At 42.8% G+C, this 288,358-nt stretch overlaps 3 protein-coding genes, 1 long non-coding RNA gene and 1 other non-coding gene across 7 annotated transcripts; all 5 read left to right on the top strand.

The window, feature by feature from the left end:
• The first annotated feature begins 27,249 nt into the window (after positions 1 to 27,249).
• Vps4b (vacuolar protein sorting 4B) lies at positions 27,250 to 53,187 on the top strand. Its single transcript, NM_009190.2, has 11 exons — positions 27,250 to 27,554; positions 32,186 to 32,297; positions 33,890 to 34,046; positions 37,205 to 37,272; positions 41,190 to 41,309; positions 43,315 to 43,471; positions 43,865 to 44,013; positions 44,925 to 45,006; positions 46,486 to 46,705; positions 49,828 to 49,968; positions 51,427 to 53,187. Exons 1-11 carry the CDS (start codon positions 27,528 to 27,530, stop codon positions 51,526 to 51,528), a joined length of 1,335 nt encoding a protein of 444 aa, NP_033216.2. The 5' UTR covers positions 27,250 to 27,527; the 3' UTR covers positions 51,529 to 53,187.
• Positions 53,188 to 64,232: 11,045 nt separating this feature from the next.
• Positions 64,233 to 103,565, top strand: Kdsr (3-ketodihydrosphingosine reductase). 2 transcript variants are annotated; one of them, NM_027534.2, is made up of 10 exons: positions 64,233 to 64,431; positions 68,442 to 68,531; positions 70,707 to 70,763; positions 76,139 to 76,204; positions 76,392 to 76,487; positions 80,115 to 80,306; positions 84,561 to 84,644; positions 89,345 to 89,428; positions 96,245 to 96,346; positions 98,954 to 103,565. In NM_027534.2, exons 1-10 carry the CDS (start codon positions 64,324 to 64,326, stop codon positions 99,071 to 99,073), a joined length of 999 nt encoding a protein of 332 aa, NP_081810.1. In that variant the 5' UTR covers positions 64,233 to 64,323; the 3' UTR covers positions 99,074 to 103,565. The 2 variants fall into 2 exon arrangements, with proteins under 2 accessions (NP_081810.1, NP_001303679.1); NM_001316750.1 differs by lacking the exons at positions 96,245 to 96,346; positions 98,954 to 103,565 and adding an exon at positions 92,635 to 92,773.
• A 6,119-nt stretch (positions 103,566 to 109,684) lies between these two features.
• On the top strand, positions 109,685 to 285,799 carry Bcl2 (B cell leukemia/lymphoma 2). Of its 2 annotated transcripts, NM_009741.5 has the most exons (2): positions 109,685 to 111,670; positions 280,577 to 285,799. In NM_009741.5, exons 1-2 carry the CDS (start codon positions 111,095 to 111,097, stop codon positions 280,709 to 280,711), a joined length of 711 nt encoding a protein of 236 aa, NP_033871.2. In that variant the 5' UTR covers positions 109,685 to 111,094; the 3' UTR covers positions 280,712 to 285,799. The 2 variants fall into 2 exon arrangements, with proteins under 2 accessions (NP_033871.2, NP_803129.2); NM_177410.3 differs by lacking the exon at positions 280,577 to 285,799 and having other exon boundaries at positions 109,685 to 111,810.
• Positions 209,030 to 220,212, top strand: Gm37053. Its single transcript, XR_878433.2, has 2 exons — positions 209,030 to 218,755; positions 218,790 to 220,212. It is a non-coding gene; the product is annotated as a predicted gene, 37053 (long non-coding RNA).
• On the top strand, positions 277,344 to 277,479 carry Mir3473f (microRNA 3473f). The gene has a single exon (NR_106164.1). It is a non-coding gene; the product is annotated as a microRNA 3473f (primary transcript).
• Positions 285,800 to 288,358: the final 2,559 nt, after the last annotated feature.

The raw sequence follows: 288,358 nt of genomic DNA, 5'->3' as shown, positions 1-288,358 counted from the left end.
CACACGTCACAGCACTCATTATCAGAAATCACAGACTGCCATCTTCCAGATCCAAGCAGAAAGACTTCACAGCTTGTTTTTCACTGGTCTGGTTCTGGTCCTGCCTATCAGTCAGTTACTATTGTCGAGTATATCATCAATAGAGTACATAGTGAAGCTCCTTGAATTCACAGTTCCCTGCAGATAAATGAACTCTCAAATGCCCTTTCAGAAACATTAGGGCAGCAACTCTCACTGTACAGTTGAAGCCACAATCACATAATTTTTTTAAGGCTTATTTTTATTTTAAGTACATTGTAGCTCTCTTCAAACACACCAGAAAAGGGCATCAGATCTCATTACGGGTGATCGTGAGCCAACATGTGGTTGCTGGGATTTGAACTCAGGACCTTGGGAAGAGCAGTCAGTGCTCTTAACCGCTGAGTCATCTCTCCAGCACTCCATAATCACATTATTAATAGGCCACAGGTCTTCATTGATTTCAACATAGCTGTCTTAGTTAGGCTGCCCATTGCTGTGAACAGACACCATGACCAAGGCAACTCTTATAAAGGAAAACATTTCATTGGGGATAGCTTATAGGTTCAGAGGTTCAGTCCATTATCATCAAGGCAAAATCATGGGAGCATCCAGGCAGGCATGGCAGTGGAAAAGGAGCTAAGAGTTCTACATCTAGAAGACTGTCAGCTAGGAGGATCTCAAAGCCTACCCTGATAATGACACTACCTCCAACAAGACCATACCTCCCAACAGTGCCACTTCCTATGAGCCAAGCCTTTTCAAACCACTGTAGTCACTATTTTGAAATTTATTTTCACACATCCATAGTACTGATTTATATTTGCTTAGAATAGAAAATATGGTCTGGAGAGAGGACTTCAGGGCCAGGAGTGATTACTGCTCTCCTAGACAACCTCAGTTTGGTTACCAGCACCCACAGTAAGAAGCATCCAATCACCTGTAACTCCAGCTCCAAGGGATCTGACACAGTCTTCTGGCTGCCATGAACACCTACAGTGTACATACCTACACACAAACACAAACATATACACATAAATAAAAATAAATCTTTTTAAAAGGGAGTTCAAATCATTTTTTATTTATATGTATTTTAATATGGGGGTAAGAAAATATGTCTTCTCATTTAGTTGATGAATAATCATAGGAATTTTAGTTTGCTATATATAATCATTTTTAAATATCATTGAAATATTCCATAATTTAGAATTTTTACATTACCAAAAGGTGTTTTTTCCTAATAAATACCAGTGAGGGTTTGCACCTCTTTTTCTAGGCTGTCGTTCCTCTTTACCCAGTCAAACCTAGCCCCATAAATATCTAAGAAGTTCATTGATTTCCTCACCAGACAAGACATTTGGCTGCGTAATGCAAATGGAATTGGACAGGTTCTCTGCCCAGGGACTGGGCATAGTTCCAAGTAGAGTTTGTTTCCAAAATGGCAACCCTAACAGGCCCCTACATGAGCATCTCAGTAGGCCAGTCTCCAAGAATGAATGCCTCTCTGTTACACAGCGCCCACACTCTATCTTTGGTAAATCTTGAGAGACTCATACTTTGGGGAAAAAAAGGGGAAGAATTATGGGACACTTAAAAATAGTTGATATTTCAGGTCCTTGGCCACTCTAAGTTACTGAATCCTAACCCTGAGGAATAAATTGTGAATACTTGAATCTGTCATCATGGCATGGGCCTTACCTCAGGGATACATTTTATGTTGCAATAAGAGAGAAAAAGCACATAAGCACACATTTTTAGAGATCCATTTACATCTCACAGAACTAAAGCAGAACAACGTAATTCCCAGGAGACTCTTTTAAACTTCCTCTCGGTGATGGCTCCCTAGCTGTTTATTGCCAATGAGTGACATAATTGCTATCTCATTCTGACAGCACTTTCAGAGAAATTACTCAGGTTGGCCCAACAGACAATCAAGACTGGGAACTGGGGGAGAGTGAAGTTCCTGTAAGGTACTGTGTGTTTTTATTGTATTGTCGAGTGTCTAGGCATTTATTCAAAGTTGAAAGAACATTTACTACTCAATAATGAAAGCAAATAATTGTAACCACGCAGGTTTTCAACCTCAATTCCCTTAATTGAATACATGGGAAAAAAAAGAATAGAAATCATTTTAGGCTTGCAATACAAACCATCCACAGGACAGAAGGTAAGTCTTGTTTTGCCCTGAATCCTCCATCTCCCAGCTGGGTTCAGCTCCTGTGCCTTCCAGTTCTGCCTCCCAAGCATTCTAGATGCAATACCCTGGCCCTGACCGTTCCTCTCCCCCATGCTCCCGTCTTCATTCTGAGCAGCTCTAGCTCTCTGTGAACACTCAGAATGGACTGTCTGTATGTGTGTGTAAAACAATAATTGAGGAAGAGGTCATGAACTTTAAAGGGGGTGGGGAATAGAAGAGAGAAGGGAGGTGTGGAAATTATATAAATATGGCATTCTTGTATGAAATTCTAAAAAAATAAATAAAATAAAAGTTACCCTCGTAAGTGTGGAGCGATGGTAACCTGGCATGAAAGTCTATGATGAAATTTGGTAGAGTAGCTTTACTGGCTATTGGCATTCTGTGGCTTGCTTGAAAAGGCACCTACAAACTCCCTAATGTATAATTCCTTTAACTCCTTGCCTATCTCACCTAATTTATAGTTCTTTTAGCACTCATCAGTCCAGTCATAAACCAAGAAAGCAGATGGTTGCAGTTTATCATAGGAGAGTAGTAGGACCAGAAGATGCATGCATTTGTGTAAGCACATGGAAGGAGCAGGCCTGCGGGACAGGAGGAAGGGTGAGAACGTGGAAGAGGCAGGCTGGGAAGGAAAATAGCCAAATCCTTCCCATCCAGAATGAACAGTGAGTAGCTCAGCAGTTCTCAACCTTGCTCATGCTGTGACCTGTAATATAGTTCCTCATATTGTGGTAACCCCCAACCATAAAATTATTTTTGTAGCTACTTCATAACTGCAATTCTGCTACTGTTATGAATTCTAATGTAAATATCTGATATGCGGATATTACTACCCACAGGTTGAGGACTGCTGAAGTAAGTGATGGCTGGAATTTAATTACCCACAGGCAGAAACAGAGCATGTCATTTGGACACATGAAAGTTCTATGGCAACTGGTCAAATGTGATGAAAGACACTCAGAGAAGAGGAGAGGTAGAGAGAAGGAAGCCACACAACTCAGGCGACCCTGAGAAGACTAGGAAAAGCCAAAAGCAATTACCTAAAAGCTTTACTTTGAAGGTGGCAAGGCTGAAGAGATGGCTCAACATTTAAGAGTGTGTGCTTCTCTAACAGAAGACCCAAGTTTCAGCATCTCCATGGGTTGAGGGATGTCATGAAGGGAGGAGTAGGGTAGGGGAAGGGAGAGTGTGAGCAGTTTACCTATAACACCAGCTCAACTCCAGAAGGAGCCTCGGGTCTCTGTGCCCACACATTATAAGTCAAATAAGTCTTCGGAAGTGGTACGATATTCATTCTATGTGGATGGCATACTGTTAAAAAAGAAGCCCTTTTACAGGTGGATGCGTGCAACTACTTTTCCAAATATGACAAGAGCATATTGAACAACCATAGCTGGAAGTCTCCTGCATGTGTAACTTCCAACTTAGTTAAAGTCTACGTCCGGGTTAGTAGACAAAAATAATTCCTACAGTTTCTTTTAATTAGACTCAACAAAAGGCCTTGAGAGAAAAAGATCTTCAAGATCAATAAGAAACATAACTAGCTTCATTATATTTATTTTAATCCACTATATACTTTATTTCATTTATGCAAAGGCTGTGGCTGCTGGCTGCAACCATGGGGAGGCTTTGGAAAGAGAAATGTAGGCCCATCCAGCAGACAGGTACCTGATTCCCAAAGCCATGGTTTTACTCGTGATCACATGCTTCAGTTTCCACAAATGCAATGACTGGCCCAGAACGTGAATGTCTGGGATGTAGCTCAGCAACAGAGCTCCTCTGCAGAATGCAGGAGGCACTGTGTAGTAGTCCAAGCATCATAAAAACAAGAGAAAACAGAAGCTTGACTGCTTAAGACTCTGAGTAGGTAACGTCACACACCTTCCAGATCCATGATTGAACTCTCGCTCCACCAACAATGATACATCAAACTTTAGGTTCTCGGAAGCCAGTGTATCAATGGATGGTGGGCCATTTCTAGCTTGACTTTGGACCAATGTGAAATGTGGATGGTAAGTTGTAAACCTATGAATGGGGTATGCCTTGCACCCTGCCCTTGCTATGCTAAGTTCTACACTGTCCAATATGGTGGCTGCTAGCCCCAGGGACTACTGACCACCTGGATGTGGCTAGTCTTCACTGAGATGGGCCATGTGGAGAAGTCTCTACAGCCTAAGAGTGTAAATAACTTCTCTCTTCTTATTGTGACACAATGTTGGGACGATAATGCTCTGGTAACATTAGGTGAAATTGGGTGAATATCATTGGAATTAGTTTGTCTCACTTGGTTTGTTCTTTTGGCAGTGCTGGGATGCAACCAAGAGCCTTACAAATGCTCTGCAAAAGTCCTACCTCTGAGCTACACTACCAGCTGCTTGGTTTTACTTTTTAAAAATATGTGGTCTTTCCAGGCATGGTGGCTCATGCCTTTAATCCCAGCACTCGGGAGGCAGAGACAGGCGGATTTCTGAGTTCGAGGCCAGCCTGGTCTACAAAGTGAGTTCCAGGACAGCCAGGGCTGTACAGAAAAACCCTGTCTCGAAAAATCAAAAAAAAAAATAAATAAATAATAAAAAATATGTGGCCTTTAGAAAATTTTTAGTTTTAAATTATGCTCATTGTTCATGCTTTTGTCTATGGAACAATGTTGCTCAGTTTCTAATACCACCCAAAGTGCTATGGGCAAGACTTCCCAGCTTGTTTTCCACCTTGAATTTCTGCCCTGCTATTACTAACTCTGACAATTTTTTTATTTTTCTTTCCCTTTTGGTTTTTTGAGATAGTGTTCCTCTGTGTGGCTCTGGGTGTCCTAGACCTTATTTTGCAGATCAGGCTGGACTCAAACTTGGAGATCCACCTGCCTCTACATGCTAAATGATGGCGTTAAAGGCATATTCCACTATACCTCGACAATTTTCAAGGAACCACAACTTAATAGAAAGTTGTAGTTTTGGGGCTGGTGAGATGGCTCAGCGGTTAAGAGCACTGACTGCTCTTCCAAAGGTCCTGAGTTCAAATCCCAGCAACCACATGGTGGCTCACAACCATCCATAACAAAAATCTGATGCCCTCTTCTGGAGTATCTGAAGACAGCTAGAGTGTATACACATATAATAAATAAATAATCTTTAAAAAAAAAAAAGAAAGAAAGAAAATAAAGTTGTAGTTTCTAAATGTCGCCAGTAGATGTCACGAGTACCACACTTGTCTGAAACTGAAAGCAGCCAATTGGCACTGTTTGGACTATGAATTCTGTTTTGAACCAATTTGAGATTGTTCATTGACAGATAAGTGAGCGAAACTGAGAAAATGAAGGTAGTTCGTGGTGAATGAGAGAATGCATTTCTCTAAAGCTTATAGATGAACCCAATGTTGGGAAACTTTTCATAAGCTTGTAAGTCATGAGAGTGAAAATCAATATTTAAGAGATTTTACTTTTTTCTGTAATATTTTTTGAACAATAATTTTTAAAAATAATTTGGGCGCCTCCTTCTGATCTGCAGACACTAATGAATAAAATTACAAATTTTCCTGTTGCTATTATTTATAAAGGAGCTTCACCCTGTCATTTGTATAAAATATTTATAACAAGGGAAGACTTGGTAGTCAATATTTAATGCCCTAATATAGTTAATGGTCTCAATAGCAGTTACTGTTATGAAGTTAATTGTTCCCAGATTCTGGTTCTTTTGGGAACCGTCTTGAAATATTTAGGTCATAGATTTGTTTCCTTTGATAACTTGTTATTACTTAGAGTTCTTGCCCTGCTGTTCTTATAACAAACTGGGGGGACTTGGCACAGAGACTCCCTCATGGGGTATGGTGGTGAGAGAGTCAGATATATCAGGGGTTGTGGGTGGGCATCGGGATAGAGAAGAGGTTATGTGCCCTCAGAGAGTGTTTGGCCAAGTTGATGTCTTGACAGCAGACTTCCACCCTCCAGGGCTCTAAGAGAATGTCTCTTCCGTTTGCAGCAGTCCTGGGATACTGAACTGTTTGTCCCCTTGACTAAGGAAGGGAAGTTTAGAAAAGCAGAAATCAAGCATTCATGACACTTCTCTTTTAAGCATTAGTGCACTTGACCAAGTATCTATCTATCTATCTATCTATCTATCCATCTATCTATCAGTTCTTTTGAGTCTGCAGAGATGGCTCAGTGATTAAGAGCACCGGCTGCTCTTCCAGATAACCAGAGTTTAATTCTCAGCACCCACATATGGCTCACAGTCTTTAAGTCCAGCTTCAGGGATCTGCCACAGTCCTCGGCCATCTGTAGGCACTGCTTGCTTGTAATGCAGACATAACATGGAAGCAGAACACACACACACACACACAAAAGGAAAATAAAAGTTATTTTAAGTTATTTTCAACCAATCACAGACCTATTTCAAAATAACAGCGTTAGGAAACTTACAAAGCCACTACAACTTCATTTATCTCCACATGCACAAGTGAGTTCTTCTAGGATCGATAAAGCAACAGAGATGAGTACGGCCCCACCCTCTATGCCAGATGCAAGTCTGCATGGAGCGGACGGAGAGATGGGTCTCACACTCATGACAAGCTGCTCCCAGTGGCTTCTTGTACTCCTGCCTGCTGCGCACAGCAGCTTCTGCTATTGTGGAGGAAAACAGACCGAGCACGGACCTCTATTCTCACACTCACTGTCCAGCGCACCACTCTGGCTTTTCTTCTCCCTGTGAACCTTAGCAAGGGTGTTCCCAGCAGAGATGAACTTCTGAACTGAGTGAAGGGGGACAAAACAAAAGCAACACTAACATCCTTGAAAGGTCTTCAGGGAGAATCTGCACACGCCCTGCACCTGCACTCCGCGAGCTGAGTCCCTGAGCCCCAGGGCTCATGAGAGCCTCTGAAACTACAGATGCATCCCATCCCACCACACCCGGCTGTTGTTTAGCCTCTCGTGTCTATGTTTTCCTTACCACGCTACCTATCTCTAAAATGGCTTGGTATTTTAAATCGGTCCCTCAAAGCCAAACGTAATTACGGTACTCGAGACCATTGTGCATGGTGGAGATGTGTTTTGGCGTTTATGCTTGACTCCTGGGGAACAGAATAGGAATGAAAGTCTTGGTGATTTCGAAGTGAGACCCAAGGACAGTCTCACTTCAGTGCTTTCAAATTTACTCTTATCTTAAAACAAGATCAGTGATTCCTGCTTTATAAGGTTGCTGCAAAGATGAGAGGCAGTTGGTTGGGTTTGTGGCTGTAATGGATGCTCAGTGAATGGGGGTGGGGACGTTCCACCATTACTTTTACCTCTTTGAAACACTTAATAGCAAGAAATAGCATTTTGTTCCTAACAGAAAAATGAAAACAACTTTACAGCTATGGGCCTAGGGCAGTGATTCTCAACCTTCCTAATGTTGTGACCCTTTAATACCGTCCCTCTGGTTGTGGGGACCCCCACCCATCATATCATTTCATTAGTGCTTCGTAACTGTAATGTTCCTACTGCTACGGATCGTCATGTAAAATTCTGATATGCATGCTGCCTGCTATGAGAACCCCTGGGGGGTCGGGACCCACAGGCTGAGAACCAGCACATCAGTGTGTCTACCACAGCATAGAACCTTCTCTGATAGAGACTGTTGAGCATAAAAGTTTAGGGAGACTTACTCCTGGCCTCTGTTGGAAGAGCTTTGTACTGGCTAGTTTTGTGTCAACTTGACCCATCTGGAGTTATCACAGAGAAAGGAGCTTCAGTTGAGGAAATGCCTCCATGAGATACAACTGTAAGGCATTTTCTCAATTAGTGATCAAGGGGGAAAGGCCCCTGTGGGTGGGACCATCTCTGGGCTGGTAGTCTTGGGTCTATAAGAGAGCAGGCTGAGCAAGCCAGGGGAAGCAAGCCAGTAATGAACATCCCTCCATGGCCTCTGCATCAGCTCCTGCTTCCTGACCTGCTTGAGTTCCAGTCCTGACTTCCTTGGTGATGAACAGCAGTATGGAAGTGTAAGCCGAATAAACCCTTTCCTCCCCAACTTGCTTCTTGGTCATGATGTTTGTGCAGGAATAGAAACCCTGACTAAGACAAGCTTTATTTTACTCAGGTACATGGAACGATGCCTTTGTGGTGTATTGCAGTTAGACCTTGCAGTTATTTCCGACATGTAACACCCATGGGTCCCACGGGTCTTTAGGTCAGTTCCCACAGGCTCTGAGCTAGAGCTATGCTGCTGACTGAATGGGGCTTCTTCAGCTCAGGACTTTCTTCTGTCATAGTTTAGGTTCCTCTTTGTCATCGTGATCCCTGCAGAGCAGGGTCTTAATGCTCTGGGCTTCTGCATTTTTACCGCACTGTGGATTCTGTTGGATGTTTCCTCTTTCTTTTAGTAAAACAGAATAGCACGCATGTGTGTGCCATCTCTTGGTCTCCCAGTTAACAGCACAATTCTCTGAAAATTGTAAAGCTTCCATATTTTGCCAGCGGGGTTTGCTTCTGGGGCTGACTTCTAGCTAAGTGATTTACCCCTCATCAAGCACAGTTCACTCGCTGGTTTGGGAACTAGAATTTCCTGTTGACACTTGCAAGTGGGTGAACCTTTCTAAGAATCTTGTCTTATCACTTTCCCTAAAACCTCCATATCCACGCACTAGTCCTGTTCTCAGAGTTCGTAACCCATTCCTATTGAAAGAAGCCAGCATTGTGCAATAGTGTGTGACAAGAGTGAGCAGTGGTCCAGTGACTCGTGCAGGGATGGGCTGGCTACTCAGAGGAACCAAATCCTGAGCTGCCTTCTCAACAGGAGGGAAGATTCTGCTCTTGCTGAGGCCAAAAGAAAACTGAGTTTTCACATTGCAGCTGAGTTTCGAGGTGGTGTGTCCTTCCAAGCAGACCCCTTCTAATGCTCTAAGAAAGGCTTTGAGCTGTCTAACTGAAGTCTGGATTCAAACCTAGAACTTGAGAATTCTAAGCCTAGAGATAGCCATGTCCTCCACTCCACAGTGAGCAGGCATAGCATATAAAATCACATCACCATTATTTCTAAGATGTAATTGTATTATAATGCCCATGGGTTACATGATCTGTGTACAATGCCCCTCTTTTTTGTTTGAGAAATTTAGAAGGAGCTTGGAGGGTTACATGGCTCTCACGTAATAATCAACCCAGTATACATCTCTTGATTGACATGTTGGCTGCTTGGATCAATTACATGATACTTTACACTCTGTGGTCTTTGAAGAGATCTGGCTTATGAATAAGCTAATGTCTCCATGCCCCTCCAAAGTATATCTCTTGACCTAGATCTGCCATTTTGGGAGCTCTTATGATATCCATTTTCTAGTGTTTCTTACTTGTTCCTGGCACAGAAAAACTGCTTTGTGCTGGGGTAGTTCTTCCCTTAGTAGGGATAGTATACTTTCTCCTTTAAGAGGCAACTTGAACCTTTTGCTTCTAAAAAGCCCCACCATTTAAAAGATAGGCCCACAAACATGAGAACTGAGCACTGCTGTGCTTTTATGCCTTTGTGAATAATGTGGCCTGGCTGTGTGTTTAATAACTATGGATGCCTTGTCAGAGTAATATATAGAAAAAGTTTGTGGTTAACTCTAGAAGCCTGTGTGTGTGTGTGTGTGTGTGTGTGTGTGTGTGTGTGTCTTTGTGTATGTCTGTGTGTGTCTGTGTGTCTGTGTGTGTCTGTGTGTGTATGTGTGTCTGTGTGTGTGTGTGTGTGTGTCTGTGTGTGTGTGTCTGTCTGTGTGTGTATGTCTCTGTGTGTGTGTGAGTGTCTGTGTGTGTGTGTCTGTGTGTGTGTCTGTGTGTGTGTGTGTGTCTGTGTGTGTTACATGTGAATGAACAGGAGCATGGGATCATGATATAGAGACCAGAAGTCAATACCAGGTGACTTCTCTATTGTTTTCCATGTTTCTGAGAGTCTTTCTCTGAACCTGAAGCTTGCCAACTCAGCAAGAGTAGCTGACCAGGAAACTCAAGGGACCCTCCTGTCTGCATCCTCAGCACACAGAACCACACCTAGAGTTTTATGTCACCATTAGGGATCTAAATTCAAGTAAGCACATTATTGGCCAAGCCATCTCCCTGGCCCCCATGTAATTTTATAGACCTAAGTTTCTCTTTATAAAACCTATTGTAATGTTGCTTTTCTGACTCCTATCTGCTGTCATTTACAGGTCACTGGATGAGTCTTCTGTGATACTCTTTGTGCTAATGCTTTCCTGCTCTAGCTTAGGTAAGCTGTAACATCAAAGAGTACCAGGAGCAGGAGTGATTTCTTTCCTATGAAAAAACACAGCCACCTTGCAACTCTCAAATATATCATTGCCCAGGAATTACCCTTGGGGATAGTTTGCTTGGCATTAGATAGCTTATTTTCCCAGGATGACCTTAGGATATAATTTGGTAATGAGATCATTTGGCAACTTGCACTCTAATACAGTGAAATTAAATAATTGAATTGGCGGTAGTTTTTTTTTTTTTTTTTAATTTTTAACTTACTCTTAGTTCTCCAACGTGGACTTTGGCCAAGATTATGAATAAACATTTGGGCTTTCAGAACTTCCATTTTGTCATTGCAATTTGAATAATAGGAAAAGAAGGCTCTCCTTGGTAGCACTGAGTGTCTTTATATGAACAAGTAAATTCCTTCATTGTATCCAGTTTCTGCAGCAGACACAGTTCAGGCCCAGCATTTTCTGTAATCACTGAGTCCAGGCATTTCTCACCACTTGTTTTTAACCCCTTAAAGCATCCACTGTATTTTCAGTCATTTGGGGACACAAAGGCTGCTTTCTGCTTGATCTTTTCTGCTGTAATGCAGATTTTCAGAACAACAAGTCCATGTTTGATTTCCCTGTGAATCTGTTGGATATCAAAGTCTGCAGTGCACCCATCAGCATCTCAACCAGCACTGGTTAGCTAACTATTTGAAAAATATCATTGGCTCAGCAGTAGCTGTGTTACCACCTCCAATGTGTGTTCTTGGAATCCTTTCCACACTGAGTATTCTCCTTGGCCTGGAATAGTTGCTCATAGGTTACATGGGTGTGAGCACTGTGCCTGCCTGAGATTGACCACTGGGACCCACAGTGGAAGTGGAAACCTGACTCCTACAAGAGCAGAAGCATGTACTTGCGCACACACACATACATATGCACACACACACAACATGCACACACACAGTATGCATGCATACACACAAAAATAAAATATATTTAATAGAATTCCATGCCATATGTTTTGATATAAATTTCAACCTAATACAGCTATCATAGGAACAGGAGTATTAAATGCCTTACTAAGTTAAAACCCTTTCCTTAAAGTACTCTAAAACATCAGCTTTAAACAATCTTAGGATTGTTGGTTTGGAATTTTCCATCAAAAATATGTCCAAACCTATTTGTTTTCTATGATTTTATTTTTGTTTTTAATCACGTATGTCTATTTGCATGGGCATGTGCCTGTAAATGCAGGACATGTGAGGCCAGAAGAAGGCATCGGATCTCTTGGAGCTGGAATTATTGACGGCTTGAAGCCACCTGATGTGGGTGCAGGAAACTGAACTTAGATCTTCACCAAGAGTAGTACTCAACTTCTCAGCCATCTTTCCAGCCCCCCAAAATCTATCTTCACATATTATACACAGAAACTGTTAAGTCATATAGCAGAATGTATGATTACTTGTTATCCTAGGTTTCACTCAAGTTGACCTTTTCCTCAGGGATCACTCCTCTGTCTTCATATCTCCTCTACCTAGAGCATTATCTTCACTTAAAACTGTACCAAAGGGGCTCCTGACTCAGTGTTCAGCTAATGAAATTTATGTGGTCTACATAAACTACAATCAGTTTGTGCATTTCATGAAAATAAGTCATTTTTTAAAATATTTACAATTGAGGACTGGGAAGATGGCTCAATGGTCAAAAGTGCACAACATTCTTGCAGAAGAAACAAGTTCAGTCCCCAGTCCCCAGATCAGATGCCGAATAACCACTTGGAAACACAGCACCAGGGGATCTGCCCCTTCTTCTTGCCTCTGCACACACATGTACATTTCCACATGCATAAATGCCATGAAGTTGATTTTTCAAATTAAACATCATACTCTGTTTCCAAAATAAGGAAGGAAGGAAGAAAGAAAAAAAGAAAGAAAGAAAGAAAGAAAGAAAGAAAGAAAGTTAGTTTACAGAATCAAGAACTAATATATGTTGACAGACTTTGAAAGCAAAAGGGAGATGTCAGCACTGCCCATGGTTGGAGGAAGACTTGCTTGATGTGGATACAGGTCATCTCCTAAAAGGAGAACCCAGGGCTGTACTGCTTTCAGAAAGGAAAAGACATTATGAAAAAAGTTCAGCTTTTACTCTTTTCTGATATACATGTGACTGCTACTCTTACTTTGTGATAACTGTATTTCTCTTAATTCTGTTGAGGTGACCTGGTTTAACAATCAAATGAGCACATGAAGAGTAGCATGTACTATAGTTCCTAGAAATGTTCAGTAAGCTCAGATAACAGTACACAAAATTGTGTTGCTCCTACCAATAATCATTAGCTTAATGATGACACTGTCACTATTTGGAAGATAGTGCTATTCAGTGCTGGAACATTCTATGACTGAACCTAGGCCCCACTTCTGAAACGCTACGCTAAACTGTATGCTAACAAGTACATCTTCATATGGTTTTTTTTTAACTAAAAAATTATTCTATCCCAATATCTGTCCTAGTTTCTTTCCTGTAGTTGTGACAAAATAATCAATAAAGCAACCTAAGGAAGAAGGGGTTATTAGGCTTAAAGTGACATACAGCTCTCCATGGTCCAGAGACGGCAGCAGAGGCTGGAAGCACCTGCTCACTTGCATCCTTAGTCAGGAAGAAGAAATCAATGAATACTTGTGCTTAGCTTAGTTAAAGGGGGCTTTAGCCGTTCATACTCTGAGCATAAGAAATGATGACACCCAGAGTGGGCAGGTCTTCCAACCTCAATTACCTTAATCAAGACAATCTCCCACAGGCATGGGTAAGCCCTATCTCCCAGGTGATTCTAGATCTCGTCCATTTGGCAACTGGGATTAACCATCACATGCCTTCAATCCACAGCTCTATCTTGAGATAGTGACAGTTAACATAATAGATTTTTACCTGTATAAAGACAATGGGGAAATGTCACCCTGAAGGTATGCTAAATAGAAAAATTAAAGCTTTTTCTTCAATAATGTAGCCAATGGTAAGGTGAACCTGTGCATGTATACAACTGCCACCCATACTCCTATACACAACCCTAATAAACTTCCATAGGCAACACACACATACACACACTGAAAATATATTAAAGTAGAAAGGAAGCTAAGGAAAGGAAGTGGGTATAAATATGATAAAATATACACTATATATATATATATATATATATATATATATATATATATATATGTCTCTAACCAGAGACAACTATAACAACTAATTCCAGAGATTACCAGATGGCGAAAGGTAAACGTAAGAATCTTACTAACAGAAACCAAGACCACACACCATCATCAGAAACCAGCACTCCCACCTCACCCAGTCCAGGGCACCCCAACACACCCAAAATATATATGAAAATGTCATAGTGAAATCTCTTGTGGAGTTTTTGCTACTCTGCTTTGTGATCCCAGCAGATCGCACATGCACATCTGCCCAGGAGCTATTTTTGGATCCTCAAATGAAAGACACACACACATTAGCTTATTTTTAAAATGCTTTGGCGACCTCAAAGACTGAACACTCCTAAACCTTCCTCTGCTGCCTAAAGTCCAATCGGGGAAGTGGCCAGTGGCCACTCACATGGTTTGTTGGCTTTGTCTCCTGCTACTAATGCTTCCCATCCTCCTTTTCCGAGTCATGGAGATTCTGCTCCGTTCCTCTCTGTGTCCTACCTGAGCAACTCTAAGTGTCCCACCCTGTGCACTGTCATTGGCTGTTGGTGTCTTTATTGATCAATCAAAAAACAATTGGGGGAGCATCTGCGGGAGACATCTTGGTCCTGGGAATCCACCAAAAGTAGTCTGCACAGGTGAGAGTGTGGAATACAGAAGCTAACAGCTTCTGTGACAGGACAAAGCAACACAGCTTCTGGGACAGGTCCTGTTTTGGGCCTTCATCTTTGGCCAGGAGGGAGGTCCAAACGCCAGATATCTGTGCACCTTCCCTGTAAGAGGAGAGCTTGCCTGCACAGAAGCTCTGACCACTGAAACTCAGAGGACAGAGCTAATCTCCCAGGTCTGCTGATAGAGGGTAACAGAATCACTAGAGTAACAATCTCTAAACAGAGACAACTGTAACAACTAACTCCAGAGATTACCAGATAGCAAAAGGTAAATGTAAGAATTTTACTAATAAAAACCAAGACCACACACCATCATCAGAACGCAGCACTCCCACCTCGCCCAGTCCAGGGCACCCCAACACACCCGAAAAGCTAGACCCAGATTTAAAACCATATCTCATAATGATGGTAGAAGACATCAAGAAGGACTTTAATAACTCACTCAAAGAAATACAGGAGAACACTGCTAAACAGGTAGAAGACCTTAAAGAGAAAGCACAAAAATCCCTTAAAGAATTGCAGGAAAACACGACCAAACAGGTGATGGAATTGAATAAAACCATCCAAGACCTAAAAAGGGAAGTAGACACAATAAAGAAAACCCAAAATGAGGCAACGCTGGAGATAGAAAACCTAGGAAAGAAATCTGGAACCATAGATGAGAGCATCAGCAACAGAATACAAGAGATGGAAGAGAGAATCTCAGGTGTAGAAGATTACATAGAGAACATCGGTACAACAATCAAAGAAAAGACAAAACGCAAAGAGATCCTAACTCAAAACATCCAGGAAATCCATGACACAATGAGAAGACCAAACCTACGGATAATAGGAGTAGATGAGAATGAAGAATTTCAATTTAAAGGGATAGCAAATATCTTCAACAAAATTATAGAAGAAAACTTCCCAAACCTAAAGAATGACATGCCCATGAACATTCAAGAAGCCTACAGAACTCCAAATAGACTGGACCAGAAAATTCCTCCCAAAACATAATAATCAGAACAAAAAAATGCACTAAATAAAGATAGAGTATTAAAAGCAGTAAGGGGAAAAAGTCAAGTAACATATAAAGGCAAGCCTATCAGAATTACACCAGATTTTCCACCAGAGACTATGAAAGCCAGAAGAGCCTCGACAGATGTTATACAGACACTAAGAGAAGACAAATTCCAACCCAGGTTACTATACCCAGACAAACTTTCAATTACCTTAGATGGAGAAATGAAAGTATTCCACAACAGAACCAAATTCACACATTATCTTTCCACAAATCCCGGATAATAACAGGAAAAAAAAAAGCAATACAAGAAAGGAAACCACAGCCTAGAAAAAGCAAGAAGGTAATCCCTCAACAAACCTAAAAGAAGACAGCCACAAGAACAGAATGCCAACTTTAACAACAAAAATAATAGGAAGCAACAATTGCTTTCCTTAATATCAATGGACTCAACTCCCCAATAAAAAGACATAGACTAACAGACTGGCTACACAAACAGGACCCAACAGTTTGCTGCTTACAGGAAACCCATCTCAGGGAAGAAAAAGATAGACACGACCTTAGAATGAAAGGCTGGAAAACAATTTTCCAAGCAAATGTTCCAAAGAAACAAGCTGGAGTAATCATTCTAATATTGAATAAAATTGACTTCCAACCCAAAGTCATCAAAAAACACAAGGAGGGACACTTCATACTCATCAAAGGTAAAATCTTCCAAGAGGACCTCTCAATTCTGAAAAATCTATGCTCCAAATACAAGGGCAGCCACATTCATTAAGGAAACTTTAGTAAAGCTCAAAGCACACATTGCACCTCACACAATAATAGTGGGAGACTTCAATACACCACTTTCATCAATGGACAGATTGTGGAAACAGAAACTAAACAGGGACACAGTGAAACTAACAGAAGTTATGAAACAAATGGATCTAACAGATATCTACAGAACATTTTATCCTAAAACAAAAGGATATACCTTCTTCTCAGCACCTCATGGTACCTTCTCCAAAACTGACCACATAATTGGTCACAAAACAAGCCTCAACATATACAAAAATATTGAAATTGTCCCATGTATCCTATCAGACCACCATGGCCTAAGGCTGATCTTCAATAACAACATAAATAATGGAAAGCCAACATCCACGTGGAAACTGAACAACACTCTTCTCAATGATAACTTGGTCAAGGTAGGAATAAAGAAAGAAATTAAGGACTTTTTGGAGTTTAATGAAAATGAAGACACAACATACCCAAACTTATGGGACACAATGAAAGCATTTCTAAGAGGGAATCTCATAGCTCTGAGTGCCTCCAAAAAGAAACTAGAGAGAGCACACATTAGCAGATTGACAACACACCTAAACGCTCTAGAACAAAAGCAAGCAAATTCACTCAAGAGGAGTAGATGGCAGGAAATAATCAAACTAAGGGCAGAAATCAACCAAGTGGAAATAAGAAGAACTATTCAAAGAATCAACCAAACGAGGAGCTGGTTCTTTGAGAAAATCAACAAGATAGATAAACCCTTAGCCAGACTCACTAGAGGGCACAGAGATAGTATCCTAATTAACAAAATCAGAAATGAAAAGGGAGACATAACAACAGATCCTGAAGAAATCCAAAACACCATCAGATCCTTCTACAAAAGGCTATACTCAACAAACCTGGAGAACCTGGATGAAATGGACAAGTTTCTAGACAGATACCAGGTACCAAAATTAAATCAATATCAGGTTAATGATCTAACCAGTCCTATATCCCCTAAAGAAATAGAAGTAGTCATTAATACTCTCCCAACCAAAAAAAAGCCCAGGACCAGGATGGGTTTAGTGCAGAGTTCTATCAGACCTTCAAAGAAGATCTAATTCCAGTTCTTCACAAACTATTCCACAAAATAGAAACAGAAGGTACTCTACCCAACTCATTCTATGAAACCACAATTACTCTGATACCTAAACTACAAAAAGACCCAACAAAGATAGAGAACTTCAGACCAATTTCCCTTATGAATATCAATGCAAAAATACTTAATAAAATTCTCCTAACCAAATCCAAGAACACATCAAAACAAACATCCATTCTGACCAAGTAGGATTCATCCCAGGGATACAGGGATGGTTCAATAAACGGAAATCCATCAACGTAATCCAGTATATAAACAAACTCAAAGACAAAAACCACATGATCATTTCATTAGATGCAGAGAAAGCATTAGACAAAATTCAACACCCATTCATGATAAAAGTCTTGGAAAGATCAGGAATTCAGGGCCCATACCTAAACATGATAAAAGCAATCTACAGCAAACCAGTAGCCAACATCAAAGTAAATGGTGAGAAGCTGGAAGCAATTCCACTAAAATCAGGGACTAGACAAGGCTGCCCACTTTCTCCCTACCTATTCAACATTGTACTTGAAGTCCTAGCCAGAGCAATTCGACAACAAAAGGAGATGAAGGGGATAGAAATTGGAAAGGAAGAAGTCAAAATACCACTTTTTGCAGATGATATGATAGTATATATAAGTGACCCTAAAAATTCCACCAGAGAACTCCTAAACCTAATAAACAGCTTCAATGAGGTAGCTGGATATAAAATTAACTCAAACAAGTCAATGGCCTTTCTGTACTATTGCCCGAGCTTTTGTCCCCACCGGCAAGAACACACTCAGGACAACTGGAATCTTCTGCACCAAAGCTTTTATGCTTACTTATCAGGAGGGAAGACCCCGAACTGGGAAAATGGCGCTACTTATATAGCCCGCAGTGTGACGTTTCCGCACCTGATGTGGCGTGACAGCTCCTGATTCGTTGCTCGCCCATCACCCCATTACTACGCGGCGAGATGGGCAGTGACTAGGCATGAGTTCACTCTTGCATTTGCACATAAGGCTTGTTTACTAGTTAGGCGCAGTGGAAGCCAGTGCCATCTTATAATGGCGATTGCTCACGGCACACACAGCATGGCTCTCCACATCTCCCCCTTTTTATTTTATTAAAATTGAGGCTGGTCTAGGCCTCTGCAGTCATGTCCATCTGCTCTGGCTCCTGTCTTAGGTCATCCTCCAATGTCACAACCTTTCCTGTCATAGGGTAACCCTATCACCACCAGGTCCAGTGTCTTAGGTTGGTCTGTGCATGAGGAAAGTTGCCCATCTCTGGATACCGAAGTACTGTGTGACAGTAACTGCTAAATGACCTAGGGCGAACTCTATAAAAGAGGCCAGCCAAAAAATGAATTAGTAAACCTCAGCGAGGTGTAAGTGCTGATCAATGAGCATTGAGTCTCTTACATCCCAGTGCAATGTATCCACAAATCCATGGGATGCAATAGCAGAGAACTCAGATGCCATTTAGGTCTTAAGCATGGACAGCCAAATTTCAGGGGAGGCCCCTTGCTTGATGGCAGCAAGTGCTTGAGCTATCACAACCTTGTCATTTGTTTGTTGGGTTCTGAGCTTGCAAACTAACCAGAGCATAAACACAAGTCCACAGCAGGTGGCAATACCAAATAAACCTACCCCCACCCATTCCTTAAAATAAGAAAAAGCAGATGAAATCCAGGAGGAGAGACCCTCTGTCAATGACAGGTCCACTCGTGTCGAGTTGATCCTGAGAGCAGCCGCTCTCAGGGCCTCAAGGGTCTCATCGAATCTTTCAGACCAATTTCCTGCAAGATACAAAGAAATCTGCCTAGACAGATTAGCAAACATGTAAATACTGATTTTTCCCAAAGGAAGAAATATGCGTGACATCCATTTGCCAGCTCAAAGAACGGGAGCTAATGGTGGAGCAGGACTGATAGCCTAGCCCTTGTAAAGAATGTGATGACTGAGTTACGGGCCAGGTTTTTGGCCACCAGTGAGAAGAAATAATACTTCTGTCTGCTCCTGTATCTAAAATTCCCTTAAATTGTTTCCCTTCTATAACTAACTCCAAGGATGGCCTGGAATCTAAAGGCATTATTAAGTAAGCAGAATCATTTCCAGTAGAACCAATTCCTCTGGCAGCTCGAGGAATACCAGAGGAAGGAAAACAGCCATGTAGGCTTGGCAAAATTATTAGTTGAGCTATTCTGTCCCCTTGTGATATAGAAAAGACACCTTGAGGACAAGAACAGAGAACCTGAAGTTCCCCTTTATAATCCTGATCTACAACTCCAGGGTGGACAATAAGACCTTGTAGGCTGCAAGAACCTGCCTCGTATATCTCTAATTGAATGACAGTCCTTAGCCCAATGATATCCTTTTCCACATTTAGTACACAATCCTGGTGCTGTCCTTTTTATAGAGGCTCTGCAGTCCTTTTTTTAATGTCCTGGTTTGCCACAATTAAAGCAAAGTTTGAGCTCAGTTGAATCTGAGCGCCTCCTCCCATGCAGAATGGCTGCTGCCAATTCAGCATTAGTAAGCAGCCCTCCAAGCTCATGGCAAACCTTTAACCAGTCCTGTAACCCCTTACTCTTTCTAGGTGTAATTATTGATCTGCATTCCCGCGTAGCTTGTTCATAAACCAATTGTTCAATTAAAGGCAGAGCTGCTTCTGGGTCTCCAAATATCCTCCCTGCTGCCTCCGTCATTCTGGCCACAAAATCTGAGAAGGACTCCTGTGCACCTTGAGTAATCTTGGTCAAATGCCCACTTGCCTCTCCCTTCTTAGAGAGTGCCTTCCATGCCTTAACAGCGGCAGCTGAGATCTGAGCGTACGCTCCCCAATGATAATCTGTTTGGTTAGCAGCATGCTGTCCCTGACCTGTAAGTAATTCAAACGTCCACGTTCTTTGGTTCCCTTCCATGGTGGCACTGGCCCTTGCCTGCATCTGGCAGGAGTCCTGCCACAAGGCTTTCCACTCAAGATACATTCCCATACTGGGAGCTGCAGCTTTTACTACAGTCTGCCAATCACCAGGAGTCATGGCGTGATGCGTAAGCCTTTCGACTTGTGCTATAGTGAAATTAGCGCTGACTCCATAATTGCGAACTGCTTCTGTGAGCTCCTTAATCTGTATATACTCTACCGGAGCGTGAACACGCCCTCCCTCAGCTCCTTCAAAAACTGGGAACGCTTGCTGCACTTTTCTCTGTTCCTCTTTTGGAATGAATGAATCTGAATGATACCTCTGCACATAAGGCTCTGAATGGTACCTCTGCACATAAGGCTCTGAATGGTACCTCTGCACATAGGGCTGAGGTGCACTAGGACCCTGAAGCCGACAGTCCGGAGGCCAAGCAGCAAGCTGGCTTTCTCCAGCCACTTTTTGCCTTTTTCTGGACTGAGTAGCTTGCATTTTATCTTGCTGGTACCTTTCTCTCTTATAACGAACTGCTTCCTCCTCCAAGTCCGTTTCTTCAGAGGAGCTAAGTCTTTCATCTGATTCTGAGCTACTAAGAGCTAGCCGCTTAAACTCATCTAGTGGCGGGTATAAATTCCTTCTCCTAGAAACCTCCGCTGATTGATCTTTTTTCTTTCCTTTTTCCTTCTCCTTCCTTCCAATCTCTCCCCAGTTATTCTTCCCTGACATTAACTTTTCCTCGGGTTCAAGACCCGTGGAAAGGCCTGTATGCTTAATTGGTGCACCATGTTTCCTCTTTGCTCCTACTCTCTCTCCCGGCTTTACCTCTGATACACTGTCTTCAATTTCGTCCAGAATTCTCTGCCCTGCCTTAACCACTTGTTGACATGTGAAAAGGAACAAAAAGGCCTCTAACACTGGAGAAAGTTCAAGGCCAGACATACCTCGTAAAGCTGTAATGTATCCCGCAGTTCTGGTTCCGCCTCACGAATGAGGGATCTCCCTTGCGCCGGTGTGATGGTAGTTCCCGGGTTCCTCGGCACCACTTATTGCGAGCTTTTCTCCCGGCCGGCAAGAACACACTCAGGACAACTGGAATCTTCTGTGGCAAAGCTTTTATTGCTTACTTATCAGGAGGGAAGACCCCGAACCGGGAAAATGGCGCTGCTTATATAGCCCGCAGTGTGACGTTTCTGCACCTGATGTGGCGTGACAGCTCCTGATTCGTTGCTCGCCCATCACCCCATTACTATGCCGCGAGACGGGCAGTGACTAGGCGTGAGTTCACTCTTGCACTTGCGCATAAGGCTTGTTTACTAGTTAGGTGCAGTGGAAGCCAGTGCCATCTTATAATGGCGATTGCTCACGGCACACGCGCGATTGCTCGCAGCACGGCTCTTCACACTGTACACAAAGGATAAACAGGCTGAGAAAGAAATTAGGGAAACAACACCCTTCTCAATAGTCACAAATAATATAAAATACCTTGGCGTGACTCTAACTAAAAAGTGAAAGATCTGTATGATAAGAACTTCAAGTCTCTGAAGAAAGAAATTAAAGAAGATCTCAGAAGATGGAAAGATTTCCCATGCTCATGGATTGGCAGGATCAATATAGAAAAAGTGGCTATCTTGCCAAAAGCAATCTACAGATTCAATGCAATCCCAATCTAAATTCCAACTCAATTGTTCAATGGATTAGAAAAGGACAATTTGCAAATTCATCTGGAATAACAAATAACCTAGGATAGCAAAAACTCTTCTCAAGGATAAAAGAACCTCTGGTGGAATCACTATGCCTGACCTAAAGCTTTACTACAGAGCAATTGTGATAAAAACTGCATGGTACTGGTATAGCAACAGACAAGTAGACCAATGGAATAGAACTGAAGACCCAGAGATGAACCCACACACCTATGGTCACTTGATCTTTGATAAGGGAGCAAAAACCATACAGTGGAAAAAAGACAGCATTTTCAACAAATGGTGCTGGCACAACTGGCGGTTATCATGTAGAAGAATGTGAATTGATCCATTCCTATCTCCTTGTACTAAGGTCAAATCTATGGGGATTAAGGAACTCCACATAAAACCAGAGACAGTGAAACTTATAGAGGAGAAAGTGGGGAAAAGCCTCAAAGATATGGGTAAAGGGGAAAAATTCCTGACTAGAACAGCAATGGCTTGTGCTGTAAGATGGAGAATCGACAAATGGGACCTCATAAAATTGCAAAGCTTCTGAAAGGCAAAAGACACCGTCAATAAGACAAAGAGGCCACCAACAGATTGGGAAAGAATCTTTGCCTATCCTAAATCAGATAGGGGACTAATATCCAATATATATAAAGAACTCAAGAAGGTAGACTCCAGAAAATCAAATAACCCCATTAAAAAATGGGGCTCAGAGCTAAACAAAGAATTCTCACCTGAGGAATACCGAATGGCTGAGAAGCACCTGAAAAAATGTTCAACATCCTTAATCATCAGGGAAATGCAAATCAAAAGAACCCTGAGAGTCCACCTCACACCAGTCATAATTGCTAAGATCAAAAATTCAGGTGACCGTAGATGCGAGGATGTGGAGAAAGAGGAGCCCTCCTCCATTGTTAGTGGGGTTGCAAGCTTGTACAACCACTCTGGAAATCAGTCTGGAGGTTCCTCAGAAAATTGGACATAGTACTACTGGAAGATCCCACAATACCTCTCCTTGGCATATATCCAGAAGCTGTTCCAACCAATAAGAAGGACACATGCTCCACTATGTTCATATCAGCTTATTTAAAATAGCAAGAAGCTGGAAAGAACCCAGATGCCCCTCAACAGAGGAATGGATACAGAAAATGTGGTACATTTACACAATGGAGTACTACTCAGCTATTAAAAAGAATGAATTTATGAAATTCCTAGGCAAATGGATGGACCTGGAGGGCATCATCCTGAGGGAGGTAACCCAATCACAAAAGAACTCACACAATATGTACTCACTCATAAGTGGATATTAGCCCAGAAACTTAGAATACCCAAGATATAAGATACAATTTGCTAAACACATGTAATCAAGAAGATCAAAGACCAAAGTGTGGACAATTTGTCCCTTCTTAGAATTGGGAACAAAACACCCATGGAAAGAGTTACAGAGACAAAGTTTGGAACTGAGACAAAAGCATGGACCATCTAGAGATTGCCATATCCGGGGATTCATCCCATAATCAGCTTCCAAATGCTGACACCATTGCATACACTAGGAGAAAGTACCCAAGGAGCTAAAGGGGTCTGCAACCCTATAGGTGGAACAATATGAACTAACCAGTACCTCCCGGAGCTCGTATCTCTAGCTGCATATGAATCAGAAGATGGTCTAGTTGGCCATCAGTGGAAAGAGAGGCCCATTGGTCCTGCAAATTTTATATGCCTCAGTACAGGGGAACGCCAGGGCCAAGAAATGGGAGTGGGTGGGGGAGGGTGTGGGGGACTTTTGGGATAGCATTGGAAATGTAAATGAAATAAATACCCAATTTAAAAAAAAAAACAATTGTGGACAAGGATCTTTAATGTCTAGAGACGTAGATTGTCAACTAAATCAAAGCATTAGAACCAATCTCCAACACGCACGTGCTAATTAATATTTGAAAAGCTTTTTTAACCGTCTGTGTGGGCTGGAGAGGTTGCTCAAGCAGTTAAGAATGATCACTGCTCTTCCTGAAGTTGAGTTCCCAGCATCTACACCAAGTGACTAGGCTCCCAACAACATATACTCCAGCTCCAAGGGATCCAGTGCCCTCTTCTGGCCCCCATGGACACCTGCACACACAGAAACATGTATGCAAGTGAGAATAAATCCTTTTTTGACAATGATAGGTTGCCTACAAAACCCATACCTCACCTCCCAAGACTCCTTATGGTTTTATTCTTATGGCTGCATGGGAATAAAATGAGGGGCTAGAGAGATGGTGCAGAAGTTTAGAGCATTCGCTGCTCCCCCTGAGGATACAGATTCAATACATCTCAGCATCTATGTCACAGTAATCAGTAACTGCAGCTCTAGTGATCCGACACCTCTTCTGGCCTACACAGGCATCAGGCAAGCATGGAGTACACAGACATACATGCAGACAAAACACCCACACAAGCCAATAAAATAAAATTAAATTAAAAAGACAATTTTTTTTTACAGAATAAAAAAAATAACCTAAGTTGAGAGAGGGCTTGGTTTTCACAGTACTTCAGTATACTCAGAGAAGTATGCCACTCCAAGTGGGCCAAAAGGTTTCTAGCCTGATAATGCAGATGAGTCACCTTGTTCACAGACCAGCCCTGCCAGCACTTGGCCTGCTTACTAGTTGTATCCCCAGCCATGGAAGAGAAGGAAACTCAACAAGCAGAAACCTGACTTCTGGGTATACATGGATGATTATGTTGGCTATGGAGAAGGTCTTACTGTTAATTGTTTCCTTTAAATCTTTGATTTAAGACTGAGATGAATTTTGTCGTTATGAAACTAAATTTCATGTAGAAGGGCTGAATCCACAAATGCCTCCATGAGCTCCACGGATCTCCCCATTTTCCATAATTCCTGAGGTCTGAAAGTATTTCCCTGAAAGATTTCCCCTGAGGAAAGGGAGTGTTTTTTGTTTAATTAACATTAATTAAGCAGGTAATTTGTGGGTGTATGTCAATGTAAGGGCAGAGGGAGTTATAAAACATGGAAGGTTTAGTGCCCAGGGAATTGTGGTCTAAAGTAGTAGGACCTTGGTGATTTTACCCCTCGAAAGATAGGATATTGTATGAAAATGGGAGTAACAGCTTTTTCTTATTTGTGACACACAAGCTCTTACTGCACATTTATGGAATTCAAGTGCCAAGATATAGTGAGAATAAAGACACTTCCAAGACGTCATGAAAAAAATGACATTGAACAGGCACTTGAAGAATCTCTGTGTGTTTATTTAACAAGCTGAGTTAATCAAAAGCAATTGAGGAACATGATCTACTATTAACCAAAGCCCTCGAGTGAGGACGAAAGGTTTGTACTCCAGGAATGGGGAATATCCTGTTGGCTCTATGGCTCTTTCTTAAAGTGTAGAAACAAGATGCCTCTTACTTCATCCTATTACCAGCTTTCTCTTGGTCCATTCTACAATACCCATATCCATCTTCATAAAGTCAACATACCACCAATCACAACTTCACCAGAAATAAAATCTAAAAAGACCAACAATGCAGGGCTTCTGCAACCCTGTCTGCTTTCTAGAAAAGCCTAATGCATGAAGCACTCAGCATCCATCAGTGCCTGCCGATATATTCCTAACTTCATTTCCTGCCACTCTTATTCCAAAGTATCTTTGCTTCCTGCATGCCAGCCTCCCATAAACACGTTGGATGGCTTTCCTTTGTGCATTTATTCTTGCTTTGACTGCTGTCTGAAATGTCCTGGTCTGTGGAAATCAATTTAAGACTTTGAGATTCTGTTCAGATGACACTTCTCTAGGGCATCCTTGTTCATGTGATCGGAACTGAGCCTCCACTCCAGAGTCAGGGTTCATTCAGCCTCTGGTTGTTTGCCTCAGTTCTCAGATGAGATTGCCCTTGGAGATAAGTGACCTAAGTTTACCACCCAGCTGTGCAATGGGCTTTCTTGATCACCCAATTAGCTTCAGTTATAAAAATCAGACACATTTCTCATAGAATTCAGTAAGATAAAATATGTACACAAGTATTTTGTAAACCTTTATGCACATAAAGAATTCCATTTCCATCTTATTTTTATTGAAAAGTTTTTCCATATGATATATCCTGATTATGATTTCTCATTCCCCAACTCCTCCCAGGTCCCTTCCACATTCCCACCCATCCACCTTCATGTTCTGCTTTCTCTCTCTTTAGAAAGCAAACAGGAAGAAAAAGAACCCAAAGAAACACATGCACACAAAAATTACATTAAAGCACAAAATTAGAAACTACAACATACAGGAAAAAGACAAGGTAGAAAAGAATGTTCAAAGTATGAGACAAAAAGTCTACAAAAATACCTTTGAGTTTGTTTGTGTCGGCCTAGGACCTGTCCTTAAGCGTGGTTTATATACCCGTTAAGGTTTCATTGGAGAAAATTAATTTTTCCTTTGCAAGTGAGTGTCATTGCAGATAGTTTCTTGGTTAGGGTGGGAGCGCTCATCCACTTCCCCCTTTCGGTGCTGGGACCCCATCTGACTTGAACTCTGCTCTTCAGTCCTTTTGTGACTCTGCTTCCTTGGAGTCCTCCAAACTCCTCTGGCTCTTAGTCTTTCCTCCTCTTCTAGATTTCTTTGCTCTGGGGTGGAGGGATGAAGATAGCCCATTAGGTCTCTCACTGAACACTGACTGTTCAGTTCCGGGTCTCTGGTTAGTTCCCATATACTACAAGAGGAAACTCCTTTGATGATTGGAGAGTGAATCACTGATCTATGGGTGTAGCAGAATGTTGTTGGGAGTCATTTTTATTGCTGTGTGTGTTTTTTTTTAATCAGAACAACAGTATGTGGTTTTCTCCTAAGACCATGATTATCCAGTCTAAAGTTCATGGCTACCCAAGCAGTTTTGTTCCATCCCATAGCTGGGTCTTATATCCAACCAGAGAGTGGCTGGCTATTCTTACATTTGTGCCAGTATTGAGCCAGCCTATCTGCAAGCAGCTCACCACTGTAGGTCCCACGGTTTGTAGCTGGGTGATGGTTACCTTTCTCCTCTGGTTCTGTGCAAAGTACCTCCCAGTACCGTAAACACTAGACAGTAGGGGTGAAGGCTCCATTTACATTTTACCATTTTATATACACAATAGGTATTTTATTGTGCTGGAATATAAGGAGCAGATAGCAATAATTTCGAAAAGAAAACCTTAGTTTGAAACGCTTGCACAAGAGTTGCAAAAAGAATTTTCGAATTCCAACGTACTTGTCATCCAGCTTTCTCTTAATAGCATCTGAAATGACTGTACTATTGCTTACTAAAACTAAAATGTTAATGTCCGATACATTAGCTGAGCTACACACTTTTGTCACACTTTTATGTTTTAACAACTGACGTCCCTCTCCAGCACCAGACTTCACTCCAGAATCCCCCACATGCCTTTAGGCTGACTTCCGCATCTCGGCTTCCTGTTCTCATTTCGCGAGAGTTCATTTGTGGCGAAACGCATCCTGGGTGACTGGTTAGCGCGTGTGCGGATGACGAAGCGGAAGTGCCCGGGCCAGAGGCGGGACCAGAGCCCTAAGGGGCTCGAAATTACGGAAGTTTTGTGCGGAGGGTCGGGTGGCTGCTGGAGTTCCTGCTGGATTTACGGCTCCGGAGCTGGGGCTGCCGCTGGGGGGGTCTCAGAGCCGCCAGCCTCCGCACGGTTTGCGGTGGTGACCCGGGCGCGACTCGACGGCGCTGCTGCGGGCCTTGTCTGTAGTAGGGGACCCCTCGGATCTCCACCATGGCGTCCACGAACACCAACCTGCAGGTACCGCGGTCCTTCTGGGCTCCTCTGGGCCCCTCTGGAGAGCCGGAGCCCGCGGGGAAGGAGTGGGGGCGGGGGACTGAGAAGCGGCCGCGCCCCTGTCCCCGGCGGAGGAGGGCGGGCCCGCGCAGACGGGACCCGGGCGAAGGGGCGCTTCCCAGCGGGGCCGGCCTTGGCATCGCCTCAGCCTCAAGGTCTGTGGGACTCTTGGTTTGCTTGTGAGATTGGAAAACAAAACAGCGGAGTTTGGGCCGAACTGGGCCGATCTCTCCAACCAGGAAGATCTCCAGTCTGTCCACCAAGAAGAAAGGAAAAGGGTTTTTTTTTTTGTTTGTTTGTTTTTGTTATTGTTTTTCCCAAAGCAGTACTCCGGACCAGTTTAGAATAAGGTTTGCCTTCTCAGTTCCTTACGCTGATAAACAAAGACGTCCAGGTATCCGGTGAATAGGCCAAGAACCTTAGGTTAGAGCGAGCCTGTTGGCACCATCCCCATGAATTCATTAAGAGTATGTTCTCCCGAATTACTGAATTTAAGATCAGGGAGTATTTTAATCTGTATCTTCACTTTCCCGCCCTCATCGCAAAACAAAAACAAAAAGTGTTTTCTAGGTACATTTCGGATTCCTAAGATAATGTTAGAAAGGGGTTATTGCTGCTTCGTGGAACGGTGTGCATTGGCAAATGTTTGTAACGCCGTCTCCCATCATCCTTGGTTCGTCCATGGGGTCCAGAAGAATAACCAAGACTTCTAGCCAAATAGGTTGGTTAGTTTCTTACCAAGGAGTAGGACAAAGTACCCTTAAATATTGGTCTTCTGGTAGTCAAATAGGTATTTGTTCAGTGTCTGATATAAGTAACAATGATAATGTAAACATATTTCCTTAACGTAGGATAATTGATTCTGAAGAAATTCCACCCAAAGGAAGGGCATTTGAATAGGGATCACTCCACACCAAGACGGGGAGTAGAGGTTTGTCTAGTGGGTCTTATCCTGAAACTCAACCTAAAAGATTATGAATGATTGCTCTCTTTTATAAAGTCTAAATGCAGCCATGGCTCATTTTTAAGAATTAAGAGTAAGTTCACTATTAATCTGTATGTATATTTTTTTTTCCACAGAGTTTTTGTAACCTTATATTTTGTAGCCCTTTTCGGAAAATGCTGGGGTTTTGTTTTGGTTGTTTTGTGGGGTGGTTAGTGGATTTGTTGTTGATGATTTTGCTTTTGTGAATGTATTCGTTGATTGATAACGGCTTTCCTGTGGATATTAAAGATAATTTCATTTGTGGTACTCATCTTTCTTTTTCAACATTTGTAGTTTGATTCTGTAACCAGAATGCATTGTATGTTAATTGGATTGTTGGATGTTCTTCAGTGAGCCAGTTAGAGACTGAAAAATATTAAAAGTATAGCTGTGAGTGGTAAGAAGGAGGGATGTTGAGCTACAGTTGTGTTAGTGGTTAGTTCCACTGTGGTTTTTCTCCATCAGACTTTTCAGCTTTCTAACCAAGAAAATTTTGATAAAGAATTGTTAAATGAGTAATTTCCCCAAGGAACAAAATAAAAATCTTTGTAAATAGATGCTTTTAATCTAATGCGGAATGCAAATAACCAAGAAAGCAAACAACAACAAAATGCCACCAGAATTTAAATACAATTCCATAAGATTATAACAGAATTAGAGGTTAGTGTGAGCTGGCATCCCAGAAGGGTGTATCTCACTCTTCCTAGGATAAGTAAGACATGTTTCTCGAAGGTGCTGAGATCTCAGATAAAATAGGCACCGACTGTGATTGGCTCAGTGTTTGATGTGATCTCATTGACTCCTCAGGACAGCTCTTCAAGGCCAGTGTTATTCCATTTTCACAGTATTAGAAACTCGAACTTCTTGAGGTGGTGGTGTGCCCAAAGAGAGATGCCGTAAATTAGTGTTGGGGTTAGCTTTGAATCCAGGTCTGTGTGCTTATATGCTTGTGGTTTTCTTTCCCTGTAAAATTCTGTGTACTTGAAGAAGAATGCTTTCCAGGAAGAGAAAAATCGCAGAAATGTAATAAAAACCTTGCAGAGAACATAAAGTTAAAACCAAAGGCAAACCACTCCTAAATGTTTGCTGTCCATATAAAACTATCCCACCCCCATCAGTCTGTCCCTCCATCTGTCCATCCATCCGTCCGTCCTTGTGTGTGTGAGCATGTGCCATAGCATTTGTGGGTGGTCAGAGGACAACTTGGAGTTTGTTCTCATTTTCTGTTGAATGGTTCCTAGGAATCAAACTTAGGTCATCAGTCCTGGTGGCAGGCGTCCTTACCTACTCCCTACCTACTGTGGCAGGCGTCCTTACCTACTGTGGCAGGCGTCCTTACCTACTCCCTACCTACTGTGGCAGGCATCCTTACCTATTCCCTACCTATTGTGGTAGCTCACTAGCCCCATGCCTATACTCTTTCCCTATTGGAGTGTTTATGCTCCTTCCTTATTTTCATATGTCTGCATGTATTTTAAATTAAAATTTATTGTAAAATTACAATTTATTGTATTTTATGTGTATGGGTATTTTGCCTGCTTTATGCCTGTGTTCCATGTGTGTTCTTGATGCCCATGGAGGCCAGAAGAGGACATTGCATCTCCTGGAAAAGAAGTTATAGATGATTGTGAGCTACCCTGCAGGTGTTGGGAACTGAATGCAGGACCTCTGGAAGGCCAGTGTTCTTAATCCCTGGAACATCTCTCCAGCCTCTAAATTACAATGCTTCGTCAAAGTTTTATTTTGAAGGCCAGGTAGGCAGGCAGATCTCTGTGAGTTCCAGGACAGTCAGGACTACACAGAGAAAGCCTGTAAAAAGTTTTATCTTGAGATCACATGCAATTTTCAGAAATGATGAGAGGTATCCAGTAGACCCTTTCCCCAGTTGCATGTTGTAAAACTGGCACAATAACACATCAGGATATTGATGTTGACACCCTCTGCAGGTCTTACTCATCCCCCAGTTTGACCTGTGCTTCTGTGTGTGTGTGTGTGTGTGTGTGTGTGTGTATTAGTTTGGGAACAGTTTGCTCGTCAAACCACTGAAGGCTATCTGGAACATTCATTTATGTACAAGCTTTGTGGGATTGTCTAGGAGTGCAGTTCTTTGTTTATATTATTAGTTAACATATTTTGTTCAGTAAATACAAGCCAGTTCTCCAGAACTGCAAAACCATTATACGCTCTCGGCATTCTTAACAGCATCGAAGTTGTCATTGGCTTTAATTTTAGCCATTGTGATAGGTATCTGTTTTTTTTTTTTTCATTGTGGTTTTAATATGACCAATAATAGTATGCCATCTATATGGTCTCATTGATGAAATATATTAGTTAATTGGGATTTTTAAATGTGTGTGTGCAGCCGTGTCAGGACAGCCTGCAAGAGTTGGTTCTCTTCTACTGTGTGGGTTTATTGAATCAATTAGGTTGGGTAGCAAAACCCTTTATCCGCTGAGCCATCTTCTGGCCCATTCATAAATTCTCTTTAAACTGTTAGGTCTTCAGGATCCCTTTATGTGTTCTAGTAGATGTTTCTTTTTGATCTGATGTTTCACAGTGTTCTCCCAGTCTATACTATGTCTTTTCATCATCTTGTCAGGATCTTTCAGAAAACAAATGTTTTAACTGATATGCTTTCACGTTAACATCTTTTCATTTTATACATTGTGCTTTTGGAATTAAATCTAAGAACTTTTTTCTTTTTGGTTTTGTTTTCTAAAAGTTTTTATTTAAGTCTGTGCTCATTTTGAGTTAGTTTTTCCTGGACATACAGGATTTAAGGCAAGATTCTTTTTTTTTGCTCCCTCGTGGATGTCGTTTGCTCTAATACGATTTTAAGAGCCTACTTCCTCATTGTGGACTTGGTTCTCTGTCACTTTTAAATAGTTGCTTGGCTATGTTTGTATGGTTCTATTTCTGGGAAGGTCTTCCTTTTTAAATCTCTACTGAAGGTCTTATCACACAAGATATGAAAAGGTAGAAAATGAATTTGGGTCAAATCATCAACAAATGCCCCTCAAATACTTCCATGTTTCTAAAATTTTATAATATTTTAATGACCTTTTAATATTCGTTGATGTGATACTATTTTGGTTTTTTAATATCTGTGCTCAGTATCATTTTGGGAACCTTTCAGAATATTAATATCACAATGTTGCATACAGAATTTTATCTCTGCGTTCTGTTTATGCTTTAGGCAAAGCAGCACCAAGGTTTTCCAGATGCTGTAAGTTTGTTTTATGTGAATAGGTCTTGTGCCTGTGCACTGTGCCTGTGCAATGTGCCTGTGCACTGTGTGTATGCTTGGTACCCACAGAGGGCAGCAGAAGGTGTCAGATCCCCTGAACTGAAATCACAGAACTATATGACCTGACATGTGGGTACTGAGAATTGAACCCAGGCTTCCCAGAAGACTAGCTAGTGCCCTTAACCCCTGAGCCATGTCTCCAGTCTAACAGTACTTAATTTTTGAGAATTTCCCTAACTACTTCTTTTTAATTAAATTCACTCTGTGCCTCCACCCCCTTATGTATGTTGGGGGGTGTTATTTGCTTCAAACTTAAGATTTATGCTTTCATTTTAAGTGTATTGTTTTGCCTCCCTCACACAGAAAGCAATAGATCTTGCAAGCAAAGCAGCCCAGGAAGACAAAGCTGGGAACTATGAGGAAGCTCTTCAACTCTACCAACATGCTGTGCAGTATTTTCTCCATGTTGTTAAATGTAAGGCATGTTCTATTCTCTTTAAACCTGTGCACTAGGAGGGGGAAATGGTACATTTCTAAAAGTTGAAATACAAAGCCAAGAGGATTCTAAAAATCTAAACCACCATTAAAGAGAAACTCCTTTCCCTAGCTTTTAATACTATTAAGCAATGTGCCAGCTATTGTAATTATTACTTTATATACCAGTATCTTATTGTGCATTCAGTAGAGTGAATTTTATTTTATGGATAGATAATCCAGCTAGATTATATGATTTGAACAACCATTTTCTGAGCATATGTTGAAAGTTATTTTCTTGTAAAAATAGGTAGGGAGGTATTAAGTTTATTTAACAAATTCTTATTTGATATATATTATGGGCCAAGCTCTGTTCTGGGAACTGGATAGTCAGCACTGAAACAAGTACATGAAAACCTGTAAGGTCCATCACCAATCTTATACTTAGCACCATTGGGTCACTAACAAGTGTTTAACGTGAACTTTCCTACTTAATTGTAGGGGAGAGTGTATGTTAAAACGGAGAATGAAATGTAACATATAAGAGACATGAGGATAGTCCTATGTGTTGCCCATACTGCTAAAGTCCACATTTCAAAACAACTACAATAGAAACTTTAATATAAAAAAAATTACAATGTTGGTAGTCCACATAATGTAGACAATTTCCATCTCTTTGTATACTTTGAGATAAAGGAGACAAAGATCTTAATAAAAATAGTTAACTATTGCTTATATATCTTTTATATCAAAATTTTTATTCACTTCTATTAATTTTCTCTGTCAATATATGCAAGCAGTATACAGAGAATAAATCCAGCTTCTACTTTCCTAACCCTCCAGTTTCAGCTTTTAGTAATCCCTACTGTGCAGTCATAGTTGTCTGTTGTCGCTCTTGTGGTTGGTTTTATGTGAGATAAACAGTGTTTAGATGTCTACAAATGGTTAAGGGAAGAATTTGAAACCTACAGATTGTTACTTATTGATTATGATATAATATAACTTAAAATATCTACTATTTTGCTGTGAGCTTTTTGTTTCGATTTGTTTGTAAACTCAAACCCAGTGTTGGCCTCCTACTCTGAGTGGAAAAAAATCGAAGAGGGCTGATGATCACTGGATACAATGAATTAGAGACGCTTTCTCCTCCCTCCTCCAACACAGAAGTTCCTGGTTAAAGAATATACCTCTTTGATTCTTTCTCTGGATGCTGAAGAATACCATGACAGAAAACACGTTAGGGAAGAAGGCTTTATTCTGATCTGCATACAGTTCCAGAGGGGATCTGGCCCATCATCGCAGGGAAGGCGAGGCAGCAGGAGTGAGGCCAGCCTTGTTTGGGATCAGGGAGTTAACTGACTACATCTCATCAACTCATGGGAAATGAGACAACAGGAAATAGAGCCAGGTTTTATAAACCTCAAAGTCCACCCCAGTGACATATTTCTTCCAGCAAGGCTCTACCTCCTAAATGTTCTGTAACCTTCCTATATAGCACCACCCACTGTAGACATTTGGATACATGAGCCTGTGGGGGCTCCATATCAAAGCACAACAAATACTAATGACATAGTGTCTCGTTCCCTTCTACAGATGAAGCACAAGGTGATAAAGCCAAGCAAAGTATCAGGGCCAAGTGTACAGAATATCTCGATAGAGCAGAAAAACTAAAGGAATATCTGAAGAAAAAGGAGAAGAAACCACAGAAGCCTGTGAAAGAGGAACAGTCAGGCCCAGTTGATGAGAAGGGGTATGTATGTATTCTAAAGTGTTAGATTTTATATCCTATAACTTTTCATTTGTGAAATAGGATTCTTTTGTCTCAGCCAGGGATTTTCTAACCATGGTTCATGAGCCTAAGTGGGTTTAAGCCTATTTCAGTCATTAAGTTTTATTGAGACATAGCCTTGCACATCCACTTACATACTGTCATCTCAGGCAGTTTTTTTGTTTGTTTGTTTGTTTTTGGTTTTGTTTTTTTGGGTTTTTTTGTTTGTTTTTCGAGACAGGGTTTCTCTGTATAACCCTGGCTATCCTGGAACTCACTTTGTAGACCAGGCTAGCCTCGAACTCAGAAATCCACCTGCCTCTGCCTCCCAAGTGCTGGGATTAAAGGCGTGGGCCACACCACCCGGCAGCAGTTTTTGTCCTATAACAGAGTTGGGTGGTTACAATAGAGATTGTGTGGCCAGGAAACTGGAAACCATCAGACCAGAGTTGCTAGTCTGTACTGACTGCACTCTCTCTCTCCTACCTTTTTTCAAGGTGTTTCAAGTAATTGGGAAAACACCACAGTCATGACGCCAGCACACCCCTGACTGTCAGTAAGACAGTACTACTGTAGAAGGGTGTGATCTGTGAATTACATCTGACCTTGTGCACAAAGGGAAAGCAAACTCTAACAGTGTCATTAATTTTTATTTTATGCAAAAGGTTTTTTTCTCTGTGGATTTGCATTATGTCATCATGAAGAAAGCAACAGCATAATTTTTGAAGTACTAAGCTCCAGGTTTTGAATGCCTTCCTAGATGCATGAGGTATCAAAAATGTAGAGAGCGTTTAGTGGATGCATGCCCAACTCTGCTAAGCAGGGAGGACTTACTCTAGCCAGATTTGCTCTTGATGGTCCTACAAATGAGTGCCAGCATGGTTCCAAATGACGTTAGGAAAGTGAGATTTTCAGTTGATATGGCCTGGCTGGATTTGAAACACTGAGGATCTGATGAGTTCTGGAGCCTGAGATGCCCACAGTTCATGTTCTGCAAGGTACATGTGATGACCAAAGTCATGGGGGCTAGGGATGGAGCTGTTCATTCAGTGCTCCCCTCCCATGTTTGTTCATGGTGAAACTTTGCCCATTTACTAGACATCGTCTATTTTAAGGATGGGGCAGATATAAAAATTAGAGTTAGCTGTCTTAAAGTGTGTGGCAGAGTTTGAAGAAAATTACAATCTCAGAGTTTTATATTCTCTGTTGAAATACTGAGAATTTAGGTTAGGTTAGGAAAACAGTGTCTGTGGCATGCCAAGAGTATTTTATATTCTGTACATACTAGTTCCCAACATGAAATGCACGTAAAGGGAAGAATTCATCGTGAGCGTACAGGGCTTCCACATCTCACAAGTATCTTTTCCACTAGAGACATTGGATCTTCCCTGTCTGCTGGGACACATGCAATATTACTGAGGACCCCGTAGTCATCTGCTGTCCAGTGGCAGCCAGAGGAGAGTCTATCTTTCTTTTATACTAATTATCAGTTACAAGCAGTCGAACTCACTTTGGCTGATTTAATTAAAAGGAAAGGTATTCTTGCAGGGATTATTTTATAGAATTTTTGAGTACAGAGAATCAAAGATGGGTTCCCATCACTAAGAGAAATAAATACCCAGGATTCCATTTGGGGACAGAGAATTGTAAATTCATGCCTATGGTATTTTATGTTCAAGTAGAGATCTTGCTGCTGCCACCTCTCCCATGAGCCATTACTAGGGCTCAGAAGTACACAGAAGACCTCTGCCTCAGTTTCCTCAGGGCAAACCATGGTCTTACCTGAAGATTTGTTCTTCACACAAGCAACCTTCACCTTGGGGGACTTCAGGTTTGCTGAGGATGAAGGGAACTTGTATTGAATGATCTGTACAGCACGAGATAACATGAATAAGGGGTTGGAGTGTCTGTGACTCAGTTCTCAGTAGTCACTTCATCTGTAACTCTGCCATGCCACAAATAACCAAGGCTCTCCCACCCAGTCATAAGTCCTGTCAAGTTTTTCAACCCTCTGTATATATAAAAATCTAAAAGTTGGTAGGATTTTTCTTCTCTGTATCACTTTTTTATGCAACATTGTAGCAGGAACATTTCCATTATGTGTTTCTACAACATTGTTTTCAAAAGCTGTAGTGTATTTTGTGATAAGCCATTATTGAACATAATTATTTTTGGTTTTTTCCACAGTTGTACTATAGGTATGACTGTCCTTGTAGTGAACTTTAAAAATTATCTCCTCAATGTAACTCCCTAGATGTGATATAGTGCTGTTCTAGTTTGCTTCTCTACTGCTGTGCTAAAATACTATGAGCAAAAGCAATGTGGGGAGAAGTGATGTCATTTTTTTTAGAAAGTATAGTCCACCCCTGAGGGATTCAAAGGTAGGAAGGACTCAAGGCAGGAGCTTGGAGCAAAGCATGATGGAGGGATGCTGCTTACTAGCATGCTTTCCCTTGCTTGCTCATCCTTCCTGTATCGCCCAAGCTCAACCTGCCTAGGGATGGCACTGCCCAGAGTGGGCTGGGCCTTCCTATGTTATTAAGTAATCAAGATACTGCCACACAGATGTGCCCACCACACTGCAGTGTGTACGAGGCAGTTCCTCAGAATCCTTCGAAGGTAGTCTCGGTTAGGTCACAAAAGCTAACCAACACAAGTGGGTTGGCAATTTTTTTTTTTTTTGAGTTCCTAAGATTTTCACTAGGAATCTTTCTCTGTTCTTGTACATTTTTATGTATTGTACCCTTTCTTCCTAACACAAAGTCCTGTTGACTTACAGTTTTCGCCTGGTCCTGATGTTTTTCATTGTAGCTCATCATTTTCCTTTCCTTTAAGTCCTTTATAGAGTAGCATGGGGCACTCTCCTGTGATTAGGTACATGACAGGTATGTCACGAGGGTGCAGGTGTTCCTGACTTTAGCCCGCTCTTGTCTGTTTCCAGTGTGTACTTTCCTATTGATTATTTGCCTGTTCTCTGTTTTAATATATTCTTAAAAGCGTTATTTGAAACACTGAAGTAAAAATCAATTTTGATGTCAGTGTCTTTGGTTGTGTAAATATTTCAGGTTATCTTTCCTTCACTTTTGCATTGTTTATTAGCAGTGAGTGATCTTTTGCATATATTAAATTTTTTTCATTAGGAATGACAGTGATGGGGAAGCAGAATCTGATGATCCTGAAAAAAAGAAACTGCAGAATCAACTTCAAGGTTACTGTGGATTTCATGTTTCAATTTACTCTTATTGAAAGTACTCATGGACTGTCTGCTTGAACAATTGTATTTCCCTCTTTTTCATCAAATTTCAAAAAATGGCTTTAGTTGCTGGTGGGTCATATACTGGATTGGTTCCAGATTAGGATTTACTGTCAAAAGTTTCTAATAGTTAGGATTTCTTTTCTTCGATAGATTTAAAAAAATAAAATAAAATCTGCCTTTAAAAGTATGCCATCAGGGCTGGTGAGATGGCTCAGTGGTTAAGAGCACTTAGCTGCTCTTCCAGAGGTCCTGAGTTCAAGTCCCAGCAACAACATGGTGACTCACAACCATCTATAGGGGGATCTGATGTTTTCTTCAGGCAGGCAGAGTTGTATGCAGCAGAACATGCATACATTAAATAAATAAAAATTAAAAAAATTAAAAGGCTGCCAGCAGTTACTGTTTTTCACTTATTTGCACCTTGTAAACTAGGCAGCATTGCCACTATTATCACACTACAAGGCCCAAGGAACAGCATGGCTTAGGAGTTATAGTGATCCTACTGCCATGGCTGCCATTGGCTGGCCTGTGGCTTCATTTCCTCCCTGTTCTTTTCCTCTACTTTCCAGTTTCACAGATATGCTTATTTTATTACATTTTCTTTTCTCTTTTTATCCAATACATAGATCAAAGCCCTTTGACTCTGCTGTCCTACAGTATAGTGGCATAATGGAATGGCTGCAGTTACAGATCTGGAACACTGATGATTTGCCACATAAAAGTTTTCTAGGTTTGGGCAAGTTCTCCAACCTCTCAGAATCTGAGTCCCCATCCTGAAAGTGGACATTTCTTGTAGGGAAAGGAAATCAAGGCAATTCAGAGAGGTCTTAGTAAATTCTTGAGGCCTGATGATGAGCTCAGGATATCTAAAAAGGTATCCACGTAATTTCTGATTTTTTTAGTTATTCTTTTGTAAGCCAGCTAATGACCTTCCAAGTATACTTTATGCTTAGGCGTGGGTAGTTTGTACTTGTACCATTAAGTCACCTAAAAAATATTTAACTAGAAAGGATTCCCATTTTATATACTCAGTTTGGTTACTAGATAGTGAGAGTGAGTTCTTATGTGTATGCGTGTGTGTGTGTGTGTGTGTGTGTGTGTGTGCGCGCGCATATGAATGTGCGTGCATGTGGGTGTGTATACATATATACACATAGGCTTGTATGTATCACACAGAGGTGTGTGTACATATGTGCAGAGGGATGTGTGAATGGATAAATGTATATATGTGCAGGTGTACATACATGTATATATGTGTATATATCTATACTTATATATGTATATATTGTAGAGGGTGTGTCTATGTGTGTACATATGTGCAGAGGGCTGTGTGTGTGTCTGTATGTGTGTGTGTTATAGCTTTAACTTTACTACTTCCTTCACTTTGCCAATATTTCTGTCTTACATTAACCCACTGTTATTTAGGAAAATATTGTAAACCTGGTACATTGAAACCCATAAGCTAGAGAGCTGAGGTTTTTGGGTGTTGGTTTTTGTTTTTGGATTTATTCTTTTATTTCTACTTAGGTGTGTGTGTGTATATCTATATGAATATATGCCGCATATGTATGGATGCCCACAAAGGTCAAAAGAGGGTGTCAGATCTCCCTGGGGCTGGTAGTAACAATTGTAAATTGCCCAAGGTGGGTTCTAGAATCCAAACTTGATTTCTCTGAAGATCATTGTGTGCTCTTAACACCCAACCATTTCTCCAGCCCCTAAGAATAGAGTGTTGTTACTGTTACTTGATTGGTTTGGTTTAGTGTATGTTTGTATGCTGAGAACTTTTGTGGCAATAGATACCGTCCCCGAGAGAACTTTGAGTTTATACTGCTGTACTGCACTGCCCTCAGTGATACAATGTTTACTGTGCACATTGTTGACAGTTGTACACTAAGTAGACTTTTTTGAGTGTAGGACAAGAAGCTGTTCTCTGTTTGTCTTGCTAGTTTGAGTTTCTCCCTGCACATCTCCCCATCCCTGGTAAAAAGTAGATCATATATTCAATTTTGAAAATTAGGGTTTTTAACAGAGATTTTTGTAAATTCCTATCAACTGTAAATCCAAAGACAACTTAAATATAGAAACCTTTGGAGTCTCAGTATGAAATAGTATGAATGGAGCTTTAGCCTTTCTAAGGTGGGGTGTCTCTCTCCCTCTCCTTTTAAATACACACGCACGCACGCACGCACGCACGCACGCACATATGAAAACAGTGTCTCACAGAGGCCAGATTAGCTCTAAACTTTCTGTAGCTGAGAATGACCGTCTGTCTCCACCTCCCAAGTGCTGGGAATAGAGGTATGTGCCACCATGCCTGGCTTTTGACCATCTTTTAACTTAATGGGTTGTTAATGGATTATTATTTTTATTTCTTCCAACCAGGAAGATAGTTCAGTTGGTAGAATGCTTGCCACACAGCATGGTGAGAACCTGAGTTCAAGCCCTATGTACAAAGGCCAGCCACGGTGACATACGTCTGTCAGCCTAGTGCTGGGGAGGTGGAGCTAGGTGTATCCATCAGGCAGGCCCGCCTGCCAGCCTAGCCTGCTCAGTGAGCACCGTCTCTTCAACAAGGTGGATAGTCCTGAGGAATGGACCTGACGTTGTCCTATGGCTTCTCATAATACACACATGTGTGACTGTACACATACAAACACATTATCATGTTTAAAATTTTTATTCGTGAAATAGTGTTTTAATATTTTACTTGTGTTTTAGATGATGGGATTTAATATATAATTGTTATGATTAAGATTTTCTGTTAGGTAATTCAGGAACTTGTTTGATTTTTAATTTTTTGCATTTATTTAATTTACATGTACATATATGAGTGAGAGAGAGAGAGAGAGTGTGTGTGTGTGTGTGATGTAGAGGACAGAGGGTGACTTCAAGCATCTTCTTAGATTATTCTACCTTAGTTTTTGAGACAAGCTTTGTTAATGAACCAGTTCAGCTTGGCCGACAGCCTGTGAACTTCAGGAATCCTCCCATTTCTGCACGCCCCTCCCCCCCAACCTCTGAGGTGGGGTTATAGATGTGCACCATTAGAGTTTTTACATAGGTGTCAGGGAGTCTGAACGCAAGACCCTCACACTTGCAGGTGCTTGCTTTGCTGACAGCCATTTCCCAGCACAAGAGTGGCTGCTTCTCATCTTAGACTCTTTCTTTAGTGATTTACAGTAAAGCAGTTCTTACATAAAATAGCTGGAAGATTCTTCTAATAAAGTGCAGGCTTTTTTTTTTTAAATAACATTTGCTGTAGTTTTTAAATGTACTGCTTTGAGGAACTAAATCATCCCTTTAAGAAACTTTAATTTTTTTTAATGATTCTGTTTAAAAGCTAGACGAAAAGTGCGACAAACTCAAGAAAGAACTGTAGATCTTTAGGGACACGTTTGTCTTTTCCATCATCTGCTCCTCTCTCATTTCTAGGCCTTCTGACTTTCCCCTCAGTCTTTAGTTAAAATCACGGAAGTGTATTCTCACCTGAGAGTGTTAACAAGAGAAACAGTAAACCAGCCCTTCTGGGAAGTACGTTGATTGCCCAGGGCCGGTACACAGCTCTGATACTGTGTCACCTGATCCTTGTGATAGCCTGTCTGTGTTGCTTTCCTAGGTAGGATTAGTGTCATTGCACTAATGAGGCAGCAAAAATGTAGGCATTGAGTCCAATCCTTAGCTGTCCAGCCACCCACCTAAGTTCCTTCCTCTTGATGATTTCTATCTGCTTCCTCCTTGCATTACTGTAAAAAGGTTTTAGTACTTAGAACTTTTCCAGACAATTTTACGCTGTGGGTTTTAAATGTTGCTTTCTAGCTTTGCTGAACTAGTCTTCCTCAGTTGAAAAATGACCCAATATTTTGCAGGTGCCATTGTTATAGAGCGACCAAATGTGAAGTGGAGTGATGTTGCTGGTCTCGAAGGAGCCAAAGAAGCTCTTAAAGAGGCTGTGATTCTGCCTATTAAGTTTCCTCATCTGTTTACAGGTGAAATAGCTTCTTATCAACTTTATTTAAAAGAAACCAGTGGCTAACGTAGAGCACTGAGTTCTGACATTAGTAAATACATCTTCTCAGATATATTCCTGTTCATGTGTATATTTGTAAGTATGCATTGCAAAATAATCTAATTGTCAGCCAATAAGGCTTAAGGTAACTCAGTGGAATGCTACATACTCATTAAAATACAGTGAGCGTATTCATATTAAGAAATTTAAGCCCACATGATAATTTGTTGAAACATGTCCACATCTATTATAAGTATCAGAAAACAAATTATAAAAAACGTACAGTATGAGTCCATGTTTATGAAGTAAATGTGTATTCTTAGAAGTAAATGTCTATAGACTTTAAAATGCCAGTAAGTGCCTAGAGAATACAATTACAGGTTAACTTTACCCTCTGAGTTTTATCTGAATTTGTGCAGTAGTCACGTGTTAGTTTTCAAGGTGTTTCCAGTTTTTAAAAAGAGGAGTTAATTAATTGACTGCCTCAGATGAAGTGCACATCCTGTAGGGACAGAGAACACCATCCTTAACCCTCTGAAGAGAGGTCTCCTGACCCCCAGCACCTGGGGATATGATAGCTCTGGTTCTAGCTGCAGCGTAAGTGACCATCTGCACTGTGCTGAACTGTCTTTTCATGTCCTTTTTGTGACTGGTGATCTCTGTGCCTGTGATAGGACTGTACCCACAGTCTAACACAGAGGTGTTTTGTTTTTGTTTTGAAAACAAGTTGGTTCATGCTGCAAACTGAACAAGTTCAAACATTGATGTCACAGAGAGCAGATACAGCAAAGAATCTGGGCTGCATCTCACCTACCTCACTCTAGGGGGCTGCTTATATATAGCTCAGTCCTCAGGACACACACAGAGGGACATGGAGGACCGTATAAGTCAATGTGTCTGTGTACTGGCCTTCCAGCTCAAGGTAGCATGGCATTTACCTTCCTGCCTGCTTCTTCCCCAGAGACCTCTAACAGAATAGATTTTACCTGTATTTGAGCTTCAAGTTTTCTTGTTTACTTTTACTTGACTATAATTATTTTTAAAACTACTTACTATCTATGATGAATGAAAGAAGTGTCTGTCAAACATATTTAAAAGATAATCACTTAAAAGTACATATTACCTAAAATCATTTCCTATCATACTAGTATTCTGTGCACCAACTGAGCAGTACAGCGTTGACTTAGAGTAGTGTGCATTTAAAAGAGAAAAGTGGTAAAATTCTGAAAGTCAAGTAATATTAATCTAGTTTTTCATTAGTCATCTAGGGACAGTTCTACAGACACTAGGTACCTATCTGCAATTTTTGTAGACTTTTAAATTTATTCTATACATCATGGTATATTTTAGGCAACACTATAATTTCTGATTAGCCAAATTAAGGCACAGAAGATTGATTTCCTATCCCCTCATTTCTTTTAAGCAGTAGTAGGATTTACAATAATAGCTCCCACATCATTACCCAATCTTTGAAGCTGCTGATGGTAGCACTGACTTGTGCTTTCTGGTAAATCAGGAACTCCTTAGAAATCACAAGTCCCCCAGACTGTGAGTTCATGCCTTGTCCTTCCTCCACAGGTGATAGAAGCAAGTCTTTGCAGCAGCCCTGCTCTATGGCTGCAGTTTTCCTGTATTAGTCTAGTTTTGAGCAGTACTCTTTAACTGAACTTTGTCCCTGGGGAGCAGAGATGCTTTTGTCCGTCTGTTTCTCACAGTGTCGTCTCCATACAGTGGCTGAGCAGATGAGTGAGCAAGTAAATGAACTTTCTGTCCACGGAAGCGGTGAATGCACTTCTGATAATGTTTCTAGACGAGCAAGTTATACACACTTAAGACATGTTAGACTTTTTTAAACTATCTTTTTATTTTTACTGATAGCTTTCCAATGAAGACCTTTTTACAGTAGTTTTCAGTGTGGCTAATGTCTGAAGTAAGTGAAATGAATAGTCTTGAAATTCTCATGTTTTTTTTAAATACAATTGTAGGAAAGCGGACACCTTGGAGAGGAATCCTATTATTTGGACCACCAGGAACAGGAAAATCTTATTTGGCTAAAGCTGTTGCAACGGAAGCAAACAACTCAACATTTTTCTCAATATCTTCCTCTGACCTTGTGTCTAAGTGGCTGGGGGAAAGCGAAAAGTGAGTGGTGCATTGAAAGTCTTTACGTTGGTCCCTGGACGCTATGGTAACTTGGGCTGTCTGTGGTTAATGGGTTTCAAGTACCTTTCCTAAGAACTCAGGGGCCGGGGGAGGGAGCATGTAACAATAGATATTCATCTCTTGGTCAAGCTCTGGGCCAGGCTAGGAATTTATTTTGTAGGAAAAAAAATAGTAAGTATGTGTATGCGTTTGTATGCTGTCATGTGGGTGCTTCTATAACTCAGTGGACTGTGTAGTTGTAATTTATCATTCTCTACCCCGACAGCATGACTAGGCCTTGGTGTGCATGGTTCTTAGAACTCCTGTGTATTGCTTTGATCGATGGGGGCCTTTAGTGCCGTTCAGGAGCTGAGCTTTACTTTCTCTTCGTAGACTGGTTAAGAACTTATTCCAGCTTGCCAGAGAGAACAAGCCTTCTATCATCTTCATCGATGAGATTGATTCTCTGTGTGGTTCCAGAAGTGAGAATGAGAGCGAGGCTGCACGGAGAATTAAGACGGAGTTCCTGGTTCAAATGCAAGGTAGGATTGTTGGATTGCAAGACACTTTCCAATTCTTTTTTCACTATTAGTGGGAAAGAATTTAAGCAGAATTTCTCTAAAATGTTATTATTTCCATTACTGTTTTTGTTTTGAGAGGTCTCACTGCATAGCCCTGACTGGCTGTTAACTTCCTACAGAGACCAAGATAGCCTCACAGAGATCACCTGGCTCTGCCTCCCTAGCACTGGCCTGTGCACCATCACTCCCTGCAGGAATCTGTCATGTTTTTAAATTATCTTACAGGATTCACAAATGTTATCAGTAAGGAGATTAATATCTCTACTAATTTACCAGGTGCTTCATGAAAGAACAATTTGAAAAGAATATTAATAGTATTTGTCTGTAATATAGGGTATTTGCTTCTTCAGATGATTTGACTGAAACCTGAGCAGCATGGTGAAGATGAAGCACGTTGCTGTTATTTAGAGCACTGCCGTTCTTAATGGAACAAACAAACGGTGTGTGTGTGTGGTGAGAGAGAGAGAGAGAGAGAGAGAGAGAGAGTTAGTTTTTCTTTTTTAGCTGCAAAGAATGAAATTGGGTCATTTGCAGAAAAATGAATATAACTAGAGATAATCATATTAAACAAACTAAGTCACCCTCAGAAAGACAAATATCTTATTTTGTCTTACTTGTAGTTCCTAGATTATATGAAATATGTAAACTTACAGGTATCTATATGGTATCAAAGTTAAGTCAGCTGCCTTGGGGAACAAAGGGGGGTCATGGGAAGGGAGAGATGGGATGCTGCAGGAGAATGTGCTGAGTGCCTTCCATGCTTCTTTAAAAACATCTCTCTGCAGCACTGTCATCCATAGTGAGGATGCACCAGGGACTCTAAAGAAGAAAGTACCAAAGTAGTACTTTAAATATTACCTATTTTAATGCAGGAGTTGGTGTGGACAATGATGGCATTTTGGTTCTGGGAGCTACAAATATACCCTGGGTTCTGGATTCTGCAATTAGGCGAAGGTATGATGATAGATAAACATCTTATTGCTAACTTTAGGTGTAGCAATAGATGATAATTTCCCTTTCCTGTATAAGAATTTACTCTGATGGCTTTTTGAAAAATCAATTATTGACTTCTAGCCTTTTTTGTGTTCTTGTGTTGGGCATGAGGAATTGCTTATTTGTGTGCCTGCTATAATGAAAATACGTGCTTTCTATACTGGGGCCTTCCACTTTGGAAAGAACATTGCTTGGCATCTATGCTTAGCTTTATTTTAGTAAGTTTAAGAGGAATGATGCTTCAAAATTGACAAACAGTTTTGTATCTCAGTGAAAATCTTCATACAAAGTTTTGCAAAATGAGTTTTTGTTGTTTACTCTGTACCTCAGGGATGTACCCTGACTCAGAGCATCCCCCCTACTTGAGCCTTCCATATGCTGGGATTACGGGCATGAGCATGCTTGCCTAGGAAGATAGATTTTTAGTTGCAAAAAAATAAGAGATTTATGTCTGATATGGGCAAAGTAGCAATCACCTGAATACCAGCATTTGGGAGAAGACAGGAGAGCCAAGAAGTCAAGGTTATCCTCAGGTTTGTAGCAAGTTCCAGACCAGCTCGGACTATGTGAAACCCTGTTTAAAACAATAGCAAGTCTTATGCAATTCAGCTACAGGAGCAGTATGTAGACTGTTTGCAGCTCCTCGGCTCCCTGAAGCCCTCTTTAATTGCATAGTAAAAAGCAGTTGAGTACTTGGCACTTTTATCCCCTTCACTTAGACAGCACCTGATACCTCCAGAGGAAATGTGTGAGGTAGGTTAGAAAGCCTGATTCCAAAGGAAGGCCAGCTAATAAAGGTAAGGTAGGAAAAACGTTTACAAATGTCACTGCCCCACTGCCCCGGGGATCTGGAAAACATTGTCCCTCACTGCTTCCTCTCAGTTTCCAAATGCCTGAATTTAATGAAGCCAAGTAAAAATAGTAATTACGTATAGTACAGGATTATTCAGAATGAACTCATACTAAGAGCATTTTGTGTAATGTTTATTTTGAAAGATTTTAAGTAGTTTTACTATTTTGAATTTAGAGAATTATGGTAACCCTTATTTTGTATTATGAATCATTACTTTTCATCACAAGTTCAGAATTCAGTCTTGTGAGATGTGCTTTTATGCTTTAAATTCCAGACATAGAAACAGCCAAAAAGGACTCAAAAGTTGTGTGAGAAAGACTAAACCCCTCAAGATTTGTTCCCTGACTATTTTGCTTCTAATTTTAGTTTTCAGCGTATTATAGATAGTCTTCCCTTGAGGTAGGTAGGAATATGTGTGCGCATGAACACTTAAGTATGTGTGCATTTTACTCTGATCGAATTCACCCTATCTTAGTATAATAAAGACTATCCAGCTAATCATCTGGGATTTTTCTAAACCTGCTCATTTCACATAGAAATTAAGCTTATATGCTTTACATCATCTGTGTAATTTCTTTTATTTTAAGATTTGAGAAACGTATTTATATTCCTTTGCCCGAAGCCCATGCCCGAGCAGCCATGTTTAGACTGCACTTGGGCAGCACTCAGAACAGCCTCACAGAAGCAGACTTCCAAGAACTTGGGAGGAAGACGGATGGCTATTCAGGAGCAGATATAAGTATCATTGTACGGGATGCACTTATGCAGCCTGTGAGAAAAGTTCAGTCAGCTACTCACTTCAAAAAGGTAAGAAGCATTACTTGACCCTGTCGTGTACTTTTTAAGTGAAACTTCAGGACTGTCCCTGGCTTATTTTCCAAAGAAGCTGAAATGGCTTCAGTGTTGTATGATAATGTAATAAATATATTCCTGCTGCATTGAAAATATTTTCTCCAGTGAACATTATTTATGGTCCTAAAGATTGTGTTTTTTTAAGAAGTAATGTGAGGCATTTCTGAGTCATTCTGGTGCAAGTGCAACAGCTCACATGGATGAGAGGCTGCTTTGAGCATAGCCAGAGCAATTGGGAGCAAAATCTGCTACATTTTCACCACATCATAAAAGTAGATCCAGTACATGCTTAGCCTGGCCTTTCTCTGTCCACACTGTCCAGCACTGTGTCAGAGAGGAAACAAGAGGTACAGTGTTAGCAGTGAATCTGAAACTTGGGTGCTAACACACACAATTCTGTGTATTGTAGTTCACAGGGGCAAAGGTATGATGGAGTGTATTTCAGAATCTGAAGTCAGGATTGTCAGCCTTTTCTGCCTTTCCCATATGAATGAATTGAGCTATCTGATTCGGGTACCAGTTGATGAGAAGATTATAGTCTTACTATGTAATTCTTGTTGTTGTTTCTTAAATGGAGATAGCACTCTTTGAAGAATTATTGTAAGGATCTTGTGAGATAATGTTTACACACAACACTAATGATAGTAGCTGACTATTCACTGTGTGTTCTTCTCAGCCATTTCCTCACTAACGTGTAGTGCTTTTGTACAGTAGCAGCTTGTTAGAGAGAAATGTGGTTCAGGATTAAATATATGCCATAGCCATCATATTTTCTTTTTAATTCCCTTTGCACTTAGAAAATAAATTCTTAGGACCTTAGACTTTTCTTACCTAGAATTTGTCACTCATTTCTACATTTTGGTACCAGGGACCTCATATGTGAACATGAAGCCAGGTCTTAATATCATAAAGGCTAAAGCAAGCATAATTTTTAAAAACCATAATTAGTAATGTATCTTAATTGTACAGATTAGTGGCTTCACTGTGATATCTGCATCACACATGGATAGTGTTCTTTATAATCTAATTAGCTTTAACACTAGGGTTTTGGATCACCATCTGCAGTAGATATTCCCATGTTTCCATCCTTCCACTTTTGAAACTGTTACAACTAAAAGAACAGACGTATTTGCCTGTTTATTTCAGTTATCTAACATAGTAAGTCTGAGCCCAGAGTCAGTCAGGATGTAATCAGCCAAAAACAAAGACAAAAATCCCTGGTCTCATGCAGTTGAGAAAAAAATATAGATATAAACTTAAGTGTGAGTGTGTACACAGTAGGTTTGTACACAGTTAAGGAAGCCAGGGTATATTTTACACCTATTCAGTCTTGAAATAAAGGTGATCATCATGAAATAGACTTGAAAGCAACCACCTAAATAAATATATGCTACTTTGTAACAAAGGGTTGTTTTCTAGATATTGCTAAAATCTTGCTTTAACTAAGTTACATTTCATGAAATCACATAGACATTATTAAGCATGTAATTTTATTTCTGTCCTAGTTTTATATTGCTGTGATGAAACAATATAACCAAAAGCAGTCTGGGGAGGACAGGGTTTGTTTATTTGGCTTACAGGCTGATGATACTCCATGGTAAAGAGAAGTCAGAGCAGGAACCTAGAAACAGAAACTGATGCAGAGACATGGAGGAGTGCTGCTCAGTGGCACTCCTTTCTAGAAACACAGGACATCCAGTACAGAGGTGATATCACCCACAGTGGGCTGGATCTCCCCACGCAAGTCATAATCAAGAAAGGATCCATGGACTTGCCTGTAGGCCATCTGATAAAAGCATTTTTCTCAATAGAGATCCCTTCTTCACACATGATTCTCCCTCCTGTCAAGTTGACAAAAAGCCAACTAGCATAGTATGTATATGTCTTCTTAGTTTCTTTTCTATGCTCTGAAGAGACACCATGACCAAGGCCAAGACAGCTTATAAAAGAAAACGTTTAACTGAAAGCTTGCTTGTATTTTTTAGATGGTAATTCCATGACCATCATGGTAGGTAGCATGGCAGGAGGCAGACAGGCACGGCACTGGAGCAGTAACTGAGAGCTTACTTTTTTTTATTGGCAAGTGTCAGGCAGAGAGAGTGTGACCTGGGCTTTTGAAACCTCCAAGTCAAAGCTCAATGACACACTTTTCCAACAAGGCCATACCTCCTAATCCTTCCTAAGCCCTCGGCCACCTGGAGACCAAACCTTCAAATGTGTGAGACTGTGGGAGCCGTCCTCATTTAAACCAGCACACATGGGATTCTCAAGTTTTTGTTAAGAGAGAGACCTAAAGATTGAGTAATTTAAGACTAATCCTACACAATATCTCAAGCTTTCTTTCAGGCATGGAAAAGAGCAACTTGGGAGAGTTTTGTAATGTTTGTTTTGATCTATAATGTAACTACCACTTAATAAGCATTACAGGAAGAATAGGGTAGCTAGAAGGAGCTGTTTCTTTTTCAAAACTTTTCTTTTTAACCCTAGTTTATTTTTCCTTATATATTCTATTTTTCCTAGAGTAAATATTTTAAATACAATCTAAAAATTAATGTATTTTGCCGAAGACTATCCCCTTTTTGGGTTTCCTATCTGCATGGAATGGGTCTCTAGTTGCAGGTGGACAAGGAGTCAGTGAATGAATGACAAACAGAAGCGACACACGAGATTCTGTAGAATCTGAATGCAATTTGACAAATCAAGCATCAGACTTTTTATACAGAAAATAGGGAAGTTAGGTGACATATCGGCCAGGTACAAATGAGATTACCGGATTCTTATACAAAACAGAGGAATGCAAACATGGAAGGACTGGCAAGAACCAACTGGGATAAAATTCAGTGTTTAACAACTGGGATCAAAAACAGTTCCACCTAAGGTCCACTTAATCTTAGAAGCCAGGGTCAAGGGTCGTTTCCATGAACTTTTCGCCTTGGAACGGTGCCCAGGTTTTGGGGGCCTGTCGCGCTTGTCACTGCTGGAGTGGATGTAGCAATATTTTTAACTTTTCTGATAGTGACCGGAATCTTAATTCTTATTTCATTTACTCAGATGAAATCAAGTCACTATCATTACAGGTTCGAGGACCCTCAAGAGCTGATCCTAACTGCATTGTAAATGACCTGCTGACACCCTGCTCTCCGGGAGACCCTGGGGCTATTGAAATGACATGGATGGATGTTCCTGGAGATAAACTCTTGGAGCCAGTTGTTTCCATGGTGGGACATTTTAAAATTTTATACACTTATATGTCATTTCGTTTCTATAGCACTAGAGAATGTTATGATCAAGCTCATGTATTTAATACTTGAAGAGAATTGTAAGTATTAATTTTGTTTACATGTAAAAATAGTTATCTAAAGGTGTGAGACTTGTGTTAATGAAAAGGTTGTATTTTGAAAGCACAATTTGCTCTGACTTAAGTCATCCACAAAATTCTCACATATATTGCACAAAATATTGTTAGGGCTTAATTAAAATATGAGTTTTGTCCTGAATCGCACATGTTTAAAAATAACCAGAAACATCAACTCTTGTGTGATAGTATTGATAAATAGTATTGTTTTGTTTTACTTTCTTAGGCTGCATAGAAAGTTTAAATCATGGAGTTCTTTAAATTTTTAATTGAAAACATTAACCTTTTTCTCAAATACTGTATAAGACTTTGGGAACATTTTTTTTTATTGTGTGTACATTTACATTGTAGAAATTAAAGTAACTTCACGGTTTATTTTGTAAGGTGTATCTTTATAGAAGTGTGGTGCTGCAGAAATCTGCTTGGTTACTGGTGAACACCCAGTGTCAAACAGCTTTGGCCTTAGCTGCCAGTTTTCAGAGTGCTTTGTGGTAGGTTGGACAGGAGCATTAAGAGAGGAGACTGATGTGCTAGTGAGCAGACATAGTCTGCTGTGTGTGTGTGTCTGTATAGGGACACAGACTCAGTGCTTGTCTGAGTACTCAGAAGTCCCGCTTACTGCAGTACTTCCAGATGAGATTATTGTTGTAAGTTTTATGTTCTGTCCTGATTTGAAGAATTCAGAGTAACTTACAGTGGTTCCTTTTTTCATTTGTGATGTAATTTTATAGGAAACGTTCATTTTAATGACTTTCTGATGTTAGTGTATTTTCACCATTTCACTCTTAGTTTTAACTTTAAAAAATATTCTCATTGCTGTTCCATTTAAGTACAACCAAGTGACTTATAGAAATATATTTTTGTAGTAATAAGGAGTACAATTTAAAAAGGAATATAGTGATACTACTACAAAATGCAGTTTATAGTTTTCATCAGAAGGATTAGAATAATGTAGAGGGTTTTACTATTATTGAATGCTAATAGTCTTGACTTTCAGAATTCGATACTTCAGTTACAGAATTCCACAGAGACTGTGCTAAATTATCAATTGCTTGTGCAATTACCATTTTTCTTCTGGGTTACACTTGGTGTGAAATAGACCTCTTGTTGAAGATAAAGAGTTAGACCAGGAGTGAGATGGTGGCTGGACTATGGCCTGTCTTTGTAGGAGGTAGTGAGCATGGTAGGTAACGAGGAGGAAGTTGCTGCTAGGAGCTCATAACACAGCACATTTTCCTAGGCAACTGTAAATTCACAACGAAGAAGGACATTTATACTGTATTGAGTCCATTGTTAATGACCTCTTTCCTTTCTCTGACAGTGGGATATGCTGCGGTCCCTGTCCAGCACAAAGCCAACAGTCAATGAGCAGGACTTGTTGAAGCTGAAGAAGTTTACAGAAGATTTTGGCCAGGAAGGCTAACACAAAGACAGCAAGAACATGTTTATGCTGCATTTCTTCTCTTTTGTAGGTATTTTGCCTTTCTTGGATGACATTCAGATTATTTCCAGCAAAACTCGTTTACCCAGGGAAACATACATGTCACTTGAGTGTTCCTAAAGTCTGTGTTGTCCTTTTCCTTCACTGTCTGTTAAATTCTCTAATTCACAAACATTGTCGAATTGTAAGGAAAGCAACAATGGTATGAGGAACAGCAGAGTGGGGACATCGAGGAGCCTCGCCCGGCTTCATGGACAGCAGCTAGGATTCTCATGAGTACTTGTTCAAAGAGCAAGGCCTTTTTTCTTTTCCTAAAAATGAAATTGAAACGGGGCTAAAGCTAATGGTATATAAATGTCTTGAAAAATCTTTAAGCATTTTATCAATGTAAACTTACTGCTTTATTAAAAATTAATGGTAGAATCTTTACTCTCAGGGATGGGCAGCAAAACGCAGAGCACTGATGAATTTGGGGTTTGTGGCACAGCCAGTGCTCCTGTTGAGTTTCTAGTGGGCTGGTTTCTCCTGTATAGATTAAAGTGATTCCTTTAAAGCAGTGGGCTTTTATAACTCCATGACTCCTTCCACTGTGCACTCGAGACTTTCTAAATCAGTAGTCATCTTTGCCTTGTCTACGCAGTGTCTTTTATAGCCAAGATTGACCAAAAGAGGTAGCAAACAAGTATGCATTTTTCGAGAATTGTCATGAAATACTGTAATGGGAAACTTTAATAAGAAAATGACTTTCTTCTGGACTTTGGGATGTTTCCTGTGGATGATGTGGGTATGTGTGTACATATATATACATAATTTTTAAAATATTAGCGAGAGTCATGTCTTTCACTTTTAAGTTCAGGGAGCAGTTTGTTCTAACCACACAAACATTCTCAGTGTGGTATTTCATGGAGCTTTAGAGACAAACTAATGTCTCATTACATAATGAAATATGAACATACCATCGTGTTATTTCAATGTCTTCAAATACATGATCTGAGGGTGTATGTCACATACTTGTGTACCAACTCTTAGTTGTGCCTTGGACATTTGCATTGCCTACCTGCAAACAATTACTAGGTTAACTAGAATTGCTATGCAGTTCTACCTTGCGAGTGCTACACGGTAATTGCATTTTAAAGTATATTTGCACATTTTACATGCTATGCTATATGATTGCCTTTGGGTTTTGTGTACAGACTATTTTTGTTGATATTCAATGAAAATTATAGGCTTGAAATAATACTGTTCCTATGTGAAGTAAATTGCTATAACCTACTTTTGGCTTTTATATGTTTTTTTTTTTTTTATTTTGGAACCTTCTACATAGGAGAAAATGTCTTAAGTTGGTTAGATAAAAAGAAATAATTTATATTTATTAATGAGCATATATGAAAGATTCAAGGGTAGAAGTGCACACCTATAATCTCAGGACTTCAAAGCTAGTCTAGTTTCCATAACAAGACACTGTTTTTTAAAAGAACATTAAAATTCTGCTCTTCCACAGCTACTGTGTGAAAGCTGTAAGTTATATTGGCAGAATAATACTGAATTTTTTCTAAATGAATTAATTTGTGTAGCATCTTAGTTGTTGAATTAGATTTTAATTAATAGATCCTACTTCCAGCCTCAGTGCTTAACATTCCCAAAGAAAGACACACAGAGAGCTTTTATATTTTGATATGCCTTAAACAGTGCAACAGCTAGGCCACTTCCAACCTCCATGTGGTTAATCCACCTCCCACTGATAATCTTGATCTATCACTTACTACATTCTGTACTCTACCTTGACTGCCCTGGGCCTAGCTGGGCAGCCCTCTGGACCACACTGTCCCAGTTCCTAGATGGCAGCTATGCCTCCCTGTCCTCCACTCTTCTCAGGCATGGCATCTCCTCTCCTCCACACTCTCCAGGCATGGCAGATCTCCTCTTCCTCCCTCTTCCCTAGCTTTTAAGCCCTGGAATCCTGACGTCCTGCTTTTGTCTGCCCTTCCCAGCCATCCTCTGCTGGCATCTTTATTGACCAATCAATACCAACTGGGACAGGGTCCCCCAGTGCAGACTCTCTTGCAAACCGTTTTGGGGACCCAAATTAACATAGTACAAGCAGCACTAGGCCCAATCCACTATAGTCAGTGTTCATTGCGTGAAGAGAACCGTGACCAATGTGACTCTTAAAAAGGAAAGCCTTTAATTGGGTCTTGCTATAGCTTCAGAGGGTTAAACAGTTGTCATGGTGGGGAACATAGCATGCTGGTAGACATGGTGCTGGAGAAGTAGTTGAGAGTTCTGTATATCTGCAGACAGCAGAAAGAGAGAGAGCCACTGGACCTTGCTTGGGCTTTTAAAACCTCAGCACCTAACTCTGGTGATACACTTCTTCCAACAAGGCCACACCACTAACCTTCTCAAGTAGTGCCACTCCCTCATAACTAAGTACTCAGATATATGAGCTTTGGGAGCCATTCTTATTCAGACATGTAATTTGTGAATAAATTATATATAAACTGTTTTTGATAAGTCTCTGGTTAATGAGAATTAATATAAATTTATTTAAATACACTTGAAAGGGAGAATTTTTGTGAATCCAAAGTTCAAAAAAAATCTATATAAAATTGGTGAAATATATGAGCAAATGGTAATAATAGTGTTTAAAAGTGGATGCTTTAATTGCACTTAATTTTACTTTTTATAAGCAAGGTCTTAGCTGGCTGGCTTGAAACTCACTATGTAGATCATGCTGACTTTGAACTCACAGATAATCCCACTTGTTTCTGCCTCCCAAGTGGTAAAGGCATACACTACTATGCTTAGCCCCTCATACTTGATTTTTATATATCCTTTAAGACCTCTGTGTTGCTGTGACTTGGAATTATTGCTCCATTCCCTAAATCTATTTATAGGGAATAGATTTATTTATGTAATCTAGCATCTTTACACTTCTGGAATGGTAGGATTTGCTTCACAAGCCATTTTCATGTATTTAAAAAAAAACATTAAATTATGTGTGTGTATGTTTTTCGTGATATGGTGGGGGAGCACATATGGATGTCAGAAGACCCTTATAAAGTTGGAGGGGAAACATGGATGTCACAGTGCCTTTGTGGAGTTGGTCCTCTCTTTCCACTTAAGTTCAGACTGTCAGGCTTGCCTGGCAAGTGCTCCTCCCTCAGCACTGAGCTATCTTGCCAACCCAATCTGTGTTCTTTGTGTAGAAAATCATTGGAGCCAGTGTGTGCATGTTCTGCCTCTCAGGTCTGTGACTGCTCTATAGTTTTAGGTAGACAGTTTCTGAGCTATCAAGAAGACCCTTGTGGCTGCCCATCATGAGCTGCACACCACATGATTAAAAGTGTTATACCAGTCTGAAGAATTGTAGACTCTGATGTCAATACATCAGCAGAGAATTGACTGCTGAGTTCACTGTCTGTTGGCAGGAAGTCAAGATGGTGCAGCTCACACTGAAAAGCATCCTTTGCCACTGCTGTGAGATAAGAGAAAGGAGGCAACACTAGTGGTCAAGCATAGCATTGTCAGTGAGGTGGTTTTGTTTTTTTGGTTGGACTGGGATTTGGGAGGAGTTGGGGCTCTTTGTTTATTTTGAGATGGGATCTCATCCCATCTTGGCCTCCCAAGTGCTTCTAGTATATACTTCTAGTATAGGCACCTGGTATCAAGCCCTGCTTATAATGAACATTGCTCATTGCAGGAGATTTTTGTTTGTTTATAAATACTGTGCATCAGATTAAAAAAAAATGTATGAATTTGAAAAGTAGACAAACATGTTAGAGTGTATCTTTTGAAATTCATATAATGTACAAAATGTAGAGCATGCACTGCCTAAAACTTTAGCACACAACATACTTAGCTTAAATAAAAATTCTTACCCACCTGTTAAATGAAAGGGGCAGTAGAGGGAGAAGCTAACAGTACTTAAGTCTAGTGAAAGGAATATGAAAAACTAATCTCTAAACAAATAAAATATAAAAGTCAGTATGAATGACAGGTTGGTAGTTACTGATAGGAATTAATCTCAAGTTCTGGGATATAACAGAAAGCAAGTGTGCATGTGTTGTGTGTAATATATCTTAAGACATAGAAAAACAGGATCACAAAGATATTCATCAAATGAATGTCCTTTGAAGAGTTTCTGTCTATTCAAATTTCCTTCCTGGTCCAAAGCATGCTCTGGCCTCTCCTATGGGAACTCAAATGGGAGATCTTTTTCCTTCATTCCTGTCCAAGGCTTAGTGGATACAGCCATTCCGGTTTTCACTTTGAACATCTAGAACAAAGAAGGGCAAGGCATTGAAAATAGGCTTGTTTTTTGGTGATGGTACACACCTTCAATCCCAGCACTCGGGACAGGGCCAGAGCAGGCAGATCTCTGAGTTCAAGTCCAGCCAGGTCTACAAAATGGGTTCCAGGGCAGCCTGGACTACAAAGGGAAAAAGAAAGAAAGGAAAGAGGGAGAGAGGGAGGCAGGATAGGATAGGATTGTGGTTAGTAGTAGCATCTAACAGGAAGCCTCTTGGCAGCTATATAGTAGAATCACAATGAAAACTTGAAGAGCACCTGGTAGAGGTTGAGGCAAGGATAGAGGCCCAGGGATCTCCCTTGGCTGTGTTCAACAGTTCTTGTAGTCACAGTACTAAAATAATCTAGATAGTGTTTGATCAGTATTTCATGTCACAGGTTTCTAAATTGTGTTAGTCATATATCCAGATTTACCATATGATCCATAGATACTTGTGTATATGCATTTGTAACACTGAGAAGAATCTGAGTGAGAGCAGTATGAGGAAGGTGTGTGAAGATGGATCATGTTTGTGGTCAGCCTGGACCGGGAGTTTCAGATTTCAGATGTGGAGGGATGGAGTTGGCTCAGTCTTTGAGAGCACCTACTGTTCTTGCAGATGGCTGAAGTTTGGGTCCCAGCACCCAAATGTTAACTTGCCACCATCAATCCATAGGCACAGATGTGATGCACATATATACATACATTCAAGATAATCATACATGTGGAATAAATCTTTTTAAAAATTAAAATTCAAATAATATTTCAACATGGGTCCAGTCAAGAGATTCTGCACCATGTTGTTGTTGAACCTGCTGACATTGGTTTTAGGTCCTTGCTTGGCGGTTGAAGAAACTGAACTTGACAATTTATACTCTGAACTCCAATAACACAATGTAAAAACAAGTACTCAACACCTTCAGGGAAGACAAAGCTAGAGGAAGTTGATTATGTCAGTGTCACTGACAAAGCTGTTACACTTCTGGGAGAAGACTAAGAATCCATCCTCTAAATCAAAGCTTAGACAGATAAACAGAACAATGTATCTAAGGTCAGGAAATCAATATAGAGTATAAGAAGGCATGGGATAACTCAATTATTTCAGTCTGTATTGCATTGTACTTCAAGCAGTCCGAAATACTGTGGGCCAGGAATTGAAGGAAAGCTTTGCCGTCCTGACTGCAAGTCCCTTACACAGTTGCCTGAAGCAGTGGACTAGCAGAGAGCTGAAGCTCTAGGAGTTGGCTGCACATCTGTCTCCACAAAGGCTCAAGGCTTCTGCCTGTGATCTTCCTAGACACCTTGTCTTGAGCTTCCACACAATGGTGGCCTGAGAAAAGTCATTACTGTGTGGTTGAAAGTTGCCACACAAGTCCACCATACAACAAAATGGAGCTATACAACTTTTCCCAGCAAGGCTCAGAAGTCACTGTCACCATCGCTTTGGTTGAAGTAGTCACAGAAGCCCACCCAGTAGCAAATGAAGAGAACAAGGGTCCCTCCTACCTGTCACTGGAAGAAATGTCAAGATAACACTATAAGAAAAGTCTGGGTTGGAGAGCAACAATGGACTTCCGAGTCGTATGCAACATGAAAGTATTTATAAAGTGTCTCGCTTTAGCAAAAAATAGGTGTTCTGAACCTAATCTACCAGTGACCCAGTAATTGCTGTGTCTACTGGGAAGAGAACACAGGAACAAATCAGTCAAAATATGTGAAACATTCTTCAGAAAATGGGTTGGTTTCTCCAAAAAGTCAATGTTATGGGGTAAAATAGCTTAGTGATGCTCATGCTCTTCAAATACAATTGAAAACAGCAGAATAGATAACCTTGACTGGACAAAAGGGAAGGTGGAACTGAGAAAATATGAATGTAATATTAAGTAACATTACAGAATTATGAGTTCTCTCAGATGTGCTATTGCTATTGAGCTTGTGCTGGCGAATGCTGTCCTTCATTTTAAAAGGTCTATGCCGAGACATGAATTATCATGATTTCTTAACTTTGAAATTATTACGCACGCGTGCGCGAGCACACACACACCCAACTCAAACATAGACCTCCTTAAAGCAAATGTGGTTAAATGAGATTGGAGGGTTTGGAGGCGAGGATGTTGCTGCTTGCCTGAGGAATGATTGGCATTGCTTCCATACTTAGCACCAGGGTGTGAGTCATCTGAACAAGTACATGCTGCTGCTGTCCTCCCTGCATGCAACTGAACCCCAGCCTTTTCTAAAAGCCAAGGCTCCCAGTGTACATATTCCTTGGAAGTTGCCAGAACTGTAGTATTTTGTTCGATACTTAATCCAAAGTTGTCTATATAATTGTCAGTGCATTCTGAAAGGCTTGAGACAGCAATGTGGTTTCACAAAAAGTATCCATGTGTGGAAAAGTCTAGAAGACTACAAAAAATGTGCTAAAACTGAAAATATACTAAGATAATGAGGATGGCGCAATAAAAAGCCAAGTATTGTGTGGGCACAGCACTACTGGAATCATCTGTCCTAGCTGTACAAACATGCACAAGCGCCTCCATTCCTCCAGGAGAAAAACACTCGTTCCTTCAGATTCCTGCTATAGGTTTCAGTGCAACACAAAGAGTAACCTTTGACTTTTTATCTCTGTTAATCCTGAGAGTTTTCCACAAGGTGTAGACACTTCCTATGGTAAGTCAGTTTTCAATTTGCAAAATGAAATAGTCATAGTTACATAGTTACATGTGATCACTAAATCAAGGTTTGCTATGCTAAAGGAAAGCTGGTAACCTTGCTTAGACCTCTACTTGAATATACTGTACCAAGTGATAGAAGAATGTATATACAGTTTTGAAAGAAAAACCTCCACTGCTTTTCATACATTGCCAACGTTTAATTGTGCAAGTGGACAGATGAAGTCTCAGCTCTCCCTCACTGTGCCAGGAGCAGAGTAAAGGAATCTTTTGCTGAGCTTTGTGTCATGGTTCATATATTTAATCCCAACACTTGGGAGGCAGAGGCCAGTTTGGTCTATCTAGTGAGTAGCCAGGGCTACCTTTACTGGGCATGCTCATATGGGTAAGAATGCTTGTATGCAAATATTGAGATCTCAGTTTGAATCCCCAAGGACCCATTTAAGTATGCCAAGTATGACTTCATATGCCTGAAACCTCAACGTGAAGGGGCAAAGCAAACTGGATCCTGAGAGCTTGCCAATCAACCAACCCAGGCAAAATCTATAGCTTCCCAATAAAGAGATACCTTGCGTCAAAGGCAGGTAGTGATAGGGGAAACACTCACCATCTTCCTCTGGCTTGTACCTGTGTGCCTGTGACAATGCACACTGCATGCACATGCATGTACTACACACACAAAGACAAAACTCATGACAAAATTTCATGTCTCAATCCTTCCCCAGACTCCTGCCCCTGCCAGTACCTCTGAGACAGCCTGTAAGTGCAGGAATACAGCAGCTAGGGCGGGAGAGGGATGACTCCAACCCGCAGATAATCAATATTGTTTTGAGATGAGACCTATGTCCCCATTGCTGTCTGCAAAGTTCCTTCTGTCTACTGCTCTTGAAGCCACTTAGCTTAATCTTTTCAGTGACAGCTGAGGCTAAGATGGGAAATTTGTATTTTATAGACAGTTATGCTTTGTTTATATGAGGCAAGTGAACATAACAGCCTTCAGATGGCGAAAGGAAAACACACAGAAAACCCCCACATGTTGTGACAGTATATCAAGAAAATGTCAAGAGGAAAGTCTTGGGCCAAAATTTAATGGCATTTATCTCGGAGTAATAAAATGACTTGTTTTTTCTTTTCTATAATTTATGTAGTTTATTTTGGTGAAAACAGTATGTAGTGGAATTTGCCATTGCAATCACTTTTACATATGTAATTCAGTGTCCTTAAGTACATTCAGTATTGTTCAGCCATCAGCATGCATCATATTTAGGACTTTCTCTTCATCCCATGTGTAGTAACTCTCCATTCTGCTACTGCTCTCAGCCCCTGGTAACCTTTATTCCACTGTTTCTTAAGAGTTTGTCTGCATCATGCTAAACGAAATAAATCAGACCACTTGTATATTTGGTCTTTGGTTATCAACAGTGATTCACAGGTATCTGAGTCCCTGTGTTCAGTTGTTCTCCATCCATACCCAGCAGTAGATCTTGTGGGTCATATGTGCTTCATATGTTGATCCCTTTGGTGACCCACTAAGCTGGGGCACAGTCGCTGAGGCACTTCACATTTTAACCAGCAGTGCGCAAGAGGTCAAGTCTCCATTTCTTGTCAGCATTTATTGTCCATATTGTTTTATTATAGACATGGTGATAAGTACAAAGCAAGTTGTTCTTAACATGAGAAAAGGCTAATAGTTTACAGCAACCAAGAACAAGGTTGTTGGCAATAGGAATGCAATCCAATAGAAGCTGCTATAAGGCAGTTTTTGCTGAAGATTAGTCTGTTGTAAGGCAATTTTTACTATAGCTTAACTATAGATTTGTTTTCCATGAGTTTTATATTAACTTAGATTTTTAAAAACCACTCCCTTAAAAATACTTTAATTTTTTGTTATTTCCTTTATTCTTGTGCCAAAGCTGTGCCCTTGTCTTGCTCAATGAGCCTAGATGGGTCTTGCAGGTCATTATAGGAAGCATCCTGTGTGAACATAACAGTGCTAGTGTGGCTCCCACAGGCCAGATCCAGGGAATCGATATCAGCGCACATTTCTATCCTGTTCACAAAAGACCCCTGCACCTTGAATAAGCCTACAGGGGTGCATACTGTTCTGTAATGGGAGTTTATCCAGGTGTGGTTATACTTCCTCAGCCTTTTTCCAAACACATGGGCTTACAGTCCCTTTTGCAATCTGTTCTGAGTACAGATAAGATTCCAGAGGTTTTCCTCCTCCTGGATAAGCTGAACAATAACTCTCTTCACAGCAAATTAAAAAGCACACTGACTGGTAGGTGCAATGCAGAGTCAGCGTATCCTGGGGAGCCCCACCCCAATGGATACACCTGCATCACAGCTCCTGCAGCATCAGGAAACATGGAAGGGGAGCAAAAAGATCTTAAGAGCCATGCTAGGAAGTCTGCAGTGGAACAATCTGTCATAGAAATGGCTGCATAAACAAGACCTGGACAATGGCAATATCAGTAGGTATGCTATTGAGGAAAATGGGAAATCTCCTGGGGTCACTCCCACTTCTGCACAAATAGGCAACTGGTGACTGCTGAGAGACAGGGTTACCCAGTCATAGGCATAAGCCCCCTAATTCATTGTCCAATACAAGATGCTCAATATTGAAACCATATACACAACAAAAATGGACTCAGCAGGTTACATTTATAGATCTGTACATGCAAACATGTACCTGGTAATCAGAGAAGAGGCTGTGAGTCTGAGACTGAGGGGGACTGTGGAAGGAATGAAAGGGAACGTACTTGAGAGGAGCTGGAGGGAGGAAAGGGAGAGTGAAAGGGATCCATTCTAATTAAAAATGGACTTTAAAAGTCAGTTTATTGAGTAACATACCAAAACCTGCTACACCATATTTTTGAAGAATCATTTTCTAAGTCCCAAAAGACTAATGGGAATGTGTAAGACCAAAGTGGTATAATTCTGCCAGATACTTTGGTCATGTGGTCATGGTGACCTACAACTGGATATAGCAGGAACTTGGTAATGATCAGTATCTTTTGACACTTTTTGAGACAGGGTACCATGTAGCCTAGGCTATCTTGGACTTAAGGTATAGCAGAGAATAACCTTAATGACTGATCCTCCCCTCTTCGCCTCTCAAGTGCTGGGGTTTATGTGTACACCACAGTACCTTACTGGGACACAATATCACAAGGTGTTCTTTGGTGAGATTTACTCTACAGATAGCCAAATATAGAGAAATAGCGTTAAAAGCCTCTGGCTTCCCTGTGGACCCTTCAAGTATTAGAGGTTTGTTTTACTGAAGTGAGCTTTGCCCAAAGGCTAGATGTTATCTACTTATCAGAATTCATTCTTATCCAAGAAGTAAGTTCTTTCTTTGTTTTTGGGAGGCTTAATAGGGATATCTTTGTTTAAGGGAGGCTGGCCAAACAGGACTTTAGGGTGGGGCTGATGATGCCTGCAAGATGAGCAAAGTTATTTAGGACTCCCACTATATTGACTTCTTTCAGTCAAGGCTATATACTTAGATCACAATCAAAATTCTGGACATGGAATGCAGGTGAGTTTCCTTGGCTGCAACACTAAGCACATTGCCATTTATCAGGCCTGCCAGAGCTCATGAGAGCTTCTCTCTGAAAAAGAACAGCAATTAAAAAAGAAAAAAGAAAGAAAAAAAAAGAGTCAAAAGACTGGGTCTCAATGCTAAATTCCAGCTCTATACAGTCCAGTTCATCATCACATGACCTGTCGGAATGATACCACTTTAGGCTCATAGATCCCCCTTGGACTCCACGTCTCAAAGAATGACACTTCAAGAGGGGCTTTAAAAGCAGCACACCAAGTCTATGGGAGGCTACAACAGTAGCTTTGTGTTTGAGCCCTCCCACCTGCCCTGGGCACTGTTTCTTGGTGTACTGATCTGTTTCCTTCCCTGTGATAAACATAATCAGGAGTGTGACAGCTTTTCTGGAGCACTACGAGTCCATCCAACAAACTTCCCTTCAACCAGAGGGGTTGGGAGCCCTTCAACTTCCACCTAGTTTTACAGGTCCTGGGAATTGTTCCCTCACATCTATGAACTAACACTGGGCACAGATCAATAAAAGAAAAAGATTAATTCCTTTTGCTGTTTGTAACCACAACTACATTTCTTTAAATAAAAAAAAAAAAAAGGAAAAATATTTACCAAAAAAACAAAACCCACTATGGAAAGGTTTTAATAATCCTGAGGAAAAGAGTTTTGGAGTAGAGGGTTTGAAAGTCTGGAGTTGACCTAGCTGAGTGAAAAGTTATGCTACTACTTAAGAAAATGGTCTGGCAGAGCCCTTCAAATGCTGTTGCAGAGTGGCTTGAGGGCCAGCGATGAGAGAGCCAAAGCATGCACACTCAAAAGCTTATATGTGAAAGTACATAGATTTGGGATTTAATACCTTACTGTGACACAATAGCACAGGTTGTTCTTTGTTACGATTATAATACAATATGGATAGCCAGCTATATTGAGAAATAGAGTTTAAAATCTCTGGCTACCCAGTGAACCCTCCAAGTGTTGGAGGTTTGTTTTGCTCAAATGAGCTTTGGCCAAAGGCTAGATGTTAGCTTTATATCATCCTAATCCAGAAAGTAAGTTCTTTCTTTGCTTTGGGGAGGTTTAATAGGAATGGCTTTGTTTAAAGGAGGCTGGCCATACATGACCTTACCAAAAATGTATTCAGTGAGTGTGATGGTGAACGCCAAGACATACTAGTAGAGGTCAGAGGACAACCTACCTTGTGGGGCCAGAGGGATCTAGCACAGGACTTAAAGCTTTCTAGCAAAAGACCTTCCTTCCTTTTGGATCCAGTAGCTTTTTTTTTCTTTTGTTATTGTTTTGATCAAAAAGTGATGAGTGAAAAAATAATCTAGCCTACACTAGGATATTATCAACAATAAAAAGAAATTAAATACTGATAGGTACAGTATGGAAGAATCTTAGTATGCTAAGTCAAAGAAGCTAGGCACTGCAGAGGGCATATTATTAGAACTCCACTTGTATGAATAGACAAGTCCAGAGAGCTTTGTGATTGCCTATAACTGCACCATTTAAGAGAAAATGAGCTGGGCGTTGTGGTGCACGCGTTTAATCCCAGCACTCGGGAGGCAGAGGCAGGTGGATTTCTGAGTTCGTGGCCAGCCTGGTCTACAAAGTGAGTTCCAGGACAGCCAGGGCTATACAGAGAGAGAGAGAGAGAAACTGAACTGTGACTGTTAATGACTATAGGGTTGCTGTGTAGGGCGACAAAAGACTGTGGCGATAGTTTAGACACTAAACTAAAACTATTTTAAGTCGGTGGACCAGATGTTGGAATTAAATCTCTACAACGGTGGCTCCCCGCGCCTCCGCGTTTGCATCTGCTTTGGTTACAGGATGTATGTACAGTTTTCAGCGAAATTCAATTATCAGAAATCCAAGTCAACGCTCAAAGCGAAAGGGAGCGGTGACCATTTTCTGAGTGAGCCATAAATACACGAACTGGAATCTGTGATTTCAAAGAAGAATACCAGGACTTAGGCACAGAACAAAATCCGTGGATCCAAAAGCCACCGTTTGCAAGCCTCCCACGACGTTGGCGGGCGGGCCAACGGGGAGGCCAAGTACCCGGAGCCTACGCACGCACAGCCTGCGCAGCCGCAGCCTGAAGCTGAAGGGGGCGCGGGCCCAGGAGCTAGTCCGACAGCGGAGACCGCCCCGCCCAGGCTCCTCCTCTTCCCTTCGCCGCCGTCCCGCCCTCGCTCGCAAACCCAAACACTCCCGGCTGCTGGTGCATGTGATCTCCCAGTAGTCGCTCGGCAGAGATGTTGCTGTTGGCCGCTGCCGGCCTCGTGGCCTTCGTGCTGCTCCTCTACATGGTGTCGCCGCTCATCAGTCCCAAGCCCCTCGCGCTGCCCGGCGCGCACGTAGTGGTGAGTGGCCTCCTGTTGCTGAGCTTGCCCAGGACTGCTTGGCCGGCTTGGGCCAACGAGACCACGGTCCCGGAAAGGAACGGTTGAGTGGGGCGGGTTACCTACTGCCTTAGCCCCGGCATTGCCCTGCCCTGTCGGACCTCAGGAACCCGCCCTCCAAGGCGCCGGGCTACAGGGCAGTGTCGTGGAGAAGGCGCCAGCCTAGTTTCCAGGACTCAGGGGCTCTGCTGCTCGCTGATCCCCGGAGCATCCCTGTCTGCCACTGTTTGGATCTTCAGTTTCCCCAATGAGTCAACAGAGAGACTGAGAAACTTTGCCAAGGACACGGCAGTCGGTGACTAGCAGGATAAGGGCGCAAACCCGGATGGGAGTAGCCACAGCCAGGGAATCCTAAGGAGCCCACAGCAAGGAGGGGGTCTGGGCCTCTGGGGCTGGCCCAGGCAGCTGAGACTGTAGGGTGTCGTGTGCAAGTGACAAAGAGCCCCCAGAGGCTTCTAGGAAGTGATACACCTGAGGGGTGGCCTGGCAGGTTTGGCCAGCAGGCTTGTCTCTGAACTCAGCCAGGGTCTGCTGAGTACTGCTCAAGTGCAGTCCTTTCTGGCGTCAGAAGGAAGAGCTAACCAGCTTGATTAGAAGCTTAAGATGGAAGGAGATATGAGTGGTTTGGTTTGTTAAAGTCCGGAAGCTCGCACGTTCCTATGTGCAGGCTTGGCTATGCCTCCACCCCGCCCCCACAGCTCAGAGCCTCAACTCTGGCATTTCTCCTCGGTGTCCTATATAGACCCAAAACCCGAGGCACAGTGAGGCGAGGAGTTGCGAATAAGGACAGCTAGTATCCAAACCGGCAGCACGAATCTCCTTGGTGCCCTTAGGTGACTTACATGAGTGCATCCAAGTAAGTCCCCACTGCGTTGTTACAGGATAGAGTGGTTATCTTAGTATGATTTATCCCAAACAAGAATTTCTGGATGACAACATGTGTTTCCATTAATTTGTCTTTTGTAAAATTACTGATTTATTCCCAGCTGCTGCTATGCATGATGTGGAAAGAGTTATTAGAAAAAGCCAAAGTTTACAATCATGCCAAGTTGCTAAAGTTTTACATCCACAAAATCGTGACTAAAGCAGTTGAACTTGCCGGCTGAGGAAATGGCTCAGTTGGTAAAGTGCTTGCCGTGCATCATGCCCTGAGTTAGGGTCCCTAGCACCCACATGCTCACTGGGCCTATGCCTCTAACTTCAGCACTGGGGCCACAACCTGTGGATCCCTGGAGCTCACTGGATAGTTTGCCTAGACGCACGAATGATCTTCAGGTTCAGGGAGAAGCCTTGTCGCAAAAATTAAGGTGCAGGGTGACTGAAATGCCAGACACTGCCAGCCTCTGCACAGGTGCACCTACATACACAACGCTGAATCAACTTGTGCTTGTATAGCTCAGCTGTGGGGCAAGGGAGGAGAGCCAAAGTCAGAATGAAAACTAATTCGACAACTACAAGGTACTCACAACTACCCTTGGTACTTGTTCTTGTGTCCCCAGTCCCCGGCTCTTTCACAGAGGAGGTTAGGGCTGTTTCAATAGACGCATTCTTTTTCCCAACATATTTTTATTGATTCTTTGGGAACTTTACATAATGCACTCCAAAACACTCACTTCCCAGCCCTCCCAGGATCCTGCTTTAATACAATAAAAAATAATTACCGCTATGCATGTATGTATGTTTACTGGTATAAACAACATAGCATGGCTTATTCATATGGTGTCCCTATCTGCCTTTTTTAATATCTGAAGAGTAAAATGTGATTTAGTTGTGATCTGGGATCAGGAGAGTGAGCCAAGCTCTTTGTTTTTAGAGCAGTTCACATACGCTGGTGCTGTGGTGTCTGATCACAGCAGCAAAGCTTTGCTGGTCTTCTCATCCAGTAGATGATTGTTCAGTGTCCCTCCTTCTGGATGACTGAGAGTAGTGCTCCTAGCAGCAGGAAAGTTGCTGGTGCCCTTAGTAGGGCCTGTATGCTGCGCTTAAAGAGACAGTATCGTTTAAATGGTATTTGTAGTGATCAGTAACAAGGAGTGGTCAAGGAAGGGAAAGTAAATGGTTATCTTCGGGGCCCTCTGTTTAGATATAGTATACATTTAACGTTTTCTCGGCCATTGTGAAAAACCCACGCCAGTTCTTAGAGCATCCAGAAGAACATATTCCAGAATTAGCCTAACTGTATTCTTATATGCCACTCAAGACTTAGCTGCGTTGGCTAGATCCCTTTGAATGCACCTTGATCTGAAAACCAGGTCTCACTCCCAATGTGAGAAAGTGACACTGTTTGCTTTCCTGAAACCCGCCCTGGCTTTTGTTCACATAATACATCAGAGCATAAAAGATGTCTCAGTAACCTCATTCCTAACTCCATCAGCTTTCTGAACAATAAATAGGGAGACTTTTATTTGTGAGCTTTGACGTTTTGTTTTGTTTTGGTTTTTTGTTTTCATGGAAATGACATAGGAGAACATTCTGCAAACTGAGGAAAGTATTTATTGAGTGCCTGCTTGTGCAGGGGCCTGGCATGGTCTGTGATGAGTGAGACAGGCTGGCTTGGTATTGGTCCATAGGAGCCATGAGTTCAGCCAGGGAGCCAAGATATATCCAAAGTGAGTGCAGACTACATGGTGACCAGCCAGGAGGACTGACTGACTGATGTGTTCAGGAAAGGTTCCCATAGGGCGTGGGGGAACTGTGTGGGGGGATGTGTGATCCGGGGAAGATAAACAGCTTAAGGCAGCATTATAAAGCATGTGAGGAAATGTTTTAGAGGCTCTGACAAGTACTATGAGGAGTAAAAGTTCATAAACCAGAACAGCCCGTAAGATAGCCTGATATCAGAAGCCACGGAGATAACACTCAGCCAAGGCAACGTGTATCCTTCTATAGTCATCCTCAGCAGACATTTGGTTAATGATCTCCCAAGCAAACCTCTCCATTAGATCCAAGGTGAGACTACAGGGAAGTGACATATTCTCAAGAACACAGAGAGACACATCTATGCTTGGAGGGTTTCATGGCAATACGAACATTACAGTGTGGGAGATGTTCTTTCTGCATGGCTTTAGAGTAGCAAAATATTCAAAGTAATCCAAATGTCTGACTGGAAAGGAGCTAGGTTTTGACAGGAGAGATTTTTGTTTTGCTTTTGATACAGGGTCTTACCGTATAGCCATGCTGGCTTGGAATTTACTGTGTGGGCCAGAATGGCTTGGATTCGGACAGATAGCCTGCCTCTGCCTCCTGAGTTCTAATATTAAGGTGTATGCCATCACTACTATGCCTGGCCTGGATGGAGCTCTTTAAATACAGTATTGTGAAGCCTTGTAGTTTTCAACGTTGAAAGGATATTCTTTCTTTCTCTCTCTCACGTTTTTACATAGACTTAGACTTACATAGATGTGCTGGAAGGAAATGAGATTCGTTTGTGTTTGTAGTCAGCAGCACTAATGTATTATTTCTTAGCTAAAATTGTAGGGCACGTTTCCTTTGGTGACCTGAAACGATTTTAGATGAATAGTTTATAGCTCAGCACGGGGGGGGGGGGGGGGGGGGGGGCTTGGAGGCTAGGAGGCTCTGCTGAGAGTATAATCTTTGATGCTTACACTGCATTCCAGGTGACAAATGTGGTATGAGGAGGTTGTGGTTCTTGGAGACGCTTTGTTCCTGAGACAGAGCCCCATGTAGTCCTAGCCAATACCATGAAACTGTCCGTGAGATTGAACGACTTCAACCTTGACCTCCTCATCCCCTGCAGACACGCTCCTGGGGAATTTTTAAAACTCAGAATTATGTCATAGTCCTATGCAGTACTGGAGATCCAACCTGGGGCCTCATGAATCCTAGGCAGGTACCTGCACTGAGCTACACCCTTACTACTCCCAACACAAGTATTTCAAGAAGTCTCTGTACAGAGGAGATATGGCAAGTGCTAAGATGGTCTAAGATGGTCTTCCTGATGTTCTTCATAGGTCACAGGAGGCTCCAGTGGCATTGGGAAGTGCATTGCTATTGAGTGCTACAAACAAGGAGCATTTATAACTCTGGTTGCACGAAATGAGGTAAGCGCTCTAGACTCCTCATGACAAACTCACTAACGCGGGAAGTCCAAGAGACGGGTCTTATCTGTCATTTCTCTCTGTAACTTGATGATGACATGATAGGCATCTTTGGCAGAGTCCCCATGCCCCAGGAGAGTTTCATTCTTTCCAGTATGTGTAGCAAAGTAGTTTTTCCTGTTCTAAGCAATCAGGGGTCTGTTTTTCATTGTATTGGGGTCTGCCGTCTTGCCAGAATTGCTTTCGGAGCATGAAGCTATGACTGAAGATGCCCCTTGTTCCTCTTCAGGGTCTGGAGCAGAGACCCCGGCTTCATGGTCAAAAGGTTGGCCTTGCTTGCTGTGGAGCAGATAGATACTCTGTTGAGTGATGAAATGAAAGAAGAGGGGCTTGGGGTGTGCTCAGTGGGCTCAGCACTTACCCAGGGTGAATGAATCAAATCCACAAAGCACTCCAAGAAGGTGCATGGGAACCCTAGCCTTAGGGAGGTGGACGCAGAAGGATCAGAAGTTCAAAGTCTCCCCCTGCTATACAGCAAAGGAGAGTCTTGCCTGACTTTCATGAGACCCTGTAATTCAGGGACAGGGAAGAAAAAGAAATGAGATGTGCTTGAGGGGTTAACTGTCGACATAGAGCGGTTGGTTGAAAAGGGGCTAGTGGAGAAGACAGGCTAGAAAGGATCTCTGGAGAAAATACAAAACAATAATGATCCAGAACTAGGTTAAAATAGCCATCATTTCCTTAAAGAACAAGTAAATGGTTTTTAAAAGAAATTATACAGCCAGGCGTGGTGGTGCACGCCTTTAATCCCAGCACTTGGGAGGCAGAGGCAGGTGGATTTCTGAGTTCGAGGCCAGCCTGGTCTACAAAGTGAGTTCCAGGACAGCCAGGGCTATACAGAGAAACCCTGTCTCAAAAAACTCAAAAAAAATTATATATATATTATATATATACATATATATATATATATATATACACACACATACATACATACACACACACACACACACACATATATATATATTATGGCTTGGTTGGACACACTTTAAGGTCACCATACATGAACAGAACAACAGATTTAGGAAAAGGCCACTTTTGACTTTTTAGCAGGGCTAGAATTTGACAGTGAGTGAGTGGGCGGGGACTGGTGTCAGAGCTGGAAGGAACTTGCAGGACCGTGTTTGGGCTGGCGTCACAGCTAGTGGGTAGGAACTCATGCACAGCCTGGTTGGAGTGAGTATCCAGAGAGTTTTCTAGCCTGAAGATGTTCTTTAGTTTGTCATGTAACTTTTCATTGCAGTCTTGAATTCATTTCCCATCATTCGATAGCATTGTACTATTTTGTCATGAGCATTCATGTTTGTAAATTCGATTTGTTCTTTGAAGATACCTACTGGCCCACCCCCACCCCTCTATGAGACAAGGTCTCGAGTATCATGGGCTAACCTGGAACTCTGTAGCAGAGGATATCCTTGCCAGATACCTAGGTTCCTCCAGGCTTGGTTTTAGCCTTTCCAGGGATTGACCTCAGGGTGCCATGCATGCTGGGACCTTCTTTGTTCTTCTACAGTTCTCAAATTTTATTTAAATTTATGAAAAATTAAGGTTCTGTAAACTCATCTGTTTTTATGAGAATAAGCAAAACAAAATGGAGGACATGGGAAAACTTTGCAATTATCTGGGTAGGTTTGTAAGTCTGAGATATATTTTTGAAAGTAACCAGATGTAGATTTTTCTTTCTCCTCTTTGTAAGAAGTGATTGATTTTTACTCGATGTTGCATTGAAAGGAGTAAACTGCTGATATTATCTAATAAAGCCCTCCTGGTGTGGAGTCAGCTGCATGCCTTTAGCCTTCCAGAGCATTTGTGGTCGGTCATGTGCTTATGCTGTGTCCCCGCTCAGTGGTGGGAATGAAAATGTCTGTTGGCGTGGACAGGCTGACCAGCAACACTAATGCTGCTGAGAGGGATTTGAGCTTGCTTTCTTCTTCTTCCCATTCTCTGCAATGGACTTAAATGAACCCTGCTGTGACTTACCTGGGCTCTTAGGTGTTTTGCCTCTTTCTTCCTCAAGCCCACAGCTCTGATTTATAGAATGCAGTGTCTGTTCAAATGTTGCTTTTGCTTTTCTTTTTAACAAGTGCAGACAGACATAATTTTTTTCTGTATTGCTTTTAGGACAAGCTACTGCAGGCGAAGAAAGACATTGAAAAGCACTCTATTAATGACAAACAGGTAAAGTGGGGCCGAAGGAGGAATTTTCTTTCCTGATAGACAGTTGTTTAAAGGGGAGGAAAGATGTTACTTCCACTGCAACTGGTTCACTGAAGGCATTTATGGTTTTTCCCAATTAAAATACATTTTAGGCCGCTTTCTAAAAGATGGAATTATTTGAAATGACTAGAATTCAGGTCTCTGTACAGAAACCAGATGGTATAGACTATCACACATACCTGAAAATAGCCAAGCAGCGCTGTATGAGAAAATGGTTTCGTTGCAATTACTCAATTTACACAACGACTTAGATAGAAAGGATGTTTGAAAAGATGTTGTATGATTTGGGGTACTAAACTGATACAGACACTGTAATGTATATTTTCATGTGCAAGTCAGTGACTGGTTGACTACTACAGATCCACCATCTAATCTAAAGAAATGGAAATTAAAGGACTTTCTGAACCCTCTCTCCTGCCTTTGGGCTCATTACCAGCCTCTCGTTCTTAGAGGCCACCTTAAGCCCGACTCTGATGTTGTTGTTCATTCATTCTTTACTTTTCTTTAAGATTTTACCGTCTCTGGTAGTGTGTATAGTCTTTTGTATGAGTGTGTGTGTGCACCTGTGTGTACAACGGTCCTGATATGCATGCACATACGTGCACATGCTCGAGAAGCCACGGGCCAACATTGGGTATCTTCTGTAATCTCTCCATATTTTTTTTTTTTTAAATAGGCTCTTTTGGTGAGCCTGAAGCTATCCTTGCTGGGGATCTAAACGCAGGGCCTCCTCACGCTAGCACCTTGCCAGCTAGTCATCTTAGCACCTAAATAGTGCGTGTGCGTGTGCGTGTGTGCGTGTGTGTTTGTGTGTTTTCTGTATCCTTTTGAGCTTTGGCAGCATTCCTATGTTTCTGAACTGCCTTAATGAGACCTCGCACACAGTATGTAGTTATGCTTAAGACACCCACTTCCTGAGTTTTCACAAAGTTGTGCAATCATAATCACAATCAATTTGGAAATTGTCCCAACCCTGAAGTCTCCAGACTGCCATTAGCAGCCACACCCATTCCTGCCCTGCCTCTCCTAGCCCTAGCCAAGTACTAATAACCTTTATAATTTGATAGACTGATGGACATTCTTATGCAGTGTCCTGCAACCTTATTTCTTTATTCTATATTATTTTTAAAATTCATCTGTGTTGCTGAATAAAATAGCTCATGTGGTCTTTTCTTTTATTTATTTATTTATTTATTTTTCTTTTTGAGATTCTTTTATGGGTGTGCTGTCCAGCTAGACTCAAATCCCAGGACTGTTTTAGAAAGTTTTAATCAAAATCCGGGATTTCTACCCTGCCTTTGATCATTCAGTTCCCAGATAAAAGACACACTTTTATTATTTACAACAAGCTTTAAACAACACAAGAGCTGGGCAGATATCTGCCTTCCCTGCTATAAGAATCTACTTTCCTATTTATAACCCCGAGTTATTACTTACTGTGCTTTATCTGGGCTGCTCCCAGCTTCAGTTGGCCAGCCTTATAGCTGTTTTCTTGACTCCTAACCCATAGTGTCTTTCTCTTCTCTTTCTCCTTCACTTCTTCTTCCCATCAGAGGTTCTCCTCCAACCCCCAAGCCTTGGAACCCTAAATTCCACCTGAGTCTCTTCTGCCCAGCTGTTGGCTGTCAGCATCTATATTTACCAATCAGAAATAACTTGGGGATAAGGTCACATTAGCATCACTTGGGTCTGAATGTGGACTCCTCTGGGTCAACCAGGTCTTGAGGAACTAGCAGTATTAGCATTAGAATACAAGCAACATCAGACCAACCCCTACACAGGACTCAAATGATTCTCCTGTCTCTGCTTGTTAACAGGATTGCTATAGGCATACATCATTTTCCTACATTTACTTAAGTTTATTATTGATATATATCATGTAGTTGTATGTATAAAGTACTTTCACTTACCTGTTCTGTCATTGATAGCTATTTAATTTGCTCCCATATTTTTGTGTTTATTGCTGGTTGTTGTCATGGCAGCTTTTCTTTGTGCACATGATCAAAATGATTCTGTTGCTTTGGGACCTTTGACAAGGGAAAGCAAAGTTGCTCAACTCTTAACGGCTGGGAAATGGGGACGGGGGTTGGGGAACTTTCCTCAGTATCTTCTGTGGCCTTGAATGGCATACCTTAGGGACCTAAATTCTCTTTATTATGCCCTGCCTTTTAAAGGTTTCACTGCCTTCCAATAATGCCAATGTACTAGCCCTTTAACATGTTGTCATTGGGAATACAAATTTTAGTACGAGACATTCCAGATGCCTGCCTGTTTGCTCTGGCACCCATCACCATGTCCCTTGCCACAACCCCATGTAGGCATTCTGCTTTGTGATAGGCTGTTTTTTGGCTGCCAGTGAAAGAACCCATTTAAGCTAGATTAGAGTGTATTAAAGGCAGGTTTATTGGGAAGCTGCATCCAGAGTGGGAGAAGGAGAAGGGGAGAGAACATGCAAAATGTCTAGATTATATAGAGAGGAGCCTCTAGGAGAAGGGCAGCCCAGCTCCTGGGTTGAAAAATTCAAGGTTGTGGGCAGGGTATGTCAGGTAGGGACTGAGGGATGCTGGGAGAACCTAGAGGCCAGGTCTGCTGTGCTATGTAAAATATGCACCTTAGTCTCTGTTCCAGGGTCCAGAACCAAACATCTCAGTCTTTTGTTGCTTATAAAAGAATAAGAGACTCCATAATCATACATGACTGCTTCCTGCTGACACTGGGGTGCAGTTGTGAATGTGAGAAAATGCTGGAATGTGGGGCAAATCCAGGAAGAGCTGATTGTCTCACTGCCGCCCAGGTTATGGGACCATCTCAGGGTAGGAGTGGGTAGGCCCAGTTGAAACAGTCTGTGAGGCTGGGGCAGAGCACCTGTGAGTAACTGTTTTGGAGCTCTCGTGGATGCAGATTCTGAGAGAACACCTGGATGTTGGAGACAGAAGATAAAGTTTAGGGAGAAAAACTTCTGGGGGGGGGGTTATACGTTTGAAACTCTTAGGCTCATGGTTGTGGGAGTTGGAGAAGGGGTGGGGTGGGGGCAGGACCAGGGATAGGGCCGGTGGAGAAGGAAACAGGCTGTTAATTGACAGTACTTATCTGGAGTCCATTTGGCTATGGAAGGTGGATTTGAGTGGATTCCCTGAAGCTTACAAGAATCTTTTTAAGTTTACAAAAAGATAAATCCTCTACAACTTCATTTATCCACTTCAATACCCCTTCCTAGACCTTCAAACAGTTTCTTAGAAGCCTTATATATCCTCAGATCTTACGTAAATGTTTCCTATCCAGTTATTCACCATGAGACATGGATGGTTGATCACTAGATTTAAACCCCTCAGAAATCTGAGAATGGTGCATCTAAATGTCCTATGTGTCAGTTAGAATGACAGAGTTACCCATTACCCATTATACCACTAGGTTCCTTTTACGTCGATGGCTTTGTTGAGGACACAGGTCCAGGGCAGGATTCATCTTAGGCTGCCAGGCCCAAAAAATCTGGAAGGCCTTCCTGTGGAGGAGAAACTTGGGAAACTGACCTTGCTTTGACTTAGCCAACATGAGACATGTCTGGTGTCCCTGTTTGTACACAGTTCAGGTCAGACCTCAGCAGTTTAGGCAATGGAGCAGCCTTTCTCAATGGTTATTGTACAATTCAGGTGGAGTCCTCTTGTGCCTGGATCTTCTTGGAGACCTTGAGGGTGTCACTACTAGGATTGGGGAGTCTCTATCATTGTAAGCATTAAGTTTAAGGTTTTAAATGTCATATTCAGCAGGTCTCTGACAGGTTTGAGGCCGGTACCTACTAAGCATATCTGCGTTAGTCAGTCTATGTCTGTTTCTAGTTATCTGTACACCTAGCAAACATAAAAAAGGAGGCTAAATAAAGCTTAAATAATTAACTGCATCATTTCTCAACATGACTTTAGTGATGCCCTTAAGAAAGATGGTGGTGAAGCCATAATTCAACCCTCTTTATTACAAAGTCAAGATGGTGACCAGTTGTGCTGTTTACCCAATGTGTGTACATTGTTAGTTCACCATCACTGTTGTAATCAGTATTGCTGCTGCTGCTGCTGCTGCTGCTGCTACAGGAAGGAGCGGGGAGAGGTGGGGAAGTCTGAGCTAGGTGGCACCTGGAGCCTTGTGCTCAGTGTGGTGAAGGGAGAGTGGGAGAACACAGCCTCCAAAAAGCTGGACACAGGGAATTCAGACCAATTTGAATAAATTTTTTTTTTTTTAGATCCCATGGCACCCATCATCCCAGCGTTCACTGGAGATCCCAACACTATTGAATTAGCATCCCAATTCATAGTCTGAGATCAAATGGTTTATGCAGAAGTGTAGTAACTTCAGATAAGGCATGTCTGTATCAAAGGTTCCCCCAAAACAAAGACCTGGCCTTTGTTCAGATGGGGGGAACTCTAACGTAGCTGTGACTCAGCAGAGAAAGCTCCGAGGATCCTAGACCCAGATAGGAAATAGCTGGGGATGGGTAGCCACAGAGTCAGAAGAAATGATGTATTTCAGTGGAGAGGGCTAGAAGAACAGATTGGTTCCCAGATGGCCAGGAAATACCAGGTCCTTCGAACTGGGGACTCAACTTCTCTCCAGTTCAGCGACATCTGATAGGTTATTTTTCCACCACCGGTGAAATGAGCCAATTTAAGCCAGATTAGATTAGATTAAAGGCTGGTTTATTGGGAAGCTGCTCTCAGGTGGGTGAGTTCACTGGCCCCGAGGACCAAGGCCAGGGAAATCGCCATAAGGACAAGGGAAGAGAGGGACAGGAGGGGAGGGAGAGAGAAAGAGAAGCTGCACACACAGAGAGGGAAGAGAAGAGGAGCCTCTGGGGAAGGGCAGCCCAGCTCCTGGGCTAGAAAGTTCAGGGTTTGGGGCAGGGTATGCCAGGTAGGGACTGAGGGATGCTAGGAGAACCTGGAAGCCAGATCTGCTTTGGTATGTAAAATTTGTATCTCCACCCCCGATCCTGGGGTCAGAAATGAAACACTTCGTAGGTGTACGTGGCTAAATTGGCCATTATTAGAAAGACTTGGTTTTACTATTTTTTTTTTAAATACCGTTACAAATAGTTTTGGTAGACCAACATTTTGGCATGTGCTTATAATCTAAGTAATCTCAGTATTTGGAAGGCTGAAACCGGAGGAGAGCTGTGAGCCCAAGTTATTCTAGACAGAAGTCCAAGACCGTGTGTGTAGGTTAAAATAGCCCGAAGATGTCATTCTGTCCTTCCACCATGTGAGTCCCAGGTGATGAGCACCCTTACCCGCTGAGCTGTCTCTCAGGTCCTGATCCCATTTCTCCTGTTTTCTTCCTTTGAGCAGGTGGTGCTGTGTATCTCAGTTGATGTGTCTCAAGACTATAACCAAGTGGAGAATGTCATAAAGCAGGTAAGAGGAGAGGTGCTTTCAGTTTCACTGCCTGACTCTGCTCAGCTCTCGCCAGGAGTTGACAGCTCTTCTCTATAGGCTTAGTGGTTCCATGGACTTGATTGACCTTATCTTTCTGAATGATGAATCTTCCATTCTCTGATGTAGTGTTTGGAATGATATGTAATGTTATGGAATATTCCTCCAGGCACAAGAGAAGCTGGGTCCTGTGGACATGCTGGTCAACTGTGCAGGCACCTCTATGTCAGGAAAGTTTGAAGAGCTTGAAGTTAGTAGTTTTGAGGTGAGTCACAGTGGTATCAAGATGATGTCTTCTATTTTAAAACAGCCCTGCCAAGCCAAGAACTCAGCTACTAATGTACTTCAACACTGAGGAAATGGGCATTAGGTGTGAACTCTTAAGTGCAAGGCCTTTTGACCTTGGCAATACGTCATTCTTGTCTTTAGTGTCCTCTTTCACCAGAGTGATAGGGACTCTGAAGTTAAACTGCTCTGCTATCTATCTTATAGGAGGTGTGACTGCTGGACCAGTGTCAGAACTATCTTCTCACAGGCTGTAGTCAACCCCATATACTCAGAGATACACACAAGGCCTACAGGAGGATCAGAGGGTGGTAAAAGGTAGAATGGTAGGACCTGAGTGTCTGAGTTTGTCTGAGACGCCCTGTCACTGTGCACATCACGCTGGCCCAGCCTTCTACCTCAGCTTCCTGAGCACTGGGATCACACATCTCTGTCACTGTGCCTAGTGTCACCGTGCCTAGTGTCACCGTGCCTAGTGTCACCGTGCCTAGTGTCACTGTGCCTAGTGTCACTACACCTGGCACAATTGTTTGTTTTACAGTGAATAATTCAGAGGCACTTAGCAAATTGTGATGTTGTGTAACTATCTAATTCTAAAACATTTTCATCTCTCCAAAAGAATACCCTATACTTTAGTCAGTATTTCTCATTAACCCAAACCCTTATTCTAGCCAATGGCTACCCCTAATCTGTGTCTGTCTTGCTGAATAATGGAGTCGTGTGCAGCGTGCGTGCCCTCCTGTGCCTGGCTTTCTCCCATGCTGAACGCCCTAAAGGTTCCTCCTTCACACTGACGTGTACACCGGTGCTTTGTTTTTCTGAGTTGGTAACAGTCCAATTGTGTGAAGAGACTGCAGTGTGCTTGCTTGCTTATCACCCCTGAATATTTGGACCATTCTTACCCACCCGGACCAGCCCAGAAGCTCCAGGTATCATTTGAGCCCTTGGAGGTTGTGATGCACAACCCTGTGTTGTAGTTTCCCTGTCACCAGTCAACACTCAGGTTTCCATGTCTTGCCAAGTGTGGTACAACTTGTAGTGTGTTCTCCAGCTTTAGGCTGTTGTTGCTTTTCTTTTCCCTCTGTTGTGTTCTCTCGGGGCTCTTAGCTGGATGAAGTGGCTCATGCGCATAATCCCAGCTCTTGGGAAACTGAGGCAGGAGACTAAGGTTGAGTTTAAGGCCAGCCTGAGCTATGAAGTAAGTTTCAGGCCCTCGTGAGATACAATATGAGACTCTATCTCCAAAACAGAGACAAATGTACTCCTTACTGGTGTTTTATTGAGTTCTCTCAAAAGAACTGGGGTAAGCATGGAGTTTTGTTCATTCACAGGTTCTTTTGGGGGGTTCTTACTACTAAAGCAATGTCATGAGGGGCTGGAGAGATGGCTCAGCGGCTGACAGTGTTTGCTGCTCTTGTAGAGGACTGAGGTTCAGTTCCCAACACTCTGAGAGGTCACATCTGTAATTCCAGTACCAAAGGATCCAGTGCCAGCCAGGCACACACATACATGCACGCAAGACACTCAAATGCACATAATAAAAATCAAAGTTTTAAAGGCTAAAACAAGGCAGTGATATTAAAACATTCTAGGGGAAAACAAAAACAAAAAACAAGCAAGAATCCTGGCTTCCAAACACAATCAATATTTTCAGTTCTCTTTGCTTTTACAAAATAGAGTGGTAAGAATTACTATCTGCACATATCCTGTCTTCTACTTTTTGAAAACTCATAGCATAAATTTTTTCCCTCACTCTTGTGTTTTCAGTTCTCTTTCCTTAAAGTTTCTTAGTATTCTGCCACACTGCTATCATGGTTGTGTATGCTCTGACTGGGCTGTGTAGCTTCTCAGGGTAAGGAGAATAGCCTTCCGGTATATAAACCCGTCACTGTGTGGCCTTCCGGTGTATAAACCCATCACTGTGTGCCCTTCCGGTGTATAAACCCATCACTGTGTGCCCTTCCGGTGTATAAACCCGTCAGTCACTGTGCATCCTCAGGTTCTCAGGGTGAACGTGGGGTTCTGGGATGAGAAGCTGGGACTGTCTCTGCGGGCACTTTCCAGCAAATACCGAGTTCTTACTGTGCAGGGCAGCAGGATCTGTGCTTGTACTTAGCTTGTGTTTTCCCGTGTAATCCCTGAAGCATCCTGAGGTCATGCTGAGATTAACCCCATTTTCACCTGAGGAAATGCCCAGCTGAGAAAAGTCTCACAAGATCAGGGGTGGGTAGTGGCATGAAGGCACAGCTCTACTGTTAACTGGTCCCACGTTCTCTGTATAGTCCTTGTCTAGCTTAGAACTAACAGGGCCAAAGAAATATTTTGAAGCTTTCTCCTAAAACTGTCCTTCAAGAATTATTACCTATAAGAACTTAAAAAGATAGCTTAGGGATTAAGAGTCCTGGCCACTCTGGCAGAGGACCCAGGTTTAGTCACCAGCAACTTACAGCTGTCTTTAATTCCAGTTCAGAAGATCCAGCGCCCCATTCTGGCCTCTGGGCACTGCACACACATGGTACACAGAAATATTTTCAGGCAAAACCCTATACACATAAAATATCGTTATAATGCATTACCTACAGTAAGTACTTTTCTAGTAGAACACTGATTTTGACCATTTGTGTGACCATTTGTGCATGGTTGGAGCAGAGGTTAATGTTGGCTGTTCGTTCTCGTTCGTTTTCTCTCTCTCTCTCTCTCTCTCTCTCTCTCTGTCACTATTTTGGTTACACTGGCTGAGACTGTCCAGTAAGCTGCTGGGATCTGCCTGTTTCTGCCTTCTTGCTCCCGGTGCCTGGGTTAGAGGTGTGTGCCCTTATGCCCCGCAGAGTTTTTGATGGGGATCCAAACTCAAGTCCATATGCTTGCACACAAAGGACTTTCCTAACTCAACCTTGTGCCTAGCCCTAATTTTGACATTTATATCAAAAATGGAACTGCTGTCACTATGAGAATTGTCTTCAAACTAGTCTCCAGAGGCTAGGTCCTGAGTGTCATAGTATCTACTACGTTTGTTCACTTCCCCATACAATATTCAGCAAATCTGCTGCACCCTGGCTCCCAGTCCCCTGGGTTTTTTTTTTTTTTAATTTAGTTGTTATTCTATTGCTGTGAAGAGACACTGACCAATGCAACTCTTATAAAGGAAAGCATTTAATTGGAGCATGCTTACAGGTTCAGAGGCTCAGTCCATTATGATCGTGGTGGGAAGCAGACAGGCATAATGCTAGAGCAGTAGCTGAGAGCTTTATATCCTGGTCCACAGGCAAGAGAGAGAAGAGGGAGGGGAGGAAGGAGGGAGGGAGAGGGAGAGAGAGAGAACGAGAACGAGAGAATGAGAACACGAACACAGACAGACACTGGGTCTACTGTGGACTTTTGAAACCTCAGCATACCCCCAGAAACACACCTTCTCCAACAAGGCCCCCCTACCTAATCCTTCCAAACTATTAAACCAAATAGGAACCATGCCTACAAATATATATGCAAACTACCATAGGGTCTCTCTTAAATAAGTTAGTCCTGGGAAGAGACAAACTCCCCTTAGCAGGGCTTAGGCTTTTGTCCTTGTTCGTCTCACCTCATCTGGCCTCTTTGTTTCTTGCAGAAATTAATGAGCATAAATTACCTGGGCAGCGTGTACCCCAGCAGGGCAGTAATCACTACCATGAAGGAGCGACGGGTGGGCAGGATCGTGTTTGTGTCCTCTCAGGCAGGACAGCTGGGACTGTTTGGTTTCACGGCCTACTCTTCATCCAAGTTTGCCATAAGAGGATTGGCAGAAGCTCTGCAGATGGAGGTAAAAAATACATTTATTTCTGTATTTCTTCTTCTTAGATCAGCAGGGAGCTCTGTCATTTTTTAGCTCCTTAGCCTACATCACTTTGTAAGCTAAAGGCTTACAGAGGTGATATCTGTAAAAACAAAACAAAACTAACTCAGTTGTAAGATCTGTGTTTTAATACTTCTTATTGTATAAAATTATACTTAGGACAGCGGCAAAATGACTCTGAGGGTGGAGGGATTGTCTGCTGTATAAAGTTCTTGAAATCCCTTCCTGGTGTTGGTCTGCTTCTGCTTAAGTGAACAGGGATATCATTATAGACAACTTTCTGAAAGCTCTGGATGTGGTTCTGGGGAAAATGCTTGTTTTACAGGTTGGGTAACAGAGTTTGACTCTCCAGAACTCACATACATGTTGGGCCAGTGTAGCAGTCTGCCTGAAATTCTAGTGCTCAGAAGGTGAAGATGGGAGCCCAAAGCCGCGTGGCTAACGAGCTAGACCAGTCCTCTCAGTATGAGTCAAATTTGCGAGGCTTACGTCAAAGAATAAGGTAGAGGATCATTAAGACAAACTCAATATTAGGCTTAGGCCTCTGCACACACATGCTCAGTTAAGCTGTGAAGTTGCAAGAGAGGATCCTGGTGATTCTGTGCAAGGATGCTTTGCAAATAACCATGTTCGTGTGTGCATAGGTCTGTATGTGTGAAATATGTGCACAAACTTCTTCATACCACTTTCTGGAAAGGGGAATTCAGCTTTTAGTGAATTCAGTGAGTTACTTAGAGTCACATAGTCACTTGGTGACAGGAATAACAAGGCCTAGCCCCGTAACTGCAAGCTCCACTGGTCTTTTGCAGCAGAGGATGTATCTGTAATTTGGAATGTGCATGTGATGTGCATCTGGTAGCTGCTTTATCTGGTTTGGGATTTTGGGCTTAGAATCCATTCGGGTGCAGAGTTTGAGAGATAAAAATGTATGCCCATTAAGGCCTTTCCTGAAGTCTGACAGTATGATCCACAAATTAAGGGCAAAGTGTATCTCTGGGAGCCCTGGTTTTCATTGCAGAGGGAACAGTGACCCAGTGGCTGCATCAGAGTCGCTCAGCTTCTTGATGTCAAGAGTGATCTTTCACACTGCCCAAAGCTGACTGGGCTAAGTCGCCTTGACTTCTGAGCATTAAAATTGTTGTTACTTAAATAAACAAACACACATACCATCTAAAAGACTGCTATTTTATTTGGATTAAGTAAATTCAGACTTTTGAATCCAACTTGTTTGTAGCAAAATTTGCCTCAAACCAAGATTTTCTTATCAACTAATAATTGTTTATTGAAATCTAGATAATTTGGTCAGTTTTTTATGAGTTAAACCAACATAGTTGCTTAAATGCTTGATGCTTTGGGTAAACATTTTGGTTTAATTAACTTTTTAAGTTTTTCTAGTTACTATCCTGCTTCCTCCGACAAGGTATAAACTCTGAAAATGTGGGCACAGTGTGTACTTGAATGCTTTGTTGATATTTTGGATTTGATTTTCTTTTTTCTTCTTTGGTCTTTTAAATACAAAATTAATATTTAAAGAATTTTTTTTCAAAAAGTTGATCTCTTTGAAAGTGTATTTCTGAAGTCAGTTATAGCCAGAGATTCAAGAATCAACCATAACAAAACAGGAATCCCCAGCCAGGATTCCTCCTGTTTTCTCACCCAGACCATGCCTGGCCCCTCCCCTCATCTCTTCCCACCATGGTAGACCAGTAAGCTGGAGCTGGGATTCTTTAGTTTGATATAAGCAGCTGAGGTTCCTTCTCCAGCCCCAGTGTTCTTGTTTTAATAGAACAGCTCTTAAGTGGCACTGTTTTTTTATGATAAACTCATCCTTCGCAAGCCATCCATTGTCTTACCTGTGCGAGGCTGGTGCCAAGTAGAAGGGAGAGTAAGAGGACAGGTGAAGAAAGGCAGAGCAGGAGAGTAGAAAACGGCCGTTTCCCAGGGCCAGGGAGAAACAGGTCAGCGAGGCATGAGTCAGTGAGATGAGTGTAACACTCGTCGTAACCCTCGTCGTAACCTAGAACAGGCGAATGTAAGCTAAGCCGTCCCTTTTTGGTTGGGTTATAGTGTTAACAGTTAGAGAGGTGTAAGAATAATTTTGTATGTCCTGGTTTTTGCAAATTATGTGAACAAGAGTATCAGGAGACCAGGAACTGGGTTATGGACAGAGAGTTGTCCGTTTAGTTCATTCCTGTACGGAAGTCTATGTTGGCATACAGTAGTAATTTAGAAAGTGTTTACTGGAAGCATCCACCCAGATGCTAGCAGAATAATTGTGCTTGATGATTGCAAAAACAGGGTTGGCTCCAAAGGTGATGGACTGGTTCCTCTCCACCTTGCTGTTTCCAGTCCCTCCCTGTGAGAGAGCGGTTGCTAACCCAGTCATGACCTTGAGTTTGAGAGACACTGCTTTGAAACATGGTTTTGATGATCATAAACGGCACAGCCCCCACTGTGGGGCAGCGCAGTGGGGGAGGCAGTTCAGAGTGGGCCAGAGAAGCCAGCCTGTGTGACTTGCGTAGTTAACACTCAGGCACTTTTTTTTTTTAAGCCATTTTTCTCTGGTCCAATACAGGACCAGACAAGACTACAAGAGACATTTTATCAATTTTCACCATCTCAAAAGCAAGTGTGAGAGAAGTCACTTGATCTTTGTTCCAGCTGGCTCACCTGATTGGCCTGGAAGACAGCAAGCACTCCCTGGCAAGGCCAAGCCATGAACCCTCATGACTTGGATGCCTGGAATGGAACCAGCTTTCATTCTTGTGATTACTTGGATGGGTGCACAGTACCTACCTACTGCTTTGTTCTCTTGACCCATGTTGCTGTCCCGAGCCTTCATAGCTGTGTCACTAAAAGAGTCTGGGAGCTAAGGGGCTGGCGCCCTGGTAGACGGGTGGGGCTGAGAAAACCTGTCGGATTTCTTCTTTAAGATTCTCAACACTAGACTTGTTGCCGTCCCTCCCAAACACCCAGATGTCTTTATGAGGACAGAGACACAAGCCAGCAGTACATAAAAAAGCATGCCAGAGTGGACTTGGTGGTCTGAGCCTTTGGATCGCTGATGTCCAGGCAAGAAAGGAACAGGCGACAGCGACCGGACTGCTGTTGGACAGTTTTGGGAGACTGACCCTTGAAAGAAGGGCCAGTGGGGTTGTTGGGGTGTCTTCATCAGTAGAGGAGTTGACTGGGCAGAGAAAGTGGGAGGCAGACAGTGTTGGAAGAACTAGAGGTTATAATAGGCCTAGTACCTATAAAGAAAGCCAGGGAGAACTGGGCATAGTGGTGCACACTTGTATCCCAGGTCTTCGGGAGACCATGGCAGACAGATCACCAGGTCAGACTAGCCTGGGCTAGAGAGATCTTACTGATAAAAAGGGCAGAGGGAAGAGCTTCTCTGTATAAATAGTGGTAGGGGCTGTTTACAGGGGAGTTGCTTGGCTGGTCATACTTTGGTGGTCTACCCAGGATGAAGATGCTTTCTCCTGATGCTATGTGGGTGGTTATGCAGGGACTTCTACAGGGATGGATAGAGTTCCAAATCTGGATTCAGACACAGTAATGTGCATCCGGGTAGGCACTGAGAGACGGTGTTTTGCAATTGAAATGAACATTGCTGTATTATAGCAGCCTGAAAGGCATAGACCTGCCTTCTGCCTTGAGCTGTGCAGTTCGTGGGCAGAGTCTGTGATGAAGGAGCATACTGTCATTCCACAGCATATGCAGTTCTCCCTGGGCAGCTCTGAGCCTCTGCTTGGTCCGCCGCAGGAAGAACTCTACTAGGAGGGGGCTTGACACACTTTAGAGCCAGCCACTTTCTGACATAGGTCAGGGGTACTCTTGCTACTGTTTCTAAGTCATCTTCATGGAGAGGGGTCCCCAGGACATTTGGTGCCTGTTTACTGATAGCCACTTCATGAACCTGACAAGCATCACCTTCTAAGGCAGTGTTCTCAGCCTTCCTAGTGCTGTGACCCATTAATACACCTTGTGTTGTGGTGACCCCCAACCATAAGGTGGTTAGTTGCTATTTCATAACTGTAATGTTGCTACTATTATGAATCAGTGTAAATATCTGATATATAACACACCCCCCCCCAAAAGGGCTGTGGCCCACAGGTTGGAAGCACTGTTCTAAGAATCAAGATAGCTGAGACAAGTTACAGGATGACTACAAAGTGCTCTGTTGACTGAGAGTGCGTACCTTGTTTGTGTGACCAGGTGAAGCCGTACAATGTGTACGTCACTGTGGCCTACCCACCAGACACCGACACGCCGGGGCTGGCTGAGGAAAACAAAACGAAGGTCAGTATTCCTACATAATGCCCTCTGTGAGGAGTGTGTGATGGCGTGTGTGTGTGTGTGTGTGTGTGTGTGTGTGTGTGTGTGTGTGTGCTGTGTGAAGCGTTTTGTGTGTGTAATATGTGTTGTGTGTGTGAAATACATGTTGTGTGTGATATGCATGTTGCGTGTGAAATGTGTGTATGATCTTCTGTGTGTGCTGTGGGGTGTGATGCAGATATTTACACAGATTCATAATAGTAGCAACATTACAGTTATGAAATAGCAACTAACAACCTTATGGTTGGGGGTCACCTCAACACGATGTGTATTGTCTGTGTTATGTATTGTATGTGTGTGATGGATGATGTGTTTGATACAGTGTTAAGTGTTCTGAGTGAGGTGTGTATGTGATGTGTGTGTGTGTGCACGTGTGCATGGTGGTGTGTATATAGTTTGTATTTGTGACTGGAGGAAGTTGTGCATGTTTGGGTGTGTGTGTGTAGTGTGATGTGTATATGTGATATATGGGGGTGTTATACATATTTGGGTTTGTGTGGTATGTATGTACATGTTTGGGTGTATATGTGCGTGTGCATGTGTGTGTGTGTGTTTGGGAGTGTGCAGGTGTGTATGGAGACCAGAGAACACCCTTGGGTATTCTTTTTCAGGTGGTGTCCTTGGTCTTGAGACAGGGTCTCCTACTGTCCTGGAACTATCAAGTAGGCCCGGGAGTTCTCTGGTCTCTACCTCCTCCTGGCTGGCTTTGCATGTGCGGGTGCTCAGAGGCCAGACAGGCACTTTATCTCCCTAGCTCTGTTCTGAATCTTCAGCGTAATTTTTATGAATGTATCCTACTTTAGGTCCTGGCTGTTTATCAGTTAGTGGGTCTGTTAGGTGCAGGGTGCTGAGCCAAGACTTGACCTTCCAGGCAGAGCTTCCTCCTCCCTTTTTCTGCTCTCCAGTCCCCTTTTCTTAATGTTGAACTTACTTGTTTCCAACTTTTAGCTCAGTATTTTCTCATAGGACGCAGTTGGCTGCCTAATGCTACCTGTGGCCTTATCACTCCCACTTCTGACCCCTGACCCCTAGAGGGAGCCATTTCACCTATGTGTCTAAACCAATCCATACATACATACCTACATACATACACAGTGAATGCACCTACATGCATGCATAACATGCATACATATATGCACATACATTCATATGCATCTACGTACAAACTCGTGTTTTAACTAGGGAAGCTAAAATTTGAGCCTCAGGTCTACTTTGTTCTGCCTGTGTGACCTCTGTTGGAGTCAGATTCTGTGTTTATGAGTGTTGTTAAGTTGAACCTCTATAATGGCATTTCCTTTCCTGTGTGTCTTTGTTTAACTGAGAGCATTTGTAGGTCATTCACTGGGGAGAACTGGACGTCTTTTGAGCATCTGAACCACTGACCTTTCTGTTACTTTCATTCTTCTTCCTCCAAGCCCCTTGTCATGGGGCTCCACCTTCTGCCAGGACACAGGCCCTGGGGGTGACATCCTCTGCACTCCCCTGTGCTGCGCTTCCCTTCTCTGTCCCTTGCTGGGGTCTGTGCCTTCCACTGCTGTCATTTCTCTGCTCACCTTGGTGGCCCTTCAGTCATTCCAGAGAAAGGCACGTGAGAGGCACCATTTGTTTAGAGTCTGGTTCACAAGAAGGCATCTTCCTTTTCCTATTTTTCGTTGCTGTGTGTGGTAGGGTGTTTTACTGGGTGACAGTTGAAAATGACGGTCCTCACGGCTTTGCGGGCATTTCTTACTGAGTTCTAGCTTCTAGGGTTTCCTGGGGACCCCACTGACCTGAGATGCCTGAGAAAAGCAACTCGTGGCTTGTGGTTCAGAGACACCCGTCCATCAGGACAGGGAGAACTGGCCCGGCAGATCAGTGCTCCTTACAGGAAGGAGAAAAAGGGGGGACAGCAGAGAGCCAGCTGAGCCATAGCCTCAGCAACACATTCCTCCAGCTGGGCTTCAGCCCCTACCTTTCCCCACCTTCCACTAATGCTCAGGGGCCAAGCAAGCATCCGTGACTGAGCAGCTTCCTCATACACATGGGAGGTGTGTACTCCTGGTGGGGTTTAGTTGTAGACACTCTTTTCCTTTTTATCTTTTAGAATGCCGTTTGGTGTGAAGTGTTTTATATGCTAGATACTCAGGACCGCCCCTTTGTTCTCTCATGCACTCAGGTCTGGAACATTGAGGTCATTGTTTCCCATCCAGAACACTTGGAAGCATTCTTTGTGCAGTTGTCGCTCAGGAGCCCCACTTTCCGGCTGACTTCACCACCTCATCTCTTACTCACTATTGGTTTCTTCTTCAACTTTATTTAATTTAACTTCAATTTTTATTTCTACTGATTTTTTTAAGCTTAGATCTGTCTGTCATGGATTTGTCTTTAGTTACTGTTCTGTTGTTGTGAAGAGAAACCAAGACCAATATAACATAAAAGAGAGCATCTACTTGGCTCTGTCTTACAGTTTCATAGGGCTAACCATTATCATCATGGCAGGGATCATGGTGGCACTCAGACAGATGTGGTGCTGAAGAAGGAAATCAGAGCTAAATCCTGATCCACAGGCCACAGGCAGGTAGACAGACAGACAGACACACACACACACTGCACCTGGTGTGGACTTTTGAAGCCTCCACCCCGTTCCCACTGAGTTTTCTTCTATTTCTAAGGAGCTTCAGTCAGAATGTTGCTTGGTTGTATTTTTGTTCTGTTTCTTTTCTTGGTTTTGAGTCTAGGTGTTCTCGACTCTGCTCATGTTGGTGATTGCATTCAGCAAGGCAGTGGAGCACAGGTTGTAGAGCCATGTAAAGCCCTTCCGCCACCTTCTGCTTTACATATGGAGGATGGGGTGGCAGTGGCGCCTTCGTTTCCTTAGCGTCTCGTGTGTGGACAGATGGCATGGGACTGGTCATTTCCGCCCCAGTGGCATCTATCTCCCTTGCATGTGTGCAGGTCATACAGAATGACTGGGTAGTCCTGAGCTGAGAGTAGGCTCTATTCATCTGGTTCCCCATCTTTCCCTCTGCCATGACACAAACAAACAAAACAGATAAACAGGTAAAGTGGGGCTGAAGGAAACCCACGAAAGCTTACCACCTCACACTGAAGGTAACCTAGTTTTAGACTTAATTATTTTATGTGGTTTTTCCTCTTAAAGTGTATGTGGATCTCTGTAGCATAAATTTGGGGTGTTTATGTAGTCTATATTCGGTTTTTGTTTGCCAAAAAAAAATGGGTTATTTATGTAGAAACAACCTCTTCATTTTCTTTTGAGTTCAGTCAATTTTATAATTTCTTTTTGCTTTAAAAACATAACTTGGAACCAAACCTCCTGCTTCAAACCTGCTAAGCAAGCATTAATATTTGCTGCATACTCTTTAAGTCTGAAGCCAGTGAAGTAGTGACTTCCCTGAGATTTGGTTGTTTTGTTTTTGTTTAGCCTACAGTAAAATTTTAGACAGATTTCTAGTGACTGGAACCTGCATTGATCTGTGGGCCCAATAGGGGGCAGCAGACACTCTTCTAACTCAGTGCATCTTGCCTGTCCTTATCCACCTGGTGTGGAGGGAGAGCAAATCGGTGAGATGTGTGTCCTCTCAGATTCTAAAAAAAAGAAAACCTGACTTTTGTGAAACATGAGCTATGTTTCTATAATCACAGTATTCAGGAGGTCGCAAGCCTGCTTGGGCTACATAGTCAGACCCTGACTCACAAAACCAGACATGGAGGAAAAAGTGTATTCTAATCTTTCCCCTCGAGCCTACATAGTCACATTTAGTCTCCTGTGGCTTAAGGCTTCAGTTCGAAACTTTTCTTTTGAAGAATGTTTGGATGTGTGTGTAAAATGCCACTCAGAAAAGCCAATGGGAACAGACAAAAACGTTGCCGCTCACAAGTCAATTAGGACAGAAAGTGTGAATACAGAAGTAGCTAGAACGTGAATTAATGCAGAAATGAAGGAGAGGAGAGAGGGAGAGAAGGAGGGGGGAGGAGAGAGAGAAACAGACACAAGAAGCCCGGAATGAGGAAAGGTGTTCTGAGCTAAGTGCGAGCCGGACAGACCTTTATCTGTCTCTTGAGGAAGAGAAGCCTAGGATTTGGGAATTGGGCCCTGAGTCCTGTAACTACCTCTCAGCCAAACTAGGCAGGAGGCAGTGTTGCTACTCAAATGGCTAGTGTCTTGGCCTCCTCTGCTCGTCCTTCAGCAAATAGATACAGTTCTTCAATGGGGGCTAGGCCCAGACTGTCCTCAATCTGTCCCCAGCATCATTCATCTGCTCAATGGGGACTCTATTCAGAATGGAGGCACGGTCCTACGATGGATCACGTTTGCTCAGTCACAGGGACGAGCCTCTATGCACATACTGTCTGGCAGTTGTCTGTCCAGTAAGAGAAGGGGCCCTTCCTCACTGTGACTGACAGACTGATCTACTAGCTCCGGTTCTGGAAGGCCTCACTAGAGCCGTGCTTGCACCACCCAGAACAGCAAGTACCTCCTTAGCCCTGCCAATGGAGATAAAATCCCACACGCAGAGACTGACTTAGAATCTAGCTTGATCTTTGTCTTGAACAAACGTATTTGTTCGAAGGTAGAAAAATGATAATTATTTGTGATCCATCTATAAGATGTTTATTTTAATTCAGTGGAATTATTTTAATTTGTATATTTCTCCCACTTGCAGCCCCTGGAGACCCGGCTTATCTCAGAGACCACAGCTATTTGCAAACCAGAGCAGGTGGCCAAACAAATTGTCAAAGATGCCATAGTAAGTAAACGCCCTTGTGTGGCTCTCTGTACTCCGTGTATTTATACTGTGTTCCTGAAAGGCACATAAGGACTGACTTCAGAGCAGAGCGTTCGGCTTTGCGTGGGGTTTGTCTGACGTCAGCCTCCACAACCTCCTCCCACTTCCTGTGGATTCAGCATTAACCTGAGGGATAGCGTCACGGTATTGTAAGAGAGCTGAAGCTCTCGGAACGCAAATGACCACTACGTGAGGAGAGGCAACTTCTTTTAATTTTTATTTGTAATTTTACTTATTGGGTGGGTGTGAATGTTGCCTTCTTACAAGAAAATTTCTCTCATCTACCACGAGAGTCCAGGGCATTGAACTCGGGTCATTAGGCTTGGTGTCTGTGCTTACCCACTGAGCCTGGCCTTGTCCTTTACCAGGGTTTCAGACCATCTAAGGTATTTGATTGCCAGGCTCAGGATGGTTTTTCTTTCCCTTCCTGTTTCCTGTTACTACTTTTCTTTCTCATGGTTCACAACAAAGCTGCTGGCCCCACCGTTCCTCTCGATGTACCTCCTCACTTAATTTGTGGGGAACTGGCTTTTGAAACCATATCAAGCATTATATAGAACACTGCATACCACAGTTCTTTTGAATACATTCTGATTAACTCACTTGTAGAACAAGGTTCAATCTGAGGGATGTCCGTAAACTTAGTAACCTACGTGACTTTGGAAAGTCTGCACCCAGATAACATGGTGCAGCTTCTAAGTAGCAAAAGGGGTGTTGTGCCAAGGTTAGCAGGACACAGTAACAGCAGCCTCACCAACAGACCCAAAGACCTGGTGAGACAGCTCAGTGGGTAAAGGGACTTGCCACCAATCCTAATAACCCGAGTTCTTCAGACTCCAGTAGTGGAAGGAGAGACCTGACGCCCTCATTTGTCCTCTGGCCTCTACATACATGTTGTGTGATACATACATATACACAAGTATGTTGCGCGCGCTCAACTGGCCAGGAAGAACGACGCTGCTACAGGATCCTTCTGCACACGTTTATTCAGTCCTGTTTCTTCTTTCTCTATATTTCCCTTGTTTATATCTCCCTTGTTTATATCTCTCCCTTGTTTTTATATCTCCCCCGAACCCTGGGCCTCTCACTCTTTTATACTCTCAGTTCCCATCCACGCACAGCAGGCCACGCCACCTCACCAGGCACGCAGCTTCAGCTAATCAGGGCAGCAGGGGCAAATCTCCACCAAATTGGATTCACCTGTATCCTGGTACACCTGCTCAGCACTCAAAATGTTTGTGGCTTATATGAGGAAGTCAGGTGCAAGTCATATGACTTAGCTGCAGTCTCTGGCGCCTTTGGGACTGCCGCCACACCCGCTCCCCACAATTCCCCCTTTTTTCTTTTTTGGCAGAGAGAATGTCTGTAGATAGCCCCCCGCAGCCATGTCCCTTACCCGTCCTTGGGTGACAAACAGCATTGGTTTGATCCCTGTCTTAGGTTGGTGACATGCCCAGGGAGTCTTATCACTGACTACCTCTCTATCATGCCAAGCCACTCCTGGGGAGATTGTGTTTTGCTTGCGGCAGGTGCATCAAAAGGCCAGGATGTTAATTAACCTATGGCCAGATCTTAATTGCTGCAAGCAAGCCTCATGGGTGAAGGTAGAGGTCTGATCCCCAGTGTGCAAGCATAGGGGCCCTACACAAAACCATCCCTTAGGCTCATCACCCAGAGAGGTCTTGGCCAGCTCCCGTGTCGTTTTTCCTGGGGGAAGGGAACTAGGACACTGAACCTTCATGGATCAGACATACCTTCCACAGGATGCCAACAGCAAGCTATCCTCTGTGCAGTGCTTAGCCTCGCACCCCACGGCATAACGCAGCATAATTTCTTTTAGAGTGGCAAACCAAATCTGAGGAGATTGTCCCGCCTCCACTGCAGCAAAAGCCTACGCTACCATGGCGAAAGTGCGGGCCGCACACTCTGCACCTAACACATGTGCCAAACACAAAACACACACACACTATAACAAGCATACATCCCAGGGCTCTCATCCCCGCTCATCTTCCCTGAAGCAAGGGATAGATAGCCAGAGGGGCTATCTCTTTAAGGGAAATTCAGGGATCAAAAAGCGTGGAAAATTTTGAATGTCATGTCGAGCTTCTGGAATACCGAAAGGATCTCCCATCTCGGCTCCATCCTTTGTGCTTGTGGGATCATCCACCACATCCACAGGGGCAACTGGATCAGGAGCCTCATTCTTGCAGCGTCTCACCAATCTCTCCAGCACCCAAAGAGGTTCTGTCTGGTCCTGTGGAAACACACAGACCCTCTCGCCCATGTCAACACCTGATCCTGTCGATCCTCTCCAAATCTCCGGACAGAAGGTCCACCTACAGGTGGCTGCTGAGGAGGCATAGGGAGGCGGCACAAAAGCTAATTCGCCTTCCTCCTCCACCTCGGCTCTTTTATTTCGTCCTTCCTGACCACCTGATAACACTGTGTCTCCTTTCTTTTTCCTTTTTCTTTTTAAGCCCTTCTCCTCTTCCGACATAATTTCTTGTTGCTCTTTAAGGATTTTCTGACCTGTCTTGACTGCCTCTACACACAGTTTCAAACAGTAACAGAGTCCATATATCAGAACAAGCAAGACCAAAACTATCAGACCTACCCACAAAGGGTCAATGGGAGAAAAAAGCATAACTACTCAGCGAGGATCTATTGATCACTACACTGAGGTTATCATAGTTCCTTAACTTGTCCCCAAACCGGGAACCTTAACTTGTCCCAAAGCCGTGAACCTTTAGTTACCTTGTACCTGCTTCCTGGCAACGTTATATTCGCCTCTATTTTATCGGAGGTCCTTCCCAAACTCCTGGGTTACTTTGTGCCTACTTCCTGGCAACTTTATGCTCACCTCTATTTTATCCGAGGTCCTTCCCAAACTCCTGGGTTACTTTGTGCCTACTTCCTGGCAACTTTATGCTCACCTCTATTTTATCCGAGGTCCTTCCCAAACTCCTGGGGTCGCAAGTTTCACTCACCGTGAACTTACCCTGCGGGCAACCACTGACTGCTGAAAGTTCTGAACTCGGTGGGGGAGTCGGTTCCCCGTACGGGCCACCAATTGTCGCGCCCACTCTCAACCAGCAAGAACGACACGACCACCAGTCCTTCTAACAGCAGTTTATTCCGTCCTCATCTTTCTTCTTTCTCTTCATCAGTACCGTTCCCCAGCTGAAGAGTTCTGAATCCACGCCGGATCCTTCTCAACAGTCTGTTTTACGGGAACTTTTATTAACCACTCCTTCCCCGTGATGCAGTTCTGAATCCTCCCTGTAGCAGGGGGTCTTCACTCATGCCTGAAGATGTTTCTTGTCCCGGGTTTCGGCACCAACTTGTTGCGCGCGCTCAACTGGCCAGGAAGAACGACGCTGCTACAGGATCCTTCTGCACACGTTTATTCAGTCCTGTTTCTTCTTTCTCTATATTTCCCTTGTTTATATCTCCCTTGTTTATATCTCTCCCTTGTTTATATCTCTCCCTTGTTTTTATATCTCCCTTGTTTATATCTCCCTTGTTTTTATATCTCCCCCGAACCCTGGGCCTCTCACTCTTTTATACTCTCAGTTCCCATCCACGCACAGCAGGCCACGCCACCTCACCAGGCACGCAGCTTCAGCTAATCAGGGCAGCAGGGGCAAATCTCCACCAAATTGGATTCACCTGTATCCTGGTACACCTGCGCAGCACTCAAGATGTTTGTGGCTTATATGAGGAAGTCAGGTGCAAGTCATATGACTTAGCTGCAGTCTCTGGCGCCTTTGGGACTGCCGCCACACCCGCTCCCCACACAAGTAAATAAATATACATTTAAAAAAAAGAACAGGTCTGCAGAGGTGGCTTGGTAAGTTCTACAAGCACAGGACCCCACTTCAGAAGCCACATGAGCCTCCACTCCCACCCCTTTCTGGCCTTCTTGGACACGGTACCATTACATACATGGTGCACATGCATACACGCAGGCACCCACACATACATATGTTTTAATTTTAAATCTTAAAACAACAACAAAAGGACTGAGTTCCTAGCAGTAACATAAAAGCCAGTAAGCCAGTATGGTTGTTCCTGTCTGTAACCCAAGTCCTGTGTGGACAGACCGGCAGATCCCCAGATCTTGTGAGCCAGCCAACCCATCCAGTCTGTGAGCCTAGCCAGGGTCATTTTGAGACCCGTTCACAAAAGATAAGGTGTAGAGTGATTGAGGTAGATACCCAACATTGACCTGTGATTCCCCACACATGTGCCCACAGACATGTAGTTTGCCCTGGTTGCCTTTAGAGACTTGGAGCAGTGGCACAGAGGCATGAAAGGCTAATTTGCTTTTCCCTCAAGTCAGAACAAGCACCCTCAAGGTGCTGCTGCTGCTGCTGCTGCTGCTGCTGCATTGTCTTAAGATGCTGGTACTTGCCATGCGTGTGCATGGTGTTGGGTTCCATCACCAGCAGAAGAAGATGGGGAAGAGATTTAGCTAGGAGATAAAGTCATTTGAAATCAAAGAAATTGAGACTGGGGAATTGCCACAGTGATTAAAAGCACTTGTTCTTGTAAAAGGCTCTAGATTCATTTCCCACCACCACATGGAGGCTCAGCAGTTCCTCAAGTGTCATGTTGTACCCAGACATGCATGCCGTCAACACACACTCACACACACACACACACACACAGAGAGAGAGAGAGAGAGAATAAAACTTAACTATATTATTAACTCCATTTTTAAATAGCTTTATTTGTTCTTTTAATGTATCTTTGTGCCTGAGTGTATGTATGTATGTGCAATGCCTGCAGAGGCCAGGAGAACACCACATCCCTTGGACTGGATGTATAGGCATTGTCCCCTCTCTTTATGGTTTCTTTTTAAGTGTGTGTGTGTGTGTGTGTGTGTGTGTGTGTGTGTAACACTCAGAAGACAGATTTGAGGAGTCATTATTTCCTTCACTGGGGTTCTGGGATCAGACTCAAGTGGCAAGAGCTCTCGTCCGCGGAGTCCTGCCTTTTCTCAGTTTCTCTTCATATGGGGCTCCAGTAGCTTCAGCCTCAATAGCAGCTGAGGGTGACCTTGAACTACTGACTTCCCACTTCTCAGTGCTGATATAACTACTATGTGTGGCTCAAACATAGCTATTTTCAAACAGAAATTCATCAGGAGGAGTGGCATGGTATTTTCACGAGCCTTTACAAAGTCCACACTAGTGGATGCCAGCTGCTTTCTCGTGTCTGCTTCTGTGGCCAATCTGTTAAATACATTCATTTTGAAACATTTGAAGAAAATGTGACTTTAATCAGATACATAGTTGGGAGGGGATAAAGTTTTCACGGGATTTTCAGATAATTATGAACATAATGTTCTTTCTGTTTTTATTTTTATATTAACCCCCATCTTGACAATTAGGGGTTTCTTAAAGGTTGGTTGCTGTATGAAATTAGAAACCACACACCAGTGAGCTTTTTGTTCTCGGTGACACTAAAATGCATGTCTCGTTTCTATGTTGAATGGATCTTTCACTCATTCATCATTTGAAAACATGCATTAATCATTTGGAAAATATGGAATCTGTGAGTTATCAAAAGTCACATTCATCAGAGATCAGGGAAATATCAGGAAGCCAACTGTCTCCTACTGATGGATAAAGTTTTCATAAGTCTTAACTTTTCCCCATGCACATATATAATCTGTGGTCTTCTTCCTAGCCACAAGTTCAGTTCATTTGTCTGCCCTATCTGTGCCTCAAGCCCAAATTGGAATGTTCTAGCCTCCTGGTAAATAGTTGTTAACAGGAAAATAGTTTTGTCAGGAAGCTCAGCTCTGAGGTGTTCCCAGTTAAGCTAAATCACTCGTGGTGAATTTCTTATTTGTCACCTGAGAACAGGAGTCCTCTTCCCAGTGTCCTCCAGGAGATGGGCCACAACCAGCCAGATGTCAGATGCTGCTGGTTCCTGGGTATGATGCTATGTGTACTCTCCTGTGTATATACCTGTGAAATAGCCTAGCTGGGGATGGAGCTCATTGGTAGAGTAATAGTCTAGTATGTATGAAGCCCTGGTTCCTCCCTAGTACCATATAAACTGAGAACACATGCCTATAATCCCAGCACTTGAGGAGTAGATAAGAGAGGATTGAAATTCAGGGTCATCCTCAGTTACAAAGTGAGCTCAAGGGCAGCCTGAAATCCTGCCTCAAAAACAAACCCCAAACCTGTTTAATGAATGGATTAGGCCCCTGGTTCTATTGAGGAGCAAAGAAGTGATACATATCCCACGTGGGGCAGAGCTGGGCAGCCCAAGATGCTGGGGTATCATGCAGACAGCATGCAGTTGACCCCTTCTGAACCACTTCTTAAATACAAAGCGTCTTTTGGGCTCTTAAAGACTTTTTTAGAGTGTGTGTGTGTGTGTGTGTGTGTTTTCATTGCTGTGGTGGTGGTGGCACTGGCTGCATTAGGGCCACACTCTCAGAAACTCTCCTTTGTGCTGTGGTGCTTTTGTCCATATGCACAAAGGTCAGTGGGAAAGCAGCTAACGTCTCAGTGTTATTTGACGGTTTCATTGTCCCTAGAGACCCTGAAAGGGTCAGGAACCCACAGGGATCTGTGGACTTGTACTTTCAGAGCTGGACATACTTTACGTCTCTGTGTCCCTTTTTAGTTCTGGTATATTTTGAGTCGCTGTGCTGTCCCTTATAAAGTGAAGGGACATACTTCCCTGTTCCTCAGTGCTGAACTAATTCCTACAAACTTACTCCATACCACTCTTTTCTGCTTGCTTCTTTCCTAGCAAGGAAATTTTAACAGTTCTATTGGCTCAGATGGGTACATGCTGTCCTCCCTGACCTGTGGGATGGCCCCGGTGACTTCCATCACTGAAGGACTCCAGCAGGTAAGCCCTTTCTTAGCCAGCAACCAGGTAGACAGACAGGTAGACTAACAAAACAAGAATCACTGTTACCAACTTCTGTGAGAAAAAGATGAAGACTAGAGTGCAGTAGTTTTAAATTAAAGTTTGTTTCTCTCTCTGCCAACAGTAAGTAGGCAAGCAGGTTAAGGATATGTCCTGGGCAGAAGTGAGGAACCAGGCTGCAAGTGGAGGAGGGGCCGTCGCTGTTGTTGGGTGCTCACCCATCTTTTCAGCAAAGAATCCTTGCTCTAAAGTGTTCAAAAAGGAACACTTGGCCAGAATTGTGGGGGGCAGCATTGTCCACAACCAGTGAAGTATTAGCTTAGAAACCATTTTCTAGCTCATCAAACCTTCCAGTAGCTAAGCTGAAGGAGACTCAGAGAGCAGACCAGACACACCTTGCCTGTAAGAGCTTCATCCAGATTGCCAGCACTGTCATAAAAAGCCAGTGTGGTCTCTCCTATCTGTAACCCAAGCCCTGTGTGGCAGATCCCCAGAGTTTGTGAGCCAGCAACCCATCCAGTCTGTGAGCCTAACAAAGATAGGTGCATGAGTTCTTTCCCCCATGTTTGTCTGTACACCACATGTGTGTAGTGCCCATAAAGGGCAGAAGAAAACATTGGATTCCTGGAACTGGTGTTACAGAGAATAAGCTGCCAACTAGGTGCTAGGAATCGAATTCAAGCCCTCTGGAAGAATGACGTAAGCTCTTGACCTCTGAACCATCTCTCAGGCCTGAAAGTTTACTCCTGTTGATAAGGTTCTGTGTTCCCCAGATGGTTAGGTGTAAGAGGGTTCACTAACCCTTAAGGAGTCTACTACCATGGAGTGCTAAGACTGGTGGGCAGTGCTAATGGCAGCCATGTCATTAGAGCTGTAATGGAAGGAACCTTTAGGGACAAAGCCAAGCATCATGGCTGAGAAAGCCCTGGTCTGTGTGAGGTGCATTCAGATAACTCCTAGTTCTTTCTTGGGCCTTTTCCTAGCCTGTCTCATTCTGAAATGTCTCCCCATCATGATTTGCTTGACCTTGTTACAGGTAAGATCTTTGGGGACAGGGCCTAAGTCACTCTTACTTGTCACTGGACCCCAGCAGCCAGTACCTACATAACACAGGAGTTTTAGATTAGTGCACAGAGTCTGCACCTGTCCACCTGTCTTGCCCGTTCACACAGTGATGCCAAATCTAAAACTCAGTCTAGGCTGGGTGCTAGGCTGGATGCTTTTACCCAAGCCAGCATCGGGCTGTGATCCCCGACCACCCTGCTTCAGCTTCTTTCAGGCTCTGGTCCCACTCATCACCATGCTCTTCAGATCTCTCTCTCCCGAATTCTGCATCTCTGCTGATGATCCCAGAGTTGAGACCAACATCACAGTCCTTTACCAGATCCACATATGTTGTGAGCTAGAACATGAAAAGTGACGTTGTGGTCCATCTGATAGAAGCCACTCTCCTTACACTGACTCTCCTCTGCCACCCTCCCTAGCACTGAGATATGGGTATGAGCCAAACTCCAAGAGTATGTACATTTAAATAAAGTTGTTGCAAAAGAAAGAAATCCAAATTTGAGACATTTATTGGGACATTCAGAGGTCTACCTCAGCAGGCTGCTTTCTCGACAGGAAAAGATGGCAGTCACTCCCATAGAATAGAGCATAACCCCTTCCCAATCCCTGTGACCTAATCCCCCTATGCCAGCCACTGGCACAGATGCTGAGAGACTTTCTTTGCTGTGTTTGTGAAATACAACTAACTCTACCTTACATAAATCCATCACTGGCTCCTTGGGGCTCAGGATGAAACTTGAAATCCAGCGCACAGCACCAGCCACAGCCTGCTGCCACTTCTTTTTCCCTCTCCCTCGGCTCTCCTCATCTCCTCATGTATCTGGAAATGTGTGTCTTTCCATGATGCCATTTGGAGTTGCTTTAATGAGAGACTGTCACTGGGAAGGGCACATGGCTATGGATAATTGCTGCCTTGCCTCCTAGACTGGTTGGTCGCTTTCTTCTTTGATTATCTTTCCACTACAAGCCAATCGTATGCCCACCCGTAGTCGCAGCTCCGTAGAAGGCTGAGGCCAGAGGATCACTGGTGACTAGGAGCCAAGGCCAGTCTGAGCAACATAGTGAGAATTTGCCTCAATAAATAAACAGATCAGTTCAGGTAAGCGAGGAATGTATATTTCTCACGTCACGATCCTGAGCACCCAGCAAAAGGGCTTAATACTCAGAACAAAAATTGTAGCCAAGGACACCTTGATTGTAGCATAAGTATCTGGAATGCGGAATTGTACCGTGCCTAGGAGTTATAACCCCGTCTTCTAAGAATGCCTAGTTTGTTCTTTTTATGGTTGGAATTTGTTAATTCAGACAAATATTGTTGTCTGTGTGGCCGTGCTATCCACTGTACAAAGCAGACGTATTCTGTTCTTGAGAATTACTGGCATTTACAAAGTTTTCATTATACCTGTGCTTGGAGCAGATCAGATGTGTCCTGGAAACTGTTTAGAAGAGACTTAACTACTATAAAATGGGCTGTTGTCCTGTCCTGTTGGATGAGCTAACAGGTCTCCCTTTCTCTTGCAGGTGGTCACCATGGGCCTTTTCCGAACAATTGCCTTGTTTTACCTTGGAAGTTTCGATAATATAGTTCGCCGCTGCATGGTGCAGAAAGCAAAACCTGAAGTTGTAGACAAAACTGCCTAAACCTTGCCCCTTGGATGAAAGACTGAATCCAGTGATTTGAACAGTGTGCTGCTAATGGAACACAAGTTTTGGCCTCCAGACTTTTGTATCTTGTTTTTGAATGTGTGAGATTGGACCCCGTGCTCTTCAGAAATCTGGCTGTAAGCAGAGGGACATGAGGCCATCTCTACAACTGTTAAACACTATGCAAATATGGGCCAGGACACCTTTGATTTTCTGGGCTGTAGGGGTGATAGTGTGAGAACTAATAACAGGAAAGCAGGGTAAAGAATAGCATTCCAGAACAGTAAATTCAGCTTTTCGGTCATTCTCCCATCCTACCCATAGAGATCAAGAAATGTCCTCTGTGGCGTTTCTGAGGTTTTGTTTTGTTTGTTTTTTGTTTTTGTTTTGTTTTGCTTTTTTTTTTTTTTTTTTTGATTTTGGGTTTTAACTTTTTATGAAAGATGGTCCGGATTTTTATTAGTCTTTTTTTCTTTTTTGTAATTTTTTTAGTGTATGTTATTCAAGGTGTGTCTTCCGAGTAGCCCATGAGTCTGACTCTCAGCATGCCTTGCTGCGCCTGGGACTCGCTTCTGCTAGTGAAGCTGGTTTCTCTCTCTTTGATCCCATAAAATTCGAGGGGGATGAGAGAGCAGCACAGAGGGCAAGGGGTGAGTCCTTTGTGACGGCAAGCGGGGCTTTCTTGTCTTCTTAGACTGATGCTTACAACGTTTTCATTTTTATTCAAGGGGAAAGGCAGCCTCTTTACGTGTTTCGTGAAGAGAAATAAAATCTCCTAGCAGCTTAAGTTACAGTTTCTTCAGGAGCCATGATGACCTGAAGTTCACATTCCATTTCAGCTCAGTTCCTAGTGCTTATCGCTCTTCCTAGTTTTGCTTATGCTACTGTAATATTTTTGTAGAAGAAAGGAAGGAAGAAAAAAAAGATGGAGATCAGTGCAAATGTTTTTGACTTTTTTAATTAATCCATGAATTAATTAAAATAAAAAAATGAAAAGCATGACCTTCTTACTCTCAGAGCATACAATGGAGCTTCAGGGAAGGCAGCTGGTTGTGTACTTCTACTATTAAAAGAGGGTCAGGTTTGGAGGTTGGGTGTTGAGCGGCTCTGTCTCGCGCACTGGCACCCAGCAGTATCTTCAGCATGGTAAGGAGCCCTCTGATGGCAGCCTGTGCGCGTGCACATGCGCAAGACTGCGGTTCCATGGGCGAGCCTGCAACAAGTGCCTCAGATGAGTCCTGCCTGTATCCCACTCATCCTGTTTATTGTTCCCCAGGCTCTAGGACAGTGTTCTATGTCCTGATATTTTACCCTGTTCTCCTTGTATACAAAATACAGCATTTCAGTTCACTCCACCAGGAGAATACTACTTTGAAAGAAAAAACTTTATTGTTAAAAAACAGAAAACAGCCGGGCATGGTGACGCACGCCTTTAATCCCAGCACTCAGGAGGCAGAGGCAGGCGGACTTCTGAGTTCGAGGCCAGCCTGGTCTTCAAAGTGAGTTCCAGGACAGCCAGGGCTACACAGAGAAACCCTGTATAGGAAAAAAACCAAAACCCAAAAAAAAAAAAAAAAAAAAAAAAGAACAAACAAAAAAAACCCCAACAAACAACAAAAGGGTTTGAAAATTATTTAGAGATTATTGCCATGGTAAACATTTTCTTTTTGCTTTTCTTTTTCCTTTTTTTTTTTTTTTTAAAGATGAGTTTTTGCTGTGTGGTCTTTTGCCTCAGGCACCTGAGTCCTGGCAGTACAGTTTTACTCCATCATGGTCAATGAGCCAACCAGTTTTTGCTCTTTGAGTTTTTTTAATCTCTTGACTTTATAGTGGCTTAGTTTTTATTTAATAAGATATTTAATGGATCCATTTTTATCAAGGTCAGAAAACATTTTAAATATTGTTATAGAAGACATTTTTTATTATATGCATTACTGTTTACAGGAGCGGGTTGACAAGGCCAAAACAGTTCCAGCACCCCTTCAGTCCAGCCTAGCCAAAGTCTACGACTTGTGGCATATTGGACAGCTGCTGAGGTGGGACAGCAGGGACCACTTCCCAATTCAGAGGGAACAACTGGACAGTTTCCAATTTTATTTTCTTTTAAGTGTCCCCAGACAGCTGGCACTTTCTACTCTTACCTGTTAAGATCTAATCCCAGATGACATCTGACAGTACAATTAACTTTTCTCATTATACTATTTTCAAACATTCCTCGGCCAGAGGATGGCTGTCTAGATAATGCCTGACATACAGTGAAAAGCCTTGTTTCATGGTGGGCGATGCTGGCTCTAACCCACTTTAAACTCAGGTTTGCAGAGACCGTGATGCCATGGCATTAGAGGCCTCAACACCCTGATTCACAAAAGTTTGGAGTAAGCTTTCCTTTTCTTCTGAAGTAGATACCATAGTCCCAGATGAACTTGATGTGAGAATACTGTTTTTATTCATGTCACATCAGCACAGCGTGCCTGTGTGTTAACTTTACCAGACTCCCTGCAAGCATCTTGCCTCTCAGTATGTGTTCCACATTACCTTTGACAGAGGAACTCTTGAGACTCCTGCTTGGAATGCAGCATTGAAGCAATACCCCTGAAAGTCACCGTTCATCCCAGTTGAGGTAGAAAACTACAGTTGGGGCCGGGGGAGGCGGTGTGGACAGCCCCATTGTTAGGGAAATTATCAGCTTTCCCCCCCAGAGAGCTAAACACTTTCCATCCTTTGCCACGTGCTAAGGCTGAGTTGGATGCTGAGGCTTGCAGTTCCTCTGTGCCATTCCCTCTGTGTGACCAAGGGCTTCTGGGGTTTCAGTGCTGAGTGCCTGCTCTGATAGTCAGATCGTATTACTTTATTTTAATATATCCCTGTGTTCATTTGAAAATTAATATTCTGCTATATAAAGTTAAGGACGCTTCATAACTGAGAAAGAATAGGAGGCAATCATTTATTTATTTAAAGAAGAAAAAGATAATGTCACGGGCTGGGGAAGTGTTTCATTGGAGAATGCTTGCCTAGCATGCTTGGGACCCTGGGTTTGATTCCTTACCCCAATCCAAAAACATTCTTTATTAAAATTGTCCTATCATTTCAGACTTTAGTAATTTATACAGTTTAGACTGTTGTTGTGGTCTCTCTCTGTATAATGTAGTGGTGTGTATTTATCTAGATCTGTTAAATCATATAATTGATTCCTGAAAGCAGAATCTTTAAGATGACTTTCTGTTAGATGATGAGAACATTTCTATACCATTTGCTCTACTCAAAGAATCCTATGCATTTGTCCTTGTAGAAGGCTGTACAATGAATTATGTTGTGGTACATAAGTTTATTATATTGTATTCTAATTGAAATGTGTCTTGCTGAAGACCACAGTTAATATTCATACTTTTGCTAGAAGATGCTTTGTGTCTTTCTTATCACCCTTAGTCCTTAGGACCCCAGCTCAGAAGGCCCCTGCTGACTGTTACCCTCTAGTTCCGGACTGGGTCTTGCTGTTCTGATCTTTCTGGGTTAATGGAGGCCTATGGGTTTGATTTTCGAAAATGAGAGAGTTGCCATTATATTTTATACTTATTTGTGGTGTGAACTCTTAAGGCGTTTTGACACATGTTAGGACAGGGTTTCTACCTTAGAAGCTTTTGTGGCGGTACTGTATGGTAGCACTGCTGTAATGTGATTTTCATATCTTGTATTTCTGAATTACACATACAGACTAGGGAACAAGCTTTACTGATCTGAAAATTTATTTTTCTAGATATTTGTCATTTTAAAGATACTTAATCAAGCTACAAAAGTCTTTTATAGCATTGTCTCTATTTGGCTTCCTAGACATTTCATAAGGCCTGATTTTTATTATTTTTAGGAAGTAATATTTTTACAATATATACTTAGGAATCTGAACATTCATTTCAAGTATGCTCTGTCTGTATGAGTAAAAGAAGCCTAAGAAATATAGAATATAATAAAGCTTTTTGAACAGTTACATTTCATATGCAAATAGATTTTCTGACCCTTATTCCTGCTTATTTTGTGAGCTGTGTCTACATTTTGATAACAAGAAGTAGGTGAGAGAACACCTTGGTTTCTTGTAAGCAGAAATGTTTGCTCATCCTGAGGAGATGTTTCTTAAAACACATTTTTCACCATAGGTCTTCCTTTGCTGCTTGTCTGCACTCTTAGGGGAAATGCTCGGACATCTCACTACAACATAGACGGCTACTTGTAAGGTTTTCATAGAGCTCATTTCTTAGGTTGACAATTTCTCATTTCCTGTTTGCTGAGAGTTTTTTATTAATAGGTCTCTGTTAAATTTTATTGTATGTTTTCTGCAGCTCTATGTTGATTATATGATTTTGTTTATACCTTTAAATTGCTTTTATTCATTGTACTCAATGGTGAGTTTTATAAAGACATTTCATTAAGTAGATCATTTTGGAAGCATCTTGAATTGCAAGCCAAACTTTTCTTTAAATTTGAAAATTTTATATTCAAATGGCATATGATATCGCTTCTCTGATTTGTATGTTTGGGTGTTTAAAAGAAAAGTTATTTCTTTTCACTCTACTAATGAGCTTATTAACCCCCATTTTTCCTCATTTTACATATATTGCTTGAGTTTCTGTGATGAGCCTCCTAGGCGGGCTTGGGGTGGGGGTAAACTTCTCCCTCCTGATGACTGCAAGCCTTGCACTTCCTCTCCACTCTCCACCCCTTTGTTGTCTTTGCTGGAGCCCCGTATGTATTCCCTCCACTCGCAGCCCCCTGCATCCACCCACGTCTTTGGCTGGAGACCTTTGAGTTTTATAACACAAATATGTGAATGCCAAGTGTTTTTGTAGGCAAGGAGTGTATTAAAGATGTCTGTTCCCTCAGGTGGTCTGCAATCTAGCAGAGAACAGCCAGAAAGTGTACTGTGATTGACAGGAGGTGTGATTAAGCTATGTGAACAAATTCAGAACAGATAGGTTCAAGGCACTGTTGAGCACTTTGTGTGTTTTAACTCAGTGGAAGTATACATGCACAGGATGGGTATCGGTCATTACACCTCTGCTTAGAAATGAGGGAGCAGGCACCGAGAGGCAGAGATGTTCACTAACCAGCTCAAGGTCACAGCTGTCAGTTCCATGGGGCCAGATTCCACCTGAGGCTTCTGTTTCGGTTTTTGTTTCATTTGTTTGTTTTTGTTTGTTTGCTTGTTTGTTTGTTTGTTTGTTTGTTTTTCACTTCTTAGCCTCCAAAACTAACTACATCTAAGCTGTCTGGGTGGAGTATGGAGGTTTCCTGGAGAAGTCAGGGCTGGTTTCACACAAGTGTTTGAGCTGAAGCTTAAGGAACTGATCGGAATTTCCAAGGGAGAAAGTTAGGTGTGTTTAGAGAGAGGAACAGATGTGGGGGCAAAAGATGCTAAGAAGACATTTCGGACACAGCTCAGTGTTGAGCTCTTGCCTGGCATGTGACAAGTTTGATCCCCTTTACTGCCAAAGGAAAATTAAGGACAAAGAAAAACAAGAAAGCCATCAAATGTTTGCACAGCTCTGGGAAGGGCAAGTGGGAGGGAAGGGAGGCAGGCTTGGGCAGCTCGAGTCATAAGGATGAGACGCCAGCTTTTGAACTCTATTGAGCAGAGAAGAAATAGCAAGATTTGAGTTTGAGAAGGGTGTGGTATCCCTTGGAATTCAATTTTAATGTTGCCTAGGCTGTAGGGATATTGCAGCAAACAATCTTCATGTGTTTGAGAGGCACCCCATTAAAGACATACGGCTGGTAGGGATGTCACCTCAAAAGATGCTGAAGTTCTTGGACTTTGGAATAGGGTTGGTATTGGTGTCCTCATTAGCCTTAAACAGAACGGCCAATGACCTTAAAAGAATAGGAGAAAAGGAAGCTACACAGGAAGAATGAATATCTGAATAGGAGCCGAGGTAGGGAGGAGTGACAGCAGAAATGGGAGTGGGGGAACATCAGTGGCATCAGTCTGCCACCAGCTAACTGAGAAGAGACAAAGAAAGACTTCAGCCTTGAACATCCCTTGCTGCCTATGAACTTCCCCCTTCCATAGCACAGGAGTACTCTGACCTGTTCTAATTCACATACTTTGTGGTGTCTGGACACAAGCATGCTAATGTTGCTGTTTAACTATTTTGATTTGTAGTTAGTATCAGGAGACGCTGTGAGGTCTGCTAAATAGCAGATGAGTGTAGTCACGGAGAGGAATGTAAATTCTTCTCTGCCCCCTTGCTATGGGTGATGGCTTCCCACGTGTTTGTTCAATGGCTTCAGTTGCTATCCAGAAATGAGCAGGCTTTGAAAACTGTCAGACAAGTTCCTCTCCTTGTCCTACTTCACCTTAAACGCCATTCATTTGAAAGGCAGGAAAAAGTCAGTTCTCTCTGTTTTCTTTTGTAAACCAAAAGTGAGCACCGTTTCTGCGTTGACACTCCGGCACTGGGCATTGAACCCAAAGCCTCACACAGGCCGGGCCACTCTCACCCCAGGCCCTTGCTTGTGCACTGTTAACTTTGCACTTCAGTGTGGCTGATTTTTCATTCATGCCTAGTGGTAGAGGTTGTGGCTTCTTACTCTAATGGGTTTTGTGAGGCTTAGGATCCACCATAAACTAGTCAGGTGAGTTTCTAGGTTAGGTTAAGACTTACTTGTTTTTGATCTGGTGGAAGTGTTGCCCAGTTATGACAAGTATGGCTGGATAGCACAGAAAGACGAAAATAATGTGACCGGTCTTGGGAAGAAAGGTCTGAGCCTGAATGTCCTAAGAGCACTGCCAGTAGGGCTTTTGCAGTGTTCGTCCACCAATGCCTACACGCAGCTCTGTACAGGAGCCCATGGTGCCCACATAGTAGGCTCACATAGTAGGGCCTACATAGTAGGGCTCATGCAGTGTTTGTCCACCAATGCCTACACGCAGCTCTGTACAGGAGCCCATGGTGCCCACATAGTAGGCTCACATAGTAGGGCCTACATAGTAGGGCTTATGCAGTGTTCGTCCACCAGTGCCTACACACAGCTCTGTACAGGAGCCCATGGTGCCCACATAGGACCTGAGAAATCAAAAGCCAGTGCTTTGGCTTACACCTAGGCCTGTGAAATGTTCATTTTGTAAATAGTTCGTTTTATTCAGGTTACATGGAGTAACAGTCTCGGCGCCCCTCCCCCTCTTCATATTGTTTACAGATTTATTTCTGCTCCATCTGCTTACAGCTTTTAACCTGAAATAACCCAGAGTTTCTTTTAAAATGTGTCTTTCTATCATTTTTTTCCCTCAGTGAAGGGTCTTTTCCCTCATTTCAGTTAAAAATTCCAGAGATGGAAGGATTTGATATCCATACTTAACACGAACCAGTTCTATGTTCATTTTAGAATATTCTTCATTTTCATAAACTTGGGAAACTTTCACATTGATTTTCAAGAGAACTTCCCGAATAATGCTGCAAAGCACCAACCAGCAGGTGGCGGACCTCACAAGGAAAGCTTTCTGTTCAGCAGAGGATGAAGGGCCTTTCAGACCCTTGTTATGTCGGCTTTCTCTGTGGCTGGCCCTTTTCCCTTCTGGCTGGATGCTACCCACCAGAGGCACCAAAGGCTGGCCCCTGGACTCGGTAGAGGTAGAAGCCACCTTGGGAAGTGAAAGGCCACCGTACATTGGTCCAGAAGTTATTTGTCCCCAAGCCAAGTTGGTCAGGGCCAAGATGCCACAGAAGGGTCTGGGAAGACCCTTAAGGAAAAATGAGGGAGCATTTCTGTGTCTGGAAGTAGGGAATGCTTCCATCCTGGCTGTTCCTATTGCAGAAGGACACCGTGACTCCTGCCCACCCCATTCCTGCCCTCTTGTTTCTCCAGCCCAGTGCAGGGCATTAAACATGCAAAGTCTTTGGATTCCTCTGAAGTAATGTGGGAGGTTAAGACATGGTCCTAGGAGGATCCCTGAGCGGTCTTTTTACCATCAGTGCTAGTTCCATTTCTGTGAACACATACCTCAGTGCCTCCCCCCAGTGCAGGCCACCTCTCCAGCACTCTCAGTGCCATCAGAGAGCTGTGAAGGAGAGGTTCCCTTCATCCCTTTAGTAACAGACTCCTAGGAAGGCACCCATTCTCACAGGACAGAGAGTGGTCTCATGGCTAACAGGGTGAGAAGAAGTAAAAAAGCAAAAAAAAAAGTACTGTGTGTGTGTGTGTGTGTGTGTGTGTGTGTGTGTGCGCGCGCGCGCGCGTGCATGTGTGCATATATATTAATAGATGCTTTTTGTAGCTCAGTTGTACAATACTTGCCTAGTGTGCATAAAGCCCTAATTTCAATCCCGGACACCACACAAATGGGTCATTATGCATGCCTATGATCCTGGCACTCTGGAAATAGAGGCTGGAAAATCATTACATTTATCCTTTGTTACACAGCAAATTGAAGGCCACCCTGGGCTACATGAGACCCTGCCTCAAATAAATAAAGGTGGAAGGGGAGAATGGCTCCACGGTGCTGTCCAATGACAATCCATGCCATGGCATGTACTCCACCAACCCACACCATGTACACACAAAATACACCCTTTTAAACTTGGAATGAGGTAAAGATAGTGACTGAATGTGCTGTTCCCACAGTAATCCAGCAAGCCTGTGGGACTTGTCCACCCTGCACATGTGCTCTGTTCTTAAGCCCGATGTGGCAACCTGCTAGCCTGTGAACGAACAGCTTACTTATTTACTTATTAATTTAATGTATGTGAGTACACTGTCACTGTCTTCAGACACACCAGAAGAGGGCATCAGATCCCATTACAGATGGCTGTGAGCCACTATGTGGTTGCTGACACTTGAACTCAGGACCTTCGGAAGAACAGTCGGTGTTCTTAACCGCTGAGCCATCTCACCAACCACGAGTTTTCATTAGTATTTTAATTTGTAATTAATATCCTGGAGACTGTTGGGAGTTGCCACTCTTCACCCAAGGGTAGCATATTGGTACTACTCACTACTTAGGAGTCAATATATGTCTCAGTAATCTCTCTGGCTGCTGAGAGCTGATAACATAGTTATCACATAGCACAGTTTTTCTTGGTGTTTTATGTATCTATCTCTCAGCTTGATTGTTTCTGTCTGGGTTCATACAAGTGACAGTGGCACTGTGTGTCTGTGGGTACATAGACACATTATCTGTATGGCTGCATCTTCTGAAGCCGTCTCAGGTTGCATGCTGGTCAGAGCTGAGGATATCCAAAACCGTACCTATGCCGTGTTAGGGTCATGGCCTTGAAAGGTGGCAGGTATCACTCCCTGAGGTCCAGCCCCAGCCCAGTGCTGGGAGCGTTAGGAGCAGAGGAAAAACTGTCCCTGAAACTCAAACTTCTGCTGTTCTCTTCTCCTCTCTTCACTGGCCCACTGCGAGTTAGGTCTGGCCTTGGTCACCAAGTTGGGTATGCCTGGATAGAGGCTAAAAGCGCCTGGGTGCTCATGTGGTATCTGCTTGGACACCTCCAAAGTAACTCCGCATACCACTTTGACTATTCTTTAACAAGCCAAGAGCATCAGCGACTGCCATCAGTCTGCCACTGTCTGACTAAGAAGAGATGAGGAAAGACCAGCCTCTGAGGCACATCCCTTGCTGGTTGTGGACATCACATCATGCTCTTCAGAGCAGAGGAGTACTCAGACCTGTTCTAAGTTACACAGCTTGTGGTGTCTGGACAAAAGGGCCTAGAAACAAGCATGCTAACGTTGTTATTCTAAGTATTTTCATTTGTAATTAATATCCTGGAGACTGTGTTGGGAGTTGCCTCTCTTCACCCAAGGGTAGCATATTGGTACTACTCACTACTTAGGAGTCAATATATGTCTCGGTAATCTCTCTGGCTGCTGAGAGCTGATAACATAGTGTTTGGGGGTTCACATGGTTAGCTGAGGGTCTGTTTGATTTTATACACTATATGTGGTTGTATACACTACACTGTTTAAAGGGTCCACATGATTGTAGATACACTGCACTACACACACACACACACACAGAGCGACTGTGTACACACTTTATGTGTGGTTAGAAAGGGTCCATTGGATTGTGCACATTCCATGCACGCGGTTAGAAAGGGTCCATGTGACCTGCACATGCTACATAGAAAAAGTCCATGCGGTCGTGCACACTGTACACGTTGAAAAAGATCCATGCAATTGTGCCCATCCTGTTAGAAAAGATCCAGGTGCCTCGCCACAGCCTGGCCCTGGCTATAGGCACGTCCAGCCAGCAGCCAGCCCCGCAGGCCCGAGGAGGCCCCTCACACGCCCACTGAGCCACTGCCGCCCGGGAGGCCCGCGCCACCCACGGTCCGGGGCCCAGCGTAGCCCGCGGGTGGCCGCCACCCAGGCCAGCGGCCGCGGCCGGGCGCGCGCTCCCCGGGGCGGCCGCGGCGCCTTTAACCCGGGCGGCTGGCGGGCGGCGGGAGGAGGCGGCGGGCGGGCGCTCAGAGGAGGGCTTTCTTTCTTCTTTTTTTTGAATGAACGGTGACGTACGTACAGGAAACCAGGCGCTCCGGCGGAGAATGAAGTAAGAGGCCGGGCCCCCCGCCCCGCGCCCGCCCCCTTCCTCCCCGGCCCGTCCTCCCGCCCCGCGTCCGGGTCCCCGCCGAGCCGCCGCCGCCAACACCGAGGTGCCCAGGCCCTCCCCAGCCGCAGCCGTCACCGTGGAACGGGCTGCGCGGCGCAAGCACGAGGAGGCGGCCGCCAGCGCCGCCCGCAGCGGAGGAGGAGAAAGGGTGCGCAGCCCGGAGGCGGGGTGCGCCGGTGGGGTGCAGCGGAAGAGGGGACCAGGGGGGGACTTCGTAGCAGTCATCCTTTTTAGGAAAAAGAGGGGGGGCAAACCCTCCCCCACCACCTCCTTCTCCCGCAGCGCACCACACACAGTGCGCGGGCTGCTCCTTGGGCACCCGCGGCCCCAGCGCGTCCGTGCCTGCATTTAGCAAGCTGCTTTTTTTCCCGTTTCGGAAAGCGCGTTGGCCCTTCGGAGTTTAATCAGAAGAGGATTCCGGTCCCGGTCCCCCAGCTCCTCCATCGTCCCCTTGGCGTGTCTCTCTGCCCTGGAGGTCTGAAGCGGTCCGGTGGATACGGATCCATGCCTGCGCTCCAGCGTGTGTGTGCAAGTGTAAATTGCCGAGAAGAAGGGAGAATCACAGGACTTCTGCAAATGCTGGACTGAAAAATTGTAATTCATCTGCCGCCGCCGCCGCTGCCTTTTTGCCCCGCTGCGGTGCTCTTGAGATCTCTGGTTGGGATTCCTACGGATTGACATTCTCAGTGAAGCCGGAGTGTGAGGACCCAATCTGGAAACCCTCCTGATTTTTCCTCCACCTAGCCCCCAGACCCCAACTCCCGATTCATTGCAAGTTGTAAAGAAGCTTATACAAGGAGACTTCTGAAGATCGATGGTGTGGTTGCCTTATGTATTTGTTTGGGTTTTACCAAAAAAGGGTAAACTTGACAGAAGATCATGCCGTCCTTAGAAAATACAGTAAGTTCTTTGCACAGGAATTTTGTTTAATATAACTTTCCATGGACGCGTTTGAAATATTTTTTTACTTCAAGTGCATTCAAGCAAATTTCATTTCCAGACAGTTTAATGCATTTTTAAACGTGTAACTTGTAGCGGATATACCTTTCTTACCCTAAATATATAAAGGAAAACACACCTGATTTTAACTTCCTAGGTCGTCCCGCCTCTTCACCTTTCAGCATTGCGGAGGAAGTAGACTGATATTAACAAAGCTTAATAAATAATGTACCTCATGAAATAAAAAGCAGAAAGGAATTTGAATAAAAATTTCCTGCATCTCATGCCAACGGGGAAACACCAGAATCAAGTGTTCGGTGTAACTAAAGACACCCCTTCATCCAAGAATGCAAAGCACATCCAATAAAAGAGCTGGATTATAACTATTCTTTTTTTTTTTTTTTTCTTTCGGGGCCGTGGGGCGGGAGTCGGGACTTGAAGTGCCATTGGTACCTGCAGCTTCTTTTCGGGGAAGGATGGCGCAAGCCGGGAGAACAGGGTATGATAACCGGGAGATCGTGATGAAGTACATACATTATAAGCTGTCACAGAGGGGCTACGAGTGGGATGCTGGAGATGCGGACGCGGCGCCCCTGGGGGCTGCCCCCACCCCTGGCATCTTCTCCTTCCAGCCTGAGAGCAACCCAATGCCCGCTGTGCACCGGGACATGGCTGCCAGGACGTCTCCTCTCAGGCCCCTCGTTGCCACCGCTGGGCCTGCGCTCAGCCCTGTGCCACCTGTGGTCCATCTGACCCTCCGCCGGGCTGGGGATGACTTCTCTCGTCGCTACCGTCGTGACTTCGCAGAGATGTCCAGTCAGCTGCACCTGACGCCCTTCACCGCGAGGGGACGCTTTGCCACGGTGGTGGAGGAACTCTTCAGGGATGGGGTGAACTGGGGGAGGATTGTGGCCTTCTTTGAGTTCGGTGGGGTCATGTGTGTGGAGAGCGTCAACAGGGAGATGTCACCCCTGGTGGACAACATCGCCCTGTGGATGACTGAGTACCTGAACCGGCATCTGCACACCTGGATCCAGGATAACGGAGGCTGGGTAGGTGCATGTCTGGTTGAATGAGTCTGGGCTTTGATCTCAAGGCCAAGATGCGCAGGTTGGGGTGTGAGTGGATTCTGGGTCAAAATGGGCCATTGAGCAGATGAAATAAAGTCGAGTTTGTAGCTTTGCTCCCCTGACCTCTCACTCTCTTCCTCTGGGTACATCACACCCTGCCAACACTGTGTTAACTCCTGCCCGCTGGCTGTGAGGGAGCAAGAATCCAGCATTTTTGATCCAGTAGGATCTGGAGATAATAGCATCCCTCCAGTAACTCTCAGAGTTAGTTCGTCTGAGTAGCTTGCTGCAGATGTTCTGGGTCCTGTGTAAGCACCAGACCTCCAACACTCCCTCTTGACCTATGCATCTTTAGCTCCTCTGGTGGACTAACAAACTTTAAAAGGTCCATCTAGACATGCAGGCTCCACCAGAGGACGCAGGCAAACCTTTTCTAACTCACTTGGGAACATTTTCCCAAAGAAAAACAACACGGCTCCTTTTCCTGGAAATCATAGCTAAGCTTGTAAAAAAAAAAAAAAAAAAAAAAAAAAAAAGGTAAGCTTAGGTAGGTATTCGTGGATGTTTGTGGAATCCAGTCTGTCTATGCCATAGTCCCCAGTGGGCATGGTGGGTGTGCACCCTAAACATGTCCGTCAACGAATATGCGATGATTTAGAAGTCTGCATCCACTGTATGTCTTACTTTTCTCTACCTGCATTCTACATAGTTTTGCGATCTCTACTGCTGAATGGACTTGCATCTAGGGTGCCTATGAAAGGGGTAATGGAGTCCACTTAGCTGTGGCGTCTCCAGCCCTGACAAGTTAAAATGATTCGTATCCACAACACTGGTGAGCATCTATGGGGTGATAGTTTTCTGGGATCTTGGGAGGTTCAGCTTCCATATTTTACCGTGTGATTTAAGCTTTTCTCTGGTTCTTTAAGGGCAGAGAGCAGACTTAAGACTTGCTATAGCTAAAACAATTAAGTTATGTGAAAGCAATCATTATTGTCTGACATTTTTTAAAAGACCTTGTTTTAATGAAAAGGGTTTTCATTTTAGTCCTGCCTTGGTAGTATAAAGAGAACGAATATATATGTGAGTGTGTGTGTGTGTGTGTGTGTGTGTGTGTGTATATATATATATGTATATATATATATACACATATACATATACATATATATTATATCTTAACAGGAACAAAAAGTCTGTAACTGACTGAACGTGAACCAAATATCTAGAAGCACATTCTGTTTTTACTACAGTTTGCAAGATATGCTAATATTCATAGGCCCTGAAAAAGCCAAGAAAAATAGATGATTGATGTGAACATCTGATCTTATTTGACCAAAGTTGACAAAATATTGGTGGCACTGTTCGATGTTTAAAAGTAAAATTAACTCAAATATCAGAGTTTTTAAGTGCTTGAAATTCACATGCTCTTTGTGAATTGCTTGTTTGTTGACATCCCACAGGATCAGTCTGTTAGCAATTCTGGAAGACTTGGCGGAAGGAGAGAAGCTATTTTGTAAGATGTTTAGTTAAGTAGGTGGTTTGATATTTTAGCCACTGTATTCAGAGAGATGGGAACTTCGGGCTCTAGAAGAATCATTTTAAAGTCAAAATAAAACTGATTTAGGTTTATTATTTCATATTTTTATTAACAGTGTTTCTTTCTATTTGAAAGAAATCCACAGCAGTGAATGTGTGATATTGACTATCAGGTTAATAAAAAGATGGGAAACAGGGCTTCAGATACAAACTGACCTTTGGTGCCGACTCGCAACGTGTTAACACGTCAGACAGCCGAGGTTTCTCTTTAAATGGAGAGTCTCTTTTCTTCTCTGTTCACCATCAAGGTTTTGTTGCAGGGCCTATCTTTGTGGTCAACAGGTATCTGAGGTTGATAAATGCACAGGCTTCGTGTTATGAAGCCAAACCACAATGGCATATTGGAAGAGATGATAAAAACTTAAAAAAAAAAAAAAGACAAAGCCTCTTATAGTACATGTAAGTCATACAGAACAACACATAAATGAATGATGGAGAAAACGTCTAATAGTTTTCAGAAAAACACATAAATGGATGGCTATGCAGAAAAAGAAAGCCCATTGACAAGAGTATGTGTCAGAAAATGGAATCAAATGTGATCACTTGGGAATAAAAGTGGTAGTATTTGAGAATTCTTATGATTGGTCTATATCAGCCTATGGTTTCAAGTGTCTTATTAATGTAAATGTTTGTTTTAGGCACTTGGCATATAGCTTTCCCTTTAATTTTAGTTGGTCGGGATTTCATCTCTAACATGATGCATACTGCGGTGACATTTTAATAACCACAGCTACGTTTCAGCTGAGAGCTTCTTGACATGAGATAATAATGGGAATGGTGGACATAATTTCCCATGGTTAGTGGAGCAGCTTGACTGTAGACCTACTGAGAACACTTGGAGCTTTACACTGGAAATCACTTTTTGTTTTCTGCTCCAAAGTCAGAGTGCTCCAAGCCTGGGGAAGACATTGTTCCATGTTTCATTCCAGAGAAAACAGTCCTTGGAAGGACCAGCTTCTGATAGAGGGTTCTGCAAGTTAAATAAAGAGGTAATTGGGTTTAAAGTAGAGTATGACTTGGCCCCACGTCTGAATTGAGGGCTTTGTGCCATCTAGAGAAAGGCAAGGAAGAGAGAGTAGGGAGACAGCAGTCATTCTAGAAAAATATCTGAAGCCTTACAGATCAGTAGCATGGGTGTCACGGGGACCTTCCTGAGCAGAGAATCCCAGGCTTCACTCTGGTACCACTGAGTCACAATCTTTGGTTTGTATGTACAGTAAAATCTAAGGGTGCTGGCTGCCGCTTAATCCTTTCTAGATATGGGCGGCTTCTTGTTTGTTTTGTTGTGTTTGGTTTTTGAAGGGTGACATGGCTTCTCTTGACCTTAGTGGGCTCCCGGTTGAGAATGTTACCTGGAATCCTGTCTCTCAGGCATCCACTACAGCACTCTTACCCCCAACAGGAGTAGAGAACGAAGGCAAGAGAGAAGTTAAATAAGCCCAGTCATACTCCTCTCAGGGATGCTTCTCTCGGTGGTTATGGAGTTTGCATAGGCAGTATTGAGGCCATTAAAGTGTCATAGGTTTCCCTCATCAGCTAAAGGGAAGCTCATGTCTCTGTACCCAGTAGAGGTCAGCTCCCTTTGTCTCAGGTAGTTAGCTAGCAAGTAGATTTCCCCTCTGGATATAGTTTGCATTACCACTCTCATGTCAGTGGATGAACTACATGAAAGAGCATCATTTTTCCAGTGGCCAGTATCAGCAGCCATGGCCAATTTTGGCAGCAAACTGATAGTTTTAAAAATAGCATTGTGATGATCCAGTCTTAAATAATACATTCCCTGATGAACTTTCCTTGGGAAACTGTGTATCTCTGTCTGCTAGGAATCTCATGACCACTTTCAATAATTTATTTTGTAAGGAAAAAAACCGTGTTATTGGTCTTCAAGTTCTTAGTCATGTGCTGTTGACTGTCTTCCTGGAACTTCATACAAGTCTAGATCCCTCCGTTTTCCTTTCTGGGCTGAAGTTTTTGTGGCTGTTTAACATCCACTGAAAGATTTCTGTGTCCTGTTCCTTTTAGTTGTGTTTTCTAAAAAGAGCAGCCTGTTCATTTTAGCAACCCTTGATTGAACTGGTACATGTCATATTGTTTAAAGGCCGTAGACCACACATACCTACTACATAGCAGAAATCCACTGAGGGGGAAAAGAAAACAAACCAAAATCTTGCCCTTTCCCCCCTGTTCTCCTTGTCTTCATCTTGTTTCGTATCTCAGATGGATGATAACTGCATGCAAGCAACAACATGGCTGGGTCTTTGAGTGCATTGCAGTAGGGGTGTCTCCTCATGGTGCACCATCTCACGTGCTTTAAGGATACTCACTGTGTTCATAGCAGGTTGGCAAAGGAGGACATTTGTACAAGAAAACAACACAGTCTTTGTTGTGTACAAGCACAAAGTCCCCCCCCCCTCCGAGGTGTATTGTATGTGAGAGTCAAAGGTTCTGCTAAACCTTTTTAAGGTAATCTGATATCCCCTTTTCCAGGTACAGCAATGACCTTTCATAAAGACCACTCTGAGTTTATCTTCCTATGAAGTATGTCTTTCACTCTTCTTGGTTTAATTCAGACACACACTTAATGTCTGAGCAGGTTAATCATTCAAGGACTGAGTTTCCAGCAGAACAACATGGCAAGTTTCACATGTGCCAGGCCCTGAATTAGGTTGGGGACATGGGAAGAAAAGCTCTCCCGCAGCCTGGAGAGATCACAGGCTGTGATCCTTGGTGTCTTAGTGTGGTACCCAGGAGCTGAGCAATCGAGATCCTGGCCTTAGAAAGAAAAACACAAGAAGTATGTTGTTTTGCATGTGCTTCAGTCTTAAGGTTATTTCTAGCCATATGGTTGTTCGAGTGTGCATTAGGGCTCATTTAAATAAGGGGCTAAATGCAGGTAATAATTAAAAAAAATAACTACTTAACATAGACATAGGATTAACAGAACTGAAAGGTGGGGGGGAGTTCCCTATTTAAATAGTAATCAACTAAACACTGTTTTTCACATTGAGTAGACTTAATAAACACTAATCTACAGTTTTAAAAGAATTTCATTAAAGGGTTATTAAAGAAAGACAATCAAGGCTTGCACTAATTAGAACACAGTAACTTGAAGTCGTGCCTTAAATAATTCCTTCTCATACTCAGAAAGATGCAAGTATGCTTTGAGCCAGACAAGAGACTCCCTCCACCCCCACCTTAGAGAGGAAGAAAAAGCTTCTCTTTTGCTTCGGTTTCAGTCCTGGTACTTTTCTTTTATCAGATGTTTCTCTTCTGAAATGTGATTCACAATTTACAGGGATCTATACTATACTCTCACTGTGTTCCTAAGCAACAGTGTATGGTACCCGTGGGCCTCTTCCTTTAAATGCAGACGGGGAAAGTTTTAAAATTAAACAGTTCTTTTCCTTCTAACAAGGTCTTCTTGCAGGTGGCTGTTTGATAGGAGCCAGTGGTACAGTGCCAGCATTGGCCTCTGGTGAGCATGAGGCTTTCATGATTTTAATGATGGTTTCTCTCCCTAAGGCTTTGTAGATTCTCTCATTGGCACCCTGAGTTAGCTCCTTGTCACCATGCAACAGTTGAGGGGTAGGATTCACATGGAAAGCTTGGCATTTCATCTAGATTCTTCCAGGAGGTAGAAAGACGTGAGATTCTGCTAAAATATAGCTTTCCAGACTCGGATCTTCCCACAGGCAGAAAGGCAGATAAAAGTTCTGTTGGCAGGTGCTGCCCCTTGACTTCAGAGATGATAAATCCCAACCCCTCGAAGAGGACAGTATCAGCTGGCCTAGTTGGTTTTTTTTTCCCCCTTGCAGGGATCCCTGCAATTTGTGCTTCCAGCAGGCAAATGCCTTGACTAAGGTAACTAAGATAACCTAGTGTAAGGACCTCTTCCCCAACCCCACCCATCAGCATGCTTGAAAGGGCATCTCGATGACATGCTGGTGTAGCCACTCTGGGTTACATCTTGGCTAGTTTTCTTGGGTGATGCAGCTCATCTCATAAGAGGCTAACCATGAAACTGAACACACCCTCTTTTACACGTCATCTGTGAACATGAACTTCGACAGCAAACCATTAGGCAACCTTACATTTCTGTCTGGCTGTTTGTTTTGTGTTCAGGATTTTCGGGGCTAGAGACCATTCTCTTTCTAGTTCATAACCTGCTTTCTGGGATTTCGGCATCATGACTCAGAAGCTTATGACCCGCTCTACTCTGCTCTTTATTACATCTCCTGAAAACAAATGGAGAGCCCACTGTGTCAAGAGAAACTTGAATTTTTCAAGGGAGATCTTTTTTTTTCCATTGAGACCAATATGTCTTCTCTTATGACAGTTCCAATTGTGTATTTCTCCGTTTTAAGCTATCAAGAAGACAGCTCAGCTGTAAAGAATAATGGGCCGTTTACAGGTGTTAATATGTAGTGCCCCAAACAAGGGGTTTGAGTTGCAGGTTGGGTTTTGCTCTCTTTTCAGCTCTCTGTAGTATACAGCTAAGACATCTGCTTTGCGGCATGGTGAATTTTATATCTATGTTATTAAGTCTGAAGTTGAATCGCAGCCAACCCTTCCCCTCTCTGCTGCATCTGAAATTTCCAAGGTGAGAGGACAAATGCTTAGGCCTCTTGATTAGTACAGTGCTTTTGTAGGATATAGTACATATCCGTATTACAGTTAGGATAGAAATAAAATCAATCTGAGTAATGTCATCAGCTGGACATGTCGAGTCACATCTCGGGGTAAGGAGAGAGAGTTCCACGCAGGACGGCAGCTCTGGCACCTCTATGTTTACAGCTCCAAGGCTAGCACCTAGCCTCTTCCTCTTTGCATTCTTGCCAGTGTCCTTTTTTTTTTTTTTCCCATTGAGGACAGAGGTTTGAGAGTATTTTACAACAAAATTACAAGTATATAGAGGCAGAGCCACTTACTAAACATTGAAACAGTAGCACAAGAGTAAGATTATCCAAGGAAGCATTAAGAAAAATGAACATTAACTCAAGATCCCAGGATCTAGAACAATGGTGGGCTCGGATGGGTTCAAAGGATCTTGTTATTTAGGGAAATACACACACTAAGTTTTTTGTTCACAGAGGAAAACATTTATTAGAAACCTACATACAAAAAGATCAGTGCTAGGTGTTTTGGTTAAATAAGTTTTTTTTTTTTTTTTTAAAGAACAAACATTTGGACTTGGACTATTCTGTCGGTAGCCATGTTGTCATTGGTTTTAGCTGACAGAGAACTACTCTAGTTAGAAGGGACCCCAGAAGAGTTCCATGTGGGAGATAGTTTTGAAGCAAATTTTGGAGAACAGATAGGAAAGAGGTGTGGGGAGGGAGTATTTAAGGCAGTGGGACCCAGAGCTACAAAACATGCAAGGATGTGTGAGTTGTGTATTGAACTGGGAGGTCTGGCTTGATCACGGCAGCAAAGACTATTATGGGACTAACCTAATCTGAGAATGTAGTCTTCGATCCTAAACTGAGAGAGGTGTTATATTAATCAGGGATCCTTAGAGTCACAGAACTTATTAAGGGAAATTATTAGAATGACTTACAGTCTTAAGCCCACCTAACCCAACAATGAGCAGTTATGAGTAGTTGCTCAGTCCCACGAGGGCTAGGTGTTTCAGCTGATCTCCTATATAAGCTGGGATGCTGAAGAAGTAGGTTCCAACTGATGTGCTGGCCAGTAAGTGCAAACAAGCAAAGAAGAGTGAGCCTTCCTTCTCCCATCATCCTTATGTAGGGCTCCAGCAGAAGGTATGGTCCAGATTAAAGATATGTACCACCTTGCCTGGGCCTAAGCTTTTCTTAGCCGATATTTCTCAAGATCTGGACCAAAAACCTGTATTTTCCAGCCTCAAAATCTGGATCACAGGTGTGCCGTCTATTTCTGGGTTGCAGTCCATTCCCAATGTAGTCAAGGTGACAACTGGGAATAGCCATCACAGGTGTATATAGCTTGGAAGATGTTGAAAGGATCCTGCGAGAGAGCAGGATGTATGTTAGAGAAAGACTGGACTGGTGATGCTTGATGCTAGGTAGGCATGTAGAGCAAATTCCTGGGAATGGGGATGTGGGAAAGGCTGGGAAGACCAGAAGTACCAAAAGATTTGGATTCCAAGAGGAATGAAGGACAGAAAGAATCAGAGGATTTGAGGAGTATATCAGCTGGTTGGAAAAGAGAAAGACACTGTCTTCCGGAGAAGGGAAGGCCCACTTGCCATGTTGCATGGTGGGTAAATGTAACGAGACTGACTTTAAACTAGTTCATCTTGGGCCCTTATGAGGATGTCCAAGTGAAAGAGCCAAGGAAGTGGTGAGACCTACGGATCAGGTGCTCCAGGGGAAAGAGGTGAAAAATTAACGCCTTTGTGCCTAAGCTATGTAATTTAACTTGAGCTGAACTAGTATTGTCCTGCAAGCTGCTAAGCACGCCCCCCCCCCCATTTGTGGTCTAAATTCAAGGGACTTTGGGAGTCTCTGCAACTTCCTTGTGAAGTAATTTATCCCATTAAATTCAAGATGGAATCATGAATATGTGAGCAATAAGTGTTTTATAGTAAACAGTAGGTTTATGAAAAGAATGAATTAGTGAAGTGATTCTAGTGAACCAGTCTGGATATTTTAGCTCATCCTAACTGGCCAGTCTTAGTCTCTTAATGAGTGATCTATCCCCAACTGTCACATCCTTCTTCTTAATTAATATTTATTAAAAACAAAAGAAGACAGCATACTTATAATTTCCTTGTATCTTTTTCTTTGAATTAAGTATAATATAAATATAGATTTTTAAATTTTTAGGTTTTAGATTTTTAAATTTAAGTTTTTAAAGGATAATATAAATATAGGTTTATCAATATGGATTTTGCTTTGCACTAAATATTCCTCAGAGATTCCTCTTTCCGTGCCGACATCTGTTTATACGAAGGTGATATGCACACAGGTTCCACACATGTACTTCTTTTCGTTCTCCTCCTGTTTCAGACCTAACCCAAACTGTGCCTGCCTTGATGTCTGAGATTTTCATCACCTTATCATTAAAGAAGGCTTGTGCAAGGCTCTCGAGGAAGGAGCAAGGTGGATTTGGGCTCTGATTAGTGTGCTCACTGAAATATTAAGAGAATTGCACCAAAGTCATGAAAATAAATGATAAAATCCAGCAGCCCATTGAAGCTGGAAGTCAGTTCGGGTCAGCATTACCAAAGTTCACAGAACTTAAAGATTCCATTTCTAAAGATACTGACCAATCAGAAGACCAGGGCTGTCACCAGTAAAAGTATTGGCTGAGTAGCTTTGGCTACATTTGGCCTGTTCTGGTTGAAGCCAGACTCACAGCCTATCTGTGGCTTTGAGATCTGGAGGAATTTGTGTTTTGAGAACCCTTGGCATAAAGCAACTTTAAAGCCCTGCTGCTCATCGTTCATCATCTGTTTGAGAAAGATCAGATGATTTGTTTACTTGTAATGAAGGTTGACCATACTTCTCTAGGGGCTTTTAAAAGGACGGATGTGTCAACTTGCAGATTTGTCCCCATGAATGAAACCACAAATTCTCTTCCGATTCCCCTCCCCCTCCCTCCCTCTCTTCTTCTATGGCCATCTGTGCCTCTTTCCCACTGCCAGCCCCTCTTCAAGTGGCTTATCTTTGAGTGAATTCAGAAACTTCAAATTATAAAGGACACCCAGATAATTGGCCTGGTCTCCAAACTATCTGTCCCCTGTCCAACTGCCAGATTCCTTCTTAATGAATACATCCACTGACAGAGGGATCTTAAGCTTGCCCACATCGTGAGAAAATGAGCTCGCCTGCTCTGCAACAGCTTGCAGCACAGGGGAAGCAATGACAGCCATTGCACAAGTTGTCTTTGAATGTAGTTTTCTTTCCCATAAATGATACTTTGAGAATACAGTTAAGGGTTATTAGCTTTCTATTTCATGCTTGGCCTGTGTGTGAGAATAACACAAGCTGTCACTGCAAATCAGTAGCTGTATCTGGTTAATGTGAGCATTTAATATTTGGCTCGATTAAAAATTAACTGATGAAAGTCCATGTCATTGGAATCTGAAAATGACTTTTGTAAGAAATGTTTCAAGGGCATGACCAATGAGTAAATTAGTGGTTTAAAAACATGGCAAATTAAGGGGAGGGCTAATGTGAGTGGAGATGTTTGACTTTGCCTTAAAACCTCTACCTGCTTGGTACAGTAAAATGTTGGAAAGGACTATCTTGGTTGTCATTGCTAAAGATCAACTCATATTTTTTTCTTCATTTTTTTGCATTTGGTATTAAGTGAACATTTTTTAAAGTTGGACATTATTTACTGAACATAGAACAATAAATCAACTATTAATTTATATATGACTTTTTCACATCATAGTGTACTAATTATGTTTATATAATGTTAGCTGTGGTACCTGTCAGAAACCACACAAGGGAGGAAGATTTGGGGACCTCATGGTTTTAGAAGGTTCAGTTGTAGTTCCATGGCCCAGGTGCTTGGTCAGAGCATCATGGTGTGGAGTTTATGGTGGATGCTGTTCTTGGCAGATCGGAGTGTCAGGGTGAGATGCCCTCAAGAGCTGACCCACATTATCTACTTCTTCCAACTACCACCTACTTGCTGAATTTTCCAGATAGGATCAAATTATTTAAAATGCGAGCCTGAGCTGAAGAGATGGTTCTGTGGTTAAGAGCACCAGCTAACTCTTCCAGAAGAATTGGATTTAGTCCCCAGCACCCACATGGTGGCCAGTAACCATCTGTGACTCCAGTTCCAGTGGGTCTGATGACCTCTTTTTGCTTCATCTAGCACTGGTCGTGAAAGTGGTTCACAGACATACTTACAGAAAAAACACTCATGCACATAAATAAAATAAATATGGGCCTGTGGGGAGACATTTCATATTCAGATGATAACGTGTATATTGGCCAGGTCCTGGAGTAAGATGGTCGTCTGACTTGCGGTCTGGGAGGTATAGGGGATCCAGAATCAGACAGCACAGACAAGCATGCCTAGTGCTGTGGGAGAAGAATGCAGCTAAGGCAGAGGTATTTGTGAGGTCAGGAAGGTACCCCAGGGAGTTAGCCTAATGAAGAGGGAAATGTGGGACCAGCTGATGAAGGTTATAGGGACTGGGGAGCCCAGCCTGGCTGGCACAGAGAAAGCAAGCCAGCTGGATCAGAGAGAGGATGCTAGAGACACACAGCCTGCAAGGGCTCTTTCCACACAGGCCGATATGAGACCCTCACACAATTGATGTCAATGGGACTGGGAAGGTGTGAGTGGGCAGTAAGAGGGCCCTGTGCCTGGCCTCAGGACCAGCAGAGTGGATGCAAGGATAGGATGCAGAGATTGAGGAAGATGGGGCAGTGGACCAAGTATTTCATGTACCATCCATTTTCTTTTAAACTATAGTGACCTTCTCTCTACCTATTTTTAACCAGCTGTGGCTGTTGTTTTAGTTCTTTGTGAGTCTTGCCTCATCTCATATTCTCTTAAACCAGCAGTGTCTGGTTGAAGGCCTAGAATTCACAGTGGAATAACCCCCTTTTAAAAGATCAGCCCATCAACATTTCTTTGAGCAGAATTCAGTTATGGAAGGCGGCTGTCACAGAATTTTTTCTATGTGAAAACAAAGAACAAAACTATCCTATGAATTCCCTCTGTTGGGCCCTAAGAAAGGCAAGTGCCGTGCCGCAGACAGCGAGCCAGCCCACTCTTCTGTGTATGTCTGGAGGAGGAAACCTGCTGGCAGTGTTTTAGAACCAGGAAGCTAGGGAGGCACTGCTCTTGGCCCTGGTAGATCACTCACCTTCCTGGTATAGTTTCCTAAGACCAGACCGCATCCACTTCTGTCCTCTCCCTGTGGGTTGCAACCCCTTTAGGACCATTTCACAGGGGTAGCCTAAGACTATTGGAAAACACAGATATTTACACTATGATTCATAACCGTAGCAAAATCGCAGTTATGGAGTAGCAGCGAAAATCATTTTATGGTTGGTGAGTCATCACAACATGAGAATCTGTATGAAAGGGTCACAGTGTTAGGAAGTTGAGAACCACTGTCCTAAGACACCCGATTATTTAATAGGAATTGAATCAACCCTATTTAATTTTGGAAATATGTATCCTCTACTGCTTTCTATTGCAACATAAATAAATCACAAAAGTTAAAATGTGGCTTAATGATAGAATGTCTGCCTAACCTGTGATTGATTCAAGGCTAAATACACACACACACACACACACACACACACACGCACACGCACACGCACACGCGCACACGCACACACACACACTAATAGAATGCCTGATGTCCATATATGAGCTCAGGACCCTGTGGAGACTTATGAGGCAGGTGGTCTTGGCTCTAAAAGAACAGTACTAAAGGGCTAATTGGAGACGTCTATATTACTGCATGAAACAATTCTATAAACTACCACACACACACACACACACACACACACACACACACAGGCCTCAACAGAGAGACAGCAAAACCTGGTGACCAGCACAGATGGTGGCCTTGGTTGTCACTACCTAACCAGCAACTATGGTTTTTATTTGCATTTAAAAATGGGCTCCTCTCTAGGTAAATGGTATAAGCACGCGTTCATTAAATTAAAAAAGAATAGCATAGCTTTCATCTTTAGGTAGCACAGAAGTGCTAAAAGGGCCATGGACTCTACTCTTTCCCTTCAAGGAAGCATTTATGAGGTCATTGCGAGGCAGTAGTGTTTGCCCATTGGTGTGAGGCTCCATCCAGAATATGTCAAAAAATTCTTACTGTTGGTCTTGGTAGCTCATATCTGGAATTTCAGCACTCAAGACTAGGGCTGGAGGATTACTTGTAGTTCAAGGTCAGCCTGCACTGCTGGTATAAACCTTTAATCCTAGTATTTAAGAAAAGCGGGCACAGGCAGGTGTCTTTTGACATGAGGCCAGCCTGGTCTATATAGCATGTCCAGAGTCACATGGTAAACAACAACAAAGCAAAACAAATTGTGTGCCAGGCGCTGTTCTAGAAGACCAGAGCTGAAAATACAATGTTCAGTAGCCCTTTTTCCTTCAGCCCTCGCCTCCTACAGCATGGGGAGGTGAGCATTGTGCATAGGTAACTACCTGAATAGCAGGAAAGCCGCAGACTAAGGAAGGGTGTGTGCGGCTGGTGTGCGTGAGGCAAGGTGGGCTTGTGTGTTTTGGAGCATCACTGCAGTTCACACAGCAAAGGATAAAGGCCTTTGTTCATAAACCACCCCAAATTTAGTGTTCTACCCTTAAGTTTACCATCAGTTTCAGGTCAGTTACTATGCAGCAACATTAATTAAAGAGAACTACTATTTTTGGATTACGTGCTTGAAGCACCCCTCCACTTCTGGATCTCTTGTTGGTCTCACCCCCTTCTATTTATTGTAGCACTGGCTATTGGACTGGGCGTTAAGCATAAGGAAGGAAGGACACGAGCACTTATTGAACTCCCATAAGTGCCAGACCCTATGTTTAACCTTAGTAACCTCCTAAGAATGGAAAGCAGAATTAGAGATTCAGAAACCGCACGACCTCTCCACTGAGAGGCAAGACCAGCTCTTACATTCAGGCAACCCCACTGCTAACTAAAGTCCTATAGGACTTAAAGAAAAATGTAAGCGTTTAAACACAGATCCATTCAGAATGACAAATGGATACATGCGAGGTTCTTGTTTTTGTTTTTGTTTTGTTTTCTTTAAGAAGCCACTTAGTCATCTGCATTTCAGTAACAAGGAGATGAAATCTTTCCCACTTTATGGGGTCCAAACAGTCTTTCACAGAGCTGAGGGGAAAAAAAAAAATGAAGCTTTTAAAGGAGTCTTTTCTGTTTCTTTCTTCTCTGGCTCCAGCATCTGTGCAGCTTTTGGAAAAATAAGTGGTCACCGTTGTTTTGTTCAGGGCCAGACACCTGACTGCTGTGCTCTTCCAGGGGTCAGCATATTCAGAATAACACCCCCCCCCCCCCCACCGTGCTGTCCTCCATCCAGGCAGTGACTTCACCAGCAAATTGTAACCTGCCTAATGCCTTTAATAAAAAGGTGGGAAGGTCTGTGGCTTCAGGTCCTCTGTCCTCCTGACTCCCTGGCCGTTCTTTTTTTAGGCTAGACCTTTGTGTGTGTGTTTTTTTTCCAGCGTCCAGGGGGTGGAATGACATGTTGCTCACATTTACAAGGAGATGATGTATCTCCTTTAAAAGTTAGCTGTAAATTTTCTTCTACTCAGAAATAAACCTACCTCCGGCCAGATGAGGTTTCCATGCCTGCGTCCCAGAACTCGAGGGTGCTTCCATAGTAACTCTTGACTGGGATGCATGCAGTGCTGAATCACAGGGCTCAGGGAGCGCCAGGGTAGGCCGGGAAATGCTTTTCTTCAGTGAAATGTAGACACCAAACTCTGACTAGTGAGGACATTCTTCCTGCTTTCTTATGAAATGTTTCTGTTATGTTTTGTCTGAGACAAGGCCTCTGTATGTATCTCTGACCAGTGTGGAACTTGTCATGTAGACCAGGCTGACTCAAACTCAGAGATCTGCCTGCCTCTACCCACTATGTACTAGGATTAAAGGTGCAGACCACCACGCCTGGCCAAATGTCTCTTTTCTTCTCTTTCTCTCTTTTTAAATTGATAAATTTCTTCATTACTAAGCATAGATGAGTCGAAAATTTAAATAACTTCAAGTTCACATGCAGAATGTAAAACTCAAGAGTCAACAAAAAGAATCACATGTATTATTTTTTTAGTAAAGCATAGATAAATACAAAATTAAATGTTTTTTTCCAAGCCTAACTAATGTTAACACTTTTAAGAGCAGAATAGCATAGTATTTCTTAAGACGCCAAAAAAAAAAAAGGAAGAGAAATTGTTATTTAGGTCCAGGGAAAATAATAACCTTTCATTAGGCAAGACAGAGTTCAACATGAGGCTCCTCAAATGCCCAGCCTCTGTGGTGGTGACTGAACTAGCCAACTGTTTATTCTTGTTTTAATTTATAAGGAATAACCCAACAATGTAGTATTGAAAAGGCTGCTGTATTTTTTTTAAACCCTGACTATCCCAGTGTATTCCCACTCCCAGTGTCTCCCATCTTTTAGTAGAGTGTGTGTAACAAGTGCTGCTTTAAGGACAGGGGAGGACTTTGGCTTTGGTGTGAGAGGAAGAAAGTCCCACGCTTTGACCTCAGTTCTCTTGGGTTTCCTCCTGATGTACCCAAGAAACAGCAACCTTTTGTCACAGAACTGTAATCTGTGTGGAGGAAGCTTTCAGAACTACAGACACATTAATGTCTTCAGCAATCTCTGCTCAGTGGTGGCCGTTCCATACAACAGCAGCTGTGCAGGGTGAGCTTGCTAGCATTTACATCCAGAGCCACTGCGGACTCGGTCACCGTTCCCTAGCCAACTTGCAAAGAAACAGTGTGTGTATGTGTATTAGAATTTACCGAGTTTGCTAGGTTTTGTTGTTTTTGAGACAGGTTTCCACTCTGTGCCTTAGATGGCTCTAGACCTTACCTGTACTGTTCTGAGTACTGAAGAAGCAATACTTGAGGTTGTATAGACCCTCCTGTATTCACCTCTTTAGTACTGGGGTTAATGGCATGACTTACCATACCTAGCTAAAAGTCATATTTTATTATTTTTTGTGGTATTTGGTATTGAACCAGAGACTCCAAGTACACTAAGCACCCTAGTTTACTCTTCTATTGTGAAAAGACACCACAACCATAGCAACTTTTATAAAAGAAATAATTTATTTGGGTACTTGCTTACAGTTCTAGAAGGTTAAAATCATTATTATTATGGCAGGGAGTATAGCAACAGGCAGATAGGTATGATGCTGGAGCAGTAGCTGAGAGCTTGCATCCAAATGCACGGGCAGCAGGCCGAGAGAGACAGACAGAGAGACAGCAAGCAGAGACAGACAGACAGAGAGAGTGTGGCAGAGAGAGCCACTTGGCTTGGCTTAGGCTTTTGAGATCTCAAAGTCCACCAGTGACATATTTCCTCCAACAAGGTCACACCTCCTAATCCTTCTAATCTTTCTTAAACAGTTCTGCTCTCCAGTGGCTAACGAGCATATGGGAGGCCTTCTTATTCAAACCACCACGCTAAGTGCGCCCTCTGCCACTGAGCTCCATGTCATTTTAACAATGCTGTTTAATGCTGTACAGTTGCCATCATTTTCCATCACTAGGACTTGTGTGATCCCCAAAGAAAGTCTCCTCCCATCAAATAATAACTCTGATTTTTTTTTTCCTTTTCTGGGGAACAACCTCTGCTTTCTCTGCCTATAAACCTGGCTATTCCACACCTTTTCAAAGCAGAATAACAATTTAGCCAATTTGCATTCACAAGGCATTTTCTCACAAGAGTATTGATGTTTTTCCATCAGCCAATCATGACAGCAAATGCATTAAACCAAAACCAAGTTAAATGAGAGAGATCTACACATTATTAAAACAATTGTTTTAGAGTCTGATGGTATTTTTCTTGCTGTGTAGCCAACTCTCTAACAGAAACAACTAAACGGGGCAAGAGTGACTTTAATTGTCAGGTTCAGAGCTTAGCTCATTGTTCTTGACCCCACTGGTTCTGGGCTGATGGTGATGCTGAGTATCATGGCAGCAGAAGAGAAGAGAAAGAAGCTGTTCATCTCATGACAGGAAGCAGAACAGAAAGAGGAAGAAGCTACAGCAAGATATTCTTTCAAATCCTACCCTCAATGGCCTGCTCCCTTCAGCCATGCCTAGCCTCTCACTATTTCCCAACAGCCCATTCAGTGGGTGGCACCGTTGATGAGGTCGGAACCCTCACACTAAAACTGTCTGTGGAAATGCTAGAGCTAAGCTTTAAATAACTCCTCGGCACTTCTCAGGCCAAGCGAGTTGTCAATCAAAACTGATGTCACTCTGCTGTGAAGGGCAGCCTGGCAGCTGAAAAGGCTGATGATCTTCTGCAGCCCTGTGTATGGAGCAGACTCAGGACCCCAGAGGTCCTTCTCAACTCCTACCCAACTCAGCACAGCGCTCTCCAGACAAGGGAATTGCTCACAGCAACAGGTGGAAAATCCAGAAAAAGAGGGCAATGATTTGCAGAAACCCCTCCATTCTAAATGGTTAACATTTTTTGAAAGTTTAGGCTTCAGCCATCTGAAAAACCCACTTTGTGAGACAATTCATTTCAACTCACTGTGAAAGAGAAGGTGAGTGGGGTGCAGAGTTTAAGTCAGTGTTTGCTGACCTGCTTTGTGCTTTTTCTCTTCTCCTACCTTACTTTAGAGTGGAGAGTTAGGTGAGAACTCTCAAGTGGGCATACAGCAGTTTACAGGGGGAGTTTTGGCTTTACCATTGAATCTTTATCTCTTTCTGTGTATAAAGTCACTTATTTATAAGGGTCACTGGCATTCTGTGTCAGCTAGAGTGGCTCTGGGGAGGCTACTTCACATAGACTGACCCTTAACCACCATTTTGGACAGTAGGGTATGATAGCATCTGGCCTGGTTGGAGGCCTGACCTGTTGTGATAGAATTGCGGTTGGAGTCTGGACACACCACACCAGGCCAATGAGAGAGGTTTATTGTGAAGGAAGAGGGCAAACAGGGTGATGGAGATGAAGGGAGAAGAGAGAAAAGAGAGGGCAAAGTTCAAGAGGGTCTGCCTTTTATTTAGTCTGATTTAACCGCTTGCATGAGAGGTAAACCAGATGGATACTGGGAATGTATGGCAATTGCCATGGCAACAGATGCATGGGTCCCTGTCCCCTATGGGTGACATCACCGGAGGGAACCTGCAACCAAAAAAAAAAAAAAGCTGGTTCCTGATACCAACATTGCCTGTGATGGAGAAACAAAGAAGTAGATTACAGACCTGTGAGCTATCCTGAAAGGAAGTGCAGAGTGGCCATTGGGCCCAATGGTCTGGGGAGGTGACTAATGGCAGTGATTGCAGGGTGAAGCTGGGGTTGAACCTAACCAGCACCAGAGTAGCTTGTGTAGACACACTACTACTGTTGTTCCAGACTTGAGTTTCCAGAAAGCTGCTTCTCTCAAGGCCTTGGATGTGATGACTCGGGGCAAACGTGAGCAGCCGCAGGACGCTTGTTTAGGAAACCATCTATCTTGTGTAGACAGAGTATCTGAGATGACCTTAGCAGTAATAACAATGGTAATGATAACAACAGCACAGCCTTTCCCCTGGCACAAGAAACCAGTTTTGTAATGAAACTGGAATTTCCCTGGGGAATAGCCTTAGAGAGAACTGGGCGGGTAAGATAAAAATAACCAATATAAAATAGTGTCTGATTGTGTTCTGTTCTCTCTTCTACACTTGGCCTTGCGTGATTTACTTTGTTTAGCTGTCATGTTGAGTGTTACTTCATTTAACTGGTGCATCCTTTGGTCCAGAGAAAGAAAGATGGCTCAGTGGGTTTAGAGGCCATTAGTCACCTTGAATTTTTACCTCAATGCACCTGGCAGAGAGGTGGAAATGACTCTGGGCGAATGTTGCCCTGGGGATGGAAGCCAAGTCTCTTTGGAATAAGGGGTAATGGGTTTGGTTTTCCAGGGTTCTGGAGGCCCAAATCTGAGCTCCCCAGCACATGGGCATGTGTACAGTCATGGGTCATTAGGACATCCCCTGAAGCTGTTTTCTTGCCATAAGTCAGAATCTTGTAAATTGACTCTTGTCATAACAAACGATGCAGCAGCCATATGATATGGCTGGGCTCCCTACCCCTTTACCCAGAGGATGCCAATTTCCAAGTGGGCATAGAAGATTTTACTTTTATGTTGACTCTAACAGGGGGTCTGTCTTGCTAGACCACTTTGTAAATGGTGACAAATAGTGGTGGTCATAGCATCATGGAGAAAAGAGTGAGGCTTCCAAACCTAGCCAAGCTCTCTTGGTTCCAGATTTTATGCAAATTTGTATAATAGAATGCAAATGATTTCCCAGTAATTCAGGGCCCAGGGGCCCATGTTCATCTGTTTTTAGCTGTGTACCTGGGCTTTTTTGATATGGTTACTTTGGAGTGAGGGGGCATATGCAGTGAAGCTTAAAGAAGGCTGGGGGGTTCTGGCTTCCTCCATCAGTAGACGCTATGCCTGGGATTGCATCTTGAAGCTGCAGCTTCTCTGTCTACAGCCACAGGCCATGACTTACATATGTGGGGAACAGGAGAAGGTCAACCCAGACTAACATATTTTTAAAAAGTCCTTTATTTCTGCTCTTCTCCCCCAAACATTTCAGTGCCATAGTATATATCATTTATTCATCGCACATGTATTATTTATCGGCTATAAGTACTGCAGTAGGTATTGAAAAGAAATTAGCATGTTCTCCTCTTAAATGTGAAATTGTGGAACTCTGGCTGTAGCTTTTCCACTTCCAACATGATAGCTGGCCCCTGTGCATGTTGACTGTGTGAGTGTGGTGAGTCTCATTTCAGATGGGTTGAGCATGTAAATCATGTGTCAAGTTTCAAAGACTCTTGGCATCAACAAGTGAATTCAGAAATGTTCATATTTATATAAACATGTTTGTGTATCATTTTTATATTAACTGCTTTTTTAAAAGATAGTATAAATAAAAATATATTCAATATGACCACTAGAAGGATTGACATGGTGTATATAGCTCCCATTGGGTTTCTGTAGGGCAGCATTAGAGGAGACTTCTAGCATCTCAGTATACAATGTAGTCACCTTCTCACTTTGGTGTTTGGGAATTATATAGAATTGTAAAAGATGACCTTTCTTTTTCCACAAATGTGGTCTAGTTTACATGTTTGCAGCATCCTGTATAACCCACCTCAGAGTATGTTCCTATCTATAGTTATTCCACTGTCTGTCCACTGAAGTAGTCAGGCAGGCTTTTTCTTATCTTCATAGAGGAAGATGCAGAGTCAGGGTGACTTGCTAATCTACAGAATTAGAGCTGAGCTGTGAATAGAATTCTAGCCTTTGAACTTCTATCCCTATTGGATAGAAGGCTGTTAGAAAATATACTAAGTATATAAGTAGCCAAGGAGCTAAAGGGATCTGCAACCCTATAGGTGGAACAACATTATGAACTAACCAGTACCCCGGAGCTCTTGACTCTAGCTGCATATATATCAAAAGATGGCCTAGTCGGCCATCACTGGAAAGAGAGGCCCATTGGACTTGCAAACTTTATATGCCCCAGTACAGGGGAACACCAGGGCCAAAAAGGGGGAGTGGGTGGGCAGGGGAGTGGGGGTGGGTGGATATGGGGGACTTTTGGTATAGCATTGGAAATGTAAATGAGCTAAATACCTAATAAAAAATGGAAAAAAAAAAGAAAATATACTAAAGCTTCTCCATATGGACATTTTTCTTTACCAAAGGCTATTGTGCAAACACAGTCCATTCAGAAGTGTATGTAGGTTATACATTTAGGTAACATATCAGACAGCTTCATTGTGTGTGTGTGTGTGTGTGTGTGTGTGTGTGTGTGTGTGTGTACTTGTCTACAGCTGGATAATATGACATAGCCATCCAAGGTTTTAGCTAATGCTTAGTTTTAAGGTACAACTTCTGTTGGATTTGTAGGCTTGTTAGGGAAGAACAAGGTCAGGGTAGCAGGTGCATTGTCACTGTTAGCATGTATAACATTTATAACATCTTCTCATGTCAAGTTCTTGGCATTATAAGGCATGGCTGAGAAGCTCTGATTGAGATTCAGTCATCCATGATATAGAATGGCAAGACAAGTTGCCTGGAACTTCAAGGCAGTGAATTGTAACCAGGAAGTCACTTGACATGAGAGGTGGCCTAAACACGGAGAGGGGAAGAGAAAGGCTGTATCGGTCAAGGCAGGTAAGATGTGTATAGTTGTTGAGGGCACTGAGGCCCAGGAGATTTCGAGTGTCTTCCTAGCTTTACCAGGTCCACAATGTTGGAACATGTTATAGTCTTTCTGTTTCTTTATGTTCCATTGAGGGAGTTGGGTTAGAGAGTCTCTCATCATTTTGAATACATGACTTTTGAAGGCTAGAGAATCAACAAAGAGAAAGCTAATAAGCTACCAATCACAGCAGCGAGCTTTTGGCTCTCACTGCCCTTCCTTCTGTCATCTAGCAGAGTGATGTGTGGCTCATGTGACCATTGCCTTGGACTGTTCGCATGTCCTGATGGAACACAAGCTTATGTAGAATTCCTTTATGACGGAGACCAAAACATAGCAGTTGGAGTGTGAGACCTAAAAGCATGGTTCTCTGCTTGTTTTTTTGAGCTTACCCTGATCTCCTAACATTTTCTGAGTTCTAATTATTTCTCCCACTATTCCATCTACGCTATACTTCTACAGATTAAAACATTTCTCAGCTAGAGATGAGGCAGTATTTCTTCTTAGAGGAATTTTAATTTAATTGAGTTTCCTATGTTCAGGGCAACAAAAGTACTTGAATAGTAAGGTAGCTTTGTGTTGTGGAAAGTGAGTCTCAGGGGCGCATCCCCTCTGCGAGGCCCTAGTCACCCTCTTCTGCCTCATTATTCTTTGCTTAGCACGGAGAAGCCTGGCAGGCTTTCTGTTGGAATGAAGAGATTGGCAGAGCCACCCTAGACGGCAGCATCCCAAAACACTGTGGCAGAAGGTTTGGTCTACATACCAAGGCAGCCAGAGGATTAATTGCATTCTGTGATCACAGAAAAGGTGCTGAATTATACTCCTCGTGTTTTAAGAATGACAGGTGTTTGCTTTGCCGTCTCTGTAAACAATGCTTCACAGGGAATGCAGAAGCCAGAGTTCAGAAAAAGAAATAAATAAATGAAATGTACCAAAGTGAAGTTCTCTGGGAGCCAGTTAGCTCTTTAAAAGGACCTAAAAATGAACTATTTCATGATTGGAACCTGGAAAGATCAGAAGTAGGGTGAGGAAGTGTTTCTAGAAATTTCCATAAGTCTAATTAAAGCATATTCCATTTGGAAATGCAATTTCAAGTATGAAATAAGATTTCAAGTTGCCCACTATCATTTGATCCCCTTCCCTTTTATGTTAGAATGTGTATTAGAGGAAAAATTGCCTCTGCTGTTCCTCTCTGTATGCTTGTTCCATGCCCCCCGGACAAACATATCCACTAAATGTCCAGGGTGTTCGATGATCTTTATGTTGCTCTTCTCCAGAGTCCGTTGTTCTTTTGCGAGTGTACATTCAGTGCATTGCAGTCATGTATCCACCGCCTTGTGTAATACCTTTGCTTTGTGGCCATCTCTTCAATCTCTTTTCACCCAGGAAGGGTGGTCCTAAAGAATTCTGTGCAGTCATTTGACTTGCTTGCGAGAATACATGAAGCAGGTGTCAGCTTCAGTGTGCAGGATTTTCCAACCATGACTTTTGTTATTCTGCGTAGCACCCCGCTCTCTCTTCACAAGGCTGAAAAAGAGAGTCTTGCTGAGTCTTATGTTCAGGGTTTGAGCAGAGTACATTTTGGTTTAAAATGTTTAATGGCTTGGAGAAAATTTCATTCTGGACATGGTGCTCTGTGCCGGAGGAGAGTGTTGATGTGCTATTAGACCTCATTCCCTTCACTGCTATTGGGTGATATGGAGATGCTGCTCTGAGACTCTGGCTAGCGGTACTGAGTGAGGGCTGACGCTGCCCAGCTTGAGCATTGCAGGACTCTTCTGCACTGCTCTCTCAGAGCATGTCCTCAAGAGGGAGAGGTTGGGGCCTCCAGGTCTTTGGGCTGAAAGCTAGCTAAGATGACTTGTCAATAACAGAGGGAAGGACATCCATATGTTTACTGCATCCAGGAGAACCCCTAAATTCCTTCCTTAATCCTAGGAGTATGAGGGTGCTTTAGTGAGTTCTGTGCTACAGTTAACCTTGCTGACAGCCCTGCCTCCTTGCCTGTTGTACCCAAAGACTTCAGGTGAAATGCTACACCTTCCCTTCATGTTGTTCTCATAGTGAAGAACCATCTATGTGAGCTGAGGGTTAACACGGTCCAAAGACTGTTTCATACAGTCTATTTACAGAGCACCTGGTTGGCTCCATCACACGTGATTATTTTCTTTCTCTGTTATCACAATCCAATGCCTAATTTAAATTGCTCAGAATGGAAGCTTTTCTGACAGTGTTTTGATTGGATATTTACTTTACTCTATTAGATTGACAATTTTAAATTACCAGGATAATTGTATATTTTACCATCTAGAATGGGACTTGTGAGCCCAACCATGCTAAGAAGTTTCTAGCCTTCTTGGACTCCATTGGAACATCAGTTCTAAGCAAGTATCCACTTCCCTAAGCTATCTTTTTTAAAAGTATTATTTTAAATTATGTGTATGTGTGTGACTCTAAGGTGGGTATGCACAGGTGTCCATGATGGCTGGAGGCATGGGATGCCCCTGGAGCTGGAGTTTAGGAAGTTGTGAGTGTAAGTGCTAGGGAATAAACATGGGTCCTATGCAAGGTACATACTCTTAACTGCTGAGCCATCTCTTCTGGCTCACCATAATCCGTCTTCTAAGCTTGCCTTTGTCTAAGAATATAAGACCTCAGGAAAAGGCACAACTGGATGCTAGTCCTGTCTCCATCTTCCTGACACAAGAAAGAGATGTACCGAAAATATTCTTTCAGCAAATATTTCCATTTTATTGAAAACAAAACAAAACAAACTACAAAACCCCAGAGAATACTCATGGGTACACAGGACCGTGTTTGGTCGGGTGACAAGTAATTAGCTTCAACCGGACTAGGTAATTCTACGTTGCTTTACCTCTGCAGGCTTGGGCAGATGAGGATGTGTGTATTTCTACATTGGATTAGTGCTCTTCCATTAAATAGCAAACTCCCAGCCACAGCTCTAACTGTCTTGGTCATGACCCCAAGGGCAGGGCTGTGGATTAGTGGATGCTTTCTGACTCCTGGTGTCCAGGGCTCACAATATTCTCTTGGAGAGCAAGAGGTTGCTCCACCTGTGTGAGGGCAAATAGCCAAGTAGGTAATAGTCCCACGTTCTCCAGATTAGCAAGAAGATTGATCATTTTTTGGTAAAAGAAAATGTCGATTTTTAGAAAGTTGTTGCTTGTTTTCACTTTCAACCTTGAACTTCAGTCAAAAGAATAATTCATTCTGGGAACATTTTAGAAATTTACTGACACACGAGTGGAAACCAAGCATGCCTGTGTGCCTCAAAGGACTGATACTGGGAGGAAATCAGCTTCCTCTTGCTAAGGAACTCTTGTGCTATGGACCTTTTTTTTTTCTTTACACTTTTCAACTGAAGCTAAATTAGGCCACAGGAAAAGGATGGTGTACCTTCAAAGAGCCAGTGAGGCTGGTGTGTGCTTTCTCTTCGTGGCAAACAGCTGTGGGTGCCAGTGCAGAAGTGAAGCTTTTGTTCCATGCAAAGGTGGGAACGTTGGTGCAGAGACTATATCTCTGCTGTGGAGAAGTTCAGTTTGTACATGTGAGGAGCTTTATCTACACCTCGGAGGCGTTGAAATGTGTCTGTAATGAGCTGGGAAAAGAACCGGGTGGGATGCGGGTGGGTGGAGGAAGCGCCCACCTACACATAGCCGGTCTCGGCCCTCCTTTGTGTATCTGCGCTGACTAGGTTTGCCCTTTTCCATTGCCTTCTATGAAACAGAGGCTCACCTTGAAGCGCTGGGTTGTTTTTCTCTGTTCAGTGAAGCGCATCCTGGCTTTAGGAGAGGAGAGCTGTGCCTGGAGGCAGCCGGTGTTCGCTCCTTCCATGGCTCTGGCTCTCTCACAGGAAGTTCCCACCGTGGGGTTGGCGCTTACTTTTTTCCCACACTGCACTGCTGCCACTGCCCTTGTTGTGAGTGAGCTGAAGCGGCGCCTTAGGAATTCCTTTTTCGCTATGAAACATATGGGAACGAAGCTTATCTTTCTAGTTTTAAAGTATTCATCATCAACATCATCATTTGTTATGAGGATGAGTGGGAACACACATGGTGCAGGGGAGGGCTTGTACCGTGGTGTGCAGGAGGAGGTCAGACAAGCATTTTGTAGAGTCCATTTTGTCCTCCTCTCTTTACATGGTTGTGGGAGTGAAATCAGGCCACCAAGCTTACTCAGCATCAACCTTTTATCTACCCAGCCATCTGGCTGTCCCCACCGTTTCCACTTTCATATGCTGGATAACTGACTTGGAAGTTTCCTGAACAGTACTTACTTGGACTCATTCCCCCGACTTCCCATATTCTCCCTCTGACTCTCTTGTGAATGGTCTCCTCCACTCCCATAGCTTCATTCATTATCTCTATTTGCAGCTGATTCTGCACGTTCTTGTTCATGCTATTTTCTGATGACCCTTTCTATCTGGCGTCCTCGTTGGCAACTGGAATTAAACATGCTGTCAACTCTTCAGCTCAGCACTAAACCCATCATTGTCCCCCCAAAACCTTTCTCAGACTCAGCACCTTCTCTTCATGTTACTGCCATATTCCTGATGTCCCCGGCTCAGCACTGGCCTGTATGTTGCTCTAGCTGCCCATGCAGGGAGTCAGGAGGGCCCGCTGGCATCTTGTCCCAGAGTCAGGAGGGCCTGCTGGCATATCTGGACATGTCTCTGCATCTACTGCTTTTTCACTATCCTGCAGCAACCACCAGTCCTAGCATGAGCTTGGATCTTCATAAGCCCACTGTAGCTCCTCCTTATTCTAGTGTATCTTATGTCTTCAACAGATTTGCTTAAAATTCTTCTTCAGAATTTTTTAAGCACCATCTCTTCTACCAGATCAAATCTTTTTTTTTATTTAGGTATTTTCTTCATTTACATTTCCAATGCTACCCCAAAAGTCCTCCCCCCCACTCCCCTCCCCCCCCCACTCCCACTTCTTGGCCCTGGTGTTCCCCTGTACCGAGGCATATAAAGTTTGCAAGATCAATGGACCTCTCTTTCCACTGATGGCCAACTAGGTCATCTTCTGATAAATATGCAGCCAGAGACACGAGCTCCGAGGGTACTGGTTAGTTCATAATGTTGTTCCACCTATAGGGTTGCAGTTCCCTTTAGCTCCTTGGGTACTTTCTCTAGCTCCTCCATTGGGGGCCCTGTGATCCATCCAATAGCTGACTGTGAGCATCCACTTCTGTGTTTGCTAGGCCCCGGCATAGCCTTGCAAGAGACAGTTATATCAGGGTCCTTTCAGCAAAATCTTGCTAGTGTGTGCAATGGTGTCAGCGTTTGGAAGCTGATTATGGCATGGATCCCCAGGTATGGCATCTCTAGATGGTCCATTCTTTCGTCTCAGCTCCAATCTTTGTCTCTGTAACTCCTTCCAGGGGTGTTTTGTTCCCAATTCAAAGAAGGAGCAAAGTGTCCACACTTTCATCTTCGTTCTTCTGAGCGAGGTAACCCAATCACAAAAGAACTCACATGATATGTACTTACTGATAAGTGGATATTAGCCCAGAAACTTAGAATACCCAAGATACAAGATACAATTTGCAAAACAAATGAAACTCAAGAAGAATGAAGACCAGGTGAAATCTTTACTATCTGTGGTGTGCTGCCTACGCCTGCCTTTCATTTCAATACACATGAAGCGAGTCCAGCCCCATCCCAAGTCCTCTGATCTAGGTGGTCCTTTCTGGAACCCAGCTTGACACCTCGGTTTTGGATATTTTTCCCCTTTTTTATATCTCAGAAAAATCTTCTTCTGTCTAAACACTCTAAAATTCCCATCATTTCTGACATAGGAAAACATGGTACTGGCCTCAAACTCTTTGTCTCAGGGACTTCCAACCTTGCTATGGCACCCTGCCAAGTGTGGTCACATGATGAGTGATATATGCAAATGCTTTCTACACATTTAGGTGTAAAAGTATCCTATTTGCATATCTATTACCGTGCTTAGGCTACAGATCTTGGACATAAGTGTTCAGAGACATTCACTAAATGATGTGCAGTAACTACCAGTTTTTAACTTTACCTTCCTTCCTTCCTTCCTTCCTTCCTTCCTTCCTTCCTTCCTTCCGTTCTTCGTTTGTTCTACAGTTATATAAGCCTACATGTGTCTTGTACTCTGCTAAGCATGTGAATCCATTACTTTGGCATGCTGACTAGAGGTGCACACATCTTTTTATTGTTTTAAGACCTGCCATATTTTCCAAAGACCCTGCTTAGCTCTTAAATAATAAGCAGTTATTTTAAACGTTGCCTGTGTTGTATCTCTGTAGCTTATGTCTGTGATTAATTTTGCTTCCAAAACATTGTGTCTTCTTGATAGCTTGAGGTTCTAGTTCATAAGATTGGTATATCTTGGTATATCCCCATGAGTGGCACTTGAAAATATTGAAAATTGTACTCCATTTTTGTGTTTGTGACTACTAAATGAACTAATTTTCCAAGTTCCTCTGAAATATAGACAGTCTCCTAATTCCAGCCCAAATTGCAACATGGAGATATTAATTAACAGTCAGCAAATCAATGCCTGTATTCCTTTGGTGATTTATACTATATTATAAAATAAAATCACCGAACAGAAGAGCAGCAGATTAGAACTGCGATGAATAAGAATGGAAAACAATTACTTTTTAAAGTTTGGTGTTTATTTACTGACAAGGAAGGAAAGCTGTTTGATTAGATGGATGGAGATAAGGTAGAGTTGGTGGCAAGGGCAGCGGTGGAGAACATGCAGAGAACTTGTCCTAGCTCAGGACCATTCTTCATATCACCTTTGTGACTTTGAGTCTCAGTCTCAAAGCAAAGATAACGTAGAATAATCTCATGTGCCATCCTCATGAAGGCTACTGCAGCCCCGGCTCCACTCATCACAGCTCCCGTGAGCCTGTGTTGGTGGAAAGATGCTGCTTTCAATGCCCAAACCCAACAATTTTGTTTTCAAATCCCTCAAAACTAAAATAAGAAACCTTGGTGACATAAATGTTCCAAATTCAAAATATCCACAGTGAACTCATCTACTTCCTGTTTGGGCCTGCTCCTCCTTGTCTGTCTGTCTGGCTAATGACATCATCACCCAATGGGACAAAGCCCAAGCTCTTAACTGTCGTTTACCTTCTTCTTGCTGCCAGATGGAGCTTTCCTGGATGAATTGTATGGTCCTGTCTGACATCAAGCATCTGGATGCACAGTCCTCCACTCTTCCCCCTCATCTGAATTCCAGTGTTAAAATATCCAAGCTCAATCCCTGTTTCTATTTTTTAGTTCATTTATTGAATTAGCTCCTCAATTGTTTTTGACTATCATGTGACTCCCCATCTCATCTAGCTGCTTATTTATTTATTTATTTGTGTGTGTGCAGCCTTCCTCGGGGGAATTAGGACACTGCGGCTGGGCAGTGTGTGCTGTCTTTTGAATGATCCTCCATGTTGAGAAGGATATCAGAAAAGCTAGCCTTGAGATGAGCATAGTGATGTCATTCCTCTGGCCTGTCATGAGGGCACTGTGAGGCAGCTGCTAGCTCCCAGTGTGCCTAGGAGTTTGGGAACTAGGAAATGTTGACTTCTGGCTACGTATCATATGCCCTTCTGAAGTTTCCCTCCAAGCCTCCCCAACTCTTTAGGCTATTTTTTCTCTGGTATTTTTGGTACCTCACCACCTCTAGTAGGCTCTGTTCTCTTCCCTTCCTGCCCTGACCCTACCACTGTCCCAGAATATCTCATATTTGAAATACATTTAACTCCCCTTTAATCAAAATTAGCTTTTGCCTACATTCTTTCTGCATTTATAAGAAGTATAACAGGTTTCACAGCTGTTTCTTTTTGTTTTTGAAACAGAGCCTCAGGTAGTCAAAGCTGGACTCAAACTCATTATGTAGTCAAGGGCAAATCTGAACTTCTGTTTCTCCTGCCTCTGCCTCCCATGTGCTGGGATTTATAGGGATGTTCCACTGTGCCTGGTTTACTTGGTGTTTAACAAGGACTCTACCAATTGAACTATACCCCCAGCCCCACAAATAGGTTTATATTTTAATTATTCATCCACATCTCTAATGTCCCCTGGAACAGTGGAAAACCTGCTCAGTTTCATGTTTGATGAAATGAACTTCCTAAGTAGTCATGGCAATGCTGAGGACAGTGAAGAGAACAGAGAAGGCATTGCTCTTACATGGTGGTGCTCACCCTTGCCGTAAGCATAGTTTTCACTTCACGGGTTTACTCCACTTGTGAATGTTCCAGAATGGCTGACATGGGATCAAACCCCCATGGCGATGCTTTTATGAGCATGGCATTAGAAGCCAGGCTAGACAGGTCCAGAAGTGGTGAAGATATGGGAAGCCTGTCTGTCTGCTGACACAGAAAGTGAAAGGTGAGAGAGGACCCTTCTGTTTTCAGGAGGGGAACACCACCCCTCTGCACCCATTCCTCTATAACCTCCAAGTATGTATGCTGTCAAGTTTCAGTTGCCAACAGAATGCTGTACCCTAAGGCCATGCTCACTAACGCTGAGTGAAGGGCATGTTCAGCCCTTTCCATTCCTGCTCTATGATGCAGAACTCCCCTCTCCCTGTGCCTACATGAAAACTCCCATCACCTTCACACAGTCAGCGTGCTGTGCACAGGTCCTGATATGAGAGCAGACAGGCCAGTTTGTGAAATTCAAATGTGGCATTCCATGCTTGTATAAGAAGTGTGCTACTGGGCCACTCAGAACATGTCCCGTCCAGTAACTCAGCAGGGTCTACCCATCTTGGATTTGCATATGTTCCTCTTTCTCAGATTCAGAGGGTACTGTCCCAGCTGTCTCAGGTACAGCTCTCTCAAAGGCCATATGCTCTTGGGGAGAGGTCAGGAGAATCCCAAGGGCCCCTTCCGTGCCCTGCAAGCACAAGGCCATGGGTCATGCAGAGAAAGAACCAGCTGAAGCAGCATTCTCCCTGATGTGTTCTTCCCATGCATCTGGTCTTCTGAGTAATGGTCCTTAGTGGGAATGAGAACTCCTCAGTCCGTATGTAGACATTAAGCTCACACAACCAACTGCTTCATGAACTTTGTTATTCCCTTTAGATGGATTTCTTTCTCCAGTTCCCTCTTCCTCACACTGCTTCACCCCACCTCACCATAATTCTTCTTGCAGATGGGGGAGTAGCTATGGGTGAGACCCCAGGGGTTAGACCTCTGTTCCCTGAGATGCCCGAATCTTCTGGCCAATAAGTCTTACACCTTAAATGCCTGGCTTTTGCCAGCACCCACCCTTGCTTGAGGAAAACCAATGGGGGGGCCAGGCCCTGTGACCCTCCAGGACATAATTACATGGGCCTGACCTAGTCCTGGAGAAAGGTTAGCTTTGAGTAAAAAAACCCAACAATCCCCTCAATATAATTATTGAATCCAATATATATTCAAGATTTTCTCATGCCAGCGTGAGTGTGTGTGTGTGTGTGTGTGTGTGTGTGTGAGAGAGAGAGAGAGAGAGAGAGAGAGAGAGAGAGAGAGAGAATGTGTGTGTGTGTGTGTGTGAGCACACCCACTCACGCATGTGCATGCGTATAAGTTTGCATGCATATGTGGAGTCAGTACTAGGTGTCTTCTGAACTTGGAGTTCACAAGTTCAAAAGCAAGGCTAATCAGCCAGCAAGCTCTGGTCTCTTGTCTCTGCCTTCTCAGGCTAGGATTACCAGTGTGTGCCACCACACTTGGGTTCTGTGTTAGTGCCAGGGATTAGAACTCAGGTCCTTATGCCTATGTAGCAGCTCTCTCCTTTTTCTTTTTTCCTTTTTCTTTTTTCTTTCTTCTTTCTTTTTTTCTTCCTTTCTCTCTTTCTTTTCTTTTCTTTTTTTGTTTGCTTGTTTTGTTTTGTTTTTCGAGACAGGGTTTCTCTGTGTAGCCCTGGCTGTCCTGGAACTCACTCTGTAAACCAGGCTGGCCTCAAACTGAGAAATCCACCTGCCTCTGCCTCCCTAGTGCTGGGATTAAAGATGTGCACCACCACTGCCCGGCAGCAGTTCTCTCCTAACTGAGCAATGTCCCCTTCCTCGTGCCATTTAGAATAAAATGTTCCAAGTACTCCTGGAGCTATCAAGTTGAAGGTAGTGGCTTACAATTAAAATTTCAAAATAGCAAACAGTTTAAAGTTCCTGTTGATATCTGGGGACACTTACGCATTGTTGTACAGTTTGCAGCAGCTGTATGAGGTACGTGTGTCCCGGGCCTTTGCTCTGAAGCCTAGGAATATGGCCCAGAGCACACCCAGCCAAAGGCCTTCTAATTGTGACTCTCAGGAAATCTCCTCCAATTTGATGCACCTCTGACCCTGGAGGTCTTAATGCATCGACTCCCCCTTGATATTGATCCCCTTAGAGGAAGGCAGGTCATATATATGCTCCAGTTCAGTCCTGCCTTCCTCCCTCTGACTCAAAGTGTCTCCATTAAGCCCACCAAAACCATAGTTCTAAATACCCACTACTAGAGCAGTTTAATCAGGCTATGCAGGGAGAAGGGGAGGGAGAGGGAGAGGCAGAAACTGCTGTTATTAAAGTTCTATGGAGGCTCCCTAGGCCATGGGCACTAGTGTCACCTCTGTGGTAGCACTCAGTGGCACACCATTACCCTTGTATTTTCCTACTATAGTTAGGCTGCCAGTGCTGGGTGCTGTTTATCCAGAAAAGAAAGGCTTCTTAGCTGGTACTTAGACTGAGGTCAGATTTTCCTTTGGAACAGGAAGCAGATGCCAAGTTTATTTTAAAAGTGTTCTTGGTCTACCTAAAACTAGAGGGTATGAAGACTCCTCTGAGGGTAACATTCTCACAATATAATGAGCCTTTGTTTCCTCCAAACCAAACCTAGGGTTTTAATCTGTGCTCCTTAGGGTTTTTGTTTTTGTGTTTGTGTTTTTCCCCAATTGGACAGAAACTAGAGACACCTGGGAACAAGCCTCAGCTGAGAAACTGCGTGCATCAGATTGGCCTGTGGGCATGTCTGTGAAGCATTTTCATGATTAATGACTAATGTAGGCAGTGCCACCCCTGGGCCGATGAACCTGGACCGAATAAAAAAGCAGACTGATGAAGCCTTTAAGCACCATTCCTCCATGGTCTCTGCTTCAGTTCCTGCCTTCAGTTTCCTGCCTTGAGTCTCTTCCCTGACTCCCCTCAGTGATGGAATGTTACCTTAAACAAACCCTCTCCTTCCTAAGTTTGTTTTAGTTGTTGTTTTGTTGTTGTTGTTTTGTTTTATTTTGTTTTTACAGCAGTAGAAAGCAAGTTAGAACATGTCCCATTACAAAAAGGTGCCCTGTGACTTACTAGGGGTATATCTGAATGTAAATTTCTCAGGTCACCTATGGGAAGGGACTTAGCCAGTTTTGAGACCATGGGAAAAAAGAATCTGGAGTTAGGTTGGATCTTCATCATCTTTACTGCTCCATGCAGTGAGCACTGTATCTCTGGGAGCAGAGACTTCCCAGCTGACTGAGAAGTGATTATTTGTTTAGAACTTGAGAAGAGAAAAGCAGCTACAACCGTTTTGTACTCAGTGAACCGTGCCGACATTTTAGGTTGGGGAAATAAGCAGCTAAATTCTAGGTGGTTTGTTTTATTGTCAGAATGATCTAGTTTCACAGGCAGAAGAGAGTTTATCTCCAAGACAGAAAAAGGTTAAGTGTCTGTCAAGGAAGATTAAAAACTCAGATCGGAAAGATCCATTTGATAGCTAGTGACCAAATGGCCTTAGAGAAGACACGGAGCAGCTCTCCTTCTGAGGGACAAGCTTTCAGTGCTGGACAGATGACAGTTGTCCTGGTATCCGGTCCCCTCCCTGCCATGGTTATTATGTTAGTTCCTAGTGGGACTGTGTTCCTGCTCCCAATTAACCAAAAGGCAAGATGAAAAAAATTAGTTGAATTTAAAACTAAAGAAAGAGAGGGGAAATATGTCTTGAAAGTTTCATTAATTGCAAAATGATGCTAATGGAACATTCAATAAAAATACTTCTCAGAACCAACAGTTATTCTCAGAAAGGGGCCATTAAAGCCAAGTTCTCGAAAACTGAGGAAATCCCGGGAACAAAACCCAAATGCCTGGGAGTTGGGTTTCAGAAGACATTTTGAGTTGGTCCCGCTCAGTAATTTACAAAATAGGGTGGAATCGCTGAGCATTCTAAAAATCTGTTCCACTGCAGTGGGACAGTAAAGCTCAGCCCCTCATGAGCCCCCCATGAGCCATGCACATTCAACTTGTCTGCTGTTACACCTTTTAGTGCCATTTATTAGCCATTGTTTGGTAATCGTGGACCTAGGTTTTTGACAGTCATGATATAGCTTTGGACGAGGATCCAGCGTCCTTCCCAGAACTCTCTAGCAGGTTATGGAAGAGCCAGGTTGCTGACTGCTGTTTCAAGGAAGTAAGGCTTTGTAATGGCATTCGAGACATTTGGACATATATTTAAAGCCAACCTTAAAGACAAGATTTCTGTCCCATTGAGATGATTTAAAAGTCAGTTTTCCACTCAGCAGATAAAAAAGAAAGATAAATGAAATCAGCTTTCATTACTTAAACTGAGAGCTAAAGTTAGTATGTCAACGGAAAGCCTACTGCCTATAAATAAGTATTTTTGAAAATGTGCAGAAATTCCATTAAGAGTAAATTTTGATCCTTTGGTAAATGAAAGAAGAAATTACTAGTTGCAACTCATGCATTGGAATTGCTGTTGGAAAAAAATTTGAAATAGCACTCAGGCATAATCAAAGGGTGACCTGCAGTTTAACTTCCTTAATTATATAGGTCAAGAACTTCAGGTAACAGACCAGTCCAAGATGAGTGACTGACTCAATGTCTGTCTAATCAGTTATAGTCTCTACCTGATCAACATGAAGCCCACCTTCCCTTACAGGGCTATAGGCTACTGTCAAATAGAAACCTACAGGTCTGATAATACTGGTTACTACTGTGAGCTAATTATAGGTAATTTTACTGTACAATATTACTACTAGTATGTGCTTTTGAAAGATAAAATAGCTAGTAGAAATTGCTCATGGACTATCAGACAACATGATGATAACAAAAATATCAATAATAAATAATTAAACCATCAACAGCCAAACCAATTATCAGTCTATACTGTATATGTCATTTCTTCTGTGTTCTAAACATGTTATAATTAACTCTTTTTCTATGTGGAAGTATCTTAAAATAATGATTACTGGCATTTTTAAAGTCTTTTAAAATTGTGCTAAAATGTAACCTACAGTGTACATTGTAAGCATTCTTAGGTATTCAGTGGCAGTCAGTGTTGCACAATCTAGTTTCAAATTGTTTCTTAATCTGCTCATAGGATCTTTCATGACCTTTTAGATGACCCAACCCAGAGTTCCTGTCCCTTCCTTCCCTGCCTCTAGCTGCTGGCAACCCCCATGCTGTCTCTATGAATTTGACTAGTACAAGCGACCTAGGGAAGCAAAGTCATACTTGTGAATGTCTTCACGGTTCATCCATCTTGTGCCATGTGTCAGAATTTCCCTTCTTAAAGGCACATATTGTCCCCTTTTGTGTGTATAGCTGGCTGTCACTCATTCACCTGGGTTGCCTCTAGACGTTTTGTGATTGTGGACAAGGCTTTGGTGAAGGTGTTCAGAATCTGATCAAGCGCCCACTCTCAGTTCTTTAGAATGTGTACCCGGAAGTGGGTTTTCTGGACCATGGTGATGCTGTTTATAAGCCTTTGAGGAACAGCCACACTGTTTTGCAGAGCAGCTGCACCAATATCCATTCCTAACAGCTGGAAGGGGTTCAGCTTCTCCCTCCTTACCAACACTTGTTAACCTTCGTTTGCTTGTTTTTATTTTGTTTTGTTGTTGTTGTTATTTTGGATAACAAATGATACATTTATTTGAAAATAATTAATAAAGTCTATCATTTATTAGTGATAAAAAGCAAATTTGCATACTAATGGGATGGGTGTGGGATTTTCAAAAATCACTTTTATCTTTTTACAGTTCAGCCATTTATCCTCTCCTGTTCCCCCTCCCACAGTTCCTCATCTCATTCCTCTTCTCCCGTGTCTCCAAGAGGATGTCCCCCACCCCTGCCAGGCCTCCCCACTCCCTGGGGCCTCAGTTCTCTCGAGGGTTAGGCACATTTCTTCTCCCACTGAGGCCAGACCAAGCAGTCCTCTGCTGTATGTGTGTCTGAGGCCTTGTACCAGCTGTTGTGTATGCTGGCTGGTTGGTGGCTCAGTGTCTGAGAGATCTCAGGGATCCAGGTTAGTTGAGACTGCTGGTCTTCCTGTGGGATCACCCGCCTCCTCAGCTTCTTCCAGCATTTCTCTAATTCAACCATAGAGTATTTACTCTAACTTCAGTCCAATGATTGGGTATAAATACCTGCTTCTGTCTCAGTCAGCTGCTTGTTGGGCTTCTCAGAGGTCAGCCATGCTAGGCTCCTGTCTATACGTACACTATAGCATTAGTTATAGTGTCAGACCTTAGAGCCTCCCATTGAGATGAATCCAGGTTGGTCTGGTCACTAGACCACCTTTCCCCCAGTCTCTTCTCCATTTTTGTCCTTGCAGTTCTTTTAGACAGGAACAATTCTGGGTCAGAGTTTTTGACTGTGGGTTGGCAACCCAATCCCTCCACTTGATGTCCTGTCTTTCTACTGGAGGTTTACTCTACAAGTTCCCTCTCCCCACTGCTGGACATTTCATCTAAGGTCCCTCCTTTTGAGTCCTGAGAGTTTCTGGCATATTTACCACATACCTCCCACCCCTCCGAGGTTGCATATTTACATTCATTCTGTTGGCCCTTGGGGATTCACTCCAGCCTCCATCCCCCGTACCTGATCCTGTTCTCCCTTTCCCCTCCCTCCTCCTCCTCTCACCCAGATCCCTCCCTTCCTCTGCCTACCATGATTATTTTTTCTCCCTTCCAAGTGGAATTTAAACATTCTTAACTCGACATTTCTACTTGTTAATATTCTTGAGTTCTGTGGATTATATCCTAGGCCTTCTGTACTTTTTTGACTAATGTCCACTTATTAGTGAGTACATGCCATGCATGTCCTTTTGGGTCTGAGTTACCTCACTCAGGATGATATTTTCTAGTTCCATCCATTTTGGGGTAAAACTCTTGATGCCCTCATTCTTAATAGCTGGATAGTATTCCATTATATAAATGAACCAAATTTTTTGTATCCTTTTTTTTTATTTGTGGGACATCTGAGTTGTTTCCAGCTTCTGGCTATTACAAGTAAGACTCCTATGAACATAGTGGAGCATGTATCCTTGAGGTGTGATGGGGCATTGTTTGGGTATATGCCCAAGAGTGAAATAGCTGGGTCTTCAGGAAGATTTATTTCCAATTTTCTGAGGAACCTCCAGATTGATTTCCAGAGTAGTTGTACCAGTTTGAAATTCTACCAGCAATGGAGAAGTGTTCCTCTTTCTCCACATCCTTGCCAGCATGTTCTACCACTTGAGTTTTTTGCTCTTAGCCATTCCAATTGGTGCAAGGTGGAATCTCAAGGTTGTTTTGATTTGCATTCCCTTGATGACTAAGGACTTTGAACATTTCTTTAAGTGCTTCTTGGCCATTTAAGATTCCTTTGTTGTGAATTCTCTGTACCCCATTAAATTGGGTTGTTTAATTGGGTCGGTTGTGTCTTATGGAGGTTAACTTCTTGAATTCTTTATATACTGTGTATATTAGCCCTCTATCAACTATGGGGTTAGTGAACATTTTCTCCTACTGTAGGTTGCCTATTTATCCTTTTGACTGTGTCATTTGCCTTACAGAAGCTTTTCAGTTTCATGAGGTCCCATTTAGCAATTCTTGATCTTAGAGCCTGAACCGCAACCACACCCCACGCCAATGAGTTTGAACCTCTTCCCCACTTTCTCTATTATTAGATTCAGTGTATCTGGCTTTATGTTGAAGTCCATGATCCACTTGGACTCCAGTTTGTACAAGGTGACAAATATGGATCTATTTTCATTGTTCTACATACAGACTGCCAGTTGGACCAGCACCCTTTATTGAAGATGCTTTCTTTTTTCTATTGTATATTTATGGCTTCATTGTCAAAGATCAAGTATCCATAATTGTGTGGGTTTATTTCTGAGTCTTTAGTTTTTTTTTTTTATTTCCATACTTATTTATTTATTTATTTTATTTGGGGGGTTGTTATTTTTATATTTATGTATTTTTTTAATTGGATATTTATTTCATTTACATTTCCAATGCTATCCCAAAAGTCCCCGACACGCTCCTCCACCCACTCCCCTACCCACCCACTCCCACTTCTTGGCCCTGGCATTCCCCTGTACTGAGGCATATAAAGTTTGCATGACCAATGGGCCTCTCTTTCCACTGATGGCCGACTAGGCCATCTTCTGATTCATATGCAGCTAGAGACATGAGCTCCGTTGGGGGGGGGGGGTTATTGGTTAGTTCATATTGTTGTTCCACCTATAGGATTGCAGATCCCTTCAGCACCTTGGGTACTTTCTCTAGCTCCTCCATTGGGGGCCCTTTGATCCATCCAATAGCTGACTGTGAGTATCCACTTCTGTGTTTACCAGGCCCCGACATAGTCTCACAAGAGACAGCCATATCTGGTCCTTTCAGCAAAATCTTGCTAGTGTATGCAATGGTGTCAGCGTTTGGAAGCTGATTATGGGGGGGATCCCCGGATATGGCAGTCTCTAGATGGTCCATCCTTTCGTCTCAGCTCCAAACTTTGTCTCTGTAACTCCTTCCATGGGTGTTTTGTTCCCAATTCTAAGAAGGGACAAAGTGTCCACACTTTGGTCTTTGTTCTTCTTGAGTTTCATGCATTTAGCAAATTGTATCTTATATCTTGGGTATTCTAAGTTTCTGGGCTAATATCCACTTATCAGTGAGTACATATTGTGTGAGTTCTTTTGTGACTGGGTTACCTCACTAAGGATGATGCCCTCCAGGTCCATCCATTTGCCTAGGAATTTCATAAATTCATTCTTTTTAATAGCTGAGTAGTACTCCATTGTGTAAATGTACCACATTTTCTGTATCCATTCCTCTGTTGAGGGGCATCTGGGTTTTTTCCAGCTTCTGGCTATTATAAATAAGGCTGTTATGAACATAGTGAAACATGTGTCCTTCTTACCAGTTGGAACATCTTCTGGGTATATGCCCAGGAGAGGTATTGCGGGATCCTCTGGTAGTACTATGTCCAATTTTCTGAGGAAGCGCCAGATTGATTTCCAGAGTGGTTGTACATGCTTGCAATCCCACCAACAGTGGAGGAGTGTTCCTCTTTCTCCACATCCTCGCCAGCATCTGCTGTCACCTGAACTTTTGATCTTAGCCATTCTGACTGGTGTGAGGTAGAATCTCGGTTGTTTTGATTTGCATTTCCCTGATGATTAAGGATGTTGAACATTTTTTCAGGTGCTTCTCAGCCATTTGGTATTCCTCAGGTGAGAATTCTTTGTTTAGCTGTGAGCCCCATTTTTGAATGGGGTTATTTGATTTTCTGGAGTCCACCTTCTTGAGTTCTTTATATATATTGGATATTAGTCCCCTATCTGATTTAGGGTAGGTAAAGATCCTTTCCCAATCTGTTGGTGGCCTTTTTGTCTTATTGACAGTGTCTTTTGCCTTGCAGAAGCTTTGCAATTTTATGAGGTCCCATTTGTCGATTCTCCATCTTACAGCACAAGCCATTGCTGTTCTATTCAGGAATTTTTCCCCTGTACCCATATCTTCGAGGGTTTTCCCTACTTTCTCCTCTTTAAGTTTCAGTGTCTCTGGTTTTATGTGGAGTTCCTTAATCCCCTTAGATTTGACCTTAGTACAAGGAGATAGGAATGGATCAATTCGCATTCTTCTACATGATAACTGCCAGTTGTGCCAGCACCATTTGTTGAAAATGCTGTCTTTTTTCCACTGGATGGTTTTAGCTCCCTTGTCAAAGATCAAGTGACCATAGGTGTGTGGGTTCATTTCTGGGTCTTCAGTTCTATTCCATTGGTCTACTTGTCTGTCGCTATACCAGTACCATGCAGTTTTTATCACAATTGCTCTGTAGTATAGCTTTAGGTCAGGCATGGTGATTCCACCAGAGGTTCTTTTATCCTTGAGAAGAGTTTTTGCTATCCTAGGTTTTTTGTTATTCCAAATGAATTTGCAGATTGCCCTTTCTAATTCTTTGAAGAATTGAGTTGGAATTTTGATGGGGATTGCATTGAATCTGTAGATTGCTTTTGGCAAGATAGCCATTTTTACTATATTGATCCTGCCAATCCATGAGCATGGGAAATCTTTCCATCTTCTGAGATCTTCTTTAACTTCTTTCTTCAGAGACTTGAAGTTCTTATCATACAGATCTTTCACTTCCTTAGGTAGAGTCACGCCAAGGTATTTTATATTGTTTGTGACTATTGAGAAGGCTGTTGTTTCCCTAATTTCTTCCTCAGCCTGCTTATCCTTTGTGTAGAGAAAGGCCATTGACTTGTTTGAGTTAATTTTATATCCAGCTGCTTCACTGAAGCTGTTTATCAGGTTTAGGAGTTCTCTGGTGGAATTTTTAGGGTCACTTATATATACTATCATATCATCTGCAAAAAGTGATATTTTGACTTCTTCCTTTCCAATTTGTATCCCCTTGATCTCCTTTTGTTGTCGAATTGCTCTGGCTAGGACTTCAAGTACAATGTTGAAGAGGTAGGGAGAAAGTGGGCAGCCTTGTCTAGTCCCTGATTTTAGTGGGATTGCTTCCAGCTCCTCACCATTTACTTTGATGTTGGCTACTGGTTTGCTGTAGATTGCTTTTATCATGTGTAGGTATGGGCCTTGAATTCCTGATCTTTCCAGAACTTTTATCATGAATGGGTGTTGGATCTTGTCAAATGCTTTCTCCGCATCTAAGGAGATGATCATGTGGTTTTTGTCTTTGAGTTTCTTTATATAGTGGATTACGTGGATGGGAGTCTTTAGTTCTGTTCTGTTAATCGAACTGTTTCTCTTTGTACCAATACCATGGGGTATTTTATCACTAAGAGATATTTATTCCTCTGTAGTATAGCTTGAAGTTAGGAATTATGATTCCCTCAAAAGTTCTTTAGTTGTTAAGAATTGTTTTTGCTATCCTGAGTTTTTTGCTTTTCCATATGAAATTGAGAATGGCTCTTTCCATGTCTATGAAAAATGTGTTGTAATTTTGATAGTGATTACATTGAATCTGTAGATTGCTTTTGATGGGATGACATTTTACTATGTTAATCATTCCAATCCATGAACATGGGAGAATTCTCCATTTTCTGAGGTCTTCTTTGATTTCTTTCTTCATGGATTGAAGTTCTTGTCATATAGAACTTGTTTGGTTAGAGTTACCCCTATATTATTGATGACTATTGTGGAGGGTGTTGTTTTCATATTTTCTTTCTCAGCCCATTTATCATATGTATAAAGAAAGGCAACTGATTTGTTTGAGTTAATTTTATATACAGCCACTTTGCTGAAGTTGTTTATCAGTTATAGGGACTCTCTGGTAGAAATTTGGGGGTCGCTTATGTATACCATCATATCATATGCAAATAGTGACACCTTCACTTTTTTGCCAGTTTGTATCCCCTTGATCTCCTCTTGTTGTCATATTGATCTAGCTAGAACTTCGAGTACTATATTGAATAGATACAGGGAGAGTGGGCATCCTTGTCTTCTCGCCGATTTCAGTGGGATTGCTGCAAGTATGTCTCCATTTAATTTGATATTGGTTGTTGGTTTGCAGTAACTTGCTTTTATTATGTTTAGGTATGGGCCTTGAATTTATGATCTCTCCAATACTTTTAACATGAAGGAGAATTTATTTTGTCAAATGCTTTTTCAGCATCTAATGAGACTATCATGTAATTTTTTTCTTTGAGTTTGTTTATGTAGTGGATTACATTAATTGATTTTTGTATATTAAACCAACCTTGCATCCCCGGGATGAAGCCTCTTTGGTTATGGTGAATGATGGTTTTGATGTGCTCTTGGATTTGGTTTGCTAGAATTATATTGAGTATTTTTGCATCGATAAGTAAAATTTGTCTGAAATTTTCTTTCTTTGTTGATCTTTGTGTGGTTTATGTATTAGACTAACTGTGGCTTTATAGAATGCATTAGGTAGTGTTCCTTCTGTTTCTATCTTATAGAATAGTTTGAGGAGTGTTGGTATTAGCTCTTTGAAGGTCTAGCCGAATTCCATTATTGTGTTGAAAACGCTTTATGGTCCTTTGAGCTGGAAATTTAGGCTGTCTTCTATTCCTGTTATTCTCAGGTTTGGTTTTTCCATTGTGTCCTGGACTTCCTGGTTTTGGGGGGTTTAGGAGCTTCTTAACCTTGTATTTTCTTTGACATTTGTCAATATCATCTATGATATATTCTACACCTGAGATTCTTTTTCTATCTCTTGTGTACTGTTGGTGATGCTTGCTTCTGTATCTCCTAAACTTTTTCCTAGGTTTTCCATTTGCAGGATTGCCTCCATTTGTGATTTCTTTGTTGTTTTTACTTCCATTTTTAGGTCTTGGACTGCTTTGTTCAATTCCTTTACCTGTTTGATTGTGTATTTCCTATATTTGTTTCATCCTTAAGGGCTTCTACCTGTTTACCTGTGTTTTCCTGTATTTCTTTCAGTGGATTGTTTATATCCTTGTTAAAGGACTCTATTATCTTCATGAGATATTATCTTCATGAGGTTTTAGGTCAGTATCATTATTTTCGGGTGCATTGAGGTATCCAAGGCTTGCTGTGGTGGAATAACTGGATTCTGATGGTGCCAAAGGATATTGGGTTCTATTGCTTATGGTCTTGTTCTTGCCTCTCTCCATCTGGTTCTCTCTGGTGTTAACTGGCTTTGATTTCTCTGTCTGGAGCCTGCTGCCTATGTCCCTGGGTTGCTGCAGGTCTCCTGGGAGACCTGTGTTCCTGGCTGCAGCAGTTCTCCTCAGAGGAATTCAGAGTGTGGTATCTTTAGAGGAGCAGACATGCTGATGATCTGCCTCCACGAAGTTGCAGGCCAAAAGGCAGGTGGAGTTCGAGCATAGGGGAGGGATCCTGTGCCCTAGGCTCTTTGGGAGTCCTAGCTGTTGAGGATATTTGGGCAGGTCCCTTGCCTGTTGCTCTGGGTGCAGCAGATCTTCTGAGGGGCCTTCAGACTATGAGGTCTTCAGAGGAGCACTGTAGTTGTTTTTATACAAAGAATTAAGTTTTGACTCAGTATTTGGTACACAGCACCTTCAAAAGTTTTCAGAGTTTATTAATATTTTGATTTGTTAATGCTGAGAACCCCACTTCTTATTCTGTATGTATGTATATACACATACACATGCCCTCATACACACACACACACACACACACACACACACATATATATATATTTATATTTATTTATTTATTTCCCCCCTCACTGGGTAATATAATTATCACTCTGATTCACATCTCCCTAGTAATTGATGGTGTCAATCAAACACTCTTTTGCATGATTATTGGTCATTTGTTTTACCATTTAAAAATTGCTTTTCAGGTTTTGCTCATTTTAAAAACAAACAAACAAATAAACAGGTTCTTTGTCTTGTTGTGTAATAGGAGTTCTTTATATTCTCTGGGTGTTAAGCCCTTATCAGCTATGTGGTTTGCAGATTCTTGAGAGTTACGATAGGCCAGAAGCTCTTTCTATTAAGCACTTTGTATACAGGACCTCCATCCTTTCTATAGCCTTGATAGGTAAATATTACCACTTTATTTAACATGTGTGGAAACAGCTTTGGAGTTTAACATTTTCAAGAGCAGAGCTAGGATTGGAACTCAGGTTTGGTTATTGTAAAACCTATAATCTCATGCAATTAAGTGTGGATATTTCACATTTAGACTTTTTAATTCCCCTTACTAACTCTTTAAAAAAACAGAAGTATAATAAATGTAGCATGCTATTGTAAATAATAATCATTCCAGCAAGTTGTTATGTTTATTTAAAAATTTCATAGATGCATATAATGTGTTTTCATCACATCTTCCTATTCCTTCTCTTCTACTTTCTCCCTTTTCTCCCAACCACTTCCCCCGCTAACTTCATGTGCTCTGTTTTTTAGTCCACTGAGGCCATGTTGTGTTGACGGAGCAGTCTGTTAGGGATCACATCTTGGGAGAAAACTGACCCTGTCCCCCCCAACAGCCATTCATTGCCAGTGCTCCTGACCAGAGGTAGCTGCATTGACCTTCATTCTACTGAGGTCTTAGTTGGCTTGATCTTGTGCAGGTCCTGTACATTCAGTGTAGTGTTGTGAGTTCATGTGTGTAAGGGTCCTGTCAATATCCAACCAATACTGTTTTGCCTCAAACTTCCACTCTTCTGGCTCTTAGAATCTTCTGTTTTGATCCCTGAGCCAAAAGAGAGGGTGTGATATAAATGTTCCATTTAGAGCTGAACACTCTTGTTCTCCCAGCATATTATTATTTTTTTAAACTCCATGTAGGCACTCTCTAACTAAAAGAAAGAATATCACCAGCTCCTGGAAACTATTCACACATCCCTTTACAAATCACAGTCCCCGTGCATCTCACAGAAGGGAGAATTTACAGCAGCTTTCATGGTAGCCAGTTCTTAGCTTTTCCTCATACCTTTGACCCCTAAACATGAAGATCTGAGTGACCTAAATAGTTGTGCTTATGAGTTAACCTTATATGCATGCATGAAATTAGTATGTGTATTTTGTATGTTTGGATTCTTTTGTTCACAGTTTAAGTTTGTGAATATTGGTGGGGCTGAATTTTCCCATTTCTTTCTTGAATTTTGTTGTGAAACCCTGTCTAATATGTAGCTGTGCTAGATATTCTATCTACCCTGTATTATGCTTCTGGGAACATTATTGTTGCTGTTCTTTGGCACCTACTGCATATATTTCTGTGGGGTACCTGTCAAAAAGAGAAGACATCATAGATATATTCCCAAACAGTTTTCCAAAATGGTTGTACCCATTTTCACTCCCACCAGCTCATGCAAGTTTGTGAGTCTATATATATTCCAGATTCAGAATTTTTTTTCATTTTAACCATTCTGGTGAGTTTATTGAGAGGTCAATTTAGTTTTTCCTGACCCCTAATTACCAGATAGACCACCTTTTTATGTTTATTGGTTATCCTCTTTTATGGCATGCCTATTAACATCTCTTTTATGGTTTTTGATAGTTGTTTCCTGAAAGACTTGCAGTTCTTTATGTTTTTGTTTTTTTGTTTTCTTTTGTTTTTTGTTTTTTGTCTACAAGAGTTTCATGAATCCTATGTGTTGTAGACATCTTTTCCCTGTCTACATCTTGACTTTGTTACCCTTTTGGGAGGAACCTTTTGATGAAAAAGATTTAATTTGAATGGAGTCTGATTTATCACCTTCTCATTTAAGCCTTGTCTCTTGTTTCTTACTCTAAAATCATGATGACTTTTCTCCTGGTTAACTCCCAAAAGTTGTAGCATTTGCTGTTATGTTTATATCCATGAAATGTGCCTGTAGTTGGGTTAAGTGAATGTCCGAACTGGGGGAAGGGTCATGCTTTCCTTCTTCGTATACGGATATTCTATTCACTCAGCAACATCTCTTTGAGGGAAATTCCTTTTTCTAATGCGCTGACATGTTAGATTTAAAGGAAATGAAGTCTCTGTGTGTGTGTGGGGGGGGGCAGGGAGGGGGGGGTCTTTCCTTGGATTCTCTTTTCTGACTCAGTAGTTTCTAAATTTATATGTGTCACAGTGCCACTCTGAATACCAGCTTTATAATAAGTCTTGGTATTGTTGAAGGAAAAGTTACTTATAATGTGTACTAAACACGTCAGGGAAGATTTTGTTCAGCGGGAGACCACTAACTGTAATAGTTACATGAGCATCCTCAATGTAATCTTACTATGGGGACAGAAAAGAGGTGGATTCTAACTCCAAGAATAAATGTAATTTATATCCAGGGAGCAGGGTAGGGTCAGTGGGCAAAAAAATAAATAAGAGACATCAGAGCTCTTGTTAGATCCACCCAAGAGAATACTTGTTGAAGGCGGGCCAAGATAATAAGATACTGAAGATGAAGGGTGCAGAGATAATAAGAATGAGAGGTTCTAACTAAAGTGATTTAGTGAAATTCTTCCTTGAACTATGTTCTCTAGGATGGAGAAGGAAGTGAAGGCCCAGAACTATGCAGAAAGAGGACTCAGAAAAGTGTGATTCCATTGTGATCAAGATAAAACATCTTTGTTAATGTCCTTCACTGCATTTTCCATTCAAACATGTCCTAACTGTACTTGGCTTGCTGGTTTCCACGTCATTTTTGAGTTAATTTATGAAAACTGACAACAAGGACTCCTTGAGATTTGAATTTGGATAGCATTTCTTCCTCATGATTTGTGCATAAAATTCATTTTAGGGAAGCAGGAAGGACGATGACATATTTAAAAAAAAAAAGAATAGGGAAAGACATAGCTTTGCCATCAGCTGCCATTATTTAGTGATTTCTAAATATGTGTGGTCCTGGCAGATCATGCCATTGCTGAAACTGGCTTTTTTTCTAAGGGACTGCCCCTTCCAGATTCAAACCATTGCCTTTGTGAATGAGACAGAGAGGGCAAGGAGGGTAAAACTGGGCCAGAACCAGGACTCTGTTGAGTATGTCCACACAGTTGGTCCCAAGGATACAATCAGTTTTAAATCTGCCCTCTGCCCTTCAGTATAGGTCTCTTTGACCCATACTGCTCTGTTAATCTGGGAAAGGGAAAAGCAAGGAAAGACAGAGTGTGCAAAAGAAAAGGCAGACTGTGAGCCGAGTGAAAGGCAGCCTCTGAGGAGACGGAAGTCCGTGTTGCTGCAGATATCACAGGGAGGCAGAGGAGGTACTGGTTCCAGGGAATCTGAGCTCCTTTGAATTGATTCATCACTAGATGCTGCTAAGTCCCGTTTTGAAGTCACTCTTTCCTGGTGTCAGAAAAGAAGACAGATCAAGTCTTTAGTCTTATGGAGCATGATTCTAGTCATAAAGTCAAATAATAACATTGAATGCTAAACAATGAAACATTCTACATGAGAAAAAGGAGGGCTGAGAATGTGAAGGAAGGAAACCTGTGGGTGTCTGGGAGACCAAGGGCAAGTGGGAGGTCTCAGAGCAGGCAGTGGGCAGTGAAAGGAGGATCAGAGGTTGTCTGGATCGCCCATTAAAGTGCCTCTCAATGGTAGGGCACTACGGTGTCCTCTGTGCCTCTTATCTGCCACAGGACAGATGTTAGCTGTCAAGTCAAGCAAGTTTCAACCACCATGTCCCCGACCCCAGGACATACTCCCAATCTGTTTTGACTCCCCTTCCTGTAATAAATGACAGATCTATGCAGAATGACTAGATGCAATTTCACAGTTAAACTTCACACCCTGGGTGTTTTGCCAAGCACCTCCCCCCTGGAACACAGCCCCCTCCCAACATCCTGGAAACCCTGTTGGATCTGCTGCCATCTGCTCCAGGCTTTGCTTGGGCCTGCAGGACCAGTAGGGCAGAAGTATTTCCTGTAACTGGAATCTTATGCTTGGCCTTCCAGACATTGACAGATAATTGGATGAATTAACTTCAAACAATAAACAGAAAACTGCACGTGATGCAGAATGCACGCTGCTGCCGAGCCAGGCAGCACATACACGAAACTACCTGAGCACATTCTTTAGTTTTTGGCAACCGGTGAAGCTCATTGTCAGAATGGGATTCAGAAAAGGGTCAAGGCCTGATGTGTGAAGAGATGCAAAAATGGGGATGCAGATTCCAAGTGTGGCCACCGATAGGTGTAGGGGGATGGGGAGAAGTTGCAGGGTGCTGCTGGACGTTGCCATGACTGACTGCAGATGCAGTGGGAGTGAACGGTATTCCAGTCTTGGTCACTATTTTATGGCCACTTGTCCTTCTTTACCATGGCCTCAGTAGCTTCATGGTCTTTAGGCATCTCCTCTGCCTTCTCACCTCACACACATACATACAGCACTCGATAAGATGATGGGTATGTTTAGTTAACTTGACTAAATCCTTTTAGACTGAAGAAGTAGACTGCAGCATCCCCTTTGCCCTATAAAGAGACAATTGTTTGACAAATAAGATGTATAAATAAAATAAAAACTGCCTATTATTTAAAAGAGAGAACCTTGAATATCTCTCTGCTCTCTAAGAATGAGTTACAAAACCCCCCCGTCCAAAAGACCCTGCTGCTTCTCAGCTGTCAGCTACCTGAACAGTTCACAGTGGGCTCTTTGGCACTTTAGACCTGATTTTTCTTAGCTCTGAAGTGAGAGAGTTGACTAAGGCGACTGTGTGGTTCCTTACAGCTCTAAGTGTCTGGGTTTATGACCAAGGCTGTGGTGACTCTGACATCTAAAGGACCTGAGTCAATATCCAGCACCCGTATGGCAGTTCACAACCATCTATAACTCCAGTTCCAGATGATGCCCTCTTCTGGCCTCCATGGGCATCAGACATGCACATGGTACACAGACACATATGTAGGCAGAAACACTCAGACACACTGTGGTGGCTTGAATGAGGATAGTCCCATAGGCTCCTGTGATCTTTGTTCTGTTTCATCATCTCTTCAGTCCCCTGCCCCTCCTTACTTCCCATCTCTGGAAGGACAGCTTAAGCTACAATAATTCAGGTTATTACACAATATGTTACCAGAATAGTTACAAGTTACAAAGGGTTACAAGAATAGTTGTTATTCTATGTCTGATTTATTTCACTTACTATTTTCTTCTTAAAAGTCAAGTGAAACACTGTTTTGTGTGTGTGTGTGTATGTGTGTGTAAGTGTGTACATCCTGTATACACACACCATGGTTTTGTTATTCTTTTATGCATGTAACTTGGGTTATTCAGTGCCTTAACTATGATGAAAAGTACTGGGAAGAACATAGGAGTACAAATACTTCTTTGACATATGGATTTTAGTTGTGTTGAATATATGCTAAGAAGAGAGCATACTGGGCCACATAGAAATTCTGGGTTGTTGAGAAACCTACGTTTTATTTTCCAGCATGAATATTCTAATGTATATTTTTGTCACAGTGTAGAGGCTTCGTGTCCACTGCACCCTCACTGGTAAGCAGTTAAACAGCAGTCTTCTTTTGCCATGTCAACTCGCTGAACTTTCATGTCCCTGATGGATAGAGATGCTGAGCATTATTGCCATGTGTCTGTGGGCCATTTGTATCTCTTCCTTTAAGAAATGTGCATTTAGGTCTTTTGCATGGTTTAAAAAATTGAGTTATTTTCTTGCTATTGAATTACTTGGGTCCCTTGTTAGGTATATGCTTTTCAAATATTTATCATGGTTAATTTACTTTTGTTTGCCATTGACCTTCACATCCCAGCTGGAGAGCATAAATTTTAGCTGATGATTTTATTTTCTTGATGTGTTTGTAAAATGAATCTTTTAAAGGGATCAGTGGGATTTTTAGAGGGGACTTTTTTTTTTTTTTTTTTACCTCAAGACTCAATCCAAGAAGGCCTTGGAACTTCTCAGTCAGCTGACACAGGCAAGACCCAAGCTTTGTATCTGAAAAAGTTAGCATGATGTAATTTCCATGTACATTGGAGGATTAGTTTTGCTAGAGAAAAAAAAAACAACCAAAAACAAACAAAAACCTAAGGAAAAAAAGTACTATGATTCTGAAATAAGCTGGCCTGTTACCCCACACTATCTGCATTTCTCTATCATGCTTGCCTCTTAGGAGGTCCTCTTTCATGGAAAACAAGCACGATGGTCACTGTTACTGCATTATCGAACTCAAACAGTAAGGAAGCATAGCTTTATTTGGTTCCTGTCTTTCCTGTGCTTTTAGGCCAGGTTGTAAACAAGCCATAATGCAAAGAGATGTATAACAGAAGCTGCCTTGGAAAGAGAAATTGAATTTATAGGCAGTAAGATAGGATAATTAGTTTTTATATTTAAAAATTCCCTCCACCCGGAAGCCAGTGCTGTCTCCAGTAGAGAGTGGAATTGCGTCTGAATCCCAGGACCTTGGATAATTTCAAATAGTTAAGTGGCAACTGCTAGCTCCACATCAAGTATACACATAAACCTGTGTGCAAACACACAGAAAATATACATTCACATGGCACATATGTGAATTAAAGTGCCAATTCAAGTCCCACAGTTAAGACTGTGCTAATCCTGTATACTTAGAACTCGCAGGCTTAAGGGTTATTGATACAGCACAAAAATAATCCAACTGGCCTTCCACCTGCTCTTTTTTTCTTTCAGGAATTATTTGGAGTTCAAAATCAAACAAATAAAAACATCACAGTTTCTTATGTGGAAAGTAAGAACTGTTACTTGCACTTGTGTTTCCCTGAAGCTCATTGTCTGTAGACTGTGTATTTAAAAGCCCAGGGTAGGGACGGCGAGGGACATGAGATCACCATCTTCCGCTTACCTTCTCAATCAGCCAGCATCTCAGCCCTGATCTTTATCAGAATCAACAAGCAGACACCAGACAGTGGTTTTAGATCTCCAGGGGATTTGGGGGGCACCGGGGTGAGGAGGCTTGCTTAACCACTCTTGGGAGTGCATCCTGTCTGATAGATGCTGTCTACCCAACCTGGGTCCGTGAGGACAGAGAAGAAGAGCATCTGTCAGCTGTCCTGAAGTCTCCCACATCTGGAGTCAGTCACTAGGTCTTTGCCTGGGGTTCAACTAACAGAACTGCCATCCTTTGACAATCCTCTCAGCAGAGAAAAGCTAAGACTAGGATGAACCTGAAGATCAGAGCAGGTGGGCTTCTCCCTCCGCTTTCCCCTTTGCCCTCGCAGGGGGAGGACTCATGAGAATGAGCCCCCATGACTGCACTGCAGATCATAGGAGGTTTCCTTCGCCTCTCAGATCTTGGCCGGGTTCTCTGCCTCCACTCATAAGTCAGTTTCCCAAGTGAAGAAAAGAGATCGTTGTTAAACCATAAACCTTCAGGTCAGCTTTGGTTACATCACATTCCAAGATCATGGCCAAAACCTTTTGTTGAACTGAAACGCTAGATTGGTTTAGTTTGAAATCACTGAGCCATTCATGGCCTAAGGATAGGAAAACTTTCTGTTGTCCAAAGGTGGTTTGTGGTGTGTGGATGCATTTGCTTGCATGGAAAAGTGGGATGGATTTGAAGCAGTGTTTAAGTTGTGGGGCAGACTAAAGAAAACAGTAGTATCCAAAGCACTTAAAACCAGAAAAAGTTCCATAGGCACACTGAATCATGCACTTACGATCACCCCATTCAGGTACAGTTCCATCCAGCCCCTTGATGTCTGCAGAGTCACATCAAGTTGTGATTCTTGTTTTCCAATACTTGGTTCTTATTTGCCGTGTACTCATTTACGTTGCAGACTGTTGCTTACCAGTGTGACTCTGTTACCAGAACGTGCATCTCTCTGTCATACATCTGGGGAAGAGGCTAATGGTGATTTATGTCCTTTTAATTGATACTCCTCTAAACTGCTATATTTATAACTTCTTCATTCAAACTGCTTAATTTATAATTAGTATTTCCAAAGATTTGTTTCTTAAACTTTATTTATTTATTTAATGTATATGGATGCTTTGTGCATAAGTATCTGTGCACTGTGCATTCCTGGTACCTAAGGAGGCATTGGAACTGGAGTTATAGACAGTTGTAAACTGCCACATACGTGTCGGGAATTAAATTTCCTGAATTCTCTGGAAAGGCATCCAGTGCTCTTAACTGCTAAGCCATCTCTCTAGCACCCCTTTTAAAGGTTCATCATCATTAAAATTGTGCGTCTGTGTGTGTTGGTATGCTCACGTGAGTGTGTGTGGTGGCAGAGACCAAAGGCATCAGACCTCCTGGAGTGACTCTGAGCCACTTCATGTGGGTGCTGGGAAGTGAACTTGGTTCCTTTGCAGGAAATACACATTCTTAGCCACTAAGCTATCTCTCCAGCCAGGGTTTCTTTATATCTTTGTTTTATTTTCTATACATGAATGTTTTGCCATGCACTGCCTGTGTGCTTGGTGCCCACCTACACACACAGGGTATCAGATCCCCTGGAACTGGAGTTACTGAGGGTTGTGGTGTGGTGCTGGGAATTGAACATGGTTCCTCTGTAAGAGCAGTCAGTGCTCTTAACCACTGAGCTATCTCTCCAGCCCCTTTGTTTAATTTATAACAAATTAACTGTGGAAAGAGGAGAAAGCTTGATTTTATTCTTTATAGTTGTAGTGGTATGGCTTCAAAGAAAACCTTGCCTTAAATGTTTAAAATATCATTCTTTTTCAGTTTTTCATTAAAAGGTAATATATTTGAAATACACTTGCTTATTGGTGAACAATTCATTAGTTAAGCTAATTATTTTAAATAAATACTATGTTCCTGAGTTCAATATGCAAGAGCTTGCAAGATGAGTGTGACAATGCACACCTGTCATCCCTGTGGTTGCAAAGCTGAGACAGAAGGATTGAGAGTTTGAAGAGAATTTGTTTCAATAAATAAACAATAAAAACTTCAAGAGGTTCTAAAAGACATGTAGTGAGGACTTTTATCCTAATACTGCCTATAGACAAAGATATATTTTTCTCAGAATCTATGCAATCAGGGTCTTATGGTATATACAAATACACATATATATACTTCATTTATGGATAAGATGATAAATATAGGTGGATATATGCCAATATATGTATATGCATATGTATATATATACATATATAGAGAGACTCACACACACAGGTGTGTATGTGTGTATGTATGCACATACAGCTTTTCTTTTTCCATGCAGAGTGTAGGGTCTTTAAATTTATGTTAGAGTGCAGTGCAGTTCACCATAGCTTCCTCTATCTTTCTAAGACAAACTGTGTTAGCTATTCTGTGACTTATACCCAGACCCTCCCTGATTGACATTTAGGCTTGTTTTACTTGGTGAGAGAATGAATGTTAGTGCAATGAACAGTCTGTGTCACCTTATTTTGTATAACTGTAGGAAAAGCATCCTTTAAGTAGAATTGTTGTAGCCAAAAATGCATCCATTCATCATTTTGGTGGATTCTGTCAAATTACCCTGAATAGGAACTAACAGTGTGCAATTCCATCAACATCATGACTGGTCACCTACCCTTTCATACTTGTGAAAATAAGCGGCTTTATCTGCCTCAGCTTACAATTCTATTTGCCCATTTTTTGATTCCAAGCCATGCTGAATATAATAAACTCTTTAAAGTGAAAGGAAATATTCTAATAGTTATAAGCAAATATATTTCAAAGACTTGTTGTATGTGTGCATTTGTATCACCTTCTACTTCTTTAAAACACTAGCAAATTATATCTGCCTTCTAGAAAATTTGACAGAGTTTCTATATAGCTGTTTTACTAACAGTAAATAGGCTGCAAACGTTGCAAGATCTGTGTGTCCTTCATACGATTACTGAAACATATTGCTGAAATCTGATTTCGGCTGAAGTTGTTTTTTTTTTTTTTTAAATAATGCATTTCAGACTGATTTAATCAGGTTTTGGTTTGTAAGGGCACAGCACATGTTACATTCTAAGAAACAATAAGTCAATTAAATGCTGACATATGTTGCCTTTTACAAAAAGTACACAGAAATCACATTTTAACTAACATGATAGAAAAAAGTTAGATAAAAACGACTATCTTCTGGCTATTTATCTTTGTATTGAGCATTAGATGAAAATCATCTGTGGCTGGTTTTGTTTTGTTTTTCTGTGTGTATGGTGTATGCATTTTCTTATACATGTATCAGCCTGCCTGAGGTTAACATTGGGAGTTTTCCTTGGTAGCTTTCCATCATAGTCACTGAATCAGAGACTTGCCATGTAGCTGAGATCTCAGCAATACCATGGGTCTACCTAGGCAGCTCGCTCCAAGGATCCCGTCTCTATCCTTTGAGTGCTGTAATTACAGATGGATCAATATGCTCATCTAGCACCTATGTGTGTACTGGGCATCTGAACTCTAGTCTATGAACCTGTGTAACAAGTGCACTAACCACTTAGCCATCTCTCCAAGCCCCTTTGCAACTATTTGTAGTGGCCATGGCTTTGCTGTAATACCTGAGTTGATCTGGAAGATTTCATGGCCCCTGTCACAAGTGAGTGGCAGAGGATATCTTATATGTGCTGAGTTGTGTCTTTGTTCATATCCCTTTCCTGGTCTGGTAAGCAGTTGTATGGGTCTCCAAGGGTGGAAAAACACATTGTTCATTTCTTGGTAGACAGAACTTTTTGTCTTACACTGTCACTTACATTATGAAAAGCCGTGTGACCACTTCACAGCTCGACTGACATTTCTTATCCCCTATGGATCTCCATCTATAATTTCTTCAGACTATGAAAAAAGGGGGGGGGAGGCTTCCTTGGCAGATGTAAAATTTGAAAACTGAGAGTCTGCTACAGAATAATAGTAGATATTTCCTTTAGGGGGTAAATATACTTGTCACAGCAACAAGTTTGTGACTAGAACATGGATACCATTTCTGTTGCTGGGTTAAAATATTCACTAATTTCCAAAATGGAATTGCCCTGTATATCTAAGAGAAGTTTTAAATGTTTGAGCTATTCCACACTGTCAAGAAATTCATTAAAATCCTTTTCTGAAACTGGACTTACACAACTTTTGTGCCAGAGGATGTGGAGTTGAGCCTGGGAGCAGTCAATCTTGACTTTGTAGGTGAGACACTGAAGCAGAGTCAGGATGGGAGTCATTGTCATGAGTAAGAAAATGGTTCTTCTTAAAATTGTTTCATAAATCTTACTTACATGGGATTGTTTGTTTTTAATTTTGGAAGGGAAGTCTGTGTTCTTTAAGGAGTCAGTGTGAGGGTCTTTAAGCCCCTCTTGGCAGTTCTCCTTAGTGAAAATTTGATTTGATGAAGATTCTCGGGAAACCACACAGACCTAAGAAACATCTCAATGGTATGTGTAGGAATTTGCATTCTAATAACATCTCAGCAATGTGTGTAGGCACATGCCTCCTTCTGAGTACATTGTATGCAGGCACATGCCTCCTTCTGAGTACAGTGTATGTCTGCGTGTACTACTTTCTGACTACAGCGTGTATCAGCATGAACATCCTTCTTGACAACGGTGTGGGTAGGCTCATGCATCCTCCTGTCTTTAACTGATAAGATAGAAATTAACCCCTTTGTAAATAAGGTCTTCCGGTATCTAAAGATGATCTAAAGGCCCTTTGCATTGCTTCAGTCATTTCAATGGCCTCTCCACCACCTACTCCGCCCCCCCCCCCTTTGCCCTCCACACTAGCCAGATAAATGTTCTAGAAATGCATGCCCAGCCTTAGAGTCCTCCTGCCTAAATTTGTACCCATAACAGAAACTGTGTGGCCTGATCTTTATCCCCACCTCTTGCTAAACCCCTAGCCCAAACAGCTACAGCCCAGCCACCTCATGATGTCCTTGGGGACAGGAGGGCATGCCCACCCCTTGACTGCTTTAAGTACCAATCCTGAGGAACCCCCTTTCCCACTTCCTTCTCTTCCAATTCCTACTTGGTCTTTCAGACACAACTGCTCTGACTGACTGATCACTTAACAACCTTGTACACTTTTTCACACTGTGCCTTATTCTAGGATTTGAAATACTGTACCCCATTCACTCCTAAAATCTCCAAGGAAAAGGAGTGATTATCATCCATCCCAATTATATGCATGTGCAAGCAGAAATCTAAGGCCACACAATTTTGAGAACCAGAAGTCACTTGATTTTTTTGTTTGTGGCATATGTACATGTACATGCATATGTACTTGTATATGCACATAAACATGCATATATATGTGTATATAATTTATTTTTGAATAAGCATATATTATAAAATGTAAAAGATATATAATATGAGAACATCTCCTTCCTAACTTTACATTTCAGCTAATTCTCACTAAAAGCATGATCACTATCAGTCTTTTGTGTATCTTTCTTTTCATGGATGCATACAAGCATCTAGGATTCCATTTTTTCTGTTTGTAATGCCATTTCCAGTTTCCATCTTTCATTGGCTTAACAGTATGCCTTGGGGCTTGTTCCATGTCAATATACTGAGAGCTTCCTCTTCTCCTTTATGCCTAAATAATAGGCCATGATAGTAATACACTATAATTTATTTATTAGTGCCTTTTTGTTGGAAATTTAAATTGTTATCAAACTTTTGATGGCACAAAGTTCAAACAACATGGTTTTTTTTTTCAGACATAATTTTACACAATTATGCATTTAACTTGTTGGAAAAAGTAGTAGAATTAGAATTTGCATCCAAGGGTGTGTGTGCTTATGATTTTGATACATATTGATAAATTGTCTGTCATAGGATGTGCATGTTTCTTCTTCCTGAGAAACTTAGAAGCATGCCTCTTCCCTCATACCCACACATTGTCTGTACACTAAAACATTTTGGTATCTGCTGTTCTAATGTGTTTAATATGCAGCTTTCTGTGACCACAGTGTCTTTTAATGTGTTTCTGAAGTATTTGGATTCTCTTTTGGTTAGCTGATTGTTCTTTGTGCTTTGTTGGATCCTTTTTTATAGTTTTTTCTTGGTATTGATTTATAGACATTCCTTACACATTAAGGAAATTTGCCTTTTATCTGTGATTTATGTTCTAAATAGTTCCCAGATTTGTCAGTGGCCGTTTGTCTTCATTTATGGTGTTGTGTCCCATGCAGAAAATTGTTATTTTCATGTAATCTGACCAGGTTTTTTTTTCTTTTATGGCTTCTAAGATTTGAATCATCACTATCACTAGAATGACCTTCCCCTCTGCTGGACTGTCAAATCATCTCTCTGCATGCCTGTCTGTGTGGGGTGGTTTCAAATAGAGAATCAGTCGACTGTTGTAGCTCAGAAAATACACTGTGGAGTCAGACTGACCCAGTTGCCCTGGCTTCATCTTGAAATCATTCTGTAATCTTGGAGAAAATGTGACTAGCCATTGGAAATAGCTATATTCTAGGGTCGCAGGTTACGGTGGAGATCAAATATGACAATGTAGGGAAATGTGGTACTTATTTGTGTTAGGATCCCTTTCTCCATTCGTTGACAAATAGCTCCAGGAGAACAGAGTCATTTCTTCTTTTAAATTTTCCTGCTACCTTGGCTTTCCCTCCCCCTACTCCAGAGGAGTCCTCAGGACAGTACCCTGCAGGCTGTGCTTGGGTGCTCATTTAGTTTGCTTTGGTGTTTATTTTGAGTGGTGAAGGAACGGCTGGAGTTCTGGCTGGAGCCACCTGGAGGGCCACAGGTGCTTCTCTCTCCTACCAGCTGTGTCCCAGCCTCAAGAGGATCCTGGTGCCTTGAAGCATCTTGACCTCTGTGTCTTTCCATGGGTCACTGATGAGAGTCCATTGAGCTGCCCCACGGCCTCCTCCCTGCCTCTGTGCATCCTGCTCTGTGATGTGCATGTGCACGGACAAATAGTAATGCCCTTGCTTTCCTGTTGCATCTCAGCCTGGTTCCTTTTCACATAGGTGCTTGGTATGTCCCCTTCCAAAGATGACCTTCGAGGAGAGGCTTGTTTATTGTAAGAGCCCCAGATCGCTTAGCTCTTGACTCATTTTGTTGACTGCATTGAAAGACTTATTCATAGTAATGCCTTTTGGTGAACGATTGTCTTGCAAATTCCTTCTATGCCATCTTTTGAGACTTTATTAAAGTTTTAGCCACCAGGATATGAACTCCTTCAAATGTTTCATAGTAACCACACCATGTAGAAACAGCAAGAATTTGAAGCCAGCTGAGAATGTGGCCTTATTTTCCTGATTTCTATCTCTGTTACTCCTTTCCATTTTCCCATTCCCTCAAATATTTTCTTTCTATTTTCTCTGTCTCTCTCTGTGTCTCTGTCTGTGTCTCTGTCTGTGTCTCTGTCTCTCTGTCTCCCTGTCTCTGTCTCTGTCTGTCTGTCTTTCTCTTTCTCCCCTAGCTCCTCCCAAAGACACCTTGAAATTCCTGGAGTAGAAAATGCAGTAGTGTAATGCACAAGGTTACATCAGATCTAACTTTGCCACTACTAGCTATTAATTAAAATAATTCCTGGGGGCACACATGTCTTGTTTATATGTAGATGTCATGCCAATTTGACTGACTAATCTAAAGCATGCTAATCTAGTACCTGGCAGAGCATTTGGCTGGGTTGGGGGGAGAGTATATCATTTGGAGAGATAATTTTGCAGTAGATGGCAATTAGTGGACCTACAGCTGGTCAATGTACAGAGGATACGTGATCATGGAGTGTTCAGCTCTAGTGAGGACATTGATATTATACATTTCCACCTGGCCCCCTCCCCCAAGGCTCAAGGATCCTTACAGAAGAGGACACAGAAAGAATGTAAGACCCAGGAGAAAACATATGCAGTCAAACACTATTTACTGAATATGACAGGGCTCTTACAGGGGTCAACACACAGCAGCTCTGACTGCATGCTCCAAACCTACACAAGATCAAGCTAGATGGGGAGGGGCTCATGAAGTGTCACCATCAATGAGGACCAACTGTCAGTTGATGGCTGCTGGGAAAGAGAGAGTCAGTTTTCCTTAGGGCAGAGGTAACAGAGAGGCTACCTGTACTCCAATACATACTCCTGTGGGCAGACTTGGATTAAACGGCAGAGCCCATGAATTTGAAATGGAAGAGTGGTGGGAGACAGGGGAGAGACTAGAGGAGAGAGGGGAGAGGCTTGCAGATGGATTTCATCAAAACGCATCGCTTGCTTGTATGAAAGTCTCAAACAATAAACAAACAACTAGATAGATTATGGGCTGGCGAGATGGCTCAGCGGATAAGAGCACTGAGTGCTCTTCCGAAGATCCTGAGTTCAAATCCCACATGGTTCAAGAACCTGAGTCCAAATCCCGAGTTCAAAAACCACATGGTGGCTCACAACCATCCATAATGAGATCTGATGCCCTTCTCTGGTGTGTCTGAAGACAGCTACAGTGTACTTATTTACAGTAATAAATAAATCTTTGGGCCGGAGCAAGCAGGGACTGAGCGAGCGGGACTGTTCAGAGCAAGTGGGGTTGACAGGAGCTAGCAGAGGTCCTAAATTCAATTCCTAACAACCACATGAAGGCTCACAACCATCTGTACAGTTACGGTGTACTCATATACATAAAATAAATAAATGAATCTTAAAAAAAGCATAAGGAGCTAATATTTTTTTAAAAATACAGAAACTAGATAGATTAAAGTAATTTGCTTTTGTTAATTTGAACACGAGTCTTTACTAGAGGCAGGTAACGTAGAGAAAAGAGGAAGAGAAAGGCCTGGCTTATGAACACAAAGGAAGGACTACTGGGTGTCAAGCATTTCACTTGCGTTATGACATGTCACTTGTGAGAATCTTAGATGCATCTTTACTGCCTATGTATAATGAGTTGGAGAGAAGGTGGGTGACTGGACATTCTTCATAGTGTATCGAGGCAGGGAGCGAATGGAATGAAGCTTATTTGAGACCCTGTGGTCTCCAGCTGAGTTGCATGGCCTCTAGACACGTACAGCCCCGGAAGGGGTAAGTGGGTGAGGAAAAGACTGTTTGCAGTGAAAAGAGAAAAATAATGAACATTTAGAAAAAGAAACATAGCGATACCTTTGAATTTTCTTTCTGGTTGAGCTTTTTGGTCCTGTGTTCCGAACCAAACCATTTCAGTATGGTGGATGAGAAGGAGGTGGAGAGGGGAAGAAAGAAAAGATAATACCCCCTCATTCCATTTGATAAAAGGTGTCTTCTTAGCACCTAACAGACAGACCTAAGTGGGCTCTGAAGCAGTTTTGGGAGTGTGCTATAAAGGAATACTGCTTGCTTGACTCTGGCAAGGAGCTCACTGGAAATGAGGCTGCACTAGAGTCATGGGCCCAAGGGGTTAGCTGTTGAAAAGTTCCCAAGGCTCCTGAATCCCCATGGTGTGTCACTAGAACGTTGTTCTGCAGCTTCACCCCCTCTCAAGCCTGGTTTCCTGCTACTCCTATGTATTGCTCAGATAAGGGCATGGGTGGCCTCACTCCCTCTGTCTACCCACTACCTGACATCCACTCCAGAGCATGCCAACCTTCCGGGAGATATTTCAGTTATCTGTCTCTTTTGTTTCTAGAAGGGACTGTTTTCCCCAGCTGGAGATCCTGCTGTATTCCTTCATGTTTTGAAAACAAACTGTGCAGTGGGCGATTCTGGCTCTGTGACGATTGGATGGCTCTGTGCCCTGTACAACAATCTTCCCTTTGTATTAAACATCTGAACTCAGGAGTTCTAAAGCTCATTTTCATATTCCCTGTTGACATGATTTCTTATTTTACTTTTTTTATTTGGGGACAAGAGTTTGGTTTTTGCTTTTCTATTGATTTCAGATGTACTTTCTTTGATGACAGAGATACTGTTGACCCATAGACTTAAATTGTCCTTGTACATTTGGGAGTGACTCTTTCCCCTCTCACTGGGAACTTCTTGTTGGATTCCTTTGGCTGCAGTGAGTGGCTCCCATCACAGTGGGATGGGATGTTCAGAGCTGAGGTACCTGATCTACTGGCTTGCCCATGAGCTGAGTGGCTGAACTTGTCACAGAGGGTCAAGATGAACCGATAGACCAAAATAGCCACACACCAGTTCCTTTCTGGAAAGGCAGATGGGCTGCACCAGAGCTCCAAGAAGACCTAATTTGGTCAGAGAAGCACTGACTCTGGTTGAGACTGGAATCCTGACCCTAGAATGAGTTCCATACTGTGCTTCTTTAATTTGTTAGCAGCCACGTTTTCATGTCCTGGAGAGGGGGGGAGGTCAGCTACACAGTGACAACTATTTGTTAGCAAATACTCTTATGCTGAAAGCCCATTTCCCTTCTTAAAATTTTTACTTAGGCTTTTATTGCCAGGAAAATAAGTGGATGTACTCTCATGTCTAGCAAACCATCATTATAAAAATCCAATTCTGCATGACAAAATAGGACATTTTCCCCAAAAACTCATATAAGCCCTTTCCTTCAATAGTGTAGGTACTACAACACAATATTATATTATTTATAATATGATATAAATTAATATAATATATACTCTAAGACTATTTTTGTTTCTTTGTAAAATTCAAAGCTATTTCTTTTCCTTATTCATTTGTCAGACAAACCCTGGCTGAGTTGCTATAACAGGCAAAGCCACCCTGCCCAGCTGTCCTTCAGCCAGTGGGAAGAAGGCAAGCCATCACTTAAGCTGACTGCTCCTTGCTTCTTATTCCTTTGGCAGAGGTTTGAGTTGGATTTTAGCTGTGCCCAGAATTATTCGGCTTTTCCAGATGTGAGCACTTAGTCTAATGTCTCTCTGGGCAGATGGGCCGATGGCACACTTATTCTGTCTCCTCTTCCTGAGTGTCAGGCTCTTGACATCACTAGTCATGGACTTGAGACGCTTCTGGCCTAGCAAGAGTCTCAGTGAGCTCTGGGCATGTGGATGGGTTGTATCATTTTCTAAGTGGAAGAGAATTCTATGCTTCCAGTCTGTTTAAGTTGCCTCTGCACACTGCAACTAGAAAAATCCCCCTCTGAACAGACAAGCTCCTGCGACAATGAGAAGTCCTGTCCCTAACCCCCCTAACAATGCCCACCTGAGCCAGAGGAGCCTGGACAGATCCACTGAGCCTCCTGTGGAGTTCGCCTTCCCTGCTTGCCCTTTCTAAGTAAACTGATTTGTGGCACAAAGTGGCTTTACCTGCTATGGGAAGTTCTTATCGGAGGATCTTTTCTGCCTGAGTTCGTCCCCTTTCCCCTGACCCTGTCTGTTTGGTCCTATTTTTAACTTCACTTTTTCCTTAGGCATTTTTTTTATTATTATTATTCCTCTTACTTCATGATCTCCCACTGTCTGCTAGGAGGTACAGACATTTTGGATCAATCGACTCTTTTTTTTTTTTTTTTTTTTTTGGTTTTTCGAGACAGAGTTTCTCTGTATAGCCCTTGGCTGTCCTGGAACTCGGCTTCAATAGACTCTTATACAGAGTTCTCACTCTCTTCAAACCCAACTCCTGACCAATTGAGTTCTGTTCTGTTCCTCAGGACTAAGGGACTGTTCTGCCCACGCTGCCCTGCTGATCAAGGTGACCCAAAGTCATCCCCTGACAACAGTGCTCTACTGAGTCAGAAAGCTCTACAGACTAATAGCTACTCAGAAATCCTTGGATAAAATAATGCCTTAAAGTCTTAAATTATAGCCTCAAACAATTTACATAATAAATCAAGAGTTTGGGAATCCAAGGAGTATTAGCATGTTTTGGGTTTTGTTGCTAGGGAACTTGGCCTCGGACTTCAAATGATGTATTTCTCTTCATTGCTCTCGCGCTCTCTCTCGCCCTCTCTCCCTCCCTCTCTCTCTGAAAACAACTGAGTGCTTTCATGTTTGGGACCATAGGGAAGGACTTAGTAGGTTATGCATTTATCCGGTGGACGACGTAACTGAGCATATTTACTTTTAATGTGACTGAAGAAAAACAGCAGATGAGCAGTAGCCAGGCACATCCAAGGCATAACTAATGCATCAGGTTCCTGGAACATCTGCGTTCAAAGGTTTGGTCTTCATCAAAATGCTCCAAGGTGATTTTTTTTTTCAAGAGAGAAAGGTGGAGGCAGCCAGCCGTGGAGATGGGTAGCAGACAGTTACCTAGCAGATGTGTCTACTGAATATAGCTTTAACTCGGTCCATGATCTCTCTTGCATGGGAGGTTAGTTGGAAAAGTTCTAGTAAAGGTTACACAATAAAAATGGAGTCATTTAGTTCTTTCTGTTCAGTACAGCTTCATACAGAGAGTGGGGTTCTGAGCTGTGATTCTATTTGTTGTTGGCATAATTGCCCCTGCTTTAGACGTCTTTTGCCAGGGTGACAAAAGTCCCTTCAGTGTGGGGTAGAAGGCTCTGGCTGAGTCTAACCTGATTATAAGCTAGTCTCTGGATGGTGGCTGGCTGGAAGGGATTACTTGGGGAAACCTGAGGCCAGGATGCAAATAAAGGCAAAGTTTCCCCTTAGGTAATGGCAGCAGTCAGAACTAGACAGCTGATAACATTGTTCTGTTTCCTGTGTTCCTGTGTGATCCCCCCTTAGGCATTTCATTCAGGTCTCATCCACCTGGCAATGCTGATGTGCCAGGAACTGGCAAGGGGCACCCCAGCTTCCCCAGGGCTGGGTGCAAGCAGTCCTCAGCGAGCCTTCTCTGCATGTGATTGTCTCCCCGAAGTTGATTCTCTCTTCATGTCATATTAGGGACAGTAGCAGGCCGCCCTTGCACAAGGGCTGCGCAAGCCTCCATGGGTGGTGACAACATTTTGTCACAACCTTCTGAGTGGCCGAGTTCAATGTGGGCATTCTTCTTAGAGGCATAATGACAGCCAGGAGAGTCACAGCCTCTTTCTACTACACAATAAAGACCCTTCACCCATGCCGTGGGCGATCACTTAGAATCTCATTTTGTGGATTTGATAAACATGATGAGCAACCGTTTGTAAGAAAGCATTTTTGTGAGGTTTTCTGATAACAGATGGTTAAATGTTTGAAGTTTTGGCTGGACCACGTTTTCTATTTGTAATCTACTAAAGGAATTCACTGATAAGTCCTCTCCCTTTCTGTGTTCATTATAGTCAATTCTTAGTCATCAAAGTCAGTATAGAAAATCACTCATGATACAAACCTAGGAATGGCCTCAAGATAATTTGTATTTGATTTTGAGTTAGAACCAGCAGGCATGTAACATCCATGTGCTCAAACATTAGCCTGCTGTGAGGCCCAGTCGATGCTACCCATCTTGTCTGCTTTCTTTGTGAAGACAGGGAGGGGGTGTGTGGAACTGATACATACGTGGTACAGGAACAGGCACAGCTGGGGCCAGGATAGCAGGAGAAGAAAGTAAGTGCCAATCCTCACAGTATAATTAGGTATGGTGGAGATAGTAGGCCAGTATCCTTCTGGAAATATCACAGGAAGATTTTATGGATGCTTTTTAAAACATTAAATAACACCTATGTGTGATTAAAACAACAACTGGAAAGACTTTTAATGAAAATTAACTACCCTGCATCACCTGGCTGGCTCCTCTCTTAAGCCTACTTCGTTCAGATAGCCTTTATGTTGCTATAGCTGTTTATAGGTCTTCGGGTGAGTACCTTCATCTCTGTAATGGCACAAGTCTACCCTGCACACTCATCTCCCTGGGCTGCTAAGTACCGTACACTGGGTGCACAGCAGAGACCAGCAGGTTGCTTGGTCTCCTGATCTCCAGGTTGGGAGTCCAGAGTCCAGAGTGAGCAAGGTCATCTTTGCCGAAGGCTCCAGAAAGGATTCTTCCATGCCTCTTCCAGCTCTTGCTGGTGACCATTCATCCTTGATATTCCAGTTGCTTGTCCTGCAGGTCTCTGGCTTCTTAAATTAAAAAAGAAAAGAAAGAGAAAGTTTGTGTGTGTGAGTGTATGTCTGTGTGTTGTAGTTTCACTGGCATGTCTGTGTACATGTATGTGGAGGCCAGAGGTCAAGGTCAAGTGTTTCCCTCAATTGTTCTTCACCTTAATTTTGAGACACAGTCTCTTACTAACCTGAACCTCATTGTTTGGCTCGAGGAGCTGCACAGCCCCAGGGACCTCTTGTCTTCTACCTCCCAAGCACTAGAGTTACAAATGAATACAGTAGTGCTGGGGACCAGAACTCACACACTTGCATGGCAAACTCTTTACCAATGGATCCATACCCCCCAGCCCTATGTCACAGCCTTGAAATCTTTTCCTCCTCCTGGAAGGACTCAGTCATACTAAATTAGAATGTTGTAGTGTACCTAATATCTTCAAAACTTTGCTTCCGAATCCAAACATGTGCTCAGGTAGCAGACACTTGAATGTGTCTTTTGGGAGTTCATCATGAAACCATGACACCACTGCTTATCACACAAACAGTTGACTGTGTTGTCTTCCATTTAAGGTAAATGGATTTTTCTCTCTTATTCTGCCCTATTGCCTTCCCAAGGCTTCCATTCCTTTACTCCCCTCCAATCCAATCCCTGTAACCTCATTTCTTATTCCCTTCTCCATGCAGAGCATAATGCATTAAAAACACAAGCACATTTGTTTCTGTATTTCCCACCCCACCCCCTCCTGACAGGCAGCCTCACTGTGGATGGCGCCTGTTATCTTCCTTACCTCTATGGTTCCCTCCTCTGACATTGGTACTTTCAGTGCAGAATAACTCACTATTTGTCCATCAGTGCTGTGGGTAAAATATTGAATTTGAAAATCACTGAGGTTTGTGTTCTTTGTTAGTATGACTGAGTGCTGGGTGCATTGGCTCTGCATGCTGTCTGAGTTTTAGTTAAAACACTTTGTACTATTTGTGGAGTGACAACATAATTTCTGTTTGCATAGTACTTTAGAATCTTCATTTTCTTTGATGTTAGATGGTGGTGTAGTTATCTAGCTCTGAATTTGGAAACATCATTTATTGGTACATTGAAATCCTCCTGTATTACAAACTGAAATGAGGCTTGGTCCTCTTATAAAATATTTGATCACACAAAGGCAGTAGCCACATGGATCTCTAATCTTTGTCTGTTCCTGAGATTCTAGCATCAGGTGACTGAAATTGTGGGAAGCAAACTACCAGATTTCAAAACCCTCTCCTTTTTTAAAAAAATTGAATATAGAAATAAAAATTTGAACAGCTATAGAGATATAACTTCTTACCTCGCTCAATTGCAAAGTTATTATTTATTTTCACTAGTAAATAAGGAATACTTAATATGTGCCACAAAAATAGAAATAGCTTGTCTTGGAATAAGTTGTATAATTTTAAAATTGAATGAATGTAACTTTAAAAACCAAACAGACAAAACCAAAAAAACACCTTACTTCTTTTGCCAAGGTTTTTTCATTTGATGTAGACTCATAGCATCCAAAAGATCACACGTGTTTCCTTGGAACCTCATTTTTCTATTCTGTTATCCATACATACTCATGTACATGATTTTAATAGATGTAGAGAAAGCTGGTTCCATAGGGACTCATGTTGGAGATACGCAGGCAAGGGCAGGCTTATGTAGGTTGGGTCAAATCATTTCTGCCTCACCCACAACTGTAATCAGACCGGCATAGCCTTGATTATGTGCCCTAATGCTTGACAGCTGGCATTTCTGAAGTATGGTGTTAGATGTGAGCCTTAGTTGAGTTCGGAGTTGAGTCTGTCACCTTTTCCTGTGTGGTGCTTCAGTGACTCACACTTTCCTGTGTGTATTTCTTTTTTCTTTCACTTTTTTTTTCTCCATAAAGTGATGTACCTGGGCAAATCTTACCAAAGTCATTTTGTAACTTGAGTTGAGGTGACTGATAAAAGGTTGGCTTTCAACCTGTACACAATGAAAGCAGTTTTGTAGACACTAAAATCTGAAGAAACTGAGACTATTGAGTGTGTCTGTTGATTAACCAACCAGTAGGCCACCTCCTTGCCTTAATGTAGAGTTTGGGACATTAGTTGATTAGGGTTAGTTTATTTCATTGCCACTTTTGGTAGAATTTAGTTTTTAAAAGTTAATGGTATTGCTTTTTAACTTTTTTTTGATAATTTTCTTTATTTACATTTCAAATGTTATCCCTTTCCTGGTTCTCCCCCTCCCTGAAATCACCTATGCCACCCCCCTCCCCCTGCTTCTATGAGGGTGTTCCCTAGCCCACCCCCACCTCGCCTCCCTAGAATTCCCCTACACTGGGCATCAAGCCTTCACAGAACAAAGGGCCTCTCCTCCCATTGATGCCCCCACAAGACCATCCTCTGCTACATATGTGGCTGAAGCCATGGGTCCCTCCATGTGTATTCCTTGGTTGGTGGATTAGTCCCTGGAAGCTCTGGGGGTCTGGTTGGTTGATATTGTTGTTCTTTCAATGGGGTTGCAACCCCTTCAGCTCCTTCATTCCTTTCTCTAACTCCTCCATTAGGGACCCCATGCCCAGTTCAATAGTTGGATGCGAGCATCTGCCTCTGTATTTGTCAGGCTTTGGCAGAGTTTCTCAGGAGACAGCTGTATCAGGCTCCTTTTAGTAAGCACTTCTTGGCATCCACAATAATCTCTGGGTTTGGTGACTGTATATGGGATGGATCCCAAGGTGGGGCAGTCTCTGGATGGCCTTTCCTTCAGTCTCTGCTCTACACTTTGTCTTCGTATTTGCCCTCATTAGTATTTTGTTCCTCTTTCTAAGAAGAACCGAAGTACCCACACTTTGGTTTTCCTTCTTCTTGAGCATCATGTGGTCTGTGAATTGTATCTTGGGTATTCCGAGCTTTGGGACTAATATCCACGTATCAGAGAGTGCATTCCATGTGTGTTCTTTTGTGATTGAATTACCTCATTCAGGATGATATTTTCCAGTTCCGGCCATTTGCCTAAGAATTTCATGAAGTCATTGTTTTTAATAGCTGAGTAGTACTCCATTTTGTATATGTACCACATTTTCTGTATCCATTCCTCTGTTGAAGGACAACTGAGTTCTTTGCAGTTTCTGGCTATTATAAATAAGGCTGCTATGAACATAATGGAGCATGTGTTGTTGTTATATGTTGGAGAATCTTTTGGATATATGCCCAAGAGTGGTATAGCTGAGCCCTCAGGTAGTAATATGTCCAATTTTCTGAGGAACCACCAGACTGATTTCCAGAATGGTGTATCAGCTTGCAATTCCATCAACAATGGAGGAGTGTTCCTTTTTCTCCACACCCTCACCATCATCTGCTGTCACCTGAGCTTTTGATCTTAGCCATTCTGACTGGTGTGAGGTGGAATCTCAGGGTTGTTTTGATTTGCATTTCTCTGATGACTAAGGATGTTGAACATTTCTTTAGGTGCTTCTCAGCCATTCGATATTCCTCAGTTGAAAATTCTTTGTTTATCTCTGTAACCCATTTTTTAATAGGATTATTTGATTATCTGGAGTCTAACTTCTTAAGTTCTTTGTGTATATTGGATATTAGCCCTCTATCAGATATAGGGTTGGTAAAGATCTTTTCCCAATCTATTGGTTGCCATTTTGTCCTATTGACTGTCTTTTGCCTTACTGAAGCAATTTTTTGAGGCCCCATTTGTCAATTCTTGATCTTAGAGCATAAGCCATTGGTGTTCAGGAAAATTTCCCCTATGCCAATGTGTTTGATGCTCTTCCCCACTTTCTCTATTAGTTTCAGTGTATCTGGATTTATGTGGAGGTCCTTGATCAACTTGGACTTGAGCTTTGTACAAGGAAATAAGGATGGGTTCCTTTGCATTCTTCTACAAGATACCTCCAATTGAACCAGCATCATTTGTTGAAAATGCTGTCATTTTCCCACTGGATGGTTTTAGCTCCTTTGTCAAATATCAAGTAACCATTGGTGTGTGGGTTCATTTCTGGGTCTTGAATTCTATTCCATTGATCTTTCTGCCTGTCATTGTACCAGTACCATGCAGTTTTCATCACTATTGCTCTGTAGTACAGCTTGAAGTCAGGGATGGTGATTCCTCCAAAAGTTCTTTTATTGTTGAGAATAGTTTTAGCTAGCCTGGATTTTTGTTGTTGTTTCAAATGAATTTGCAAATTGCTCTTTCTAACTCTATAAAGAATCGTGTTGGAATTTTGATGAGAATGTTATTGGCTTTTAATTGTGACATTTGTGAGTCAACTAGGTAGAAAATTATTTTCTTCCTTTTGGAGGGATTAGTATGAACTGTTGATTGTTGCCTGCCCCTGGTGAGGGCTATAGACTCTCCTACCCAGGCTGGCAGTGGCTCCTCCCAATTTATGTTCTCAGCTTTTAAGGATTGCATACTGAGCCATTTCAATTTTTGTTTGCGTGTTTGATTTTAAGAGCCGAGTTTGAATGAATCAGGCGTGGCTTTCTAGTTAGAAACATTCAAGAGTGTGTTCTGTAAGGTATGGGTAGTGACAGCATTGGAGCTTTGGGACACAGGCTAGTTCCTGCAAAAAGAGGAAGAGGGTCTCTGAGCTATGATGGACCAAGCTCTGTTCTTCTGTCAGAAATAATGGTTTACACTGAGCAGTCTGCTTTGTTGTTACTTCTCATTGGTGACTGGTCACATATTCCACAGCAAAGGTCTGGCTATAATTCAAGAAGCTGCAGAAAAGTGGCCAATGCTGAGCTGTACTGGTCTATTCAGTTCTTTGGGGCCTCGGTCAGTAAAGGAGAGATTATGCTGTGAACTGCCAGGCACTTCCCTCTGTGTATTGTCTTCCACATGCCCTTGCTAGGAATAAGCTTATAACCCCATATCTGTCCTTTAGGTCAGGACCACTGGGCTCTATCAGATGCCCCAACCCAGGCATAGGCAGAGCCTGTGTCTGTAACTTTGTTTACACTTTATCTCTGCCTACATTCCCTTGGACCTTTGGAAGACCTCATTCTTTATGTTCTTTTCAGACCAGTGTTGCAGGGATCTGGAGCACACATTAGCTGTAGACTGCCAGGACAACACCTGTGACCCTCCTTGAAGAACTTTAGCCAAAATCCAATACTCAGTGTGACAAACAACAGCAGGACCCCCATACTCAGTTCCTTCTCTTCGGTCCACAGTTTGGATACATGTATTAACTTAGAACACAAACCTTTGGACGTTTCCCTAGTATGAGACTCTTAAAAGCTGACACTGGCATTCACAACTCTACTCAGAGGAGCTTCCTTCAGAGGAAGGTGGGTTTCCATCGAAGCATGTCCTGGTCTTTGTTCAGTCATGTTATACATGGCCACTGTTGTAAACCAGAAAAGCCACCAGGCAGGCATCCCTTTATCTCGAAAGCAAACATTCTTCATTGTTAGGAGTTCGCTGTACATCAAAGTTTTCTGTCAGGCCATGGCTTTCCAAGCAAGCTGTGACTCCTGAAAATACAGTCTGTGGTAGGAAACCTCCAACAAGCTCTCTGTGGGTGGAAAGAAACAGCGACCTTGTGTGTAATTCAGGCACATGGGGCACAGGTGGGGACTGATCCTGACAGGAGAAACTTGACAGAAAAGCGACAGCAGTGTTTGGAACTTGAAGTCCTAAAAGCTATTTTTTTTTCTGGTTAGTTCCTCATAGCCACAAGTATGTGTATTATTTCCATCTTGCCCACAATTTATTGAGAATCATCTTTCTAATATGCTGGGGAATCCCAAATTTAAAGAAATCTGTTTCCTAAAAACAGGCAAGTGTTTTTTTTAACTCTAGCAATTATATCATTCATATCTAGACTATAAAAGGAATTAAGGAAGTCTCTAAAGTTCAACTCAGTTTGCCTCTACTGCCAAAGGCTTACGTTCTTATGAAGAGAGTTTGGCCTGACGTTCAGAGAAAGGCTTCAGAAACCTCTTGTAAAGACTCGCTGGTGCCTCGGCTACTCTAGGGATGTGATGTAGTGTCAGGAGCACATTCTGTGTGAATTCTTCTCTGAGTGTTGCAATGTGTCCTTGTAGAATGATCATAGATATACTTTGGATATACTTTGTAGGCCAGGATAGCAGCAGGTCAGAACTGTCAGGTGTTTGCATGGACTAAGGCACTGCCTGGGTCTCAAGGTCTCCAGCCCCAGGTCTGCTGCTTGCCACCTGAGTGGTTCTTCAGTGGTTCTTTCTTTCATTTGCACAGTGTCAAGTGGAGCAGTGTCTTCCTCATGTGGTTGTTCAGAGCCTGGAGCAGTGCCTAGTGCATCATAAATGCTGGGGGTGTTGCCTGATGAGGAAGCACACCCCAACTGAACGCATCCCAGGAATAATATAACTGCTACTGAAATATGTTTTTCATTAGAATTAGTACATGGGGTGGGGGTCCATTCACGTACAACGAATGAGGTGTGGTACCGCAGGTGGTTGTATGCTTCTGATGTTTCCTTGTTCTAAAGAACTCTTTTGTTGTTGTTGTTGCTCTTGTTGTTTTGTTTATTTGTTTTGTTTTGAAGATAGGGTCCAATGTAGCTCAAGCTTGCCTTGGATTTGCTGTGTAGCCAAGGTTGTTTGCCAGATCCTTCTGCCTCTACCTCCCAAATGCTAGCACTACAGACATGTACCATCATGCCGGGTTAAATCAAGATGCCATTTTAATGAGAGTTTTCTGACTCTTTGAGACATGAAGATATATGCAGAACGTGAGTAGATAAAGGGAGAATTTAATATAAATAAACAGTAAGTCAAACAGTTTGGACTTTTGGTGTGTTTTCAACTAACTTGAAAGCAAGTTCTCTATCCAATAAACGATGACACGAATGTTTAAGATTTAACTAGTGTATAGCTATTCACTTCTCTGTTATATCTAGTAATCTTTGTACATAAAAAATCCCACTGATATCTTTGAGATACTAGGAACATCAGCATCTTGTGTGTCTGAGGAAAGGCTGGTGTGGGCAGCATGCCCCTGGTGACTGATTGTGGCTTTACCTTCTGGACGGTAAATCGAACCCTGGAGTCCACTGCCCGACCAAATATAAAATACCGTTTGGGCACTAATCACTCTTTACTACGTAAGGTTATACACTGCTGACTTTTTTTTTTTTTTCAAGTTCATATGCTGCTCTTCTTTTTTTTTTTTTTCTTTTTTTTTTTCCATTTTTTATTAGGTATTTAGCTCATTTACATTTCCAATGCTATACCAAAAGTCCCCCATACCCACCCACCCCCACACCCCTACCCACCCACTCCCCCTTTTTGGCCCTGGTGTTCCCCTGTACTGGGGCATATAAAGTTTGCGTGTCCAATGGGCCTCTCTTTCCAGTGATGGCCGACTAGGCCATCTTTTGATACATATGCACACTGCTGACTTTTAAATACTGAAATTATAAAGATTTTGTCCTATAGGGATTGAGAGTTAATGGTATCTTTAATTCTTGATTCATGTTAATCACTGTAATAAGCACTATGCAATTCTTCAAAGTTAGCAATTTCACCTCATACACGTGCTTAACATACCTATAAGAAGTCTGACTTTTTAGGATTGAATTATGAAAAGATTGATATGAAAACCAATACTCATATTGCTTAATTGACTATCCTCTTATGTTGCTTTCATTCTCTGGGAAGATTTTTATATCAACATATATATGTTTATACCATAATTTAGCTCTCTCTACTACACTGATGATTCAGTTTTCATTACTAGTACACACTCATTATCTTGCCCATATTCAAGAGTGACAGAATATTTGCTCTTCCATGCAGTGGAATCACACACTGCCACCATTGTCCATATGCTGGTTACTAATTTAATATGATTAAGCCTACTTTTATAAAGAGCTTCCATGTTGGAAGGGAGTATAACACATCAGCGGGAGTATTTCTTCTAGGGTCAAATGGCTCTAGGTTCAAATACTGGCCCAGGTACTTGTTAATTTCATAGTTTGACATAAAGAATTGTTAGAGTTAACTGAGGGAACGTCCATGTAAGTATCACGCTCAAATGGATTGCACACACTGGTGCTTTGCTGTGGGGATGGTCATAAAGGGCTCATGATGGATGTTCTACTAACCTGCAGGGAAAGAAAACAGGAGGTCCTTGAAATTACCATTGTACACAGGGAGCCAAATATGGTTTTGATATCAGCCATATGTACCCCCCATGTAGACTTTGGTTAACTACCCTCTGTTAAACGTGGGGTTGACCTTTACTGTGTTACTATTTTTAAGAAAACTTTGAGGTCTGACCTTCTTAGAATCTGTGATGTTATGAAGTCACAAGTTAAAGAACAGGAGACCAATGAGTGGGTCGAACGGGTAGTGTCCACAGTAATATGAAGGAAGAATCAACTGGACTCAGTGGTGCAGTTAGTAAGATAATTAGACATGAAAGAGAAACAGCTATAACTCCCAATGCCAACTATGCCCGTTATATCACAGTAGCTCCTTGGGATACTTGCAGGCATCCATTGCTGAAGTTTTGGAAAACCTCTTGGGAAAGGCTAATTTAACAAGTTTCTTGGCTGCATCTCCAAGTCCTTGACATGCTCTGTGTACAGTGATTGTGAAATAAGTGTAATGATAGTATAATACATTTCTGAAGTGTATGACACCATGGAGAGAGTATTATTTTGTCCCTGACTAGTATCCTGTTGTACTGGAAAAGCTATTTCATGGGAAATAGTACAAAATTCTACCCTGCTGTTATAACCCAGAAATGTGGTAGAACATGGATGTCACTTTAGTCAACCCAAATGAATATACTGAGCTTCAGTCACCCACAAGGCCTGGAGGAGGCCAAAGATGAACAAGAAACATCCATCTTTGTAACAAATCTAGGCACTCCCAAGCAAGTGTCACACTGCCTGTGTGAATAGGAGCTAGGGTACACTGTGGGAGGCAACATCCTACAGGATTATTGATTCAGTACTGATTAAGGGAGTATCCATACTATACCAGCGATATGTTTATCCTTGTTTTATTAAGAAGCTCTTATGCTCAGTTTCCATTCACTTCAGTGAAGCTCCGCAGTGAAGAGAAATGTGTGGTATCCAGCTGCGGGTGCTTCACTGAACTATTTCTAAGTTTCTTTGATCCCACAGTCATCTGACCACCCCTTCCACACTTGCAGTCAAAATAAAACATAATGGGAGGGGCCTGGAAAATTCAACTGTAGACACAGGCGAGCTTCTTTGTTATGAGAGATGTGGCATCTCGTTGGTTGAAAGTGATCTTCATGTTTACTTCTTGTCGATGACATAGGGCTAGAGGCCTGTGGCAGATTTCTCTGGGAAAGAGCACTTCCTTTCAGTGGTCAGGTCTGTGGACTTTCTCTCCGCTGTGTTTCTCTGCCTGTTAGGCCTTTGGAAATGTTCTGGCAGGTTGAGCAGTTATTTAGCTCATGTTGTGAGTAGTGTTTCTCTGACCTTTTGTTATTTACTGAAACAGTCCACCCTGTTTTCTTTTAAGAGAAGCGTGAAATGAAAGGGGGTCAGTCAGAACATGCTGACTTCGGTATCAGAAGACTAGCTATTGAGCTGCTTGGCCCATTGCATTCTTTTAAAGTCTCGGGGGTCACTGGCCTCCCTGTTTCTTATTCTCGTGATTTTTAAGGAGGCTCCTGGAGAATATCTTACTCTTTGCTAGAGCAGATGCGTGTATGGCTAGTCATTTGTTTAAAACATGTCACTACATTTCAAAACCCTGTGAGCTGTTAGGGAAGTGCAGGGCAGGGTGGGTCATCCATGCCTCACCTGTTTTGAGCGGCGGCATGACAGATATGTTCTGGGGCATCAGTGACTTGGTGATATGACAGTCCTTACTCTCAACCCTCAGAGTGAAAGAAGTAATAACACTACCCAAGACTGGTTGGGTAGACCAGGACTGTGCCTTAGAAGCCATTTGTCTCTTTCCACCTTTCTCATCACCTACACTGTCTTTATGCTTACTGTCTTTCTAGTTCAGGCAGAACCTTCAACGGGAATCACTTTTGGACCAGGGAGACCTTACAGGAGATGAACTCAGCTCCTGACTTTGAGGACACCTTTCAAGTGGTCATGTTCATGCTCTTAGCCAAACAAAAATGAGTGACACTCTCAAGCGTGATGATGATGGATTAATGCTACCCACGAATTTCTAATGATCAGGGTGCTTGAGATACCATTGTCTAATAAGGACCTATGGCTCTGGAGGGAGTCTCGTGTCTTCCATCATATGGCCAGCAAATACCAGTCTGTCATCCATGCAGAAGGTGTTATGGGGTGAAGAGAAAATTCTCATGGTGCATACATGAGAATACAGAGAGACAGACAATATGTAAAACGAAGAACAAGGTAGACAGAATGGATGATGGGGGGCACAGAAGAGGGAAAGACTGCTTAGATTGTGGTCTATAAACTCTGAATTTACTTTCTCAAAGGGCTCAGATGAGGAAGCAGTCACGATAAGTCATGGCATAAACTTGGAGGCAGGAGCAAGAACAAAGCCTTGACTAAATTAGATTATTCTTTCCTCCCTGTCTCTTACAGAATGACCTCCTGTATATGTATTCTACCTGGGCCTCCAACTTGATTAGTCCTTCAACCTCTAGGTCATGGATAACACTCACACAGCATCAGACTCTGTTGTTACAATGCAGATGGAGAGTCAGAGATTCTGGTGAGCTCAAGATGGACGTTTCTAAAACCCAGTTATGGGCTTGCTACTCTGTCTCCATGACTCTCATATTCACAGATTCTAGGTTTTGTGAGTCCAAATGTAATATGACTTTATTTCCTAGAGAACTGTCTTAGAAAACACTTAAAACTCATGTGACAGACAGAAGCAGGCTCAGTGGTTGAGAGTACCTGCTGCACTTCCAGAGGAAACAGTTCAATTCCCAGTACTCATGTCAGGTAGCTCACAGCTATCTGCAACTCTAGCTACAGGGGATCAGACGTCACCAGCCTCCTTAGAGACTTGCTCTCATGTGCATATACTCACATGCACACACACACACATACACACACACATGCACACACATCTGCACACTAATACACAGTTAAAATAATAAAAACAAATATTTTTTAAAGTTTTTAAAAATCGTGTTCTTAGTAAAAAGTAATATACAGCTTGAAAGGAAATCAGGTCAGGTCGAACAAGCAGCTCCTGCCAGACATTTTCACAAACTCAAAATGTCTCTTATGTTTAAATAATTTTAACTCACAGAAAGCTGCAAAGATGGTACAGAGAGCCCCTGTGCTTTCTTTCCTCCTTTCCCCCTGTGATAACAGTTTGGTAAACAGAAATGCATAGAATCATGTATGTAACACATTATTATCATGCCAGTACAAGGCAGCCAGTGTGTGTGTGTGTGCGCGCATGCGCGCGCGAGCGCGTTTGTGTGTGTGTGTTACTCCATATCTAGGTTCCTGAAGCCACCACAGCCATCAGGGCAGAGTGCCGTCTCATCATGGACAAGCAGTGCCTAGTCTGATGGCACTTCTGCCTGTGAGCAGTAGCAGCAGATGGTAGTCTCCTTTCAGTCTGGACTGGGCTACGGATCAATGTGTAGGGAAAGGATTCTGAACTTTATTGCCGCATGTGGCTGCCATGGAATCTACTTAGTTGACATACAAATGCAGTTCTTCGATCTAATTTATACAGAGACATATGTAAGCCCAGAACAAAAGGGAAACAAACAAAAGAAGAAAACATTGATTTCAACTGAGGAGATGGCTAATTCAGAATAGTGCATGTAAGGTCATGAGTTAGCTCAGTGTTGGGAAGGCTGAGAGACAGACCCCCAAGGCTCAGTGGTCACTTTGCCTAGCCAAATTGGTGAATTCCAGGCCAATGATAGACCCTGTAACAAAACGATGAGGTGGATTAGCACCGGAGGAGTGCTCAGTTGTCCTCTGTCCCCCACATACATGGATACATACATACCCTCACATATACCTGCAGCTGTACACATATACACCTGCAAATATACACATGCAAGCATTGACCTGCCTATATGTACGCACACACAAAATCAAACAAGTCTGAGTCAGTCATTTTGATTGGCTACCGAGGACGCTAATAATTATGCCAGTTCTGTGGCCTCAATAGTTGGCTCCTGGGAGGAAGCAAACACTTTACTGTGCACAGAACTTGAAGGCTTCATGATCTCAATGGGCCATTTCCTACTGTATCTCCTGTGAATGAAAAAGCAAGCATTCCAGGAACGGGTTAACAGGTCACTTGAAAGAGTGGGCACATTTCTTACAGAAATCAGAACAAGAGATAAACAAAAAACCCACCCTTTTGTGTGTGGAAGCAGGAAACCCTCAGGACGTGCAGTTAGCAGTGAGAACTCAAGGTGCAGGCTGAAATGGAAACATGCTATAAACAGACTGAAGGAGAGACAACAGACTTAAGGAAAAACATCTGTCCCGGAATCCAACATCCAAAAGCCCCATCTGTGGCCTAGGATCTTGCAATGCTTAAAACAGGAATGTGGAGGGGCCCAATGAAGGCTCTGCAAGCTCTCTCTCTTCTCTGTCTCTCTGTCTCTGTCTCTGTCTCTCTCTCTCTCTCCCTCTCTCTCTGTCTCTCTCTCTGTCTCTGTCTCTCTGTCTCCCCTCTCTCTCCATCTCTCTCTCTCTGTCTCCTTCACCCCTCTCTCTGTTTCTCTCTCTGTCTCTCTCTCTCTCTCCCTCCCTCCCTCCCTCCCTCCCTCCCTCCTTCTCTCTCCCTCTGTCTGTCTGTCTCTTTCTCTCTTTTGCTGTCTTCCTCCCTCCCCCTTCCTCTCCCCTCCACCCCCCCTCTCTGTTTCCTCAAGATTCTCTCTGTGTTCTGCCCAGAAAGCTGCTAGGGAGTGATGACATGAACTGTATGTTTCTGAAGTAACAAAACATGGAAGTTAACCGTAAAGTGATGGAAGGAGAAGGTGTGTCACCTGTATGATTCTAAAAATACTCCACAGAGGGGACATTTACTCTGCTAAATGAAACTTCTGGAAATCTTAAGATAGACTCTTCAGATATTTTATATTTCAGACAGGTATTGAATCCAAGGAGATACCTAAGTGGATGAAATGCTCGCCACACAATTGTGAGGCTGTGTATTTATCCCCAGAATCATGTAGTACTGGGAATGGGAGCATGCACCTGTACTTTAGCATCCCTGGATGAAATGAGAGGGACAAAAACTCATGAAAGTTGGTGCCTAGCCTGCCCTATAAAGCACTGAGTAAGATAACCTGATTCAAGGTAAGGACTGACACCTGAGGCTGTCCTCTGACCTCCACATGCCATACACACAGATCCTCACACATGCACATACAGTGTACACATACAGCGCATACACACACACAAATATGCACACAGTGGGTGTGGGGTGACTTGAAAGCTAAAAGTGGACTTTGTCCTCATACAGCCCGAGGGGAAATGAGGAACATCTACATCAATACTAGCACAGGTTTGTTAGACAAACCCTTGGCTTACTCGTTATGTTTCCTTTCTATGCCATTGATGTGAATCCTGGTATGCACTGTAGGAGGCTCATGAAAAGGAAGCAGATGAAATGTGCCCCATAGACACGCTAGTTCTGTTTCTTTTAGTGGAAGCAGAAGAGGATAGAGTGTAGAGCTCCCCTCCTTGGGCATCCTCCCCCCTCTCTACAGTCTTAGTCGTGGGCTGCGGACGCTGTCAGTCTTTTGGTGACTTTGTAATGTCATCTGAAGACTAGTGTAATTGGTGTGGAACTTGGTCTACGTTTATCTAAATAATATCTTGGGCAACTTCACTCTGGCCTTATAGCTCCCTTTCCCTCTCCACTCCATGGAATTCCTCCTTTTACCTCATCTCTGTTATGCAACCAAAACTGCAATAAGAATCCTATATGTGTGGTCACATACATTTGAGCAATTTAAAATTTATCCAATATAAACTAAGTGTCTATAAATAGTAGTGCTGTGGTTATTATAGGTTGTTGGTTGAATAATGAAAATGTCTTTGGTTTGTAGTGAGGAGAGGTGTGTTTAAAATGAGGTTCCTTGGTCCTTGGGAATGGTAGTACACCTAGATTGCTAGGAAATTAAGCAAGCAGCCAAAAGGAACGAGGAGTAGTTAGACTGTAGACTGTGAGGGAAAGCAGAGTGGAATACCCCACAGAGGGAATGTCTGTCTGATGTCTAAACACAGGCTGGGGCTCAGTCTTCTTGAACTTGCCACTGGAGAGACATTATAGGCTTCCAGTGTTCAATTTAATCACATGCGTCATCATTTCCTCTTCTTGTAATGCAAAGGTGTTGGGTTGTATCAATGTTAGTTATCCCTTCAAGTCACACAAGCTCAATGTGGTAGGTGTGAGTTTAAGTGTTGTGGCTATATGGTGTCCTTTCTCCCTCGTCCTTCTTCCCTCCTTCTTCCTCCCACTCCTCTTCCTCTTCCTTTTCTTGTCTTTTCTTTCCTTCTTCCCCTTCCTCCTCTCAATTCCCCGTTTATAATTCTCCCACTTCTGCCCTCCTTCCAAGTGCTGGAATTATCAGTGTTTGCCAACATACCCAACCACTTCCATTTCCGTAAGGCATAGATCTTTCTAATTGTTTTCTTAACCTGATCTGGTATTGAAGAGAAATTTGCTGCAATGGAAGTCTCAAATTGTATAATTATTTTTAGAAGAACTATCTAGAACTGCTTGACCACAATCTGGGGAGGGCAGATGGATTTTATTCAGACTATCTGAAAATAGTCAGACAGAAAACCTGTCACTTGTATGTGGTTTGCAGATCCATCCCTTATACCACAACAAAGACTAGTTGAATCTTTTTAAAACAAATAATCAGCCTTGGGACTTTGCATCTTTTAAGTATCCTCACAATTAAAGTATAGCTTCATTCATATATATATATATATATATATATCCATCCACAGAAGGTGACCTGACAGTGAAATAAACATATATGATAGGCCAGATTCCTTCCATCTGGCCAGGTGGCCAGCCGGGACAGCTAGGGACATCTTGCCTTTCCAGGATGCATCAGGCATCCTTTAGTAGTCAGTGTTTGCGGAGTGTTTGGGATGCTGGAGTCTTCTTTGTGGTTGGGGGTTTTCCATGGATTTTTCAAACAAAAAGTTTAATCTTTGTTAAGGACCTTGGGAAGGGACTAACAGTGAGATTACAGACCAGATGGCCTGGTGGAGGGTTGAATGAGAAAGTTTTCTGAGGAAGTGTCAAGTTCACCATGAACTAGCTCTGGACACAGTAGCCCTGAAGTCCAATCAACCCTGTTACCTCCAGAATGATACACCATCATTCTGTAAGCAGTAGACTACTATCTTTATTTTTGAGTTGAGAATTATTCCTTAAGAATACAGTAAACAAATTAACCAAACAAGAAATATATTTGATAGGGTAACTAATTTCTCTGGGTGTTTTGCTTTGTTTTATTGACCTTTTTGCTATGAGGATTCTAAATACTATTTGCCATTTATATATTCTGAGCCCTAATTATATATAGGTATCATAAAAATTTAGTATTCTGGGATTATAGAAAGAGAGACACCATGGATCAGAGTTAGAAAACTGGTAAGTGGGCCCAAATCTTTTCTACCAGTTTCTTTTAAGATTTAAAGAAAAAAAAAACATATGTTATAAACAATGATGGGTTTCATTATGACATACTATATGTCATAATTATGCATACTATATTTTAATCATATTTTAATCATATTCCCTTCCATTGCTCTACCTTGGCCCTCTACTCCTACTGATCTATTTTTGTGTGTAATCTAGTTCATTTAATCAGGGCTGCTCACAAAAGCATGGGTGAGAACTGTTCATAGGAGCATGAGTCCTTACCAGTGCCTATGCCGTGACAGGAAATGTCTCTGCCAGCAAATATTAATTGCCTGTTGAGCTCAGTGAGAGGTGGGGCTTTGGGAATCCCTCCCTACCTCATGACAGGATGGTGATGGGCCTAATCTTGAGAGGGCCGTGTACAAGTAATCACAGCTGTGTGAGTTCAAAGTTGAAATGACCTTGCCATACCTAGGAGACAACATTCCACAGCAACTTCTTCCTTCATCTCCTACCACTCCCTCTGCTCTCACGTACCCTGAATCTTGAAAGGAATGATAAAGATGTCCTATTTATGGATTAGTAGTCAACAGTTACTTATTCTCAGCACTCTGACAAGCTATGAGTCTCTAATGTTACTGCTTCCCACTGCAAAAACAATTTTCCTTAACCAAAGCTGACAGAAACTATAAGCCATACTCATAAAAGTAAACGGTTATCCCAGTGGCTCTCAACCTTCCTAATGCTGCACCCCTTTAACACACCCCCAACCACAAAATTATTTTTGGTGATACTTCATAACTGTAATTTTGCTACTGTTATGAATTGTAAATATTGGAAATGCAGGATATCTGATATGTGACTCCCAAAGTGGTTGTAACCCACAGGTTGAGAACCTCTGATTTAGAGGACAATTTGAAGGGCACATCCTCTTGTCCACAGAAAAACAACAACACAGCTTACCCACTATAGAACCATAACCTCCATAGCCAGGGACATTTGACCATTAAATAACAGATGTGACCCCCAGGCCTCCCAATCAATTGGAGAGCGATTGTCACTATCTACCAACAGGCTTGCAACTATTGTACCAGTGGGCATATCTTTCCTGGTATTATAGTACTCAGTGCTTTCACTAAGACTCACCAGTTGGTTTTTTGTAAATAAAGCTTTATTGGAACATATTATGCTCATTTGTTTATGTCTCTTTTCTCACTCTAACTGCAGTGATGAATAATTATGATAGAGACCATATGGCTTGAGACATTTTCCTATCTGGTCCTTAACTGAAAACATCCAAGGATCTCATAAAATTTACTCACTCATTCATTTTATTGGTTACCAATTCTGTTAATGACACCGGGGAGTGTAAAGATGAGTGGAGCTGTCCCTGAGGCCCAAAGACTTACAGTCTAACATAGACAAGTCAACCTCCATCTGACAAGGCAGAAGGTAGCATGTATTATCAACAAGAAACAGCTAAGTTGCTATGGTAGTTCAGAGATGGTGAGGCCCCGATGAAGAGAAGGAATCGAGCTCTGCACAGATATTACTTCCATAACTGTGGTAACTGTGGCTACCAGTAATTTCCCAATAGGAACTTCATGAGACATATAAGTCACTTCTCTCATGGAATTTTATAAATTGTGGTAGTCACAGGGTGGAAGTGAGTTCAGATATTACTTTGTGTGCAAATGTCTTTATCAGGAAGCAAGCTTCCTGTCACTATGGGGATAATCATACTTATAAAGATGTTTGAAGAGTTGAAGGAAGGCTTTTCTTGCTCAGGCTGCAGATAGAAAGAATTCCTTTTCCCTTTTTACTGACTGTTCACTCAACAAAATAAAAATAAATGCTGTAGATCTCAAAGGACTTTGAAAGAGAGCCACTCAGACATCAGTGGAAGGCTTAAAAAGAAGACTAAAATTATAGACTACTAGCCATGCAGTAGTGTGACTCTTCTGTAGAGTTCCATCATGCCTAATTGTAAATGAACTGTCAGTAAATTCTTATTGGCCTGTTGACACCCTTTAAGGGTCCAGTCACCACCTCCTACCTGAAAGGAACCCTGTCCAGATTGAGGCTGTTGTGATTAGAATGTGCCTTTTCACCTAAAACCTGTTTGAGGATGTATCTCTCTTTAGTTTTCACGTAACACAGAGTTTACCTGACGCTTTCCCTCCTTCAGTTCATTTCTTGAGACAGGAAACCTATCTCCCAAGCTGACCTCAACTCACTCTGTAGTTGAGGATGACCATGAACTCTGATCCTCCTGCCTCCGAAATTCTGGGATTGCAGGTGTATAACACCATACTCAGTTTATATAATTGATCCTGAGTATCAAGTCCAAGAGTTTGTGAATGCTAGGCAACACTCTGCCAACTGAGCTCCATCCCCAGCCTCCACCGTGTGCTTTTGGAACACTTCACTAAGTTGACATGGATATAGACAGAGCATACATTCAAATTTAGGTGGTTTATTTGGTAAAGGACTTTAGAATTTCGGGTTACTTTAAAAGTGAGATAAGTAAGATTCCTTCTGTTCTGCTTCCAGTGGGATATCAAAATTGTTGGCTAAATTCCAGCTGCTCATTCTTTATATTCATAGTACCAAAGGGACCAGAGCTAATGCAATGCAGTCTTGACTTAAGATATGACTGTGAGGTATTTACCCATGCAAAGCATAATATTTTGATAGATAAAGTGAGTGCATTAGGTGAGAAAGCTACTGAAAGAAACTATCAAATACTCAACAAGGTAACAGAAGTGTTTGAAGAAGCACCAAGCCCAAGTAGTTCAAGTTCCTCCAGAGTCAGAGACCCCCCAGCCCTTAACCATCTGACCGCACTGATGGGAACTCCCTGTCTCCTTTTACCCAGAAGCAGAGACCAGTTGGGTCCAACACTTTCCCATACTCCATACCCCGGTTGCCTGTAGAGCAGAGGCTGCCCCAGATAGGATGAAAAAGAGGAGAATGTAGCAGCCCACTTTGCATAAAAAGTATTTCAGGGCATTTACTGACAAGTAGGTATACTTACTGCATACACATGTAGGGCTGTATTATATCAAAACTGTCTAAATAAACAGAGACTCCACTGTCCCCTTCAAGCCCCACAGCGTCCTTAGGAATGTATTGCTTCCTCGGTTTCCTCTGGTGTCAGTGGCAGGAAAGGCAGAAAGCATTACCTTTTAAGAAGGGAGGGAATACTGAAAGTGCCTTATTTGCAGCCTGCTACAGCAGTAACCCTGCAGACTGGCTTCCCACTCAGCCTCCCATTACCATGCCTCCCAACCCCCTCAGGACCCTATGGGAGTTGTCCCGAGTTTCTGATTTCCAGGGATCACTTTTGAAGATCCAGCAATGCTTAGGTGATATTGAATTACTGATTATCCTCTGGTTCTGTTCCCACTGGAGGCATTCTGGTCAGCCACTCATTTGTCCCATTTAAAGCACTTGGTGGCATGAACTCACTGGGTTTCTGCCCACATCACTGCATTCCTGGGATGCCATTCACAGGCCTTAGCAAGATCATCTGACAGCTGCCTGTGAGGTCAATGAACTTTATGCATAATCAAATGCTCACAGCTAGGAGAAATCCTTTCCTGCTCCATCCCTCCCTGGGCAAAGAATACACGTTAAGCTGCCCCCTTGGTTCCTTGGTGAGGAGGTGGTGGAGTCCCCAGCTACTTTTACATGATTTAATGCTGAGCAGAGAAGGAAAGTGATTGCATCCTCTACAGGGCCCCACAGAACAGTCACCACCCACACTGTTTATTCAGACTGGGATCTTGGCCATTTGGGGTTTAAGCCAGAAGAAAGGGGGGAAAGAAACCAACCCTGGAATGAACACTTTTGAAACTCTGTTGTATTCAGGATGAAGTACGGCCAAGGATCCTTTTTAAAAATCTATTTAAAATCAATTAGCGGGATCATATTCTCATTTGGAATGGATTGTTAGCAAAAGCTAATTGTCTCTGTTCTCACCCAGGTTCTGAGCTTGGGGTAGATGCACAGACATTAGAATCAACCCTCTGTTTTGCCGGAGTCTGATGCTACTACCAAACTATGTGTGGGCAGTTGGGCAACCCTGACCTTTGACCAGCTTTCCATCTGAGAACAAGGAAAGAGGTGTGAGGAAGAGAGGCTGATGTAAACAAGCCTGCTCTACATCCCAGAGCTTCCCCGGGAAGCGACTCCCCAGGAGCTTAGCCCAAACTGAAGGCAAGAGGCAGATCACAGGCCTAGGGAGGAGTCTCTGTGAGGCACCTCCTCCATCTGTCTCTAGTCAGGACTGCAAAAAATTATCGCAGACATGGGAGATTGTATCTTAGTTTCAAAGATCTCGAGAGGAGATTCCGGGACCTCCCTTGGTTACCCACCCTGCTATTTAGCAGTTCCTCCAGCCAGAAAATTCTTTCTTATTTGCAGCCTCAAATGTGCATGTGGTACTGCTTTGGGGAGAAGCTCCTGGTCCAGACCACTCCCACAGCCAGCATGTTTACTCCTCTAATGGGATGGAGCCCATTACTGGCTTCTCCTTCAAGATGGCAGGGGCTTAGACCTCCTTCTAGAACAGTCTATAGGCAACCCAAGATGGAACAGGAGAGAGGGTAGGCTAGGGGTCTGAGGGATGGCATTGATGGAGATTAAACAGGTTAATGAACACTACTTCTGGGCATCTGTGTATTTATGGAGGACTGAAGAGCAAAGTGGCAAGTCAGAGAGTGAGACTTACATACACCCTGTGTACATGGAAGATGCTGAAGTTCCTGCTGCAGATTTTAAAAGAAAAGGAAAAGGAATTCCCCACAACAACAGAGGCTAGGATTGCACTGACTCCAGGACTCTCCCCCTAGTGTTCAATGCAGGGAGCTGGGTTGGGGATGAGGCTGCTGTGCTTGCCTGGCCTTACAAGACCCTGACCTCACTCACCAGTAAACTGAGTGCACTGTATGCTGCTGCGGATTCCTCCTCCTCCTCCTCCTCCTCCTCCTCCTCCTCCTCCTCCTCCTCTTCTTCTTCTTCTTCCTCCTCCTCTACTGATTGATTTATTCTGAAAAATGCAATCAACAATTCAAATAGCAATTTACAAATCAAACACTTGAATATAACACAACTAAAATATACTGAGGAGTAATGGTAGAAAAATATTAAAAGTCTTTGCTTTCCATAATTAAACTATTAATATTTCTATAAAAGCAGACAGTATTGAGTATACAATGTGTTCTTAGCTAGTGGTCTTGAAGCTGAGGTACTTCTAACATTGCATGGTGTTGCAGCATGCCTGCTGCTGAGAACACAGGAGTTCAGAACTGAAGCTGTGGTGTGATCAAAAGAGGAACACTGCAAAAATGCTATGATTCAGTTCCCATTTGATCTTGAATTAATATTGGGTCATAGGATGTACAGAAATCATTCACTGCTGCCAATTTTTGTGACTCTCACATTCATTTATGTGAACCTCATGGGGGTCTTAACTTAGGAAAACTGGATTCTGTAGTATACCTGTAGCCATTCCTAAAGCTGTGAATTCTCTGTGGCAGAGTTAAATATATATACGTGTGTGTGTGTGTGTGTGTGTGTGTGTGTGTGTGTGTGTGTGTGTGTCTGCTAGCATGAAGCATATGTCCATACTTTATGAATAGCTTTGCTGGTCTCTTGGCTTAAAAAGTCTAGCTGAGCATTTTACCCACAATTACATCTGGATGCTTCTATGGGGACTAAGTGACCCAATCTATACATTCTATGAATAAATTTATTGGTGTACTATATGCTTCTAATCCTAGCATTTGGAAAGTAGAGACAGGAAGACCAGAAGTTCAGGGTCACCCTCAGCTACATAGTAAATTTGAAGGTAGCCAATCACACACACACACACACACACACACACACACACACACACACACACACACCTGAAAACAAGGAAGCTCAGCAATTAAGAGTATTTGCTGCACGCATAGTTTCCAGCATCCATGTAAGATAATGTGCAACTACCTGCATATCTACTCCTAGGAGATCTGACACCTTCTCCTGTCTTTTGCAAGCACCTTGCCCATGTGACATACCCTCATAAATGCACATACAAAATAAATAAAAGTCTAAACAAAAAAAATAATAAGAGCTGAAAGAGGAGTAAGATACCCACCCCAGGCAAGATAGGGTCAGATGTCATTGTAGGGGAACGCCTGTCCTTAACTCCACTGGCTGAATGGTGTTCCTCTCTCTCCTCCTCTGACCTCTCCTTCCTCCTCAGCAGATGTGAAATAGAGATACAACCTCTCCGAAGTGAGTTACAGGCCCATTGAAAAGACATCAGATGACCGGCGCGAGCAGCTGGTTGCTTCCCTTTTTATGGGATTATGTCATTGCCTTTCCTAAGAAGGAGGTTTCTCTCCTCCACCCACCCCCACCCCACCATGCTTCCCTCAAGTGCCAGTTCCTTGTGTTAAAGGAATGACTCAGTGAGTGTTGTGGTGCTGATGGTGTGACAAGTGAGCTTTGAGCAGGGAAATGGTGACCTACAACCCATTGTGGAGGCCACAGGCCGTCTGCATCATCACTAGTCCTTTGCTAATGATGCTCATGGTGATACTGCCATGTGTCCCTCATCAGTGCAAGCAGTCTCAGACGTGCTTAACCTGTGACTTTGTCACTGTGCCAGCAGGACCCAAACTAAGATGGCTGTGGGCAATCTCTTATGGGTCCTCTGGCGCATATGCCGAAAGATGGAGGAGTGGGCCAGGTGAATATCATATACATACAACCTCTTAAACATAACCTTCAAAAATGTATACTTATAAGATGCAAAACACTACAGACAGCTGAGACCCATACACCATTAAAAATCTCTCCATCTCTCAATCTCTCTCTCTCTCTCTCTCTCTCTCTCTCTCTCTCTCTCTCTCTCTCTCTCCTTTTGGGTTTTCTATGTATCCCAGTCTGACCTAGGAGTCCAGACTGGCCTCAAACTCATGACATTCCTCCAGCTTCAACCTACCTACAGCTCGAATTACAGTTGTAATTCCACCCACCACACCAAGTTTCAACCACTGCTTATAAATGATGTGAAGAGGAACTGTAACTTTGAAAGCCTCCTCTGCTGCCACTGACAATATCATGCCCCAGTACTCCCAGAAAGAACCCATTCAGCTCTTGTGGTCATGTTATAAGTCTGATGTAGTTTTGTATTGTAAGTTATACCCCATATTATTCTGACATTAAAATGCACAGTTATATTCTTACTAGTTAGTATTTTTGCAACTTTTAATATAACTTGAAATATTATTTTTGAAACATGACCTAAATTACGTGATCTAGTTCCTTTAGCCACCATATTGTTGTGGAATGAATATTTGTATTACTCCCAAATTTATGGGCTGAGTCCTAATTCCACTGTGATGGCATTAGGAGTAGGTGGTTCTTTATGAATTGGATTTATACAGGATATTTTGGAGAGCTCACTCCTTTAACTATGTGGATGCATCATGAGGAAGGCTGAGCCACCACTGAATTTGCTAGCACCTTACTCTTGGATGCTCACTTTCTGGAACTGAGAAATAAATTGTGATTGTTTTGTAATAGCCCTCCAAACATATGTATGTCAGTCTTTTCCTGTGAGTGTACCACAGTCTGTCTGTTTCATCGTCACAGGGCTTTAGAGGGGGGTTCTGGATTTTGTTTTGTAAGTACTGACTGCTGTGAGCTTCTCTGATTGGATTTCCATGTAGGCATGCTGAGTTCTCAAAGACATAGAAGGTAATTAGAGTCTCAAATCTTCAAGTAAAGACGTCAAAACCTTTGGAGCTGCCAGAGCTTTCTCAGCTCAGCCTGTGTGAGGACCTGGCTGTGAGCATCCTCTGCAGCTCTTGACACAGTCAGGCTTTGTGATTTACTGACCTGGTAGCTCAAGAGGCATCTCACCATAGCTCCGATGTCTGGTGTTCTCTTGAGGTTACCTTTGGACCACCTTCCCCACAGTTCTCTTGTTGGGACCTCTTTTTCTTTGTAGTACCTATGTGTGGATTCATTTGGGTGTAGGGGATAATGGATTCTCTTTTGTTTTCTTATAGTTGTCTAAATGTTTGCTATACATTATGGCACTTAAGAGAATTGCCTTTAAATGCCTCATTTGGCTTTCAGCAGCTTTGTCACATAAGAGACTTTGAAATCAGTTACTTCATTTTCCCCTTTGGTTTATACAATTGTATACATAATCTCGAGAGTAAATTTCTGTGTAAGTTGAAAACTCTTTTTTTTTTTTTCTAAATGTTTTAAAGTTCGCTGGTTTTATTAGGATTTGAATCTTACTTGGGGGAATAAAGTGAGTTAGAGATTTTTTTCTCTACATGGGATAACTGTCCCACCTGATGAAAGTTCAACCTCCTCCTCTACTGTGCTGTGTTGCTGACTCTCACATACGAATCTCTCTCTCTCTCTCTCTCTCTCTCTCCCCCTCCCTCCCTCTTGCTCTCATATACACACATATGCACACACAGGTTTAGTTATCTGTGTCTGAACCAACACTATGTTGTCTTAGTTACAAGATAAATGCATGTATCACTATCTTGATATATGATAAAGTCAGTATCTTATTCTTTTCCCAAACAATTTTCACTAGTTTTGGATACTCACCTTTTCTGTATAAAATTTCAAATCAGCAAAGCATTGACCATAGAAAACCCAGGCTTGAGTTTGAATATGAATTTGGTTTGGCTTACACATTAACCCCGGGGGTACTCATGTTTGCGTTGACTCTTGTTGCCTCTGAGCCTGATGTATTTCCATTATTAAGGCCTTGAAGCTTTCAGCTGAATTATATGTGCGCATATATACATAATATTTCACATGTCTTGCATTTTACATATATTTATTCATAGGCACTTGATCATTTCTTGCTATTGCTGATGGAATTTTATTTAAAAAATACATTTTTTAAAATGGTTATACTAACATGTCAGGATATATTGGTCTTCTTTCCAGAATCCTGGTCAGACTCTTACAGTTGTGTGTCATTTCTCATGGGTTCTCTGTGTGGGCGTCATCAGCAGATAATGCCACTTTTCCTTCCCTCCTTGTCCTGCTTTGTCTTTCTACTTTTCTCTGTTGAGTTGCACTTGTGACATATCTCACATGGTGACAGTAGGTGTGCGTGTGCGTGTGCATGTTTGTCTAGTTGCTGGCTTTAGAGTGATCGTAGCTTCTTAGTGGAGGACTTCCTGGGCCCACTGCTGTCTGTGCCTTGGTCCTGGTGCCTCTGGCATCCCACCGTCTACAGGCATCCCTCTACTTTAATCTTGCATTTGATCCATACAGCTCTTTTGGATTTTACTCTCATTTTTGTAACAGAATCCTATCAAACCTGGATCCACGAGAGACAATTTCACAGTGGGGATGCTTGAAAGGTCATTTTCTTTTCTTGCCTCCCGCAATAGCTTCTCTGTCTTGTACAAGAGAACGTAGGTCATAAACCCACTGTTCTTCTAAGGTTTGCAGCATGGCGCTCATGACGTCATAGGTAATGGTAGCTGATAGAAGGAGAATCCATCCTGATTCTACATGCCCTGACTTGACTGCTTTACTTAGCTGCACAGCCCTTGCGCTTCCCTGGGGTTTCTAGGTCACTTTTTACATGTGCTGCTCTGTCAGTGAGCTCCTTCCCTCTCTAGCATATGTGCCCCTTTGTGATCTCAGTCCTCTTGCCTAAAGTCTTCATTTAAGTGTTGTCATTTCCTGGATCTGCCCTCCAATCTCACACTTTCCCCTTCAACTTTCTACCAGTTTGTCATTTTGTACTGTTTGTAGATATTTTCCCTAATTTCACTCTGTAACCCACCTATTTGGTGTTCATTTCTGTAATCTTAAATTTCCTCTTTCATCTATAAATAGGTTTTTAAAGCATTCTGTTCTGTTTTCAGAATGTATGAGCTTTCTGCCAATTGTTATATATATATATATATATATATATATATATATATATATATATATATATATACTTTTAACCCTGTGTTGCTTGTCTGTTTGTGTGCCTTGAATTCCTGCTCTCCTCTAGAAGCCTCCTTGTATGTCTGGCTATCTCGGCTATCTGGTCACTTTTAAGATGGAAGAATTACTGAACTTATTGGAAGCTTTGAGGGTAAACAAGGAGAATGTCAACTTTGAAATATGCTGTAGAATGGTATGTTGATGCCATTTGCTGGGTGAACTCATAATTGTAGCCCTAAAGACTCTTTGTGGGGTGTCCAGGAGATGATCCAATAATTGAGCATACTCTACAGGGTCAACACCTGTCTGCCCCACTGCCGGGAGCTAAAGGGAACACCAGGCCTAGAATCATCAGCCTATGTGCTACTTGATGCAAAGTAGGACAGCTCATTGCCTAGGAGCTCTCTCTGGCCAAGCCCCTGACAACACCAAATGGAAAGGTGGCTACCATCCCGGTAGGTGGGGCTAGGAATAAAATGTACAGCTCTAGGGACCTTACTAAATTATGACCAATGTCCTCTTCTTCTTTGGTGACCGACTCCTCTATCCGCTACCACCGCAGCTCCAGAGGGGTCTAGTGATGCTTCTGAGCTTGGTGCCTGCTGGTTCTCCCCAGCCCCCTTACTCCTGCCTCAGTACTCTGTTCCTTTGGTCTGCTGTCTATATGATCATTCATTCATCTTTTCTATCTTCTAAAATCTCGTTATTATCATTCATTATACTCAGATGTGGCCAATTTACAGTATGTGGGACACACTTAGCTGCCTGAACCCCAGAATGGCTATGAATGCAGCCCAACACAAAATCCTGGCCTTACTTAGAACATTATGAGCTTCTTTCAGTTTCTTTTTAAAACTTGCTTGCATGGTTCTCAAGCATGCACTTTAGAGATGGCAGTATTGGATGCGATGCCAATGGTTGGACATGCTGGTTAGGCTTGCAAAAGGTTGCCCTCCTTAGTTAGTTTTATCAAGTGAACGTAATGGCACATACAGTGCCTTCAGTATGTCCTGTCTACCTAGAAATGCCAGATTCAATTTGGGTTTTTTTCATCAAATTTGTTTTCCAACTCACTGTTCCTATTTTGCACTGTTCCTCTAATACCTAAGCTTTTCCCTCGGTTATCTCTAGGAAATCTATTTCCTTCTTTCTCAAATCTACCTATTTTCTTTTTCTTGCTTGATCCTATTGTTTTAGTATTGTTCTTTGTAACAGCACTAAGCACAATAGCATGCAATCCTGTTATGTAGTCCACTTCTGATTTTGATATTTCCAATTTTCAAGATTTGATTTTTAAAGTTTTCTTTCTCTAACTGGCCTATATAGTATGCTCCTTTGCCCCTTTAAAATGAGTGTATTAGTGTATGCTTCTGTGTGTTTGTGAATCTGTGGTGTGTGTGTATATGATTATATATGTATGTGTGTATACTATGTGTACATATGTATATGTGTATGTATGTGTTTATAGGTGTGTGTGTGTGTGTATATATGTACACACACACACACACACACACACACCTATATAAGCACATTTCACAGGTAGGAATGTTGACAGGTCCATTTTCACAGATATTTGCTTTTTATGAGACTCTTGCAAGTTTCTAATTGTCAAATCTTTTAGTTTGCTTGTTTTGAGACAAAGTCTCACTAACTAATGTTGGTAGACTTAAACATAAGGTATCTTCCACACCTCAAATTACCTGATACACTTGTTTTAGCTTCCCAAGTGTGCCACCATACCCAGCTCTACACTGAGAAGCCATCACTACCAAATGCTCCCATATTTTTTATTTCTGAAGAGTTAAGGATTTTTAGTATCCCAGAGCTGTGTTTATATTACTTTCTTGCCATGGTGTTCTAAGGTAGCTTAAATTTGAGACTCTATAACTTCATGTGCTTTACTTTGGGAACTTTTCCAAAAGTGTCTAAAGGCTATGGAAATGACTGTATGCCTATGTGTAGCTGGTCTTTTCTGCTTTGTGGATCCTACTTTATCCTAACTTTACTGCATCTGCCACCCCCACTTCAACCCCCATCACTAGATTGGAGACAAAAAATTATAACAGGGATGAGGGGGGATCCTTAATTATAATTTTTTTCTTCTTATTTATTCTTGAGCACAGCTACTGACAAACTGCAAACAACCCCACTGAATGACCAGCAAGCACCCACCCACCTAGGGGGCTCTTGCATTTATGCCCTCTGAAAAGTTTCTAGAATTCTAAATATCACACAACCACAAAAACTATCTGCTGCTGGCAAAACCACGCCTCTGTCAGAGCCCAAGAATCAGAGTCAGCTGATCTGGACAGTCTAAGGCAGTCCCTTATCCCCGTATCTAGGATTACAACCAAATCTCTTTTTTTAATGTTATTTCTGTGTTAAAGAAACCAAAATTCCAGAATTGTCAGTACAGCCTATGGCTTTTTCTCCTTTTCATCTCAGAACCAATGGGCAATAAGAAATTTGAGGCTTTGAGATGAGAGAGTCCAATCAGGGCTACTTACTTCATATAGGAACAAAGTCACATTTCTTCATGGGCATTAGACTCACCATGGCATCCCCAGTGTCTCAGTGGGTAATTGTGTGGGATGCCATGATATCAACTTTTGATTAAATTTGGCTTCAAATTTTATGTCTCTACTTTTTCTTCATTTGCTTCTTTTCCTTGCCCCCCCCCCCGCACCCCCCTCCCCCCCACCATTCCTTTACTTCAGGTGTAGATCTGTGGCATTTTCTTAAGAACTTCACTTGTTTGCACTGGGAAGGGACCAATACAATTAATCCAGTGTTTACCATTTTCTTGGAAATAAATACTTAAGTCAACATTTGAATTAAGCCTATTGCTTCTTGGTCTTTTGCTTAACATCAAGGAAGATAAACCTAGAACATAATACATAAAACCTGGAATTGATTCTAAAGGATGTGGATTGTCAGAGATCAACAGTTTCTTTAGTGGCTGAGGAGATGACTCAGTGGATAAAGCGCTTGCTTTGTAAGCATGGGGACCCAAATTTGAATTTTCAACAGTCACATGAAAGCCAGGTAGGTGACATCATGTTCAGTGCTGGATAGAGAAGGGAGGCCCCCCAGGGTTTGCTGGAACCAAAACGCTTCATTCCAAGACTGTGTGAAAGACCTGTCTCAAAAACAAAGACAGAGAAGGGAAGAGAAAGATACCTGAAGTCAGCCTCTGAAACCTGCACTTGTGCCTCCACATATGCGCATGTGCACACACAGAGAGAGGGGGAAAGGAGGGAGGAAGGGAGGGAGAAAGAGATTTTCAGAAATCAATTTGTTCAAGCCTTCATTTTACTGAAAGAAACCATTTCCTCCTTCCTTCCCACCCCCTCCACAGCCAGTGAGTAGGAAGCTGGGATGAATTAAAAAGATGGCCACTGTTTTCTTACCACATCACAGGCAGGAACAGTTAAACAGCCACTAGCTCTTGGCTGGTTGTCCAGTCACTTGGAAGTGATGGTTGCTGTGCCTGAAATCATTGTGACATTTTGGGAAAACCACAAAATCTTTGTATGTTGTTTTTATTTTTCTCTTTTACCATATATGGTAATACTACTTATAGAGTCATTTAAGTGGTTTATGATGATCCAGTTTTTTCCTTTTAAATGAGATGGGGTGGTGTGTGTGTGTGTGTGTGTCTCTGTGTGTGTGTGTCTATGTGTGCATGCATATGTATGTGAGGGGTATGTGTACATGTGTGTGTGTGTGTGTGTGTGTGTGTGTGTGTGTGTGTGTCAGAGGGTAGAAGTGTGTGTGTGTCTGTGTGTCTGTGTTTGTATGCATGTGTATGTGAGGAGTAGGTGTACATGTGTATGTGTGTGTGTCAGAGAGTAGGTGTGTGTGTGTGTGTGTGTGTGTGTACATGTAGTGGTGGTGGTGGATGCATGTGTCCATTAAGAGACCTGAGGTTGAGAGTTGGTTCTTTCTGTAACACTTTCAGCCTTCTTGTCTTTTTTTCTCCTTCCTTCTTTTTTTTCTATTTGAGACAGTCTCTAACTGAACCTGGAATTCTATGTTTAGGTAGTCTTGCCTGGCCACCAAATCCTTGAGATCCACCTGTTTGTGTCCACCCCCTGACCCCTACCTCATATCCTAAGCACTGGATCACACTGTTCCTGGTTTTACATGTGTTCTGGGATCAGAAGTAAAGATTTCGTGCTTGCATAGCAAGCGTGTTATCCACTGAGTGATCTTCCTAACCCCTCTACTTTCCTTCTCTCCCAAAGGAGAATCTCCTCTCCTCTTCTCCCCTCCCCTCTTTTCCCCTCTTCTCTCCTTTCCTCTTCTTTTTCTTTCCTTTCTATATTTCCCCTCCAGTTTAGGCTTCATCACCTTCCAGAGCTCCTCTCTGAAGACTGAAGCCAAGGAGGCTTATCTTCTGCCTTTAACTCCTTTGGAGTTGGTCATTTGAGCTCTATAACTACCACCATATTATCCAGTCGCATTTTGTTATTGTGCTTGTATTTTAGCCTCACATGGAAACTGAAAGAGCCAGGTCTGCAGAGCCACTGTTGACTCAGTGTTCCCACTTCCCGACTGTTTGCAAGCATGTTACATGATGAAGAAACAGCTGGGATGCTGGCCCTTTGCTGCTCTGTGTGTCCTGTGCAGACCATCCCTTTCCCGGAGAAGCTACTGGCATCTGGCAGCATCGCAGATGCAGCACTCATATAATCTGTCACTCAGACTGGGTCTGTTCTGAGAGTGAAAGGGGCACTATTAATAGTTTTGCAGGAACAACAGGTGTACACTGGGACTCTCCCTGACAAGCTGGGGCATATGGCCACCTTATGTTATAGATCACCTTGAGTGCTTCAGGGAAATTTGCACAGCTGCTCTCAAGATACTGATCTTTGAGACAAAAATTATCATCACATACAAAGGCTTTTCTCCGGTGGCTTAACTTTACAGGTAATAAAATGTTGATTTTTTTTTTGACATTCTTGTTTTTTCAGCATTGTCTGTGGCTCTGACTGCTTGTTATAACTGAAGTTAGAGTAGGTGGATGATCTGAAGATTAGGAAAGGCCTTAATTTTTGTGAACCCATTGCATCCCAAAGGGAACAAGGAGCCTTGATATCCAGAGTTTTGTGCTTTCTTCTCTTGGGTGTTATTGGAGCACAGAGTTCCTACTCCCACTGTAGTTGGCAAGGTCTGTGAATGATGATCTATAGATAGTATTGTGTCTTCATAGTAATGGGTCCCTAGTGCTGTAGTTTAGTACTGTGCAATAGGGTTTCAACAGGCACAAGATAAACCCACTGCCTCCTACCTCCTTTGTCCCTGAAGCCCCTGCTGACATGTTCTGCTCTGCTCCTCTACAGCTGATGTGGCAGAAGGCCACCTCCTACAGTAGAAATGGCAGGAAGAAAAACCTTGAGTGAAATTATGTGGAGTGTTCTGGAGACCTGGGAGAGTCTTATATGCATAGACAGCAGATGTCTCTCACCTGTGAATGAAGGAATTCAGGTTATGTTACCCAATGGAAATTGGATGCAGTTCAGTTGAGTGTGGTGATGTCAACTGACATGATTTAGGATGGCAGTCAGTTGCTATGAGAACAGAGCAGGGAGACTAGGTCTGAAGAGGCCTTGATGTCAGGAGAGACAGAAAAGTGAGAGTAAGAAGGGATGAAATGCAGAGTTGCAGCTGACTGGACAGAGGGCATAAGCAGACACAGCTATGATAGAACACCAAAGGGCTGGGTGGAGGGTGACAAGGACAAGATGAGTGCTGCCGACATGCTTGATGTCTGGAGAGGTGTGTGGAGCATATCAACAGGGCCTTGCATAAAGATTCTCTGTGGACAGAGAGTTGAAAGAAAAGGAGGCAGGAACTTTGCCTTCTGCCCCTCTTCTACAGCTGGCGGAGAGAGTAATGCTTCTAGGAGACCTTGTGGGATGGGGATTGTTTGACTCTTGCTAATTGAGCAAACCCAAGAAGAATGAAAAATAGGTAGAAGTTGTCAGCATCAGACAGAGGAAAACCTTGAGCTAGGTAAAAGGAAGAGGGAGAGCTGGGTTTGGTAAGGAGGCTAGGCAGAGACTGCAGACGTGTTTTTCCAGGGCAGGACCAGACAGTTCATCACGGAGAACAAAGGAAAGCTTCATGATACAGGAAGTGGTCCTGTGTAGGGAGAGATTCCCTGGGTAGGATCCTCAGGCTGTCTGTAAGAAGACAGGGCCTACCTCCTCACCAGCCCATACTGAGAATACTGTTTATGTATGAAAAATGGCCTCTGTTCTTTTCCAACTGTTGGAAACAATAGGTAAGCAATCCTTTCTTGTTAGGAGCCTACCCACAAACTAACTCCTTTAAACATTTTTATTACCTTTATGTATTTATTTTAGTGTGTGTGTGTGTGTGTGTGTGTGTGTGTGTGTGTGTGTGTGTGTGTGTGTAGACGTCAGAGGACAACTTTGATGAGTCCAGTTTCTCCTTCCAACATGTGAGACCAGAGATCAAACCCAAGGCGTCAGGCTCAGCACCTTTACGGTCTGAGCCATCTCGAAATCCCCAAGTAGCTCAAGTCAGTTCTTTTCTTGGAAACTCTGCTCAGAACTTTGACTTGTTTCTTTCATCTCAGCCTTCAGTTGTTTAGTAAACATCTCAGTTTCATGACGGCCTGGTATTTAGATGGCATTGCATCAGTTGCCTTACTGAGGTGATTTGCCTCAGTTGTATTACATCAGCTTCAAGAATGTCAGCAAACAGAAGCAGGGTTCACTTAGGGAAATGCCGTGGCCTGGTGCCTTCTTCTGTGAGATAGAAGGTGTAAGGGCTGGTGACCAGCATGACATCTCATCCTGAATCAGAATCCAGAAGGTGGAAGGCTCTCTAAGCCTCCTCCTTCAACTTTCTTGAACTTGAACACAGAACCATGATCCTTTCTCTGAATACTTTGAAGGAAAGGGAGAACGGGTTCCCAGAATGTACAAACTGTTAGAAAAGAGCAAGCCACACTGAATCAAAGTTATGCTAATTTCTCCTAATCCTTTTGTGTTGACTATAGTAAAAATGAGTCAAGGCAGGAGTTACCTGGGAACAGTTTTAAATGACCTATAAGTTGTATTGTTTATCCTATGCAATGCTTTCCACAAATGTTTGAGGGGACAAAATATCCCATATGTGTCCACTTTTATATTTCTGCCACATATTGCCTTTTCCCTTGGCTATTATACTTGTCTTTCTTGTAGGCTCCAGAATAGCAGTATATTTAGAAAGTGGATATTAAGAATGGGTTAGTAGCTAAGAGCACTGTAGTGTATCCTCATTTTTTTATCTAATCACGTGACTTTGACATTTGCTGAATATGTTCCTGTGGGCATCAGCAGAATTGCCCAGAGGGCCACCAGCTCTCCAAGCAGGCCTCATTCATTGACTGTTCCTTCCAGGACAGTCAAGGCGCACAAGATCCCCCACCTCTTTGCATTGCCTCTGTTTATTGGAGCCCTCATCAACTACACCGGTGCTCCCGCTCCATGGTGGCGCTGCATGTCCTTTCTGAGATCTGCTGTGGGGTAATACCCTAAGACATCATTTTAGTAGTCTGAGGCTCCACTTAAGAGTGTGTGCACTGCACTATGCTCTACAGAATAAACAAAAAATCTGAAAATAGAGAAAAGATAAGAAATATTGTGGTTCACCCCAAACAAATGAAGCACAGCCTCCTACTAATAGACCAGCACTTTGTACAGCCATCTCCTCAACAGTATGTGAAATTTACAATCTTTAGGTAAGTTGGGGTGTGACTGGGCTTTACAAACTCATTGCGCTGCCTGTTTCTTTGGAAACTATATTGCCCCACATATAACTTTTTGTATTTTGCCCTTAACAGGTCTTTTTCTGACTGAAATAATACTCATAATTAATGGGGTGGTAAACATTTCAAAATAATGCAAAATATCTAAAGGCATCTCACCACACTGAAAAGAAAACCACTAGCGTTGTGGGAACACACCGCGCTCACACTCCCATGGTCACCGTTCACACCCATGGTTTTCTTCAAGTGACGTCACAACTTAAAGTGGGTTTCATAGTCACTGCTGTCGTTCACTGTGTTATGTCTACCCTCGTTGCTCCTTGCCTGTTACTCCTCTCCCCTTTCTTCTCTCCTGACTGCTAATGTTGAACCTGTGGGTACCTTCCACACATCACTCAGCTCACACAACTCCACCAAACACTGTTAGACCCAATCCATGCCTGTGTCGATTTTCTTGTTGCCATTTTATAAAAACCAGATTCCAGACTCCGTTTCTATAACTTTTCTTTTTCTCACTCTACAACACAATATTAAGATCCCTCTGCTCTCCCTTTTACATGACTACATATGATCCCTAACTGTAATGAATATTTGTTTGTTTTTCATATCAACATGAATTTATTTAAGATCTGGAGAGAAGGCTCAATTGATAAAGCATGAAGATCTGAGTTCATATCCCCAGCATCCACACAGAAGCTAGGCATAATGGAGCCTATCAGGGCCCCCAGTACTAGGAGAGAGAGATTGGTGGATCTGAAGGACTTGTTAGCCTTCCAGTCTATCCAATCATGAGCTCCAGGTTTAGAAAAACACTGTCAGAAAACTTAAGGAGGAAAATGATTGAGGAAGTCTCCGCTTCCAGGCACATGTATGTGCACATATATGCATACATGTGTACCCACAAAAACATCACTCTCTCTCTCTCTCTCTCTCTCTCTCTCTATATATATATATATATATATATATATATATATATATATATATGTGTGTGTGTGTGTGTGTGTGTGTGTATGTATATATATATATACATATGTATATATACACACACACATATACACATATATGTATATACACACTATATATGTATATATACATACCATATATATGCATAATATGTATATGTATATTTCTCCTTTGAATTTCAATAGACATTCTAAGGTTCTAATACATTGTAGGTCATATGAAGCTAAGCCTCAACCCTAGCTGCTCTTGCAGAGGACTTTGTTTTGTTTCTCAGCATCCACATTAGATAGCTTACAGCTGACTATACTTCAGTTTTGAGGGACCTAGCACCTTCTTCTGGGCTCCATGGGTACCTGCGTGCATGTAGTACACATACATACACTCTCAGGCACATGCACCTAAAATAAAACTCTGAAATATACACATTGTAAAACAGAATAGGTTTAGTGCTTTAAGGACATTAGAGTTTAAGGTGATGTAGAAATACTGGTGGATGATAACAATGCTGGAAGTCAGACAAGTGGACCAACAAGGTGGTGCAATCGTACTGTATAAATGCTAAACTAATCAGGACTCTGATTAAACAGCTGACTAAGTTACTTGAAAAAAGAATCATAAATGTAGACTTGTAAGTGAACTTAGATATTCTTCATCTCACCAATGATAAAAATACCAATTAAGCAAAGCAAGATATGAATTTTCTCTCTTTCTAGTAAAAAAATGTTTTTAAAATAATTCCAAATGTAGCATGATCCATTTTGTAGCAAGCATGCTTCTCTCTGTGTGTGTGTGTGTGTGTGTGTGTGTGTGTGTCTGTGTGTCTGTGTGTGTGTGAGTGTGTCATGATCAATGACAGCAGATCTATCTGAATAGATATAGACATTTCCAAGTTGTGTTCGAATGGTATACCAATTGACAGTTCCTCCGGCAACTTGTGATGGTTCCTTTTTCTGGTTCCTACCAAAAGGCTGATGCCTTTGGATTGCAGGAGAGTCCAGCTCTCAGGTCTCTTGGAAATACAAACATCTCGACTGACAAGGGACCACACAAGACCCTCCCATGTCATGTCTGAGGGAAGTGACTAAGAGAAGACCACAGTTTACTGGGTTGAGTTCTGGGGAAGTATTATTTATAGAAGTGTGCCCTAGGGCCCGAAGTATAATATTATTTTTAGTGTGATTGAAAAAAAGAACCTGACATTATTTGGCTACTGGGGATTCTGGAAATTTCCTTTGGACTTTACTTTCCTCCTTTGGAGTTTTTGGTCACAAAACTTTGGCTTTTTCTGAGAACTCTGGAACGTGCAACTCTGACTTGAACCATTCAGATATCAAGGTGAGAGCCAGCTCGGTTTGTGTTTTCAAAGCTTGGAAAATGTCTTGCATGTGACAGAGAGAACTCAAAGCAGATGAGAGGATAGCATCTCACTGAGGTCTACTTGAGTTACTGGGATGCTGGGCTCAGTTCTGCCCCCTGTGGCCTCCTCAAAGTCATGCCTGCCTGGTCCGAGCTCACCTTCAAGAATGCATGCCTCCTTACTGTCGTCAGTCTCACATCTTCTCCTCCGTGTTCCTCTCTCCCCACTCCTCCCCTCATCTCCCTCATCTTTCCAACTCTCTAAGAAGCTTGACTCTTGTATCATTACCTCTGAGAGTGCATGCTTTGGCCTGTTGACCCCCTCTCCACATCATTCTGGAAGCAACTCCTTTGACTAGTCTCAACTCTCTTCATGCCTACTTTCTCTACTGATAGACTTTCTAACAAAACTAACTGCTTTGCTCCCATCTCCCTTTAATACTTTTCCTGATATCATTCTGAGACCTTGAGGTCTCTGAAGGCAATAGGCCCCCTTGCACTTTGAGATAGGCCACATCTTAGATTCTGTCATCCAGAGGATGCTCAGCAATCTGTTCTGTGAAAGAATGTCTGTAGTTGGGGCTCAGCAGATGAGGCTCTCTGGGTGACAGCAGGTCCTAGAGCAGAGAGGACAGCAGGTAGGACACGTGGAAGCTAGTTCCTCGTTGTGCCAGGCTGTTCTCGGTATGAGGGAAAGTCTTGCTCCCTAATTCCGAATTCACTGACATCCTGGATGAGGCAGGCTGATCATCATTTTGATATGTGTGTGGTTTGATGTGTACAGCCTGTCTTGAACACAGTAGCCCTGTGGTTTGCCTTTTACTAAGAATTGCTTCCTTTTTCTTCCTTTTCTCAGAAAAGGCTGGGCTCATGAACTAAGGTCTTTCTCGTGAGTTCATCAGCCGTGGTTACTGTGTGAATACCTATGGGCCTTAAGATCAAACAGCCACCCAGCCCAGGTGATTTGAATACTAATTGTACTGACTACTGTCGTATTGACCACATGATGCTAGAATGAGATATTTACCAATAAAACCATCCATGTGGCTGGCCCTCCCTGCTACTGTGAGCAATTTGCCTGTTGTCATATGTTTTTGTTTGAGAATCTGAAACCAACCTTTGCATTGCAGGAGGGAAAGAGCTTATGCAGACACTGGGCTGGTTGGCCTGCTGTTTCCTTTCCCTGTTCTCAGGATTCCACCCACTTCTGACTTCAGCACCTACTCCTGACTGAGAGAGCAAGTGTGTTCACAGAGTTGAACTTTATGTCCTTCCTCGCTCCCACTTCCTTTCTACAGTTTACTCTCGTGTACACGGAGCAGCCTTCATTTGGAAAAGGTTGGAATTTTGACCTGAGGCACTGAGACTGGGCTCCTGTGTTGCTTGTGACCAATGACCAGGAGACCTGGAGTTTTAGAATCACTAAAGTGAGACACCCTGTTCTGTGTGGCTCTTGGGGCATTACTTCTTTCTTTGTTCTTTTAGAAAGCTCAGTTTTTTGTTTGTTTGTTTGCTTGTTTAATTAAATGCAGTTTTTAGGCATTAGAAGTTCTCTCAGATAACAGAGGAGCACAAGAAATATCATTTTCTACAACCCCATACATTAGAACCCAATGCAAAAAAGAGGAGTCTCAGGCTTACATTTCTAACAAAGCCTGATTGCAGCCTAATAAAATCCTGGGCAGGAAAGTTGTGGAGCATATGAGTTTGGTGATGGCACAGCCTCGCATCCTCACTACTGTGTACTGGCATCGTGTGGTTCCAAGATGCTGGCAAAGAGGTCACCAGTATGGAGACTGAGACCTCATCCAGGTTAGCACACGGCCAGATGCCATCTCTGCACCTGAGCATTCTGGAGGACAAGAACTAGATCTCTGCAGCTATGCACATCAGAAGGACTCTCCCACCAAAATAAAATAGAAACGGTTAAGGATTGCTGCCCAAATCCCCACAGAAATCTTGTCAAAGTCAAAAGGTGTAAACTTAAAATACAGGTATCAACTCTGCCAATGAATGATGCCACGCAGTGACTTTATGGGCTCAAAAAATAGAGATTTGAGTCAAGAGACGCTGAGGGTCAGCTGTCATCAGAGGCTGCTTACTGAGGGCTTTGGAAAGAGTGAAGAAATGGTGACTGAATGAATTAAGGGTTGAGAGTGAGAATAGGCTTTGTCCTCAGGATCAGGTGAAATGAGAGAAGAGGCAAAGTGGGTCAGAGTACAATCAGACCATGAGGATGGAGACCAGTGGGAGGAACCGGTGGGGCAGGGCAGAGCCAGGCGCCCTGGAATTGCTGAGCACAGCCCTGCAAGGGATCTTGAGAGAAAGCTAAAAAGCAGGATGAGTGCAGGAGAGAAGCTGCAAGGAGAGCAAACGCGGGCAAGAGAAGCTCATTCTTAGACAGAGGACCAGCCGACTGAACACATTATCTTTTAATCCACTGCCTTTCAATAGGCAGAAGTTTCGTTCCTTTAAACCTCATTCATAAAAGCAATACAGACTTAAATTAATATATTTGCTCATGGAAGCTTAGAGAGAGAGACTCATGGCTGACTAGACTACTTCAGATCAAAGGTTTCAGCAAAACATACTTGGAAATGGTAATACAGGGAATACAATTTTAAGCCACTGATAAGATAATGCTCGATGCTAATAGAACACTCGATATTTTCTAAGGAATGGCATCGTCTTTTTCCTCAGGCCTGATGTCATCACTTCCTACTTCATCCAGATCTTAGCACCAGGGTGAGCCCCACAGTCTGCCCTCCAAAGCCCTACAGCACTCCCTTTTTGCTTTTCTACTTCTCTTATCCTCCATGCAAACAGTCCGAACATCCCAGCACTTTATCCCTGTCCACTGTCAGTGTGTGTGCCCTGAAGACTCCCCGGTTCCAGAAAATAGTAGCCTTAAAACAGTCACTTTTTTTTTCTGTTCTTTTCCCAACTTCATACGAATATGGGTGTGTGTGTGTGTGTGTGTGTGTGTGTGTGTGTGTGTTCGCATGAGTGGGTATGCTAATGCATGCACTGTGTATCTGTGCAAGTGGAGGCTAATGTCAGGAACCATCCTTGGTTAGTCTTCTACCTTAGTCACTACAGCAGTTGCTCAATCAAAACCAAAGCTTGATCGTGTACCTAGGCTTGCTAACAAGCTTGACGTGGCAATCCGCATCTCTGCCCTCCAGGTGGCAGGCAGCCCACCTGGCATCTACGTGGATTTCTGAAGATCCAATCTCTGCTCGTCCTGTTTGTATGGTGTAGTGGTTTGAGTGAGAATTGGTTCCGCAGGATCATCTATTTGAATACTTGATCTCCAGTTGGTGCAACTGTTTGGGAAGGATTAGGAGCTGTGTAATTGTTGGAGACATGCTGCAGGATGGGCTGTGGGGTTTCACAAGCTTATGCCATTTCCAGTTAGCTCTCTCTGCTTCCTACTTGCTGACCAAGATGCTGCTGCTCCAGCATCGCGTCTGTTACCATGATCGCTGTCATGGTGGTTTGACATCGTAAGCCCCAAATTAAATTTTTCTTTTATATTGTCTTTGTCGTGGTGTCTTTATCACAGTAATAGAAAAGTAACTAAGACACAGGGCAAGTGTTTAACTGCTAAGCCATCTCCCCAGACCCCTGTATCTTTTCTTTGCCATGCGGTGTGCTACCTTCGTGTGCTTTTAAGCGTTCTCAAGCTGTATCGTCATGTTCTGAGTCTACAACTTGCCACATCTGGTCCGATTCCCATGACTATTTACGACTCCAGAGATCAGATCAAGTATGCCAGTGAAACTCTTGTGTGGGAAGGAATAGCAGGGCTACTTCAGTGATCTTCCAGAGCCATGTTGCTCTACCTTTCTCCAGTTAAGTCTCTCTTCTATGCTAGACCTTCTTGCTCCCACCACCGTGCGTTTCTTTGCCTTGCTGAACAGCCACCTCTGTGCAACAGACCTGCTATTCTGCCTTGCCTTGGTTGGAGAATTAGAATGTTCAGCTTAGCCCAGGTCTTCAGACACTTCTCTGCCTTTTCTCTCCCAGGTAGTTCATCTTCTCCCTGACATCCTTTCATGTAGGGCCCACATTGTAGGCTATCCAAAACTGTGTGTACTGACTAGAATTGCTCCCATGTCTCTCCATATTTCCAACTCTAGGTTGGTTGTGCTGACTTGGGACAGCCTAGCACCATCTCAGCATATCTCCGTCCCTCCTCCTCCAAGCTCATCCTCCCCTGTGATTGCTGTTAGGGCACCACCTGGTAATGTAGACCAGATCTTGTCCTCCAACTTCGGCCCTCCTGGTTTCCATCTTCCCCTTCTTCTGTATGCATATATCCCCTCACAGCCTCTTCTTCTTCTCAGACTTTATCCCCATGGCCTCCTAGATGGGAAATTGGTGAAGAATCTACAAAAATACTCACTAGTAGAAGCAGAAACTTCTGGGTCAGGACCAGGAAATCCTAACGTGAATATTAAAGGTGATGCACCTCTGTTGATTCCTAACCTCGATCCAGTTCATAGACACAGAGCTCTTTGAGTGAAGGGGAGACAGAAGAGACCCCACAATGCTGCCCACATTGTCCACATTGTATGCTGTAATCTCTCCTCTCCCAGTGTTCTTCCATGGTAAAGTACTACACTGTATTAGAATAAAGGAAGCAATTACACACTGGCCTGAGCTGACACTAATTCCATGAGACCCAAACCATCCCTGTAACACTCCTGGTAGAGCAAGGCTGCAGTGCATGAAAGCTGTTCTACTCAGAGCAAGGCCTTAAAGGAGTCGCACCAAGTAGAGCAAGGAAGGCCATCTGGAGGTCAAGTGGCCACTCACGTGTAATCCTCTTTTGTGTCTATTCCCATAGAGACTGAAGGTCCACACAACCACAGGGGTTTCCTACACGCTATTCAGGCCAAAGTATTTCTGCAAAGTTTGTATTCCCTGCCTGAGAACTTCCACAGCTAAAGTTTCAAGGAAAAGGCCTGCGTTCCTTAGCCTGAGAGCTAGAGACTCCTCAAAGTCTTCCCTCTATCAGGCAGTCTTGGCTTCAAATCCTCACCCAGTACTCCCCTTTCCCCACCTCCCCCTCCCTTTCCTTCTCCCCCTTTCCCCAAATACCATCCCTAGATGTTGCCTGCTCTCTAGACTTGTATGCCTGGCTTTTTTTTTTTTTTTTTTTTTTTTTGGCTCCCTTCTCTGGATTTCTGTGGTGCCTGTTTTTAGCACAAATATACCATGTTCCCTTGTAAAATGCTTTTCCTTCACTGTAGCTTACAAGAGCCAGGGAAATGACCAAAATGTGTGGATGGATTAACTCCCCAGAGTTGGGGAGGGAGAGGGTGTCTTTCTATGGATGGGCTGCGAACAGTCTTCATAAACAAAAGATTGCCTTGTTTATACCTTTTGTCAGAGTCAGCATTTTTTAAATCTGCTTAAGGTGAAATAAGTGCTTTTTGTTTAGGGAAATCATATGGGAAACACAGAAATATGAAATGTTCACTTTGTTTAATGTATAAGTCTATTCCACGACAGGTGGCCTCTCAAAGCGCACAAATAAAACAAAATTGCTTGGCTCAAACCTATCAGAGAAGGAATAAGAGCCAGGTGGTGGGGCCAGGAGCAGATGGGCAGTATTTACTTAGAGCTTCATATTTTCTTCTTGCTAAGTGTCCCCCTGGTCAAATACCTTCCTTCATATATCAAATAAACCTTCCATGCCTTTGAATAGACTTTTATTACAAAGGTATATTCCTACACCCGGTTTCTCCTTTTTACAAAGTCAAGGGTAGAAAAACCATATGGTGCCCATAGAGTGTGGAGTCTGGGCTAGCTTAAACATTCCAAGCCTCTATCCAGACTTTTCTTTGAAGTTTCCAAATTTCACAGTCAGAATTAAAATAGCATAAGAACTAAATTGAAACTAGTATGAGTCCCAGGAATTTTTTTCTATACCAAATAAGGAGGCGTCTATCCCGATGGTCTGTGTGAACTAGGTATAGTTGAGGCAGATCTTTACAGTGAACTTCCCAAACATCTGCACCCCTCTGCACCAGGCAGTCATTCAGAGCCACATAGGTCTTCAGGAAGCACTGTGGTCCTCTATAAGCACCAGCCCTTGGCCATCTTTAAATTCTTCTCTCCATTGGTCTAGAACTATTATGGCTCTGATGTGTTTTTTTTCCTGATGCTCAGACTGCTGTGTTCATGTTTTTTCCAACAAATATTTATGAATTTTATAGGTAGAAAACAAGTGTTCGCCCTCCTTCTCTCAACAATTGGATATATAGAATTAGTTTCTTCTCTTTCTTACATATGTATCTTTAGCATGTTTTTAATTCTTAGCAATTGCCCATTGCTGTCCAGATACAGTATCAGTGCTACATAATGCTATCTCTTCATGTGGTCCAAGATCACATAAGGGTTGAAGTAACTCTGAGTCCTTCATCAAGAGAGAGAGAGGTACAGTTTGCACCATCCAGGTGCCTCAGACTTCTTCTCAGAAGAGCTTCTGCCATCATGAGGTTAGACACGTAGACAGTGTGCTGTGATAGAAGACGGACTTTAAGACTTACTAGGAAAGGCACATCTTCAAAGGAAAAAGAGGTTTCCAGTGAGAACTGTTAAGCTCTTGAAAAGGTTTACAGAGAAAGCTGTGGTCTCGCCTTTCCTAGAAGCACTGAAGTCAATACATAGCATCCCGCAGTCGTTGAATGCTGACTTCTGTTGAGGTGCAATGAAGCCTCCCAGCTCAGCACATTCAACATCCCACTAATCCATCTTACTGCATATTCCACAGGAGTCTCTTTGTGACTTACAAGAAACAATGAGACAAACATCATTTTTCATTTTTCTAGCTCCTTTTTTTGTTAGTTTTTAAAATAAAAGAACCTATGTTGCTTTTTTTTTTTTTTTTTGCCTCTCATGGCATTCAAATTTAGCTTTTATATAATTCACCCTCTCCCAGTAACTCAGGGTACATTTGAGAGAGACACATGCTAAAGCCATAAACAATGCTTACTTTTTTCCTAGAAGATGGTGCAGCAGGAGTCCTACAGAAGAAATTGAGGTGCGGATTCCTTGGGACTCACCAGTGTTCTTTACGTGGCGTCATCATTATTTATATACTTATTTGTATGGGAACATGCACACTGCCACATGGGTGCTGGCCTTTCCTTCTATGCTGTGGATTCTGGAGAAGGAACTGCAGTCGTCATTCCCACTGAGCCATCTCACCTCTCCCAGAGTGTTTTGAAAGTTTCTTTTCACAAGACTGTAGTGCTTTCCTGCTCTGTGCCTCACATGGTGCTTGCTGGCTGCTGAACCGACTGAGATACCTGAGATGTGTTTTCTGCTCCAAAAGTGCTTACAATCTTGCACAGAAGAGAAGGTGTCATTAAATAACTGCACATGCTATGAGGAAGTGTGATTCTGTATCACAGGAAGGCCATGAGATGAAGGATAGCTTTGTTGCAGAAATATGGTTGGCAATTTGAATTTTTGCCTTTCCAGGCTATGGCGTTTCTCCCTTGCTTTATCTTTGTACCTTTCAAACACTAGGACAGTTATTTATTGGTAACTTTACCCACTCATCCTCAACCATCTCATTTGTTGTCCCTTCTCTCCATAGATGCAGATAGCCACATTTTATTTCTTGAGTATATGTCTAGTGTCTCCTTGTGCTACACACACACACATTTATATGAATATATACATATGTAAGTATTCATATATAGAGATATATTTCTTCTTTTGTTCTTTCTTACACAAAACAATGCTGTTTGTTATTCAGACAGCTTGTTCACATAACAGTGTATTCTCGAGATAGGATGCCCTTCTTTTCTTCATGGTTGATATGCTGCCTTCATAGCATCAACCTTCTGAGAGATACCAGGTTGTATCACTGAGGTACTCCATAATAGAGTGGCTTCAGCGACAGCTGTTTTATTACTCCCTAGTTCTGTGGGTCAGCCAGTGGATTTTCTGCTGGTCTTGCCAGAATTTACATGTGTAGATACAGTCATAAGGCTACGCTACTCCTACAGCCTTGCTTGTTCCATGGTTGCCATGGTTGCTGGTAGATCCTTACAGCACCTGCAATCAGTTCTCTCAGCAAGTTTACTTGGAATACTTCAAATGGGCCCAGAAACAAAAGGGGACTGTGCCCCAACATGGAGGTACTGAGAAGCCGCCTTATTGCCTTGTACTTGCTTACATCTCATTAGTGAAAAGAGAGCTAACCTCAGAGTCAGAGGAGAAAGGAATGCAGAATGAGCAGTTCCCTGGAGTCATTACAGAACTCCATATAGCTAGCCAGCTCCTCATTGCAGCAGGTATAGTTAGTTAGCCAGCTCCCTATCACAGTAGGTATAGCTAGCCAGCTCCCCATTGCAGCAGGTATAGCTAGCCAGCTCCCCATTGCAGCAGGTATAGTTAGTTAGCCAGCTCCCTATCACAGTAGGTATAGCTAGCCAGCTCCCCATTGCAGCAGGTATAGCTAGTTAACCAGCTCCCTATTGCAGCAGGTATAGCTAGCCAGCTCCCCATTGCAGCAGGTATAACTAGTTAACCAGCTCCCCATTGCAGCAGGTATAGTTAACCAGCTCCTGCTCATGGACACCTGGCTATTTCAGTCTCCTGGTGTTGTAAATACTGCCCAGAATATCACTTTGCCATAATTCAGTTCATATGTGAACATGGCAAATCCCCAGAATGGGATTGTTGGGTTAAAGGGCAAATGCTTTCCAAGTTATCTATGTATTCTGTTTCTCTCGTGTTATTTCTCTGGTTATTTTAAGCCTGTGTTTTCTGTCACTGATTTAGGGACTTTAAAACTGAAAAGAGTTTAAAATTAGTTAATTATAAACTTATCTTTAGAGATAAAGAGACAGAGAGACAGAGAAACAGAAAGAGAGACAGAGACAGAGATTATGTGTATATTACATGCGTGCGAAGAGGAAAGGCAAAGGAAGATGTTGGGTGACTTTTTCTACCATTCTTCACCTTATCCTTTGAGATAGACTCTCTGACTGAACCTAAGCTCACTAATGTAGTTAGGCTCACTGACCATTGAGATCTGTCTGTTTTTGCCTCAATACTGGAGTTATGGGCACGTAAACTGATGCCCTGATTTTATGTGGCTGCTGAGAATTTGAACCTAGGTCTTCTGCTTTTACAGCAAGCACTCTTACTCAGTGAGACCTCTGCCCAGCTCCAAACTTACCTCTAAAATAACCAAACATGTGAAATCTGTAAATCAAATGCTTTTGAATAAAGTAACATGTATGTAATAAGGAGATATGCCTCATATATTGATGCTTTGGGTCTTGCTCGAGAGTTACCATAGAGGCATTTAAATTGCATATAGTATCTCAGCAAGTATACATTTAAAAGCCTGATGATTTCTGTGACCTGTCCCAGTGTGTATGTTACGTTATAGCCAGGACATAGACCTAGCAAACTGTGGCAAATTTCCCCTTAATGGAATCTCATTAGTGCAATTTTGTGTTTCGTATCTAACTCAGCTTCAGAGGGTGTCAATTTGCTTGCCTTGCTCACTGGCACATTTGCACCTTACTGGTGGTCCCACTTGATTTATTCCGTAAGAAACTTTTTTTTTATTGAACATAGTTTATTTCTGGTTTCTGATTATTGGAGCACATCCTAGAGTTTCGTTTTGCCTGTGAACTCATGTCTGTTAGGTCTCAGGCGGCCCAAGTGTCCAGAAATGAACTCAACCTGGACCACAGGAGGATTTCTAGCAGTTAGATAAAAGCCAGCATTCTTCAGGAACTTGGGAAACCAGTTCCCAATTGCCCAAAGGAGTCATGTCCCTTATCTCTGGCAGAAGAGACACATGGCTCCACTGGCATATACCTGTGACTGCCTGTCTTGTAAGCATTTGTGCTTCCAGGCACTCACAGTCCCACAGGTTCTTGTTCTACATTTCAAAGTCCTGGTAGCAGCATCTCTCCTTCTCACCTCTTCATCTGCCCTAATCACCCTGCAGCTATTCATCCTCCTACAGCCATGTTTTTACTATTGTCTCCGTGCTCTCTCTGTCTCCTGCTATCCTCTATGACCTCTGTCCTCTCTATTCCGCACTATTCTCTCCTCTCTCACAGATGGCTCTGGACAAGCTCAGCATGCCGGACATACATGTTCAGTCTGCTTCTTTTTCCCTCTGCTCTCTCTTAATCACAATAAAGACCTTAACCATACAATGGAATGGTCATGTTTCTGTACTTGCCCTCACATACAGTGTCTAAGCAGAGACTCAACTCTTATCTCTGTCCGCAGTAAATCTTGAGAGGAATTCTGTCTGAGTCCGTGTGCCTACTTTTGGCCTTCAGGAAGGAGGAGTTGTTTTTTAAATAAAACCTTGTCCCAGCCCTCCTGCAGCAGACGTGAAAAGTACACTGTTTTGCCTTTTCTTGAATTCACCCTCAGATGTTTTCATAGGCGCTTGGTCACAGCAAAGTGGTCCCTGTGTACAAACCGCCCACTCTCTGAAGCATGATTGATTAGCAAAGCTGCTCTGCTCAAGGGCAGTCTGTTTTCCCGAGCCTGGATGTTGACAGGTCCGACATGCACAGATTTTAAAACAGGTCGCTCATGCAGGCTGTAGGCTGTGGGCCAACATGCTGGTTCTTGAGAGAGAAGAGAGGGAAAAGGACCCAGTTTGGGGAGCAGAGGAAACTATATGGATCTGGACCTTAAAAAAAAAGAGGGCAGCTTGGGCATACCTACTCCTTACTGCAAAGCTGCTCACTGGTGTTTGGTGCCAAGAAAACAAACCCTGTCAGCAGAGGAAATGCAAGGCAAAGGTAAAGATAGGGACGGACTGGCAGAGCTCACTCAAATAGGCACAAGCTCCACTTGACTAAGAATCTCTAAACATCAAAGAGAGGCATACATTTAAAGAGAAACTTGAGACCAAATCAAAGTAGCTATGATGGCCGTTTGGAAATGCAGCCAAGCAATGACACCATAAACAGGAAGAGGCACGGTTTGGATCGTGTCTCTGCTTGTTCGTTTGCTGCATGGCATCTAGCAGAGTGTCTTTTACAGGGCAGAGCCCACATTAATATTTAGTCATAGAATGATGGGGCTGAAAGTAACTTTGGAAATGATTTGCCAAGTCTCTCTATTTCACATACAAGTAAACTGAGACTCAAACAGTTTAGTTATGGTCTCAGGGTGTCTTCTCCACAACCAGGCTGTGAATTCTAGTAAAGCTAGCTTTTATAGACTTACGCAGTCAGCATTTGATCCATTAAGTGAGGGAATATGCTGATATAGTGATCCCTCCCCCGCTCAAAGCCCGAGTTGAAGGCTTGGTCACCAGCCTGTGGCACTATTGGGAGATGGTAAGACCTTTAGAATTTGGGGTATATAGTATGAGGAAGATATGTCGGTGGGATGTGTCCTTGGATAGGATATTGGAACCCCTAATGGATCCTCTTCATTTCCTTGTTTCCTCATCACCATAGGTGAACAGACCTCCCTTCATATAGAGTACTGAGATGCCACAGTTCCAAAGAAATGGGCCAAAGAACTATGGGCTAAAATAAACCTTCCCTCCTAACTAAATTCATTTATTTGTGGCATTCGTTAGAGTAGCAGAAAGCCAACTAACCAACTAAATAAATTTGTGGTTGTTGTTGAATGTAGCGCTGGCTGACCTTACACTCAGAGATCCACCTGCCTCTGTATCCAGAGTCCTGGGATTAAAGGGACATGGCACCACACTTGGCCTTTAATTATCTGTGTAATAAACCCTATTTCAAAGCCATGCCTTCTTTGACAGTATGTGTAATAGTCTCTTTCATTCAGTTATATATATATATATTGGTTATCATTCACCCATGTAGATCTTTGGGGTGGTGGGCATAGAGAGGTTTGTGAGGTTCAACTGACTTTCGGGAATCTGAGTTTCCAAACATTCTAGTTATATTAAGTAAGTCTTAATGTCAGTGTTGGATGAAAATGTAGGCTTTTCTTACAATAACTTGTTACATGCTCAAGATGTAAGCAGCTTGGGAAAGAAAATTCTGCATGAAGCTAACAATGGTCTGTTAGTATACTGTAGTCAACTGGGTATCAGTGTAGCAGTGGAACCAAAGATCTTCAGAAAGAACAGCCCTTACCCCTCTGAGTGTTCTCCTCTGCGGCACCAGTTCTTTGTGCAGCTAACAGAAGATGCCTGGTCCATCCAGGCACACCTTGCAGCAAGCTCCCCAGTCTTATATGACAGCCATCACGTGACTCAACATCCTATCTCTGTCATTTTTAGCCTTTGGCTATCATGCTACCGAGAAAGATGAGAATACATTTTTATAAGTCCCTTAAAAATTATGTTTGTCAGAATTTATTGTCCCGAATCAATTTTAACAAGTGACAAAAGTGTCTAGAATCTTCCTGTCTGATGCAAGGTTTGTAAAGGGTCAGATGATATCATACCTTTGAGGATGAATCTGTCACTTAACTGCTATACGTGTTGCAGAGAACATTTTAGTAGCCCACTGTTTGGTATCTTCACTGGTGCCTCCTATCTGGTTTCCTGTGTCATAAAGAAAAAGCTGCATGGAAATAAAGGCAGGGATCCTAACGCAGTGTGGGTTTGGTTTTGCTGTTTGGTGCGAGGAGTTGTGTGACTCTAACTCTAAGAACACCGGTAGTGGTGTCTGCCTGCATTCTGAGAATTTAAGGAGGTGAGGTTTCTACACAACAAAATCACCCAGCCTATCTGTGAGGCTTTCTGCAGAGTGAAGGCAAAAATAAACTCCAGCAAACAAAACAGGAAGAGTCTGAAAACAGTAAGATGTGTGTGTTCAGACGCTCAGAATCCTTAAAGCTTAGGTGTGGTTCTGCCTACTTCAAAGGTGTGTGTGTGTGTGTCTGTGTGTGTGATGTGTGTGTGTGTGTGAGATGTGTGGTGTGTATGACTAGAGTATGTGACTGTATGTGTGATGTGTATGTAATGTGTACATTTGTGTGCAGTGTGGATCTGTATAGGGGGTGATTGTAGTGTGTTGCAGTGTGAGTGTGTGTAGTGTTTGTGTGGACTATGGCAGTGTGTGCGTAGTATGTTTATGTGTGAGGGTGTGTGATATGTGTATAGTATATACATTTGTGCATATTGTAGGTATGTGTAGGATGTGTGTAATGTGTTGTAGTGTAAGTGTAGAGGGTATGTGTGGAGATGTGTGTGATGCAGGTTTAGTGTATACATTTATGTGTAGTATGGGCATGTGTAGGATGTGTGTATAGTGTGTTATAGTATGAGTGATTATGTAGTGTGTGAGTATGTGTGTGTGCTTGTGTGTATGTATGTGTGTGTGTAGGTGTGTATGTGGAGTGTGTGTGTGTGGTGGGTATGAGTACGTGGCTGCCTTGCTTTGTCTGGCCTTCCTTTTGTTAGCACACACACTCTCTCCTAGTGACTTAAAGCCCTCTTCTTACAGCACCTGAGTTCTCTCCTTCGACTTGCAGCTACTTTATTGAGCTACGAAAGCAAACATAACTTCTTACAAAATAAAGTCCAAATAACCTAAAAGATCCAATGGAATCTACCTTTGAAGCAATATTATACTAAGCACTTTAAGATTTTCCATGGAGAAAATCCCAACCCAATGGACAGCCTTGCTTAACCCAAGGCTTTCCCTGGTTTAATATTTCTCCTCTACCCGCCATCTGCTTTGCCAACAAAATAATGCTTTCCCTGGGTATATACCCCACCTCTCCAGTCTCATTAAAATGATTTTCATCTGCATTTAAAATATTTGATGATGATTTGACATTCATAAGGATAGGAGGTTGAATATTACATTATCTTATCAAAAGATTTTCTTCTATTCTTTCCTTCTGCTCCTCCCTTCCTACTTCCCACCTCCTTCCTTCTCTTTGATATTCTCCCTGAATTGCTATCTGTGAAGATACAAAAAACTAACTGTAGACATGTCTGACACCTCCAGATGTTATTGCACTAAAGCTGCCACTCCTGAAAACTCAGTGGTTGACACCGGGTTGCAGGGCTACAGCAGAAGATGACAGCAAGAGCCACCTTGGGAGTTCTTGAGTCACACTGGTCCTAAAATCATCACTAGCAGGAACATGGAAAATGGTTTGAGAAGTGGGTGTTCTGAGAATGCCCATTGTAGGACAGGCAGCTGAGAACATCCAGCCTGAGAAGGTGACAAGGACACTGAAGGGCAGGTTCTAGCCATGTCAGCATCCTCCTGAGGACCCTGGAATCTGCTTCTACACAGTGTTTGACAGTCATGTGTCAACACGACATGGTTTCTTACTGTTTCAGGAAAACATGATTTTTGTCTCACCAGTACATTCTATTCTATTCTATTTTCTGTTCTAAGAAATCAAAATATGGGCAGAAGATAAGTTCAAAGGAAATTTGCTACTTCTGGTGGCTAAATGCAGTCAAAGATATCTGATCATGATGCTAAAATAGTGACATTTCTTGTTTATAATTCTAAAGGGAAAGTAAGGTGCAGGACAAAATTGAGATACAAGAATCTGAGAAATTCAAGCCAGAAAACCCACCCATCTAGGATGCTCACAGTTGTTAGGAATCGGAGATGGTTTTTAGCCCTTGGCCTTCATGGTAGGCTTCTTTTTTAAATTAAAAATTTTAAATTTATTTTCAAGTAACAAACATTGTGTCTAGAGGCTTTTGTACTTCTTCCCACATGATAAAAGGCCATGCCTCCTAAGTTAACTAAGCATATTAACCACACACAGTGAGTGGCTTGCATTACTTTTCCATACCCTCTCTTGGCTTTGATCTTCCCATTGCAAAGCCAAGAGGACCATCAAGGGAGAGAAATGAGCACACCGTGTGTCCTTTCCTCTAGTGTGGGCAGTCTTCTTAGTCAAGAAGCCCCTTTGGGTAACCCAGGGACTAAATAACACAACCAGACTCCCCCACCCTTCATCAATATTTAATTAATATCGATTCTTTGTGTAGCTTCTTCTTACTTCAGAACCTCCACAGATAAACTTTCTCCATAAATGAGCCTTTTAAGGCATATATTCTAAATATCTCTAAGCCTCAGAGAGCAGTTTTTAAACAAGCTGTGCATTGATTTCCTCTAACTCCCACATATTTCTTGAGTGGTTTTCCTGAAAGATTCTTTGGTTCATTTAACAAAAAAAAAAAAAAAAAAACAAACCCTGTCCCTGGTTGGTCAAGGTTATAGGGATCTAGGTAATATGGAATTCTTTCTCAGAGATTTCAGTTTCACTAGAGGATATAAGACACTCCAACAAATGGGCCAGAGAGAAACTTGCACAGTGCAGATCCCTGCATACCTACAGGCTGGTTAGATTACAGTTTTATTGAACGTTACAAGCTCCCACAGCTCTCCCGCATAGAATTTAAAAGTCTTTACTTTCTGGGGTTATAATTATGGTGACTGAATTTTTCCATACCAAAAATTAAAACCCATGGCCGGACAAAGGATTCTTGTGCCACTTCTAGGTGTGAGACCACCCATAGTTAGACTTTGTAAAGTAGGCATTTTCAGGCAGGCCCCATAAAAGTAGAGATTCGTTAAGTAGGCATGCTTTTAGACTTTTCATTAAAAGCCTATAATGCAAACAGTATTTTATTCTGTATCTGAATCAACACGTTGTATCCTAAAGCACTATTTTATAGCCTTAAGGTATGTGTTAGCCTATTCATAAAAAACCTGTAGTGCTGCACATTGAGTAACGATACCCACCATTATCCAGGTGGGGCAAAAAGGTCCCTAGTGGTCTACTCCAGGCCTTTAATTTTCCTTTTGAAGATAAAAGTCCCCTATTTCACTTTCAAAGCTCAAGGTTTTTTGAGCCATGCAAGTGATCGCCACTGAGGCATGCCAGATGTGAGCAGCTGTGAGCAGTCACTCCTGAAAGGAGAGGAAGGAGTGACTTTTTCTTCCTGTCATTTCTGCATGTGTAACTTTTCAGACCAGCAAGGTCATGGAGATAGATACTGCCCAGGGTGCAGTAGCCCAGGCAGAAGCTCTTGAACTGGGGTTTTTTTTTGGGGGGGGGGTCTAAAACTGGGTGTGTTGATGGTTTAAAACTGCTGAAACTAAAATCTGCTTGACCAAAATGAAGTGACATACCCAAAGCCACCATGTTTTGGTGGGCAAGCCAGGTTCCAATTGGAAGCTTGGTGACAAACACAGGTCCCCCTCCCAAGCAATGAGCTTTCTTCTTCCCCAGAGTCACTCTAGTGCATCCCCAACTTTGAAGTTGGGGACACCCATACAATATGATTACATCATTCCAAACCCTGTGCTTACTGCCTGGAAAGTACATGGAAATGTTTGGCAAATGAAGGTCTTCAACCAACAACCTCTTTGGTGAGGTGGCTTCAGAGGTGCCAAGGCTTTTCAAGGCCAACTTTCAGCTGGACAGAAGCCAAGTTCAAGCTGAATATACTCTGCTTCCTTTCACCCTAGGACCACCTTCTTGAAACCAGACTATCACAGTAGAGCTGATTCCCCAGTCTTTTTAGTAGACAGTATCCATCATTTATCTTACAAAGGGCTGCATTTATGAAATGCTTATCTGGGTACACTTTCTGAATGTAGTTCTTCTATTAAAGCATACTAGGTATGGGTCTGCACTGTTGGCTCAATGATTAAGGAACTCAAAGCTTTTCTGGAGGACTGAAGTTCAGGTCCTAGAACCCACATCAGACCCCTAACAATCTCCTGTAACTTAATCATCTGACACCCTCTTCTGGCTTCCATGGGCATACACACAGTGTGCACGTGTGTGCACAAATACATACACACACATACACACACACACACTGTCAAAATAAAAACAAGTCTTAAATCACACATGCTAGGTTATTTATCCAACTAACCTCCAAATTCAACTTAATTCCCCTTTCCATCCATTCCATCATTCAATGACTATTTTCTGTTTTGTATTAACATTTATTTACATGTGTATGCATGTGCACAATGTGTGTATTATAACTTGTATATGGAGGTCTGAGGACAACCTGTGAGTCAGTTCTCATACCTTTTGGATACCAGGGATTGGACTCAGGTCATTGGGTTTGAAGCAAGGGCTGACAGCAGCTGAATCATGACTATTTATTGAGTGTGTGCCATATAGAGGGCACTTTGCTGGCTATCAAAGATACTGACTGCAGTGAACAAAAAGACTAAGGTCATAGTCCATTGTGGCTTATGTGCTACCAAGTCGTATTAATAAATGTACCACTCTTTTTATATATTAGTCAGAATTTCTTATCCTATATCAAAATACCTTACAGGAACAACTTAGAGGACAAAGGACTTGTTTTGTTTATGCTTTCAGAGTGTCCAGAATGCCATGATTGGGGAGTGGGGCTGGTGCTGCAGAGCAGAGCAGAGTAGCTTACCTCATAGCAGTCAGGAAGCAGAGAGCAGAGTTACACTCCTAGGCTTTCTCTGTTTTCTTCCATTGCGGTCCCCAGCCTGTGGAAGAGTCACTTTAAATATAAGTGACTCTTCCACACTTAGTTTATCATCTCCAGAAAATCTTCAAAGACACATCCTAGTGAAGAGGGGTGCTTACAAAAATCTCCTAGGTGCCTTGCAATCTAGTCAAGTTGACAACCAAGACTGACCCTCTCACTCAGCATAAGACCACAGCTTTATTTCATTTGATTTTTTATTCCCATGAAAGCAGAGATCATTCAGTCTTACCTTCTTCAGGGACTCAACCTAGATGAACCTAGAGCATGTGGCAGCTGAGTGTGTAGCTCAGAGGATGAAACACTTGAATTACAAGGAGTTTAAAAAGTCTCCAATATAGTTCTAGATTATTTTTAATAATGCAAAAGAAATGAAAACCAGGCCATCTTTTATTTTTAATATTCCACACTTTGCTTTGAGGCATTTAAGGATTTCTAATTAGTTAAAGATTAATCAAGTACAAGAGCCCAGCTAAGTAGACCCACTGTGCCGCTCTTTTCAAACTCGCTTTGTTAGTTTGGCATCTTATTTGCTGGCAGCATTTCAGACTCTCCGCATAATGCATCAGAAAGCTTTAGAATGTATCCTGACCCATGGGCCAGCATTAATTTTGCAGCAACCATTGCTCATGTATAATACCTACAGCCAGCGAGTTCACCAGAAAACCCACCTCAGATGCTCACTCAGCGTGAGTGTCATTTCACATAAAAGGGAAGCACAGTTCCACCTGAGGAGGCTGGTGACGGTGTTGAGCACCAATATCCTGTTCTTGAAAAGACTGGAACTGTATACACACCAACAAAATTCTGGTTAGAAAATGGGATGTGGTTGGAGATAGGTCTGTTACAGCAGCCAAGGTGATTTAGAGTTACTAAGATACACTCTCCAGAGTACTTTCTTTGGTTTTCTTGGGCTGCCTTATGGCTTCCAGGGAGTGGGAAAGGGCTTCTGGGGTTTAGCCTTTAGAAAAGATTTTAGATTCTTCCCTTTTACGTGGGTTGTGTTCTTGGTCCCTAGAAATGAGATAATGATTCTGATAAGTGGCATCTCTACACTCCAGCTCTGGATACTATGTGCCTCTGGACAGGACAGTCTAACCTAATTAATTGGGGTGGATGTGGATTGCACTCAAAAACTCATCTTCAAAACTTATTTTCTTTCAAATACAAGAGGGACTGGTTTCATACAATTAAATTATAGAATAAATCATGGTATAAAATCATTAAGCTTTGCATTTCAAACCAGTTTCTTATCTTCTTTAATCTTGATGATATAACTGCTAATTTGAAAATGATTATGAAGAGTGGAATTAGCAGTCGTACACTTGATTCCTTTTAGGGTGAATGGTGGAAAATTGCTCCTGTTTACATATTATCCTAGCAGAAAACATCTGTTCCTTTGCTCAGACCCACAGTAAGACTGAGATCAGCATGAAGACCTGTGGTTGTGAGTCACAAGCTAAGATACAGCAGACCCCCAACTCAACCTGCAATCCAGTTCCAGGGACATCATGAGAAACATCAGACATCCAAGAAATGGCTGTTGGTGGGGAATAGGGATTGATCGCAGACTGACTGGTAGTCACTTACTGAAGGTGGCACTTTGCTGTGTGTGGTAGTGTGTGTGGGGTGAGTATACCAGGTCTTCCTTTCCCAGGTAACAGGAGGACATCTGCCACATTGACTCAGTAAAATAGTGTGTGTGGAACACTGATGCCTGAGCGTAACAGGTAGAGAAACATTTCTAAATACAAATAACTTCAACCCACACATCTGGGATCAGCCTGGCTTTTCCTCACCTTTTCTTTTCTTTTCTTTTCTTTTCTTTTCTTTTCTTTTCTTTTCTTTTCTTTTCTTTTCTTTTCTTTTCTTTTCTTTTCTTTTCTTTCTCTCTCTCTCTTTCTTCCTTCCTTCCTTCCTTCCTTCCTTCCTTTCTTTCTTTTTCTTTTTTTTAAAATTAGGTATTTATTTCATTTACATTTCCAATGCTATCCCAAAAGTCCCCCACATGCTCCCCCACCCACTCCCCCACCCTCCCACTCCTACTTCTTGGCCCTGGCGTTCCCCTGTACTGAGGCATATAAACTTTGCATGACCAATGGGCCTCTCTTCCATTGATGGCCGACTAGGCCATCTTCTGATTCATATGCAGCTAGAGACATGAGTTCTGGGGGTACTGGTTAGTTCATATTGTTGTTCCACCTATAGGGTTGCAGATCCCTTTAGCTCCTTGGTTACTTTCTCTAGCTCCTCCATTGGGGGCCCTGTGTTCCATCCAATAGCTGACTGTGAGCATCCACTTCTGTGTTTTCCAGGCCCTGGCATAGCCTCACAAAAGACAGCCATATCTGGGTCCTTTCAGCAAAATCTTGCTAGTGTATGCAATGGTGTCAGCGTTTGGAAGCTGATTATAAGATGGATCCCTGGATATGGCAGTCTCTAGATGGTCCATCCTTTCGTCTCAGCTCCAAACTTTGTCTCTGTAACTCCTTCCATGGGTGTTTTGTTCCCAATTCTAAGAAGGGGCAAAGTGTCCACACTTTGGTCTTCATTCTTCTTGAGTTTCATGCATTTAGCAAATTGTATCTTATATCTTGGGTATTCTAAGTTCCTGGGCTAATATCCACTTATCAGTGAGTACATATTGTGCGAGTTCTTTTGTGATTGGGTTACCTCACTCAGGATGATGCCCTCCAGGTCCATCCATTTGCCTAGGAATTTCATAAATTCATTCTTTTTAATAGCTGAGTAGTACTCCATTGTGTAAATGTACCACATTTTCTGTATCTATTCCTCTGTTGAGGGGCATCTGGGTTCTTTCCAGCTTCTGGCTATTATAAATAAGGCTGCTATGAACATAGTGGAGCATGTGTCCTTCTTATTGGTTGGAACATCTTCTGGATATATGCCCAGGATCTATCTGTCTCTCTCTCTCTCTCTCTCTCTCCCTCTCTCCCTCCCTCCCTCCCTCCTTCCCTCTCTCCCTCCCTCCCTCCTTCTCTTTCTTGCTTTCTTGCTTTCTTGCTTTCTTGCTTGCTTTCTTGCTTTTAAGTAGGGTCTTCCTATAGTCCTCAGAGTTTCAGTGACAGAAACCTGTTGTCCCTAACTCAGGACCTTCAGCAGTGCTTACAGTTTCAATACTTACTTACTTTTATGTGTATATATCATATGAACACATGCTTGCGTGTGAGAACATATTACAACACAACACTTTGCGGAGGTCCTAGGACATCCTTAGGCATCCGTCTTTACCTTTCACCTTGTGTTTCTTGTTCGCCACTGTGCTATGCACTCCTGGCTAGTTTGTCCTTGAACATTTTGGGGTTCTCCTGTTTTCACCTCTCCTCTCTCCAAAGGGGTGCTGGGATTACAGTTATGCCCCATTGTGCTCATCCTTTCTATGGGACTCAAGCTCAGGTTGTGAGACTTGAATGGCAAGTGTTACTACCCAGTGAGCCACAACCTCAGCCCTTGCTTATAGTTTTAAATTGAGCATCCACATAAGATAATGACAAGCAACTATTTAACACAGGGTTGCTGTCTCGGAAAGACTTTATCAATCAGTTGTACTGTGACTGCAGACTGTACCCTCTGGGACATGTCTAGGAAGACAGAGTCAGAAGTAGCAGATGTGAAAGGCTCCCGTGACTTCTCTCCATACACTATTAATGAGGGTGACTTTTTAAAAAATGTCTTTATGGTACATTTTGAACTCAATATTTGAAAATACAAAATCCACATATCTTTGACATTCAAGAATCCTCCCTGCTTGTATATAAGGCTGACCATTATTGATTTGTTTTCTCAGCAAACATAAAACAAACTAGGAAACACAGAAATGCCTGTGTGGGAAACTGGTTCAGTTGGTAAATTGATGTTATGTGTACACACACATAATCTGAGTAGTATAAATTAAAAATAATATAATATTGAATGAAAATCATAATCATGTATACATTGCTTAACATGCACGTGGTTAACTTATATAGATGTGGACTGTCATATTAGCTAGTTTGTTGTTTTGACCTTAATTTGCCTATTCAAACACTTATTCCTATCGCTCATATAACTAAACACCAATCTGTCTTAGCCATTCACTAATTTCTAAGTAAATGCTTGTACTGTTTTCCAACAATCTGACCATAGCAGCAGTCGCCCTGGTCGTTACACACTAAAACCCTGCCATACATCACACGCTTCTTCTCCTACCTCCTCAGAACTTTACAAATCCTGAAAGAAGAGGAGAAAAGACAGTTTCCACAGTCTCCTGGAATTCACCATAGCTGCACAGGAGGAAGGTCTGGAGCTAGCTCTCACACGGATTCTGTCCCCAAATGTCATCTGCCCAAGGAACGGCCCTAGTTAGTCTTTCAGAGTCTGTTCTCTGGTTAAGAGATCATTTCTGGGTTAAGAGTTAAGAGGAATACTCTTGGGATTGTTCATTATTGTTTCAGATTTCTAGCATCTTCCAGTTACCAAGTATGGAACTTTGTTAACCATCCCACACTTTATGCTCACCAAACCATTTGATCACATATACAGAGAACTTTCCAGCTACTTCCTGGGTATATTTATTTACCTCTGCTGGAGTTCCCATGGTGTGAACACCAGCTTTATTCATGGGGCCAGGTGGAGCTTGCTATCTGAAAACCACCCTGGCTTTCAGGGTAGGACCGAGTTCAGCTGAGCAATGCTGAACCATTGTTTGTTTTATGAGATAAAGAACAAAGACAAACAAAAGAGCCAAGTCTGCTTTTAGAATCATTCAAGTAATGTAATTTTTATTAGTTGAACTAATGCTAGATGTGGCCTGGTTTTGATTTAAGAGATTTCTATTGTTCCACAGGCTGTGCACACCCAGGGTGGTGGGGTAGCAGTTACTGAAATGACGCTAGGAAGCCATTGCATGCCTTGTGTCCTTTCTGCTTAGCCCATATCCCTCCTTCTGCTGGTTACTGACACAGGACTCTGTTGAACTTCTTTTGATTTTCTTGACTGAGTAGGTAAGAAGGCTGGACAAGAGGACACACAGGCATAAAATAGGTATCCACCCTGGGTTTAGCAATGGCTTTTTGGAGAAAATAACTAATTTGCATCTTGGAGCAGAGGTGACAAAGGTGCCTGAGTCCCTAGAATGGGGACAGTGTGTATAGGGCAGGAGTACAGCAAGCAAGGCACTTCTGCACAGCTGCAGGTCTCTGGAGTGGGCTTTCATTTCTGCAGGGATATTGACCACAAAGAGCTTAGTTCTTGGTTCATCCTAATAGGTATGCTGGAGAAACATTTATAGAATGAATAGTTTTGCTCCAAAACATTTCCCCAATGCCATTAATGATACTGTAGGTGTCTATGAACCCTTTTTAAGATCTCTCTTATCTGGCCATGCCTGTCCTTTTTTCCTAAATTAATACCAGTGAAGGACACACCTGAACAGAGGAAATCTTTAGAGACTCAAGTGAAATAAAGTGGTAACTGCTATTTTTGAAACAGATTGTTGGTATAATACCCATTTTGCAAAACAAGGAAAGCTTAGGGCTCCAGTTTCTGTTTTTAGTAATGAAAAGGGATAGTCATAGGAGAAGACAAAAGAAGACTGAGGGCCCCTCCCTGGGCCAAACACTTGGGCTGTTTTGATTTGTCACCAACTGAAGTCCAATTGATAAATCTTCCTTCGATCCTCTTCATACATTCTAAGGTGTTCTACTGAGTTTTGGGCTCTGTTAGCTCTCGACAGTGTAAACCTTGTGGAAACACTTTATGAACACAGCTTGGAAGCCTCTAGAACACAGTTTAGAGTGTTCTCTAGCTGGACAAGGGAAGCTTTCTTAGGAAAACTCTTTTTCGCCTGCATATTTTTTGCCTGTGAGAACCGAAATGGTGAAGGTGGAATTTAAAGACTCATGTGTCTCAGAGCACAGACCTTTGTGGAAAGAAAAGGAAAGAAAAGGAAAGGAAAGGAAAGGAAAGGAAAGGAAAGGAAAGGAAAGGAAAGGAAAGAATAGAATAGGAAAGGAAACAAAAGAAAAAAGCAAAGGGAGAAGAGGAAAGGGAAGAGAAGGGAGAGGAGGGAAAGGAAGGAAAGGAAAATTGAAGAGCAATGGTTCAGACTTTGGAAATTGAAGCAATAGGCCAACAGTAATGCATGAATATGGAGATCGCTGAGTGGGTAAGAAGAATGTTTGCAACACTAGTGTGAGGATCTTAGCTGCACTCAGGTAAAATTGGGGTGTGGTAGCATTTGTTTGTAAACCTAGTGCTGGGGGGCCAGAGACAGATGGATCCTGAGGACTCTCTGGCCCTCCAGTCTGGTGCCTCACTTCCGGTTCAGTGAGATGTGCTATCTCACAAGACAAGATGGAGGGAGTTAGAGGAAGAAACAGACTTAGAGTCCTGGTCCAAACACATACATAAACACACAAACACACACACACAAGAAAGCATACTCACACATATACATGTATGCACATGCATACAATGCATAGACATAGACTAACATGTGATTAGTATCTGATAATGGAAGTCATCCCATCGGGCACTGGATGGATTTGCTAAAATCTAACCAGTAAAGTACATCTCTTTTTATTGTCAGCCTGCTTCCATTCTTCCAGTAATTATAAGCTAAAGGCAGGCAGTGCCATAGATTCAAAAGCTAGCTGGAAACTGAAGAGATTACCTAGTAAACGGTAGGCAGGGAGGGGTGCATTAGACACATGTGTATAATAAAGATGATAAATGTGCATAAGTATAGCTGTGATGAAATGTGTATAAAGACTTAGAACTCCACAGAAGTAAGCAAAGCATAAATAGATAGCATGCTCAGGCAGAGAGAAATCGGGTGCTATTTTAGCACTTGGACTAGTGATAATTTATTGTTCAGCCTCTCCTGTTGACTCAGTGTTTATGCAGTGCTATATATTAACTGAGACCAAAATAGTCTGTGCACATCACAGGCTTGGATCCATTACCAAGCGATCAGCAGAAGCTGCACCAAACAACCACTCCCTACAAGAAATGGATTTATAATATTTAAAGTATTCATCCTAAAAACACAAGCTGTTTTGACAATTTTTTGTCTGTTAATCAGTATGGTTTAAAACATGGTGGTATGGTATATCACAGAAAAAGATAGTTAGTGGTTGAGAAGCCAAAGTGAAAGCCCGAGATTCTGTGGGTTGAGATTTCTTAGAGTTGATGTGAAGATGAAATGTGTTCCGTTGAAACAGAATCTAAGTGAGATGAGGGGCACTCAAGCTGGTGTGGCCAGAGGCCTGAGAAAGACTTGGTGCTTGCCGGGGCAATTGTAATTACCTAGGTTTCAACCCAGACCAGGGAAATGACTCTAGACAAGCTACTTAGCCTTCTTAACTTTTCCAGATAGCGCAGGATCGCAGGATCAGAGCTAAGGCATTAAGAGGCTGGACCAGAGTCAAGATGATGTCACAGGATCACCTTGGCTTGTGGCTGTGATGGCTACATTTGATTGTCATGCAGATTGCACTTAGATTCAACCAGATTGATGAAGTGAGAGCATGGTTATGAGAGTATTTCAGAGAGGATTAGCCAAATCTGGGGAAGTACCCAGACTGTGGTTCATGTAAAAGGGGGGAGAGGCAGGAGAGCTCCAGCCACATGCTGGTGGTTGCTTCTCCCCTTTCCTGAGATGTGTTCTGCTTTGCTGTGAGCTACCCTCCCCATGAGGGGCTGACACCTCAGAAACAGTGAGCCACAATGAATCATCCCTTCTATTAAGTTATTGTTGTCAGATACTTGGTCATAGCAATGCAAAAGCCCTCAATATGGATAACTGATGGATGTTTTCCCAAGGTGTCTTTTTTTTTTCTTGGCTCTGACTGACAGTCGCATGTCTGTGTCTGTGTGGTCCTCAAGACAGTCCGCACTTGTGGGGGCAGGGCCCTAGACGAAGCTCCTTGCTCGGTGAAGTGGAGGGCTGGTGCTCTACAGCAAGCTGTCTTCAGAATAAGCATAGTACAAGAGGAGGATGGTTATCCTGGCTAAAATAAATTATTCTGCTTAATGTACACAAGAGATGGGACATGAAGAGAGCAAAGGCATTCTCTCCAGACAAGTGTTTACTGCTGAGACTGTCTGATTACAGATGCATAATGCCTTTCATAGACACATTTGTCCTAGGCCCCCTCACCATGCAGAGGGTGCTGCCATGATTTTTTTGTCTTAACTCTTGCCATATAGGCAGTGATCTCTGGCCATCTCCTCTAGAGTCATTTACTTCTTGGTTGCTTTGAAATTGTTTTCATTAGAAGCTGCTTCAGCCCTGGAAGGCACAACTCTAAGTTGGTGGCTAAATACAGGCCCTTTCTGCAGCTGTCTCTCAAAAGGAAGGCTTGTCCTCATATCAGACAGACAGACAGTCAGACAGACACACACACACACACACACACACACACAGAGAGAGACAGAGAGAGAGACAGAGAAACACACAGAGAGAAACACACACACACAGAGAGAGAGAGAGAGAGAGAGAGAGAGAGAGAGAGATGCTTATACATGCTTTTTCCATGTCCCCTTATCCTACCATCTCTTGATAATGGTCTAGCTCTAGATAATTGCTTTCTGCAATCTAGGACAAGTCCTTTGACAGTGGCCCCAACAGTGAGCCTGTGCTCCTCACTGGATACCTAAGAGGAACAGATACATTGTCTCTGTCCTTTTCCTGGACAGGGGCTTGTCTGGAGAAGTTATTCCCTGACTTCTCTGATGGCTGACCCTAAGAGGATGGATGACCCTTACTGCACCGTAATCTGCCATGGTTTTACTCTTCTTCAGCATTTAAAGGTGCATAGCAGGCAGCAGGTCCATGGCCCACCTTCAGCACCTTGTGTGTTTACTCACTTAAGAATCAGCAGAAGTTCATCACTCAAGGAAGCACAGAGATTGCAGGCCTTTGTAGATGCCTTTAGGTAGCTTAGGAAGCCTGCTCTGGAGCCACGTCTCCCCTGATGGCCATGCTCTATGTTACATAAGGAATCCTTTTGCAGCAAGTGGTTCTTGTCTGTAGGCAAATGCTCCAGGAAGACACATGACGTTTATTGCACTCTGTCGTGTTTCCTTAAGGAGACCCGTGTGAAGCAGAGTTCTATGCAAAATGTTCTGTCCTTTGCAGGGTATGAATGCTGTGTGAGCAATAAAACTGGGAGCTGGTGCAGAATGAGCCAATGAAGCTAGTTTTATGGTCGGGTTTATGATACGGATCTCCCTGGGAGAGCGGTGTGTGCACAGCCACTCCTTGTTTCAGACCATTCGATGTACAGGGCAGCTGTGCTAGCTGCTCCCTTCCTGGCACCCACCCCTGGGCACCCCCTGATCCCAAGGGTGCAGTGTATGTTCTCCCAGAATGCCTTAGCACAGGCCAACCTAAGATGTACTTTATCCACCAGTAGTTCAGAGCTCTTGCTCCCTGAAGCAGATGATGGCAGCTGTGTGAGTAGTGATGTGGCTGGGTTGGACCTGGGCCTACCCCGGGTATCTTCGCCATATCCCGATTATATGTGTATGCTGGTATTCTGAACACATCCGGGTGAATCTCCTCCTTCTGCAGGCTGCAGATGAGAGGTGTTGGAATGACAGTTCCACACGTCAGCTGTGCAGTAGAACCAATCCAGAGTTCCAAAAGATCCTCATGGCCAAGCCACGGCCCAAACTACTCTGCCACTCTCCCTGGGCATGTGAGTCAGAACCCACTGAATGACTTGATGGTTGTATGGGTATGACTGCTGCACAGGAGAGAAGGCGAGGGATGAAACAGGGTAGGAGGAAAAGAATAAAATCAGAAAGCAGAGAAGAAAGCCCAGAACTGGCCAGGTAGGCAGGAGTAGGGAGGTACAGCCAGCAGCTGCAGGGTGGACCCAGAAAGAGTCTCCGATTGCCTCTCCTCTGTCCCTGCCTCAAATCCCAGGCTGTCTCTGGATGAAGGGCAGGATCCTTGGAGAATCTTCCACATGCATTTGACCTTTTGAAACTTCACAAGAAGTATCTCCTAGCAGAGGATCCCTATTTTAGGGTTTACTTGAGTTCTTCCAATGCTGTTTCCTCTTAAACAAACAAACAAACAAACAAACAAACAAACAAACCCTGGGTTTATCATGAGGATTTAGTAGAAGTATAGAAGGTGAGACTATGTCAGAACTTCTGCAAATGGCAATTTAACAACCATAGAATTGGAGGAAACTCACACTTGTGTTTCAGTAAAAATTCCTCAACTCTTAACAGGTGTTTCTATATACTGTCCCCAAAGGCAGGGATTCTGAAACACTGACTTAGAAGATCAGGGAAAAAAAGGAAAATAAGTCCCAATACACCTGTCATTTATTCAGGCTCTCTGCCTATTCCAACACCATCAAGCCTTGAGACCATTTCTACCAGTAAGGACCACAGGGCAGTCAGACCTCGGAGCTCAACACTCAGTTTTATGTGGCTGAAGGAGCTTCATTGCACTCTACTGCTTGTTCTGTGCTTCTTGGCTTCTCTTTCTAATGGCATCTGTCCCACCTCAGCATGACAAGGAGGGTTATGTGAGATGGTTAGGGACAGGAACCACCAGGTAAGGTAATTTTGACAAGGTTCCACCTTTCATTTACAAGTCAAACTGAGATGAACTCTAAATGTGGCATCTTCTAAATTAGTAACCTCACAGAAGGAGGTGACAGTTTTGCACTTCTGAGTGTAGAGGCAGAAATGAGTTGTCTGCTCCCTTTCCATCCTCAGTCTTCTGAAAGCCCCAGGTTATCAGCTCTGAAGTACCTAATGAAACATTTCTCAGCTCCTATTTGTGTCTGAAGGCATGAAAAGTCCCTTGGATAGCAATGAATCAAAGAGACTGTTCATTCACACATTTCCACTGGTCTTTAGGAGCCCACAGACCCCTGAATAGGTTTACTGCTTATTCTTTTTGCTATATCTATAATAAGAAAAAGGTTATATCTGCCCATAGTTATAGCTGAAGCTATAGGAGTTGAGAGTCAGGAACCCCATCCCTAGTAGGGGGTAAGGAATATTATTAAAGATCCACTCGCCCAGCATTGTAGCTTCAGTCCTCCCTGCTACTCAGGCAGAGTTCCCACCAAGGATAGCCCCCTTGTTGGCTGGCAGTGAACCACTCCTGTTGCTGTGATGGGCCTGGGAAAGTAGGAAACACCATGGAGACTAAGCCTGGGGTGCAGTGGGCGGACAGCCCTTGCCTCCTCCTCTCTCTGAGAGGAATCAATGAGGCCACAGAGCCCCTGTAGGCTCAGAGAGCTGAAGCCCTTTATTTCCTACTTCACAAAGGGTAGAAGCATTCCTGGTGCAATTTTTGCTTAAGAGCAGGAATTCCTAGCAACACCAAGAGCTTCTCTTGATTAGGGTATTTTAACCTCTCTCTTCCCTGATCTTGACTGGGGTACCATGCTGTGATTGATTCAAAAAGCAACTTTACCAAGTGATATTTATTGTTATGCTACTAAAACTCATTTTTCATAGCCTGTCTAAGGTTCCTTAAATATCTGCTAGGGGTCTTTAGTGAATTTAGAAAGAAGGGAAGAAGAAAGGGGAATGTGCGTAAATGATAATACAGACTTCCATATGCTTACCAAACTGGGACCTGGAGCCTTTTGTAAATAAATGACTAAGATTCATCCTAGCACCATTTTGACACATGCCAAGATGCAGAAATCTCAGTGGGAAAGGGTACAGGAAAGTTAATGATTAGTCAACCAAGGCATGAGGGAAGCAATGAGCTCTAACAGCTCCTTCATGCTTCCCCTGGTGTGCTAAAACCATCCGTGTGGTTCGCTCATCTTCACAAAAGCCCTCACCAAGGAGCCAGCTGCTGTAGTGTCTCCCACCCTAGAAATGAGCTAGACTTAACCTGATGGGAACCTATTGACTTTAAGGACTACTTCTTCGACCCACCCAAGGATCTCTATGGCTATTCACAAGGAATAAAGACCCGGGACCTATGCTGATGCAGTTGGGGCCTTCTCACACACACACACACACACACACACACACACACACACACACACACACACCCGCCCCTGCTTCCCTCCTGCATCCCATCCTGTGCTTCTCCAGGCACAACACCCGTGATTAGAACTGACACAGTCTCTCCCTCTTTCCAGGAGAAAACACAGCAGGAATTTCTACTTGTTCTAGGCATATCCGGCACCAAAGAGCTGGAGCAAACAAGCTGTGATCCTGGAGGGAGCCAGACTGCCATCTGAAAGTTGTATACTCTATAGATCTGATAACCTGGGAATGCTGGGAAACCACCATACCCTGCGTGGAACACACTGCAAACTCTACTTCTACACCCGTGCCTTGGGAACTCTTGTTCCTAGTCTCTTACCCCTATGTAAGAGCCTTTGGTGGGCTCTGATAGACTCCCAAGAGTCTGTCACTCTCTCCTGCTCTCTGTGTTAAGGGCTGGAGAGGAGGCAAAACAGCCACAGTCATCCTTGCTGTGGAATCTCTACACAGAGTTTGCCGAACAGGCTCAAGAATAGAAGCAGAGAAACCAAAATATTCTTCTGCCATATTTTAATATTATTTTAAAACTGTTGGTGCTTTTCCATTTTAATTGAATCAGATCCCATGACTTTTGTGATCCCCAGATCCTCCATAAATTCTCTGCAACTGGCTGCCTCCACCCTTCCCTCCTAAAGCCCCCTCCTCTCCCTGCCTGGGAACCTGCCCTTTAAATTTGACATGGCTGGGATTTTAATCGCTCCTCAAAGGCACAGTGACAATTTCACAACAAAGCGGGGGCTGGGGGTGAGTTTTGTTTTCTGCTCTGATTAAGAGAGCAACTGTTCTCGCTTTGTCCCCCAGGGCCAACTCTTGGCACCAGACTGGGGAGATCTCGAACTTAGTGTTGCGACATCCATCAGACGCAGCGAGTCTGGGGCCCACAAAGGTGAACCGCAGCTGTTTGAATAAAACTCTAAAATCTTGTTTAGAAGATTCTCAGCCCTTCTTTTATAGTCTTTTCTTTCTGGGGCAGGAACCAGGAAGCATTACTTTCCCAGGATCTCAGGCAGGTAATTGTTTTCCCAAACTAGATTTTAATCTGATGGAAATGGACATTCTTTCTTTACTATAAGAACCTTGCCCACGCCAATCAACTGTTTGTTTCCACCTTGTACACTGAAGACTTGACTGCAGAATGCCCCCCCTCCTCCCAGGCACATTTCCAACTCCGGTTAGAATTTTAGAATTTAGCATCATTTTCATTTCTCAACAGCACTTATAGACCTTTGGTCTTTTGGCATCATGGAGCATCTTCCTGTCTTGTAGCTGGCCATGAGCAGGTAGTGGCCCATCCTCTGAGGATGACGATTGGCAGTGATTCTTATTCATTTTGTGTGTGTGTGTGTGTGTGTGTGTGTGTGTGTGTGTGTGTGTGTGTGTATGCATGTTTAGCCTGCATGTATGTTCGTTCATGCCTGGTGCCCCAGAGGCTGGAACCCCTGGGATTGGAGTTAAAAATGGTTCTGAGCTGTCATAGTTGTGCTGGGAGCTAAACAAAGGTCCAGTGCAAGTGCTGCTAACCACTGAGCCATCTTTCCTTCCAGCCCTCTCAGTTCCAGTTTCATGCAAAGCAGTGCTACTAGAGCTAGGGTCAGACACTATGTCCTGGCAGGTCAAACAAGCTAGGGTTAGCTAGTTGCCCTCAAAAATCAATGGTTTAAAAAAAGTGTTTTTCATTATTCTTCATATTGAGAAGGGAAACAAGAAATATGGTGACCCCTTAAGTCTATCATCTGGTTGTAACATTCTCATTGTCTATATAAACTTTAAATAGAAGGCAAGAAATATGAATAATGAACTAGTTCTGGTCAGTGTGGTCCCACCCATCATTGACCCATCCTTGTCTGTCCTCTCTAGTGTTTCCTACAAGGTGGTCTGATAAGTTGCCAGCCTCATATAAAAGCCTTTCCTCTTTACAGATCGGCCTCTGCCTGGCACCAGGTTTCAGACTTTTCCAACACATTCCCGGGGCAGGGGTTGGTGGGAATTCCAATCCCCTAAGATGCCTGAATGTTTCTTTAGAATGGCCTCATTCCTTCCAGGCATAGCAGTCATAGTAGCTTGAACTGTGCCTTCTTAATAGTCTCTCCCACGAGCTGGTGTGGCTCCTGGTCTCTGATTGGTTCATCACAAGGGATCTTGCTCAGCTGTTCTGTCACTAGAGCTATGCATTTAGGGAAGTGACTGATGACCAAGTGTCATTTCCTGTTGTGCGTAGCTTACAGTCCCATGCTGGCTGTCTTGATGATGCTCTTCTTGGTAAAAGCTATGGTTAAGTTGGTTCCTCAACTTGAAAATGAGAGTATACAGGAAATACATTCCCAATGATGGTGTGGAAGCTAACAGGGCCCTGACTCTGCCTCCCTGAAAGACCTTGTAGGAGACTTATCTCTTTAGCCAAAGGTTTTGTGTTTTAAAGATTCCTTCTGTTGTTTTCATTTTGTAGAGTTGAATCACACAAACTGCACAAAGGCATGGTTGTAGAGTTAGCCCTTCCCCTGGTCCTAGGAAAGTCATGTTTGAGACATTCTGCCAAAGGGGACCCAGCAACTTAAGATGAATATAGCTGTTTGTGTGCACATAGTCAGACACTGTCTCACTTATTGACTAACGTGTTCACATGTTGTTTTAGTCTTCATTCTGTCAGCCATCAACTAGTAAAGGTTTTATAAGCACACACTGATGATGCACTGGAGGCTGCCAAGCAGGTGATCATCTCATCTTGAGCCTACAGCATAAAGTTGTCATTTCCTAGGGCTGCCCACATGCATTGGATTCCTGCACTTCTTTCTTCTTGCCCTGGTATCCAAAATGGGTGGAGAAAACATGAGAGACATACTGTTTCTCAAACCAGGTCTCATGTTATAGAAAATACTTGACTAGTCTACAAATGAATTTATTCCATGAGTTCTCAAATGCTAATTTCCATGCTGCCCCTGTTCTCTGCCCTCATAAAATCCTAACCTGACAGTGGCCCATGCAGATGCATGGAGCAGAGTATGAGTTAAGATGTTTCGTTGATTTAGCTCTGCTTGAAAATGCCGTCCATCTTTCCCATTATCTCAGGTCAAATCTCCTCTGCTGGCATAGGGTTGTGATTGCAGAAAAGTTGTTCTGAGAAGAGCCAACACTTCAGAAAGCTTGCCAACAGAAGTTGTCTGACTGAAGGCTGCTGTGGCTCTTGATTTTAAGATTTATTTGAATACATATGAAGGTTTTGCATGCATGCAGTATACTTACTGCATTTCCCCCCAAAGAGTCATTCACTGGACTCCAGTCAGCATTGTGCATTGGCCACTGACAAGTTAGGACTTAATGAGGGTAGGGATCAGAGGTAGGATGCAAATTAGCATTTGAGAACTCATGGGCTGTATTCATTTGCAGTAAGTGTTCTGTGTGCACGCCTGGTGCCTGTGGAAGCCAGGAGGTGTCACCAGGTCCCTGGAACCAGAGGTACAGAAGGTTGTAAACTAGCATATGGGTATCAGGAACTCAGCCTGGGTTCTCTGAAAGAACATCAAGTTCTTTTAACTGCTGAGCCATCTTTCCAGCCCTAAGGCTGCGTGACTCTTTAGAGGATGTCTAAAGAGATCATCCCCTGGGATCTTAATAGCTTTACTACCTGATGTAGAAGGGGTTCTAATTTGAATTTTGGATACCAGGGTAGTGGGAGAAAGACACAGCAGTAGTTAGTTAGAAATCCTGAGCTTGAATCTCATACCCACTCAATACCAGCTGCCTGGACCAGGCCACTTACCAAGTTTCCTGCATCTGGGCTTCCTCATCTTAGGATTGCTGCTTCTGTTCATGAGTGAAACATGCCTTGGCCTGGTTGCTTGGCCTGGAGGCATGCCATGCTGCATTTTACATACTTTGAATATGACTTTTGGAAATAATGTACATAAAGGAGATTGTAGATGAAACAATATACCATTAGACATTTGATTAACTGAGCTCCAGGTCGGTCCAAGTATAGCTCCTATGTATATATTTATCAACTAACAAAGTTGTCAAGTATGCTTATATGTTCAAAGCTCAGCATAGGATAGACATTGCCATAGTATCTCTCATCACTACTGATATTTGGCCACTGAGCCTCTGCAGAAGGATCTATATCTGGCCCTTACAAAATGACTAAAATACCACACATTGTGGCCTTGTAAGGAAGGTAGTATTTAAGGAAGGGAACTTCTTGCAAAATATCAGTGTCACAACATGTATCCCTCAACCAGATAAGGGTTAGTCGGTTGATCTCTTAGGTAAAAATGGCAGACAGCAGTGTTTTAAAGGGTTTGTTGTATGGTTCTTAGAGGAATCTCATGAAAACCAGTATGGGGGTACAGATAACAGAGGTGCATTTGCACTGAGGGAGGACTGCTGCTCCTCTTTGGGCTGCTCAGGATGAAAGCATGAATGTGCCCATTCTTTAGTTGAGTCTCAGAAAAGAAAAACCTGGGGATATGAAATGCCAGGAAACCTAACTTCATGCAGAATGGAGGGGGTAAAAAGCAACCAGAGACCTCTGTGCATGTGCCTACTGGAAGTGCCCCTTCTGTTTCTCAATGAGTAGTTACTCAGCTTCAGGGCCTCAGCTTGGTCCCTTAGCATTTAATAAATAATTGCTGACCTAAGCTATAAGGGCCTGATTTCTACCTACAAAATGACATATGACTCATCTATCTCTTCTAGGCCTCAAAGTATTATCTATAAAATGGGGATCAAAATAATCTCTATTTCATAGATTTATATAGGAATTACATGATTATATATAAATAAATGTCTATATATATGTATGTTCATATATAGTATTGATAAACACATAGTATATCTTTTGAGAATGAAAATAGCATACCTCAATCCCAGAAAGATTCATAAGCATAAGATGTTTAGCCTCATATTGCTTGAGAATTTATGAATTACCCCAAAACAAATAAAAGATTCTTTTATCCAGGAGGAAAAGCCCTTTTATGATAAAATCCCATGTTTATTTCTTCTCTTTAAAAAGAACTTCCAGCCAATTTTAATTTCAGTTGGTATTCTATAGTGAATAGTTCTTTATGCTCACTGGTCAGATATATGCCGGATGAGAAAAAGACTGGGTGCAAATAAGAAAGAAGTCTTATATGATTATGAGAACTTTTAGGAATAGAATTGGGTTTATAACAATATGAGAATAAATGACTCTGTGATCAGATACCAACTCTAAAGTTAGTTCACATGGGGATAAAGTTGTCATTCCTCACTTGTGTGGGGTAGAAATGTACCTTTCTCTTCCACTTTGTTTGCCTAAATCTATTTAGAGCAAGCAAAACAGGAGAGCAACTGCACGGGTCCTAAAAAGCACTTCCTCTGCCCGCTTTCTGTGCTCTACTCTGGGTCTCGTGACTCTAACTTCTAAAACATGTCATTTATTTTTATTTTAGTTCAAGTGTCCCCTTCAAAAGCACCAGGGAAAAACATGCTTAGCCCCGCTGAGAAAACAAACGCGTTTAAACAAATAACATCCAAGATGTCCAGGTAGAGTTGGTGTTTACTGACGAGACTGTATTTTAGCAGTGAGCTCAGGAAATTACAGCCTGAAACATATTTTTTCCCTTCATCTTCACAATTTCAGTCTCTTTCTGGAATAAAACAAAGAAGTTAGCAGATCATAGCTCTTTTATTGGAGCCTTTAGTTGTTCTCAGTGGTTACTCCAAAGCAGGCAATGTAATGCCACTGTCATTGGCTTCATTTTGAATCGCTGTTCACAGACACCCTATGCAGAGTCAGTGGAAATGCAGATAGCAGTTTTATAGTATATCCTATTTCCTTCTGTGAATAACACATTCACCCACCATGGAGCATCACCTACCCTGGCCCAGTAGTAACTGTGGCAATTAACCAATCACTCTGATAGTCAGGTCTATGGGAAAAGAAAGAGAAAATGGTCCCAGGATCCTCCTCACCTGGGGATTTAGTCTCTACCCACCACCTCCTGCAAAGCTACCTCTGTTCTTGGGATGTGCTAGAGAATATATAAGAAGTACAAGGTTGACTTAAAAGGGGAACTCCTTGATGGGATGAGACTTTAAGGTGGTGTAGCTGTTTTCGGGTCATGCATGCTCCTGTAAGTAACCCTTCAGCCATGATCTGTAAATGTAGCCCCAGGAAGCTCACTGGCTGGCCAGGCTGGATGGGTTGAGCACTGTGGTTGGTGCCCTACTTGGGGTGATCAGATGTTTGTTTATATCTCCCCAGGAAAAGTGCATGCAGCCTAGTGCAGGGAGGCAAAAGTCAGCAGAGGAAGGAAATGAGCCCCAACTAGAGACCTGCTAGCACACACTCGCTCCACATAGGTGCTTTCCTGCTCTCGAGGCCTTTTTAGGTCAAATCTGGTCATTTTAAGCTAATTGGATCTTTGGATCTTTGATTCCCCAAAGATCCACGATGGGAAACTAGACTTTGATTAAAAAGCAAGACCTCATGAGTTTTTCCAGCCAAGTCTACATTATTCTTGCTCAGTAAATGGCTGGCATAGGGACGCTCATCCAATGAGTAGATGCTGAAAGGATGAGGGAGGTGATTGCCTACAAGCTGCTCTACCTTCTCTAGACCTGCACCCTGGGAAGCCTCCCCTCACTGGGATGTTGCTACTTGGGGCTTTGGTAAGCCCCATATGCCTGTACTTTGGGAGTCAACTTGAATAATCTGCACCTTCTATTTATTATTAAACCAGGCATATATCAAGCATTCCATCCCTAACAAATATGTTTTTATTTACTATGAGTGAAGCGTGTTTGCCATACAGAACTCACAAGCTTTCTTCTGAAGAGCTTTTCAGGTGTACTTTGTGTGGTAAGACTATTTGTAGGTCCACTTAACTAGATCCTTAGAAATATTATCAATTGGCTGCTTACTGTCACTTACATCTCTCCTCATCTTCTACTTATAAGTACTCTGTTGAGTCGGGTGTTGGTGGCACACTCCTTTAATCTCAGCACTTTGGAGGCAGAGGCAGGTGGATTTCTTAGTTCGAGACCAGCCTGGTCTACAGAGTGAGTTCCAGGACAGCCAGGGCTACACAGAGAAACCCTATCTTGAACCCCCGCCCCCCCAAAAAAGTACTCTGTCCTTGCAAAACAATTGGTCACTAAGCATTTTCATTACACAGTTATCAGTTCTCCTAACCTTTCTGCCTCTAGAAGTAAATTGCCCTCATTCATACTTTGCTAGTTGAATTGAAGTGTAGGCACGTGGGCTGTATCTATTGGCTATGCACGTCTTTTCATTTCCTAAAATGTTAAAAGGTCAGATAATAGAAGTAAAGATTTGGGATCTCTTCTTTTTGACCAGTATGCTGGTTAGTTTTGGGGCTGCATATGGTAGATCAGCCAGGATTATACATAGAAACCCTGTCTTTGAAAAAAAAAATTAGGTAACTCTAATACTACCTTTGTGGTGATCATTGTTGTCTATATCTTAAGGAAAATGGACATGGAATAGACTTTTACTTACATTCAATTTAGGAAACAAGACCAAGTGGCTTCTGACAGACCAATTAGAAGCTCTCATGGGATGAGTCAATTAGAGAATGACTGCTAGTAGACGTTGTCTACCTGCCCATAGACCTGAGGAGTGTCCCTGTTAGATGAAGAGTCAGGGACTGGAGTCACACCTGTGCATCCAATGTTGTTAGAATAAAAAGCAGCTTTGATTGAAGATACTTAATTCTCCAGAATAAAGACTAATACACTGAGTGCCGAATATGCAGGGCTTAGGTAGCTGTTGCTCAGCTGTTCAGTGGTACTGGCCCATTTGGCTTTGATTCCGGGAAAGAACATGCAGTCACCACTGGTCAGTAGTGTGTATCTTCAGATTATCCCTCATCTTTCTCAACATGTAGACCACCTCAAAGCTCTGGCATTCCAGGAAGACTTGGGACTTAACTAAAGAAAAGAGAAGCTTTAGAAATACACACTGCAGAAGCAAGCTTTACCAATAAATTGAACAGGCTTAATTTTCCTCCCATTGGAAACAGGTCAGAAGCTATAGTGCATTAGAAAATGCATAACAAAGCACCTTACAGATTTGGGGCTCTTGATGTTAGGTATGGGTTACTATAAGCCTGATATGAGCTCCTGGACAGATTTAGCATCTCCAATAGAATTGCAGCCAGTGGCATCAGTGATCTGTAACCATGCCATGCCAGCTTGTGGAGTGGGGAATCAGACCTAGTGTTAAAAGAGAATCAACTGTCCTTGGCTTGAGAGAATTTAAATGTTCTTGGCAATGAAGTGGGGACAAGGACACATGGGAGTCCTTGAAAAGTTTTGGATAGTCCCTGCTACTCTAGCAGAGCCACCCAGCCATCCCATCCAGGTGAGAACAATACTGTTGCCAAAGACTCCAGAGAAGGAACTCTGATACCCCATTGGCTTCTACCTTGATAGATGTTTTTTGGGAGTGAGACTTAACCTGCGAAAAGAAGATTAAGCATTTAAGATAGATAGGTATGGAAACAGAGACCAGGAAGTGGGAGGAAAGTAGAGATGGAGCCCACAAAGATGGAATTCAGACTCCAGAGACAAGCATTAGAGTGCAGATCTAACTTTATTGTTTATTACTTAAGCTTATATATAGCTTTTTAACCAGTTAGGATGTGTTTGTGTATTCAAGGACAAACTGGGGTGCTGCCTGTGTTGTTTCACCAAATCTGACTCACCTGTCCATGAGCCTGTCCGTGAGTCTGTCCATGAGTCTGTCTATGAGCCTGGGAACAATTCCCCAGGGAGATATCTATGAAGCCAGGGGAAACAGCTACCACTCTGTCCTTGGATCATTTGTTTTGTGTCTCAGGAGCCATGTCAGATCATACATTGTAAACGGTAGATCAGGACTCTTCAAGGAGTCACAGTAGTTTGTGGTGCCTTACTCTCTGTACCACTTCTTCCTTCTCCAGGATCTCCACATCCCCCACAGATAAGTAGGCAGGTAGGTAGATGGATGGATAACAAAGAGATAGATAGATAGATAGATAGATAGATAGATAGATAGATAGATAGATAGATAGATGGATGGATGTAAATGAATTAGACAGTAATGAACAAAGGGATGATGGAAGGGAGAGAGTCAATGCCCGTGAGAACCAGCTGAACACCTTCCAATGTGACATATTTATTGTGGCAGTGTATACCAGGGAAGCCTCTAAACGCCACTCAAAGCAGATGCTACCTCCATCCATTCCCCTCATACCCAGTCTCCACAGTCCATTGTGGTAACAGCTCGTCATGGTGCCATATTCAGATCTGTAGCTGTGGGTGCCCCAGCTCAAGTGTGAGAAGACAAGGGTTCCATCTTATCCTTCTGTGTAGTAGCAACACTAGGCTGAACAGTATTTGTCTCAACACTGTGTAGCATTTGGTAGACGTTCCCTAGCAGGAGGAACAGAAGAAAAGAAGGTCAGAGAGAAGAAAGCAATAAACTCATAAAAGATAGCACTGGCATGTTGTGTACTACTAATAATACCTTCCATGGCCTAGGGCTATTATGTGGCCCCAAGTTGCTGCAGTGAACTGCAGGATACCCACTGAATCACTTTCACTAGTGAGTCTATTTAAACACCTTCATTTGCCAGGGCTTCCTGATTATCAGGGCATGAATTACTATCCCACCCTCTCCGAGATTCTGGTCACTCACCCCAGCCAGAATAACATCCATACTGCATCCCCAAATGCAGACCCTCTTTGCTTTTAAAGATTATCAAGTTCCTCCCTTTCACATGAAATCCTTTCCTCAACTTCAGCAGGCTCTTTCTCCTCTTGATGTCCTTCTTTTCCTGATTAACAATCTTTGTCTGGGACCCTGAACATCTATAAAGTCATGAGGACTTTCAGTGTTCATGGCTCTCTGCCCAGGGAAACAGCTAGCAAACAGCTCCTGATGCTGAGAGCCAGGCTCTGTGTCCCAGGGCCTGTAGCCTCGCTATCACCAACTGTGTGTCTAAGACCTGCTTTACAAGGAGTCAATGGCCTTGTTCTAGGGTATAGAGCACAACTTTAAAGTGATATGGTACAAGACCTCTGCCCATCTGAAGCACCAGTTTCAATGTCATGTTGGACTGTTCTAGACTAGACATGTCTAGTAGTGTCTGTTCTCAACATTGTCACGTAGCATGTTTGTCATTTGGATGTTCCCTTGAGCTAAAATATTTTATATTTTCCTCCTCTAGATAATAAGGCCTTTGAGGACAGACTCTTGACTAATCCTTCTTGTCATTCTCTCCATATCTGGGCCATTGTCATTCAATAAATACTTTTTGAACAGGTAAACCTAAGTGTCTGGGCTCTTAACTTAAACATGCAGGACTTGACCCTGAGTGGGTGACAAGAACGCAAAGAAAGGACAGACATACATACAGAAAGGCTGGATCCAGTGGGATGTGTGCCCTTATGGAGACATCTAACAACAGCTTAGAAAACAGGTGACTTTATTTTAAAAATCTCCATCAAAGAGATGAGGTTAAATATACAACTGAACAGGGAGGCAGGTTAGCTATTCTCTGTAGAATGGCAATTTTAGCCTGTAAACATCTGGAGGAAGAAGGTGAGCTGGATATTTTCTTCATGTGTTGCTAACAATCTGTACATGGACCAGGGAAAGGCTTTGCCATTCCCTTGGATCTGAGGCTTTAAAGTCCTTGGCATGGCTGTGTTTATGTTAAACAATATACATTCACTTGGGACATCCATCCTCCATCCCCCAAACCCCTTTGTCTTGATCCAAGGGAATGAATTCTCCCCTGAGTCTTTCTCATGTGCAGCACAGGAGAGAGCTAGGATCTCGACACCTCACTGACATGAATATTGAATGTGGATCAGGCCAATAGGGATAGGTACTGGTGAGGGTATTGTTGGAAAGATGAAAAGAGAAGGTCCTTTGCCTGGAAGGTAGGACAGTCTTCTGTGAGGAGCCTGGGACACAAAGCAATCTGGCAATGAACTCAGAGCCAAAGACATGAAAGGGGAGTGATTCAAGCCCATGGAGAAATACAGAAACCCACAGAGTTGTACCACGTGGTGTTCATCTGAACCGAATACCCTACCGATGGTGTCCTGCCTCAGGGTTGGAATCTCCCCCACAGAAGAGTTATGGGTTACCCATCTTTGTGTCCTCAGGTTCCCCCATAGTTCCTGATGATGGTCCTCTAACTGGAACCAAATTACTGGAAGCAGGTCCTGCAGCATCTCTTGGCAATCTAGCCAATGGTCTGCCAAGGTGTTGATTACCTTGAACATCATAAAGTTGCTTCCTTTGATCCAACAATTCTGTTTTGACACAGTTAAAGTCCACTTCTCTGCAAAGGTTTTCAAATGCACAGGGTGACTTTTCAGCCATCAAGAGGAAGGAATGCTACATATACAGCCTGGATCCAATAAAGCCAGATTTTTCAAAAACAGCTCTTAGCATCTTCTACCACAGACACTAGTCTGGGCAGAGCTTTTTATTTTATTGAATCCAGCTGAATAGCTTGACTGCATTAATAATGGAGCTTCGTTTCCAACCGCTGCCTCCCAGTCTTTTTCCCCCTAAAAGCCTTATGGTTAGCTTAAGCAACTGCTAATATATGAATGATTGCTGGTGGCATCATTTCCTGCCATGGTTTGACCACCAGGATGAGGGTTTTGCTCTATTTTTTGTTTTCCTGGTTCGTAATCTGAAGTTCTATATGTGTGGCTGACTGATCATTTTTAAAGTATAGTAACAGCTCTAACTGCAGTCAGTTTCTTTACTATTAAGCTATTAAGGATTTGGAAAGATTGTGTTAGCAGCATATCATTTGCCTGAAAAGAGATTCTCTAATGACTGGCCCAGATCATAGTGGTGCTTCTGATGAGAACGGATAGGTAGCACTAACTCCGGATTTCCAGGCTAGACAATCAGATTTTTCAAAAACCTCATACATTTAAAAGAAACTTCCATTCATTTGGCTCTCATGATGGCATACTTCGTGAGGATGCCCTGGAAATCTTTCTCGCCCTTGGTTTTCTTATCGTTGGACCTGAGTTTGAGTGACGATGGCTTTTGTATTTGTAACTTTGACAAGGTGTTTGTGTAGAAAGCAGGGTCTTGTTTGCTGCCATAAATAAAAGCGTAAAACACACCCTGTAAACCTTAGCATAGCAAGGCTGCGACAAGTACATGCTGGGCCAGAGTTCCTACGTCTGATGCTAGCTGGCCACTGTCTTCTTTATGACTTCTGATAAATTACACAATGGACCTCAGTTTCCTGCTGTGCAGAATGGAAATAATTACAGTACCTATTTTGTTGGGTCGGGATAAAGCTTGATGGATAATTATGAAATGTTTGCATGCAGTACTACCTAAAGGATTCTTATTGGCTGAGTTTGTTATTTGACTGAATGCACTTAGCTTCTGCTGGGATTAAAAAGTAGAGTTTATCTATTGGATAGCAGGCAACCAGACTTAACAGAGGGCGAAAACTTCACTAAGACCTTGCATATTATTCCCTTCTGGCAAAAATCAAGTATTATTCTCCTGAATCTGAAGCTTGAAAGTTTATCCTAATCTGACTTGGCCATTACTGTGAGTCTACAGAGGAGTAAAGAATAGAATCACTATGCTACCACACAACAACAAAATTCCTTTGCAACCAAACATGACTCATTATGTAGCAACAAAACTGGAGATCAGATGGGATAAAGCAATGGGGGTTGATGGAAGAAGTTAGATGTTTGGGACAGTGCGAATGGTGGGTAAGGATGGTCTCACCAGTGTTTCTCAGGTGGAATAGGCTGCCCACACTGGGGAGATGGAGCAAGAGTTAGGTTATGAGGCACCAAGAAGGTGAAGACAGAGAGATTAGTGAACGCACTGGGGTGATGCTGAAGTCCCTTTCCATGTCCTCATTAAAGAAAAAGTGGACATGTTATTCTGTTATTCACTGGACACAAACTGCAGAATTAACTTAGTAGTGTTAGAAGACAAGGAGAGAGGGGACAGATAGCGATGGTCTTCACAAAGCAGGCAAATGAGGTAGGATCTGGTTCAATAGAAAATGGGAAGTGAGAAAGAGGCAAGAAACACTCTCTAGAGTGCTTGGCAGCTGTGTCTTCACATGTCTTCCTACAACAGCTTGTCCCCAAACTTGGGCCTGATATCATCTATAGTAAACAATGAAAAAGAACAAGTTGGGAAATACAATCACAGAAATACACCTGGACTACCAAAGGTTCCAATGGATCCCAGGGATGAGGGAGTATTCATTGGTGGGTTGTATACCATATGTGGTTGTATACCAAGCCTACCCCCATTAGAGCTACATTTGTACATACAGAAATAGACAGCACTTAATTTTTATGTTCATGGATCCATATCCTGTTAGATTTGGAGGCATTTTCTCAGTGTGTCCAATGGCTACGAAAACTAAATGTTTTTCTTATTTCCTGACGTTTGGGTGATGTCCTTTGCTTCCTCTTCTGGAAACTTTCCAAGATCTGAGTGTAGAGCTGGCAGCCCCCAGGCAGCTCCTTTCTGTCATTGCTCCCTCCTGTTAAGTGAAGGGAAATAAACAGCGTGTGGGAAGGGGAATCTGTGTTCTAAGAATGGCTCTGGTTTACACATCTACACTCAACCAGTACTGCGGGTCACATGTAGCAGCCAATGAAACAGCGTGAGTCACTTTTCAGTTATCCATAGAGAAAGATGGTTCTGAAACCCAGCGTTATTGGCTGACACATGGAGTCCCCCATGCCAGCTGTGTGCATGACATTTCATGTAGGGAGAAAGGACCTCTGTGCTGAGCAATGGCACAATGTGTGGGCTCCATCTGCAAGACCAGCTCACCTCTTCCTCAGTGACGGTGGGTGCTAGGGACAAACATGTTATTTAGCCAGACCTTTGTGATTGGCACTAGAGCTTTCGATGAAAACCTGTAATAGCATTCCAGTAAGCCTTCCGTACCTAAACCATGGCCAGAGTGTCAGCTGAGCATGAGATCAGGTTGCTGGAGGGGCAGAGAACGAGCTCTTGGAGCATCTAGGAGCAGGGCTTTGCTTAAGCCTAAGAAGCCTTACCTTAAAACAAAGAGAAAAGAAAACTATTTTAGGACCAGTGGGTGTGGCTCTGTATGACTGTAATCCCCACACTCAGGAGTCCGAAGTAGAAGAATGTGGAGTTCAAGACCATCAAGATCCCAGGAAAGATGGAAAAGTAACCACCTAAACAACAAGAAACCATAACTGTCAAGGCAGCAACTGCATTCCATCTGTCGGACACCTAAAAATGTGACAGAAAATACAGCCGCATATGTAGACTGCAAGAGAACCCCCCGGCAAGCCAGAGGCAGTGCTCATGAGAGGGATTTCACCCAATGCAAATGAACAGAGAGCAATCGATGTGACTGAAAATAACCGTTATGCTCTGAACTGGGGAGGATGGGAGGCAGGGAGGTGACCTTTGCAAGGGTTGAAAGTTGTAAACTTTTCAACCACATTGTTTTGGTTGCTGGGTGAAAGGATCACCCTGGGTACCATTTTGGAAAACTGACTTTTTAACAAAACTACTGCCTGCATGGGATTTGGTGACATATTCCGTGTGGGTTTTGCTGCAAAGACACACAATTCAGATGTCTATGAATCAGCTCAGTCTTTGAGAAGGGGCCAATGGCAAGGAGTCTAAAGGTACCTGGCTCTCCCTCTGCAGAAGTTTAGTGCTGACAAGAGGATATCAAGAAGTGTGTCTACTAGACCCAGAATACCCTCGCTGTACCCCAAGGCTGTACATATGACCAAAGTTTCCTCCCAGCCCTACCCTCTCCTGGTGATAGAACACAAGGACAGTGGCATCCTACCAAAAGAGACAAATGCAGGTACAGGGGTGTGATCAGTCCATTTTCTCCTCATCCCAGTAGCTACCCTGGGCCAGCCATTTCCTGAAGGGATTCTCTGAAATCTGGGAAACAGGAAATGCTCAGAAAACTTCTTATGTGCCTGGTCATGTGAGCTCTGATTTCAGTGTTGCAACAGGCTTTTGGGAGAGCTCTCAGGGTTGTGGTTGGGTCTTCCTAGGCAGACAGCCCTCACTCCTGGGAGAGCAGGGCCCATCTGACGACTCAGCCTCAACTTCCCTCTTTCTAAACATGTAAACCCTGATGCTCAGACCAGAAAAGACAGCCAGCATCTCAGTTCGGTGGTTGGGTGCCAGTGAGGCTTCTCTGCACACGTCCTCACTACCTTTTCTTATATGCTGTTTGCTTAGATGATGAATGATAGCTGCCTCCTACCTTTTCCACCCCCACCCCTAAACACACTGAGAATCTCCACTCATAAGTACTTAGATGCAAATAATTTTAGGACACAATGGCTTTGAGAGATTTGTCTCTTTTCTCTCTCTCCCTCCCTCCCTCCCTCCCTCCCTCCCTCCCTCCCTCCCTCCCTCCCTCCATCTCCCTCCCTCCATCTCCCTCCCTCCCTCTCTCCCTCCCTCTCCATCTCTCCCTCCCTCTCCCTTTCCCTCCCTGCTTCCTTCCTTTCTCTGCTTCTTTCTTTCTTTTTCTGATAGTGTTGAAATGTTCCACATCTTGGTAAGAGAGCTGCTCCTAGGTTGTACTTGGCTATCAGTATTTGTCAAAATATAACATAGGTTGTTTTCATTTCCTCAAGGTACATCATACTTAAGTAAGAAATATTTTAAGATGAAGTGAGTTCAGTTTGGAAAACAGAAAAGTGAACAGAAGGCAAACAACCCCATTTCAAAGGATTTGGAAGCAAAGAGTTGGCCAGCACACACTGGATGTTATGTTTTTAATGGGCAGACAGTGCCCATTGTTTGGGAAGTCTTTTGAAAGGTGAGCAGATTCCGCACCGTGCATCAAACAGTAGCTGTGTGTGTGTGTTCATGGAGTCTTGTGGGTGTTTCCATTTAGGTCATTTCCTTATTCAGCTGGAATTTACTCCTGTTTTGTAAGTACAGCTCCCTGCAGTACCTAACATCCCAGGCCTGTAAAAAAGTGAATATCCAAAAACTGTTCAGTTTCATAGGAATGAACTGAGTCCCTTCTCCCTGGAACATTCTGTGGAAATGAAGCATTGCACGTTGTTCTGAAGTGCATTTGTTAACACGAAAAGCCATCAAATGTGCAGTTGTGTTTGCATTAAAATAAAAAACACAGCACCAAAGACTATGGATGCATAAAAGGGATAATGAGGGCAAAGCAGCATCTCTCTCTCTCTCTCTCTCTCTCTCTCTCTCTCTCTCTCTCTCTCCCCCCCCTCCCTCCCTCCCTCCTTTACTCCCTTCCTTTCTTCCTCTCCCCACAAAACCCCACCTCCTTGAGACAAATCCGAGTGGAAATGCCTGCAAGCGGCAAGAATCTGTGTGCTTCTGCACACTTGGATGCTGGTACCTGGAGTCTCGTGGTTGGATGTTGTTTTCTGACAAGTCAGTCTCTGTCATGGTCTCATCTTGAAACTAGAGAGGAAGGGAATGGAAGGCTGAATTGCTAATATCAGAAGTTCTGGAAATTCCCCTTTTATGGTACACGAGTCTTTAAGAATAGCTCTCTTTCAGTTGTGTTTTCGTGATTTAGGTGACAAGCCTTATGCCCAACCCTCCTTCTAGTGTACCCTATTTACATCTAAACATTTCTGGCTGTCTTTGGGATGCTGGCTAGAAATGGGGTGGGGCGGAGGAAGAGATAGCTTGAATTGTATTTTTTAGGAGAAAAAACACAGGGAAGAATTTTTTTCTTTATTTTTCTTTATTTTGTTGTCTTATTGTTTTAAAAAACATAACCTGGACACCAATCTCTACTCCCATGATTTTCAATAATTAAGTTGTTTATAAGTATTTTCCATACGCTGATAAATCTCACATGAATTAACAGCCTACCTTGACTTAAGTGTGCAGACAGAAAGGAACTTCTATGAATTTCTACTGATATTTTACGTGTTATTATATATGATCAGTTCCAGTGACAGATGGCTTCGGTGATGCTCTCCAGGTCAATAAATGAGAGATTGTTTTAAAAGAAAGGCTTCCTCACTACACTAGGTTAGAACGGGCCATATTGAGGATGGACACAGGTCTGGAATGACAGTGGGGATCTGGGAGACTGGCTGGGTCCAGTGGACTCACTGGTAAGTAAGCAAGGCCTGCCCTGCTTGGGCAGTGCCAGTGGAGAAAGGACCTCTGGAGAAGGCAGATCATACTGCTCCCAGCCTGGCTGGCTGCATGGGCAGGCTGCCTGTGGTCTCCTTATAGGCTGATGTTTGGAAGGTAGGAGAGCATGTGACAGCCAGTCTCCAGCCTGTACACTTAGAGAGAGTATGCTAATTAGCATGGTCACTGCTTGGGTTAGGTAGACCAGGTAAACTGTATCAGGTTCTTTCTGAGTTGGCAGCAGAGACGGGACTAACTGCTTTCATTATGGGGTTGTTCCGGGCAGTTTCTTATTAACTGTACTCCAGGCATCAGGTTAGTGAAGAAAAATACCCCCTTTATGGACACTCCCCCTCCTTCCAACTATCTCCTCCCTGCTCCAACATCCTTATAGTCTACCCTTCAGCCTGGGAAACTCCTACCTGGAGACTGACCCAGAACAAGTGTGGCCTCCAGGCCCCTGGGGGGTAGCCTGTTTCCTACCCAGTTGGAGCTTTCCAAGGTTCTAGGCCAGGGGAGTGTAGAGCTGGACAAAGATTTTCATAAAAAAATGTTTTGACTTTTGAGTTTCTTTTTTCCTTCTGCAAGAAGCCCTGTAAATGTTTGCTTTTGTTCTAATTTTGGCTAAAGAGAAGAAAAGAGAGAGAGAGAAAAAAAAAAGAATGTTTGGGTACAGCGTAAAAGTTCTCTCATGTCCAGACTGGAAACTCCCTAGTTGTTCTGAAACCGGACAGGCTGAGAGTATTTGTTTCTCTGTCAACAAACAGTGCGTGCCTGGTCTAGACTTCACCTCAGCAGGTAGTAGGAGTGTGCCTAGGCCTGTGTCAGGGTTTCAGGAGGGCTACAAGGCCCAAGTTTAGAAACAAAGCCTTCCTCCCACCCTGCGTTTTTGATCTTCTAATGTGGGCCACACTGTGTTCCCTTCGTGGTATTTGGATAGCATATGACATAAACACAGGTGTGGCCTCTATCCATGCACTAAGGTACAATACAATTCGAGTTAGTGAGACAAGATAAAGCCAGCTGGAGTTTAAGGTTGAAGCTGAAAACAGCCAATGCTGATTTTCACTGAAAATCGTATCAAGAGAAGGAAGGCATAGGTGTCCCTCCAGGGGATCCTGTTCAATATCCTATGGTGTAGTTCTGTGTGCAAAGGGCTCGCATGAAGTAAACCATTGTTTGCAGTTCAGAGAAATCCTACTGTCAAATTCTGTAAGGACTGTGTGCAGGCCTCCCAGGAGCATGCCCCTGGTCTCTGGCTAGGTAGAAGCAGAATAGGGTGACTTCCCTTAGATTAAGGTACTGTGACAGATTGGCCCTGATTTTGACAATGGCTGCTATGTCACTTCTTTAGGGCTTAGAGTCCTGAGAACTGACCATATTCCATCATTTTCTTGCCTTCTGCTGCTCAGCCTGGAAACCTAACCCCAAATGGTACTTTAATTCCTCAGGGGAAAAATATTTGTCAAACCCACAATTAACTTAATTGTTTATTTGTGCGGAGGCTTTCTTGTTCAGTGCCAAGACATGAAGGAGGGTGGCTCCAGATTTGTGTTCATATTCTGGCTCTTACTCACTGCACGTCCGCTCAGCAGACACAAAATGGAGAAGGGAGGGCAGAAATGGAAGGCAGGTTCTGTCCACTGTAGGCTGCTTTTGGCGAGCATTTCTTCCTGGACCTGTGCTTGTCTGGGAGGTCAGACTCTGAGTGTTGAGTCCTTTTAGTAGTTATGGGATTCACTAGGCTGTAGCTTCTAGGCAGAACAGGCTATGGCTCTCAAACCTAGACGTGGGAAGAGATTCTTGGGTTTCTTTCGACACTCATGTTTTTGTCTGTGCGAACATCAACAGGATGTACATGTAGATGCCAGCTCGTGGAATTGTTGTAGTGCCCAAGCAAAGGTATAGATATATACCTTTAAAAGCATGTATATGTGTGTGTGCGTGTGTGTGTGTGTGTGTGTGTGTGTGTGTGTGTGTGTGTGTGTGTGTGTGATGTGCATGTACTTTAGATGCTGTTTCTTAGGAACTATCCTCCTTTTTAAAGGCAGGGTCTACCAGTTTCCTGAAGCTTACCAAATAGGCTAGATAGGCTGGCCAATTCATGCCTGGGATGGTCCCGTCTCTGACTCCCCAATGCTGGCATTACCAACTCTGGCATTATAAGCCTGTACCACCGTGCCCTAGCTTTTGAAAATATGAATTTTAAGGAGCAAACTCAGATCATCATGCTAAAATGGGGAGCATTTTACTAACTGAATCTTCCCCAGCCCTGGGGACATTTTTAGTTGCCATCCATAGACAAGAGTTTGTATTAGCATTTGAAGCCAAGAATACAGCTAAACATGCAGGAATGCCCAAGCCCTTCCTCTCCCCCATTGAAGAGCCTTTTGACTCAAACTATCACTGTTGCAAGTCCTAAGCCTAGCAGTATCACTGGGCTGATATACATACGAAAGGAAATTTGCAATTTTCCTTTGGGGCCTTCTGCAGACACTTGATGCTGCTTCTCTGAGGCTGGAGAAGCCTTGCTGTCAACTCTTGCTCTATTCACCTCTTTCTGGTGCCTTCTCAGCTTTGTTGGTGGAGCTTGCTTCTCAACAGACCTCGTGGGTATTAACTGAGTCCTTCAAGACTTGAGAAATGTCTTCAAACAATAAAGAGAAGAGTCCCAGTCCAGTCCAACCCTTGCTTTGATTGTCCCAGTTCTCAATGGCTGGACAATGAGCCTGAAATATGGAAGATATACCTCTGACCTGCCAAGAGAACAAGGCTGGGGATCCCAGAAGGGATAAGGAGTGACAAGCATTCTAGGATGACAGGGGATCAAGGTGACCCCAAGCTCAGGGCAAAAGCTATAATGGCTTGCAATTTCCATAGTGCTCAGCATCTGGCTAAATAGGGCATCTCTCTTCTAAGCCTCCAGCTCTCAGAATAGGTAGCTGAACTTCTTGGTCCCCTTGTTGCCATTGCCCATTATTGCTCTTTTCACTCCACACCAAAAGGGGGGAACAGAGAGCAGCAGGCTAGTCTCAAGCATACCAACCACCTTTTAGCCATTGCCTCCACTGACCCTAGCAGACTAACCCCAGATAACTTCCTTTCCTACCTAACTCACCATCACTCAGTGCACAGAATGCTTATGTGAAAATTTTTTTGACTCTTCGAGAGCCCTAATATGATGCACCTATCATATGGCTTCTCAACTTTGTGAGACACTGGCTGTCCCTGAAGCCAAAGTTATACTGTCTCCTAGTCTAGTACCTTTCTCTAAGTATTTAATTTACTGTTGTTTTTGATAGAGGAACCACAGTGCCTTTTGGCTCCTGTCTAGTCTGCAAACTCCCTTGACAATCTTACCCTGAGCCCGTATATCTTTGTACACTCTACAAAGTTATCCCTTTGTAGAGTATACTGAGGGTCAAAGATGTCTTGTGGATTGACCAAGGTAAATCTGTGCTATGGTGACTTTGGAACTCAGTTCACCCTCCCAGGCCTAAAGTCCCAGACAGTGTTGAGCCTCTTTTAAAATGTGTAACATATATATCTTCCTTGAGCACAACACATTTGTTATGGACCTGTTTGAGTAGTTTTAGTTTGTATTCTTTTTGCCATTGTGTAAACACACAGCTTTTCCAATGTACCCAGCACTGTTAGATCCCAGCAAAACAGACAGATGAAATGCAAATCCTTCCCTAGAACAGGATACAGGCAGGCAGTAATGCACATAACCCCTTAAAACAGAGTGGAGGCACAGTGAGTAAACATCACTACTCAGTTGATGGAGAGCAGGGACTTGAACCAGAAAGACGTCCTAGAGGAAGTAGCCTTTGAACTGAGTCCAGAGTGGGTACAAAGGGAAAGGCTGGCCTTCAGCTAAAGGTCATGGCTTCAGTAGATGCAGTCATAAGGAGTGTAAGGCACACATTGGGACTGCGTGTATGGAGTGTAAGGTACACAGTGGAACTGAGTGTAGTCACACTCCTGTAATCCCACACTGGGGAAGCTGAGACAGAAGGATTGCTACAGGTTGGAGGGCAGCCTTAACTTGGTGTAGTGAGGTAACACCTTCCTCAGGACTGGGAACAGGCTGGCCAGGTAATAATACTCCGTTATTTCTTCATTTGATTCCCTCCCCTTCGATAACTGTACCTTCAGCCAAGAATGCAAGAGGCAAGTATGCCCTAGGAACACCAAGTTCAGAATCAAGTCTGACTGGTTCTCACCTCATTCTCTCCATCTATCTCTTTCTTCTTCTCTCCCCCTCCCTTCTTCCCTCCTTCTCCCCCAGACCCAAATTTCTCCCAATGTGGAAAAGGAAGGTCACAGAGTCAAAGGCCAAGTAAAATAGTTTCTCAACTGAGAGGAAGCAAACAGGCCGTGGATATTTGTGCTCCATTTGGGCAAGTTGATGAAATAACCTTTCATTTTAGAATTTTCTAAAAACAGGAATGTTTTTATATTTTTGAGCACCTCAAATTGGGCAAACAAGGTGTTGCCAGGGGACAGCTCTACTAGGTGAGTGATGACCACATCAAAACCCTGGTTGGGCGAGGTGTACAGATTCTGTGCTCTAAACAGTCACACTGGTTTGGTGTCAAATGCAGATTCTAAGCATTCAAACCTTATTTTCTCTTAGATAAACAAACAAGTTGATATCTATTTATAGCTATTGGTGATGGGAAGGAGGTGGCATCATGTGCAAGCAATGCAAACTAATTGGAACATGAAGGTGAGGTTTGCAGGTTGGCCGCAAGCAGAGCCCGTTCTGATCACAGTCCTAGAGTCCCCTACCCAAACCCTTGCTTGAAGTTCTGAATTAGTAGTTTTCTGATTGTCATCCAGGCTGTTCTTCCAACTTCTATACATTTCATACACAAGTTAACACCCATATTGGCTGCTTCCTGTGAGAAGAAACCCTGCCTTGACATCAGCCAGTGAGTCCGTTTAGCCATACCCCCCTGAAAGCCTCCAGCTAACAGAAAGCCAGTGTGTAGTGGGCATTTGGTTACAACTTGCTTGTGTTTGAACATTTATATTTATAATAGTGCTAATCTCCAAGGGACTTAAATCACATTAAGAACTTTATCTGGGGCTGCCAAGGAAATTAGCAGGATCCACATGACTAGGATCTATGAGAAATTGGGGTTGGACTGACAGAAATGTAATAAGTACCAACTTTCATCTCAATTATCTTTTCCATGAGAATTTGTTTAATACCTAAATGTCAGGCTGGGCCACTAGCATCCCCTGTGCATACAAGTACCCCTGCCTCTGCACACAACTTCCCTGTGCACACAAGTACCCCTGCCTCTGCACACAACTTCCCTGTGGACACAAGTACCCCTGTCCCTGCACTTGTATGGCAGGATGTTCTTCCTTCCCCTGCCCTTCTGACCTCACACGCACTAGTCTATCACCAGACGGAGAATACTTGTGTTTCCCCTTATGTCCACCCCCGGGGATCGGTCTGTATAACACGCCCATTAGATGCTGCTGGCCTGAGCATTAGTCAGTGGAGACCAGATGGTGTGGGAAAGTGGAGGTGAGAGTAACTTAGGGCCACATATACCCCGTCAAGATGAGGATGGGAGTTTTGGGGGGAAATCTAGACAGTTTAATTTGACTAATCTGTGTGGCTAATTTATAGAAAATGCACAGGCATGGGGAAAAGCTGTCTTGGCAATGGAAGAGATGAAAGTGGCGGGGAGTGCCCCCGTGTCGCCCTGCAGAAGAGGAAACCAAGATGACTGAAGGAGTAATTTATGGAAACTGCGCAGAGACCTCAGTGTAGTCAGGATGAGCAGCAGCCTGTTTGCATACTCAGCGAACCCTGAGTGTTGTCAAACTGAGGACAGGAATTACCCAGGGCCTGCTGGGGAGCCCAGCCCAGCCCTCCCCTCCCCTCCCCAGCCTGGTAACTCTTCTAAAGCACTGCATTTCCAGTTGCATTCTTTCCGTCTTTTGTTTGTTTGCTTGCTTGCTTTTAATCACACTCACTCACTTGTGTGCACTGGGGTAGAGGTGTCGCTTACCTTGAATCCCAAGGATCAAACTCAGGTTACCAGATTTGACAACAAGCACACTTATCTCTTGAGTCACCTTGCTGACCCAGATTCAACTTTGTTTTGGAATTTTACTTAACCTATCTCTTCAGCCTCACACAGAGACAGTGGGTGAGTGAGGGTCCAGCAGCTCCCTAGAAGGCCGAACAGGAGTTTGGTTCCAGAATTCATGGCAGCCTTGGGAGAGGGGGCAAAGAGCAGGCAGGAAGGCATAGTAGTGATGTTTTGACAGGCAAGGGAGGATCCTAATTCCAGAAACGAGTATGGGAAGAAAGAAAAATGCTAAGAGGTAAAATGGCGAAGCAAGAGAAATAATAATAATAATAATAATAATAATAAAAGAGGTGAACATTGAAATAAAAGAGGAAAATGACCCCATTGCCCAGTGGGCAGAAAACTCAGTTTTCTTTCACTTTGTGCCTTACGGGGTGCGTAGCCTTTCTTTGAATTTTCTTCCTCGTTTAATTTTTCCCTTCACAAAAAGTGCAGGAAGACAAGAACACAGGACTTTGTGAGAGAAACTCTTGATGTAGGTCCTGTGCACAACTAAGAGCAGAGTTCGGATTTCCCCTTCTTTCCCTTTTAGGTTGCCCCAAGTAAACGGGCTGACTGTATCTGTGTACAGGAAATCTCTCTCCCTGAAACTGAAGTCCTGATGTCAAGGGGGCCCTTTGCACAGACAGCCATGCAAGCAGCCCTTGGGCTAGATTCCAAAGAGAAACTAGATAGAAAGCTGGAACTTGGAATTGCCAGTCCCATTCCCCTCCCACTTCACTGTTCACCCATGCCAGGTCAAGATCCTGTGATTTTTCATGCCTGAATGAAAAACTGGAGATCTCATCAAGAAAAGGCTTTTAAGAGAAGGCTGGGTTATTAATATGCTGTTGTTTAGATGCTCACTGTTAACATATAAATGATGCCAGCTCCTTTCCACATGGGTGGAGGTGGCAGATGACTGGATAATGGGCACAGGCAGAAACAAGAGTAAATTCTGCAATGTCATCCCACATTTAGGATATAAATGAGTTTTCTTTTTCTTGCAATTTAAACTTATCAAATAGACAGAGATGTTACAACTAAGCAGGTAACCTCTGTATTCAAGTTATTCACAATACTTTGGCTCCAAACAAGCCCATTTATCTAGATATTATATTGAGGGGGACCCTGTTATAGAATGACTTATGGGACACAGAGATTATGTCAAGACTATGAGTTCAGTTCTGGGTCTACTATTAGCATGTATCTTTGGGAAAGACATATTCTTGTTCATCTGTGAAAATAGGCAAAACCATAGTGGTAGCTTCCTACTGAATTGTTGGCTGTTACTCTGGCTTATAGATCTGACCATACTTTATCAACCACAACATGGCATTTATCTATTTCTAGTTATAATAAATACTTTTATAACAAAGTAAAAGAGAAGATTATCTGTCCCACCTCTGGCATCTGTTCACTTTTATTTAATGGTCATTTTGGAATCCTAAGTTCTAGGCAATAGGTCTGCAACTTGGGAGCTCAGTTGCCACTTAGTAGGATAGTATTGCCACTTAGTAGGATAGCATGATTGCATTGCTGTGGGGTTTTCTCTTGTCCAGTGCCAAATGCAAATTTGGGAGCAGGGAAAGCCAGCAAGCCATATAAGGTGGTGCACACCATTAGTCCCGGCACTGGAGATGCAGAATCAGGCAGAGCTTTGTGAATATGAAACCATTTTGGTCTACAGAGTGAGTTCCAGGCCAGTCGGGGTTTTGTAGTGGGACCATATCTAAGAGAGGGGGCAGGGGGAGAGTCTAAGAGCCAGAAAGATTAAAGAACAAGCTAATTTCTAAAATAACAAGTCCTTTCTTATATTCTTATTTCATTTATATGGTGCTGGTAATTTTTAAAATTTGGTTTTTCTCTGAGTATTTCATACTAAAACTGATACCATTTCTCATCCTTTGTAGTTGTATTTCTTTTTTCTTTCCATTTACTATGACTTTCATATCACAGACACCTTTTTCCTGGAATGTTAAATGTATACATCATCCAGCTAAAGGGAAAAAAAAATCTAGTCTTGATAAAGCTAGAAAGAGGGTGTGTGAATGATCCTTGTTTTGGTTCCAAACTAGGGGAGCCTGGTTTGCTGCTCTACCCACTTGCCAAGGTTGATGTAATGGATCCCAAAGAGTTTTGAGTTATTGAAAATGGAACAACAACAACAAGAGAAAAGACAGTTCCATAATCTTTTGAAGCCTAAAAGAGCAACTTGTTTCACTCTCTGTCATGTCTAAGAAGAGACAGGCAGACATGGGAAGGCTCATGGAGAAAACATGTAAGGTTTCAACAGAACACAGTGTTCTACTGAATGTAAGAACCGCCTTCAGGCCAAAGCCAAAAAGGACCCTGTAAGTATCTTGATAATATCTAGTTCTACTGTGTGAAGAACGGGAAGAATCCAGACAGCATCTCTAGTAGATGGAGTGACTTGCCACCAAAAGTTAGCAGCACTGAGCTTATAAGTAGGCTTGCCTGACACGTAGGACACATCACAGGAACTAAAGGCTCTTCTAGTTTTTCATGAACTCATCTTCTCAGTGTTGTTGAAATATGGCTTTCATTCCATTTGAACCGGAATCTTATATAGCTATTGTGTAGGTTCTTATACACAAATAGCTAGGGGGGACTTGGACAACCCTGCCAGGGATTCTAATGTCTGTTCCTGAAGGTACATCATCAGGATATTTATAGGAGCTGAGAAAGCAGTGGTCTCCAGTCAGACCAATGGCTTGTGCTTATCTGGAGCACAGGATTGCTGGGGACATCAGGTTGGCACATACAGTCATCTACCCAGGATAGTTGAAAGAACTGCCAAGCCTGGACAGCACAGTGAAGAGTCATGCTTTGAAAGGCAGTGTGGTGGCTCAAACCTATAATCGTAGTGGTCAGAAGGCTGAGACAGGAGGACTGCTGCCAGGCCAGGAACACATAGCTGAATCCTGTTTCACAAAAGAAAAAAAAAAAACCTACTTGATTAATCAAAAGTTGAAAAATAATGCTTTTTTTGCAGACATTAAAACTTTGGGTTTCTTGTTTTCTTAGCAAAAAAGCACTAAAACACAATGACAGTGATTTTTTTTTTAATTTAGAGTAACTTTTAGAAAAATAATTACCTTTTCCAAATGACATGCCAAGTTAGTGAAACATACTTGGTTAAACCTGTCATCATCAACTATGGGCTTATGTCTCAAGGGGGTGTGTGAAACTATCACTCCGAACCCTCCTATTCCACACACACACACATGCACACATATGCACACACACACATGCACATACATGTACACACACATGCACACACATATCCTCACACAAACATATACATGCACACACATACGCACATACACATGCACACACATATGCACATACACATGCATACACATATGCTCACACAAACACACATGCACACACATATGCACACACATATGCACTCATACATGCAGGAACCCATGCACACACACATGCACATACCCACACACACTAATGTACACACATCTGTTTCCCAGGTGTTTCAGGAGATTGGGATTACTGCCCAGGACATTTAAATGATCCTGCAGGTTCAAACGGATATGAAAAGCACATGAAATTGTAAGACTTACAGTTTTAAGAATGTTTCAGGAATGAAAACACACCAAGAAAACATGAGACTTAGCCCATTTTGTTACTCTCCTTTATCCAACAAAATCCCTCTCAGTTAATTACAGTACCAATATTTAACTCTGTGAAGGCTAAAGACAGCTGTAGAATAAACTTCTAGCAGACTGAGCCTGGCTCACAGGCTCAGCGTCATGTCAGACTTCCACTGTCAACTGGCACCCATAGTGCTTAGCACTACATGTCTTTCATGGTACCATTTTCTGGGCTGTCAAGAGTGGGAGGCATCAAGTGCAGCCCAAGTTCTATGTCAGTACCCACTGCCAGGGTCCTCCTATCTGGAAGAGGGCTGATGTCCCAGGAAGGTAGGACTCAGCAGTTCTTGGGACTAAAGAGATCTTATTTGTGCCAAGCAGCCAGTATTTTGGTCTTTTAAATGAGGAAGGGTGAAGAATTTCTACCTGCTAATGTCAGAGCAGATCCAAATAGAAAATACGTGAAAGAAATCAAAATACAGAAAAAAATTTTGTTTAAAATTCGAGTCAAGGATGGAATGGAAAAACAAGTGCAGAGGAGGAGACTGGAAAGGGACTGAGTGGGGACACATGCGGTATAAAAGCGATATCCCATCTGAACACTGGTAGAGCCCGGGGAAGGCCAAGTCTGGAGGCCTCTGAGGGCCCACTTGGGTCTTTTCATCTAGCCTCTATTGTGTCCCCCACACCTGTCTTTTGGGTCAGGAACAACCCGCAAAAGGGGATTCAGACCCCTATCACCCAATTCAGAGGTGGAGTGAGACTCATGGCCACTGTCTACATACCAATATGTGCCAGCCCCAAACTCAGCTTCCCACTTCTCTCCTCAGTTGGGTGCATTAGAGACCTTATGCTGAACATGTTCTAACACGCATGCGACTCCAGATACGGCTCATTAGGTCTCACTGCTTGAATCACAGACTGGCTCCTCAAAACTCGAGCCTTTCAGAAACAAACCTAGGGAGAGGTCCGTGAATATAGGCAGGGTCTTGTGAACGGCTGTATGCCTAGGGTCTTAGGGGTTTAAAAACCTTTGCATAATAATAAAAAATACAGAATAGTATTTCAGTAGAGCAGACTTCCTCATCTGAGGGCTACATTTCCAGAACGAGAGCTGCTGGCTGGGTCTGGACTGTGGCAAGGCAGTCCTCTACATGCCTTCCTTGGAGCTTATAGAATGGAAGTTGTCACTGGTTCCTAACATGGTGGCCACGATTCCTTTTGATTCTGCAGAACAGCTGAATGGATTCTCAGAAAGGAGTAAACTCCAGTTGTCACTCTACAAGTTCTTGGGCCAGCTGTTTTAATATTCTAAACAAGTCTCAGGTGGGACTTGTTTTTGTGTCTCAGGTGGGATTTGTTTTTGTGACTCAGGGAAATTTTGTTCTCCTCCAAATTCCAGAATTCCTTGTAAAGCAGCCCTGTAGCAGGAAGGCTTTCCCTGAATTACATGGGAAGAATTTTTCCTTTGGGATTGGAGTCTCTTTCAGTGTAAACACTCTTGAGGTGCAAGGTGACGCGAGGTCTGAGCCAACAGGGCCAGACCACAGACCAGAGTGCACCACACACATTCCCGTGGGATCTAGTTCTGCAGTGTGCACGGGAGGCCCCATGACTTGTGGTTTCCCGTGGTCACAGGGTCCTTTCTCTGATAATGCAGCCCCAAGGGATAATTCCTCCCTGCTCGGCTTCGGATATCAGCTAGCTGTCTTTGGAACCTGTCTCAGGACAATCCCAAACCCCTGAGTTGATTTCACGTCCTGAATATCTTCAGCTTTCTCTACTTGACTTTTTTCCTTCGGTGCTAGGGATTGAGCCTAGGGCCCCACGCATGCTAGGCAGAGCTAGCACTGAGCTACTTACCCAACTCTCTTTGAACTCCTGAAGGCATGGGTCTGTCCTGCTCTGTCAGTCTTGAGCCCCCTTAGCTTCCTAGTTTCATTTGTTATGCATCTCCAAAGGGCTGGCTCTTGTACATATTTTTTCCCCTCCAACACGAAAAGCATAATGAAGAAGCACATCTATGTGTAGAACTTGTATGGCCTTAGATTCAAATCTCACTGTAACCTGGGCCAAGCTGAGGGGCCTTTCTGATGTTATTCTCTTGTCTCCTGTTGTTTATAAAGGCTACTCTACGGGGCCTGGCACAGTAGTTGGTTCTCACTCCAAATCTCAGATTTAGTGTCTGGCCAGAAGTAGACACTAGATAAATGCTTTGGTGCGTGCTCTGACTCCCTCTGGGTTGCTTGACTCCGATTCCAAAGATAGATCAAAGGGAGGAGGACCAGGCTTCTTTGCTCTGCAAAAAGCCTCCACAAAGTAGGAACTTCCAAAGTTTACACCAATTTTCTTATGAAAACTACGTTATATATGAATAAGGTGCTGCTCGCTAAAAATGACAATCTGATAGACCTAGTGCCCCCCACTAACGCCTTCACCTACCCAAACCTGAACTTCTGAGGCCTTTAGGGTGAAGTGCTCCAGAGTGGGCATGTGTGGAAGGATTGATATGTGTAATGAGTGTAGTGTTGCTGTACGGTTCACCGTCACACAAAGCCGTGGTCACTGGCTTCCCCTGAAGTACAAATACAGTGTTGTACACAACGACATTTAGTAAATATTGCTTCACTGGCTACTATTTTAGCAGTCCAGCATCATAGTTTCAGTAGATGGGGTTACTGGAAAGTCTCAAGTAGGAACTTGGGTGTTGACAACTGACATGCCAGTCCAGCTCAAGAACTTTCAGCTCTGACTGAGGAATCACTGGTGCACATAGGCCCAGAGACATGACTCAACTCTCATTGTAGTCTAATCAGCAAATACATGCAGACCTTCTGTAGGCTTCATGCTATAAAATGCAAGAGGACAGGAACAGTCACTCTAGTAAGTACCCAAGAGCACCCCTCACACTGGTGGGCTTTGTACAGTGAGTGGACCCATGTGGTTTCCTGACTTTGCTCATGTCCATGGCAGAGGCAGACTCACTTCACTGCAGGATAGTGGCCTTAGGTCAGTCAGCTGTCAACATGCCCTAGAGGTTCTGCAGATGGAGAAGATTTCGGTCACCCACCCATCTTTCTCCCCTCCCCTTTCCTCTATCCTTCATTCCCTCTTTCCATATATAGCCATCTAGTTTTGGCAAGAGACTGCACACTGACCAAGAACTGCTCTGTAAATGGCCACACCAGCCTATCTCATCCCTGTGTTAATGAGGTTGAATCCAGAACTCTAGCCTTGACCCTGCCCAGTATTCACACGCTCCATTACTAACAACTGTTGTCAGCCACAGACACATTGCATTTTCCTTGCGTTAGAGTGGGCTGTCCTTTCTGGCCTCGGGAAGACCATCTGAGGAAGGAAGAGGTTTGTCAGAGAGCCAGCCAGTGTGCCTTGAAATGCATCTGGTTTTATTCATGCTGAGTCTTTCCAGGTGAACTGAGCTAAATTATAAACTACAAAACAAAAGCAGATTTTCCTGAGCGCACCCACATGGAACACACTGAGTTTACCACCGTGTATCAGCCCCTGACTGAGACAGAGAAGACGTAATCACCCTTCTTTTTACTGATGGCTGGATTGATGGGCCATCTTGGTCATTTTGACCGTCACAGAGTGAATGAATGGTTCCCTGGGCTGCAGAGTAGGAGGCTGGGAGTAGGTTGAGACTTGTTATGTCTTAAGGGATACTTTGGAGTGGGCTATTAGGCTTTCAGAAGAGTGTGAGACTTATTTGTCCTAGACCAAAACCTGTAGGAAGAGCCCATCCTGTGAAAGCCACAGCTGGTCTGGGACAGATGTTCCAGGTGCTATAGGTCTTCCATGAAAGCGTTATGGAGCCAATATGGTGTGGAATTTCCAGAAGAGACATCCAGTCTTAAGAGACACTTGCAGGCCAGGTATGGCTGGGAGCTGCCAGTGCCTAGCAAATGTCCCCTATGGGAAGAGCGTCTCCTTTAAGCTCCTTACTGGAACGTATCCCATCCCAGGGTTGAACTCATTTTCAGCAAATCCCCATTAGGAAACTCGGGTGCTTTGTACCTCCTCCCACCATCCTCAGTCAACACTTGCTGATTTAAACACGTGAAAAATCAAACATTTGGCTCCCAGCTCTGGTCCTCCCTGTTTAATCAGTGAAGAGCCCCCTCTTGTCCCTGCCTCTCTCCCCAGCAGCGGTATACTGATGACAGTGATTAGGCCAAGCTGCAGAACTTCATAAGCATGCGCTTTCAGTTCCCATTTTTGGCATATTTTCATGAATTAACTCTTGCAGTGACATGCTAGGCCATGCCACGTGTTCACAGGCCCCATGGCGGGTACAGTGGAACACTGCATGTGTGGCCCAAGAAATGACCTACAGGGTGAGTGTTTCCAGCTGCCACTGGTTCTGTGGAGTATCAGCAGCGCTTGCGGTCACTCTCATATACAAAGGTAGACACTGGGGCTTGTGGGATGATGCCAAGAGACAAGGAGGTGAGTGAGCACACAGTAGCCACAGATCCCAGGAAAGTCAGTGGTGGGTCTATCAAAATGCTAAACTGCACATGAGGCACGGAGAATCCCATCTGGCACCCAGGACAAGCAGAGTTTCACACTTTTCTCCCAGTCTGAGGCACAATAATTAAAATTAGCATGAAGGCCAGGCACAATAGTGAATGCCTGTGATCACAGCTACTTGGGGTACTGGGGTGGAAGGACCACTTGACCTGACTTGAGACCAACCTCCTAACATAGTAAAACCCCGTCTCTTGAAAACAAAGAAATGGTACACTAGGTCCCCTATAGAAACATAGGGTGTGGGGAGGCTGGAGAAGAGCTCAGAGAATCACTGGAGACAGGGCCTTCTCCCACACCAAAAGGTCAGAGGCCCTAGCAGAGGGGCCTGAGCCCAGGGAGCTCTGAGAGGAGCAGGGGCCTGTGGAAGCAGAGTGCAATGCAGATGGACCACTCTGAGAGGAGTCTGGAGGTTACTGCCTGCAACGTTATACTGACATATATTCTGGCATGCACCAGCACATCCCAAGCCATATCCCCAAGGATGCATGAGAAACAGAGAAGATCTTGACTGTGCATATCCAAGTAGTGCAACAGTTTGCAGAGGAAGGGAATGTAAGGCCTGCACAAATCTGAGCCTCTCACCTCATATCGAAGAATGCTCAGCTGGCCTGAATCCTCACCCAGAATAAGTCTGTTGAATGAAGCATCCTACCACAGTTAGCTTGGATAACACTGGGGGAGACAGTCAGAATGAAAGGAATCTCCCTAGCCCACAAACCACTGGGAGCAGAGCTAGAGAATCAGACACCCTGTCCAATTGCATAGAGTGTAAAATTGTTAACTATCCCCCTCATGGATTGTAAGAAAGACAGGTTTTTAAATATAGTTCACATGCCAGGAAATTCCACTTGCTATGAGCAATTCATTTTTTTTTAGAATATTCAAAAGGTGTTACAACTATTACACTAATTCCAGAACACATTTTTTTTATCAATCTAAAAGGACTTCTGTACACATTGACAGTTATTCCATAGTCCTCCCTCTCTCCAACTCCTGACAACAATTCATCTGATTTCTGTCTCTAAAACGTACCCTTTGGGACATTTCCTATAAAAGGAATTATGCTGCACTTGAACCTTTATGTTAATCCTTTCATGTTTAGCTTTTGCTTCAAGGTTCACCCAGCATATAGTACATAGCAGAGCCTCATTCCTTTATGGATAAATAATATTGCAGTGTGTAGGCCCAGGATATTTTGTCTATTGATCAGTTAGCAGATAGCTGGACTATTTCTTCTCTTTGGCTATTTCAAATAATGCTGACGTGAATATTCATGTACAGTTTTTATATGAGCATATGCTTTCAATTATATTGATTATATACTAAACTCTTGGTTCATGCAGTAGCTCACTATTTAAAGATCCATCAAACTGTTTCCTTCCGTGGCTATTGCCTTTTATATTCCCAGTGCCACTGTGTTAAGGCTCCAACACTCTACACCCTCATCAACACTTGTTACTGTCCATTTTAGGAATTACAGTCATCTTAGGAGTTCTAAAGTGCCAGCTCACTATAGTTTCCACAGCAGTTCCCTAACAACTTATAATATTAAGTATATTTTCATGTTCTTATTGGTCACATCAGGGTCATTTAGTCCATTCAAAGTCTTTGCCTATTTTTCAGCTTGGCTAGCTATCTTTTTATGACCTAATTGTAGTAAGATTCATGCACATCATACTTTCTTAAATAGTACAATAACGTAAACTGATATTCTCCCCCAAATAATAACATGTTGTAAATCCAAAGCTAGAAATGATCGCATTCCAGGAAGGGCTCTGGCCAAAGCTGAATGCAGAAAGGGAAATGGAGAGCCTTTTCCAGGGCCACTAGGACGCAGGCTACAGTGGGCAGAGTGGGTGAAACACCCTAAAAAAGGCTACTCTGGTTTAAATGTAAAACAGCCCACAGAAACTCATTTGTTGGAGCATTTTGTCTCCAGTGGGTGGTGCTGTTTTGGGAGGTTGTAGAACCTTTAAGAGGTAGGGCTTATCAGGAGTGGAGACGGGCCTCCAGCCCACTCGGTGCCTTGCTCTGCCTCTTGCTCTGCCAGCCTGTTAGCAAGCAGCTTCACACTCCTGCCACCATGGCTTCCCTGTCATGATGGACAGCATTCCCCAACTCATGAGTCCAAAGAAATCCATTCTCTGTTCCAGTCAGGTAACTTAGCACACTAACAAGACAACTGGCACCAGTGCCTTCCACTGAGGCCCTGCAGCATGTTGTAAGTCTCCTGGCCAAGACTCTGCAGGGTCAGTAGGCCTACATGCACCAAAAGCTTTGAGTGGAAAGCTACCCTGAATTTTTAGAATATTACCAAAAAACTATACGATAGAGACAAATCATATTTAAAGTCTTCTTAGTGCCTTCCACAAAATCATGATTGGTGTCGAAATGAACAAGCAGGCTGACGATGAGATGCCAAGGCTGGGTACAGATGGAGCCTTCAGTCTCTTTTGTGATTAACTTGGTGAATGGAAGGACATAGCTGTAACTCTATACCCATTTCCATGTGTGCCTTTCATACCTCCCCATGCATGAGGGACCTGAACCACAGCTGGATGGGTTGTTCTTCCTGCAGCATCTGCAGAGCTGGTGCACATCACAAGCTTGTATCTGTGCTTCTCCCCGGGTCGTTTCTCACCCAGGCAAGTCAAGTGGTGGGTGAGCCAAGGAACCCTTCAAGTTCCTGCCCAGGGCTTTGGCCATGTCTGGGGTGTGAGACTCCTGTAGCAACTGGATATGTCTGAGAACACCCTTGGACCTGGTATCCTTTGACCAGCCTTTTGGCTGCATGATCTCTAGTACCTCACAGATACCTTTGTAAGTTACTTTCAAACTGTTCTGCTCAAGAAATGAGGTGGTCTTCACATTTCTCATCTTGTGCCCTCTTTGGCTCCTGAGATCCACCCGTTCATTTGCATCCTACCTAGATTTTCATAACAAAATATCTTCCAAACTTCTCTGGCCCAACCCATTGCAGGCAGTTTTATTGTTTTTTGTATTTGGGCTTTTCATCTCTTGTCATTTGTCCAGCAGGTTTCAAGTTACAACCAAATGATGCTTAGATTAGGTTTCCTTGTATGCATGTCTTTGGCCTATGCTTCAAAGAGCCCTGCCTTCCAGGCCCAGAGCCTCTCCAAGATTGAGTTGCATTGACTGAGCAGTGGCGACTCTGAGGAAGAAGAGTGGCACTTCTCATGCCTCGCCAATGCGTTCCTCTACCGCCTGAGGCCAGGCAGCTGTGTGGACTTCAGCTCGGTGTTCACACGCTGTTTTTTTCCTTTCCTTTTCCCTCAGACCTGAATTCAGTATTTTGGGAGAATAGGGAAGGCTCAAGAAGCAAAGTCACAGGGAAGCAAGCCACTGACAAAGCTAGCCTTTTCTTCAGAGGGAACCCTCAGGGCCCAGTTAGCACATGTGGCTGCAGAGGAAATCCTGCTCAGCCAAACGATAAGAAGGAAATGGAGTCACTTCCTCACCAGATGCTTCACTCAGGTAGAAAAAAAGCCTCCACTTCCTTGTGAGTGCCTGCTTCTGCTTCCGCTCAGAGCCAAACCTGATGTCAAAACAATCACGGCTTCCTTGTCCTCAGGGAGCACTTCCGGACTCTACCAATCGATGACTTGTGTTCTTGCTGTCATCTTTATCCCTTCTCTCACTGGCATCCTCTTGAGCCCAACAGTTTAATATCAGCAAATAGTCAATGTTGGATTTGCATGTCTCCTAAGATTCAGAAGCGCCAGGCTTCTATATGTCTGCCTGAATGTCCAGAAATAGCCTAGTTTTATGTAGCAAAGACCTCAATGGCCTGGATTGTTGTGCATTTGTAGAGAGAATCTTATAAGTATGTCTTTCCAGTGTGGGTAAGACACTACAGGTGTCCCCAATGGAGGGCAAGTTGTCAAACGCTACCCTGGATACCTGCCTCGCAGAGGTTCACAGGGAATGAAGGAGGAAGTGATATCATGCTTAGCAACCATGCAGCACAGAAGCTGACCAGAGAGTAGATGATGTGCAGTGCCCTTGTGAGCTGGCTGAGCCCCTCCTATGGGAAGGAACTGGAGGTGACTGCAAAGACCAGCAAGTTGGCCTTCACATGTTCTTTCTCTTAAAGATGCCCATTAGATTGGATTTGGAAGTCTTGCTATATAATTAAAGAAATCAGTTTCTTCCACTAATGTGTGTATGTCAAATGGCTAGTGGGTGACAGACCACCAGGGATCCAGAGAGAAATAAAATAAAAACCCGCAGCCCCAAATGCTAATGGTTGGATGAGACAGTCATGGAAATAGATGATATTTATGCCATAGGGGACAAGGAACTCCTTCAGCTTAGTGTTGAAAATGTCTTTTCTGGGTCTCTGAATGAGCAAGTGTTTGCTGAAAAGCAGAAGGAACTGAGAAACAGCGGCCTGGGCCAGAGCCTAGACACTGGACGTGAAGAATCTGATCTTAGAAAATCAGCACGGAGGTGAGGGGTTTGTAACTAGATGGCTCATTCTGGCTACAGGAAGCAACTGTTTAATGTGGAGCCCAAGGCTGGAGGCAGAGGACGTGGATTGGAAGCCACAACAGACTTATGAGAGGCAGTGATGGAGACAGAAGTTTGTGTTGGTGGCCATCAGTGTTGAGGCCATCAGCCCTCCCTCCCAGGCCTTTCCCCTGCATTGGTAACTAACTTCACCTCCAGCTCCCACCACATGAAGCCTATCTCTGCTTGAGAGCCCACTTCACCCATGTGCAATGGGTTGGAAGTGCTATGGTACTGACCCCTGTGTAACGCAGGCACAGTCTGCATGTTCTGCACACCAAGGAGCTACGGCTCAAATTCCCAGCTCACTGGTCCACACTGGTTCCTAGGTCTCTCCAGCAGGGTTAATCCCTAAAAGGATGGAGCCTTTCTTGTTGGAAGAGGAGCTTCTAACTTGGCCGTTTTCCCTACTCTTACATCCTCCTCAGTTACAGTGTCCTGGGCTCAGCTCCCAGGTAGACTGCTTACACTCAGTTTTTGGCTTTGAGTTTGTTACGGGGAAACCCAAGCTAACATGTGGCATGTGCACCATGATGGCAGGAAGAGGGAACGACTTCATGGAGGGAACAATGGTAGACTGCAACTGTGGAGGTTAAAGAGATGACTCAGTTAGCACAGTGCTAGCTCCACATGCAAGAGGGCCTGAATCATTAGCATCCACATAAAACCTAGGATGACCTCAAGTGCCTGTAATCCCAGCAGAGGAAGCAGAGACAAAGAGTTCCTGGAGCTCAATGCTTATCCAGGAAAAAATTAGGCAGAAAACAACTGAAGAAAACACCCAATGTTAACTTCTGGCTTTCACATGGTTGTGTGTGTGTGTGTGTGTGTGTGTGTGTGTGTGTGTGTGTACATACATGCACACCCTAGATGAACATACACATATAACACACACAAGAAAGCAACTGGAATAGAAGCTGACAGCTTGGATGAGAATAGAGAAATATATAATGACTTCAGAGACTTCATCACAGACGTGGTATTTAAGATGGGAACAGGAAGAAGATTGACAAAGAGGGACAGTAAGCTGGGCAGAAGCCAGACATATCTAGACCATCTTAGGAAGAGGTGCCCATGAAAGGTACAGCAAGGAAATTCTCCAGGAAGCAAGAGGAGCCCCAAAGAATGAGGAGCATGAATGATTTGAGTGGTCAAAGACCTTTGTGCAATGCTACCTGACAATCATGCTGGCAATTAGCCACATAGCAGGTGAGGCTGCCATGAGGTGGCCTCAGAGGCATAGGTGGAAATAAGCAAGATGACAGTAAAAGGAAGGTAACAAGAACCAAAGAGAGGAACTGGTGGCGTCTGGAAGGGAAAAGAAAGCAGGTAGGGTAGATCATGTGCCACCCAGACAGTGTGAGAAAATCAGAATGTCTGTATACTAGGGAAAGGGGGCAGAAGACAGGGCGAAGCTGACATAGCGCTGCAGAGTGGGGACAGCTTGTGGAGGAAGATCCCAGAAGCCACAGAAAACAATAGAATCCTCCTGGAGGGTGGGGATGAGTTCCCAGGAGCTGGATTTGCAGGCAGTTATTTGCTGCCTGACTTAAGTAACGGGACTTGAACTTGGGTCCTCTGCTAGAGCAGCATATGCCCCAACCACTGAGCCATCTCTCCAGCCCCTTTGTTGTTTTCAATACATAAAATAAGCAAATAGGACTGGAGAGATGGCTCAGCGGTTAAGAGCACTGACTGCTCTTCCAGAGGTCTTGAGTTCAAATCTCAGCAACCACATGGTGGCTCACAACCATCTGTAATGAGATCTATTGCCTTCTTCTGGTGTGTCTGAAGACAGCTACAGTGTACTTATATATAATAAAATAAGCAAATAAGCACTTCAAATGGATCTCATGCTTGAACGAATAATGACTGGATGTTCAAATAACTTCAGAGATCTCCCTTACTGGGATGTATGAGAAAGCAAGATTCTCTCTAGAAATGGCTCTTCAGAGGTTCGGTTCAGAGCTCGCAGGGTTCCCTTGCGATTTGGAATTACAGAGGACAGGGCTTTGGGGCCTTGGGCAATCTGCAGGGATTAAATGATTCACCACTGCCCTGTCCTGCAAACCAATGGACTAGTCATCAACACAGGACAAGCAGATATAGCTACTCCCACTTCCGTCTTCAGAACTAAAGCTGGCTCCCTAGGGAGCTGGAGCAAATGGGCATTACCAGAGGAGGGCACAGGCAGGTGGATCTGTGCAGAGCTACCAAAGGGCAAGATGGAGGACAGGCAACAGGACACATTGCTATCACTGTGTTTGTTCCCTTCGGGACCACACTAACAGAGGGACTGCAAGGAACATAGGCTACTCTTTACAGCTACCGATTGTGCGACCATGGGGAGGGGGGTAAATAAGGTTCAGGGTTGGATAATTTGTTTAAGGACACAAACTAAAAAAATTTCAAAGCTGAGGGGTCATGCAGATCCTTCAGCAAGTTTAGAGGTCTTTCAAGACCCTTGGGGCTTCAAATCCTCACTCACACACCCCACTCTTTCAGCCAGGAGGTATTAATCTAGCTCCTCTGACTCTCAGAAAGCTGTTTTTCTTTACAATAATGTAAATGGCCCTTGGGATGCTGTCTGAGACTGTTGGTGAGAAAGGGTGAAGGCATAAAGGGACTACCCAGCTCCAGGAAGGGAAGGGTCTGGGGGAGACATTTCTTCAGTCCCCTAGCTCTATGTACTAAGCAACCTGGAGAAAAAAACTACTCTCCCCACCCCCCAGACTTGTCTCTGCTTCTGCCACTTTCTCAGGAGGACTAGGAAGGTCACATGACCAAGGGCTTAATTTGTTTTAGATTTTGCCACAGAAAACTGATGGAATTCAAGAAACAGCCTGACCCTCTCAGTGGAAAGCTTGAGATCAAAGATGCCCTGAAAAACTAGGGTATCTTTGACTGGGCCTTTAGGGGCTCACGCACTCTTGGATATGGAAAAGATGGGAGAAGACCACTGGATGTGGCAGCTGTCTTTCTTCTACCTGTCAGGTGGTCCTCCCTCAAGCACAGGGAAGGCTACTTCTTCAGAGCTCATCAAGGTGGAACCTCATCTGTGACGAAGAGAACTGTGCATATATTTCATTTGTACCCTTTGCTGTCTTTTCTGGAACTCAATTTTAGACATCCCCCAACAATAGATACATAAAAAGAAATCATCTGCGCCCCCTCCTGGCAAAAGTTAATCTAGCCCCACCAGAGCTACCCAACGTTTGCCTAGGGCCAGCAACTCCGTCCATTGCTAATGTGGCCAACATCATTGATGTTCACCTAGGCTGCTTGTTCTTTTGTGGCCCTTGGTCTAAGGGTGTCCTGTAAAGTAGACCTTCTCAGCCTCCGTGTCATTGGTGTCTGGATCTGAGTCATCCTTCCTAGTAGAAGCTACTCATACCTTATGGGATGGTGACACTCCTGAAGCTACCCACTGAAGCCAATAACTCATTCGCCTCAAATAATGAGGACCAGATATTTTCAAACATCCCTAGGGGACAAGATGGTCCTTCATCTGAACCAGGGCCTTAAGCCATTGCCACTTTGCAAACAGTGCTTTGGGTCAGAAGGCTGTCACGAGGGGGCAAGGGCAGTTCAGGACAATCCCTCCATAATTATTGGTAATTATTGGTATTAACGGTGTTGATGCATTGGCAGTAGATTTCTGGGAACTTATTCTTTTAAAATATGAATGGATAAACACCTTATACACAAAAGAATATCTTAATATTGCTTTAATTCTGCATGAAACATAAAATGTTGTTTATAGGATCGGGTACAGGATACTATGCATTCACGAAGAAGAGCCATGTGAATAGATATTTAGCAACGTGAGCAGCTCCTTCAGTTGTGCATTTAGCCTCCCCTTTAAGACTTCTTCAGAATCCTCTGAGGCAGTTCCATATAGAAGGAATAGATTAATAAGCACACAGAGAAAGTAGGGCAAACTCAAAACAGTGTGAGGGCTGAGAAAATGGCTCGGCTGGTCAAGGACTTACTTCGCAAGCATGAAGATATGCTTTTAATTCCCTGCATTGTGTGAAAAGCTAGGTGTGGTGGCACCCAGCCAGAATCCCAGTGCCAGAGAGCACAAAGCAAAGTAAAGGGCATTGGCTCGTTTCTGGGTTCGAATCCTGGCTCTACCACTTCCTGCCCATATTCTTTAACTCCTAACAACCCCCTACTCAGTGAATCCCTACAAGTGAGCTAGATTGGCTCTCTCCATCAAAACTGCAGCCTGTAATCTGGGCAGTTATGCCTGGCTCTTCTCCCTCACAACTGCCCTGTAACTTGACTGGCAGCCCATTACAACAGGCAGGTGAGATTGCCATCTTCTAAACAGGAAGAACGAAAATGATTTTGTAAGATCGGTATGAAAAATAAGATAATGTATGTTAGGTGTCTAGTACAGTCCCTAGGATACAGCAAGCTCACAATAAAAAGGAAATGTGTGAGAGACATTGACTGAACTGTGCTTTATTGTATTTATGAATGGCTGTGCAAGCAAAAAAAAAAATTGCAAAACCGCCAATTTTCTTGTCTTTACTGACTTATCCTGAACACTTTCCTATCCATTGCCTTCCATGATATCTCTTGGGGTGAGCCCTGTTTCACAAGTGCTTTGTACAATAAGAGCTTCTAGTCCACTTTTTGTCATTGCCTCCAAAGAGTAGGTTTGCATTCCCCTCTGAGGTCTGAAGTTACCTGGCATGCAGGGGCACAGGGTACCGTGCCTCTGCCCTGCTAGTAGGGAGGCCATGATATCTCTTGGTGGCTAACAGTCTTTCTTTGTCCTTCTTTCTCTTTCCCTCTGCAGGATGCCTTTGTGGAACTATATGGCCCCAGCATGCGACCTCTGTTTGATTTCTCCTGGCTGTCTCTGAAGACCCTGCTCAGCCTGGCCCTGGTCGGGGCCTGCATCACTCTGGGTGCATACCTGGGCCACAAGTGAGGTCGACAAACCTGCCCCAAACAAATATGCAAAAGGTTCACTAAAGCAGTAGAAATTATATGCATTATCAATGATGTACCATGAAACAAAGTTGTGATCTTTTTTTAAAGCAGAACACACACACACACACACACACACACACACACACACACACACACACACACACACATTCAGGCAAATGGTCGAATCAGCTATTTACTGCCAAAGGGAAATATCATTTATTTTTTACATTATTTAGGAAAAAAAAGATTTATTTATTTAAGACAGTTCCACCGAAACTCCAGGCTTTGAAAACCGAACCAGGAATTGCCAAGAAACGTGTGGCTCCACCTGCTGGCCTGTGCCTGTGGTCATGGATCTGTTTTCAATATTGGCCAAACTGGCCCACCATCTAAAGAGCAAGTGGCACAGGACCCTGACGGCTGGGGAAGCCTGCAGTCTGGCTGCTAGAAGCTTTGAAGAAGGCTTCAATGTGATCTCTATATACTGGCCCTGGGGGCCAGGATGCTAGAAGGAGCAGGTGCCTACAAGAAAGCCTGGTCTTCCATGGACTGGAGAAGGGACTTTTGTATATGACTCACATGGTACATACCCAGTCAGAGGACAAAGGCTGGAAACTTCAGATGAACTTGGTACCCACTGAGACTTCCCTGCTGAAAGACAGTGGTGGGAAAATGCCCTTAATCATAGGAAATTATTTTTTTAAGCTACCAATTGTGCCGAGAAGCATTTTAGCAGTTTATACAATATCATCCAGTACCTTAAGCCCTGACTGTAGATAATCATATATTTTGGATACGCACACCCCCTCCTCCAATACTCACTCTGTCTGAGGAGGAAACAAAGGCTTCTGGATTCCAGGAAGTGGATGTGTGACGACTTCTTCAGCATCAGGAAGAATGGGGTCACCTAGCGCTTCAGGCAGCCACAAGTGCCTGCTTTATGGAGACCAACATCTGCAGAACCTCCCTGTGGCTCAGCAACTTGGCCTGGGCAGCCTGCCCTGAGTGTGGCCCTCACCAGCCTCCTCACCGGGTTTGGAACAGAGCAGCTGGTCTCTGAGCTCAGACTTACCCAGTAAGAAAGAGCAATATAATAGAGACTCACCAGGGTCTGCTACCCTCAGGCCCTCCAGGCTGGGCCTGTCTGGAGCAGGAGAACTGCTCTTTCTAAGACACTTGCCACTGTAGAGAGGAGAACGCAGGTAGTGCCCATCCTGCCTGAGGGCATAGTGAAGGCAGGAAGACCACCACACAGAAGAAGAAGCCCGGCGGAGCTTTAGGTGGCCACAGGTACCTGCTGGCAGTGCTGTCACATTTAAGGCAAGGCTTTAAGTTACTTTGGCCAAAAATCCTAAGGAGGCAGTGAAGCGAGGCTCACGGAGTCGATGACCCGTGTCTATGGATTTACATGTAAAACATTATCTTGTAGTTTGGTTCTATTTGAAAATCTGACAGAGAGAGAGAATAAAAAGTTTCAGGAATGTATGGAATGTGGAGATTATCTATACATCCTGGGGCCAAAAAAAAAAAAAAAAAAAAAAAAAGATGGTATATTATGGAGGAATAACAAAAGAAGTGATGAAATTTCCAGCTAATGAAAGGGGAACCACTTTTTCCCCAAGTTCAGAATTAGCATGGGGGTATTTGTGGAATTACCTTTGGGGCATTATCACACCCTGTACCATTCATCTGTATTAACGTTGGAATGTACTTCACTCAATGTTTATTGCTGTGGTTGATATTTCAAAAGCTGCTTTCAAAAAGAATCCATGCATCTCAGCATTGTTTAAATTGTATTTAGTTATGACCTCTAGAATGTTTGTTAGTCACACAAACAGAAAAAGATACTTTTTCCATTTGAGGTATTTGTCTCTTGATTCTTCAAAAGCATTTCTGAAAAGGTGGGAACAGCTTTAGAGAGATGCGAGGAACCGATGGAGCTGGGCTTGCCTGTTCCCTCCGCTGTGCTGTTGGAGCCTACCCCTCTGCCGGGACAGACCCTGGGATTGCTTATCATGATGGATATAGCTGTTGCCCACTCGACCTTGTTTCTTCCAGGTTTACTTGTCCCTGGACGATTCAGCATTTAACTCAAGTTACCTAGGATTTCATGCATGTTTGGTTAAACCCATGATGTTCATTCACTTAGAAATCCAGATGGGAAGCAGAGCAAGGGGTTAGGACCTGGCTCTAGCAGCTGGGCCTTCAGAGGGTTGCTTTGTGTGGCCTGTTGGGCATAGATGTGTCAGGACTCCTCTTATCCCCTGTCCCCCAGGCCTGCCTCCCTGTGCAGAGAGAGAGAGAACAAGGGAGAGAGCAGGAGAGCCAGAACTCCCCAGTAGGTCTCAGAGAACAGGATGATCAGAACTTTTCAAGTTATTCTAGTTTTTAAGCGAAATATTATCCTGTGAAAGGTTTACATTCTCCACGCGATGAATATGGAATAAGAAACCCTGTGCTGCTATCCTGCCAAGATCATTGTAATGGAGGAGTCGGTTTGCAGTACACACCAAGTGACCGGCTCCTTCAAGCTGCTTCTTGAAGTAACGATGAAGAACACAGACATTTATTTTAAATATAAAACCTGTTTCTCTTTTGTTTTTGTTGCTATTGTTCAAACTTGGATTTGTAGAGTATTTGAAAAAAATGTATATACATTTAAAAGAAGAAGCAGCAGCAGCTCATAGGAGTCCTTCAGGTGTGGGATTTTGTTTTCTGATTTGAATGGCAAATTCTCCAAGTCCCTGGACCCTAGAACTGGACAGTATTGTGGCTGCATTTGCTCTAAAAGTAGTTGGTGATGCAATTTTTTTTCTTGTTAAAAACATGTTAGAAGCAAAGAGTATACATAGAATCTGACTTGACTAGCCTTTTTCTTCCTCTTTTTTTTTAATAACCTCAATTATTTTGCAATCAGACAACAGAGAGCCATCTGCATGTAGTTCATATTTCAGAAGGGCTTCACACCCAAATCTCACCTCCTCTGTAAGCTTTGAAATCTCTCCATCAATCAAAGCCAAGCAGACGTAGAAGTGGGCTGAGAGACTCAGAGAGAGCCATCGAGAAGAGCAGCCCAATGCCCTCCAGAGCCCCAGTACCCGCCCAGGCTCTCTGAGAGATGGCAAAAAAAACAGAGAGGTTGATCTTCAGTGATTCCTCAGGGCCTGAACTTGCGTGAAGGCTTGAGATGTCCATGAGAGCCACAGTTAAGGGAGCACTTTCATGTAGTTCAAGTAAAACCCTCCATCCTGTCCAGCTCGCTTGTCTCTGGATGTTTGGGTGTGGCCTTTATTCATACATACATACATTTTTTCCACAGGCATATTCTTATTTATTACATCTAAGAGCATTGCTGGGTCTAGGAAAGGGGGAAGCAGGGTTTAGGAAGTGCTCATAAGCCAGGAGGGATTATAATAATCAGGACTGAATGTAGATAATGGGTGGCAGTACCCACATGTGTAGGTCCCACACTGAATAGAATAGGCAGAATTGTGAATAGCCCGTGTTTGTAATGGAGCCTAGACTAAAACAACTCATAAATGTGAGCTTCAACTCTAACTGTGCTTTGAAGGTGATGGGTGTCTCTATACTTCCTTATCAGTTACAGTTAGAAATGTACACCTACCCTATCAGGAAAAAATAACAGGAAAAGGTTGAAATATAAGCCAGTCTAAGGAAATTAGGGAGCCACTAAAGTTCTCTTCTGAGCTTATACTATGGTCTCTATTGCAGCTCAGACAAATATGATCACACACTTTTTAAGAAATACAATTCTCCATTGTCGGGCCCATGAAGGCTCTGATCTGATCTGTATTGTTGCCCAATTTGGGTCTTTCAGGGATTTTTCTATGCCATTATTATAGGGACAAAGGACACTTGTTATGAGGTGGGAGAGATGAAGAATTCTTACATGAGTAGAACATTTCCTAGATTGGGCCAGGGTGTGAAGGTCTTCAGCAAAATCAAGGCTGTGAGAAGTGAGGGACCTTTATGGGGGTCAAAGTTATGTTCGCCTGAGGACTTTTTGCAAGAAGCAAGGAAGCTCTATGGTACATTTATACTCCAGGGACATTGACCTAGTTCAAAGTCTGGCTTAATATGGTCAAGCAATAGCATATGTTTCAAGTTGGATATGGCTAATGAGTGTTTAAACAGTAAGTTTGACATTTTAACCAACAGGGTATTTAAACAACAACTTTCCAGTTGGTAGGGACATCTGTTTCTCTCTGTTTATTATACACAACATAGAAAAAATTCAATAAGATTGAATTAAGTAAAACATTGTGAGACTGAGTTAGGTAAACGATTGTGGCAGTCCCTTAGCCTTGGCCAGGGAATTATTCAATCCGCTATAGACATCTGTGCACTGTGCATCTCTCCAGGCATGAAGAAAACCAGGTAGAGGGCAGATGGCACCTGAGCACTTCATCCTGGATATCTAAGAAGAATAACATAAAGCCAGTGTTCCATGCACCAAGTCCAGTACAGAAGACAAAAAGAGTCACAGAAGATGGAAAAGCTAGCTAATCAGAAATCCTGGGAATGTTAAGTGTGCCGGCCATGTGGCTATGCGGCAATGCCTGTACCTTCCCACTTGGGAACCTGCAGTGGGCCCTCCAGCTGGCTCCCTTCATGAAATCCTCCCCTCCGAGATAACATCTGAAGGATTGATGGCAGATTCAGTTTCCATTAGGAGATATTTTCCTTTGGAGACAGGGGTTCTCTATTAAAATATCTTCTTAGGTTTTCAGCTAAACTTTGCTTTGGCTTCAGCTATAGTGGGGTTCTTTCTAAGTAAAGTAATGTTCAAATAAGTGTTTTGTATTGGAAGCTTTGTTATCAAGATTTTCATACTTATATCCATGGGCTGCTTTTAAGGTTGATACTTTTAGGCGTGGCTGATGCCTATAGCACTGTACATACAAGAAATATATAAGTGTATTTGGCATACTTAAGGTAAAATAAGTCTCCAGTTGGCTACTGTTACATATAATGGCTCTTTGTTTGTGTTGTTAGAAAACATTACATTGCCATTAACTCCCCATGTCTGTCTGAAAAAATAAAATAAAATACAGTGAGCAGCACCAGTTGTCCTCTGGAACTGTTTATAACACGCTAACATGGTTGTGCTGACTATTCGTCATTATCAAAGAAACCTTTGGAAAGCCTCCCTAACAAGCTACTAAGACCATCATGAGCACATTCTAATGAAGGCCTGGGAGACAAGGCATGAATTACATTGCCTGAGAGAATTCATATTGCTATTTGGTGAGTTATTTCATATGGATGGAGATCTCAGCCTTCATTCCTGTTACTGTAATATGATATTCTGACAGAAAGCAACTTAGGAGAGAAAGGCTTGAAGGTCACAATTCCAAGTTATAATCCAAGATAGCAGAGAAAAGTCAAGGCCACAAGAACTTAAAACAGCTAGTCACATCCCATCCACAACCAAGGGCAGGAGACTGGATATGCGCATGCTTGTACTTAGCTCAATTTTTTTTCACACTTACACAGTTCAGGACCATCTGCCTAGGGAATGGTGCATCCTACAATGAGCTGGGTCTCCCAGCATCAAATAATTTAAGATAATCCCTCATAGACATGTCCATAGACCAACCCATTATAGATAGTCCCTCGGAGACTTCCCAGTTGATTCTGGATTGTGCCAAGCTGACAATCAAAGCTAACCACCAACATTTCAGTATGAAATGCTATATGAAAAGGTGAGAAGCTGAAGGCTTCTTTTGAAGCTAAGATTATAAGACAACCAAAATGAACACTTGCTTTGGAGTGTATATACTCTTAAGTTATAAGACACTCAATATTATGTTTCAGTTCTGATATTCTAAGCCTCAATCACACAAGTCTCTGCCCTTCAACTTGATTCAAAGGCCTGTGATAGTAACATCTGTCTGTTTAACATCCTCTGGATATAAAACCATGTAAATACTGCCAGCTGTTCTGATACCTCAGAAGGTAGACATTGGCCTCTTTTATTCTATAGGAGACGACTGAGATGCAGAAGGTGAAAAGCATGCTCATGTTCTCAGTGACCACAAGGCAGGATCCTGATTCTATTCATACCTGCTGGGGGCCTCAACTCCATCCTTTCTTCCTTTCCAATTAACTGATCTCCACACAGAGCCATGATATGGCAAGGCCCAACTTTGAGATGTTTACAGGAATTGTCACACCATGGCTTTTCTTCATAAAAGTATCTCCCCAACAATAGCCCCAAGGCCAGACAGGTTCTCACCCACCTCCCCACCCTCAATCTTCAGCCACTCAGGAGACATGCCATTCATCTGCTCTCCTTTAACCCTCCCCTGAGGTGCCCCACACCATTCCAGGCAGGCACCTTTTATGCACAGCTACCCAACTACAGGTCACAAACCTTCAGATTTTTCCTGTAGAAATCTTGGTATTGATCAATTTAAGCTTATCAATTGTAAGGTATACCATACTAGTGTTTGGGCTCAAACTCAGGACAATTGGCTAACAGAGGTGCCCACTAACATATTAAATCTGATGCTTGTCCCAGCATCCCTCAGTCTCTTATCACCTTCAGTGCACACCTGGCTGGCATAACCCACCCCCTACCCTGAACTCCCCAACCCAGGTATGACCTGGGCTTCGCTCCTGCAGCTCTTCTAGCCTCTATATAATGCAGACATTTTGGCTATGCTTAGTGTCTTGGCTGCCCCTCTTGGCTAACAACTCGCCTCTCTCTCCTCTCCCCTGACCCCTCTCTCCTCTCTTCCCTCTCCCCTCCTCCTGTCTTCCCTTCCATCTCCTCAGGGTCAGGTCCACTCTGGCCTCTCCCAGATATTCCTGCCTCTGGCCATGCTCGCCCTCATATCTACAGTAAATCGTCCCCTCCACCATGCTCAACCGTGTAATTACCTTTTTCAGTTTTGCTTTTTTCATTCAATGAGGATATACTGACTTTGAAGAGAAAAGGAAGGAAATATAAATCTTCTAGGCATAAAAATTTATTTATTTTGTCTTGTTTTCTTGCACATTATGTTGAATATCACTTTACTGTGGTATGTAGATTCTACTGTATATAATTTTAAAGTGATAGAACAAATATATTTTAAAATGTCTGGGTAAGGTTTGTGTTAGTATATGTCAAAAATTCAATTTTAAAATGGCCTCCCAGAGAATCAGCCAACTCAGTGATTCTCTCTTTAAATTTATTTTTATTATTACAGTTTACGAATGATGGGGGTGGTATGTGTGTGTCCTAGTGGATATGGACGTCAGAGGATAATTTCTCGGATTAAGTTCTCTCCTTTCTTGAGTAAATTATTTCCAGGAACCAACCTCACATGGTCAGCTTGTGAGTTTGTCCGCTGAGCTATCTCACTAAACCAATTCATCAAATCTCTTGAGAAAAGGAAAGATAGATGGCTGGAATGTGGGTGACAGGGTTTTGGTGGTGTTTGTGTGTTTGTGTTTTTTCTTTGTTTTGTGTCTGTTTATTTTTAGACACAGCTTCACCATCTGTTTTATTTATTTGTTTATTCTGCACTGTATGTATCTGGGTGTTTTGCTTTACATGTATGTCTGTGCACCAGCATGTCTGGTAGCCACAGAAGCAGGCATTGGGTCATCTGGAACTGTAGTCACAGATGGTTAT

Source organism: Mus musculus, chromosome 1 (genome assembly GCF_000001635.26).
Source record: "Mus musculus strain C57BL/6J chromosome 1, GRCm38.p6 C57BL/6J".
NCBI classification, from domain to species: Eukaryota; Metazoa; Chordata; class Mammalia; order Rodentia; family Muridae; genus Mus; species Mus musculus.
Note: the sequence above shows the minus strand (reverse complement) of the source record. Positions and strands in the feature narration are given on the sequence as shown.

Bases quoted from the DNA above. Each gene is read 5' to 3' on its own strand.
- Vps4b (NM_009190.2), top strand. From the start codon at position 27,528: ATGGCGTCCACGAACACCAACCTGCAG. The intron at 27,555-32,185 runs GTACCGCGGTCC...TCCCTCACACAG, and splicing joins CCACGAACACCAACCTGCAG to AAAGCAATAGATCTTGCAAG. The intron at 41,310-43,314 runs GTGAAATAGCTT...ATACAATTGTAG, and splicing joins GTTTCCTCATCTGTTTACAG to GAAAGCGGACACCTTGGAGA.
- Kdsr (NM_027534.2), top strand. From the start codon at position 64,324: ATGTTGCTGTTGGCCGCTGCCGGCCTCGTGGCCTTCGTGCTGCTCCTC. The intron at 70,764-76,138 runs GTAAAGTGGGGC...TCCTTTGAGCAG, and splicing joins ACTCTATTAATGACAAACAG to GTGGTGCTGTGTATCTCAGT. The intron at 84,645-89,344 runs GTCAGTATTCCT...TCCCACTTGCAG, and splicing joins CTGAGGAAAACAAAACGAAG to CCCCTGGAGACCCGGCTTAT.
- Bcl2 (NM_009741.5), top strand. From the start codon at position 111,095: ATGGCGCAAGCCGGGAGAACAGGGTATGATAACCGGGAGATCGTGATG. The intron at 111,671-280,576 runs GTAGGTGCATGT...TTCCCTCTGCAG, and splicing joins TCCAGGATAACGGAGGCTGG to GATGCCTTTGTGGAACTATA.